This window comes from Chenopodium album, chromosome 21 (assembly GCF_948465745.1).
Source record: "Chenopodium album chromosome 21, dcCheAlbu1.1, whole genome shotgun sequence".
Classification (NCBI taxonomy): Eukaryota; Viridiplantae; Streptophyta; class Magnoliopsida; order Caryophyllales; family Amaranthaceae; genus Chenopodium; species Chenopodium album.
The window spans coordinates 2,743,196-3,024,071 of record NC_137854.1 but is presented as its reverse complement, the minus strand read 5'-3'; the positions used below and the strand labels follow the sequence as shown (position 1 = coordinate 3,024,071).

Here is a 280,876-nt window from a genome sequence, read left to right as displayed (position 1 = left end):
GTTAATGGCATCAATCTACCTTTTATGTTTGTCAATGCATTGACCATTAGTATATTGTTGATTATCAGACTTAATTATTGTGAGAATATGCAAAGATCGAGCTAGGATTAATAATGTTAATCATGTTACGTTGTGTATTTTTTTTCATTCCGTGAGTACTAATCAAACATTTGAGTGAATGAATTTTGAAAATTTATTGTGTGATTATCGTTTTGTAAGCAGGCGTGTTACACATGGTTATTCTAATTGTTTGTTTTGTACCCAAACAGCTCAGTTACAAATACAATTGGTAACGGGGTACTATTTTTAATGAGAATACGTTTGATGAGTTCTTAGGGTCCAAATCGCACCTTGTTTTCAAGAATATTGTACGCCTTTACCTAAACAACCTAATTAGGATTTCGTAAGGTTACTATCATCCCCTAAAACATTAATTGGCAGCACTATTGCTGTTCGCCTTAAATCTAATCTGATTAAGATGGAAGGAACGGGTCGAATTAGTACAAAGTAAGTAGGTACATAACATGGATGCATGTTCAAGGCATATAATAGACAAAAATCAAACCCCGGACCATTCAAAGCCATCAATATCATATCATAGGTGATTGTACTACATAGACGCATGTAGATTATATAGTGCTCCGAATTTGGTTAAACTATAATAGTGCATTTGACAAGTAGTATGTACAAGCTATGTGATAAATTGATTTGACAGCAATTAAGTTGGGAAAAAGAGTAACGGTTGAAATAAACACGAAAGTATAAATGACAGAAAATAATAGAACCATTATTATTTACCATCATCTTCACTACAGAAATGGCGCAGAAATATGTAGTCCTATGGGAATACAAACTAATACCCATGATCTGAGCCGTGACAGGTGGAGGGGAGAAAATATATTTTTATTAAAAATTAAAAAAATAAAAAAGGAATCAAGAAAAGGCCAAAGAAGAAAAGGATGAGGGAGTTGAAGGACAAATATCTGGAAGATGTATGTACTGTTCGCAAAATAAAAATTATAGGGGTAGAGATTAGAGGATAGTGAATATATGAAGAGTGTCAGTTTTTAACATGCTCTATCTGTGTAGGTTTGGGTGTCAAAAACCAAACAACTGTCCCGATCCGAATCCAACCTAAAAAAATTAATTTCAGATATAGACTTGTTTGAACACATTAATTTAATATGAATCAGGCTTATAAATAAAAAAAATTAACATGAATCAAATATACCAATAAATCCGATCCGGACACTTGAATTGACGGATTGTAGGTGAGAATATCATACGGAGTAATATGCAGTGTATATTATGTGTATGTAATGACACATACAATAATGTGTTGGATTACATGGGCTGGGCTAGGCATGTATGTTGAATAGTTGATTGGAATAAGGCTTGTTGTATTGAAAGTGATGTGTGAGCATCCTGTATCTGTGGCGCAGAGAGACATACTGCATTTTGTATCCCTCGCGTGGGATTGTTATTCGCTCCTATCTCCTCCAACAATGCATGCATTATGCATTATGCTTTGTGTTGTGTTGTATCTTTGTTGTTGATATTCTTTTATTTGTCTTTTTTTCTTCTGTGTGATGCTCTGATCTATCTGAAACATACATGGAGTATGCATAATGTTATTGATGTAACACCATGCCACTGAGCTGAGGCCTGCTTGTCGTTTAGACAAGCTAAGTACACATGAAACCAATTTGAGGGTTGTACAAGGTCATATCACACTACAATACAGTACATTTTTATTAATTAAGTATACGGGTACAATAAGTTCAAGCTAAGGGAAATACGAAGTATAAGTCAAGAGAACACAACTTAAATAGGTGTAGTTTAAAAAATACGGATGAAGGGTTAGTTGGAGGAGGATTCTTAACAAATAATTGTCCTACTATTACCCAAAATCATGATATAATCGTAATGATCTTTTCAGCACATCAACTTACAATAGTCTTCAATTACTTTGAATTGATATTATTCCTTTTTTTATCAAAATCACATAGCGACAAAAATTAAGGATAAAGACCATAATATTAACTTTAAGATCATATGAAGCTCAATATCCATTCACCACAAACGATAGGCGACAATCAACTTGGTTTTGTGTTAAATGTCTTATTTTAATATATATGTAGTATACAGATAACATACACCCCAAAATAACTAATCATGCATCTTGTCAAGATAGTATATATAGCACATACTCCCTCCGCCCCCTTTTATAGTTTCCATTTGAAATTTTAACACTATTCATAATGTAAGAGAATCTTCTAAATTACTCTTAATATATAAGTCATAACACAGTCATGTTGGGTCTTATTTGATTCGTCTCGATGAATATATTATCAATATTCAATTGTTATATTTTTTTACTAATAAGTAATTAACGATATTTATGGTCAAAGAGTTGCATTGACAAATGTGTACAATCAAAATGGGAACTATAAAATGGGGCGGAGGAAGTATAAGTGTATAAGTATAACTATATAAGTATATGTACTTCCTTCGTTTCTATTTAGTTGACGCGTTTGATTTAGGCACATATATTAAGGAGATGAGAGAGAGTGAGAGGGAATGAAAAAGCAAGTGGGGTAGCTTGTAAATGCAAGGTAAAAAATTTACCCCAAAAGGAAACGTGTCAACTAAAAAGAAACTTCCTAAAAAGAAATGCGTGTCAACTAAAAAGAAACGGAGGTAGTATATGAGAATGGGACCATGTTAAACTACTCCATATTAGATTAAGGTTGTCTTCCTAGAAAGAAAATCAAATATATGTTCCAATTAAAAAGGTGAAATTGACAATGATACATTCACTTCTCCAACTTAGATTAATCAAGAAAACTTGGTAATTTGGTATACTCGTACAAGGATTAATTTAGAGTCTGTTCTCTTACGTTGAAATTTAGTCCAGTTCAGTTTCTAATTTCCTTCTCTTATAAAATATTCAGCTCAACTCAGTTCAGTTCAGTCAATAAGAACAGGCCCTTAGTGTTAAGAAAGCTCGAATAAAGTGGGTCAGTCGTAGTAGACCCTAGTAGTACAAGGGAGTAGAGGAAAAGGACAAGGGGGTGCAGAGAATAGGTGTGGGTGTGTTAAGGGAACAGTGAGGCGAGAAATCAGGGGCAGAGAGAGTACGGAAGAGAGAGAAATCGAAGAAGAAGAATGAGATGAGATGAGATGAGATGCCGAAATCAGAGGAGCAAAACTAAAACCAATAATTGTATACCACGCTTCTCCGACAATATCATAAGACCTACCAAATGTGAACGTCTTTTCACTCTTGCCTATTGGTTATTTGCTTCTATATCCTATTTTACCGCTCATCTCGTTCAAACTTGGCCCCCTCTTCTCAACCCTTCCACTTAAGCCGCCCTACTATGTTGCTTCATTTTACACACTATTTCAATAATTACTCCATTTTTTAAGAGTTTAGAAGGTAATTAATGACATTATATAGATGCATTATATTCCAAATACTGTATTTTGTATATTTTCCTAAATATTACCTAACATTTGGGGTACTTTGGACACATAACATTTGTACATTAACCTACCATACTCCATATTGTTATTTAAAGAGACCTAGAATATTTTTAAGAATTACACGGAACATTCAGAATGAGTAAAGGTTGCAAGGCAGTATGTATACAATCATTTTAAATTTTTTTTAAAAAAGAAAAATACACCAATTTTAGGATAGTATTCTCTCATAACTAAATCCTACCTTGTCAAGAAAGATATATAAAAAGATTTACTATTTAATGTCTATGATGAATTCATATCTTAATCAATGTGATGAAAATAACCTAAAGTAGTAATAAAATCGATTTTGAACTTATATAACTCAATGGTCCCTATCAGAGTGGTAGGTAAGGGCCGTAAGGCTACAAATGAAATAACTTCACTCGGAAGGTTAGAACTTTATATTGCAATATTTGTCAATGGCAATATTGCATAGAAATAAGTTGTAGCATTCTTGATGATACGTATTGTATAAATTTTCCACACTATGAATTATTATTTATTATTGGAAAATTTGTCTGGAAGGGACTTATATGTTCACTATTTTGTCTAGAAGGACCTTATATGTTTAAAGTGGTCTAAAAGGACCTTATAAGTATGTTTTGTTGTCTAGAGGGACCTAGACGCCGGATTCTGGCGTTTGACTTTTTTTCTCCGGCGTTGACTCTCCACGTGCATGTCACATGATAGTTAAAAATCACCCTCCCTCTTATTTTTTTCACCTTTTCCCTCCAATTCCTCTTATTTGCCCAGAATTTTTCCCCCAAATTGTTTATATCTCCTCACAGACCAGGGTTCCTTAATCTAATCCATTGGCTTCCCTAAATTTTCAAAGAAATTCAAACAAGCATCTTTCGATTAAGTCCTTTTCGCATCAGGTAAGAACAATGCTTATGGTTTTTTTCCCCAATCCCAATCTTTTAAGCCTAACTTAAGTTGTTTGGAAAATTAGGGTTTATAATTCAATTGGTTCTGAAATTATGTTATTTTGGTTGTTGAAGCATGTTTTCTACTAAACGGAAGTTATCAAAGTGCAATTGCGTCAGATTGTTTGGAAAGAAAACATAAATTCCTTGCCACGATTTTGCCCCTTTTTCCCTTTCACCATTGGAGACCAAAAATAGAAAAAAAAATTGAAGTACAAAAGGGGAAATGAAGATGATAGAAGAGAGAGAAGAAGATAATCATACTTGGGCCAACAAAGTCCTCTCCTTTCTACCGCAAATTCAATTAGGTAGATGGGAGCAATAATTTCTCAAATTCATTCTTCGCTCCTTTATTGATGAAGCCTCACAGAATACCAGAGGAGAGAAAAATTTGGGGATTAGAAGAGAGAGAATGAGAAATTGGAGGATAAAGGTGAAGAAAAAAAAAGGGTCATTTTTTAAAGTCACGTGATAGTCACGTGATAGGTCAATGCCAGAGTAAAAAAGTAAAACATCGGAATATGACGTCATGGTCCCTCTAGACAACAAATCAAACTTATAAGGTCCTTTTAGACCACTTTAAACATATAAGGTCCTTCTAGACAAAGTAGTGAACATATAAGTCCCTTCTAGACAAATTTTCCTTTATTATTTGGTAGCCAATATTAGAAATGATGTGGGGATTTTTCAACCTTATATTGATCTTTTGAATTCAGAAAAAGGGAAAAAAGTACTATATGAGGATCCAATTAGAGGAGGGCATGGACTAGGCCGACACAAGCTGAGGGTTGACCAAAGACGGTAGAAAAATGGCAAACCCAATTTATGAGTTTGTTACGTACGTTGTTAGCCTAACATGACATGTTATATATGAGAAGCATCTTAATAAGCCATGGGTTACGCATGAATATCATTTTCTTATACATAAAAAATTATTAAGAGGACCTGCTTAGCATGACATGTAGGACGAGCCATATGTAGACTCGATCAATTTTTGAATCATCAGCTAAAAGTCAGTGCAAAATGATTTTTTTTCTTGGCTCGTTGAGTACATAGCACACATAATGCGTGGGCAGGCCCGACCCTTAGGATGTGCAGAGTGAGCAACTGCACATGGCCCAAAAGTTAATAGGGCCTCATATCAATTTAAGAATGTAACAAATAAGCTAGCATTATTATTGACAATCTCCATAGGTAGCTCTTAATGGTCAGATGCGGGAGAATATTTACAAGTGGTTCAAGGTTCAATGATTTTTCAGGGTGACACATTAGGACGGCCCTGTGCATGGGCCTACAAAACCTAACCGGTGCCCATCTTAGATTCGATCATTCTACACTAATTTATAGGGTCATCGATGAATAGAATCGAATTATTATCATCATCTATTATTATTTCTTGCAGCAATGCAGCATAATATGAAGTATAGCGTGCTGACTTAATTTTTACATGAGCTATGTATGTAGTTCTTTTTTTTTTTTTTTTTTTTTTTTTTTTTTTTCCGGTGATTTATATAATTAGAAGATACGACATACGAGTACTTAACAGTTACGTGAGTTGCTTGCCGATCAAAATCATGAATATGTACTGTTAAACAGACATATGGGTCAAAATGTCAATATAAATTCTGAACAGTCATAGTTTAGGTATTCTACAGCTGTTCTAAACGTCTAATGATGCATGAACTTGGTCTTAATTCTTAAATCATAAAAATGTATAACAGACTAACAATGAACAAATTAACTTGCAGAAATATTTGAAATTCATTCAATGAACCGGCAGTCGTCATCTACTTGAATAACTTTGTGCTCGACTTTTACAAGATTTATTTATTTGTATATTTTGATACAATTATGTGTATTTGTATACTGAATCATGTTTGCATGCATGGTTTGTCCTTAATCATTTTTTGTGAGATTTTTATTTTGTATATAATAATTTTATACTTTTAATTTGTCATATGCTCTATATATATGGATGACGGTCGATATTGTATTTAATGCAGCAAGAGCGCAAGATATTAAAGAAGAATCCATCATCATGGGTCACTAATTATTATCCTAACTTTAAATGATTGCATATGATATGATCTTCACATTCTTAGGTTTGAAAAGTGAGAGAGAGCCACTATGACCCGTGCATATTTTTTTAGCAGGCATGATAGTATAGTACTACTATTACTACTTTAGAACTTTCAAGAATGAATTCTTGTAAAGTTTTCTCTTATGCCCCAGTATTATCATTCCTTCTTTCAATTGCATGGTTAATGCTTTGACTCGTGCGTCAAGTATTTGAGTCCACAAAATTCATGTTGCTATAATTATTATACCTCTATTTAATTTAGACTAAAGTTGTATTCACACACGTATTTTAATCACAGCCCAAAAAAAAAAAAAAAAAAAAAAAAAAAAAGGAGATCTAGTGAATTCATATAATCATATAAAACAACTTTTAATTGGCATTATAATATAAAATTACTAGCAACCTCTACCATATTTGATCGAGAGTGTTCTGTTGAGACTTTGAGAGAGGATTGGAATATAAAATTAACACCAATCATCAAAAGAAATTGAAACCCATATTTTATCAAAACACTCTAGTAAAATATACAAAGTATAACATTTAGATAAAATGCTAGTATCAATTAACTTTACTCGGCATCTGATTGTTGTTTAGCTCATCATACACTTCACACTAACCATAAGAATTAAAATAATCAACTAATACAGTACAAACGACTAATAACATGAAATCTAAGTATTATATAATCAACCAACTACATTAGAGAGTATGCACTAACAAATACAATTAATAAATGCCAAACATAAACCAAAAGATCAAAAGAGAATGACCAACATTAGCCTTGAGCCCTAGTTGTGACAACAAAAAGCCCCTAGTCCCCCACAAAAATCCAGTTCGATACTAATATCTGAACAAAAGATTTTTTACCTCATTTGCCTAAACCCTTACAATACAAACAAACTTTCTACCCTCTACCAAATTTTGGTCAAAGACAATCTGGAGAAATAGCACTACAAATTGACAGATACCCAAAACCATGAATATCACATACATGAATCACTCTCCTTTTTTTTTTTTTTTTTTTTTTTTGGGAAAATAATATTCTAATCTAATTTTAAATATTCCATTAAAAAAAAAAACAGTAATATTGGCAAGTCCTTATCCATTAACTTATTATGTCTGACTCGGAAGAAAACAAGAAAGAGAATTATCAAAATTCTCCCCAAACACCCGACTCATTAACTGAATAAAGCTGTTCTCATTTCTCCTCACTGTTTGCCTTCTTCTGCATGCTCTGCCTCTTCTCACTACTACCACTCTTCATATTAATACCCTTCTTCCCCCGTTTTTTTTTTTCTCTCAACCAAATCAAATCAAACAATTAAACACACCCTTACTCAAACTCAAATTAAAGCTTCCTTTATAAATTATTCTCCCTTTGAATTATTAGCACACATATGCCGACTGAGGCGGCCGAGAAACGGGCGGTAAGGGTGCAACAAATGGGAGCGCCGTTACCGCCCGTGGAACAACAAGACCCACTCCCATGTCCACGTTGCACCTCAACCAACACAAAATTCTGTTACTACAACAATTACAACTTCTCTCAACCACGTCACTTTTGTAAGTCTTGCCGCCGTTACTGGACCCACGGTGGCACCCTCCGTGACATTCCCGTCGGTGGTGGCTCCCGTAAGACGGCTAAGCGATCACGTACTTCTTCATCATTGGTTACTACTACTTCCACTACTACTTGTTCTTCTTCTTCGGGTGTTTCTATTGGGCCGGGTCTTGAGCCCATACCCGTTTCTCACCAGGCTACTCCTGTTTATGTTTCACTTCCTTCGTCGACTACGGTTGGTGGTGGCGGGTTTACGTCGTTGCTGAGTAGTGGTGGGCCTGGAGGGATACTTGCGTTAGGTGGGTTTGGGCTGGATGATGTTGGGTTTGGGCTTGGACGTGGGGTTTGGGCTTTTCCTCATCATGAGGTTGGGTCGTATGTGAACGGTGGCAACGGCGGTGGTTGTGGAGGAGCAGGTGGTGGTGGTGGAGAAGGGGGTATGAGTAGGAGTGACACGTGGCACATGGAGAGTGGTGAAGTGGTTGGGTTTGTTGGTGGTGAATGTTATAATTCCTTACCAGAACTTGCTATTTCTACAACAGCCAATGGTCTCAAGTGAGATTAATTTCTCCCCCAATTCCCTTTTTTTTAATTTTCTTATTAGAAAATTTAAAAACATAATCAAATGAAATCATTTAATTATTGTAGTTTTTTCTTTTATACTCAGTACTAATGTTATGTTATGGTGTAATTGGGAAGGTATGGCTGTAATTTTGTTGGGGGGTTAATTAAATTAGGTAGGTTAATGTGGAAATTGAGTGAATTTTCAGTAGTGTAATTGAACCTGCTGCTATGAACAGCTTGAGATCATATTATCATATTGTAGTGATTAGTGAGTTTTGGTTGTAATGGCTTTGCTTTCCATGAATAGAAGATAGTCTGGGTTAATGGATATCTCGATTTTCCTATGTCTCTTATTTTACTTGCCCCATTTAAGCTAATAATCTACTACGTATCACCAAATATAATCATAGACGAGTAAGATGGGGCGAAGGCATATTGATATTATGGAGTACTTGTTGTCTTAGTAATTATCCAATGTTGAACTTATTCTCCCTAATTCCCTTCACTATATATTGCTACTTTAGTAGTAACATTACTATACTCCTAATTCTCTATATAATTGAAGGATTTGCGTTTTCCACTACATTGGGATCGCAGATTATGTAACAATTACATTATTATTCTAATTTCTAAAACGCAGTAGGTGGATAAAGATCAAGTACAGTTCTTATCTACTATAAAGTGATGTTTATAAAACTGGGAATCCCTATGGAACTACTCACTTGTCAAAGTTGTATTGTTGTTTACTTCCTCAAATTGGACATAAATGTCAAATTATTTGGATATTTGATTGAATACTAAACATGTCATTACTCCTGTTTCTATCTACTCTATATTTGTCTATGATGAAACAATGACATATACTCCGACTTTGTGAGATACGGAGTAAGAGGTTAAAGTAGTTGCCTAATTCTCCGACTTTCAGACCAGGCGTAAGGCCAGATATCGAATGTTATCAAGCACATTTTTAGGAGGGATTTTCCTTCTAGGATGAGTCTTCAATACTAAGACTTTTACGTGTACTTCGTATACATTATCACTTCTCGAAACAATGAGAAAAATACACTATGGAGTATCAATTAAGCCAAAAAATATCCAACTAGTTGTCCTCAGTTCTCACTCAATAGTCAATAGCATCACACTAATTTGTGATGCAGTTTGGTTTCTTAATTTGATCGAGTTAACATGTCTTTCAAATAAACAACCTATAATTTGTTAGATTCCGTTAAAAAAAAAACCTCCCAAATAGGTCTTTATAATTCTATATGTAATACGGAGTACAAATGTTTATGCATATAATGAATGCCTACTTTTATGTTTTTTTAAGGTAAGGAGAGTTTTCCTTGATTGGGGTGAGAATCGAACCTCTCCCCAGGGGTGAAAGAGGACTTCCAACCACTTGGCCAACCTTGATTCTCGGATGTCTATTTAAATGATGAAACAAATATGCGCTTACATTTTTACATACTTGGACAAATATGAACGTTGGATGTCTACCTATTCGCACCCACTCTGTGAGCTCAAGTCAAAACCAAAGTTGAAACAAGCTAAGAATGAACCAGCCAACAGGGCAAAAGTTGTTACTTGTGTTACAGAATACATTACAAAACAAGATCTCTTGTGTTTGGGCTTGGACTTATAATAGAAGTGGCAAAAACCGGCCCATATCGTAATTTGGGGCCCCGAATTTTAATTTCAAGTCCCAAAAAATTTGAACCTTTCTTCAACATTATTGCTTCATTCATCAGCTTCCCTCCTCGACTAGGGTTTTTTAAAACCCAGAAAAACAGTCGAAGGGGGTTTTCTTATTCAATTTCCCCCAATAATTTCTTCCAATTTTTACAATCGCGCCAATTTAGCAACCAAATTTCATTCTTCAAACCTTTTCAATTTACAAATGCTACATTTTCTCTCTCCTCCACTAACCAAGATTTAACAATGTCGTCTTTCTCTCTCTTCTCAACTCCCCAACAACAACAACAATCTCCCTTTCAATTGCAAACACAACCCCAACAACAATCGAATCCTTTCTTGCAACAACAACAACAACAGCAGCAACAACAACAGTTTCAATTTCAACAACAGCAACAGCAACAGCAGCAGCAGCAGCAGCAGCAACAACAGCAACAGCAACAACAGCAATTGTTTTTGTTTACAAATGAGAAAACCCCAGCAAGTTACAGTACTAAATGGGCAGATCTTCACCCTGACTCCCAGAAAGTTCTCTTGCAAATTGAGTAAAGTTTCTTTCTTGGAATCTTTTCTTTTGATTTTCCTTTTTGATTTTGAATTTTCTGTTTCAATTGATGGGGGTTTTCTTGGGTTTAATTTATAATTTGATTTCCCTTTTGTTTTCAGTTTATGTTTTAATTGATGGCCGTGTTCTTGTTTTTAATTTTGATTTTTGGGTTAATAGGGATAGAATACTGGAGTACAGAGGTGAGAGTCAGAGTTTAGATCAATGTAACCGCCTCTTCGATTCTTCGGTCTCCAATAATACTTTTGAGCTCGATGCTAGCCGCATTCTTCAGGTTACTTCTTTATTCATTATTTATGTTAATCTTGTTATTGTTATTTTTTCGAGCTTTAAGTCAAATATAGACTGTTGCCAGAGTTGCATCTTCAATTTATTGCCTGAACTGGTTTGCCTTGTATTGTGTAAGTCGAACTATACGGTGTTGCTAGTCACATTGTTAATTTTAGCCTTCATGATTGATATTCCCAAAAAGACTACTTATGAAATTTGTGTAGTCTCTCCATTATTGAAATTCAACTACTAATGAAATTTGTGTAGTCTCTCCATTATTGAAATTAAACTACTAATGAAATTTGTGTAGGCTCTCCATTATTGAAATTAGACTAATAATGAAATTTGTGAAGTCTATCCATTATTGAAATTAAACTACTGATGAAATTTGTGTAGCCTTTATTTTTCTAGATGGAGGTTTCATTATTCTTCCTACTTTGCTAATCATGGAGTTGAGCATTGAGTCTAAAAACATGTTGTCACTTGAATCATACCTATGTATTTACTATATTTTTAAGGGGGTTTAACTCTTATAGTTACTTGCCACATGGTATCTTTCACTTAGCAATGCCGTGGAAAAATTTTAGGACTTAGACCTTGATGACATGGCTATCTTTCCTGTAAAATTTTATATCTTTTACTAATATCTTCTGCTTGCAACAACCATCAAGAGTTCAAGGCAAAGAACTTGATGGCTTAATGAACTGTCCACACTCTTCCAAGTCCATCCTTGTCCCTGGCAACTGTTATTAGGTTGACATCCAATGTTTGGGATGACAACCTCTATTCTATATTAACTTGCTGAAATCTAGAAGTTTTGGTCTGCCTTTGTGTAGATTGTGATTCTGGTTTTGGGGTCAGATACTTCTTTAATGCTTGTTAACGAGATTGTTTGTAGTATTAAAATTTGATTGACAATTCTTTCATGAGTTTACAACCTACAAATCCTCTATGGTTATCTATAATAAGTTAATAATATTGACATACTAAGTCATTTATGTTTTTAAAAAACGCGCATCGGATTAGATCATAATCTTTGTTTTTTAATACAATTATCCTTCTTTTCGAAAACTAATTTTTTGTTCCCCTCTAATGCGAGAACACAATATTTTACGGGGAACTAGAAAATATGAATCTTTAGTGTGTGTAATCTTTTGTTCCCTTCAAATACAAGAACACAATAATTGTCAGGAATTAGGATTTTAAATCTTTAGTGTGTGTGTTTTTTAGTTTATTTGTTAATTTTGCCTTTAATGATTTGTGAACTGCATGAAAATCTTTGTCGTATCTGCCTTTAGCCAAATGTCAAAGCTGTCCTAGTTAGTAGCTAACTGATGTGTATTTCCTGTGTGATATTAAGTTACTGCAATCTGACTATCCCTTATCTTCCATAATCCTAATTAACCCATGTTGCTAATCCTTGTATGTCCTGGCAATTGTTTCTGATTTTATTTTTATGCCCTTTTTGTTTGTGTATGCACTTTTGGACATGAAATAGGCATATTTTCCACTAATAACTTCGAAAGCATAATTTTATGTTTATTTCTTAAAATGTGTATGATAGATTGATAGTCCTGCATTAAGGCATCTGACCTCTATCTAGATTTTTCCCTTTTTTATATAAGAGAACGTTGAGAGCAATATTTTGATGAACTCACAGGAACTTGGCAGAATTATTACATCCATGGAAAGACAGAAAGTGACATTGCATGAGTTGATGGGTGGTGTAAAGGAAATGCTAAGAAATGCTGAAATAGCCATTCGTTCTTTTATGATTCTTCGGCCAAGGTTTCTTCATCAAAAAGGTGGGACTGCTTCAAATACTACTTCATCAGCTCAAACCCCTGGTGCATCAGCAACACCTGGCGGAGCAAGTCAAGCAGCTGCCAGCTCTATGGTGCCAGTAAATGATTTTTACTGTGGGCTTCCGAAGAAACCATCTCCATTTATGCAGCAAACAGTTGCTAGATTTGAGAAGTATATAGGGGAATGTCGCCAATGGATTGAGGAGTTAGAGCAGCTTCTACTCTCAGATTCTGATCGAAATTCCATAACTTTTAACTCATCGGTTTTGCAGTCTTTTCCTAAAGTTTTGACCAATGTACATGAATTTTTTGTGCACGTGGCTGCTAAGGTAATCCTTTTGGTTGTGTAATCGCTTCTGCTTTCCATTGGCTTTTGCAGTTTTGTATGCCTCTCAAAATGTTTTGCCTTTTATTGTTAATTACCCATCAGTATTCCTTTTGGTTATTTCCTGCTCTTCCTCAATTCCCTTGTGAAAGTTGATGAATTCTGTGCTATATTGTTTTAGGTTGAAAGTATTCATCAGTACATTGAATCCATGAGAACAGCATATCTTGCTGACCAGAGACGTCGTGGGGATGTTGGTGATCCATTTTTGGAGGCTGACAGGCGTGAGGTAGCCAGACAAGAAGCAGCTGCTAAAAGAGTGCACCCAACATTGCATCTGCCAGCAGCTCCACAGCCAACAACTCAGGTTGCTGGATTGTTTGCTAGCTCAGGGGCTCCTGGAGTATCTACTACCCCACAGACTTCTGGAGCTCCAGTGTCATCTTCAGCTGGAACTGGGTTTTCTCTCTTTGGAGCTACTCCTGCTAGCACATCCTCATCTTCTCTGTTTTCAACCCCTGCAACGGCTTCAGGGGGCCTATTTTCTACATCTTCGGCCTCTCCTCAAACCTCACTTTTCCCTTCCTCATCGCCGGCATTTCCATCAGCCTCAACAGCCTCCTTGTTTGGTGGCAGTGCTTCTGCTTCTGCACCAGCTGGAAACTCCCTCTTCTCAACTCCTTTTGGTTCAGGTACATAAAACTTTAAGCTTACTTTCTGTGTAATAGTAGTGGCTTACAGACCTGGTAAATCTTATTTATATACCAGTTAATTTATGTGTTTCTCTCTAGTGGGGATGGATGGTTATTTATACATTTGTTTTTAAGTGAATATGTAAATACATACAGTTAAGAGACCTAAGGCCCAGCCCCTATAATTAGGCTACCTAAAAGAAAGTGCTGCTTTAAAATCTAGCTAATTTCATTGCAGCCTGAATTTGGTGCGTATCATAAGAAATTTTTTCTGGCCGCAGCTCAATAAATTGACTATTGAGTTGTTGTTGCCTTGTTGGCCTGTATCATTTTTATAACATTTTTAAGGGTTCTGAAATTGAAGTGACTGATTCGGTGATTAGGAGCCTCTTTGGCTGACTGATTGCCCAGTATAGGATCATAGTGGGTTGAAGCTTTACTTCAATATTTGGTACATATCTGTGAGCATATGGCTTATTTGTGTCTACCTCCCACCATGACACGGGGAAAAAAAAAATCTTGATTTAAACATACTATGCTGTTTTGGACATCCTTTTCTGTCTGGATGAATGTTGATTGCACATGCTCTATCAATCTGTCATAGAGCGTCTTTTTTAAAGAGTTTTGGACATGTGGAGACAGTTGTAATTAAGTTTGCTATTTATGCTGTTTGTTTTCAAATGGTTGGGTAAGAAGTAATTTGTATTCTTATGGTTTCTTTGGATTTAGTTTAGATGTTTCATAAAATTTCCGGCTTTTTACTTTGTGCGTTTTGGGCCTTAATGTAATTTATCTCCTTCAGTGTGGTGTGAGCAGTTAATTTTATATCAATCATCTTTTATCTCATCCAATTTGCAATATTGCTACTCTTTGTATGCTTTGATCAATGTATAAAAATATACTACATGTATAGGACCTAATGTATCCTTCTCTGATCAATGCATAAAGTATCACTTTGGGAAACTTTGGTGGATTTTGGCATTCTTTTGATTCCTGATTTCCTTTGATTAACAGGTTCTGCATTAGGATCAGGGTCAAGCTTTGGAGCTACGAATGTAAGTCTATGTCTCATTTATATATGGTTGCTAACATTAGTCCTTCTATACTCTCTGCGGTCTGCTTCGTATATTTTCCTGTGTGTTATTTTGGTATGTTCCAAAATTACTGCTTTATTACTCTGTACAGTATATTATCTTTTTTTTGGTAGTCCTCCCACCCCAACCCTCCCCATGTGACGTGTATACCACATGTTTAGTTTCCCATATTTTATTCATGAAATTATGTTTTGTAATTTACAACTTCCTGCTTGAAAAATTTGTGAGAACATCCCTTGCTACATAGGCATCTGGTAAAAAAAAACCCGTCGACCTTCAGATATCTTAAACTGTCATATTTTGTTAAAACAGAGGTCAATAGTTTACTGTTGTGGTAATTCCTGTTACTCATCTTTTTCTTTTTGAATTGGCAGAGAGCTAAGCCAAGGTCTCGAACCTCTCGGCGGTAACATGAGCGGCTAGTCAAGAAATTTTGAGATTGCATCCGAGGTTCTCGAATGTCCGTGTAGCCGGGTATTCATAAATGCCTTTGAAGCCCTTGATTTTCCAAATCTCTGTGAAGCCTGATATTCTGAAATGGCTTTGAAGCCTGATGTTTTCAAATGTTTGCTGACACCAAGTCTTAGCATCTTCTAGCGGATTTGCTTCTACATAATTGTTGCTGCAAGTGGAGCCAACAAGTAGAAAATTGTAGAATAAGCCTTAGGTTTTAGATTCTTATTGTAGATTGCGGATTCTTTCCACCCTGGAGAGAGAGAGAGAGAGAGAGAGAGAGAGATGGTCGAAAAAGTGTTGTACTGATAGATGGTCGAAGAAAGCTGATGATTTTAATTGAGATGACATTGTCATAATGTTTGGGGGTAATCTTGCTTGTTATTGTAATTCATTTAACATTTGCCCTGTAACAGATTTCTTATAGGTTTCTGAAAAGCTTTGTGAAGTGTTTAATTTCTGATTGTTCATTGCTGAAAGTTTGAGAGTCCTGGACTCCTGGTTGCTAAATGCTCAATCTTGACTTAACGATAACATGCTTTCATCAAAAGTCTAAAAAAAATGACCATCTAAGGGCCTGTTTTCATAGGTTGAAATTCAATTCAGTTCAGCTCAGCTTAGTTCAGTTCAGCTCATAATTTCCTTTTCTTATAAAATATAAAAAACATTTGACGAAATGTCAAAATCTACTAATCTCACCCCAAGTTCAGAAATCAAAAGTGATAACTCTACTAAAGACATCTGAGAATGGAGTATTAAGAGTTCTCTTCGTGAAAAGGGTTTCTTAATATTTTGGTTAGTGCGTACATTTTGGTTATTACTCCCTCCGTCTCTTTATTAATGCCCACTTTCTATAATACTTCGTATTAAATTTAGTTGAGTAAGCGCGCGCAGCTGTGGTGATTTTAGCCGATTGAACGAAGTGTGTCTGTTGCGCCTCAAGATCGTTAGAACTTAGAACTTGTAAGTTGTAAACCCATTAATGGCGACTGAAATTGTCGTCGGAAAAATGTCAGATGGTGGCAAAGACGGCGATTCCTACTTTTCGCGCCTTTTCTCTCTCATCAACAACTTCCTTCCTCGTCCTTTCACAGTATGAATTTCGATTGCTAGGGTTTCCTTTTTTTCTTTTATCTTCTTCATAATTTCATCACCAAGCTTTCACCTTTCTACTAATTCATTGATTAATTTTGCAGGAATTGGAGCTGATTTCATTAACAATGGAAAAAGAGAAGGAGCTTCTCATTTCTCTCTCTCAGGTGAGTTCATTAACATATTCTCGCATCATTTCCAATGTTTTCTTTTGATTAATTTGTAAATTTTAACCATAATTTTCAGGTTTATAACCTAATTCGGCGCTGGAATGATGAACATAAACAAGACAGTAGCATAAGCAGCGACAGTCGGAGCTCCGATTCGTGTTGTGGAGATGATGAAATTCTAACTCAGATAGTTACAAATTTGGTATTCTTTTTCCCCTAATTTTTTTGAGTTTATGTCATTTTAAACATGTTATTGTCTTTATAATATTAATTCTGGTCAATTAAATAATATTAGGAGTAAGTGAGTAACAACATTAACCACATACTATTATTTTTATCATTGCACACAGTACATTTTAGTCATGATCATGGTGGATTATCCATGATGTATAGGAACAAGGGTGGGTCTGAAAACTATTACAAAGAGTCAAAGATTATGTTTGCAAAATCGCGTTAAAATCCTTCGATTTGGTAGTTGGGATAATGTGACAACAATTTTCGGATGGAGTATGTATTATTATCAAACAAGGAATGTGGTTTTGAGTTAGGAAAGGTTCTAGCTTGTGGTCTCCTTTGAAGATTTTGACTTGACAATGTGAATTTATTGATTTATTTGTCAGGTTTCATTGCTAAATGCCAGGATTCAATATGTTCGTCATATGGTGGGCAACATATTTCTGGTCTTCTCAGAGTTTCTTCTTTCCTATGCGTGGTTCTATCAATGCATTTTTTGTCCAATGTATCAGTAATCTTTGATTATTCTGATTAATTATTGGTCGGTAGTCTTTATGTAACAGGAAGACAGCTGGGACAGGTTTATTCACCTGTTATGTGTTTGCTTTGAGCTTGCAATGAGTAATATCCTACAACATTTGCCACAATCCTTGATGACTGAAGCTGACAACTCTAAGTCTGTCATATCAAACATGAAACTTGTTTTGAATAACTCAACTTGGAATGGTGTAGCTGAAATTTTACGAATTTTAAGGGGGGTCGTAAAACATTTGAAGGGTACAGATGATGATGAACTCATGAAATTATTCTCGAATTCTTTGAGTAATTGTCTGATGAATGTTCCTTGGGATTTACTAAATGTAATTCACCATGACAGCACCCACAGCAGAACCAAAGTTGGAGGTTCTTATGGAGAGGCAGCAGCAAAAATCCTCTTTATGGGAAATCTTGTTCAGCTGCTCTGCTCTGTAGTTGATATTATAGGGTCTACTGATGGAGCTGATTCTCATTGTAACTTTGCTAGTCTCCAAGAGATCAATGAGCTTGTTCCTAGACTGCTAGTGTGGTGTCATGTTGAAGAATGGAGTCATATCTTTCCATATTTCTGGCACAAAATTTTGGTATGAGATTTGTTTTTATCATTTCTCATTTTAATGCTAGCCTTTGTTCGTTAATTTCCTTGTAATGGATATTTTCTTATAAGATCCATGCATTAGTTTTCCCATAGAGCATCACAATAAGATGCTTTATGTTTTGTGTGAAGTGACTTATCCTCAAGGAAACAAGAACAGAGAATATTACAAATTTTCAAGGGTCTTTGTATATTGTGCCTGGTCCTTAACAAAGTTTTTTCTCATTCTAGCTTTATCACTATACTTAAGTTATTTCTTGTACTGAACAGGTGTTGATGGTAAAACTCAGCTTTAATATGCAACTAGGTTGTTCGATTCTCATTCTGTGGTTGGAACTCCTTCATGAACACTATCAGGATTTACTCTCAACTCCTATCTCTCAGTTTGCATGTTGTCAGAGTGATACTTTGGAAGGCTCTCCTTTTTTGTTGTCTCTTGATGACCAGGAAGTATATCATCTGTCTTCGTACCATCTACAAAGGAAAGCTAATTTTCTTTTCCTAAGATGTTCTTTGAGCTTGATTAGCCTCACAAAAACAGATGACTTACAATGTACTTGTGCAAGGCCAAGCTCATTCACCGTATTTGATTTAAACACAGTCAAAGAATGTTTTGCCAAAAAGAAGGGGATACTTCAGCTCTATGAGTGGCTTCAAGTCCATTTTCCTTCTATCGTGACTGAAAATGAGATAAAATTGGATAAGTGCATCAAATTTGCTTCATCCTTCATCAAATTTTACATGCAAGAGGTTTGTTCTTCTTTTAAGTAATTTTTTCAAGTCAAATTAAGTGCTTATGGAGTCTTGACTCATGGTGGGTTATATATATATATATATATATATATATATATATATATATATATATATATATTTCTGGCTTTCTTTGTAGCATTTTTTAAATAATAGGTAGTGTGAAACTAAAGTCCAGCTGCCATCATACAAAGAATGTTGGAGCCTTTGTTTGTGAGTAAGAGATTCTTATTCACACCAACTTGGTAGAGTTAGCAAAGTGTCGCCTAGATACATTTTACTTGTTCTTATACCCCCATTCCCCAATTTATTTGCCTTAGAGCCTAGGGAAGAGGGTTTCTAATGCTGTAATCTTATGCCAGTTGCTTATAGTTTGTTCTCTGTTGTACCATAGGATGATATGTTATTTGAAGTACTGTTGCAGATGTTTACTATACCTTCATGGGCTGAAAGACTGTAAGTTTAATAATTTTTCAGTTTATCACTATGTAGGTTCTAGTTAGCAAGCCGATTTTTACAATGTTTTCAGAACTAGTTGTATAAGCCTTCTTGGTTTGTATCAGGTTTTCCAATGAAGGCAGGGCTTGTCATGTCATTGAGGAGGACACTCTTTTTCACGTCTCAAACCTTTTTAATCCTTTGCTTCTGTTTCATGTATTCCTTGCAGAAGTGAGTATATACTAAACAAATCGTGGAATATCAGTAGAACACTTTGCTCATTCTGTCATGTATTGTTCAGATATTGATTTTAATCTTGATAAGAAGGGTTTTTAATTTTTCTTGCTGCATTAATGTCTTGAGCTATGAACATAAGTTTTTTTTTTATTATTTATTTATTTTATTTATAATATAAATTTTTTTTTTTTTATTGCAGCTGCAGTATGATCATCAACTGCTTCTTGATTATCTGATTTCGAAAGATATGGGCGGAAAATGTGCTGAATATCTTTTAAGGCAAGTGTTTTGCTAGTTGATTTCTGTTCTACTCTTGAGCACCAACTACATATCTTGATAAATTTATTTGTGATTCGAGATTGAGTATGTTCAAGTTGTAGCCTGATTTCATATTTCCTTGGTTGCTTTTTGTTAATGTATGTATATGAATGTAAGAATGGAGATATATCTTAGTGACAAGTATTAATTCACTGGGCGCATGCTTGAGTAAAAACTGATATTAGTTGATAATCTTACTTTGTGAAGTGGGTATTTTATTTCAGGTGCTTGCGTATTGTATGTGATTCGTGGGAATTGTTTTTGAAGTATTCAGTTAGAGAAGGTTATGTTTGTCAAAGTATTTGTCGAAGGGGCTGCAAGAAAAGAAGGGCATCACCTGATGACTCTTCTGTTGGGCAGATAGATTCTCCATTGGAAAGTGGGCTTGCCTTTGAGGAAAATTAGTTAGAGTGCAATCTGGGGATCAAGTTTTTCGGGAGTGAAAGCATACAATTTGAGGATGCTAAAGTATGCTTGCTTTCTCTTAAAAGCGCCCTGAGGAAGCTTCATAGGAGGAAGTTGTTTCCATATAATCCAGAAGTTCTAATGAGACGGTATGTTTGCTTAGTGCTGGCACAATTCCACTATACTCTTGCTGGAGCTCTTAAATTGCTCCTCTTTGTCCCCATTTTGATAAGATTTAAAAGGGAGGCTTTACAGTTTAGTTTAGTTCACTAAATCATTTATGATAAAGAATAATTAATTTGTAACTTTTAAGGTCATAAAGGGGTAAACTTGCTGGTCTTTCAAAGAAAATGCTATATCTTGAGCTCCCTTGGTGCAAACAGGAAATGTGACTTTCATGAAAATTTCTGTGCTACATAATCTTTGGCCAGATCTTGTTAAAATCAGGTTAACTCGATTAGTAGATTAAGTAACATTTATTAACTTGCAGGCTAACTAGGTTCGAGGAGCTCTGTGATCGACATGTGTAGACTTTACTACTATTAAGGCAGAGTGGATGAAAGACATCTATTTCGATTGATGTGCAACCCCTTCATTTGTAAATGGTCAAGCTGCAAGCAGAATTTGATGTTTTTGGAAACATTGGGTAAGGTTATCTTTGAGGAATTGGCTGTCATGCCATCTCTTTCATGGTGCTTATTATTTGGCTCAAGATTGCTGTCCGCTGTAATGCATGCCTGAAAGGTGATGGCACAAAAGTATATTCATGCTTAAGCAATTTAGACCTTTCAAGCTATGGAAGGTGGGAGGACTCTGTTCAAATTTCAACTTCTCGGTGCGTGCTGTGGTAATAATGGTATGCTAGTTTCTGTGAGTGGAATAGGTGCATTATTTAGATATTTTTTCTTTTAGCATCCTGTCAAAGTCATATTTATTGAAATTGTTTATTACTGTTGGCACCATGCCGATTGTGATAAAGGTAGGGTCTCTTGAAACTTTAAGTCATTTACTCTCTATTTCCAACACGTTTTGGGATGGGAGGAGAAACTTTTGCTGCAAAGCCATGTCCTCATATAAATGTTGATCAATAGTATTGACATTTTAAAATGTGTATTTTATAGGTCTTATCACCTTGCAACTGTAGAGAATTCTTGATGTTATACTGTAGATTCAACTAGATGGGGACATCTGTATGCTTATCATGTTTATAATTTATTGATGTTGGCATTATCTTGACAATTAACCTTATGAAGTGATGTAATGTCTTCATCTAGAATAATTTGCCATGTTTCTTAACCCTTATTAACCTGTTGTGGATAAATAGTGCAAGTCAAGTTGTATGTTAACATCCATTTACAAGAGGTGGACAACTGTTTCATATCAAGAATCAAGTCATTTGTTAATTGTTGAAGTTTAAATTATTCCGTGGTTTGGAAAGTGGGGTTCCGGCAGAGTTTTTGATTTTGGAATGACCATGCAAAAGAGTGCATGTTAGCTATCCTCAGGAGTCTGTTGTGGTAAATTCCACAGATGTTAAATTTATTAAATTAGGCCAGTAAAGTTACGACAATGTTATCAATAGTGTAGTTGTTGTGATAAGACGTACTTTGAATAGTGTTTGCTGTTCTTAGTTTTCATGTAGCCAGAATTTGTGCGTTACTCAAGTATTTAGAGTTGCTATGAAGAAGTAAGATATGATTTGTTAAGTAGTCCTAATAAGTTTATTGGCATTTCTTTGTAACTTTTTAAAATATTTGTTACATTCAACTTCTTAAGAAAATCTAATGCATTGTTATGCTGTAGGAATTAGGATCAAGTTTGTTACAGTTTTCATCATGGAATTACCTTATACAGGGTTCTAATTTGCAATTGGTTTTGATGTAGGATTATGTGTTGATAGAATCAGGAAAGGAAGGGTGTGCATAAATTGAACCCCAACCTGCACTGATTCCAAGGACTCATCTGGGAGTCGTATGTCGCCATGTCGGTATGTCTAGAATTGTGTATCAAACTAGAATTCTTCAGGATCCGACTCAGCAATATTGAAGTATGTAAGCAAGAACTAAGAAATCCTTGCTTCTAGCTTTTTTTTTTTAAAAAAAAAACTATTATTTCTATATCCACTATGATGCACTATTTTAAATCCTTCTCCTAAACAAAGGATGGTGGTGTATGATGTCTGGCACAAAGGCAGTAAGTAAAACTCCAACTGAACACTTTTTCGGGGCTTTTGCCATGGCAATGGTAGCTCTGCAGCATCCATTCCTCCTTTGCTGTGCCCAACTAGAACTACCTTCTTACCATTGGACAACCATGCCATGGATACCAAAGGCTTATTAAACAAGTTATTATACTCTTGATACGTGGAAGGTGTGAACCTCCTTCATTGGCGTCATGTTGCCGCCAGAGGCTGTGTGGCCCATTTATAGGGCTGTTACCCTATGTTCTGCTTTGTTTATCAAGGCTTTGAGCTTGTACCAGCACCATACCCCATGCCTTGAACTAGAATAATTGTCTTCCCTATTTTGTATCCTCCATTTTTCTTCTGAAGGTGCAATACTTTTGCAGCCATGAACTAGAACACTTTTGAAGCTAGTTATGTTCGACACCATTTGCCTTGAACTTTATCGCTGTTTGTACAAAAAAAAAAAGGGAATAAAATATCAGCATTCTTCAATTTTCGATGTGTTAATGATTGAGTTTTCTTATATTTTGTATGTCAATACTTGAAAGTATATGGCTATTATCAGTCCATCTGTTGGAGGTTACTTGGTTGTCTGCCTAAATTGTCAATTTTTCCTGCTCTTCCACTCTTTTAGTGGCCAGTGGTGGCTGTTTAAAGGCCACATAAAAAGCCTCTACTCTTAAATGCTACTAGCTGTTGCAACCATGGACTCTGCACAGATCCTATGGACCCTCTTAAGAAAAATCACCAAAAAACTGGTACTTGAAATGTCTAGCATAACCTTTGCATCTTAATTGCTGGTAGGAAACTTGCACTTACCTGTAATTCTGTGAACATGGTGTGGTAGACTTGCTACTTTGCAAGTCATTTGTCTCAAGGTTTCAGGGTCTTCATTTAGATCTATGTTATGTATTTTCTGTAATTGCTGTAATTAGTCATGATGTTCATAGTTAGGTTTTGTTTGGTTGTAAAATTATTACTTATATTTTTTTTTCCTTTTTTTGTTTTTGTTTGTGTGTGTGTGTTTGTGGTTGTCTTAGACTCTTAGTCCAGTTGCTCAGGGCTTTTGTATAGATCAGTGAGATTTTGTCTAGCTCCCATGAGGCCACGAAAGTCTTTAGAAAGGTTACTTCGGCTGGAAAGTGGGAAGTTGTTTGTGTTTTCGCAGCAGACTAAAAAATCATGTTCAATCACTTAATAGAAATTAGAAACTACGGGAGTAGTTAGTGAGATATGCGTCATTATAGACCGTAGTTTTTTACTAATGAATTACTCCGTAAGTAATTTAGGAAGACTTTATAGTAGTTTGAGATGAAGATAGTCTTTTTTTATTTAAAAATTAAAAAAAAAAAAATGCTCATAGTATTTAGTTTTCGGTGAAAGTATATTATATTGTGACATAGATGATGTAGAGGGAGAGGGGAGATATAATTTTTATACCATTTAAGCAGTAGTCACACACTCGCACTACCTTCTACGGAACCTAGGTTTTTTTTATTGTTTTTGGTTGGAAAATTTGTCTTTCATTACCGACTTGTCAATTTTACATTGTAATGTAAGATCTAGGGACAATATCTTTGCCTCTGGCAATATAGGGGTGTTATTAATGTTAACCGGGACTCTTGGAGTTTGACAGCGAGGCGGCGAGGCTATAACAATTAACAAAGAAACAGGAATAATAAAGATAAACAGATGAATCCTTTCTTTTTTTAGTTTGAACTTTGAAGTGGGCCCAAATTTAACATAACATCTACCCATTTTAATATGAAGATGGGCCCAGCCTGTCAATCTGATTATGGTCCAGCCTGCAAATATTGAGGATCCGTATGTGGCTATGTGAGGTTCAATCCAAATTAATTTTGAGTCATATGCTCAAAATATTGTAGGACTCTATTGAGATAAGTGGGAGTATGGGAACTGAGACTTCTGTGAGTGTGAGAATAAGCTGCTGAGTGATTCGAGACTCGTGTAGGCTTGCACCGCCGATAATAAGATATTTCGTACTTTATCTGTTTTTTTTTTTTTTACTACTCTGTAGTAGATTTTGTTAGAATCATTTCAACATAATTGTATATTTTAAAAATATACTCCACTTTTTATAGTTTTTAGTTATTGATAGTTATATTTATATCAATATTTGAACTTATTAACTGAAAAAGAAGAAAGAAGTAATAGTTTATGATAATAGATAAACATTCAACATGAATACATACCAAATGTCGATGGTAGCTTATTGTTTTACAAAGCAAATGAACTAATGAAAAAGTATGAATGTTGGAAATCATTTGGGAGCATTATTTCAGGGCTATCTCCTGAAGACAGTCACAGAGCTGTTTTGGCATGCAGAACATTGGCATATGATCCGAGCCTTTAAGCTCCTTCACCTCTTTCACCCCATGATTCTCAATCATCCACCTTTGAAAAGGTGCTGATATTCCTTTGTCTTCGTTGCATATTACATAAGCAGTCCTTACTGATCCATATCTTTCCTTTGAAAGCTTCGCCTCCGGCTTCCATGCATCATGAAGGAACAGCGACGATGTCCTTTTCAACATCATAGTAAGCTCGTAGTCCTTATAATAGTCCACCAAATAAAATCAAGTGCATTAGTAATGCTTCAAACATAATTTTAGGAAAAATAGTCTGACGTTTAGACGGTTAAGTAGTCAAAAGAAATAAAGGTCAATAGTTAATTATAACGCGAACATGTCAAAAATATTTGATTCGATCATTTAATGCGATGATTACTATACATTGGTGTCTTTCAAAAGATAAAAAATTCTAAATTAGGTTGAGTTAGGATTAATTACCTCAATTGAAGACAAATGAGAAAGCTTTGCGATGAATTGTGGACTAAATGACATTGTCGTGAGGATCTCCTTTGGATCACCAGTGTTCTTGAATTCCGTGTCCAACCAATAATTTTCATCAGGCAATTGTGCAACAAACTTCAAAATACCATAAAACACCAAAAGTTAGCTCTCCATTAATCAAAATTCAACAATTTTTTTTTTATTTTTTAATTATTTTTTACAATATCAAAAGCAGTTACAAACAAACAACTAATAATTAGAAATAGTAAAATGAATCTTCTTGCAATGTCGTTTGCCCTTTGAACATGTTCTCTTGGAACATTCAGAATTGCACATAAAATAACAAATGTTAATCAAATTAAAAACTTAGCAATAGGGAAATCACTGCAACTTATTAGTTTTTGGTTCCTTTCATGAAATAGGGAAATCACTATATGCTTTAATTTTGATTATTCTCCGAGATAAAGAGATTACTACGGAGTATTAGCATTCATGTACCTTTCTCTTTTTTTTTTTTTTAAAAAAAAAAAAACAAACTCACATGATAAATTAAGGGAATTCTCTGGAATGTTTATGGATTATGATTGGACTTGGCAAAAGGACAAAATATTTTTAACTATGGACCAACATCTTATCATCGAAGTAATTTCATTAACTCCGATCCAAGGCGATAAAAAAACTTAGCTACTCCATGCATCAATTCAAAAATAGTTGTGACCAAAATATTTTCTTTGTTTTTATTGTTATTTATTTTTTTTGCCGTCTTTTAAAGTATAATATAGTATCTGCATCTTATTTTGGGTGTCTCATGTTTATTTTTAATTTTTGTGCTTTTGTTTTACTTAAGTTTATCATAGTGTACCCTACTTTTCTCATATAGAAGACCCTAACAGACTAACAGTGCCCTAAATCATCATATTATTATTTACTTTTTAATTTTTCTCATATAGTTTCATTTTTTTTAAAACCTTTTGTCATATAAAAAACATACACTTTGTAATTTTTAAGAAAATTACACTCCCTCCATTACCTTTCTCGTGAAAAAAAAAAACGAGCGTATATATATATATATATATATATATATATATATATATATATATATATATATAGGACAATTCAAACAGAATTTAGTAAAAATTGTAATTTAATTAACACGCAATAATTAAAAGGATGGAAAATAACCTGATCAAAGATGAAAGAAGGAGTGTTGACATAGTCAGGCATAAAAGCCGAGAGAAAAACAGCAATTTGAATCTTGTGAGGTAACATTTCCATTGCCAAAGCCAAGTTTATCCCACCAAGACTATGCCCAACAAGAATAACCTTTTCATCCTCAGGAAGAGATGTTAAAAACTCTATCAATGGCTCGGTGTAATCGCGAATACCTTGGATTTCATGGATTTTCTTAGAGTTAATCCCCGAGGCCGCCATGTCAAGCGGAGTAACGCGATGACCGGCGGCCTCGAGTAGTGGCTTAACCTTGTACCAACACCATGCTCCAAGTGTTGCTCCATGAACAAGTACAAAATGTTTCTTGCAAGAGGATTCGCCTCCCATTTTCACTCGATCTAACTTTCTTGTTTTTTTGTGTGTTTGACTCTTACTAATAACAAACAAAGGTGTATGCTTTAGCCTTTAGTAGTTTAGTTACGTATGGAATATGGCTTTTATGGGAATTCACCGAGTACTTTATGTAGGAAAAAAAATTGGACCCAAAATATAATATGTCACATTTTTTTTATTGGATTGAATAGAGGACATGCGTACAACATCAATATTACAGGCATCAAAATTAGTTAAGTGCATGTTTGAGATAAATAAATGTACTCTCACAAAGTCACAATCAAGAAATAATTTCGAGCTAACTAAATAAATAATGATTTGCATTTAGTCAATGATGATGGATACTTTGATATCCCGTACAACTAAGCAGAAGCGGAATTATTAGTGATTTGTAATTAGAAAAATGTTATATGTAGCCCTAAGAAGTATGTGTAAAAAGTCAAAAGAAGCAAGTATTAATGAAATTTGTCATGCATTCTTAAACTTATACTCCCTCTGCCCCTAAATTACATTCCTGACTTTCTGTTTGTCTCTATTATGTGAGGAATAAATACTAGAAATAGGAATGTAATTTAGGGACGGAGGGAATACCAAAAAAGAAAAGATATTAAATGCTTATATGTAACCGACCCTAAGGGTTATATAAATACCATTACCCTATTTTATCTTAATTCAGATCTAATAAATTCATTAAATTTAAAATATAATAAATTCAACAGAAAAAATATCCGTGTGCTTTTTGCACGATCCTCCAATTTGACCAGACACAGACAAAAATAAATAAATAAAAAAGAAAAGGTGTTTTAAAATCTATCTATAAATATACTAAAGTAACAACCGCTGACATCATCACTTTTTTCAAATTGTACATGTGTCAGCTTCTCCTTTATTTTTTTCCCGCCTAAACCTTTTTTTTCTTTTCATATTTTTTTAAAAAAAATCTAAATATTGATTGCAAAGTAATTTAATATAGTAAATTAAACTTTTTAGTTTTCATTACCTTTTCTTTTAAAAACCAAGGAAAACAAATATCAACCTTTTATACACTCCATCTAATTACAAAGTTCGCTAAATTTTATTGTAGACGTGAATTTTTTTTTGTTTATATTATTTTATTTTTTTTAGTTTGGTTTATGTTAATAGTATCGTATGTAATACAAAGAATTATGTACATATTTGGACTGATATGTCTGTGAAATTTACCAAAGTATAAATTCTTTTATTATATCCGTGCATCACACGGGAGTTAATCTAGTTGATTATTATGGGAGGATCCAGCTGACAGCTTAACAATGAGTTATTTAATTCATCTAATTATGTGTCAACATTCAACAATGGGCTGGCCCACATAGATTTATTGACGATTTTTTTAGATTATATTAATTGGTAAGATGTTGCTGGTTCAAAAAGATGATTATCTACGAAGTAGGTGTTTACCCACTAATCATGTATAGTCAAATAAATCATTTTCCAATATTTACAAACAATAATCTACGGAGTACTAGTATATGTTACGGAGTATCTTAGAATGAATGTTATTGCTCAATGCTCATGATTCATGAAATTAAAACTTTTAATTAAGCATATGCCATATGAGAACATATTAAGTTTTGAATATCAATACCATAAAATTTTTAATGAACTTTACAACCTTAAATAATGATTGATTTTGATTTTTCCACCACTCAATAGATTCATGGACGAAGGTTGTTAAGTGGTGGCAAAATACAAAAAAAAAAAAAAAAAAAACGTTAAGGTGGTATTAAAAAAAAAAAAAAAGGTACTCGTATTTGATCAATTTAGTAACTACACCTAAATAAAATTGTTTTTGTTTTTTCTAACAATTCAGTATCGGATTAATGGACTAAATGTGTTAAGTTGTGAAAAAATGTAAAAAAAAAAAGTTTTTAAAAGGTCATAAAAAAAAATTATTACATACAAAATCAAATAGATCTTAAAGTTTTTAAAAGGTCTTAAAAGTATTTTTAAAGGTAATAGTCAAATAAATCTTTTGGATGAAAACGTTAGACAATTATTGGAAAAAAAAAAAAGATAATTCGACAATTGTAATGATAAAATAAATCATACATCAAAGCTGATTTCAAGAATATACCATTATTTTCCGAACAACTTAAAGTGAATTCGTGTATTAGTTTTAGATTAGGTAAATCCGTAAAAGGGACCAAGGAAGTAAGTTTTTCTTTTTAAACACGGGCGATATCAAGAAGGCAGTCACATAGTAGCTTTGGTTTACTAAGCATAGTCATGTGATCTGCACCTTGGACCTCCCGGACTTCTTGCACCCCACTGTTCTCAATCATCCATCTTACAAATTCCTCTGTAAATACTTTATCTTCCTTGCTTATCACATAAATTCGCCTAACACTTTTAAATCCATTGTTCGAGAATTTCTTTGCTTTTCTTAGATCTGGAAGAAATGATGACGATGGTTTTTGCATTGACACTGCTAGCTCATAATCCTGCCATTATAGATATTAATTATAAAAATGTGATAGAGGACCAACTCAACCAAAAGCGGAATATGTTTTTATACTCTATCAAAATGTTATCATAGAAATACTTGGTTCAACATTATTTATGTTATAAAAGGAAGAGCGTTCGACTACAAGCCTACAAGCAAGTAATAGGTACAAGTCTACAAGCAAGTAATAGGTAACTATAAATATTATCAACAAGAGATCATAAAAGCATCCACGCAAACATTGTCATTGCTAGCTCATAAATCTATAATTATTAAACTCGGAATTGCTTCTCTATATGAGTGATCCGTAAAACTGTAACACTGTGTTATAAAAGGAAGAGTGTTAAACCAAGATTAATACGTAATTATAGATAACATTAACAAGAGATCATAAAAGCTTCACGCAAGCTTGGAATCCTTTTGGTTTTATTCATAAAAAAACTAGCTCTTGGGGTTTGCAAAAGCTAATTAATTTTCTAACACTATTTTTATTCCTATAACAAATTCAAATCTTCAAGTACTGTTTCAACTACCAGTTGTGCTCTACCAAACACCATCACTAAACATCTGCACATCAAAATTCTTCACAACATAGTCTTGAGGGACAAGACTTTTCAGAAAAAAAATATATAAAAAAATTATTCAATCATAATTCTGTGTAATCCATATTAATAATGTTTCAATATATTTGTATAGTTCAACCAGCTTGATTGCTAAATTAAATGATGTACAAGTATTAAAAATCAGATTTTTACATTATTGAGTATCACCTAGCATGATGTGTGAGTGTATGACCACTTTAATTAGATTTTTGTACTTATATTGATTATATATATAAAAAAAAAAAAAATACGAACATACAGTGAGTATTACCTACTATATACGTGACCACTAAATCCGAACAGAGGTAAAAAAAAAAAATGTTCATACCTCGATAGGAGCTAGGGAAGCGAGCAACTGCACATATTTGGGTCCAAACAGAGTTGCTTTCAAGGGCTCTTCTGGTGAACCATATGTCCAAAAATTTATGTCATACTCTGCTTCTTTATGGATCGATTCGGCCTACTTAAAGCAGGCAATCAACAATTTCAATCCAAAAATTAATATCATTTACTCTGTTAATAAGTACTACAACAATACTAAGTAAATATACATATATATGTAACTAATTACCTTATCTAAAACATAAGATGGTTGGTGTATAGTGTCTGGTATAACAGCAGTTAAAAAAACAGCAGCTGATATCTTTTGAGGATAACTTTCCATAGCAAAGGCAATGTTCATTCCTCCAAAACTATGCCCAACAAGAATGACCTTCTTATCGACAGACAACGATGCCATAAAATCTAGCAAAGGCTTATTGTACTCCTCGAAGGTATGAACGTCTTCAATTTGTTTCGTGTTAGCACCAGAAGCTGCCATATCTAGTGCAGTCACCCTGTGCCCTGCTTTTTTAAGCAGGGGTATTAGCTTGTACCAGCACCATGCTCCCTGACACAACCCATGAACTAAAACAAAGTGTTTCTCCTCATTTTTAGCCTCCATTATTAATAATAACACGAAATGTATATTTTCTGTAATGTGTTTTCTTAAATTCTTTGATAACAAGTTTGATGTTTGATGGATTGATTAATTACATATTTCAATTTCTGATTGTGTCCACATAAAATATTATTGTATGAGGAAACACTAGGATTCCACCACTTTTGGCCTTCAAAATCAAGCCGCACAAGTCCACATGATATCACGTTCCTTTCAAGTCGCAGGTCATTCGTTCATACACATCTTAATCAAATAATCTTGGCAAATTAGCAAGTTGTACACGAAAATGACTTAGAGAGTCAATGTCATTAGATAAAATCCCGTTCTCTTCACCTTATTTTTGTTGAACTGAAATTATTTTACTGAAACAAAATTATATTTGTTGAAGTTAAATTATTTTTATTGAACTTAAATTAATTTTATTAAACTGAAATTATTTTTGCTGAACTGAAATTATTTTTACTGATTTTCTATTATAATTCTTATTTAAGAAAACTGAATTTTACTGAACTGAACTTATTTTTACTGAACTGAAATTATTTTTACTAAATTGAAATTAATTTTACTGAACTGAGCTTATTTTTACTGAACTGAAATTTCTTTCACTTAATATTATCTTTTTAAGGTGAAGAGAATAGGACCTTAGTCTTCAAATGCGATTATAATGCGTGTGAAAACATCTCAAACAACAACGTTTTTATTAAGCTTATCACATACAACCAAAGACCTGTGTCGGCAGTATGGTTTAAAGTCTACCGCGGCCACTGGTTGTTAAGATATCACACGGAGACATGGAGTGCACGCACTCTAATGTTCCTAGAATCCAAGGTACACCATTAGACTTTTCTCGGCAGTATGAACATGTTACACACCTGTTATGTACAGTTTGTTAATCGCTGGTGAAGACGTATGCATCCGATTAAGGGCCTGTTCATATTTACTGAACTGAACTGAACTGAACTGAACTGAACTGAGCTGAACTGAACTGAACTGATTGGAACTGAACTGAACTAAATTGAGCTGAAATAAATATTTTATGTGAGAGGGAAATTAAGAGCTGAACTGAACTAAACTGAACTGATTGGAGCTGAACTGAACTGAACTGAAATTAAGTAAATGTGAACAGGCCCTAAAGGTTAAAACCTAAGAACATGAAGGCTAAAAAAAAATAACTTCAATGAACATAATCTGCAATGAACATACATAACATCTTAGTATAGCGAGCTCTTATGTTCATTGGAGTTAGTTTTCATTATTTTTGGTTTTATGATTGATGTTCAACGGATGCACAAGGACTCGAGGAGCACTGTGCATATGCATCCACCATCAAATTTGCCTTGAATATATAGTATATTTTGTTTTGGTATTAATCAAAATTTAATCTTTCATTAAGACTTTGACTCCCAAGATTGTGCATCAAAATAGCTTAAAGATGCCTTTTATTTCTTAAAAGATCAACCCACAATTACAATTATTTATAAATAATCGCATAAATTGCAAAATACAATTGCTGGAAAACCCTATCGTGCAGGCTGGGATATACTCAAACAATCTACTTGAAATGTTGGTGAAGTTGCTCGATATATATCAGCGATCTCCAGCAAACAAAGGCATAGTTCTTGAGGTTTTGACAACATTACCATATGATCAGCTTTCGGTATGGATTTCACTTGATGTGGTGGACTATTTTTAATTATCCAGTTTTGAAAATCCGTCTTCACTAATTCATCTTCTTCAGAAAGAACAAACACTCGTTTCACTCTTCCAAATCTTTCTTCCGAAAACAATGAATTTGCTAAGTCCTCACTGAATAAACCATCTGGCTTAACCATTAATTTGGCCAATTCTTTATCCTGCGTTCATTTTAACCTTACAGTTAGTCATAATTAAACATCATACATACTTTAGACACGATGAGGTCAAAATATTCGTTTTTTTTTTTTTTTTGGATTGGATATCCGATAATGCATACCCCCAAGTCTTGGGGATAAGTGAGGACTAAAATCCTGATAGTATATGTATGGCACTTGGCTATCACTTATAAATTTGTGGGATTAATTACCTCAGGCTGGCAATTTTGGTAGAGTTTAGTGCTCAACATCTTAGGACCGAACACTGCATGAGTGGCTGCTTTTTCTGGACCATTATCAAACCAGTATGTCGTGTCCAAAAACCCTTCCAAAGGTGTTCTCTTGAACGTCTGTTGTATGATAAAACAGATTAGTACAAGCTCATTAGGTTCGTATATGGTATATTTGTATCAGTTGTATGACTCCAAATCAAGAGATAATTTCCTTCAATAACTTGAACTTTAGGCACGACAAGCAGTGTAAGAAGGTAACAATTTATATATATACTTGTGCTTACTATACTGTAGTATAATTGCCATACACCTGCAAGTGAGCACCATATTCAAATACATTTGATACAAATATATTGATTGCGTACCTCTTGAACGAGAGTAAGTGGAGGAGAGGAGCAATTAGGCATATAAGCAGACAGAAAAACACCAACAAGGATCTTCTCTGGAAATTTCTCCATAGCCATAGAGATTGCAATTCCGCCAAAGCTATGTCCCACAAGAACAATCTTCTTATCACCACCATTGTCTGATGGGTCAATGGACCTCATGACATCCATCAAAGGCTCCACGTAGTCATCAATGGTTGCTACAATCTCACTTAACGGCCAAGCATGGACACCACATCCACCAAGGTCAACCGCTGTAACCTGGTGGCCCGCTCGCCTTAATAGAGGGATTAGCTTGTACCAGCACCAGGCTCCATGGCAAGTCCCATGCACTAGAACAAAGTGCTTCATTTTTCTTTATTCCCTTGCTTCTTGATTAGCTTGATTGATTTTGGTTTATAAGAATATATATGGCTTGATTACGGATTACTTGAAAAGGTAACTTTTGGTTTTCGTTTTTTTTTTTTTTTTTTGAAACCTGGTTTTCTTAGTTTTTGGAATGGGCAGTACCAATTTATAGTACTTTCTCAGATGATGAGGATAACGCTGAAGATATAAACGCGGAGAATAACAGTACTTATTAGTCGACTCTACAGGAAAACGATAAAACAATGATGTGAATGAGAGCGTGTAGACCACCCCATCTTTGTTTGGCTGGACATTATTAATTATATATCAGTGTATCAAATATACGTAGTATAAGCAACTTTGGAATGTAAGTATGTAACCACTTCACAATAGCTTCGAGTGAGATCGGAATTAAGAAATTTTGGTGCGATTCTTACAATGTTACGTACAACGTATTTTTTTTTGGGTGAATTTTAACATAAACACAATAAGTTAATATGAAACTGTCCTACCCTAAAGTCCTAAACTGTCTTACCAAAATCAAATTTTTACAGTATATTACCAAGATTCGAGCAAGGGCAAACTTCTCATGAGGTGAAGAAAAGGGGGAAGAAAGATTTTGATACATGTTTATAAGAAAAAGAAAATTGTTAATAATAATAATGAGTAGGGAACAAGAAATTATATGCATAAAGATTAGGTATGAACAAGTCACCGAAACTTTATCCGTCGCAGACATGATTATAGTACAGAGAAGAGTAGGGAATTACTCGTACGTGAGAAATGTAAAGGGGAAAACAAGAAGGCACTATTTACATATGTAAAGCACTTAAGAACATGAATCCCAGTCACCTTTCTGCCTTTTACGGTACTGTTCCAGATTTCTGATGAACTGATTACCATTGAACTGTCAGCTAAGCATGGTTGGATGACCTGTTTGAAGCATCCTTTTGATCATATCCATCCCAAACGTAGTATCTGATGAGCTGAATGAAATAGAATTACATTAGTACAGTCTATTAGTCATGATATTTGGTGACCTGTGAACATGAATAACAAGAATCGGAAAGAACTGAATACAGAGATGATAAGATTTACTGTACTGCTCTACACATACAGTTAAGAATTAAGTTTTTCAGATTTGGGTTGTTGTGTCCAACATGGATATGCATCGAAGTGTTAGACTTGACTTCATGTTTAATTGTATACAAGAATACAACTCATCCAATCAATTGCATTTCTCACTAGCATTTTGAAGACAATTTTGGTAGGGGAAAAAAAGTATGAACACGTTCAAGCTCTTCGGGAGAAAAACCAACAAGTCTCTTTTAAGGCAGCAAAGGAACAACATACACATTACAGGTAATCAGCTTCGAACCATATTTACGACATACTACTTCACATTATAAAGTTAATGCAGGAACAAAAACAACAAAATAAGAACATAAAAAGCATGGAATAGAAAAACAGCTAGCATTTAAACAAATCCTGAACAACAGAAAACACAAAGTGGATTCTCATTGAGAGATTGAACATGAAAACATGAGAGTAACTGGAAAGGGTACAGATGCCACACCTTGGGATAGTAATCTCATAGGGAAATGAGATTCCTTCACGACTCGGAATGGGAGGAATATGATCCTTTTTCTCATTTACAAATTTTATTATTTGAAAGAGAACCTCCCGAAGTGACACTTCAATTGCAGCCCTACGAGCACTTCTCTCCTCAGATGCACCCTCTGAATCATTCATAACAGGTTAAAAACAGGGGATATCTCTAGGAGCAAACACAATCATGCAAGCATGCTAACAAACTAACCAGAGTCTATAACTTTGGAGTGATGAGATTTGCTAGAGGTTGGTTTGTGATGTTGAGCAACATTCAGATTGATGTACCATTGTTCCCAATACAGACGTTCAACTTTGTTTGAGAACCATATCGCCTTGTTGCTCTTCACTTCGTAGAAAGACAAACATATCTGTACAGCACCATTTAAACCAAAAAAGCTAAGGCCTTGGGATTTATGTAGAATGAAAAGGACACCTAAGACACACCATATCAACAACATTGACAAAGCCACATATACCAAGGTGGTAAGATTACCTATGACATACTATATTACTATATCAACAACATTGACAAAGCCACACATACAGAGGAGTAATGACATGCTCACTAAGATGTGCTCACCCCCCCCCCCCCCTCCCCCCCACACCCAAACCCACACATGGAACAGTTGTCTATGAATTTTGTGATTTAAACTAGTAATCTGATAACTTTCCAGACAAAGACAGTATAATATAAACAATGATTTCTTTTCAGGGAACTCTACCATTTACTTCAACAACCACCAAATCATTATACTTTAGATAGAAAGTCAATTCAATCCTGAAATTTAAGCCCAACATTTGACCAGGAGGATAAAATAAAAAAAGCCAAATGCGGAAAAAAAAATCCATTAAAAAAAATGGTTTAACATACGAGGAGGGCGGGTAGTATTGTGAAAAGCACATAGAAGTGAGTCAAGTGACCCAGATATTATAATGATATAACAAGAAGACCAAATTAAGATGCCTTCAATGTACAATCATAGCACACAAGATTCATATACTAAAATTAGACAAATATCAAGTGAAAACTAAAGATTACATGTATGAGAAGTCAGCACTAAACCTCACCTGACTTTTTTTATTAGGGTGCTTCTCTACCCAAGAAATGAACTGATCAATCTTCTCATCTATCTTCTTTTCCAGTTCCACATCTCCACATTGGACCTACAAAAATATTATTAAGTGATTCAACTGCTTGGGTAACATTAGAGAACTTTGCAGTAAACATGCTGTATCCATGTGTCCAGAAAGATTTCAATGGATGAGTTTGCAAAAACCAAAGGAACAATCAATCTAAATATAACAGATATAGCAGTATTGTAAGAGTGACTGCCACAGAAGATATGGAATCTACAGCTAAAAACGTCTAAATTTGTAACCATCATCTACAATTACTTAATACTCAAAGAGACAACTCACGTATGTAATGTCAAAAAGTTCCAAATCAACATCTTTTGGCCGCACAAGGCCCAGAGCCCTGTGGAACATAACTGTATGTAGTATACCTGCATATAATTTCAGTGAATAATTAGCTCATGAGTTGAGATGAAAAAGAAAACAGCTCGGTAAAACATGCCAAGTTTTCAAGAGAATAATTGAATTGCAATCATCATATCAAAACGACCAACTTGAACCAATTACCATTGCACTAGTATAAAAGTTCATTTGAAAAAAAAAAAGATGACCAAATAAAATCCACATTTCTTATCATCTTCAAGTAAACTCAATATAGCAACAAACCAACTAAATTTCAAGATACACAGACAAGCTGTGTCAAGGTGTGCAATGCAGTTTGGATGTGACAATTAAACTCGTAAGTCGTAACCTTAGTCAATAATTCGAAAATACATTGCGAAAACAAACTCAATTTTAGTGTTGAGATTACAATAGGAGTCAAGTTCAGATTTTAGGACTTAGAGATAACTAGGGCAAATCAAATTCCAACAAACAAGGAACGGAGTATACTAAAATTTAACTACAAATCAGCGAAAAAGCTATCAAATTAATAATCATAGACAATCAAAACATATCTAATCCAAAATTATTTGACAAATTGTAAATTGATTGCAATAACAAGTTAATATAATCATCAGCAAACCATAATTATCATAAAAAAAAAATGCCAATTACAGAGAAAAAGGGGTAATTTTACATCGCAAAACTTCTCTAATTTCAAAATGCTCTACTTCCTGCAACAAAAAAATCATAAAAATTCAAAAACAATAGATAATTGAAGAAGAAATTAGAAAACAAAGAGTAAAATTAAAGATGCAAACCAATTCTTTGAGTTGGCAGACTTCGCAATTCATTTGGACTTAGAAATTGGAATTGAAATCCGATTGATGTGAGGTATTCTTAAAGAACCCTTAAACACCGAAAATTGAACCGTAATTCTCCTATTCTTCGATTGCAGGACAATTTTGATTGGTTTAGAGAGGAAGAGAGGTACAGAGGGCAAAGCAATTGATTGTGGAAAAAGGAGAACTAGTGATGATTGGAAGTTTACCAGTTTGGTAACCTGGTAATTGTGGTAAAGTAAGTTGATGGTCAATCAAAGATTGATATTGGATTATTGGAGATATTAAGATAATACAATTAATTACGTTTTACGCCTTCTCAAACACTTTACGGAGATATTAGGATCATACGGAGTCAATCAATTAGCATAAATCAATGATACAAATCCTTTGTTTGATTCTTTTATACGTATTTGTTAAATTTAGATGTCGTATGACTTTTTTTTTATTAATAAATTGATTTATTTACATACAATAATTAGGAGAACCGAGAAGTGTTCTATCATTTCCGAATCCAAACATCTTGAGCTTCTCGCAATCACTTCTTCCACTGTCTTCCAACAAATATAATTTGCACATCCATCTCCGTTTGCCATAGCTCCTTACATGCATTCACCACATCACGATACAAATTAAGAAAACCATCATAAGCATGTAACATATGAATAGCATTAGCACAATTAGAATATAAGACGGTATGGTGGTAGTAGATGATGCTGCATCAAAAATTTCAGCCCCTCCTTATTGTCATTGGTATCACTAGGAGAAATTGGAAGTAGGTTTTTGGGAGAACGCCTGATAGTCGACAAGTTAGAAGCAAATGTACGAGATGATCTAGGTTTCGATACAATATAGGAAACTTTAAGGCGAACCTTCCCCTTTAAACCCTATCCTATATCGATATATTTACCATTTTGACTTACCTTTGTTAGCCACGTGGAAAGCTGCTTCCGACCACGTGGTTTTTCACCGCCACTTGCTATGCCAGCTATGTGGACCGATATGTGGCACCAGCTTGGTTATATTTTCCTATAGATACCCAAGCATAATTCACTTCTAAGGTACAATTTTATCTCTATAAAAACCTCTCTCTCTCATCTCCTTTTCTTACTCAACATATTATTGACTTTAGCATCGGAGTGGTTATCTTCAGATAAACCTCCGGGTTAGCTAATCCACATTAACTATGTAGGTATCCAGTTGGACAATAAACCTTTACCGACCCCAGACGTCAGTTTCGAATCTCACCTGAACCAACAAGGAAATCATCAAAAGAGTTGGGCAACGGAGGGATAGACCTTTAATAACATCAACAAGATGAGAAGGGAAGGCTAAGGATAGTTTAATAAGCACCACCCATTGTCATTAGCTAAGTCTTACAGGAAATAATTACTCTCATTTGAGGATAAAGGGCCATAGGCATACTCTCCAAGGGCACCCTCCCTTGTCCAATTATCAGACCACACATTAACAACTTTCCTATATGAAATTTTATTTGTTTAGACCTTATTTGGCACATACAAATTCTTAAATGAACCTGGTTCACACTAATTTATCGTGGACCATTAATATTATAGAAACTATGGTTGTTTTATAAATAAAAAAAAAGGTCACTATAATAAAAATAAGGTCACTATGTTAAAAAAAAAAGTCATTTTGGTAATATATAGGCTATAAGAGGTTAATTTTTTGATGAAATATTTTATATACTGGTCAATATGAATAATAAAGGTCACTATGTTAAAATTAGGGTCATAACGTCGTATTCAAGTTCACTATAATATTAAATGTTATACAAGTTTTAATAAAGGTTACTATGTTAAAAATAAGGTTACTATGTTAAATATAAGGGTTACTATGTTCAATATATTGTCAGTTACGTGTGTATAAATCTCGGGTCCACAATAATATTATTGTGGACCAGGTCCACGCAAGTCTTTTTGTGCTGCACTTCGTATGGGATTATTTAACCTAAACTCATTTTCTCTAAACAAAATGATTTTTGTACAAATAATTTCAATTTAACAAAAATAAGATAAAGAGTGTTAATTAAACTAACAGAGTAATCTACATTGGTACCTAATCTTTCCTTAAAAAAAAAAAAAAAAAAAAAAAGGTATCTAATCTACCTATCATCAATAAGGCCTTAGATAGATTGTCGGACTGGGCCTGGGCTTGGGCCACAGCCCAGCCTCTTCGGGACTCTATTTTGGCTTTTCATTTACTCAATGAACCAAAACAAAATTTCCCGAAAATACAAAGAAATCTAAAACGACGCCGTTCCTAGTCATGCTACTGCTATTCTCTGTAACTTGGCAAATTAATTTTCTAATTCTGTTTCCGAAATTAAATACTCGTATTTATCGTTCCGAAGAAGAAACCCGCGAATTGGTTTGAATCATCGTAGCTTTCATCAGAATTAGGTCAGTTCCAACAAATTGTAGATTTTATCATTTAATTTCATAAATAAATGTAATCTTAATTCTATCAATATTTTGGTAAAATTCCTCTTTTAATTGCCAGTTTAATCAATTCGATTGTTTTGGAATGCATCGATGAATTTTAGACGTTTCCAAAACCCTAATTCATACTCCGCATTAAATTCTGATCATCGACGTGTTTGTTGTGCTAGCTTTAATTCAGTTGATTAATTTTGGGCATTGTTAAGATGAATGTTTGATTAAGTTGTGCTTTGAAGCTAATTTAAGAGTGTTAACTTCCAAGGCGAAACTACCTAATTATTGGGGTAAGAACCATTTGTATTAGTCTTTATTTGAGGTGTTCTAGGTTAGTTTGGGTGAGGATTGCAAAGTTAGTTATTGAACACTTAGATTTAGTAGTTGCATTGATGATTCTGTCTCGCTTTGTCCTAAAATTGTCTCATATCTTTAACTCGCTTTTAAAGAGTTGGTTCATTTGGAAAGCATATAGGGTTCTTTTTTTGTCTTTGTACGATTGCACTTTGGTTATTAAGGGAGGGAAATATACCGTCAAAGGAATGGGTCAAATTCAATGTGACATTCATTTTAAAAATATGGGGCAATTTTAGTGAGACGGAGGGAGTATATAACCTATACTAACTAGAGCATATTATCCAAAATTTTCTACTTAGAACTTGAATTTCAACCCCAATCATGTTGTTATACATCGAATCATGGAATCAATAGCCAAGATTTGATGTATTGTCAAATAATTTGCATATGCATGCTTTGGTCTCCTAGCTACTAGCTCATGCCTTGAAATTTGTGCGTGTGCATGTTACTTGTATTGTGTGGACTGAAAGAATTGTTTAGCATGTACTGATGTAAATGATCAAATTTCTCAAGATGCAACATGTATGCCTAGGAACAAAAGGCAATTGCTTATCAGAAACCCTTGTTCCTTTAGAAGTGATGGATACATAGAAGTAGACTGTCCTTTCTTTTGCAGTCTGTTGAATGGGTTTGCCTAACTGCCTAAGTGTCCCTGTTGGATCTTGGATGATCGACAATATTTGAATGCTCTTAGCACAAATAAGGCCACTTTTTTAGTGCAATTATTTTTAAATGTTTGATCACCACCTTTGATCAATGCTCTGTAGTGGATTCAGTCACTGCTTAACTGGTGTGATAAACGCTTAGTTGGGGTTGAGAGCCCTGTAGGAATGGCACTGAATCCCTATTTTTTGAACTTATTAACCCGAATTGATTAACTATCTATAGGGAACCGAACTCCATATTTTCAAGATATCGTTGCTCCACTTAATTGTGCATTTGTGCTGGGATGATAGATTTTGTTGTGGTTTTCTTAGAATCTAAGCAAAGAGTCTAATTATTTGGTGTCTTTGAATTAACTTTTGACTCAGGAAGTATAGGATGGTGTCTTCATGCTTTTAATCACACACATCCACACTAAGCCAAACACAATGTTATTCATTCCATCTTTTGTTTTGTAACAGTCAAACTGATTTATTGAATTGAATAGTGTTTAAAAAATGTCTAATTCATATTTAGTTCTATTGGCATATAATATTGGTATATAGGTTCATTTCTTTGATTCTCATGAATAGATGTCGTTTGGATGCCTTAAATTAAGATAAGCCTAGGAAATTCTTAGTTTGGCTGCTGTACTAATTAGTAATTACCAGAACCGAAACAGAACTCAACTGGTACTAACCATTTACACAGCCATTTCATTTTACCATAATTTTTGAACTGGAAGGCACATAAACATCAGCAAATTCTTTTATCATATGGATGTAAAGAATGTTCTTGACAATGAGGCTTTTTGTCACATACTGAGCACTTAGAATTTCTCTGATACAACTGAAAGAACACAGGTAAAGGTTGTGCACCAGCAAGATACAGTGTCCATTTTTTAATTAGTTTCGGTTGTTTCAGCATTAGCTTGTCCAAGGATCTAATCGTCTTTCCTCTTTTAGAGTGAGTTCCATTGATCCTTTCTATAGAAGCGAGCCTTATTTTCATTTTTTGTAGTTAAATTTAAGTGCTTTAGTACAACAACAGGGCGTTGTTAATTTGTTACATCAGCTCTTTTGTACAGGCTTTCCGGCTTCTACCTTAACTTGTATCTTTCATGTTCTCGAATGTTGCCCTCCGTTGGGCAAATTTTAAGTTAAAAATAAATAAAATTTCTTGTGGTACCTCCATGCACTATAGAGAAGTTGCCTGGAAGTTATTTATTTCTTCTCCTAGCTAGGCTTTGAGTTTTTGGGTTCAATAATCCTCAGACGGCTCATATTATGTTGTTCAAGTTTAATTCGGATAGTTTTCTTAAGAATATGTATATTTGTAGAATGTTTGCTTAAGAATTGATTAAGGAGTGTTCCAATATCTAGCTAGGTATGCTTTCTTGGCACGAAGCTTAGCCAGTACGGAGTATTATTTTTGTGCGGTATTGATTTGAAGTGTGGATTACTGGATATGCCATTTCATTTCAGATAAGGTATAGACAATCCAGCAGTATGATGACTTTATTTCCTTTATTTTCTTTGGTAGATCCCAGGGCAATAATTATGCTTGGACTAATATTGTTTGAAAGATGGCACATCTCCAAGACTCTAAGTTGATTCATCATCTACCAAATTGTGGGTTCTGCTACTACATGCTGTCTAGTGAATAATGAGGTACTTCATGCAAATTTTATTCTTTTCTATTTATAGAAATTCTATTTAACCTTGTGGATAATCCAAAACCAAAAGAAATGAAGATTTTTTTTGTTTGCATATGCATTTGATTGCTCTGATTTTGATCGTGAAATTATGCTTGGTTCATGTTGTATTATTCACATCCTATACATTGGTATTGCGAGTCATGATTATCGTACATAACTGTTATGTGTTGGTGGAATGGGGAATTTATTTACTTTATTATTTTTTTTTTAAAAAAATTTGAAATGAGTTAAGTTTTGAACCTAAGCCAAATCAAGACATTCTCAACATTTTCCTTAAAACTTAGCACTTACTGACAATATTTATGTGGAAACTTCTACTGCATGGATAATAATCAGACTAGGGAACAACCAATGTTGTTCAGATTTTTCTTGTAAAAGGAGAGTCATTTGTTAAAACAATGACCATAGTGGTTAATTTTGACTGTTCTTCCTCCACTTTACTAGGTCCTAAAAAGAATCATCATGCACCATAGTATTTTACAATGATATCTATTTTAAAATGACATGTTGCCTAGGAATGTACCCAAGGTCACATGTCATGTTACTAGGGAATTTTTTCATGGATCAACGTTTCATCTTCTTTTTGCCCCATAATGTTGGTTGGGATCTTCAAACCAAGGCAAATTTAGCTTAGCTCGTGATGCTGATTAATTTACATAAAAAGCCCTGTTTCTGTGCAGATTCCTCTGTTATAATGGACCAAATCTAATCTTGGTAGTAGAGTGTTCATATATTAGTTGATTTTGGTTGGGATCTTCAACAAATAAGCTAGATCAGTTAACATATTTTTTTAAGGGAAACTTTATTATTAATTTTATTATCACCAAAGCCTGAGTAAAATTGCAAATTCCCAGATATATATGCATCAAATCTAATCTTGGTCCAAGAAATTTTGATGGGAGGGCATCCATAGAATGTCACTAGAAATTCTTTGTCTTAGAACCCCATCACATTCATATTTCACTTCACTTTTTTTAAAAAAAAATAAAAAATATGTCCCTCTCCCTATTAGTCCCTCCAATTAAGATGAATCCACATGCTAAAACTTTGTTCAGAGACATGATCTTGTGGTACCCTGCAGGAGAAAGGATCTTGTCCATTTTTTTGCTTTTTTGTCAGTTTGAATCCCCCACTTGAAGTTCCCATGTTGAATGACCTATCCTTGTCTCTTTATGTTTTGATATTGGCTAAGTGGGTCCATGGAATTTCTAGCTAACCAAACAAGAATTATTCATAGATTTGGTTTCTTGGAATATGCCTGTTTGCTGTGTTAAAAGCCACATTCTAATATATACTCAACTTTCATGTAGAAACTTGTCATTAGGATGCTAATAGAAGTGAGAATCCCTTAGAACCAAATTCCTCTGCTTGGAGTCTCCAGTTGGAAGACTATATCCATGCCATAAGTATTATTGCATCCCTTTTGGTATGCAGAGTAGTTTGCCTATTAACCCATTTTAAGCATCATATTGATGAACCAGTGAAATCATGTTCTATGATGTTACTGATGTACTATAATGTTATTACTTCTATCTGAATTTAGTTGTCATATTACTTGTTTAAAGTATACCGTGTTAACATGATAATTAATTGTAGATAGAGTGAGTACTTGATCACGAAGTCTAGCTTCATCTATTCTTAATTGTACTTGAGAATAGAACATGAGAACACTGAAAGCATGTACAATGATGTTTGTTTGGGTAAGTTTAAGCAAGAATGCGTGTGACCCTAGCTAAATGCCAATTTCAAATGATGATGAAGAATGTTTGCTTGTGTATTTGAATGATTGAAGCATCTTTAAGGGTGTCCTACTCCGAGAGGGGGCCACTTTGGCTAGGTGGATAGTGCCTTCCACTCACTCACAAATCAATTATTGGGTCCACAATACAACTGAATGAGCGAGTACTCGATGCATGGCAGTCTAGTCTTTTCATATAGGTAGGCAGCCACTATCTCACCAATCAATGTCTCTAGTAATCCTATACGACTAGTACAAGTATATGTTTTCTATCTTGTAGTAGCTTCTGTAGTCTCAAACTTGAGAGTTTAAATTTGTAGTTATCGTTTCTAACTTAGCTTGTTAATCCTATACTTGTAATCCGTATTTGTCTAACAGTTGAACAACTAATATTACGAGAATACAATATAGTGTTCTTACCTTTCTAATAATTTCTCTTTTCTAGATGATAGAAAGAAAAATTCAGTTCATAACAGTTAGACAACTGAGAAGACTTTATATTGTTCTTACCCTCAGAATAATTCCTTGTTCTTAGATGGTAGAAAGAAAAACTCAGCTAGTAATTAACAGTTAGACAGCAAACACTGCTAGAGAGATTTATAGTACAATGTTATTACTCTCCTAATATATCTCTTTCATAGATGATACGAAATATTTAGTTCATTAGCAGGAATAATGGAATTAAGGGGAAAATTTAGGGGAAGGGAGGTTTGGGAAGATTTAATTTAGAAAGATAGATGAATATATTTTGGGGGTTAGTTGTGGTAGTGAAAAACAATTTTATTCCTCACATCATTTGGGAACCAAGGACTTCCTTCACTTTCAATTTTTTTAATTTTTTTTTCTCTCCCTTTTTTCCTTTTGAACATTCTGTAGCTTTAAAAAAAATTAAAAAAAAATTGTTTATGATATTTTATTGGAAATTTTGAATAGTTGAAACTTAACATTAATCCTCATTTTTAACATGCTATGAGTATTATATTTATGTTTAGCCTTTAGTCCATTTCAATAATAGTAGATAGAAAGCATATATATCACCGGCCATGAAAGATGTTTTGAAAATGAATTGGCATCATTGGTTGAGTCTAACTTAAATGTTTTAACTGATTGTTTATGTTTTTATATTTTGATGCTCACTAGCAAGTAGTAACCCTAAAATAATCGTCTTCCAAATCGATCCCTTTCATGGATGACAACTAAATTGAGAAGAATTTGTTTTTGGCTATAATATAGTAAAAGAACAAGTTTGCTACTCGATCTGAATTTGTTCTACTAGTTTGTGCCGTAAAATTATCCATGAGAGCTAAACTCAATCAACCATCCATTAAAGGTGATGTTTGGCTATACTAAAACAAAACAAATTTGCTACTCCAAAGTTGACAAAGTATAACTTTAGATTGTCCCTTGATTATAGGATTACCTTTTGCTGTTTATGAAAGAATGGTATAATTGAATGAAGTAAAAGTAGAAAAGTAAACATGTTGCCTTTCTTAATTTTAAAATTCTTGATTAGCCTGTTAGGAAAGACCTTAAATAATTTACACAAAACAACACATATTTTGATTTGCGGTGTTTTAATTTGATTCAACATTGCTACCAATCACTAAATAGTTACAAAGTACATAAGTAATATCGATATAAACACACCGAAAAATGTCTCACTCCCTCCTATCCTTGTGAAGCGTCTAATGATGATAATTACTTGCTTTTGTTTATTTTAATGTGTCATAAGCTTTAGTTAGAGGTTTGAATGTATTAGAAAAAGCTTAGACTGAAAAGGATTTTAAGGTTAAAAACGATAAAAAGAGTAGAAGAGGAATCAAGGTTTGAACTAAGAGTGAGAATTGTTTGTGATTATGTGTGAATTGATAAAGGGGTTAGGAAGAAACTTTTTTACAATGAAGTAAAAGTAGAATAGTAAGGATAGAAAAGTAAAAATTTTGCTAGCTTACATTTAATAAAAAATCTAAATTCACCTTCGATGTTAAAAGCAACTTTTACTCTACACAAAACAACTAATCTAATTCGAGCTGTGTAGTTTTGATTTACCATTGCTAAGAAAAACATACTACGGAGTATTGTATAAGGGACGATACATATACATTTACATATACATTAATACAGGGAACCCACCGGAGCCGTAGCGAAAGCGAGTCTTCATAGTGCAATTGTCACTGCTTATGGACCCGAACCTGGGTGTTTGTTGATAGCTTGGAGGATTATACGTATGACATATACATAGACATATGCTTGTATACAGTATATTGTACACCTACCATCTTAGGAAGAAGAATAACATAACCTAGCTTGAGTCATAGTGAGTGAAATGAAATAGGGGCAGGAGCATGGCACATAGTGACAACAAAATGTCACACCCATCTAAACAGTAGTGTAAGCTCGATTGTAAAACCCTAGAAAATCAAAGCTTTTCCATTTGCCGGGTAAGGGGAGACTAATGGCTGTGCTTTTTAAGGACCTACAATAATAACAATGGAATTAGGTAACTCGTAATAATCATTCATCTCTAATTCTCTTTCACACATTCGTGTCATCAGCAATAATAGAATTTTAGGTTAACAGTCACTATTTTTAACTTTGTCCTTAATAAGTACTAGTGTAGTGTAATTTTGTGGTCTAATTTTTGACCTAAAAACTTTTCCTTCTTTTTACTATATTGAGTCATGTGATCACGCATTTACTGTTTGAACAAGTATTCATATGTGTGACAATTTGATTATTCACTATTTTCATCTCATGTCATCTCATTTTGATCTCAAATCATATTACCTTATAAAGTTTCTGTTTATAGACTTGGTTACTACAGTGCTTTAAAGTTGGATTAACTCTTTAAGTGATTATGATCCTCATATTTAATATTTTCTGTTGGATAATACTGTTTGGATGAAGTAGGAATTTTAATTTGGATTTTGTGATCTTTAATCGGCCCCTTAGTTACTATTGTTGCTTGCCTTGCTTTGCACTACTAATAGTTCATCAAGCGTGTTAAGTATGTGAGATCTCAAGTACTTGTATTACGGATTATACTTGCCTTTTCTTAGTTTATGTTATAGAACTAGACCTATTGATCCTTCAATCACAACACATCGATCCCATGGTTATGGATATGATAGTTCAGAAGAAAGGATATGAGAAACACCTATACATAATGCTCATATATAGTAGACGACTTAGGGTGCTCTAAATAAAATTAGTTCCCTGTTTTTATCTTAACAGTGCAAGTTAACCGATACACTTAATCGAAGGCATCTCGGTTTGAGTCTAGTACTGTATGACAAGTTTGAGCCTAGTAATTGCAATTGAATTTTATGATTAGTTTGATGAGCCATATTGTTGCATGGCCTGGGTGTGTGGCATTAGTCCTCACTTATTGTACACTAATCAAGTAAATATTATATTGTTTGTGTAAGACTGTATAAAATATAGTTTTACGTGTTAAATCTATGACAAAGCAAGCAAAATGGATGCAAAATTGCAAATAATAGTATCGCATCCACATATAGTTATGATGATATGGCAGTTTTTTTTGGTATGTCACCTAAATATGATTCTACGATATATTAATAAATTATTACTGTATTAAATTAGGGAGTAGTAAGATGGGGTTAGAGATGATGATAATGATAAAATAAGAAAGAGAGAGATTCGAGAGGGAAGGAGGGAAGAAAAGAATCTTATAGGGGAGTGTGAAGAATAGGGCCAGAGATAAAGCTGATTTTAAATAAATAAAAAAAAAAAAAAGACATGCACACAGAATGTTATACATACTACAGTAGCAATAGAGATTAGAGAGAGTGAGAGGATAAGTAAAGTGGGTGAGTGAGTGAGTGAGTGAGTGAGTGAGTGAGTGGGGTGCCGCTGCATACAAAATAGGACTAACTAAAGGGGGCGGTAGCCCGGGGATCGAGGGGGACCCCCCCTTCCTCTTACTCTGACGGCTAACCCACCCGCCCCCGGCCCCGTCACTCTCTCTCCTGCCCGTATTGCCCGTACTATTTCACCATACATCTCACTATGTGATTTCACTAGCTAATTACTACTTTTACTAGTACTACTTTTTTTAAAGAAATTATTCAGTCAAGTTTATAATACTGTCCAAAGGATATACTACCTCCGTTACAGGTATTGTGCAACGATTAGACATTTTCCCTCTTTACTTTATGTCAAATCGTTGCACATAACCTGTAACGGAGGTAGTAAGAGAAATATAGAGTACATATGAAAATATGATTTTTGTTTTTTAAAAAAAAATTAATTTGTTGACGTTTTTTTTAATTAGGGAGGTATGGAGTACAATGAAAATCTATTATGAATTTGTATTTGACTTATTTATCTCATTGAATTGTATCTAACAATCACACAATGTTGAATTAAGTGTTTCTATTATTTTAATCACAGGCTGCAAGCGGGTAATCAAATCGAGTTCAATTAGCATCATTCAATTTGGATCGCTTTCAAATAATGATCATTCGCTTCAATGTTCACAGAATATTTAGAATATCACAAGTCAGGTTAGTTTTATCTTATTTACCCCATCTAAATTATACTCCGTATGAAATTAGAACAGTATATACAAGTACAATTTTCAAATATTAAGGATATACTACCTCCGTTAACTATTACTCCCTCCGTCCCAAAAAGAACGACCCATTTGGGTTGATTAAGCGGGTATTAAGGAAGTTAAGTAAAAAGAAGTAAAAATATATTGGAAAGATAAATTTACATGGGGTTTGTAAAAAAATAGAGAGAGAAAGTAATAAAATAACATGGAAAATTAAATTTTTATATGGGGAAGCTATTTTTGCACAAATATTGTAGCAAATTGGTGGGTATTTTTGCAAATGGGTCATTCTTTTTGGGACAAAGTTTTGGCCAAATGAGTCGTTCTTTTTGGGACGGAGGGAGTATTTGCAACATATATTATAAATGGATGCTAACTATTATGTGCAACAAATGTGTTTTTTTTTTTTTTTTTTTAGGTTATCATTTCTCTCTATCTCTTTGCTCATCACATGCACCCAACTTTTTCTCTCTCTATTTTACACTCATAAACAAATTTTGCCTAGGAGTCCGCAAACACGCCCTTTGTTTAACACTCCATACTCCGCATTAAAAAATAATGTAACAAGAAAAGAAAAATAACGGGGAGAATAAGCAAGGGAAATAATGCAAAAGTTGAAAATGACATAAATAAGGTCCAAAATAGAGAAAAAGTGGAAAGAAGAGCTTATCTCAGTGACTTCCCCACATTCTCTCTAATGTCGCATTCCATGCTACCCGTCTCGTCCCTAAAATATCCCAATATCTGCCACTCCGGACGGCACGCGCGCTCAGTTTTGGGTTGTGCTTTACCCAGAACAACTATCCCTTTTTCTTCCTTATCAAAGTTTGAACGCACAGTAATTTTTATTCTACTGTACTTCTATACTTCATCAAAAAGGACGTTAGTTTGTTTATTATGTTGCTACACTTTTCTTTCATTCAATGAATTTCAGAATTCTAAGGTTTCTATCAAATTGATGTTTAACTGCTGACATCACTTACTCATGGACTAATTTGGGAATAATACAGTAACAGACTAACAGTGAATAATTCAGGTTAAAGATTTTGAAAACTGATGGGTATAATTAAAAGCAAACATCTGTTTCACATTAAACTTTGTCCTAATTAAATAGGTTAAAGTGTTGTAATACAGTGTACTTTATAGCTAGCTCTAACCTCATATGGATTTTTTAATAGGTTTTGATAATACAGCTATTGTTTGGTAGTAAATTAAGTCTTTATGGATAAGTTTTGAGCAACTTGATTGTTTGCAATGTGATCCATGTTGGTTCGTTGCCAATATGGTTGCAATATTTGTCTTGTAAAAGTAGGATGTTTACGTGTTTTTATTTATTTTATTATCAATGGGAGAGAAAATACGGGGTTTATTAGGGATCGATAATTGAAATATCTATATCATGAATTGACCTTTGCAAGTGTTGAACACCCACCCTCGTTTTATCTTTTGTAAATAATTGATCGAAAGAAAATCTAAAAAAAAAAAAATTCACACCAAATACCCAAAAGAGTAGAATATATACTTGGTATATTATGTCCCTATTGTCAATTATATACAATTAATCTAACTTTATTTTTTATAAAAAATAGAAATCAATTTAGCAACTCAAATTGTGAACAAAATTGAAAGGAGTTTGAATAAACCTTGTTATTAACCTTAATTTGGACGTAATATATATTCATGAATCTGAACTTTTATTTGAATCTATTACCTTTTACAAATTTGCTAAATTTAATTTTTTTTTTTAATAAAGTAAAAATAAGGTGAACAAATCATGATCCTAATACCCTCTTTGCAAACATGACTACACAACAATTAATAATAGATCTTCCTTTCAAGGTTAAGGACTTGATTAAGGACCTTAGAGTTAGCGGGTGATATCTTTGAATACCTAAATTTAATAAAAGTTTGCACCCTCCTTTCTTTGAAACAATGGTGTCATAACATAGTTTAATCTATCTGGATCTTTCTGTATCATATCTTTAGTCTAATGTCATTGATCACGTCCTCTTAAAAAATGTTTGGTGTTAAATGTACCACATACATAATCATACCGTTGTTGGTTGTTGCTATTCAAAAGAGATTTCACTAACTTTGCTTATGTCACTAAGTCTTCTCATCTCAAGTATTAGAACCGTTGCCTTATGCCCCTTTTTATTTCTCGAATTGGATTTTGAAAAGTATGAGGAGCTCTGTTTTGGATTTTACGTAAAACTATTGTTTAGACAATATTTTCATGTGTTTTTTATAATGTCTGTAGGTCATAGAGTAAAGAATTGTGGGAATTAATTGTATTCATAATAGTTCTATTCGTTTAAGTGGATGTCATTTTCATGTAAGTATGCCCCATAATAATAAAAATATAATAAAGTTTAATGGTCTATTAATTAGGCCAGTTTTGAGGCTCATGCAACACTTGTTCATGAAATATGACTCTTCCATAGGTTTAGTTGGCTCTAGGGAAACCTAGCTAGCTAGCATGCATGTAGCTGAATTTCATGATTGTTATAAAACTTTAGGCATCAACAACCACATAAATTTAACTTCAAATGGTTCATTTCATCATGAATTACTAGCGTACCAGTGTTTGTGGGCACATCACACGTGTTTACATGGTCACAAATAGACCTACATATACTAAATCAATTACTACAATAGAGTATACCTTGATTGATTAATTTTGGAGGATAAAATACTCGTTAATTTTCGAGATGAACCTATAAGATCCTGAATATATATCCTTAGGATTAAACTGTCCGATCTTTAAGAGTGTTTTATCATTTCTCGGGATTATTTTAATGTTCTGATGTAATTATATCATTTGATCATGTTAATATATGATGCATTATGGTAATGCAAATGGAAGCTAAGGGGCTCCATTTGTGGCATAAGTCTCGGCTAGGCTAGCAACTGTATAATCACTTTACACGTAGCTGCACATGATAAGCTCTTTAATAATTATCTCCCTTCCTTCCTTTCTCTCTCCCCCACCTTGAAACTGTAATCATTACCTTTGAATGGCATCTGCAAGAATGGAAACTCCAATGACTCTAACAAAGATTATTCTTTTGGTAAAATTGATTGCATCATGTTTAATTAATTAAATATCGTCATTATTATTTCTTCATAATCCTACTCCTACTCGCCACTTCCTAAACCTTTTTTTCGTCTGTTTATTGGACAGTTGGTGCTAGTGCTTAGATAATTGCAAAGGAATATAATTAGTTCAGTGTTTCATAAACTAATTATTAGGAAAATCACATTTTCTTTTGATTCTCTTATTTGGAGATTTTCCTCTTCAATCTTTATTCTTAATATGATCTACTTTCATCTCTTATAATCCTCTTTTTTAAGCATGGTGTTACTACTATATCTTGCTCCATATATAAAGTATAAAGTCGAAAGTCCTAAATGGATCTGTTGACAAAAAGCACACACATTTCTTCCGTGTACGATAATTGGATATTTTAGAAACTAATGATAAAAACATTAGTGTATACGTCATTTGGTTTAAATTTGTCTTGTGAATCTGTACATTGCTGAAATTATATATTTTAGTTTTATTTGTTTGTATGAGGTGCAAAGGGTAGTAGAACGTTACAATGTGTATGGGGATTTTAACCTATGCTGCTATGCATACTTTTTAATAGGGCATAATTGTGCTAGTATTAGTGAAAGGTTGCAATTACTGTAGTAAATTATAGCTCTTATACCTAACTAAGGAAGGGGTAAAAAAGAAAAGTAACCTTAAGAAAGAAACTAGTAACAGAAGTTGCAACACTTGCTAGGGCAATAGGATTGGCCAATTGAGGTAAAAACTACTTGAAATGTGAAACAAATGGTAGTTAACTAGTACAGTTCTTGGTTAATGTTTCTACTGTATGTAGTCATCCAAAATCATGAGAGTAATCATGATATGTTTTTAATCAAAATATTGTTTTACAACATTAAAAATGCAAGTAAAGGCAGCTAGATGACAGATTAAGGAAAAAGGACAAATAAAATTCCATACACTACCCTCCAAAAACCTAACCATATTTCAAAATTAAATCCAAATCAACTTTAGGTTTATTTTAATTGCAACAACCAAAAAGCAAGTTTCATCATGTATATATTTATCTGTCCAACTAAAGCTTCCCCCACTAGCCCTTTTATCTTCCTTGCCATCTTTTCTTTTCCAACTCACAAACCAATCTCAAAACCAGTCAAATTGAACTTGCAAAAACCCAAACTTTCCCATCTCTTTCTTCTCCTTAACAAGTAATAACACATAGAAACAAAAACTCATCTTTGCTTTTGCTTTTCCACTTTGCTAACTTGATCTCAAAAAAGACTCAATTTCCTTGTTATTATACCATCTTTTACACTAAATTTAAGGAAAAAAATTCATCAAAAGGGAGTTAAAAGAGATGATCCAAGAACTATTGGGAGGTAGTAGTGCTCCTACAAGTTTTTTAGGTGAGAGAAAGATTTCCATTCCTTTCTCTTCTCCTCCTTCAACTACTTGCCCTTCTACCACACCAATTCTTACTACTACTTCCATTGCAACAACTGCATCAACCGCAACTTTGGCTAATTCGCAAAGTGGTGGTGGTAATAATAACAATAACAACAACAGCTCAGAGGCTAACGCTAGCCAGCAAAATCTGAGGTGTCCAAGATGCGACTCCACAAACACCAAGTTCTGTTACTACAACAACTACAACCTCACCCAACCTCGACACTTCTGCAAGACGTGTCGGAGGTACTGGACAAAGGGTGGGACTCTTCGTAACGTTCCCATCGGAGGTGGTTGTCGTAAGAACAAGAGCACAACGGTAAGTGGGTCATCTACTCCCTCTGGGTTAGTGAAGTCATCCTCAAATGCCATGGCTAAGGCCAAGGCAACTTTATCATCCGAGTTGCTAGTCAGTGGAAATCCGGGTTTTCTTGGAAGTGGGTTGTTGGATCATCTTCACCATCATCCAGATCTTCAGTCAGGTTGCTCAAACCCTATTCTTTGGCCTTCACTTCAACCAAACTCTCATATCTTATCCTTGCTTCGGGGTTCAAACCAATTCCATAACCCTAACCCTAACCCTAACCCTAACCCAATATCAAGTGGTTTTAGTCATGTTAAAACTGAGGGTGGTGCTACTACTACCACCAATATCGGGTTGGATTCATATGGTAATGGATCTCAATCTGGAATCGGGTCTTTCCAAAGAAACAACAACCAACACCAAGTAAATGGGTTCTCATCTGGGGTTGTTCCAGATTTCATGCAAAATAATGGGGGCAATAGCAATATTTTAGAGTTGTATCAAAGGCTAAAATCATCATCAAATTACAATTATTGTGGTAATGAAAATCAAGGGACGGTTATTTTAGGCAATATGGTGGGTTCAGCATCTCCGTCTTCGCCTATGCATTCGACTATTTTGGATTCGGCACCAGTTGGAGGAGGGGAGCATAATTATGGAGGTTATAGCTTCATGAGTTCTCCTGCAATGTCTGGTTGGTCTGATTATCCAATAGCACCTGTTAATGGTGCATATCCTTGAAACTGTATACATATATATATGGGCTAGTTTAATCTTTGCCTTTTACTTTGTTCTTCTTGTTGTTTTTTTGGGGGGTGTTTCTGTAATTTCATTTTTTTTCTTCTTTTTCTATGAGCTGCCTTTTGCTTATTGTTTCTCTTCATTGTAGTTAGTTTGGGGTTTGAGGTATATGGTGAATTATATGGCTAATCACTCCTTTTGATCTTTGTAATGTTGTTCTTGTTTTATACTTCTATGTAAGCTTTAATTAACTTGTACTTTTGATCTTTTGCTCAGAAGTTGAATGTCCTGCCCTTGAAAAACTATGCATGTTTTAGGGTTGTGCTGAAATTGTTTATAAATGTATCAAACCTACTACTATATTCTTAGGTTGAATGACTGTATTAAATTGCATGAACTTTTCAAATTTTCTTGGTTTTTCTAACCTTAACCAACTTACTTCAAGATATTGGTCGAGTTGATCCTCTTTTCTTTTGTTTCGATTTCGATGAATACGGTGTCGTTTTTGCTTGTCATGGTAGTTAAAGTTGTTCAGTTAAGCTTCAAGTTGAGCAGCAGTTTGCCTAAGTAAGTAAAAATCATGCATAATCCAATTTCATAGCAATAGTAAACGGTTTTCTAATACCTGTATGGGGAATGGGTAAGTAAATAATTCAACAGCTAGAGTCTAACACAGTGAAGTTTGTCATATTATATACTACACTTACTAGGGTTCTGCAGCTAGGAACTATGAGAATCTGCACTGATTTTCTCCTTAGATTCTCCATATCTTGAGGCTCTATAATTTATGCATTTTTGTCTCCCATTCGCATACTTAAATGTGTCATTTTGTGAAGGTCAACTAATATACGGAGTATGTTATCTGATCTCTCAAGTTTAAACATTTTTTTTTGAATAAACAAGCCTTGCAAATATTCTGCATGCTAGATTATTATCCACCAACTTTTGTTTAATTTGAATGGGAGAAATTAGTGCTTAATTGGCATAAAAACTTCAGGAAATAAAGAAAGTTAGTTTTGAGTGATACAAGTTCTACATCCCAACCATTAATAGGCTAGGAGTTCATTTTCTTCAATCCACGATCCTTGATTTAAATGCTTGATTTGGGTATTTCTGGTTTTATTATGCTTGGCCATTTTTACCCGGATAAGATTAATTTAACATACATGGTGCCTTCATTTAAGGTTTTGTTGTTGTTGTTGTTGTTGTGTGTGTGTGTGTGTGTGTTGGTGGGGGGGGGGGGGGGGGGGGGATAGACCTTGAGTTTAGGTCACTTGGACTTTGAAGGCGCAGCAACTGTTTTCGGCAGTCATGCACGGCCTTGATCTTAGTTTTCTGCCTTTGGACTAGGGTTTCGCCATGGAATGGAGTTCAGTTTTCCTTTCCTTGCCATCTCTTGTTTGGAGTTGTTTTTGAAAGTGGATAAGGATAACCAAGCTGTTCTGTCTTGGTTTCTTGAATCCCATCAACTTTATCTTTAGGTTCCTGATTAAATGAGGCTATATATAAATATATAATCGCGTCTGTTTGGATCTTTTAGCTATGGTGTTGATTAATAATATAGTCTTTCCATATGGAACATTTCATGCATGATTTTCATTAATATACAAATACTTGTTAGAACTTGTTTATCTTACTACATACCTTGTAATTAAGTACACCACTACACACCATTTATTTTTCACCATCCTCCGTTCTAGCTAATTAACCTATCCATAACCATCAAATCCTAGAACAATAGCCGTCCGAAGAAAAAAATACTAGTCGCCATGACCATGGCCTCAGATCATAGTTTAATGTGTGAGTTTCTATATCTATAGTATGGCACAAACAATCTAGTATTGTTTAAAGTTATCATCAAGAGGTGATCCGAATTCGGGTATGTGATTAGAGTGAGGCTTTTTAATGGACATCTTTAGAGAGTGGTTATCTTGAGACAGAATGCATGAAAAAAAAAAAAATCATGTCCTTTCAGATAATAAGGTTGAAGAAGCTATTTTTAAAAGTGTGGATGTGAATTGCATCTTTAATCACTATAATAGCCAATTAGCAAATAGCTATGTTCCCTCTAATGGACTTTAGCTGGTGGTTTTAAGATTTTAAGTAGTGTTTAAGGCCCATTTAAGCTCTGAACTCTTTCATCCATTTTTGTTTATCTAAAGATAGTTGCAACACTTTCCTTATTGCAACACTTTCTTGTAAAATCATGCATTGTCTTTCACATCTACTTTCCTATGAAAATAACTACAATGTTAGTATTCCGATTCACTACCCTATCACATCTACTCCTAAAACTCCATGAGAATGCTAACGTTGAGATTATTTCGGGACAAAGATAGCATAATATTAAGATTTGGGGTCATGATTGTGTGGAATCTATATAGAACAAGAGAAGACATAGTTTGAGATCATCATGTGAACTATATTTAGATTTTAGCATAAATTTGCACAAAAGGACTAGAATGTCATTATAAAGACTTAAACATTATTGCTATCTTGCATATAATGGGAATTTTTTTTCCCCAAAGGAGATACATGGATGATGAGTACAATTTTTGCTTCATATTGTAAGCTTGTTTACCTAATTTAAAGTCAGTCACACCCTCGTGACTGTTTTTTTCTTTAGGGAAAATAAATAAATACAGAAACTAAGTCTATTATTTAGCAACCTTTCCACACTTCAGAACATTTGAAGGGATTAAATTTTCTGTCCTTACGCTATATTCATCATTCCACACCCTGAAATAAGCTTGCTGCCCTAAGTACTGTCTGTGCCATATTGCTGATCTTAAATTCCACATTCCCTTGTTGTCTAGAGATGCTAACACTGCTGTCCATGAGTTTTGATACACCTGCATAATTTCGACAAAACATAACGTGTTTTAAGCTTACTACGACCTATATGATTGAGAGTAGTAATAATATATTTATAAGCTTTAGTTTTGTTTACCTGGATAGTGCTTCTCCAAACAGCATCAACCAAATTGTATTTTTTCCTCATGTTTGGATTCCATTCATCTGCACCAAATCTGAAATATTCGTGGTATATTAGGATCAAGATTTCTAGTTAAGCAGTTGTAATAAAATTAATAGTAGAGAGGATATAAGCTTACGCGACAACAAAGAAGTTATGGCCATCAAGATGCCAAGACTGAGTGGTATCTTCGTTGTTTTGGAAGATGATTTCAACATAATCATGAAGAGCCAAGTCATAAACAGTGGTGCCAAGGGTCATAGGGCCGGGTGTGGGTTTGTCCCTACTCGTTTTAAGGTTGAAAACACCGGGAATGTTGTAATGGTCAGCCAGTTTTAGTGGTGTGCTTGGATTCACATAAGAGACATTATTAATTCCATAATATCTCTTTTTCAATCCATTTACATTGATCTTTCCCGCCGAATTTCCCAAAATGACTGTCTTAGTGATTTCGATTCCTCCATAACGGTAGGCTCCTTGAGGGTTCGGTCTTGCAGCATTAGCAGTAAGATTCCATCTAAATGACACAGAAAAATAAGCCTAATTGTTAAAGATTGTGTTTCATTATGACTGATTACAGAGCATATTTGTAATTACTAGTTCATAATTTCAAAGATTTGAAGGTAGGTTACCTGAAAGTTCTGGCTTGCTTCATAGACCAGTGAACCTGATAAGTAGGACCGACAGGTAAAGGACTGGAAGCACTGACTTTTGAATTCTTATAACGTAGGATTGCAGTAGCTGTGCGAGTCTTCTTCATGAATCGAGTTGAAGTGACAATGTAATAGTCCTTGATAGCGCCGTTAAGGGTCACCAAAACTGACATGGATTGGCCTGGATGAACGTCAAGTGACTCGTAAATTTCTTGGAGAACATGAGAACCCTCAACCTCAACCAGCTTCATTGTATGCCCCTGTATCCTGATGTTGATTGAAGCCATGATCCCCACATTCGACACTCGTAACAGGTATGTTTTTCTTGCTTTACCGGTGAAGATTGTACCACTAGGCACCCCATTGATAAGTAGGCCATCAGGCGTTGGCATACCAATTCCATTGTCCAACTTATATTTCAGCATGTTTGCTACCCCATTTGTGAACTAATATTCATGATTAATCATAGAAAACAATACTGTATTAGAGTTTAAGTATTACAAGTCTTTTTTCTCCTCATTAGAAATTGGTCGAATTAGAGTTTACAAACCTGAGGTCCAGTATGGAACCAATCTCCAACAAGGAGGGTGAATTCCTTAGCTGGAACAGGGTAAGGTAGGGCAATAACAGGTCTTCTATGAATATTGAACGCACCATAACCTCCGTCAGCTCGATGCATACCCGTGGAAGGGAAGTACATATAGGTACCAATTTGATCCTTGGCTTGCATCCTGTATGTCCAACTCGAGTGTGGTGGAATGGGACAGTTAGTTCCAAGTACCCCGTCTTCCCACGAGTTCTTTCTTTGCCAAACCCCATTCCTACATGTTTAGAAGACTTAGTTAACAAGAGTTATGTACATCAATTTAGATGAAAAATTGGTTATTTCATGTCGGGTTTAGGAATTTTTAGAAATCATTGTTCAAAACATAAGCTTAGAGAAGTTAGGTCCTTGAAATACTTTATACTTACCAAGTTATTAGGAATGGTTCTGCCAAATTATTATGGATTGTGATATAGAGATTGTCATTAGTGTCGCAGTCTAATGTTGGACCAGGAAATTTTCCATTTATAAGAATAACCTGCAATTGAAAGCAGATAATATCAGTAAAAGTTAGCTAAGTTGATGGCCTAGATTTTTTTAATTAATTCGAAACTTTAGGATGGTTGATGCTGAAAAAACTAGAGTAATTAATGACGTTGATGCTTTAACTAGGAATAATGAATATCAAGTAAATTTGGTGGTGTGAAAATGCTAACTTACCCGTTCACGATCTCCAAGAGGAGATCTAATTCCATATGTTACGTTCCAATCAAAATATTTATATGGACTATCTGCATAAATTGTGAAAATATTTGACAAAGCTAGAACTCCGAGGAGAATAGAAAATAATTCTATTCGTCCCATGTTATAACCTGCCAAGAAAAATAGAAAGTACGAGTAATTAACAATATAATTAGTTAAAATCATCAAGTAACTAAAGCCACATACTAATCTACTAACTCTTTTTTTTTTTTTTTTTTTTTTTTTTTTTTTTAAGTGAATTAAGAAAAACTCAAGTGATACTGCATAGGTGAATTTTCACTTACTTAGACGACATTTAAGCTTTCCATTTTCAAAATAAAAAATCACTGATCTTTTAATTTATGGCAACCAAACAACAACCAAAGCAACACTACAAATTCGATTAACACTAAGTAAGAAAACTAAGAAAAGTAATTCCACGTACTTACATAAACATATGAAAATTATTGGCAAACAACGTAGAAAACACTATACATTACCTAAGTATTGAGGAGTTTAACTAAATCCCCAAATTTGTACGAGAAAGATATGTTGAAGAAGATTATAGATGAATTACAATTGTGTAGTCCCAAACCTCCCTTATATAATTTGATTGAACTAAGCAAATTTTAAGCACGCTGGATTTAATTAGCGGTGTCAGAGATCTATTGCGGCGCACTTCATGCTAGATGCTAAATTGCCACTTTCTTGCTTGAAGTGTTACTCACTAGATCTCATTATTATATTTTCTTCTCATTAAATTCCTTTCGGTATATGCTATTTGAAAATTTAACTCCCTCCATTTCTTAGTACTCGTATTTTGTATCATTTAACCTTTTTTATAGTCTGAGTAACAGTGTAAAAAGTTACTTGTATTACTGTATGTATTAATAAAGTACACATTCGAACATTATTAATAAATTTTCTTTAATGATAATTATTTTTTATAAAGAGTATATAATTATCAATAAATGATTACGGTTTCTCTGTTCGATCAAATGAATAACTTAAATTGAGCAAACATAAAGGAAACGAAGCGTGTTTTAGTTTGTATCGAGTATATTTTATCAAAATTGATATTTTCGTTTGCATAAGGTTGTAGTTTAAGTTTACTTAATTTACCGTACATATGATGCGAGGAATTAAATGAGATGCGTCGATGGTGGAAGAAGATGAGAAAAGCGAGAGAAGCGGAGCTGAAAACAAGAAGTAAGTCATTTAATTTTAATAACAAAGTCAACTATTATATGTCATTTAATTTCTGTTGGAAGGACATATAATAAGCAAGTCGATTAAATGCTCGTAATCCTTAAATTACTAATGCATTATTAGCATCTTTCAAGAAATTAGCAACTCATACAGTACACGAAATGAAGATTTAAGTTTGAATTTGATGATATAATTGCTATCTCATTATCCCAATTAGGAAATCACATGGTACGGTATTAATGTGATCTTACTTAACACATGCGTTTACAGAGTAAATTGCAGGATTATGGATTAATCATTTCTTAAGTATTGTCTTACCTAGCTCTTGTACTCTTCCATTTTTAAATATCTAATGGAGTAATAGTTATTGTAGCAACATGAATCCAATAGAAAACAGAGATGACAAAACAGAGATGAATTTTCACTTTTTGGGTAAGAGAGATTCAAAGATGTAATAGTTTAGATATGATTGAACAAAAAGTTTATATAGTAAGATGAAAGTGGATAATTGTGAACATAAGTTGTGCTGTACTTAAAATGGAATAATGTAAAATTGAGTTAGACTTCGTTGAACATATTAAAATAGAATAGTATGTAAATCTATGACATAAGAAGGTACTCCCTCAATCCCTTAATACAATGTCTCTTTCTCTTTATTATGTGAGGAATAAATGCTCAAAAGAGGCATTGTATTAAGGGATGGGGGGAGTATTGATTATGAACAACGGGGGCAAATTCTCTACCTCTAATAGATTGGATATTTAATGATTCCAATAATGTCTATTCGTATTAAATTGTGCTTAAATCTTACTGTAACCTTTTAGTACTAAAATGCTTCTTTATTGGTAGTACTACCAAATAGCTTTGTTGGTACCATTAAACTTCTTTGTTGGTATTAAGATGGTATTGTACCATCTAAGTACTAAAATTTAATACCAACAGACATTATTAAAAAGTCATAAAAAAAACACAAGTTATTAGAAGCTGAGAAATCCTCATAGCATAGGTGATACAAAGAAACCATTTATCATGATAAGCTTTTGCTATCATCTCTTAATTACTTTACAAATAATGACAGTTGCATAAATTCAATTGTAAATCATCCTCCTGCTTGCTATTTCACTCATGCAAAAAAATGTGAAATTAATGGATCTGTATTTTTATTAGTAAAAAAAGAAATCTAATCGATTTTATTCAAACAAGAATAAGCAGTTATTTCTTACTTTGGGTGGCCTAGTTTGTGACTCTTAAGAGGTGTAATTACAAAGTCTTCGTGGTTTGTTCAAAAACAAAAAAGGAAAAAAAAAATACTTTGTGGTTTGTTCTTTACTTTCGTGTAGATTTGATGAGCTGAGTACAGCCAACACAATAACCTCCCTTCAGGAACAGGAAGGCCCAACAACTTGGGCTTTTTGTATGGATTAGAAAGCAACATATGTTGGGTCATTTTTTGAGCATTTTTTGTACTAGAAATGACATATATTGGCCTCATATTACATAATTGGTCCAGCACCAAAGTATGCTTTTTGTATTTTTAACCCTTTGAACCATTTCCTGGTTTAAGCATAAATTTGCCTCAAAAGGTCAAAATTATGATAATCTGAGAAATTAAAAGAGAGAACAATAAAATCATAAACCAGTATAAAAAATCATGGATCAAATTTCATCTTAAAGTCAATAATTCATACCATTTATTACTCTCTACACATCAAAAATAAAATGATAAATATATTTATTATAATTTATAATTTTGGATGAGATATATGATCAAACTACAATTGAATTTCTTTTTCTTATCCCCTCCTTATAAGCTTGTTTCCCCCTCTTTTTTTTTGGACAGTCATACCCTTGTGACTGATTTTTCTTTTTTTTGGGAAAATAAATACCCCCACAATAGGTTAATATAAAATTAAGAAGAAAAAAAATGAAATGAGTACAATACAAGAAAACTAAAGTATATAAACTAAATCTATAAATTAGCAGCCTTTCCACACTTGAGGGCATTTGGAGGGATGTCACTCTCTGTAAACAGACTTTTTTCATCGTTCCATACCCTGATATACACTTCCTGTCCCAAGTACTGCCTGTGCCATATTGCTGACCTTAAATTCCACATTCCTTTGTTATCCAAAGATACTAATATTGCCGTCCATGAATTTCGATACACCTACAATCGAAAAAAAAAACACTTTTAATCACATCATAAACAACATACTTGATGTTTAAACTACTAAGCATATAACAGTTATAAATTGGACACACGTAAAGTCAACTTGTTTGACTTGTTGCATATCACAATCAATTAAAATATAAATGGGAAATTCTCAATAGTGACTCTGTAAAATACAACATTGAAATGGTAAACTTTTTTTTTTTTTTTTTTTTTTTTTTTTTTTTTTTTTTAACGTGAGTATTTTGAAGCAACTTTAAGTTTACCTGGACGGTGCTCCTCCAAATAGCATCAACCATATTGTATTTTCTTCTAACATCTGGAGTCCATGTACCCGCACCAAATCTGAAATATGAACCTTGTATTAGAACATAATCAAGAATTCAACCTAAATATATGATCAACTTTAAGAATGATAGAAAAGATAGAAGCTTACGCGACAACAAAGAAGTTATGACCATCAAGATGCCAAGATTGGGTGTCTGTCTCATTGTTTTGGAAGATAATTTCTGCAAAGTCATGGAGTTGAGTGCCATAAACCGTGGTGCCGGAGATCATAGGCCCTGGTGTTGGTTGATCTCTACTTGTGTTAAGGTCAAAAACACCGGGAATATCGTAGTAATCAGCAAGTTTCAGTGGTGTATCCGGGTTTACGTAGGAAACATTGTTGACCCCGTAACGTAACTTGCCGTTGACCTCCCCAACAGAGTTTTCCAAAACAATTGTCTTAGTTACTTGGATTCCTCCATAACGGTAAGATCCTTGAGGGTTAGGCCTTGCAGCGTTGGCTGTCAGATTCCATCTATATCGAAAGAGAAAATGTTCATAAGGCTACGCAAGGTTAAGATTAATGTTTAGAGAGTCACAAAAAACGATGATGTTAAAAAAAAATTTACCTGAAAGTTCTAGCTTGCTTCATGGACCAGTGTACTTGATAAGTAGGGCCCACGGGTAGAGGATGAGAAGGGCCGATATCTGAACCATTGTAATGAAGTATGGCAGTGGCATCTATAGACGTTCTATCAAAACGAGTTGATGCGACTATGTAGTAGTCCTTGGCCGAGCCATGGAGGGTGACCAAGAAAGCTAAGGATTGGCCTGGATGAACATCGAGTGACTCGTAAATTTCTTGTAGTACATGAGAACCCTCAATCTCAACAAGCTTCAACATATGTCCCTGAATCCTGATATTGATGGATGTCATTGTTCCTACGTTTGCCACTCGAAACAAGTAAGTTTTTTCTGCTTCACCACTGAAAACTGTGTTGCTTGGATCACCATTAATAAGCAAGCCATCAGGCATGGGCATACTTTCTCCATTGTCTAGCTTTTTTTGGAGTTCCTGTGTCAATCATATATGCATTGTAACCGTGAGTTGATATTGAAACCGTAACATACATTCATACAAGAAAACAACTAATCTTTCCTAGGATGAAATTTGCATTATGAATAAATCTAGCTTGTAACACTCTTTTATGTTTACACAAAATTGTTCTAAATTTGCTTCATTAGTACTAAGTGTGACTACGTTTACGAACCTTGTGATCAGTCTTGTACCAGTCTCCAACAAGGACGGAGAATGCGGCTGCTGGCTCAGCGTATGGGAGGGCAATGACAGACCTTTTATTAATAATGAAAGCACCAAAACCCCCAGCCAGTCGATGCAATTCCGTGGAAGGGAAGTACATGTAGGTACCAATTTGATCCTTGGCTTGCATCGTGTACGTCCAGTTTGAGTGTGGAGGAATAGGACAATTAGTTCCGAGTACCCCGTCTTGCCACGACACCTTCCTTTGCCAAACCCCATTCCTATAAACAAGGAAGAAGCCATAAGTAAGTAATAATAGCAAATTACAAACCTACTAAAAGGAATTGATGGTACTAACCATGTCATGAGAAATGGCTCATCCAAACTATTTCTTATAGAAATAATGACATTATCATTGGTGTCACATTCAACTGTTGGACCAGGAAATTGGCCGTTTATTAGAATACCCTGCATTTGATGAAGTAAATTAGTAAGAAAAATGGCTATGATTAGGCTTGCTTACGACAATGCTATGAACAAAATCGAGGGTGCCAAAAAGCAACCAACCCTACCCTCTGAGGAACACCAAGAGGAGATATCGTTCCGTATGTTACTTCCCAATCATAATATCTATACGGACTTTCTGCATGAACTCCGAAAATACTTGACAAAGCTAAAATTCCAACGAAAGACAATAATGTCATACGTCCCATTGTATGAGGATTAATTTCTTAACCCAACCTGCTTAGACAAAGTGAAAAAAAACACCAACAATTGTTAAACTACCATCTCATTATTGAAAAGAAAAAAAATTTGATTAGTTGAAAAAAAAGATGGAAATTTATCAACAACAAAAAGTTGAGTTCTTCTTTTTGAGATTGTGATTACCATACATTAGCTATGTGACAGCTAGTTATGTACTACTACGTATAATGCAAGTATAAATGTGCATACACATTACACAAGCATAACATGTACAATTAGCAAATGCGTAAAGCACCTAACTAGAGTAGAATGTAGGTGATGAGATGTACGCAAACTTATCCAACTCTCAAGTTAAACACCTTAATACAAAAGAGGAAGTAAAACACTGTACATTACCTAGTTACAGGAGAAAGAACTCGAACCCCCGACTCGTAAACGAAAGAGACGAGAAAGAAGAATTATAAATGAAGTACGAGTACAAGGGTGTGTGTTTCCTAGAACCCATCTTAAATAAAAAAAAAATATGACAAGGTGGAGTCAAAATGGACGTGTTTGGGATCTATTGCGGCGCACTTCATGGTAAACAAGGCTTATTAGCTATACTACAATTCCCGCTTTCTTGCTTGGAGTGTTCTTCACTCTCTATTTTTTAATATACATTACATTTTGGAAAATTTGAATTTTGGTACCTCGAATATAGGGGTAATTGAATTTTAGTACCCATCTAAAATTTTATTTTAAATTAATACCTCCAAAAGTGTAACTTTATAGGTTTTGGTACCTCCGTCCATGTTCCGTTAAGTTTTCCGTTAGTGGGGTCCATTATCTAATAATTTAATAATTTAAATTATTAAAAAAAAAACATTTTTAAAATTAAAAAACAAAAAAACTAATTAAAAAAAAAAACCAGTTTTCAAAAAAAAAAAAAAAAATAAAAAATAAAAAAAAACCACCAGCCACGGCAGCTGCCGCCGCGGCCAGGCACGAAGCCCAGCCACGACAGCTGCGGCCGCGGCAAGGCACGAAGCCCAGCCACAGCTGCTACCGCCGCAGCCAGCCACGAATCCCAGCCATGGCAGCTGCGGCCGCGGCCAGGCACAACCCCGAACCCAGAAAACCCCACGAACCCCAAGAACCCACCACCCCACGAACCCCTAAATCCACCACCCACAACCCACGAACCCAGAAACCCACCACCCTACCACCCACGAACCCCGAAACCCACCACCCACAAACCAGAAATTTAAACCTAAAACCTAAAAATTGATTTGGGAGAAATGGGGAAGGGGTGATGTCGAGGCAGCCTGGGTGGGGGGATGGCGTCGGCGCAGGGCTGGGTGGGGGGGGGGGTGGCGTCGGCGCGGGGAGGCAGGGTGGGTGGCGGGGAGGCAGGGGTGGGTGGCGGGGAGGCAGGGCTGGGTTTTTTTTTTTTTTTTTAAGTTTTTTTTTATTTTTTATTTTTAAGTTTTTTTTTTTTAATTATTATTTTTTAAGTTTTTTTTAATTAAATGTTTTTTCTTTTTTTTTTATAAATTAAATTATTAAAGAATTAGATAATGGGACCCACTAACGGCAAAGTCGACAGAATACTAACGGAGGTACTGATATCTATAGTTTAGTCATTTTTGAGGTACCAATTTAAAATAAAATTTTAGATGGGTACTAAAATTCAATTACCCCCATTTTCGAGGTACCAAAATCCAAATTTTCCTTACATTTTTATCAAATTTCAAAATAATATATATCTTCAAGTTGTAGTTTGAACTTTTTTGTTTATTACTACAACTTGAAGCGAAGCGTCCGTGATGCGAAGGAAGGAGTTAGAGAAGATGAAGAAGACGAGGTATGCGAAAGCAACGGAGCTGAGGACGGATCTTTGGATTTAGTTAAATAATTATAATTGCAATTTCCATGAAATATTTGCTTAATTTAATTAAAAACAGAGGGAGGTTTTAGTGGATCCAGTTTATAGTACAAAAACAAGGCTTATAATTTGGTCTTCCTTCTTTTATTCTTTCTGATTCTGAAATTTGTAGGGTTTCGAGCCATATTTCTACTCTGTACACACTCTGTGTTCATCAGAGTTTGAAACATAATAGAGTAATTTTTCCCGCCATTATTTATGGTCAACGCTTCTTTTGATTTCATTAACTACTTGTATTTACTTACCTTTTTCATATGTTGAGTATATTAGTCAACTAGATCCAATTTTTTGAAATTCATTTTTTATTTTTCACTCGAGTTTTGCTATACCAAATTGGTTGTGCACTAGTGACTGTTACTTTAAGATTTTTAACAAAACATGTGACATGAGAATTTAGCTCGATCGATATTGATTATTCCTATAATAAATCTAACACGAATTTAATTTTTCCCTTTTTCCATGATGAACCAAAGCTTCATCTTCCACCCCCGTTTAATTTATGCATAACCAATAAGATGGTGACATTTCTTTGTATAACCTTTACGTCACTTTACAATTTAGTATAGCTAGCCCTACACCGACAACAATATGTCAAGAGCTACATTAACCAATAGGTTAATTTGATGGTTGGAGTTTCAAATTTGATTTATATCACACATCACACTTCACACATATATTAGAGTCTTTTAGACTTAAGTGTGGACGCAGTATAGATCTTTTCATATTTATCGTGTAATTGTGTTCTTGTTATGTATTAGATTCTTAATACTACGTCAATGATCAATTCAACAAAAAAATTTATCCCCGGAGATTGGAGTCTCAAAGTTAATTTGAATTCGGTCACAAATTCACAATACTTCTTCTCCCAAGGGTGGGTTTTTTGGCTATGGGGCTTCGGTTTGATCTTCTGTTGGTTTGGGCTAAAGGGTTTTGCTTCCACGCCGATATCCGTGTTTGAATCGGAGTTGATCTTGTCTATGGTGAAGTGTACGACACCAATTTTGATTTCAGGTCGAGGAGTACGGGATTCTGAGCCAATGAAGGTTCTCGTCAGAAATTACATCATATTGCCAGACCCCCTTGCAAGAGGCTGCATAGGACAGCGTTATATGAGCCAAGGGTACTTAAGAAAGTTATTTTGCGCGTGCAATTGTAATTTCGTTTATTTCGAACTTGTAATTGGTTCGGTTGTCTTTGTATTGTTCGATTATGATCTCTATGTAAGTGCCGTATGGCTTTTTATTAATGAATATAATCTCCCCCTTCAAAAAAAAAAAGGGTGCATCATAGAGTATACTTCAGACTTCACCTATTCCTCTTTCAACAGTTTATTTAATAAGGTGATTTATCATATTGCACAGATTCACAAACTAATTGAGTTATAAATACAATCTCCATTATAATTGTTTGACTTTCTACATACATTAATTATGAACATTTGACATTAGTCATTTGAAGCTCCTCTGCGCCACGTGATGACTGATGAGTAGTTAAGTCACTCATGTGTGATAGTGTGAATGGAAACCATTTAATTTCCATAAAGAAAAAAAAAAACGAACTACTCCGTACATCACAAATTTCATTAAGTCAACGCACATATTATCATCTTGGCCATTAGGTCATTTTCTCTTTACAAATAACCTCATGTTTTAATTACTATTAGCATACAAAAAGTATCAGTTAATCTGTTATTGGATCTGTTCAAATGAACATCATCAATATATTAACTTGTTACAATTGTTAAAAAGTTAATGGTGAAGGTAATCGTAATACATTGACAAATATGATGGTCAAATTGTTACAATATTAAGAAAATCGGGGGTAGTAATCTAGTATGAAAGGAACTTGCCTAAGTGTTTTTATTGATTATTTGCATGTCGATCTAATAATGTACTTCGTCTCCCTATTCCAAATTGATCCCAACATCACTCATTCAATCTCTTTTCTTATGTAAGATGTAACTGATTTTGGAGGCTTCAACACACATGGCAACACAAATTGTACATTGATCTTAAAACAGAACACAAGCATTAAAGCAAAAGTAATGTTTGGGTATAAAAGTTTGATATCTTAAAATCATAAATCATCACATAGTAAAGATTTTAACTAGGAATTACAAAATACTTCCAAGCCCAACATAAACTTTTCATTTCTTTAATTTTAATATTTTTTTTTGTTTGGGAGTTAATAAGAGGTAATTTTTCTGAAACAGAGGATGGACATAATTAGCATTATCTTTAATTTAGTAGTATGGCTGTATGGATGATCAAGATAGGGTGATCAATCATGCTTCTTATTAGGCAATCACCAGTCGTGAAGACGGTCAAAGAACACCGAAGAAAGGATTTTGTACGTGTCCTATTCACTTGATTTTTACTTAATTACGAAAACAATACTCTGATCCGTACTACTTCGTATTTAGTTACACTTTTTTTAAAAAAAATTCTGCTGAGAATAAATATATATAATAGACATACATTAGACAATAGATTAATAGAATTATTAGATTACACCATGATATTAAAGCAAATCAAATCAAATCAATTCATGTTGTTACAATACAGTAATTGAGTATATATCTAAGTTTTACTTCAAAAATGTAATTAATACATCGTATTATTGTTAAGTGCATAAATAAATTCATCAATAATAATAATATAGGCTAAATATATCTCGATCTTGATGTGGTGTATATGGAAACCTTCCTAAAAATACATTCACTCTAGCTATGGTGCAACCGGAACACAGCATCCTCCCAAAGTTTAACACAACACACTTAATTTTCGCGTAAATGAGTATAACACTATAACTAAAAAAAATCGACTATATAGCAGCCTTTCCACATTTGAGAGCATTTGGAGGGATGTCATATTCTGTAGTGAGGCTTGTTTCGTCATTCCAAACCCTCAGATAAACTTGCTGCCCTAAATACTGTCTATGCCAAATTGCTGATCTCAAATTCCACATTCCCTTGTTATCTAAAGATGCTAATACTGCTGTCCATGAGTTTCTAAACACCTGCCAATTTGTAAAGAAAAAAGAGGCAAAACATCAATTTAATTAGAATTACAAGTATAATAATTTGTATGTAAATGATACGTCGTAAGTTGTAAAAGTGTATGTATGTTCAAAGATTACCTGGATAGTACTTCTTGAAACAGCATCCACCAAATTGTAATTTTTTCTACTTTCTGGACTCCATTGGTTTGATCCGTATCTGAAACATTTATGTACCATCTTGTAAGTATAGTTTTTTTTTAATGGCTTGAAGAGCTAGTAATGTTAGATTGTTAGATAGAGAGATCAAGAAGCTTACGCGACAACAAAGAAATTGTAGCCATCAAGATGCCAAGACTGAGTGGTGGCCTCGTTATTTTGGAAGACTATTTCTACAAAATCATGAAGAGCCAAGCCATATACTGTGGTGCCTTGGATCATAGGGCCGGGTGTGGGATTATCCCTACTCGTGTTGATGTCGAAAACACCAGGAATGTTGTAATAATCAGCTAGCTTGAGTGGTGTGGTTGGATTCACATAGGAAACACCATTAACACCGTAAAACAACTTGTTATTGATCTTATCAGCTGAATTGGCCAAAACTAATGTTGTTGTTATGTTAATTTCCCCATAACGGAACGATCCTTGAGGGTTCGGCCTTGCAGCATTGGCAGTTAAATTCCTTCTGTTGAATTAGGAAACAAAAATACCATGGTTAATATATATGACGCATACAATGTTATGCTACACAAAATAATTATGTTATCTATGATGCGTACAAGTTGGAAAAGTCAATATATACGAGTATTACCTAAAAGATCTGGCTTGCTTCATGGACCCGTGAACCTCAAAAGCAGGGGGACTAGGTGCAGGACCAGAAACAGTAATATTTGAACCATCATAATGAAGGGTTGCAGTGGTAGTGAGAATCGGTCTAGTGAAACGAGTCGATGCAACAATGTAGTAGTCTTTGATTGCACCATTCAAAGTCACCAAGAAAGTTAAGGATTGGCCAGGGTGAACATCAAGTGACTCGTAAATTTCTTGAAGGACATGAGATCCCTCAACCTCAACAAGCTTCATTGTATGCCCTTGAATCCTAAAGTTGATTGAAGTCATGATTCCTACATTAGCCACCCGAAACAAGTAGGTTTTCCCAGCTTGACCCGTGTAGACTCTATCAGTACTAAAGTTTTGAAGACCGTTAATAAGTAGGCCATCGGGCATAGGCATGGCATCACCATTATCTAGCCTATTTTGAAGCACCTGTGTGATAGCGACTAGTCAAAGTTAGTATATGAATAGTGGGATCGGACATTGTGGTCATTGGCATTAATAATTAATGGTTAAAGTTTACGAACCTTGTGGTCAGTCTTATACCAATCACCAACAAGGAAAGAGTGTTCACCAGCCGGCTCAGGGTAAGGAAGAGGAATGACAGATCTTTTATAAACATTGATCGCGCCAAATCCACCAGAAGCGCGATGCATCAATGTGGAAGGGAAGTACATGTAGGTACCAATTTGATCCTTGACTTGCATAGTATATGTGTAGTTTTGCCCTGGAGGAATAGGGCAGTTGGTACCAAGTACTCCATCTTGCCACGAATTCTTCCTTTGCCAAATTCCATTCCTAAGGGTTGAACATAACTTATAAATGTGTGTTCACTCAAAATAAACAAAAATGTATAGGTTTCTAGTTGAATTCGACAGTGCTAACTGAGGGTACAACGAATTAAGAACCAATCAAAATTAGTAACACATACTGCCTTTGTTTTACAATAATGTTAGCATTTAGAATTTTGGTGTTATGTACAAACACCACCCCACATTTAACATGGGGATTTTTTCTTTTTTTTATTTTTTTTTTTGTTTGCAAATGTTGAACATTGTTTGTGATGATTGTAAGAAAATATAGGGTTGTAAATAATAGAGCTCTTCTTAGTATGTATTTTTGAAATATTAGTTTTTAATCATTTTACAGATACACAATTAGAGTTCTTTTTGTTCAAAATTGTACATTGACAAACGTAAAAAAGTAAAAAGTTTATTGAACGAAAGTGGTATATATTGCACAAAACAGAGGACAAAGCTTTATATTGATTTAGCTACATTAAAATAAATTATCTTTACTTGTGTAATTGGGTAGTAACACAACAACCTACTCTAAGGAAGTATACTAACCATGTCATGAGGAATGGCTCGTCCAACTGATTAATAATAGTGACAATGAGATTGTCATTGGTGTTGACCTCAATTGTTGGACCCGGAAATTGCCCATTAATAACAATACCCTACAATTGAGTACGAATATATTACTGTACATAATTGCAAAAAAAAAAAAAAAAAAAAAAATAAAAAAAAATAATAATAATAATAATAATAATAATAAGAGTGGTGCAAAGTATTAAACCAACCGTTTGAGGGGGGAAATTCCCAGGATATATTGTTGCATATGTTATTCTCCAAGTGTAATATTTGTATGGACTCTCCGCATGAATCCCCAAAATACTTGACAAAGCTAAACTTCCAACAAGGAAAAATAGAACTGAAAAATGTCCCATTTTTACGAGGTTTTGAAAGATTACTTTATTGAGGCTGCAAAAAAAAATATAGAGCAAAATATCAATAATCAAACTAAAAAAAAAATTATTACAAAAGAGACCATACATTAAGTAGCAATGTAGCATTACCTTATAATAGGAGCATAGTTGAATACTACACTTGAATGAGAGTTAAATATTGCCTTTATTATAAAAGAAAGAAGAGATGTAAAAGAAAGGATTATATAATATGGGGATTGCAAATTAAGGGTGCAGTTTCCCGGAACTTGTAAAAATTTCAGTGAATTAAATTAAATGCAAGCCATACTTGAATATAAAGGTGTCAAAGATCTATTGCGCCGTACTTCATGCTATTTTAATGAAGTCAGCGTCACAAACTCACAATTTAATTACTTGTATATTCTTCAATTGGTTGGAGTCGTAGTATCAATTGCTTGTAATAGTGTAACAATATTGCCAAATTTGCATTATTTTAACGTTGTTATTTTGCTAGAAATTGAGTATGATGCTTCCTTGGTGCAAATTGTAATAAGATAATAAGAGCGAGAGCGGCGGAGCTTAGAGCGGATCTTTTAATAAAATTTTAGGGATTCAAAAACCCATCCAAATTTCTTATTTTCAATATCAATAATAACATTAATGTCTCACACATGGAAGTACAAGTAAAGAATGGAAGATCATTGGAGGTTTTGGTGGATCAAGTTTTGTGTACTATATTTTGTGTTCCCATGATCTTCTAGTGAGGTCAATATAATATTTTGTGTATGATAGTTTTTGGAATAGATTCATCTATTAGGTTGGGACTTTTCATAGATAAGCAATTTTAAGTCAAAAGGCGGGATTTAATGCCACAAATGTAGATGTACCATGTACACATCGAAGAACTTGCCTAGCGTTATTCTGTATCTTTAATATCAACATGTCATTGTCACAATGGAGTTCCAAAGAGATTCAGATCTACTCCGTGTTTCCGTATAGTCTTATAGATACTGTCCATACAAATAGATTGCTTTTTTAGTTAACTACGGAGTACTAGTAAAAATAAGTAGGAGACTATTAGATACTTCGTATCTCATTTGGCCTGCCGCCCGTATCTTGATGCATTTTATGCCTTAAGGCTTAAGTGGATCCAATGCCAATATGCCATTGACCATTGTTTCACCCAAAATACTCCATGTCTCCATTGCTTAATTTGCTTTAAAACAATGGTGAAGCTACAACTCCCCATTGTAGTTCCATATTCTTTTAATCAATACTCGTATGTAGGATTCAATATTTCAATACTCGTCTTGCTTATCAATTTATAATATGAATGAACATGTAATTACATCAATTTATTGATCATGATCTTAGTACGAATTTTGAAACGAAGTAATAGTGAGTTGAGCTGAGATGATGAAATCTACTCACGTAATTCTTTATAGTAAAAAAAAAAAAAAAAAAAAAAACAGTTAAAAAAGAGTACGATTGATGTGATCAGAGCAACTAATTGCTGTTGACAAAGTACTAAACAACTTCAACTACGGTGAAGTAATTCCATTTTGATTAAAGAGATAAATTAATCAAGCAAATACTATAATTTCCAATACAAATCAATATACAGACGATGCAAGGGGGAAGAGGATGAAAAAATCAGAATATTTCCCGCTTCAACTTTCTAACTCACAGTCAAACTCTGATGACTGGTTAAATCTATAGTAGTAGTATTATGATTAATAACTAGACTGATCGATATGTGTTGTTTAAGGATGACGTCCAATTGCTTTTCCACAAAGGAGAACGTTAGTAGGGGGGTTGTACTCATTAGCAAGGCTCTGGGCAGAGTTCCACACCCGGAGATAGAGTTGCTGTCCAAGATATTGTCGCGAACACATTGCAGACCTCAGATTCCACATCCCTTGGTTGTCTAATGATACCAATATTGCTGTCCAAGAGTTGGGATATACCTGTGAATTTCATCCATATACAGGCAAGTCGCAAAGATGATCAGAATCTAATTTTCCGAGGGGGTGAACAAACAATAGCAGAGTAATGAGAGTATATTTAACCAATTAATCAAATTTCCAAAGTTTTTTAGTATGCTGTACCTGAGTGGTATGTCTGGTGAGGGCATCTTTTAGATTGTAATTCCTCCGACTGGCTTGACTCCATTTACCAGTACCAAAACTGCAACAATGTCAAGTCAAAAAATGAGAATGCCTGCTTAAACTCGTAAAAGAGGTAAATAAGAGGAAAAAACAATGTAATGAGACGTACCCAACAACCCAGAAATCATAACCATCAAGATGCCAAGACTGCATGGCATTCTCATCATTCTGGAAGACAACCTCAATGAAGTCGTGGTGCATAGCACCCAAAACAGATGTGCCAATCCTTGCAGCACCGCCAGATGGGCTACTTTGGATGGAATTCAAGCTGAAAACTCCAGGAATATTGAAGTAATCGGCGAGCTTCAGAGGAGTATCAGGGTAGATAAAGGAAACCTGATTAACAGCATAACGTTGCTTTCCGTTGATAAGAGGTGCTGAGTTAGCTAACACATAGGTTCTTGAAATTGGGATTGTTCCATAGTGGAAAGATCCCTGAGGGTTGGGCCTAGCTGCATTTGCTGTCAAGTTCCACCTACACAATTCAGAAATTGACATAAAAGGTTAACCATTTGTTACCAACAAAACATAGGCATGATCAGAACCACAGAATTTTTGCGCTAAAGCATTCAAAATAGAAAATCCAAGGTCATTTAAACACAATGTCAGGGTGGATAAAAAGGCCCTTGATCAAATAATAGTTGTCGCAACAGTATTAGGTGAAACGCCAACATCAACAAGGTTGCCATCGACATCAAAGATATTGAGGTTCAGCACAGAGATTTAATTCCATACCTGAAGGTTCTGGCTTGCTGCAAGGACCAATGGAATCCGCCAGCAGGGGCAGCAGGCAGAGGTCCTGAGACTTGTGAGGCAGAGTTTGAGTAGTGGAGAGCTCCAGTGGCAGTTAGAACTGTCCTTGTGAAACGAGTAGATGCAACTATGTAGTAATCCTTGGGAGCCTGATCTAAGGTCACAAGGATTGAGAGAGACTGACCCACGTGCACATCAATCGAATCGTAAACATTTTGAATAACATTAGATCCTTCCACTTCTACCACCTTTAGTTTGTGACCTTGGATCCTGAAGTTGAATGAAGTCAACAATCCAACGTTTGATACTCTAAACTTGTATGTTTTTCCTGAAATTTGACAAGCAATTAATGTTAAGATATAGATGTTACTGCTAAAACATAAAAAACAAGACAATAATATGTCAAATTTAGAGTATCAATGATTCATGAAGGTAACCTTGTTCTCCAGTGAAGGTACTACGACTCTGTTGGCCATTGATAAGCAAGCCGTCAGGGAATGGAAGAACCTTTCCTGCATCCAGACTTTGCTGCAGGGTCTGCATAAATCATAATTTTGTAGTTAGGATTAGATTTCAGGAAGACTACTTGTAGCAGTAAGTTCTGAGTTCACAACACTATTCATTTCAGGAAGACTACTGAATGTTTTATGATATTGGAAGTTTTTATGGTAAAACACTAGCATAATGGTTGGTTTCTCACATTTGTTACAAAGCAATGTATAAACACTAAGAATCAGTAACATACTACGTATGAAAGACTAATAGAACACAAACCTTGTAGCTGGTTTTGAACCAGTCACCAATAAGCAAAGTAAAGTCACCAGCAGGGTCAGCATAAGGAACAGGAATGCGAGGCCTAGAGTAGACATTAAGGGCTCCAAACCCACCAGCAGCGCGGTGCAACCCAGTTGATGGGAAGTAAGTGTAAGAACCAATCTGATCTTTAGGCTGAAAGATGTAAGTGAAGTTTTTGTTTGGAGGGATTGGACAGTTAGTCCCCAATACACCGTCTTGCCACGAGTTCTTCCTTTGCTTAATTCCATTCCTAAAATTATTACAAAATTCAAATTAGACCATTTCTTCAGACATAATTTGGAAGGCCAATGTTGGATATATGAAATCGTAAATTACAAGTATCACTTTTCCATTCATATTTCATCAATGTGCCTAAGCAATCACATTTGCATAATAATTTCAATCCATTTTAGCAAAACCATATTTGCAATTTATTTGGTTCTTTTTTAATAACAGAAGCAACAATATTTCTATGTAACACTGCTAAAAAGGATTACATACTCTACATCTTTAATTAGAATCACAGTTTTCTTGCACTTTGGAGTTTAATACTAGTATACAGTTTTCAAGTAATGGGTATTAGAACTAGTGTAAAATGGTCCATACTCCATACATTAGCAGACTTTGCAAAAGATTTTAAAAGATAATCTACAGCAAAAGGCAGTCATTAAAAAAATTAGTGAATTGATAAAAGTCAATTTAAGCGGTGTATTAAGTTAAAGTTTTGTCGGTAAAAATGATACGAGCATCAGTTTAATAAACATTGTTGACCAGGCGTGGGACCTCAGAGTTAGCAGTGAATTGTTATGTAGTACTTCATCAATTATTTTTTTTTTGCAATGTTTTGAAAATATTCTACTTCGAAGCAACATTTAAAAGATTATTAGATCGAGTTGGTACAATCTAAATCCAAGTAACTCATAATTAAGAGACAGAATACATCAATAATACAACATCAATTAAAAAAGAAATCAAGAAAATGCCTCATTTTCATTTATAAACTTGAAAATTGAATTGATTAACTAATAATTTAAGATACTGAACCAATCAAAGTAAAGGAGATAATAAAAAGAAGTTAGGAAACATACCAAGTGAGAAGGAAAGGCTCATTCAATTTATTAATAACATTGAGGACAATGTTGTCATTTGTCACACAGTCAAGTTTTGGTCCAGGAAATTGACCATTGATGAGAATAACCTTGCCAAAATTAAAATAACAATGTCAATAAATTAGATCTTACTTAAAAAAGGGTATAATCAAAATAAACTAAAAATGAAGTACAGTATATTTTTTATCTCAAGAAATTAGACCCAAAAAAAAAAAAAAAAAAAAAAAAAAAAAAAAAAAAAAAAAAAAATCAGCCAACCTGTTGAGGAACCCCCAAAGGAGCAATATTTCCATAAGTAACAGTCCAGGTAAAAAATTTATAAGGGTCATCTGCTTTTGCAATGGAAATACTCAATAATGCAACTATTCCAAATAATGTTATGTTTATCAAACTTCTCCTCTCCATTATCTTCTAATCCTGTAAATATGTACCACACAACTAAAACATTAGAGTATATAAGAAAAATGAATAATGCCACTATAAACAACCCTGGCATGACACGGGTTAGATGTACGCAACCTTATCCTTGATCGATTAGACTAACGAGTGGTGGAATAAAGTAGGACATTGCTAAAAAAAAAAAAAAAGAAGGTGCAATGGTGCATACCTTAAGGAGTTGAGTGAAGGGAGGCAAAGATTCGGTTGGAGATCTTGCAGGAGAAGGACTGTCAATGAGAGAGAGGGTGATGAAAGCAGAGGATATATATAAATAAAGAAATGAGTCAGGAAAATGTGTAATTTATTAACTCCTGGAAAAGGCAGTTTTCCTGATATCAATAATTTCAAAATTTCTTGGTTTTTTCTACTTTTGTGTGTACTACTTCTCCTTAAGAGCTGGCATTCGGTGCTACTTTTACGCGGTTTCGCTTTCGCGTGAAGCTCATCAAACCTTTATCCAAATTTCTTTGAACCTAATTGTCAATTTATGTTTGATTGATTTTGATTATTGTATTAATGTACAGTGATTTGATTAATGTACAGATTCAACAAATTTTTGATTTAAAATGAGTCAATACAAATGCCTAAATTAAATTTAAATGGGCTAGTGTATAACTGTATATGGGATACAAATCATACAAAATACTTAATTTTTTAGAGAAAATTAAATTCAATGTAATTTCTTTTTAGTGTTTTTGGGTGTTTAGAGAGCCACAAGGGCGGGGGTGAGAATCGATCCCAGAATCTTCTGGAATTGTGAGGAAAGTATTAACCACTTAGATAGCCCTCACACTCTCTTTTTAGTGTTTTTGTCAACCAATTACTTTGTTGCATTATAGATTTTTGCTTCACATGCATACCACATTACTACATACAAAGGTAAGGGTTTGTTCTCTTGACTGGACTGAACTTATTAGAGTTGAACTGAACTGGAATGAAATGAATATTTTATAAAAGAAGGAAATAAGGAGCTGAACTGAACTGAATTATTAGAGCTGAGCTGAACTGAACTGAACTGAAATGAATATTTTATAAGCGAAGGAAATAAGGAGCTGAACTGAACTGAACTTATTAGAGCTGAACTGCACTAAAATGAATATTTTATAAGAGAAGAAAATTAGGAGCTGAACTGAACTGAACTTATTAGAACTGAACTGAACTGAAATGAATATTTTATAAGAGAAGGAAATTAGGAGCTGAACTGAACTGAACTTATTTGAGCTGAACTGAACTGAATTAAACTAAACTGAACTGAACTGAACTGAAATGAATATTTTATAAGAGAATGAAATTAGGAGCTGAATTGAACTGAACTGAAATAAATATTTTATAAGAGAAAGAAATTAAGAGTTGAATTGAACTGAATTGAAATGAATATATTATAAGAAAAGGAAATTAGGAGCTGAACTGAACCGAACTTATTAGAGCTGAACTGAACTGAAAATAATCGTACGAGAACAGGCCCTAATTGTAGCAACATAAATTAATTTAGGCCTTTAATTTGTTGTGTGCAAATACATTTGATTATGAAGTACCAATAAAAACAAATTGTATAAATTATATATTAAGATGAATCCGATGTGATCAATTAACTTTTTTTTTTTTTTGGTGTTTTGATCAATTAATTATTTAAGACCGTGTTTTATCTTAAATATAGATTATAAAAATATAGTCAAAGTATAATATTCGTATGTGAATAATGTAAAATTCACAATATTGTGTGATCATGATTTAGGGCCTGTTCATATTTACTGAATTGAGCTGAACTGAACTGAACTGATTGGAGCTGAACTGAACTGAATTGGAGCTGAAATGAATATTTTATGTGAGAGGGAAATTAAGAGCTGAGCTGAACTGAACTGAACTGATTGGAGCTGAATTGAACTGAAATTAAGTAAATATGAACAGGCCCTTAAACTACTTTGTATGTAATCAATGGCAAACAAAGAAATTATATAATCAATAATAGCCAAATTTAAATATGTTTTAGTTGAGAGAAATAAGGGAACTTCTACTTCACCTTTTCCTAAATTTTATTAATTTAATCAATGGACAGTCGGTGCAAACAATATTAGTGCTTAAAAAATACTTGTAGAATACATTGACACTCACCAACCCCGTCGAATAAAAGAAATGGGAACAAAGATACTACTCGTATTAGTATTACAGGATTCCTTTAATCTCGCTGGACTAAAAGTCAGTCTACTGATCGCTGTCCTCCATTGGACACAAGTAACACCCTTTTTTCTGCTCTATTTTTTTATTTTCAATTGTCAATGAATTAATTTTAAGCTACATAAACAAGGAGTAATTAAAATAAAAAATTAAGGCAAGTGCACAATACTAATCTACAAACGCAGTAGCAGTATCGCTATCTTTGAAATTTATAACTAGCTAGACCATGTTCTCCTCACCTTATTTTTACTTATTCTATTATAATTGTTATTTAATGTTATTGATTTTTACTGCTTAAAAATTATTTTACTGAATTGAGATTGTTTTACCGAACAGATAAACTTATATATAGGTTGTAAGCTTGTAACTAATGGATTTTTTAAGGTAAGAAAAATAAAACACTAAAATTATTGACATATGGGCTGTTGATGGGGAAATATACCATTAAATGGTTGGGGTCTTGGGGTATGGAGGATGGGCGGGGTAGTTGTTTAAGGTTTGGGGAAATACAAGTACTCCGTACATTATCTAATACTTTATCTATTCTTATTTTATTGATACGTTTTGATTTTTATTACTAGTATTTAGAGTACATAACTACATAACTTACTTTGAAATCAATAATCTTGTTATATATCTTAATGAGTCAATATAAACTTCCAAATATTAATTATTTATAAAATTAAAATTTATTAATGTTTAAAGTTTTACATTGACTATATTAACTACAGTACTTCGTATAACCATCATATCAAGACAGAAAGATAGAGTAAGAATTAACTCTTCATTTACACTGGGTGAAACTAACGAAAAACTTTTGACTTTTAAGAATAGCTCCATAATGAAAGGATGCCTTCAAAAGTTGTAAATTTCTGCATGCACATCAATTAATACCAAAAAAGGGTCAATTTCTCCACAATTAGTGGCTACAAATTAAGAAGTTACTAGAGAAAGAATAAAGATAGATAAGCCTAGAATTGGAAAGGTGGGACTACGATAACCTCTGCATGCAGTGTAAGCAATGGCATGTACAAAATCAACTTTAATTTATGTTGTTAATTAAGACTACCAATCGAGATTATGGCAAATGATTAACCAATTTTAAAATGTTACAGTGTAGTTATATCGGTAATGATGGAAGCTAACATGGGTTGTCGTTGGGATCTTCTGAAGTTTGTATAAATTAAGTAGGGTCCACACGTTTTTATGTGCCACTAGTCCACTTACGTTACCACCAAATTGAATGACCACCGTTAGTTGTGTTTATATTCAAGGCATCAATTAAGGGAAAAGGCCACCTACATGACCTAATGGCATCACACCATGCATTATGCATAGTCTTCATTCAATTTGCACTTTAATTTTCTTTTTCATTACTCTTAATGCTCATGCATGTAACATGTTGCCACTCCTTTGAAGTTCAGGACTTGCACCTAGGCCAGGCCATAAAATTGAATGTTAATGTTTTAAGGAAATGATGAAAGTAAAAACGGACTCGTATTGGTGAGGTATATGTACAAATCAATTTTTGTGAACTTTGAATTGAAAACTTGAAATTGCAAGTACAAAATACTAATTATCCATATAATAAGTCAATTGGTTTTGATTGCTAGTTAATTATTAAATGTATAGTGAATTTTTTTATTGCCATTATCAAGCAAGTGATGGTACGTAAGGATATGCACCCATAACCCTGGGCATGTATTGATGTATACATGACCTTGTGCTTTCGAACCCCTCTCTTTATGTACCTTCTCCTAATTCACTAACAATATTGACCACACGATAAAGAAAACAAACTTTAGGAAAGTCGTTTAGATAGCTCAACTTATTAGAGAAAAAAGGACTAAAAATTCTCAATCAATTCGTGAAATTAAAGTCTTAACTTATTCTTTATTCTCCTAATCGGGTGAATTATTATAGTCAAGTCACATCATATCAATACACTTATGTGACATCACATCACATTATTACACTTATATGACATCACAATATTTCATGAATTTCAAAATAGAGTCAAAACTCATTCTTGGTAATTAATGGAAATCTAAATCGGTGTCTTATGATTTCAAACCTCCTTATATGATCTTAGGAGTCATCAAACACATTCAGTTCATTTTTTGAAAACATGTCAAAAATTATTTCGAAATCGTGCATTATATCCTTCAATTTTGGACAATTTTTCACTTAGTTTGACCAAAAAATTAAAATTGTCCAGATGCTTACTATGGACCCTAATACACCCCGGAAGTCTATTTGAGTGGGTGCAAGAATCCAATATGCCTTTGACCAGTCAATTTACCCGTTTCAAACTTGCACCGATTTCGTGAACTCAAGCCTACCACGAACATTTATGACAACATATAATGGTCATATATGGTTCCAAACGGCATTATATGACCCTAAGATGTATCCTCTAGGGTCTCTAGACTTTTCGCCATCAGGTCCCTAACCTCAAAAATTCCTCAAAAAACATGGATAATAGCCTTCAATTTTGGAATTTTTTTTACTTTTATCGCCCGAAAATAAAAATTGCCGAGATGTTTACCACGGTCCCAAATATCCTCTGGGAGTCCAGTTGGGTGAGAGGAATCATCCAATATGCCTTAAAACGGTCAATTTACCCATTCCAAACTTGCTTTCGTGAACTCAAGCCTACCACTGACATTTATGACAACATAAAATAGTCATATTTGGTTCCAAATGTTATTATATGACCTTCAGATGTATCCCCTAGGGGTCTCAAGAATTTTCGCTACGGGGCCCCGTAACATCAAAAATTCCTCAAAAAGTGTGGATAATAGCCTTCAATTTCGAAATTTTTTGACTTTTTTTTGCCCAAAAATATAATTTGCCGAGATGATTACCATGGACCCCAATACCCTCCGAGAGTCCAATTGGGTGGATGGAACCATCCAATATGCCTTAAAACAGTCAATTTACCCATTCCAAACTTGCACTAATTTCGTGAACTCAAGTCTACCAATGACATTTATGACAACATAAAATGGTCATATATGGTTCCAAACGTCATTATGTGACCCTAATATGTATCCCCTAGAGGTCTCAAGAATTTTCGCTACCGGGCCCCGTAACATCAAAAATTCCTCAAAAAGCGTGGATAATAGCCTTCAATTTCGAAATTTTTTGACTTTTTTTAGCCCAAAAATATAATTTGCCAAGATGATTACCAAGGACCTCAATACCCTCCGAGAGTCCAATTGGGTGGATGGAACCATCCAATATGCCTTAAAACGGTCAATTTACCCGTTCCAAACTTGCACCAATTTCATGAACACAAGCCTACCACGGACATTTATGACAACATATAATGGTCATATATGGTTCCAAACATCATTATATGACCCTAATATGTATCCCCTAGGGTCTCAAGAATTTTCGCAAACGGGGCCGAAACCTCAAAAATTCTTCAAAAAGCGTGGATAATAGCCTTCAATTATACTACCTCCATTTCTTTTTAGTTGACACGTATTCCTTTTTAAGAAGTTTCTTTTTAGTTGACACGTTTCCTTTTTGGGTAAATTTTTTACCTTATATTTACAAGCTACCCCACTTGCTTTTTCATTCTCTATCACTCTCTCTCCTCTCCTTAATATATGTGCCTAAATCAAACGTGTCAACTAAATAGAAACGGAGGAAGTATAATTTTTTAACTTTTTTTCGCCCGAAAATAAAAATTGCCGAGGTGTTTACCATGGTCCCAAATACCCTCTGAGAGTCCAATTGGGTGGGTGGAACCATCCAATATGCCTTAAAACGATCAATTTACCCATTCCAAACTTGCACAAATTTCGTGAACTCAAGTCTACCACTGACATTTATGACAACATAAAATGGTCATATATGATTCCAAACGTCATAATATAACCCTAATATGTATCCCCTAGGCGTCTCAAGAATTTTCGCTACCGGACCCCGTAACATCAAAAATTCCTCAAAAAGCGTGGATAATAGCCTTCAATTTCGAAATTTTTTGACTTTTTTTCGCTAGAAAATATAATTTGCCAAGATGATTACCATGGACCTCAATACCCTCCGAGAGTCCAATTGGGTGGATGGAACCATCCAATATGCCTTAAAATGATCAATTTACCCGTTCCAAACTTGCACCAATTTCATGAACTCAAGCCTACCATGGACATTTATGACAACATATAATGGTCATATATGGTTCCAAACGTCATTATATGACCCTAATATGTATCCCTTAGGGTCTCAAGAATTTTCGCAAATGGGGCCGGAACCTTAAAAATTCCTCAAAAAGCGTGGATAATAGCCTTCAATTATGGAATTTTTTGACTTTTTTCGCCTAGAAATAAAAATTGCCGAGTTGTTTACCACGGTCCCAAATACCCTCTGAGAGTCCAATTGGGTGGGTGGAACCATCCAATATGCATTAAAACGGTCAATTTACCCATTCCAAACTTGCACCAATTTCGTGAACTCAAGTCTACCACTGACATTTATGACAACATAAAATGGTCATATATGGTTCCAAACGTCATTATATGACCCTAAGATATATCCCCTAGGGGTCTCAAGAATTTTCGCTACCGTACCGGGCCCCGTAACATCAAAAATTCCTCAAAAAGCGTGGATAATAGCCTTCAATTTCGAAATTTTTTTACTTTTTTTCACCCGAAAAAATAATTTGCCAAGATGATTACCTCAATACCCTCCGAGAGTCCAATTGGGTGGATGGAATCATCCAATATGCCTTAAAACGGTCTATTTACCAGTTCCAAACTTGCACCAATATCATGAACTCAAGCCTACCACAGACATTTATGACAACATATGGTTCCAAACGTCATTATATGACCCTAATATGTATCCCCTAGGGTCTTAAGAATTTTCGCCACCGGGCCCGTAACCTCAAAAATTCCTCAAAAAGCATGGATAATAGCCTTCAATTATGGAATTTTTTTACTTTTTTCGCCCGAAAATAAAAATTGCCGAGGTGTTTACCATGGGCCCAAATACCCTCTGAGAGTCCAATTGGGTGGGTGGAACCATCCAATATGCCTTAAAATGGTCAATTTACCCGTTCCAAAATTGCACCAATATCGTGAACTCAAGCCTACCATGGACATTTATGACAACATATAATGGTCATATATGGTTCCAAACATCATTATATGACCCTAAGATGTATCCCCTAGCTTAGGGTCTCAAGAATTTTCGCCACCGGACCCAAAACCTCAAAAATTTCTCAAAAAGCGTGAATAATAGCATTCAATTTTTGAATTTTTTGACTTTTTTTTTCGCCCGGAAATAAAAATTGCCGAGATGTTTACCATGGTCCCAAATATCCTCCGGGAGTCCAATTGGGTGGATGGAACCATCCAATATGCCTTAAAACAGTTAATTTACCCGTTTCAAACTTGCACCAATTTCGTGATCTCAAGCCTAAGAAAGACATTTATGACAACATATAATGGTCATATATGGTTTCAAACGTCATTATATGATCCTAAGATGTAAACCCTAGGGTCTCAAGAATTTTCGCAACCGGGCCCCGTAACATCAAAAACTTCTCAAAAAGCGTGGATAATAGACTTCAAATTTGGAGTTTTTTTACTTTTTTCGCTCGTAAATAAAATTTGCCGAGATGCTTACCATGGTCCCAAATATCCTCCGGGAGTCCAATTAGGTGGATAGAACCATCCAATATGCCTTAAAACGGTCAATTTACCGTTCCAAACTTGCACCGATTTCGTGAACTCAAGCCTACCATGGACATTTATGACAACATATAATGGTTATATATGGTTCCAAACGTCATTATATGACCCTAAGATGTATTTGCTAGGGTCTCAAAAATTTTCGCGACCGGGTTTCGGAACCTTAAAAATTTCTCAAAAAGCGTGGATAATAGCCTACAATTTTGGAATTTTTTGACTTTTTTTCGCCCGGAAATTAAAATTTCCGAGATGTTTACCATGGTCCCAAATACCCTCCGGTAGTCCAATTGGCTGGGTGGAACCGTCCAATATGCCTTAAAACGATTAATTTACCCGTTCCAAACTTGCACAAATTTCGTGAACTCAAGCCTAACACGCACATTTATGACAACTTATAATTATCATACATGGTTCCAAACGTCATTATATTACCCTAAGATGCATCCCCTAAGGTCTCAATAATTTTCGACACGTGCCCCGTAACCTTAAAAATTTCTCAAAAAGCGTAGATAATAGCCTTCAATTTTGGAATTTTTTGACTTTTTTTCACCCGAAAATTAAAATTGCCGAGATGTTTACCATGGTCCCTAATATCCTCCGGGAGTCCAATTGGGTGGTTGAAACCATCCAATATGCATTAAAAAGGTGAATTTACCGGTTCCAAACTTGCACCGATTTCGTGAACTCATGCCTATCACGTACATTTATGACAAAATATAATGGTCATATATGGTTCCAAACTTCATTATATGACCCTAAGATATATCCCCTAGGGTCTCAAGGATTTTCTTCACCGGGCCTCGTAAACTCAAAAATTCCTCAAAAGCGTGGATAATAGCCTTTAATTTTGGATTTTTTTAACTTTTTTTCGCCAGGAAATAAAAATTTCCGAGATGTTTACCATGGTTCCAAATATCCTCCGGGAGTCCAATTGGGTGGGTGGAACCATCCAATTTGCCTTGAACAGTCAATTTACCTGTTTCAAACTTGCACCGATTTCGTGAACTTAAGCCTACCACGAACATTTATGACAACATATAATGGTCATATATGGTTCCAAACGGCATTATATGACCCTAAGATGTATCCCCTAGGGTCTTATGACTTTTCGTCACCAGGTCCCTTAACATCAAATATTCCTCAAAAAGCATGGATAATAGCCTTCAATTTTGGAATTTTTTTGACTTTTATCTCCCGAAAATAAAAATCGCCGAGATGTTTACCATGGTCCCAAATACCCTCTGGGAGTCTAGTTGGGTGAGTGGAACCATCTAATATGCCTTAAAACCGTCAATTTACCCGTTCCAAACTTGCATCGATTTCGTGAACTTAAGCCTACCACGGACATTTATGACAACATATAATGGTCATATATGGTTCTAATGTCATTATATGACCCTAAGATGTATCCCCTAGGGTCTCAAGAATTTTCTCCACCGGGCCCCGTAACCTCAAAAAATCCTCAAAAAGCGTGGATAATAGCCTTCAATTTTTGAATTTTTTGACTTTTTTTCGCGCGAAAATAAAAATTGTCAAGATGTTTTTTATGGTCCCAAATATTTTTTGGGAGTCCAATTGGGTGGATGAAACCATCCAATAATATGTCTTAAAACGGTCAATTTACCCTTTCCAAAATTGCACCGATTTCGTGAACTCAACCCTACCACGGACATTTATGACAATATATATTGGTCATATATGGTTCCAAACGTCGTTATATGACCCTTAGATGTATCCCCTAGGGTCTCAAGAATTTCCTCCACCGGGCCCCGTAACCTCAAAAGTTCCTCAAAAAACGTTGATAAATAACCTTCAATTTTGGAATTTTTTGACTTTATTTCGCCCTAAAATAAAAATTACCGAGATTTTTACCATGGTCCCTAATATCCTCCGGGAGTCCAATTGGGTGGATGGAACTGAAGGAGTTATGTCTTCGATAAGTGCAATTACTAGATATATCATAGGATCACAGTTATGGAGATAATAAGTTCATACTATAAGGTTGCCAATGTCTGTTGCTAGATTTGACATTTGGACTTTGGGCTTGTCAAATGGTCCAAAGCCTTATAGGATGGATCCTACAAGGTCACACACTAGAGTATTGGGTTAAACAAGTTGAAGGCCCATTATTGGGCCTCATGAGTATATGACACATCTTATGTTTGGGCTTGGAATGTAAGTAGAGTTCAATTAGGATTTGGACATGGTTTTATTTCTAGATATGATCTATAAATATAAACCATACCTAGGGTTGCATGATATAACAATTTGACACACTGTGAAATTGTCAGACAAGCAACCAAGAGATCCCAAACCCTAATTCTCTCTCTCACTTTCGGCCCTCCCCTTCTCCTCCCTAGATCCGTGCGTCTCCCCTCCATTGGTGGTGCGTGTGGTGGTGCGTGGGTGGTGTTGCGGTGTGCTCGTGACTCTAATCTCCGTTGAAGATTGATTGAAGCGTTCGGTCACAACTAACTAGCATTAGTGGAGGTTTAATCCGTGCTCGTGGACTAAGTAGAGGAATCACACGTGGGGTTCTTTATCTCCCTATTGTTCTTGCTCGATCATCGTGGAATCACGCTTCAAAGGTATAATTCTTACTTCTTTATGTGTTATGCATGAGATCCTTGGTTTGGTGCTATATGAATATGATTCATGTTAATTCCGCATTTAGTACCTATAATCTCCTACAGTGGTATCAGTTAGCCTCTTGCATCTACATATATTGAGTAATAATTCTTTGATAATCCACAATTTTAATTCAATTAGGAGGGAGAATAATTTAATTATGAGTCAATTGTTATTTTAAATATGATTTAACAATATAGAATCACTAAAGGTGTTTAATTTGCTCCATATTAGCCATTAATTGATCCGAATTTTGCCTCAAAGTATTCGAAAAATTCGAACCCCTAAACCCTAATTTTCGAAAATTTCGAATTTTAACCCTAATTTGTGAAATTTTGTGTTTAAATTTTGATTTATTTCGATGGTAATATGTTTAAGGAATTTAATCTATTTGATTACATGTTAAAATTATGAATTTTTCATGATCAAATTATTTAATTTAAATGTTAAATTAAATTGGGGATTAATTTCATTAAGAACCCTAATTTCAAAATTGAATATGATTTAATTTTGGGATTAATAGGACCACATAAAGTTTAATTGATTTTTACAAAATATGTTTTGTTTTAATTAATTAAAATCAAAATAAAAAAAAAAAGGGGAAAGAACAGCAGCAGCACCGCGGCTGGGTGGCGCTGCCACGGTGGTGCCGCTGCTGGTGGTCCAGGAGGGAGGGGGCGGGGCTGGGTCAGGCAGCAAGGAGCAGCGCAGCAGTGCCGCAGCCTTGCGTGTGCTGCTGCTGCTGCTGTTCCTGCGTTACTGCAGGGGCAGCAGCCACCGTGGCCGGCTCCGGCTGGCCACACCACGGTGGCTGACGTGGTTTTTCATAAAAAAAAAAAAAAAAAAAAATTGTTTTTTATTTTAGATAAAATCAGATTTCAAAAATTTTAAAAGATAAGTTTAAATTTTGAAAAGATAATTAACAAAATTAAAGTTGTTATTTTTGTTAAGTTTGGATAATTATGGAGCAAAAGATTCTATAAGGATAATAATTGATTAAATAATGTGATTATCTCATAATTATTTATGGATAACAATTGATTTAAAATATGTGATTGGCAAGTAATTAGGATAGAATTCCTAAATTAGTTAGGATAATCATGGAAAATAAATATGATTTACATTCCATAATTTCAAATAAGATTTGATTCTATCTCATACCTAAATTAAAATATATGATATTTTATAATTGGTTATGATTAATATATAATATTATCTAATTACAGTAATTAATTAAAATATAAGATATTTATAGCCATGTTTCCTTTATTATAGACATTCGATGTTGTAGTTTAGGAAAGCATGATGAGTGATTTAATATATGGCACTTTATAATATATGATATTGTTTATTGCTATATATAGACTAGTATGGCCCATAGATTCTAAAATACGATCTGCGCATCGTGAAGTATTTTTGTAATCTAAATACGGTCTGCGTACCGTTGAGTATTTTTTGTAATTTATTTTATTTTATTTAAGTAGTAGATAGAATAGAATAAATTTACAGGTTGCAGTTGATCCAAAAGCCAATGAAGTGAAGGCCCAATGGAGCAAGATGGATGAGATCCATGAAGATCCGAGTGGGAGCATTTTTACTTTATTAGTTTTCTTAGGATTAAGGGGCCATACTATGTCATGTTTTATTGCATTAGTAGATTATGCATGTTTAGGTTTATTTATGTTGCTTGATGATGCGCTAGAGTTCACTATATAATCACAACATAATAAATCTAGATCCCAGTAATATTGAGGCAGCTTTTCCAATTAAAAACCCGACGAAAACCTTTGACATTTATGATGGGTCATGCCAAAGCTGGGCATCATATTTTTCATTGGGGAAGTGGGGGTAGGACAAATTCTACACTTTTAATTGGTTATACTCAACAGGGTTACCTAAAGACAAAGTTTAGAACCTTGAAGCTAAGGGTAATAATTAAACATGTGATGATTAATTATTCAACCAAGAATTACAAGAGTTGTAATCAGTAAAGAGTTTACTCACCTTGAAAATGTAATAGTTGATGGCAGGGCCAAAGTCCGGTTAATTATTGCACAAATAAAGGATCTTGGAATCATTTTATTCAATAGGGATCATTTAAATATTGAATGAATGCTTTAAAGTTACCAATAAAATTCTAAATTACTCATGGTACTTTAAATTTATTAAACATAATTATTGAATTTTGCCTCGTTTTGTTTTTGTTTGTAGATGAATAACTTATATGACAACACAGATTTACCAATGAAACTCAATTTAAGGCTTAATCTCAGAAACTACAGGCAATGGGAGGGCGAATTGAGAAATGTTCTCACAAGCTTCAAGCTTGATGCTCGCCTATATGTACCCGTTGAGAACAAGTGTGCTCCTGGTCAGGACCCGGAAATGCATGCAAAATTAGTTTTGGATGCAATAAAGGTCAAGAACCTAATACTGGAATCTATTCCAAACTGTTGGTATAATAGGTTCAGACGGTATGAGGTGACCAACTTATATCAATGTCTTCGTGCTATCTGTAGGGGTGGCATGGGGGCATTGGGTAGCGGAGGTGTCAATGATCCAAATGTAAGAGAGATCGTTAACTCGATCCCTCAGATTTACTATTCCTGGGCTGACAGTTTAAGGTATGAGACTTACCGGATTCATGGTAAGATAACGGCAAAGAAACTCTTGCCTGGTCAGTCTGTGAGGAACCATGTTAATGAATTGGTTGATATGATCAACCAAATGGATGTCCTCGGGAAACCGATCGATGATGATTCTGCACGTGACATTATTTTGTTCTCGCTCCATGCTGGTTTTGACATTGTGAGACTTTCTCATAATGATGAGGGATCATCAGCGAATTTGATCAACATCTTACTTAACCATGCTGAGGAGTACCTGATAAGGAGAGATTGCCAGTGCTTCTATTGTGGTGGATGGCAAGTCCATACACCAGGGTGTCCCCATTATGCACCAGTGAAAACAGAAGGTAAGGTGTTACTTGATGTTTTTGTTGTAGAAATTAATCTTACTTCATCTTCCACTTGGGTATTCGATACCGGTTGTGGTGCTCATATCGTCAATGACGTGCAGGGCTTGAAAGGAAGTAGGAAGCTAGATCCAGGAGAAGTAACACTTCGAGTAGAAAATGGAGCAAAAGTTGTTGCACTTGCTATTGGGAGTTATCATTTGAGACTACCTTCTGGATTAATTTTAGTACTTAATAACTGTTATTTCGTTCCCAGCATTACTAAAAACATTATTTCAGTTCCAGTTTTAGATACTGAAGGTTTTTCATTTGAAATAAGAGACAAACGTTGTTTTATTTCGAAAGAAAACATGTTATATGCTAATGCTAAGTTAATTAATGGTTTGTATGTTTTAGAATATACAACTCATGTCTACAACATAGATCATAAAAAGCAGAAAACAGATGGTTCAAACCCAACTTACCTATGGCATTGTAGGCTTGGACATATTAACCAAAAGCGCATCCAGAAATTACATAAGGATGGACTCCTTTCTTCTTTTGATTATGAATCATTTGAAAACTGTGAGTCATGCTTGCTTGGGAAAATGACTAAGTCACCCTTTACGGGTATAGGTGAAAGAGCTAGTGACCTTTTGGGGCTCATACATACAGATGTGTGTGGACCAATGAGTTCAAAAGCTAGGGGTGGATTTAGCTACTTCATTACTTTTACTGATGATTTAAGTAGATATGGTTACATTTACTTAATGAAGCACAAGTCGGAAGCCTTTGAAAAGTTCAAAGAATTCCAGAATGAAGTACAAAACCAACTTGGGAAGACAATTAAGGCACTACGATCTGATCGTGGTGGCGAATACTTAACCCAAGAATTTGATGAACATCTGATTAATTGTGGAATACTTTCACAATTAACCCCTCCAGGGACACCTCAATTAAATGGAGTGTCAGAAAGGAGAAATAGGACTCTACTTGATATGGTCAGGTCCATGATGGGCTTTACTGATCTTCACATATCATTCTGGGGATATGCATTAGGAGCAGCTGCAAATATACTAAACAGAAGCCCGTCCAAAGCAGTTGAGAAGACACCATATGAATTATGGACTGGAAGAGTTCCAAAATTGTCTTATCTCAAGATTTGGGGATGTGAAGCCTATGTAAAACGTTTACAAGGCGATAAACTACACCCTAAATCAGACAAGTGTTTCTTTGTGGGCTACCCCAAAGAAACAAAAGGGTATTACTTCTACAATCGCGAAGATGACAAAGTGTTTGTTGCTCGCGATGGTGTCTTTCTAGAAAAGGAATTTCTATCTAGAAAGCCAAGTGGGAGTAAAGTGGTTCTCGAAGAAATTCGAGACGAGCAACAAATGGATGTGGATAACACCACATCAGAGGCGAGGGCGCATGAAACGATTAATCATGCGTCGGAGCAAGCTAATTCCACCAGCGAGACTCCTATCGCCCCACTTGAATCTAATTCATGCGAAAATCTTCAAGGAGTTGGAGAGAAAATTTCTACTGTTGCTCCTACCCCACGTAGGTCTGCCAGAATCAGAAACAAACAGTTTGTCGAGGTTCTGTTAACTGAGGATTCTGAAATCTTCTTATTGGAGAATGAGGAACCCACAACCTACAAGCAAGCTTTGATGAGCCCCAACTCAGATAAATGGCTTGAAGCCATGAAATCCGAAATGGAATCAATGTCTGAAAATAAAGTGTGGACCCTAGTTGACTTGCCTAATGGGGTAAAACCCATTGGTTGCAAATGGGTCTACAAGATTAAAACAGACAAGGATGGAAATGCCTACATCCATAAAGCAAGACTAGTTGCAAAAGGGTTCAGACAGATTCATGGCATTGACTATGATGAAACTTTTTCCCCAGTAGCGATGCTTAAGTCCATTCGGATTCTTCTAGCGATTGCCGCATTTTTCGATTACGAAATATGGCAGATGGATGTCAAAACCGCATTCTTGAATGGGTTCTTGAAGGAGGAAGTGTATATGACACAACCTGAGGGTTTTGAAGATCCAGAAAATCCTAGTATGGTATGCAAGCTTGAGAAATCTATTTATGGATTAAAGCAGGCATCCAGGAGTTGGAATCTTCGTTTTGATGAAGCGATCAAAAGGTTTGATTTTGTCAAAAGTGAAGAGGAACCTTGTGTATACAAGAAGTTTAGTGGGAGCAGCATAGTTTTCTTAGTCTTGTATGTGGATGACATACTTCTCATGGGAAATGACATACCAATGCTTGAGTCAGTCAAGGAATGGTTGAAGAGTTGTTTTTCCATGAAAGACTTAGGAGAAGCCGAATACATATTGGGGATCAAAATCCCTCGAGACAGGTCTCGAAGGATGATTGGATTAAGTCAAGAGACTTATATTGATAAGGTTCTTGATAGATTTTCCATGAAAGACTCTAAGAGAGGTTTTCTCCCCATGTCTCATGGCATCACTCTCAGTAAATCTCAGTGCCCTAAAACGGCGGAGGAGATGAGACGAGTAAGTGATAAACCTTATGCTTCGGCAATAGGATCAATCATGTATGCCATGATTTGTACAAGGCCGGATGTTGCATATGCTCTAAGCATGTGTAGCAGGTTTCAGGCAAATCCAGGAGAAGCACACTGGACAGCTGCCAAGAACATCCTTAAGTACTTGAGAAGGACTAAAGAGATGTTTCTAGTGTATGGTGGCGAAAAGGAATTGGTTGTCACAGGTTATACGGATGCGAGTTTCCAAACAGACAGAGATGACTTTAGATCTCAATCTGGATACATTTTCTGTCTGAATGGAGGAGCAGTGAGCTGGAAGAGTTCGAAGCAAAGCACTGTCGCAGACTCTACGACAGAATCAGAGTATTTGGCTGCTGTTGAAGCAGCTAAAGAAGCAGTTTGGATAAAGAAGTTCCTGATTGAGCTGGACATTGTACCAAGTGCTCAAAAGGGAATCGAGTTGTTTTGTGACAATAATGGTGCTATTGCTCAGTCGAAAGAAGCTAGGTCACATTTCAAATCCAAGCATGTAGAGAGGAAGTATTACCTCATTCGAGAGATCGTTGACAGAGGAGATGTCAAGATGTGCAAAATTCACACGGATGAGAATATCGCTGATCCACTTACTAAACCCCTTCCAACTCCAAAGCATGAAAAACATGCTAATGAAGCTGGATTGAGGCGAATGATGTAATTAAAAGTTGTATTTTGTTTTGAGAAAATAAATTACATATGTAATACATTCATTTGCAGAATTATGTTTAATCAGAAATTCTATTATTTCTCTTATTTAATTATGGTTTTAATATTAAATAAAATGTCCAAAATAATTATGGATTGATGGGCTCATCAGGTTATCTATCAGATAGAGACCTGGTGTATGAAACCCCACAGGTGAACAAAATCCACATATTATTTGAGTTCCTAGTTCGAAATCATTAAAGTGGACATAAATGATTTCAATGAATGGACTAGCATGTAAGATTGATTGGATAGCTCGGTTTCATGGGCTATGGGAGCATAGTGATTAGGCTCGGTCAATCACATGGATATGCATGAATGATGCAGGATCGAACTATAGACCTACTTTGAAGTTCAAGTATAGAACTTCCGGATATATTAGTGGATTCCTTTGACATGAGTGGAACACTGATTCTATTCAATGATTGTTTTGACTGTGGTACATTCAAACGTCTTACCTTAACCGGAGATTATAAAGGATGTTTCCCGGTCACTTCATGAATTGAGTGGGAGCTTTTGTTGCCACAAGATTGGATTGAGTCTACCTATTTAATTGGGAATGTGTCTTGGCCCCTTGAAGAGGGAGAATTCAGAAAATGCATGGCCGTGCTCAAATGGATTACATTGTAACCATTTGTTTTGTAATTCTAACTCAGTTTTCAAGAAAGTTTTGTAGACTAATATGATCATGACATGAGATGCAATCATATTATCAAATCGACACACATTGACTTAAGGAATTTGAATATTGTGCACTTGTCTCAGACAAGTGGGAGATTGAAGGAGTTATGTCTTCGATAAGTGCAATTACTAGATATATCATAGGATCACAGTTATGGAGATAATAAGTTCATACTATAAGGTTGCCAATGTCTGTTGCTAGATTTGACATTTGGACTTTGGGCTTGTCAAATGGTCCAAAGCCTTATAGGATGGATCCTACAAGGTCACACACTAGAGTATTGGGTTAAACAAGTTGAAGGCCCATTATTGGGCCTCATGAGTATATGACACATCTTATGTTTGGGCTTGGAATGTAAGTAGAGTTCAATTAGGATTTGGACATGGTTTTATTTCTAGATATGATCTATAAATATAAACCATACCTAGGGTTGCATGATATAACAATTTGACACACTGTGAAATTGTCAGACAAGCAACCAAGAGATCCCAAACCCTAATTCTCTCTCTCACTTTCGGCCCTCCCCTTCTCCTCCCTAGATCCGTGCGTCTCCCCTCCATTGGTGGTGCGTGTGGTGGTGCGTGGGTGGTGTTGCGGTGTGCTCGTGACTCTAATCTCCGTTGAAGGTTGATTGAAGCGTTCGGTCACAACTAACTAGCATTAGTGGAGGTTTAATCCGTGCTCGTGGACTAAGTAGAGGAATCACACGTGGGGTTCTTTATCTCCCTATTGTTCTTGCTCGATCATCGTGGAATCACGCTTCAAAGGTATAATTATTACTTCTTTATGTGTTATGCATGAGATCCTTGGTTTGGTGCTATATGAATATGATTCATGTTAATTCCGCATTTAGTACCTATAATCTCCTACAGGAACTACCCAATATGCCTTAGAACGGTCATTTTATCCGTTTCAAACTTGCACCGATTTCGTGAACTCAAGCCTACCACGGATATTTATGACAATACATGATGGTCATATATGGTTCCAAACATCATTATATGACCCTAAGATGTATCTTCTAGGGTCTCAAAAATTTTCGCGATCGGGTTTCGTTACCTCAAAAATTTCTCAAAAAGCGTGGATAATAGCCTTCAATTTTGGAATTTTTTGACTTTTTCCGCCTGAAAATTAAAATTGCCGAGATGTTTGCCATGGTCCCAAATACCCTCCGAGAGTCCAATTGGGTGGGTGGAACCATCCAATATGCCTTAAAACGGTCAATTTACTCGTTTTCTTACATGCCTCTTGTATTGGCTATAAGCTTTCACGTGGCTTGTACGTAGCCGGATAATTGTCATGGGTCGAAATAATATTATCAGACCCCTGGATGCATCCCGTAATGTTCCGTGAAATTCCGACACCGGGTCCCGACACCTCCTAAATCGCTCCAATTTCGTGTATTATAGCCTTCATATTTTCCATCCGTATATCATTTTTTCACCTGGCGAGATTATGCATCGAAGTACTTCCAATGGTTCCCAAAGGGCTTTGGGATTCATAAAAACGGAGGTAGTATAATTTATCCTTAATAATTATCATGTCTTAAGGGCCTTGGGAGTCGTAAATAGTGCATGGAATCCGGTATGCATTGTCCTTGGGTGCACATGTCTTGTGCACATGCCACACGGCGCCAACACTTATGCTTTGTGACTTGTCTTAATCCCGTAAATATAGGTGTTTTCCAAAATATAGGTGTTTTTAGGGAATAGGGTGGGGGGAGGGACGAATTGAAGCGACATAGGATTGAATCTCAGTGGATCGTGGCAGCAAGGTCACTCTATTTACATATTTAGATAAACGAAGACCTGATTTTTCAAGTGTGGAAGTTAAGTTTTGTAGGTGAATTCACTAATTATATACGAAGTATAAGGTTCCTACAAACGAACCTTATATATTGATATATACGACCTCCTAGGGTCTGGTGGGATCCATGGAAAGCAACTCATCCTCTTTCTTCTTTGGTCTTGAAAAGTCAAAATTTCTCTAAGATTGAAAGTCCTATGACACGAAATTGGATTTTTATTAGAGATTTTGAGACCTACGGTTTGAAAATAAAGTGATTGTGAGTGATGTATGTATTCCGATATCATACAAATAAAAGGTTGTTTGGAACCATTAGTTGCTTGTAATGGCCTTGAGTCAATGATGAGATTGCGGTTTATAACCGAATTAATTGATAGTAAAAATGCAAATTAGAGCGGATGGTACATCTTTCTTGGTGTTATGATTCTTGTCTTACGGTATCTTATGGGGAGACATGAGGCATTATACTCGATTATATCCTTCTATATACTAATTAATAGCAAGTAATTTAATTGTCAAGTTTTAAAAAGTAAAAATATTAATATAAATCTTTTATTAATCAAATTTAGTTTTAGCAAGGATGATGAAGGGATGTTTCAAAAAAAAAAAAAAGGATGATGAAGGGAATGGGTCTTGTGATTATGTTAAAAAGAACATGCTATTTAAAAAAATAAACAAAAGAGTTGAGAGATCAAGGCACAAGAATACATAGTTTGTTCCTAATTTCCTATGGTTGATGACAAGGTATTTTCAAAATAAAAAAGAAAAATAATACTCAGTTTTTTTAAAAAAAATAAATTAAAGTGCAAAATTGAATAAAAAAAATTAGATTGTTTGAATTAACAACGTAGAAATCTAATTTCAGATTCTTTTCTTAATAAAAGATCTTAGCTGCTGTTTTACGTAAGTTTGTGACTGATTGGTATATATAAATATTGTAAGACAAATTATCAAACTTGAGGATCCGTGGCGCAATGGTAGCGCGTCTGACTCCAGATCAGAAGGTTGCGTGTTCGATTCACGTCGGGTTCAATACCCCGAACTTAGGTCCTCCTTTTTTCCAAGCGTTCAAAATAGATAGAAGGATCATCGAAGGACGTAGCTGTGTAAAGCTAACAATAATACCAGTATTTTGCAGTGCTGGGTCAGCTATAAGGCCTATAACTCTTCTCACATTGACAGTCAATCTCTAGAAGGAACCTTGAACTCAAATTTCTTAATTTCATCCCATCAATCATAATTAGAAACTGCATTGTAAAGTAATTTTTAAAATAAAAATAAAAAATAAAAAACAAATTTGAGCATATACTCAAAACCCGAAATCAGGCTGAGACCAAACCAGAAATTGCGCAATCTGCCATATCTAATTACAGAAGCCAAAGAAAAACAAATATATGCATGAAGCACGTAGAGAATGCAAAAGTTAGCTCTGCAAAATGAAAACAAAATCCTGGAGATCTTTAATTGATAATACCGGTCCACTATCATGAAAACAAGCTGCTTCATCATTGATAATGAAAATTAGCCAGTGCATTCCAGTGCTCAGCAGGCAGCTAATTACCTGAAATTAGGATATAAAATGTCAACTAAACATGCTTTACCCAAATGGAATGCGGAGAGTTCTACTGCCCCCGAAAATAAACAGCCACATTCTTTGAGATCCAATAAAGGAGGAATTAAAGAAATGACCGAATTCTTCGAGGGCAAATAGCAAAAAACTTATCAACTGGCCTCAGTGCCTGAGCACAAGACCATTATCATCACTATCCGGCGATCTATTAAGTCATACCAAACAAGCCCCTACAGTATCAGAAAAGCAGGGAAGAGAAGGTGATCATGACATTTTCTTACCATTGATAACATTACTCGTACATATATCAGATCCAAGGCCAAACACATGGTTCATCTTAGCACGTTTTGTTTCCAGATATCTCTCATTCTCCTTTGTGATAGTAGTGACAACTGGTATTCTTTCAATAACAGCAAGACCATAGTAACGGAGCTCAGCACATTTCACAGGATTGTTTGTCAACAGCCTCAATGATCGAACTCCAATATGCCTCAGTATCTGCAAGCTTACCAAGGCATTATCAGCGTACCAGTGTAAATAGTTCAATTGAAAGTGAGCTTATATAAGTTTTGACTTTTCAAGTAGAATTGGTTACCTGAGTTTCTTTTATCTAAATTCAAAACAAATAAAACCAAGTAAAAAAATTAACCATTAACCCAGATGTTGATCTGGTTTTAGAATTCGACACACGATATTTGGGATGTCTTCATGTAAAGTAGAGAAGCAGGGAGAGAGCAAGAGCAATGTGCTGAAAAGTGTGTGAATATGAATGTTCATTTACAATGGCCATTCCATGATAAACGTCTTAATACCTGTGCACCAATGTAATACTCGCGTGAGTCCACAGGTAAACCAAGCTCTATATTAGCATCAACAGTGTCCAATCCAGCGTCCTGTAAAGTATAAGCACGAAGTTTGTTTCCCAAACCAATGCCCCTTCCTTCATGCCCACGATTGTAAACCAATACGCCTCTGCCAGCTTCCTCAATCAGCTGCATTGCAAGTGCAAGTTGATTCCCACAGTCGCATCTGGCAGAGCCAAATGTGTCCCCTGTTAGACATTCAGAATGTACCCTCACAAGGACATCCTGTCCATCTTCTATTGCACCCTGTTTTGACCATAGTCTTTTATTAGTTGTAATAAATCAAAAGGTTACAGAAGAAAATATATCTAGCAGCGATAATTTAAACTGCGCACCTTGACCATTGCAATATGCTCAATGCCATCCATGATTGACAGGTAACAGTGAGCTGTAAATGTCCCCCATGTAGTAGGAATACTTGCACTAGCAGTATGATCAATCAATATATCATTTATCCTTCTGTGCCTGTGAGATCATAGAATGTATTCAGTCAACCTACTTTAAAGTACATTGTACAGAAGTGTAGAGACTCATATATAACACCTCAAGTCTCAAGGACCAAGGATGTGAAGGATGCAATGCTTGAATGGAATCTCCTTTTCATATCCCTGGTAAGAACCTTGTGTCAAATTTTCATTAAACCATCCCTCTTTGTTATTACGATTAGACCTAGTTAATAGACATGGTACTCAATGGGCATAGGGTTAAAGTCAAGTTTAAGTATGCACAAACTTGGAACCTTTAGGAATAAGTAATAACATGTATTGTCATCCTAAGAATTTTTTGGCTAGAGGGTCACTAGGATGTATCATTTTTTATATAATTGAAATTTACCGTATGAGGTCAGTGATAGATATGATTTTGAGTTTCTCCTTGTTGGCAAATTCATGAAGCTTGGTAAGTCTCTCTGTTGAGCCATCTTCACAAGAAAGCTCGCACAAAACCCCAACTGGTTCTAGCCCAGCAAGCACAGCAAGATCTACAGCAGCTTCTCCGTGCCCAGCTCTTTCCAGAACCCCTCCTACTCTATACTTTAGCAAAGAAACAGGACCTGAACAGCAGAAGTCCTTAATTTTGGACTTCGTTGATGCTAAAGCCAGGACAGTGGTTGCCAAATGATTAGTGCAAGCAGTTGTGGCACATTCCACATTCTGTAGAGCAAATCATAAAACATTGTCATGAAACCTTGTAATAGATGATACCATTAGGGAAACTTTATGCAGTCATTGGATGACTGATGTATAGTAGCATACCAGCATGTTAACGATTAACATTGATCACAATCATTAGCCGCAAGCACGCATATTTATTATAGTTCATAAGCCAGATTATCTCATTTATATCATGTCCTACTGTCCTCATTGTCCAGAGACTAATTTCAATCATAACAATTTTACAAATCAACAAGTGTTGGAGCATTCAATAGAAAAGAAAACAACAAGACCAAATATTAGAATCAGATTTTCAAATACTGCATATAATACATTCACATAGAGTACAGAAATAAGAAGATTTGTCAGATATCCTGTTCAATGATATTGAATCAATTTCTTCTAGTCTATAAGTTTGTATGCATAGAAAAAATAAATAAATCAATAATATCACATATCATTATGTATATCTTCTTAGTTCTTACCATACAGGAGTCCTGCTGTCTCACTAAGTCTCCCTCTTTCGTTGTCACATAGATGATCCCAGATCCTTGCCTCATAAAATAATCTATAACTTCAGGTGATATATGTGAAGCTGCCACCATTAGATACCCTTTATTTTCTCTCTTTTCTTTACCTAAAATGATCACCATCTGCAAAGAACAGATAGAGATGAAGAGGATGATTGTCTAAGTTGCCCTAATCATACCTTGAAACAGAAAATGATAGATATTCAAGGATGAACTATTGAATACTTGTATTACTTATTTTTACTCCTATGAACAAGTAGAGGATATTGCCCATTGTCTTGTATGTCCAGTTAAAGTTTTAACTTCATTTCGAATTCAGTTTTCCACCTTCATCTTTAACAAAACATTTTCTGCAGACACTGGAGCTAATATAGGATACGGTGGCTGCAGAAAGCATTGCATAAGCACATGCATATATGTTTAAAGATAGACAATTGAGAAAGGTAGAAAGTGAAAATACTACAAGGTGAATTGCAGATAACCCTCTACACCTCTCAAACCTCCCAAATTAGCATAAAATAAAACACAGAGAGAAAGACTATAGAGAAGAAAACAAAACAAAGAAACAACCTTCCCTTGACGGATATCATCAATGGCATCCAAGATGCAAGTAAAACCTTCTGTAGGACTGCTTACAGAACATTTACCATTACTACCACAATCTGTCCCGGAATTTATGTTTATAGCATTAAGTGTACTGCAGATATCACCACCTTTGGCAACTGTTGCAGCACCTTCTATCATTGCAATTTCCTTCTGTGACTGAGACACTGTCAGTGCAAGTTTCACCGAAGTTAATACACGCTCTGCATAAGAATGAGGAGAGATTGTGAGAAAATTAGACATGATGTAAGAAGGGAAAAACAGCCAATTTCTTCATGAAAACTTTAAAACATATTTTGGTAGAGAATTAGGGAGATAGAGGGCCGGATGTTTCTTCTAGATACATAACAATGCCACTTTCTTTATAGTTAAATATCAACCCTCTATAAAGGTATGACTTAAACAATATAACTATTGAGATACAAGGAAGAGAATTAAGATCGTATTTCTAATGATTTATCTACTACTTAGAAATTTCTGTTTAATGTTTGTCAAAACACTCAAAGTCATCCATACATTCTGTATTTATTGATAATAGTTTGCAAGGGTGTCAATTCACCAAGGGACACAAATCTCTTTATTCCAAAGAAAAATTTTATTTAAATAATAAACAATTCCATTAAATGTTATATTAAAAAAATAAAGTACACTATATACTCATATAGGGTTTATCTACAAAACTTTCAACGATCTTCACCTGAACTATAAGCACAATTTTCATAAATGTTATGGTAAACAATTATAGCTATGTCTTGCATACATGTTACTTTCTCATTTCAGTTTTACATTGAAATACAGTGTGTTTAACCAGTATGCTAAAAGAAAAAAATTAGACAAATTTTGTTTCCCAAAAAAAAAAAAAAACAACTTAACAATAAAAAAACTTTGTGCTATGAATTAGATTTTCAGTATAAATTTTGTAGAGAAGAAAACAGAGTAGATCAGGGAAGAAAGAAGATAGTATGTATTGATATTCAGCAATGAGCATCCAATACACCTTTCATTTGAGAGGAAAGGACTCTCCCAGAGATAATCACACTCAATTAACAAAAATGCATCCCCCTTACAACAGATTATTCCCCCCTAATATAGACTAAGCCAGCTCAACACTAGCCTAAAGATTCCCCTTAATCCATAACAAACTTCTTAACAGAATTATTGCATTAAAGACTCTTCTACCCTTGCTTGCTTAACTGAATCCACTTCCCTTGCCCTGCTTCTTCCTTGCGTATGTGACCAAGATAGGAGGCCTGGGCTGATCTCTAGCAATACCTCCCCCAAGAAGATTCACCTTGTCCTCAAGGTGGAAATCTGGAAAACGAGCCACAATGTCATCAAAGGGTTCCCAAGTTGCTTCTGTGTGTGAGAGATGCTGCCACTTAATAAGCACCTCAACCAAGGTGAGAGCTCCTTGGTGATTGTTCCTAATCCCCAGGACAGATTCAGGTTGCACCTCAAGGATCAAGTCAGCAGTCAACTGAGAAGGCAAAGGAGATGGTGTGTGACCTTGGCCAACTGACTTCTTGAGTTGGGAACAATGAAAAACAGGGTGAATTTTGGACCCCTCAGGCAGCAGCAACTGATAAGCGACCTCTCCCACTCTCTTGACCACAGGGTAGGGACCAAAAAATCTGGGAGACAATTTCTGATTGAACCTATGTCCCACAGATTGCTGACGGTAAGGCTGTAACTTAAGAAACACCAAGTCCCCCACCTCAAAATGCCCTTCTCTTCTTCCCTTGTTCTCATAATAGCTCATGAACTCTTGTGCCTTCACCAAATAAAATTGCAGTTCATCTAAAACCGCATCACGTTCCAGCAGTTGCTCCTCCACCGAGGCAACTGCAGTACTTCCCTTAGAATAACGGACTAGGTGAGGTGGATCCCGACCATAGAGAACCTTGAAGGGGGTAAAATTTGTAGCCGTATGAAAGGAAGTATTGTAGCAGTACTCTGCCCATGGAATCCAAGCTGACCAAGTACGGGGCTTCCCATTAATAAAGCAACGAAGGTATGACTCAACCCCTTTATTGAGCACCTCAGTTTGCCCGTCAGATTGGGGATGATATGCTGTGCTTCGAGCCAAATGTGTCCCCTGTAACTTGAAGAGCTCGTTCCAGAAGACACTCAAAAAGACCTTATCTCTATCCGACACTATAGTAGAAGGAATTCCATGCAAACGTACGACTTCCTTAATGAAAACTTGAGCCACCAAGGGAGCGGTAAAAGGGTGTTTAAGAAGAATAAAATGGCCATACTTCGAAAGTCTGTCCACCACCACCAAAATAGTATCCCACCCAGCAGATTTTGGAAGTCCTTCAATAAAATCTAAAGAAATGTCCTCCCAAACTCTCTCCGGAATAGGTAAAGGCTGCAAAAGACCCATGGGCGTAAGAGAAGAAGTCTTATTTTGTTGACAAACAAGACAAGCTTGCACATAACGAGTAACATCCTTCCGCATCCCTAACCAATACCATTCAGCAGCAAGCCGTTGATAGGTTCGAAAATCCCCCGAATGACCCCCAATAGGAGAGTCATGGTACTCTTTAAGCAAGGCCGAGGTCAGAACTGAGTGCTTTGGGATAACAACCCGACCTTTATACTTCAGCACATCATTGTCCAAGGCAAACCATTTAGGAACCTTAAGTCCCTGCCTGATGTTGTCTGACAGCTTACAAATGAAAGGGTCCTTGCTAATATGAGCTTGGAATGTAGCCCACGGCACTCCACAAGAAGAAGTCAGCGTAGCACAAGTGATATGGGGAAGTAATTCACGAGACAAAGCATCAGCCACTACGTTGCTTGAGCCGGGTTTATAGTGAATATCAAAAGAGTAGCCCAAGAGCTTACCCACCCATTTTTGGTAGGCTTGACCCACCTCTCGTTGCTCTAGCAGAAATTTCAAACTCTTTTGGTCAGTGCGCACAATGAAATGCCTTCCCAAAAGATAGTGGCGCCACTTTCCAACAGCCAACACGATAGCCATCAACTCTTTTTCATAAATGGGTTTAGACCAAGCCCGGGGGCCGAGCAATTTACTGAAATAGGCAATGGGATGCCCACGTTGCAGCAGAACCGCACCCACACCCTGACCACAAGCATCAGTTTCCAGAATAAAGGTTTGTGAGAAATCGGGTAAGGCAAGGATAGGGGCCTTTGTCATAGCCTCCTTAAGGGTGGCAAAGGCTTGAGTAGCTGCTGCACACCAACCATAATTATCCTTCTTGAGCTGCTCAGTTAGAGGGTGTGCAATGTGAGCATAATTTTGGATGAATTTCCGATAATACCCTGTCAACCCCAAAAATCCCCGAAGTTCCTTCAAATTTCTTGGGCGAGGCCACTCCAACATTGCCTGAATTTTACTCTGGTCAACCTCCACACCACGCCCAGAGATAATGTGACCCAAATAAGCCACACGCTCTTGCCCAAAATCACACTTCTTGCTGTTAGCATACAACCTGTGAGAACGAAGCACCCTCAAGACCTCCTCCAAGTGTCTCACATGCTCTTCCCTAGACTTACTGTAAACCAACACATCATCAAAAAACACCAGAACAAACTTACGAAGGAAAGGTCTAAAAACCGCATTCATCAATGACTGAAAAGTGGCAGGGGCATTTGTTAGCCCGAAAGGCATTACTAGAAATTCGTAATGACCTTCGTGGGTACGAAATGCAGTTTTATTCACATCCTCCTCCCGGACACGAATCTGATGGTACCCCGACTTAAGGTCCAATTTAGAAAAAATACATGCGCCATACAATTCATCCAAAAGTTCATCAATAATGGGGATTGGGAATTTATCAGGAACAGTGCATTTGTTTAAGGCCCTATAGTCAACACAGAAACGCCAAGAACCATCCCTTTTTTTAACCAACAGCACGGGGCTAGAATAAGGACTAGAAGAGGGTTGAATGATACCTGCCGTGAGCATATCATGGACCAAACGTTCGATCTCATCCTTCTGGCTTTGCGGATATCTATAAGGTCGGACACTAATGGGGTTCGTGCCCTCCTTCAAGATGATTGAGTGCTCAATTGAGCGGCGGGGAGGCAGACCTTCCGGCATGTCAAACACCTCAGAAAATTCATGAAGGAGTTGCTGTAAAAATTGGGGGTCATCTTCTGTAGGTGAGTTCCCAGGAAATTCCCCCACCAAATGATTTAATTCCACCAAAAACCCATACCCCTCTTTCTGTAATGTCCTCATCATAGCCTTAAGCGAAATTCCAGAACGACCAAGAGAGTGATCCCCCTGCAATGTGACCGTCTGTCCACCCAACTGAAACTTCATCAATTGTGTCTTCCAATTGGTGGCAATCGTACCCAATTTTTCGAGCCATTGAAGACCCAAAATAAGATCTGAATTTCCCAAAGGCAGAAGAAGAAAATCTTCCACAATTGAGAGGCCCTGAACCTCCAATAATACAGCCTTACACACCCCCTCCCCTTGCACCGCCTCTCCGGTGCCCAAGGTCACAGCAAAACTCTTAGAATCCGACGGAGGAATTCCCAATTTCTGAGCAGCGATGGTGGAAATAAAATTATGCGTGGCCCCTGGGTCAATCATCACCACCACCGCTTGGCCATTCACCGTTCCCCCCATGCGCATGGTTCGAGGATTGGTGATTCCCATCACCGAGCTAAAAGAAACACCAGGAATCGTGTCGGCAGAGGGAAGAGGTGAGGTTTCGACAGGGGTTTGGGGTTCTACTGCCGGCAACTCCCTAATTTCCATCTCCCCTACCTCCTCCAAGTCGTCTCCCTCCTCCACGGTCAAGAGAACACTCAACCCGCGCCGCGGACAGCGGTGGTTGATGTTCCATTTTTCATCACAGCGAAAACAGAGCCCCTGCTCTCGTTTGTGCTGAAGTTCGGATTCCGACAACCTCCTTATTTCTCCGGCAGGTTTAGGGTGGAAACGGTTAGTGTTTGGGTGTGGTGAGGTGGAGTTTGAGTTAGCAGGGATCGTGTTTGAGGATTGATAAGGTTGGATTTGGGTGGAAGAAATGGGTCGGGTCGAAGGGAAAGGGGTTCTCCAAGTGGGTAGCTGTCCAACAGATCTGGGCCTTGGGCCCAAACGCAACTTCTCTTCGATCCGCCCAGATAACTCCATGGCATGATCCAACGAAACCGGGTCAAGGATCCGAACCTCCACCTTGATATCCTCCTTTAGCCCATTTATATATTGGCCCTTCGCAATTTCTTCTGGAACACCTTCGATCGGAGCAAGGAGTTCAATGAATCTCCTCCGATAATCCGCCACGGTTCCAGATTGGCGATGAGCAAGCCACTGCTCGTGGAGGGTGCCAGTGGCGGTGGTGCGAAATCGGCGAAGTATCACCTTCTTCAACGCCTCCCACGACAGGAGAGGGTGTCTCCTATGCTCCCACTGATACCAAAGCAAGGCGTCGCCCTCTAGCGCGACAACCGCCGCCTCCAGCTGGTCGTCGGCCGTGAGTCTGTAGAAATGGAAGAATCTCTCCGCTCTGAGAATCCACCCATCCGGGTTGGTTCCGTCAAACAAGGGTAAATCCAACTTCCGCAACCTCCAAATCGACTGACCTCCTTGCTCACCACCACCTCCAGACACCAACTGAGACGGTGCTCCCGCAAATGGGTTGTCCCACTGATATGGTGGCCCATTCGCGGCGACGGTCCGAGGCTCAGGACGGGGCTCAGAACGAGACTTGTCCTGAATTGCAGCGATTTGTGCTGCGATGTCAGCTCGAAATGACGCCAACACCGAGTTAACCTCATAAGCCACCTGCGACGGCACTCCGGCAATCTCCTGCTCGAGCAAATCCAAACGCTGCGCGTGAGTTAATCGAGCCATAACTTGCACAGGTAAGGTCGATTGCTCTGATACCAACTTGCTATGAATTAGATTTTCAGTATAAATTTTGTAGAGAAGAAAACAGAGTAGATCAGGGAAGAAAGAAGATAGTATGTATTGATATTCAGCAATGAGCATCCAATACACCTTTCATTTGAGAGGAAAGGACTCTCCCAGAGATAATCACACTCAATTAACAAAAATGCATCCCCCTTACAACAGATTATTCCCCCCTAATATAGACTAAGCCAGCTCAACACTAGCCTAAAGATTCCCCTTAATCCATAACAAACTTCTTAACAGAATTATTGCATTAAAGACTCTTCTACCCTTGCTTGCTTAACTGAATCCACTTCCCTTGCCCTGCTTCTTCCTTGCGTATGTGACCAAGATAGGAGGCCTGGGCTGATCTCTAGCACTTTGCAGGCATAAAATATTCTGAGATGATAGAAGGAAAAGAAATATTTGTGGGGAGAGTTGGCCTGGATTTCGAGACATTAGTTCTAACATGTTGCAACACACAAAAAAAATCCATAATTCTATATCCTTAAAACAATAGAATGACAATTTCAAAAGCATACACATAAAACAGCAAAAGAAAGCAAATGAGTGAGAGACTGAGAGGTTTATGTGTGTAGGAGGCAACCAACCAAATTACACAGAACGAAAACGGCCAGAACTAATCAAGAAATAATTCCGAAGCAGTTAAGAAAGGCATTTGATGGTGCAAAAAGAGGAAAAGATTCATATATATTTGCATATTCAGACAAAACACTGAAAATGTCAATGACTATGAGAAAAACACTGGTAGTGGGCAGCCTCAACAGAATTAGCCAATTAGGCGCCAATTTGCAAATCCACTTGAGAAAATTCAATTACTCATGGACTCAACATGTGAAGATGATATGCTCAACTTCATATTCTCTTGCTTCAATATATTTTAAGATCAGATCTGTTTATTTTAGTTGCAAATGGTACATTTTTTAAAATACTTACATCAGATGATTGCAAATTAGTCAATGAAGAGAGATAAATAAGTATTGAGCAAAACCAAAATTCTATAGACCAGGGACATCATACTGCATATAACAAACAAGTCTATGGAATAGCTTTTAGACAACAGGAGGCTAATAGGTAATAACAAATCATGAGCTTAGCAACGTCAAAATTTCTGATACTCCAACACAATTGAAACAAAAGTGTAAGGAAATTCAATACACCTTCAGCGTACAGAATAGTTGGGAAGGTCGACAGAGAAAAGGGGGGTCTCATACAAAGAATGATCGTCGATAACCATTGACCAGGAATCTATATAGCATTAATCAGCAAGCATAATATTCAATTCAGCTTAATTTCCAAAGGCAGATACATACTAGGCAGTATATATAAACTTATAGTCATTGGGAGAACGTTATTGAAATAAGATACAGTTATGTCTTGAGATAGCATTTTGCTAAGCCTTTCTAAAAGTAGATCAACCAGTATGATCCAAAAAAATGCTCGGTTTATAGCATTTTCCTCCAGCCACAGGAAACACGCTACAAAAAGCAAAAGCATCAGTGGTACCATGCTCTTATTGCATTCAGAAGCAATAGCCCCAAACAAATCAGGACAAAGAATTCATATAGATTAAGTTAAATGTGGATCAAAGCTATTTCAGATACTAGTAAAACTAGTATAAGACAAACATACATGGACTTATATCATGCAGAAAAGAATCTTCTTTTGTTTCTTTTTTTTTTCGAAATTCATATACTATGTACCTGAGAACTGATAATACACTACTGATGATCATGAGGATTCCAGAATGTATCTACTCCAGGATGGTATAGATGGCATTTCTGCACAGATCATATTATAGTAATGTCATTTAAGACCAGATCCATTTCTAGTGATTGGCACTGGTAAGATATACCAAGGGTAGCTGTCATTCTCTGACAAGAGGCACACTACAGGAAGAATTAGCTCCTGACAATTATTAAACCTCAACTGAAGCGTAGATAACCCAGACTAATGAATCAGGGCTTGTGCCTGGGATGAGCAAAATCCAAGAATTCACTTAGCAAAATATTTCACCAATAGTCACTACAAGAGCAGCTTCCATTTTCAAAAAAGTGGAACCTGTTTGAATCCCTCACAATTATTTTTCTTTTGGTAATCCTAGAAATAAATTTGATTGCAGTATGACAGTCTACACAGGTTCTTAAATTCTTATACACCTTGATTGGTGTCCCAGGTGGAGTAGAGATGATTCCGAAAGCAACTGCAAGCTTCTCGCTGTGGTAGGACAAATTCTGCTCCTTTTGCTCTTCTTCTACATCATGAAGTACAAAGTCAGTGTCTGGCACATAGCCTTCTTGCTTCATCTTTTTTGAGATCTCTGTCAAGAATGCATGGATTTGATTGTAATTGGGATGAGAAATATCACCCACAAGAAACCTGTGGACCTGTCTCTGGACCTCAATCCAACTCAAGCCTGGCTTCTTGACCACCCCTCTATTATCCATCATTTTTCTGACTTTCTCCACTTCCTCCCATCGACCTGCAGTGGCATATATATTGGCCAGAGTTGCATATGTTGCAGCATTTTCAGGCTCTATCTCAAACAACGCTTTTGCTGCTTGTTCTGCTAGTTCCACATTTTTATGAATTCGACAACCACCAAGAAGAGAAGCCCACAAAAATTTATCAGGCTTCATAGGCATTTTACTAATGTATTCTTCAGCTTCTTTGAAACGGCCAGCTCGGCTCAGTAGATCAACGAGGCAAGAATAGTGTTCTATAATTGGTGTTAGTCCATGGCGATCCTTGATTGAGTGGAAATACTCAATTCCCTTCTGGACTAATCCTGCATGAGTACAGGCAGAAAGAACTCCAACAAAAGTGACGTGATCAGGCTGAGTATCTGATCTAAGCATCAACTCAAAGAGCTCCAAAGATTCCTCAGTATGACCATTCTGTGCAAATCCAACAATAAGAGAAGTCCATGATACTAAATCAGGTGTAGACAGTCCTTCAAAAGCCTTTCTTGCACTCCTGACATTCCCACACTTGGAATACATATGAACAAGTGCACTTGCAGCAAATGAATCTGGATTAACACCAATTCTGATCATATTCCCATGGACCTGCTTCCCTACATTCTCCAAAGCTTGATCCGCACACGCGTTCAAAACCCCTGCAAATGTAAATTCATTTGGTCTGATTCGAGACCTCAACATATCTGACAACAATGTGAACCCGTTTTCCCACTTCCCATCCTCAAAATATCCATCAATCATTGCTGTCCAAGAAACAACATCTCGGTCCACAGTTTTATCGAATATACGCCTAGCTCCTTCAACACAGCCACATTTTGCATACATATCAGACAATGCACTCCAAACCGCGGAATCAGATTCCAAACCCAACCTCACTATACGCCCATGAATCTCTTTTCCAGAAAGTAAACTCGGTATAGCAGCAGAAGCAGCAATCACACTTGACATAGTAAACTTGTTAGAATCCAAATTCCCAAAACTCTGCATTTCCCTGTACAAATTCAATGCCTCCTTCGGCCTCCCATGTTGAACATAACACGATATCATAGCAGTCCAAGAAAACCCATCTCTCTTCGGCATTTCATCGAACAACTTACGTGCGTTTTCTACCTTCCCTATTTTCCCATACCCTTTAATCATAGTATTCCAAGAACACAAGTCTCTCTCAGACATTTCATCAAACACCTTCTGGGCATCCCTCAAACTCCCACATTTTACATACATATCCATCAAACGATTCGATATAAAAATCCCAGGAATGAAATCCGAAGCTTTGATATGACCATGAACCCTTCTTCCCTCTTGAAGGGCTCTTTGTTGAAGACATGAAAGCAACAGAGAAGAGTAAATAGAAGCAGAAGGACAATGAATGTGACCCAGCAATTGAACAGCTTCTTTAAGAAGCTTTTTCTCGCATAATATATCAATGGCTTCCTTGAATCTTCCATTTCTACATAATTGGTTTATAATTTCCTCATTATGAATTGGGTGATTAAATTTTTTCTGCAAAACTTGGTTTTGAGTGTGTTGATTAGTGTTGATTGAAGAAGATGATAAGAGTCTCTTTTGAAGGTAGATTCTGAGGAGAGAGAAACGAAGAGTTGTTGCTGCCATTGTTTCACAGAGTTGAGTGCAGAGCTCAACGACAAAGATGAGTCAATGTGAGAGGTTTTACCAAAACCTCGGGTGGGTCAATCAGTAACCGCCCATTACAAAACGGATCATATTATTAGCCGGATTCTACCATATTTTAGTTGTCCAATTTTTTATTAATGCAAATTACTAATTGTTGGCGTTGACAAAGATATAATTCTATTATGATTAATAATTCTTAACTCGTACTCCCTTCGTCCCTTAATACAATGCCTCTTTCTCTTTATTATGTGAGCAATAAATACTCAAAAGAGGCTTTGTATTAAAGAACAGAGGGATTATTAATTAAAAAAATTGTTAGAGTTGAACTTATATTCATCTTAACAACCTCATGTAATAGAGGTTATGTTTATCATCTACAATAAATAACGTATTTACAGAAATAAAAGTATTTGCGACATTTATGGAGTTGTGTATTTCCAAAAGGACCCCAGATTATTTCAATTTACAAACTTCTTAAATGGAGTTTTAGACCTTGCATGATGTGAATTTGATCTAATCAGTTAAGTGTGACCATGACCCCCTTAAATCGCGAGTTTGATCTACACAGAAATGACAGAACCTTATAGAACCCATGATCATTGGAATAATGCATACTCCACGCTGAAAAACTACAATATCCATCAACAACCTGAACAACTGCAACAAACCTTCTGAGTTCTGATACAAGTCAACTGCACAAGATCATAAACAAAATATCTCATCTGGATTATCATGGCAATATCTCCGCCTACGGTATACTGTATGTGATTATCTCCCTGTATTAGATGTGGTAAGACTAAACAAACAGGAAAAATACATCTCTGATGCCTAAGCTTGCCCAGGATAGCAAACAACACAGGACTTCAGAAAATACTGTACATTGTAGACAGACAATAAGTCATCTACTCCAGACTTTGATTTTACAAAGGAACATAAACTACCCTGAAAATCTGTTCTAAGCTCTACTCATGACAATGTCCATTATTATAGCATAACAAACATGAAGCTTCAACAATTTCGACAGAGTACATGAATAATATCAAATACATATATTACAATCCTAAAGGACCAGGGGAAACTTGGATCTTAACACTGTAAGTGGGGGGCAGAATCACCCAGCAATACCTGCTGACCCCGCAAGGCTTCTACCCTCCCCATTTTAATATATTTTTTTTTTTTCGTTTTCTTCCCTATGACTACGTGTATCAACTGGAGCACGAAAGAAGAGAAGAGAGGAGTTGAAACATTTCAATCATGACTAAAGAGCAACCAAATTGCCCAGAGTAGCAATGGGGATAATGCTGAAACCTCCATCAAACAGGAAGCAAAACATTTGGATGATCACATTGCGTAAACTATCTCTCCGCTACTATCAATATCAATCTCAGAATCTGACAGGTCGTCAATATCTTCATCCATATCGAGAGTATCTGAGAGAAAATTGAGTGCTGATGACCCAGCAGCAGGGATGGTTGCCTCCGAAATGATTTGCATGATAGCATCAATGCTTTGCATGGGTTGCTCCAGCTCTTGAAATTGGTTGCTCATTGTATTCTCGTCCATTAGGTCGGTGGGAAAGTTTTTGATAAACCACTCATGCCTCTTAATCTCGGGAATTGATATCCTCTGGAATGCACACTTACAAGTATAAGCCAAATCTAGCTAACGGTGATAGTAAACCAGCTAAACAGGAGAATCTCTTTTCCCAACATGCAAAAGAAGGAACATATGCCATCCCTCACAAAAGTAACAATCATTCTCACCCTCATCCCCTGACAATAACAAGAAAAAAGCTATCAATGTCAAGAAAGAATACTTACCGACTCGGGTTCTTGAACAAAGATCCTGGAGATAAGGTGGCGACATTCTGGTGATATGTTTATGCTGTCAGGAATTGCATACTGCACACTCAATATTCTCTGCAGAAAAAGGCAACACAGAAACATACATAATTAATCAAAAATGCAAAACAAATCACCAAGGATAATACCAGTAATCAAATTACACACTTGAATCATCTTCCGAAAGTCCTTTGGTTCCTCAGGGTCTTCGAAAGGATATGCACCCACCAACATTACATACAAAGTCACTCCACATGACCACACATCTGCTATCTGCAATTCACAGAATACTTCCAAGTCAGTAAAAAGGAGCATACCACTTTGACATAGACACATATTGCAGTCTAGGATATGCATACGCAGAGCAATAATAGTTATAATACTCTTAGAAAGAGAGCAACAAGCAACATACCACCAATATTACCAGGGAAAATAGTAAAATGTCAACCACCCCTTCTCAAGTACTCAAACTCAAATACTAGGAGGTTTACAGCATAAATCAGAAGGTGGTTTCCGTTTAAATAGCAATGCCTTTTCCATATTTCTATCAACTCCTACCTGTTCTAACAAAGACTTTAATTCACTTGTGTTGTACAATTACTATAACAATTACCTCACAAAAAAAAAAGGGGGGGGGGGGGGGGGGGGGGGGGGGGGGGTGGGGGGCTTTGTAAGCACATAGAACTAGGCCAATTGCTTCACAGTGTAAAAAAGATCATTTTATTCCTATCATGTTCTCGATTTTTTTATTGCAGATACAGAAATACTTGGCCATTTGAAACACCCACAAAAGGAAAAGTGTTGCCGTATCGACCCCTCCCCTTTTCTCCCCCTTGCAATTCAACCTTGATCCCAACCCGGCTATTTAAGACCTCTGCTCTCCTCCAGCCCAGAAAAACATGTAAAAAAGATTCTCTTTTTCCTATCATGTTCACAATTAGTTATTGCATAACTCTGAGTCTCTGATGCACATAGGCATAAAATTAGGTGGAAGTTCAGTAATATAAACATTTTGCGATTTGAAACTCCCAGAAAAAGGAAGTGTTGCCCTTTCAGAACCACCACTCCCAACGGCCCCACCCACCCCCTCCCCCCTCCCCACCCCTCCTTTGAGTTTCAACCTTGATCATATCCCAAACCCTAGTTTTCAAGACCCCTGCTCTCCTACAGCCCATATTGTCAGCACTTGCTATCTCCAGTGGAAATCCACCACCATATTGTTTGCTCATCTACAATTATATTATGACTTTATCAATAAGTTTGATGATGCCCAGATAAATAGTGCATTAATGAAGTTTAATGGTCATGAAATTTATCATTGCTGATTGGTGAAGTCTGTAAAGGAATGCTCATAGAAGCCAAGAGGACTCAAAAGCAATAAAGTTTTGCTAAAACACTCAATTGTCTTGGAACGGATGATATACAACAGATGAAAGTTGTACTTCATGGAGTCTTTTTATTTAGGCCCAGCTGTTGCTGTTGAGCAGCCAGTTGATTTATGGAAAGTGAAAAGGCACTATGCCACAAGTGTAGGTTTGTATATAGTTGATACTGCCCTTCTCTCTGATTCACCTCCTCCTTCACTTCGCTTACAAAGTAAGAGCAGGCTAATCAACTAATTGCAATTGAGCTGACTTTTAAATAATCACAGGTCAAAAAATCTTCTTCAAAAAATCCTTTGCCTTTCAGGTCTGATTCCTGCAGAGCATCACCACTTTGTCCATTCCTCTCCAGCATGTATTCAGACAGAGTTCATTTGATAGTAAAGTATTAGCCAACAGGGAAACACAAGGGAACTCAAATAAGTCTTAATAATTGAGGTATCCCCATAATATGTAAACAAAGTGTTACAGACCGACAGTTCTAGGTTCTAGAACGTACAAATCCTTTAAGAGGAAACTCCCTTGTATGCTTATGCTAACATAAATGTCTTTCAGGTTACTATAAGTGCATGTTGTGTTCCTTGTATTTATTTATGTTCTATGCTAAAGAGGATTGCAATGAAATGTTGCGGGATGTAATGAAGAAGTAAACAATTCCTGTTTAACATTAGCATTACCAGTTGCCAGGCATGGCAGCACTATCCTTTCTATAGGCTAGGCTCATTTAACAATTTCTCCATATGGATTTTATAGATTGTTTTAAAAGCTTTCTAAAATACAGATGCCAATACCAAACTGGTTCAAATGATGTCATCAATACAAACAGGAAAGTAAAATAGGATACCTTTCCATCATATTCTTTCCTCAGTAAGACTTCTGGAGCAATGTAAGCAGGTGTCCCCACCGTGGATTTAGGCTGTGAATGATACACAGAAGACTGGAGAAAGAAGCATAAGGTAAGATCATTAGCAATCCATGATAACCTTAAAGGTCTCATCCAAAGAAGTAAAAGTGTCTACATACAGCATCAAACTAAGACATGAAATAACACAACTACACAAGTGAAGCAAATAAATGCTTGTTATGAGACAGAACATGTATTCAATTGTGAAAACACAAATCTCAATGCACCAAAACACGAAAGAACAAAGAAGGGCAATAACAGAGTCAAATTTGGTACCTTTGAGTAGCCAAAGTCGCATATCTTCAAGCGAGGAGCTGGACTTCCATCCAGTAAAGTATTTTCCAATTTTAGGTCTCGATGACACACTTGCTTCATCATAAAATAAGAATTGTAAGAAAGAGCCATAAAATTATTCTATTTGAGACTACAGATTTATAATTTCATTAACAGTAGCATCTATATAAAATGCTGAAAGACAGACATAAAGATTGCATTACAGACCATTGCATGACAATAGCTAACTCCTGAAATAAGCTGTTGGAAAAAGAAGCGAGCCTGCAGTCACGCAAGTGTCAGTAGAAATTGAATAAACATAGTAATTCCTACTAGAAGTAAAAAAACAGTTAAAATCAAGAACCTCATCCTCACTAAATCGGCCCGCATTACATATTCGCTCAAAGAGCTCTCCTCCAGATGCATACTCCATCACAATTGCCAGATGGGTAGGTGTTAAAATGACCTATTCAGAAAGAGTGAAAAAACACTAAGCATCTCTAACTGCGAACGTTAAAGTAAGGGTAAAAAGGTCCAAACAAACCTCTTTAAATCTAACAATATTTGGGTGCCTCAATGACCGGTGATTGATGATCTCTCTTTGAACATTCTCATCTATCTGCAATAAAACATAGCGAAAAGGGATAGCCGTCTCAAAACCCATGTCAATTACAGAACTGACAATTAAACAGTTTCAAATTCAAGGTTATTTCTCAGTTGTCACACTGCTAGTTCAAACCATACTAGCCTAGTAACAACGATTTCCTAATAAAGGGAACTCTATCACTAACATACAGGTCTCAGAACATTGGTAAACCATGATATCAAAGAAATAAATCAAACCATTTACCTCTTAGCTATATTTATTTTCCTAACTTCAAATAGTCTTTGGTATCTCCTTCATAATTATCATGAAACCATGACAGTGGTTAACCCAAATCCAATTCCAATGAAACTGAAAGATTCACTCAGAATTATATTATTCAAGATTGCTTGTTAAACTGGTCATTTGCTTTGAATCAAGAGTTTAGTGGGAGCCTCTTTCAGTCATGATATGCATCATGACATTCATCATTAGGTTAAGGCTGCTTACATCCAACTCCATCCTGGATGGGAGCCATTTCAAAAGGCATTGCTGCTGCGCTGACGTTGATAGATGATGACAACGATTAATACACAGCTTAAAATATAAAAAGAAAATAGGTCCTAAGACCAACTTTTGAACCTACGTCACATCAATTTGCATGTGTGCCTTCTCCTGAACTCAAGACAACCAAACAACTAGATGAGTAGAAACCCTTATATTTCAGCATACCACTTATGAAACCCTCTATATTAAGGCGTGATTTCCTATTGTCCCAATCTTAGAAACACGACTTAATACTCTCTAAGTAGCAAATCTCTACACCATAGACCCAGTCAAGGTTTCATGAACCATGAGAGAATGTTAACAATTAAAAAAACCAAAGATTATACCTTAGTCTCAGACATGTTATAAGTATAACAATTAGTTAGTTAAGGTTTGAAGCAAAACATCGAAGGTTTAGCATTGAAACACCCCAAACGAGAAAAGAGAGTTAATTATCCAAGAAGCTTTTGTACTCAGACCTCAACATTCCAATGTTTGCCTTAAAAGGTTACAACTACATATTTTGACTATTTTTACCTCTCTAAATAAAATAACTTCTATATTCAACTAACATATTAGTAACGAGTAACACCCCCATGCCCCATCAAGCCGAATTCTCCAAGAGTCACATGTCGTACACCATCGACGACTCAACCGAAACCTTGTGTAAATTAAATAAACATGCTCTAATTTTCAGTTCTTCACCAACAGCATTCAGCAACCAGCACACAAATATGAAACACCTCAACCTCTTCATATCAGGTTCAAAACAAACACTCAAATAGTATCAAATTCCACATTTGCTACGACCGTTATGCTATAATAAATGTCTCACTTTCAAACCTCACCATGCATAAATGCATAATTGCATATGACCTCCATTAATAATAAAAGTCTCCCTATTTTTGCAGGGCATTCCAAAAACACCCTTATAAGCATCCCTAAAATCCCAAAAATAACCCCAATACTGGTCTTTTCAATGCATATCTGGGGAAAAAAACCTTTTTACTTAAAATAGCTACACTTCTACAAATAGCATCACTACTACTAATAGCATCCCAACGCCGTCATTACTCCCAATCAATCTTTAAGTCTAATAACCATTAACCAAACAAATCACCACATAAAAATTCATGTATATGATTTTTAAAAAAAATAAATAAATAAAGAGAGCATTGAATATCACAAAAGTAGAATATCTGCGTGAAAGAATCAAAGATTCCAGTCAAATTTATACCAAAAAAACGAAAGTTAACCATCAAAACCCTTCGAAAAACACCATTCACGTGAAATCCCAAGAAAAAGTTTTATTTTTTTCCTAAACAACTCCAACAAAAAATTCCCAATACAAGAAATAAAACCCCACAAAAAAACAAACAGCTTGCAATCAATACCACTACAACGGATAACAATTCAAAACTCCTCCAAAAATAATAAAAAAAATCCCAAAAAAAAGAAAGAAGAAGAAGATGAACCTTATCGCCTCTTTCGATATACTTGACAGCAACAAGCTCTCGAGTGACTTTATCTCTCATCAAACGAGCAACACCGAAGTTTCCAGAACCAATATCTCGAACGAAATCATAACGGTCACTATCGTGCATAATCGGCATATCCATGGCAGGATTTACCGACGCTTGAGCTCGACTTCCGGCGTCCATTTTTTAATTTAAATTTTCCGACACCACTTCTTCTTCAATCGACGGTCGCAAATTATTCTTCTTATTCAACAATCTAACAATTTCAGATCTTCCGATGACATTTACAGCAATCAATCAAAACGGTGTCGTATAATTTCAATTGAAGATTAATAAAATTAAAAACCCTAGATCGGCGATTAATTTCCGATTAATCGGTCAAAGATTATTCAAATGAGTGAGAAAGTAGAGAGAGAAAGTGAAAAGATAGGTAGAGAGAGAGAGAGTGTGATGTATGAGCAGCAAAAGAAAGAGAGGATTTTTGTTGAAGGTAAAAAGGGAAAGGACAAAGAGGCAAAACGGCGTCGTTTATGATCCGGTTGCCTTACTGGGGACAAATTAATTTGGTTTATTGATGATATTTTTTAATTAATTAATAATTAACCGCGTAAAATTTGTTTGGTTAAGTGATGCAAAAGATATTTTGGGAATTAAAAATAGTAAATAATAAAATAAAATAAAAAGACGGGTGTTAGAAAGTGATTGGGTAAAAATGTGGGTAGCCCATGTGGAAGTGTGAAGAATCTGCAGGTGGGCGGTAAAGTCGGTTACCCAAAATGTTCTTATTAAGGCCCAATTATTTGTGCTTTGGGATGCTTTGGTAGTTTGGTATGGGTATACCACCTTTCTTTTTTTTTTTTTTTTTTTTTTTTTTTTTTAATGATAATGTGGGTATACCACTTACTTATAAATATCTTGTTATTAAATTAATTTCCTTTGCTATTAGTCTACTACAACCAATATTTGTTAAGATCTAAGCTTATTCGTTGTTTTGTGCGAAGTATATATATTTTGAGGATTTGAGGTTAACCTTTTATGTAAGCTTCATATTTGATTCCGTTTAGAAATATAGTCTTCCTCCATCTCCCCCTAAGTGGTGGGATTCGAATCCTCATTCTCATTCCTATGGCAGGGTGGAAGCTTTCTCATATATTACTTATTAAAAAAAATTTACTTGTATTTATGAATGTTAATTTATAAAAAATCCGAATTGAGATAAAAGTGGGTTGAAAATGCAATTATGTTACAAGAAATTACAAATCTTTGAAAGAAAAAAAAATGGTTGAAAATTAGATTTAGAAAGAGGAATAACTTTTTGAACAATTATTCCAAATTATTTTTATCATTCTTACAACAATTTTAGTATTTTTCACCTTTCGAAATAGCCACGAGAATAGTCGGTTTTTGAGTGAAATAGTTGTTTACAAAATTCTCACTTACAAATTTCTTATTTATCTTAATATATTGATATGTATATCAAAGGTTAAAAATATTTAATGTTAATTCTCAGTAATTTCAAAAAAGTTTAATTTGTAAGTTTTTTTCTTTTTAACTTATTTTTGTTATTTATAACGAATTAAAACACACCTCCAACATTTACAAGTTACAAATTGTTACAGTACAATTGTTCATGTATGTTTAGTAATATGATATAATTTTTTTTATTTGTGTTTTACCCATTTACCATTACTTACACCTAATAATCATAGCTATTAAAAGGTTCTTATAGTACATCAATTTTTTTTGGTGCAGCAGGCCACACCGTGTGGCTGGGGTTATCCGAGTTATTTTGTTAGGGGTTACTCGAGTTATTCAGTTAGGGGGTACTTGAAGGGTTCAAATAGGGGTTACCCACAAGACAAGGGTTATTAAAGGGGTTCACTCGATCAAGGGTTACTCGGTCAAAGGTTACTCGAGTTACTCGGTTAGGGGTTACTCGGTCATGGATTACTTGAGTTACTCGGTCAGGGGTTACTCGAATTACTCGGTCATGGGTTATTTAAGGAGTTTGGTCAGGGGTTACTTGAGTGATTCAGTCAGGGGTTACTTAAGGAGTTTTGTCATGGGTTACTCGAGGGGTTTGGTCATGGATTACTTGAAGGGTTTGGTCATGGATTACTTGAGGGGTTTGGTCATGGATTACTCGAGGGGTTACTTGGTTAGGGGTTACTTGAGGGGAAACTCGAGTAACCCCTGACTGAGTAACTTGAGTAACCCCGCCAACTCGAGGAATCCTTGACCAGATAACTTCGGCAGCTCGAGTAACCCCGGCAACTCGAGTAATCCATGACCGAGTAACTCGAGTGACCACTGACACACAGTCTAGCAGGCCGCATACCAAAAATTGTGTTGAGATAAAGAGATGTTCTCAAAACGGAGTATTAGAGAGGTTCTAACTAAAACTCCACCCTATGTATGTTTTATCAAGCTGGTCCATTTAGATTTTAATAAGGCTTTTTTTTTCATTATTATTATTATTTATTATTTATTATTTATTATTATTATTATTATTATTTTATAATCGTTGCAAATAATATGAATAAGATGTAATAGGTAATTTTACACTCATAATTTTATTATTAAGAAATTAAAGATACTTTAGCCCTTGTTCTTTTGAGTTGTTTAACTCTGCTATGTTCTGCTCTAATTTATCCTGCTATGCCCTACTCTGCTAAAATCTACTCTGCTCCATTATGTAGTATTTAGAAGCTCTGCTTTATCTACTTTGCTCTGCCAACTCCTGCTCCACTCTGTCCAGAAACTTAAAAGAACAGGGCCTTAATGATTAAAAAACCGCACATACTTCATAAATAGCGATAAAGTATATTCAGAATTTATTTTTTTCTAATCTTATCATGTTTTTTTTTTTTTTTTTTTTTTTTTTTTAATATATATATTTGAAATAAGGTGAACTAAACATGACCTTATTTAGTAATTTACATCTACATGAATACATTGAGATTTCCATCTATTATTTCTATTCTTTAAAAGATGTGACCTTATTTTTTAAATAGATATTACTTGTTACTTCATATCCACCTTGAATTACCTTAATAACGAGTTAATGAATCGTGTCCTTTATAAGTAATTTAGTTTTTCAATCCTTTTGAAGACATATGGAGCACTCTTACCATTCACTCATTTTTTTTTTCTTTTTTCTTTTTTCTTTTTTGAGAAAAAACCGTTCACTCATAGTCTCATACTTGTACTACGTATAAGAAATTAAGAATGCATTTAAAGCACAAAACATTAAAATATACTAGGACCCACAAGTTGTCACACATTTTGGCCCTTATTACTCCGTAATCCTTTTTTTCACCTTAAATTCAAAGCAAACCTCGTAAAATTATACAGAGATAAAAATACAGTATTCCAGTTGGTATTACAAACAAATTGGTGTGAGAAAATGGTTTCAGATTCTGAGCTTGCAGAGAAAGTGCATGAATATTTGAGTGGGTCTGATTTGAAGAAGACGACTAATAATATCATTAGAAAAAAATTAGAGTCTGATTTTGGGGTTGATTTATCTCATAAAAAACCTTTTCTCAGAATCCAAGTTGACCGCTTTCTTCAAACCCAGTACAAATTTTCTGAAGAACAAGATGATTATCTTGATGCTGCGGTTGTTAGGGGTGTTGACGGAAACGACGTCGTTTCAGATTCTGAAGACGATGAGTATTACGAGGATGAAGATGAGGGTGAATATTCTGTAAGAGGAATTGGAGCAGCAGCAGATACTTTCAAGGGTATTAGCAAATTCAAACGGTAATTTCTTTTGAAATTTCTAGATTATTTTTCTGGGGTTTGATTATTTTTTATGTTAGCTTTATTAATTTAATTTGTATGATTATTGAATTTGGTGTATTAGTTACTTTTTGTACAGTACATGCATGGTTTATTTTATACAGTAATGAGGGTTTAATAAAAAGTTTAATTTGATTTAGGATAATTGAATTTCTGCATAACTGTTTTTGCTAGTAATGGGGATAAATTTTATGGCCAATTAAAGACATGGGATCCTACATTTCAATGTATGTTAGTAATTTAGTAAAAATTGGCTACTTAAAATATTGAGTAAAGATTAAGAATTCATGTACAATAGTAGAATTTAAGAGTTACACATAGAATCCTCTAGAAGTCTAGAGGCTCGAGAATGCTATAGCAATGTGAGTGCTCCGTTGTACGAGTACTACATTATGAATTAACAAATGGCTTATTTGTGTAAGACCATGTTTAGTTGATTTTGACTATTGTATTGTATTAACTGATTTGACTAAGTGATCGTATTTAGTTGATTGCATAAAAGTGTTTGGTATATATAGGTGATTGAATGTTGGGCACTCGGGCCACTTGTTGAGGATAAAAGTTGTGACTTGGAGTAGGTATACTGACCAAAAAAAACACTGACTGACTGACATATTTTATTGTGAAAGATTGGTTATTGTTAAAATGAAGATATATTTTTGGTTTTCATGGAAATTAAATGTATTAACGAGAAAATAATTGTATATCAGAAATTAAAAAATTGTATACACATATCATGTAAATTAGACCGTAATTTTCAACAAGTTGTATTTTTTTTTTTTTTTTTTTTTTTGAGGGAAAAGTTAAGCAAGATTTATTAATGCACATCATGTTCCGCCAAGGTAATAATCCTTTAGGGGAAAGAGTTAATACAACTTAATTTGTAACTTTATTAGTATCTCATCCTGCACGCTTAAGATGAGCTAACACAAATTTATCAAGAGCCGAAGATAGCCTCATACTATCTTCATAGATCAACAAATTGTATCTTAATTGGGGATGAAACCCCAACCAAAAAAAAAATCATACGAAATTTTAGAAAAAAACCATTTGGGAAATCATGGTTGAAAAATGTACGAAGTATTATTGTAAAGTCGTACGTATATATTATCTTACAAATCAAAGTAAAAGAACATACAAATCAGATGAAAATAGTGGTTCAAATCCAAAGATCATATCTAGTATCCATTCATAAAAGAGCATAGGTCACAATGAAAACATATTCTAAAAAAACCATAAAAATTTAAACCAAAAGAACATACTGATGTTCTTTTGAAACTAAATGTGTATCAATCTACTGCATTTAATCCATTTTAACTTCATTATCCTGATTTCATCGGTTGATACTTCAAAATCACCAAGTAGGATGTTAAGAGAGTTATTTAAATTTTTCCTTTTCCCAGAACAAACATAAACATCAACGCACAGAGTTCATAATGGGTTTCTTGTTCAAGCCAGACCCTTACGTAAATGTAGTTGCACATTTTGGAACTTTATGGTTCAAACTAAACTAAGATAGGGTTCCAAGATCCTAAGTGTCCCAACTCTATCTAGGACCTTGTCCATGTCCATCATTGTTTGGTCACTGACATTGACATGGTCATGGTTTGTTCTTGTCAAGAATGTCAACTCCTTCTTGCTCTATGAGACTGTAATGTCACTGAACATGGCAAGCCTAGCGTAATTCACGCAATAAGTTATGGTTGTGGACTTGTTCTTCACATTTCTACGAGATTGTGATGTTGTTGGATCAGGCAAGCCTAGGATGAACATGCCATGAGGGATATTTGTGGACTTGCCCTTGGATGAAGCTCAAAATTATGCAATTTTTTGGAGGGAGGCAAAAAATTTAGGGGATAGAAACGAAAACAGAGAGATATAAGGTGGAATTTACTAATAGTCATGCAACTTTCACATGAAGGCATATTGGGAAACATTTCGGTTTCTTTAACTGGGATTTCTGTGATTTAGATTGTTAGTGTTGTACAAGGTTGACCTAACGATATTTCCCCACTCAGTTTTTATTTACTTGAGTGATTTTCTCAAAATTACCTGTGTAAAGGTTTCATAATACAAATTTAAAAGATATTAATAATCTATATTTGTTTCCAGGTCTCGCCGAAAAAATAAAGTGAAAAATAAAAGAGTGTGCGAGTCTGGCAAATTCTGTACGCTGTCTCCTGCACTCCAGAAATTCCTTGGAGTACCTCACTTGATAAGGACAGAGGTATATGTTGAACATTCTCTATGTCATCATCATTTTTTCCCATGCTGTACAATACACTTCAGGGGATGTAATAAGGGAAATGTTTGCTGATTGCAGGTTGTAAGACGATTGTGGAGCTATGTTAGAGATAAAAGGCTCCAAGATCCTCAGGATGGAAAGACTATCATTTGTGATGAAACATTACGTGAACTTTTTGGCGTTGATTCTATCAACATTCTCCAGATTCATAGTGCCTTATCAAAACACATTTGGCCATCAGGTACATATTGATACTTCTGTTTCCTTTTGTAGTGTGTTCAGGCTTAATTTGGTGCAACATATAAATTTAACAGATGCATATGGCATTGCAGCTTTCCTTGATCAATTAGCTCCTACTTCCTAGAGAAACTCTTTAGTTAAGTCCCCGATTAATTATCAATAGGTTTGTACTCTGAGTCTCTGACAGTCTTATCTTCAATTGCCTGATCTGAGGCTCTGTGCAAGAAAATATTGTTTGGGTCAGTCCTTTTTCCCCCACGCCAGGATTTTTTTTTTTTTTTTTTTTTTTCAAATCCTGTCAGATTTCAATCTTTGGGTTCATTACAGCTTCGTTTATTCTCCTAAATTTCCCTAATCTGATCTTATCTATACTTATCGTAACTCATCTGCACTTATCTTAGCTGTAATATGATTTTGGTATTACTTGTCTGAAAGTAATTTGTTAAATGAGAAAAGCAAAGCTTGCGTATCTCTGCCTCTACTGACTGAAATGAAATTGTATGGACATCTTGTAATTGCCATTCTGTTATTGATACTTGCCCTCTGCCTTGAGATCTCTGATGTTGAAGCCTAGTAATTCCTGATCACTTTGTTGATATGTTGCCACAATGCCTGAATGCCTTATTTTTTTTTTTTTTTTGTTTTGAGGGGAACCTGAATGCCTTAGTTTATTGTCCTGACACAGCATATGCAGTTCTTTTGTTCTGAAATTCATTAAACATTGATGGTGATTGATTAGTAATACCCGTTATTGGGCTTCTTATTTCATACGCGCTTTAGTGCTGCAAAAAGATCATTGAAACCATTGTTCATAGGCTTAAAGTTGCTTCGTAAGCTGAAGTGTTACAATATTCTTTTAGAATAACTGAAACCAATTTAACATGCATTATATTTTGCAATTACAGAGAAGTCGGTCAGGAGAGAGAAGCCACGGAAGCAAGAGAGGGAAGAAGGTGAGGACAACAGTGTGCTTTTAAATTTTAAGTTAATTACTAATGTGGTAAATTGTAAGAAATGCTGGCATACAGTTGGTACCCATCAGCAAGCCATTTTGCCATGAGTTAATATGATATTTTTCTCTTAGTATGTTCATATATAATTTTATTTTCCTCCAGTTCCCTCATGATGCTTGAGGGTTTGCAGAATCTGAATATTGTATTGGTGAAGTTTAGGTTTTACTCATACTGGATCGCCTAAAATCCATGTTTCTGACCTTATCTTTACCGCTGTGCTCTCCATTCAGATCCATTTGAAGCAAAGCCTTCAAGGAAAGTATATTCTGGCTTTCTTGCCCCTCTTCCGCTCTCAGAAGCTCTTGTAAAATTCCTGGGTACTGGAGAAAGTGCGCTGACTCGTGCTGTTGTTATAAAGAGAGTATGGGAATATATAAAAGAAAACAATCTCCAGGTATATATTTCATAAGTGCATTACTGTGTGATCTTCTCCATCTTTCTTTCTGTTTTGTTAAAAATTTCATCATCATCTATGTTGATGGATCATGCTATGACTGAGCATAATTAATGGTAAAACCATAATATTGGCTCAGTCTTAAGCATCATTGAGCTGCAACTGCAAGAGGTGCTACATTTGAAGGCGCAAAATCAAAAGATACCCCTTCTAGCATTTTCTTACACTTGCCAAGTTGCCATGATTCAAGCCTACTACTAACTATTTTGATGAATGTTGTGGTTTTTCTTTAAGGACCCATTTGCGAAGAAGACTGTAATATGTGATGAGAAGCTGAAGGAGCTCTTTAATGTCGACTCCTTTAATGGATTCATGGTCTCAAAACTCCTCTCTGCACATTTTCTGAAACTGTGGCCATCTGCAACTTCTGTTTCTAGAGGATTATAATTTAGTTTGTATCATCATGTAATTTGGGAAGAGGGGTTGGGGGGTGTGTGTTGACTTGGCGAAGGAGTGGAGAAAAAAACAGTTCAATTAATTGTTTGTACTCCCTCCGTCGGTCCATCCTAGTATGCTCTGATTTCATTTTATGGATGTCTAGAGAACGTCTCATTTCTTGGAAATAAGCATGTGGCCTCATACTCTCATTACTTTACTCTCCCGTCATTGTAACGCTCTCGGTACTTATTATTATTTGGGGTCGGAGGAAGTAGATTGTTTTTATGTTTGTTAAATTGTTGCAGGTTGCATAGCTACAGTATTCCAAGTATCCAGAGTTTAGGTGGTGGGCTTTATCTTAGTGGGTCAAATAAATATGGAGGTCCACTGGGCCTTGCAATGCTAGAATATGAAGAACTCTTACATGAGGATTGATGATTCCATTTGAGCATTATTAACAACTAGGTTCAAATCCCGTGTAATGCACAGTTGTTAAATATTTTTGACAATAATATTACACAATATAAAGTATATAATAAATATTTAGAAATATTTCTTTTGGGTATATAACAAATGTTACACTTAAAGATTTTGCTAAAAAAACAAAAAAGGTGGGAAAATTTTTCACAAGATAATGACAAGTGTCATTTTGGGTTTGCTTTTAGGGCCTGTTCTCATTGACTGAACTCAGCTGAACTGAACTGAACTTAAATTAACTTAGCTGAACTGAACTGAACTCAGCTGAACTGAACTGAACTGAAATGAATATTTTATAAGAGAAGGATATTAGGAGCTGAACTGAACTGAGCTGAACTGAACTCAGCTGAACTGAACTGAACTTAATTTCAACGTAAGAGAACAGGCCCTTAGTATAGGTTAATAGATATTCTGAAAACTATAAAACATTACTATAATATTTTTGAAATACATATTAATAAAGTGAGTAACCATCTTACTGAAAGAGAGGGAGTATTGGGAGTCTTAGATGCTCGGGATGATTTGGGGGAAAATCTTGCTTTATTCATCCATATATACTTGAAACTGTGTATCAATTCGAATAAAACCAAAGTATGGATAGTAAAGTGGGGGTATTTAATCACACCACCAACGGATATGAACAATTTCGCTTTGCAACCAAAGGTCTACAATTCCGCATAAACTTAAAAAACATGGATTCCAAAAAACTCCCACATAGTGCCATGATTCCTTATTGTCTAATACAGAAGTACCCTTTTTCTTTCCTTGTCTAAATTTTTGGTCTATTTCTTCTATGAATAATCGGTTTGATGTTACCTAAAACTTTGTGGTTGTCATACATGGTATATTATTTATTTATATTTATGTAAGCTCGTTTGTGTGTTGAATTATTATGGTTAATGATTTAAGACCATTTAATCTGAAATTTGTTTTATTTCATTTATATACAACGGATATCTAAGTGATACAAAAATCGATTTGTAACCACTAATTACATAAACACAATAAGTACTCCCTTCGTCTCAATTTGATGGTTGCATGAAAGATTGTAAAGAGTTTTAGGTGATAACCTATTTGTTGTGTTTTAATTATACTTTAATTGAAAAGTATAATGAGAGGTAGTGGCGGAATATTAAATCAGATAAGAGGTGATTATTAGCCCCTAAATTTTACGTAGCTGTTAGAAAAACAAGATACTAAAATATTAATGTGTTCATGTCATAAATTCGTAATGATTAATATAACAATTAAATTAGAACATACGTAAGTAGAAAATGGTACGATTAATTTTACAAACGCAATACGGACTTACTCATAGGTCAGCATTTGTTATGATGAGCTTGTAAAAGTACCAAATGGTGCAAGTACTATTTCTCTTGCTGTCTTGCATAAAACTCAACAGTACTTAGCTTTTAAAATGAGTTCTTATTCTTTTTACAGTATTTTTTTTTCACAAACAAGTTCTTATTCCTAATTTAGCATGTGTTTCATTTAGATAAACACATTATCGAATACTGTGTAATACGAGTATAACTTTATCAAATTTGTTTATATTTGGCAGTATTTATCAAATTTATATCATCTCAATTCTTTTATTAGACTTTCGTATTTTTATATTATATGAGTAATACATGGTGTATTTGTGTATTGTAATTATTATTTTTTTTGTTTGGATCTATTCATGTAAAAATCTACTCCAAAAAAATAAAAAAATAATAAACAGAGTTGATAAGAAAAATGATGTAGAGCGGGAGAGAAGAAATAAATCAAAGTTCATACTACGTATTAGAAAATGGCGACACGACATGATGAATTTTCTGTTTTTTTTTTATTTTTTCTGTTTTTTTTTATTTTTAGAATACAGGTAGATCCAAAATTAGAATAATGTGAATTTAAAATATGTAAATTTGCATGAATCAATATTGATGAAAATTCCGTCATAATTCTCTTTTCTAATACTGTATCATTTATTTATATTAAAAGTTGATCCATTTAAAATATTAAAAATATCTTCTTTAAGTTGATATATACCACCCTACTAAACAACATTTGATGGATAAGAGAGCATGATAACGTTACGTATGAGAGAAAAATGTGCTCAAATTAGTTGAAAATGACTAAAAAGTTGTGCAACTTGAAAGTAGATTTACCCTAAATATATATGTTATATTACTTGTTTGAGTTGGTTGTACATTTGAAGATGTTTTAAGCTAATTTTGGTAAGAATGGAGATTGAAAACATTTGATAAAATTGAAGACAATTCAAATTTCATCTAATAGATTAATCTTCATAGTAATTAAAAGCAAGACGCTTATTCATCAGTTGGATGATTACGATAATTTTTATTTAGTTCATTTTTTGATACAATGAAGATAAAAATGATGATAAAATACATCAGAAAATGCCACTTGTTACTATACTAGGTCGGTGTGTCTTTTAGAATATATTGTATTTTACTACACATTTTCCAAAATTTACAGAATTAAAGTTGTTGAACATAATATTAGTTTATAGTCATATCCAATACTCCGTATGTCCTTAATTTTCAGTACTAATTGATCATTTTAGGCATAAAACAGATATATCATTTTTAATACTTGATCCATTTTTCATTTCCAGTCGTTTTTAAATATTTGCTCCATATCCTTATTTGAAAACTTTTACAATATTTAATTTATTCCTCCCAACTAGTATGGCCCAATAGAATTATTTTTATTACCTTTAGATTCTTTCTCCATCAATTTACCCTCACTAATCTCATTACCTCAATATTTTATTAATTTCTTTCCAATCTCTCTTTAAACTTCGTGCAGGAGGTATTTAAAAATGAAGTAATAATTTTTAAATGATACTTTAAAATTAGTTATGGTAATAGATCTAATTTGGAATAAAGTTATAGTATAATAATATATATATATTTTTGGTTTTTGGAGAGAAAAGATTATATCATAAATTGACACGTTGAAATCTGTTTTAGTTATTTATATAAAACATTAATTTTTTCTATTAACATTTTTTCCTCTTCTCTGAGTTCTCTCACTAAAATCCACGGCATTAAATATACTGTACTAGTAATCGTGCTATATTATTTTGGATCAGTTTTATGTGGTAAATTCCACCCTCCCAATTGCTTTTGTGGGATTAAATACGCGGTGCTCCCTGTCAAGTGCAATTCAAATCAACACTACATTAACAACCAGTTGATAGTATACGAGTATTATATGCAATATGGACTATATGCTAATACTTATACTATTGCAATTAGAAACAGAGAGTAATTTGATAATGGCAATACACGTAGCACAGTATTAATCTTGTACTTATTAGGTGCCATAAGAAAGTTCTACACAATAAAAATCTATATATAATTATTGACAAATGGAAAAATAATAAATTGGGTAGGACAAACATGTGAATTACGGATGTACCACTCCAACTATATGCTTATCCATAAAACACACGCCCTTATAATTTTTATTTTGAAAAAAATAAAATCACTTCTGATTCCCCTATATCATTTCTTTAATTTTACACCCTTGATTTTTAAAAAGTGAAAAGACAAACAAAAAAGGATTTAAAAATAAAATTAAAAAATTTCTAAGATTCTATTTTACGCGAGGAACCGTTTTCGTTTTCCTCCCAATATTATTCTGTATATATCCCTATAAATAAGTTGTTATTCTTGTATTTTTCTCCTCTCATTTTCTGTCATGCTTATCTTCCAACTGTAAGTGTGAACCTATTTTCTCACTCCTCTTAAATCAATCTCAAATTAAAAGCTAATCAATTTAACAGACAAAAAATAATGGCATCAAGTTTTCCACCATTGAGTTTAGATTTGAGCCTGCCCAATTCTTCCGATGTTTTAACCCGATTTTTAGTCGCCGGAATATCGGATTTGGGTGAACTTTCTAAGCTTAACGGTTTTATAGTCTGTCTCGAAGATGAGCTTAAGAAGATTCAGGCATTTCACCGTGAACTTCCCCTCTCTTCCATTATCCTAAACGATGGTTCGTTTCTTTATTTATTATTTTTCATTTTTTACTCATTATAATTGTTATAATTATTGTCGTCGGAAATAATTTGAACCTGTTAGGAATATATTGCTAATAATTGTTTAATTATGGGTTAATAACAGCAATTAGCAAATTGAAAGAGCTTGCGAAGAAAAATGAAGAAAATCAATTTGAGAAGAAGACATGGATGAGCTCTGCTCAGCTATGGAGTTCGGTAATTTTTATATTTTAATATTTATTTAATTTGGAGTTGTTGGGATTAAATGGTAACAATAAGGTTTAAACATTACAGACAACAGAAGGAGGCGGCGACTATGAGCCGCATAAAAATGAGGGGAAAGGGGCAATTTTGTCTTTTGAAAAAGAAGTTAGAGAAGATGTCACGGGACTCTCGTTGGTACCTCTAGGTTTGAACACTCCTCCTAAAGTGGTTGAACCCGGTTCAGCTAAACTTCGAACCGGTGGAATACTTTCCGGTTCAGTTTTCTCTGCTTTACAAGCTAAATCAGCAATCAAACCGTCGTATCAGACGACTAGAAAGCGACGTCGGTGTTGGTCGCCGGAGCTTCACCGACGATTTGTAGATGCCCTTGAAAGCCTTGGTGGGGCACAAGGTGAGGTGATGTACTTACGTGTTACTAATTGAATTTTCACTTATATTTTAATTTTAACAAAAGTAATTTGATGATTCAAAGTATAAAATGACGACAACATTAAGACGTTAATGCTAATTATAGGTAAACAATTTAAAGTACAGGTAGTCAAGTACTATAAGAATAATATTCTTCACTGAATTTAGTGTTTTTTTTATGGATCATTTTTGTTAGAAGTTGTTAGGCAGTCTTTTTTATAGTATTAAAGTTATATACAAATATATAGTGTGATTTTAATTTGGTAATATGAGTGAAAATTGAGGTTGGTAACGTTTGTTGCAATTCTTAGTAATAGTATTATAGTAAAGCTTGTTAAATATCATCGAATGACATTAATGCATATGAAAGTTTATTATGATACAAATTTTTTAGAAAATTATTACAGGACTAATAATTTTAATTTATGATGCATAACTAGAGGTTGATAAGAGTATAATATGTTGTTCATGTGTTACATGTTGGGTAATTTTAATTTATGATGCATAACTAGAGGTTGATAAGAGTATAATATGTTGTTCATGTGTTACATGTTGGGTTTGCAGTGGCTACTCCTAAACAGATAAAGGAGCTTATGAAAGTGGATGGGCTCACTAATGATGAAGTTAAAAGTCATTTACAGGTGAAAATTCTTTTGTATGTTCTTTTCTTGTGTTAGAAAATTGTTTGGCGGAAATAGTAGTGGGTTAGTTTATATTTAGAGAGGATATGTAAAAGGATGTTTAAAGAGAGAGATTTAGTGATGAAATGATTGACTTGTATTGATTGATAATATTATGGCTTACATACTTCATTAGCATACATAACCTTCTATTTATAGGTCGAGATGTGAAGGTTGTATAATGTATTAGAACTCTCCAGATTTAACTAGTGTAACACTAATCTACTAGATTATTCTAGGATATTTACAAAAATCTTTTTAAGAATAATGATACAAATGTTTCTAGATTTTTCGAGATTATTATTTTGACATCTCGTGTAATTTTTGCATTCATATCGTGTGACTAGTGACATGCAATAGATGAGGGACATTCATATTCATGTTACTTGGAAATAAGATCGTCGGGTTGGGAAGATTCTGGTTCACTGCACCTTGGTTTTGTGGTCAATAAGTTATTTTCTGATAGATTTTATTCAGGTTTTTGAGTTTGGTAAAATCTTAGATACATTGTTCTTCAACTTAATACTTCTGTAGTGCACTAGCTTGAAACTTTCTTTGGTTAGTATAGGACAAGGGACAATAATTGGCTCGACAAAATTGTTTTTGTAGGTGCTCATTTGTTTTTCTCTAAGAGATCAAATATTTGCTTCTTTGCCTGTGTAGTGCAATGGAAGACCGGATCTAACTCTAAGATGTATATGGCAAGCTGATGATATACTGTTATATGATCAGGAATTTTAGATGCAGCCTGTATATATTCTTAGGCTCAGTAGCTAATATATTGCCTGCTTGCTCATGTGCAGAAATATAGGCTTCATGCCCGAAAGCTTCCAGCTGCTAGCATCGCCAATCAATTGACAACTGACTTAGGAATGGACAGTGGAGATCAGCTTGAATTAGGCTGCTTGACAACAGACCTCCAACATTCAGGTTCACCAAAAGGCCCACTTCACTTGGGGGAGTCGTCGAGGAAATGCAACTCTTCTAGTGTGGAAGAGGATGAAGAGGAGAAATCTGATGGGCAGAGTTGGAAGGTTCAGCATCATATATAGATCATGAGAGAATTGACATACATAAATGTATAGGTGAGTGCTAATCATACACACCTTTGGAGCTAGGGTGGGTATACTTGGTATAATGTAGTATGTATAATGTACTGGAATAGTGGAATGCAGAGGTTTAACATGCATCGGAAACTATTAAATGTAACAAAGGGAGATGCTGGGAACTGCTATGCTCTCCATTTGGAATTTGCCCTCATTCGGGGCTTTAGTGAGGAGGGATGAGGCCCTAACAAATTTTGCAGCGAGATTTAGGAATATCTCTATTTTCCTATTGTTTGTACTGATGTTGAGTTATAAAATAACATTGTGCCTCTGCCTCTGATGTGCTTATTTCACTGTTAAGTGCAATTGAAATGTGCAATTGCATATTTGTACGTAATTGGTTACTTTTCAGTCACCAAGCACTTTACTAAGCTTTCGATCTCTGCTGGTCTATTACAGGAATTATCACCCACTTATCCTCGACTACAGAGAACAAAGTTAGTTCTGGGAAGGTTTCATAGTGCACAATTACATTATTCACTTTGTTTGATTGACATAATGTAACCGTTGTATAGAAAGTATTTAGTAGAAAATGTGCTGAATCGATTTGTAGGTAAACTGTACTGCATAATGCAGAAGTAGTACAGTTGGCCGTGATAGAGATCGTAAAAAGAAATAGTACATACGTAGTTAGAGAGTTGATGTGAAGTGTAGAAGAACTATTCTGTGCAGTGGCGTACGTGTCGTGGCACGAGGGAGGAGACAGTGGATAGTCTATTCAGGAAGCAATAATGTGTGGTAATAATTCAGTTGGAGAAATATGGAAGGTTGAGAATCATCTGAAATTCAATGGGTAATATATTCTTTGAGAGTTTTGGCTATTTTGAAGATATTTGCTGTCTGTGTGATTAACAATTCTACGGGTATAAGAAAACAGGACCCATTCATGCATCTTATTGTCTTGTTGTTTTCATGGTGTTAAAGTGAATGATGAAATAGATCTTCAAGAGTTTGTATTTAATGGAAGTATGTATTATGATCTGGACTCTGGAGGAGAATGAATGTATCAGCTTCCTAGTTCCTACATACGGTGTACTAGAGGTGGAGTTATGAGTGACTTGTGACATGTACTATGATCCCTATGCAATGGAATATTAATAATTTTGAAAGAGACAAAATGAAACAAAAAATTCAAGATAACCATTACCGGGGCGTGATGTGTGTTTTTGAAGACTAGGCTAAACAATGAGTTATCTTTATTATTTACTATACGAAGTGATTTTGGAAATCAACTAAGAAAGATTACATCAAACATAGGTTTAGCATACTTCCACTAGATTAGACACATAGGTTTAGCATACTTCCACTAGATTAGACTAGTGGTAGGAACCCTATTGATACAAGCAATGGTTGAAAGACTTGAAACCCCATTAAAATTTGAGGTTGCAAAATTAGAGTGACTTAAATTGAAGTAGTAAATTTTTTATTTTTGAATACCTTTACATTAACACAAAGTATAAAATTGTATAAATTGTAACTTTGTGGTGTAAGGATGCCAAATTGTTAATCATTATTGCTTCCCAATCTCATTTGGATCATCATATAGAGTAGGATGAGAATATTGATACATCATCATTGTTAAATTGCTATTTTTTTTTTTCATCAATTTAAATTCAAGAGTAAATAAAATACATAGTGCTTAACTGCGTTATGAGGAGAATGAGTAATTCTAGATAGATTTTTCAAAAGTGAAAATCATTATGACATATAACAAAAATAATACTTTGTGTCTTCATATGCAATATTAATTTTAATTTAAACTTTTGTCATCGTAATACTCTATATTTCCAAGTCTTCACTATTCATACTCTCTAATATGTCAAAGTCGATAAAGAAGGTACAAAATCAAAAGTTCAAGACAATAAGAGACGAGTACAAGTGTAATTAAGCCCGGTTTGGCGGTTTTGCATTGCCCTGCCCAGCTAAACAAGTAAACAGCCTAAACTCTTTATCGTCCAACAAATTAAAGCTACGGAGCAACTGCACACCATTGCGCGCAGAAGCCGCTTCCGCATGCGTAGGCTACCAACGCAACTTCATCTTCTTCACAGTCATCACAACCAAATTCCCACGCTATTCTACATTTAAAATCCTCTCTGTCATCTTCTTCAATCTGCTGCAAAAGATTGCTTAATCTTTTGATTCTTGAAATTCTGCTTACTATTCTTCAAACTAGAAGTTACAGTAAATATTATGCTCTATAATTCCACCAACATAAATTCTATAAATGTTGTTTGTTTTCTTTCAGATTTCGGTTGTTATTTAGCTACTAGGGTTTATGTAAAGTTGTAAATTAAACTGTTTAGGTATGCAGAAATTCACATTGGCATTTTATCGAACACCTTATGCGCATTTCTTGAAAAATGACAATTCAATAACACTTGTCATCCTTATGCTCTGCACTTTACAAGTTTTTGATTGGGCGATAAATTATGAATCTGGGTTTACTGGTATTGTGGTTTAGCAGGCAGCATGAGGGAAGTTGTTACACTTCAAATTGGAGGTTTTGCCAATTTCATAGGCTCTCATTTCTGGAACTTCCAGGTACCTCTCTGTCAATATCATTTGATTTTGATGAGAATCGGAATTTTACATGGTAGTGAAACTATGATTTGGGGTTTTTAAGTGCTAAAATAAGTAGTGAAATCGAATTTATATGAATATCACTTAGTAGTTAGTACTATGGAGTATTGTTTATCCCTGAGATTGTGTTTGCACTAAATGTGTTTATTGTTGGCTTGTTGCACTTGGTATAATGGTGTACATTATTATTATTTGAGTTTTCTTTTAAACACACAAGTTGCCATTACTGTTAGACTTCGAAAGTAACAAGGTTTCATCAAATCATCACAAGAGATGAGCTAGTTTGATCCTAGAGCTATATTAGAATGCAAGTCTTCTGAATGCTTTATTTCATTACTTGCAATTCTCATGTTTGCGAGTGGGTTTTCAATTCATTTTCTCTCAATTACATGGTAAATCATAAGATGGACAAACAATTTCTATCTTGTTTTCTATCATTGGGTGACACCTTCATCACTTCATGTATAACACCCCCCCCCCCCCCAAACCCCCTCTAATTATTTATTTTTATGGATCTTGATTGATTTGAGTATAGTTAATGATAAAATCTATATTTTTTTCAAACTCAATGAATGAGAATGGAGTTAAAGAATTACGTCTGACTTAATTCCTCTTTTGAACGAGAATGGAGTTAAAGAATTACATTTGACTTAATTTCTCTTTTGAAGGATGAGCTGCTTGGCTTGGCTGGTGACCCTGATACTGATCCAGTGTTTAAAAATCCTGGAGTTAATATGGATGTGCTTTATCGCTCTGGAGAGACTCATGAGGTAAGATTTGTTGTTGGCATATTTTTCTAATTTTGAAGAAGGCATTAGAGCTTTAAAATTCTTCCACAAGCCAGCCTTGTATGATCTATTTATTTGGTGACCTTGTGTACCAGCATCAAAGGGTAAAAGCTTATGGATCATGTCATTATATTAGATTATAATTCTTCCTTAATCTACTTGAGAAGCAGTATCATGTGCTATTGTGTTGACTGTGCTACAACTGCTACTTGTCTGGCTTTGAAACTACCATTTTGTGTGTAATGCTATTGTAGCTTTCTACCTCTGTAAAATTTGATAGCTGGATTGCTATCTTTTTGAAGTCACTCGTGATCAAGTGCTAATAAATAATAATCTGATATATCTGGCTGTCACAGTCTCGCTATCTAATTGCCAAAACTTGTGCATAAGCCCTTAGACAATATTTGAATGCTGATATTATCTGAGTGGAAGATAGATTAATTATCTTGTCTAAGAGTGTGAGGCAAATTGACTTTGAAATAGTTAGTTTTTTACTCTAATGAGGGAACTTATTCACTTTCTAGTATTGTAGTGTGCGTATTATGCTTCCCACTATCTTCTGCAACACCCTCGGCCTGCTGATTTCTCTTGCTTTTGGGGCTGGATATCTGAGAGAAATGCAAATAACTGTCTATTTGTGTCTGCAGGGTGTTCTTACCTATACCCCTCGATTAGTTTCTGTTAACTATCAAGGTATGTTGTTTTTTCCAGCATATATGCATCTGTTCTTTCTTGCTTTTGTTTTTCGTGGAAATGTCTTTTTTTTACCCATGGTGCTGACTGAAGTCTGTTTAATGGACTGTTAGTCCTACTTTTGTATGATTGTTGCTGATGCCAACTTGTCTTGTTTACATATATTGATATATATATGGAATAATGGATTTAACCTGGACTGGAAATCACCAGTCATTTCCCATGTGACTTGGCCTTATAGAGTTATAGTTGGGGTGCTTGTATATAAGTCGTCATACAAAACTATCCTTAGAGTAACCTTGATACCATCAGCTAATACAGTTACCCTTATGTTTGTAATCACCCCATTGTGGTTCATTAAACTACAATTATTAGTCTAATCTCTCCATTTATGTATGTATCTATGTGTGTATACATGTAGGTACATATGTATTTGTATAGGTATTTATGTAAACATTTGACTGAGTGTGGACGTGCATTTTGTCTAATGTTTTGGGATTTCTTACTTGCTTGAGTTCTGATCTGACAGGTAACTGCATAAGCTCATAGTACTGATCCCGCTCACCTAATATAGTTGTTTTGTGTTCCTTGTTTGGTGACCTATTTGGGGTTTGATCATTTGACCCCCCCCCCCCCCCTTTGCCCTTTTTGCATAAGCATCATGGATATCTGACATTTCCCTTTTGTGATCTAACCAGGATCCCTTGGATCAATGAGCTCACATGGTACATTGTATAATCAGACTCCAGAATCACCTTCCCCTGTGGTCACCTGGTGAGGCTTTATGGGACCTGTGTGATCAAATGCATGGCATTCTCCCCAATAAAAAGTTGCCTTATGGCTTTAATGGTTTGAAAATATCATTCTGGAGAAAGAAAGTGCAAACACAGAAATTCAGCAGCCTATCACTGTTAAATTGAAAACTAAAGTGACTGCTGACTTTGGGATTGCAAAAGGATGATTTAATAATTTTGTCATCTTCGAAGAAAAGGAAGTGCTGCTTAATATTTTTAAGTGGGACAATAGTGTACACTATTCTTCATTAGTTCATTATTTGCACTTATTCTTCAATAATCTAGAACCAAATAGCCCATAGCAGAGTTGCAGGCAATCACATATGCCAGTGAGCTGCGAGACTGTCTGGCATAACTGTAGTCATACTTAGTGAAATAGTAAAGCTGCGAACATGAAAAATGCATCTTCACATTTTCCAATATCAATATGATTTCCGATATGAATGAAATGTTGCATAATACTACTCCTATGAATTAACATTATTTTTTTTCTCTACGAAAATCTTATAATTCTCTTTATATGAAATGGTCAAAGTGTCATCGCATTATTGATCTTGACCAACTACAACTACTCTGTATATGATTTACTTATATCTGTCATATTTTATATAGTGTTGGTATATAAACTAAGGTTTTAAGTTTGACTTTCAGGAAAGGCAGTGTATCCACCCAACGTTCTGAGTCTCACAAGAGAAACTTATTCTTGCAAAGTTTGTATGAAGAAGAGCAGAAGCAAAAAATTGGTAAAGACAACAGAAATGCTGATTTGCCAGATGATATTGGAGACAAGGATATAGTGGAATCTTTGGAAAATGATGTCCAGTTCTGGACTGACTTCTCAAAAGCCCATTATCATCCACAGAGTCTATATGAAATAAATGGGTTGTGGATGGATGTTGTGGGCTTCGACAATTATGGAATGGGAAAGGATGTTTTTTCTGAAAGTTCTCGGGGAGAAGAGATGACCGAAAGACTCCGTTTCTTCATAGAAGAGTGTGATCATGTACAGGTATCTACAAAATTCATAATTATCTCTAAGAGTGCATGTTTTTTAGCCTATTCAGGTGCTTGTTTTGAGCTGGTGGGCTAGTCTAGATGGATTATACCCTTCCTGAATCCGAGACATGACCCAGGTTTCTTTTTCACCTCCTCAAGTTTCACCCCCATATTCCTCAGTGGGTTTCTTACTATTTAAAAGCATATGACAATAAAAGCTCTCCTCCAACAAAAAAAGTGGTTTTGTTCATGTCTATGCCATACCAAGCTTTGTTTTTTATTCTCTATTATCTTGATCCAAGAGTTTCTGGCTATTGTTTTTTCTTTCTTAAAATCTTCTCACTTCCTGAGCGATTAATGATATAAAAGTTTTATGCTTAAAATTTGCTCTGTTCATGCGACATAAATCAACTGTCACCCATTCATATTACTATATTAGAAGTATATGTTTTTGCTAAGTCAAATTTAATGGATTTAAATTTATGGAGTATTGTCTTGCTTAAAGGTTATGGTAACCTTTGGTCTCATGGAGTATGGTTTTTAGATGGTCTAGCTTCAGAAAATTACTGACTATGCTTTATATTGTTTCTTAAAGGAACTTCTATAAAATTTCTTTTTTGTTTTAAAACCTATTTTACGTAGTCAGAAACTTGCTGACAGGGAATTCAATGTGTGGTGGATGATTCGGGGGGCTTTTCCAGTGTGGCAGTAGACTTCCTGCAGAACATTGCTGATGAATTCACCAATACTCCAGTGTTACTTTATACTGTTCGCGATCCTGGTTCATCAATGAGCTCTAGAAGTCGAAAAAGGAACATTTCTCGGGACCTTCATGATGCAGTTTCTTTTGCAAAACTATCTCCTTTCTGCAAACTAATTGTACCAGTTGGTTTACCTTCTCTGGGTGGAAGTAAGTTTTCATACTTTCTGGCTAATATAACTTGTTGCATTTGGCTGACTTGTAGTTATATAATAAAGGTCCCCTTTTGTTTCTAAAATCCTTCTTTTTGCAGGCAAAGTTTCAACAAATCTGCATGTGAATGATAAAAAACCTTTCCATAGCAGTTCAATCTATGCTGCTGCTCTTCACACTCTCAGCCTGCCCTTTCGCATGGACTTGCTTGCGCCTACTGCAACTTCTGGATCTTCTCTTGGTGCATTGGATATCAATAGCATTGCACAGATGCTATCTGGCCACCTCCGACAGAATATGGTTGCTATATTAGATGCTACCATGCCTGCACCTGCTATTGGTATTTCCTAATTCAATTGTCCTGGCTTAGTGTCTTATAAAATATGTCTTCTCATGGTGCTATCCCTTTTTGATGTGAGACTCAGGGGAACCTGCTCAGGAACAATTATTGAGTAAGTTGCAGTCATTGACTCCAGAAACATCGGAAAAAATGGAAGACGTGCATTCTGTAGAAACATTGGTGATACATGGAGCTCTTAAATCAGGTACTCTATATCTGCATATGCCTGTTTTATGGTGTAAATTAACTACTCCGTATGTTGATACTCACTGCATCCACAGATAATAATTTTTGCCCCTTGTTTACATCACCCTAAACTAAGGATTTACCCTGGCTTGTCCCAAGTGCAATTGTTTTACTTTCAACCTCAGCCCCTCTTGTCATTATAAGGTCTTACATCACCTTGAATAAATAGATGTTAAATATGCTTGACGTTAAAATGGAAGGATTCTGTGCTTCTATTGATTTAGGAATTCAATAGTTAGGGATGATTTTTTTTTTTCTGTTGATATCTTATGCTTCTCATCATCCCTAGCCTCACATAGCATTTCCTCTTCATCAAATTAATACTTCTGTTGAGTCTATGCATCTTTCACTTGAATGTGTATAGTGTTTCTACTAGGTTGTATGTGTAGGGTCCTAAGGTCCTTTTGGGGAACTGTGGGGTTGGTGGACATGGTAGTAGTTGTGCTGCTACTTCATCTAATATGAACTATCTTTTCGGACTCAGGTGAGCAACGAGCATCTCTGTCTGAAGTCCAACATGCTATTTCTGCTGCTTATGAACAGGCATCTTTGAGGCCTAGATTCTGTCATCTATCTGCAATAACTTGCCCTCTCCCAATACCATTACCATTTCCATCCATATTCTCGGAAAATGTTGGTCGCTGTGGACAATTACTTAGCAATCCTAATCCAACTTCATCTTCAAAGGGACCACTCGATGTCCATTCTATCCCTATGACTGCAAGACTGCGCTCTAGCAGTGCTGTATTACCTTTCTTGTCCAGCAGGCTGGAAAACCTTCGGAAATTTGGTATTCAATATGGTGCTATTGGAGGAGAATTAATGAATAGTTGGGGTTTTGGAAAGGAGGAACTTGAAGATATGGGAGAGACATTATCAAACATGGTCAGGACTCTGGATCCGTACTCTGATGTAACCTCTGATTCAGATTAGTTTGACAGTAGACATGCTAAAAGAATGTTGTAAATACAGTTGAGAAGTTTTCCATTTTTTGTTTACTCTAGAAAGATCGTTGGACCAACCCAAGTATGAGTTTTTTTTGATCGATCTATCATCACTTAATAAAGCTTACATTTCTTGACGACGTTAGACAGCCCTGGATTAAAGTATTAGTCTTGATGTTATCAGTTACGCTGTATTGACCATATATGCTCGAGAGTAGGGTATCTTAATATTTATTCTTCCGGACACTATTTATGACACCCAAAGCCCTTTGGGAACCCTTGGAACTACTTGGATGCATAATCTCGCCGGGTGAAGAAATGATATACGAAAGCCAAATATAAAGGCTATAATACACGAAATCAGAGCGATTTAGAAGGTGTCGGGACCCGGTGTCGGAATTTCACGGAACATTACGGGATGCATGCCGGGGTCAGATAATATTATTTCGACCCATATATAACCATTATCCGGCTACGTACAGACCACATGAAAGCTTATAGCCAATACAAGAGGCGTGTACGAAAACGGATAAATTGACCGTTTTAAGGCAAATTGGATCGTTCCACCAACCCAAAAAGACTTCCGGAGGATATTAGGGACCATGGTAAACACCTGGGCAATTTTTATTTCCGGGCGAAAACATGTCAAAAAAATTCCAAAATTGAAGGCTATTATCCACGCTTTTTGAGCAATTTTTCAGGCTGCGGGACCCGGTGGCGAAAAGTGTTGAGACCCTAGGGGATACATCTTAGGGTCATAAAATGCCGTTTGGAACCATATATGACTATTATACGATGTCATAAATTTCCGTGGTAGGCTTGAGTTCACGAAATCGGTGCAAGTTGAAAACAGATAAATTGACCGTTTTAAGGCAAATTGGGTTGTTTTACCCACCCAAAAAGATTCCCAAAAAGTATTAGGAACCATGGTAAACATTTGGGCAATTTTTATTTTCGTGCGAAAAAAAGGTCAAAAAATTCCAAAACTGAAAGCTAATCCACGCTCTTTAAGAAATTTTTTAGTTTAAGGGCCCGATGTCGAAAAGTGTTGAGACCCTAGCGGATACATCTTAGGGTCGTTTAATGCCGTTTGGAACCATATATGACCATTATACGTTGTCATAAATGTCTGTGGTAGGCTTGAGTTTACGAAATCGGTGCAAGTTGAAAACGGGTAAATTGACCGTTTTAAGGCAAATTGTATTGTTCCACCCACTCAAATAGACTCCCGGAGGGTATTAGGGACCATGGTAAACATTTCGGAAATTTTTATTTTCGGACGAAAAAAGGTCAAAAAATTCCAAAACTGAAGGCTATTATCCACTCTTTTTAATTAATTTTTGAGTTTACGAGGCCCAGTGGCGAAAAGTGTTGAAATCCTAGGGGATACATCATAGGGTCATATAATGTCGTTTGGAATCATATATGACCATTATGTGTTGTCATAAATGTCCGTGGTAGGCTTGACTTCACGAAATCAGTGCAAGTTGAAAACGGGTAAATTGACCGTTTTAAGGCAAATTAGATTGTTCCACCCACCCAAATAGACTCCCGGAGGGTATTAGGGACTATGGTAAACATCTGGGCAATTTTTATTTCCGGGCGAAAAAAGTCAAAAAATACCAAAACTAAAAGCTATTATCCACGCTTTTTAAGGAATTTTTTAGTTTAAGGGGCCCGGTGGAGAAAAGTGTTGAGACCCTAGGGGATACATCTTAGGGTCATATAATGGTGTTTGGAACCATATATGACCATATTGCGTTGTCATACATGTCCGTAGTAGACTTGAGTTCACGAATTCGGTGCTAGTTGAAAACGGGTAAATTGACCATTTCACGAGAAATTGTATTGTTCCACTGACCCAAATAGACTCACGGAGGGTATTAGGGACCATGGTAAACATGTGGGCAATTTTTATTTCTGGGCGAAAAAAGGTCAAAAAATTCCAAAACTGAAGGCTATTATCCACGCATTTTAATGAATTTTCGAATTTACGGGGCCCGGTGGCGAAAAGTGTTGAGACTCTAACGAATACATCTTAGGGTCATGTAATGCCGTTTGGAACCATATATGACCATATTACATTGTCATAAATGTCCGTGGTAAACTTGAGTTCACGAATTCAGTGCAAGTTGAAATCAGATAAATTGACCTTTTTAAAGAAAATTGGATTGTTCCACCAACCGAAATAGACTTCCGGAGGGTATTAGGGAACATGGTAAACATCAAGGCAATTTTTATTTCTGGGCGAAAAAAGTTCAAAAAATTCCAAAATTGAAGGCTATTATCCACGCTTTTTAATGAATTTTTGCGTTTACGGGGCTTGGTGGTGAAAAGTGTTGAGACCCTAGGGGATACATCTTAGGGTCATATAATGCCGTTTGGAACCATATATGACCATTATACGTTGTCATAAATGTCCGTGGTAGGCTTGAGTTTACGAAATCGGTGCAAGCTGAAAACGAGTAAATTGACCGTTTTAAGGCAAATTGTATTGTTCCACCCACCCATATAGACTCCCATAGGGTATAAGGGGCCATGGTAAACATTTGGGCAATTTTTATTTTCGGGCGAAAAATGGTCAAAAAATTCCAAAACTGAAAGCTATTATCCACGCTTTTTACGGAATTTTTTAGTTTAATGGGCCCGGTGGCGACAAGTGTTGAGACCCTAGGGGATACATCTTTGGGTCATATAATGCCGTTTGGAACCATATATGACCATGATACGTTGTCTAAATGTCCGTGGTACGCTTGAATTCACGAAATCAGTGCAAGTTGAAAACGGGTAAATTGACCGTTTTAAGGCAAATTGTATTGTTCCACCCACCCAAATAGACTCCCGAAGGGTATTAGGGACCATGGTAATTATCTGGGCAATTTTTATTTCCGGAGAAAACAGGTTAAAAAATGCATAAATTGAAAGCTATTATCAATGCTTTTTGAGCAATTTTTTAGTTTACGGGGCCCGGTGGCAAAAAGTGTTGAGACCCTAGGGGATACATCTTAGGGTCATGTAATGTCGTTTGGAACCATATATGACCATTATACGATGTCATTAATGTCCTGGTAAACCTGAGTTCACGAAATTGGTGCAATTTGAAAACGGGTGAATTGACTGTTTTAAGGCAAATTGGATTGTTCCACCCACCCAAATAGACTACCGGAGAGTATTAAGGACCATAGTAAACATCTGGGCAATTTTTGTTTTCGGGCGAAAAAAGGTCAAAAAATTCTAAAACTTAGGCTATTATCCACGTTGTTTAAAGAATTTGTTAATTTAAGGGGCCCGATGGCGAAATGTGTTGAGACCCTAGGGGATACATATTAGGGTCATATAATGCCGTTTGTAACTATATATGACAATTATACGATACCATAAATGTCCGTGGCTGGGTAGAGTTCACAAGATCGGTGCAAGTTGAAACGGGTAAATTGACCGTTTTAAGGCAAATTGGATTGTTCCATCTTGGCAAATAGACTCCCGGAGGGTATTTGAGACCATGGTAAACATTTGGGCAATTTTTATTTCCGGGGGAAAAAAGATCAAAAAATTCCAAAACTGAAGGCTATTATCCGCGCTTTTTAATGAATTTTTGAGTTTATGGGGTCTGGTGGCGAAAAGTGTTGAGATCCTAGGGGATACATCTTAGGGTCATAAAATGTCGTTTGGAACCTTATACGACTACTATTTGTTGTCATAAATGTCTGTGGTATGCTTGAGTTCACGAAATCGGTGCAAGTTGAAAACGAGTAAGTTGACCGTTTTAAGGCAAATTGGATTGTTCCACCCATCCAGATAGACTCCCGGAGGGTATTAGGAACCATAGTAAACATTTGGGAAATTTTTATTACCGGGCGAAAAAAGGTCTAAAAATTTCAAAACTGAAGGTTATTATTCACACTTTTTAAGAAATTTTTGAGTTTACGGGGCCCGGTGGTGAAAAGTGTTGAGATCCTAGAGGATACATTTTAGGGTCATATAAAGCCGTTTGTAACTATATATGACAATTATACGATGTCATAAATGTCCGTGGCAGGCTTGAGTTCACGAAATCGGTGCAAGTTGAAAACGGGTAAATTGACCTTTTTAAGGCAAATTGGATTGTTCCATCTTCGCAAATAGATTCCCGGAGGGTATTTGAGATCATGGAAAACATTTGGGCATTTTTTATTTTCGGGCGAAAAAAGGTCAAATAATTCCAAAACTGAAGGCTATTATCCACGCTTTTTAATTAATTTTTGAGTTTACGGGGCCCGGTGCCGAAAAGTTTTGAGACCCTAGGGAATACATCTTAGGTTATATAATGTCGTTTGGAATCATATATGACCATTATATGTTGTTATAAATGTCCGTGGTAGGCTTGAGTTCACGAAATTGGTGCAAGTTGAAAACGGGAAAATTGATCGTTTTAAGGCAAATTGGATTGTTCCACCCACCCAAATAGACTCCCGGAGGGTATTAGAGACCATGGTAAACATCTGGGCAATTTTTATTTCCGGGCGAAAAAAGTCAAAAAATTCCAAAACTGAAGGCTATTATCCACGTTTTTTAAGTAATTTTTTTGTTTAAGGGGCCCGGTGGAGAAAAGTGTTGAGACCCTAGGGGATACATCTTAGGGTTATATAATGACGTTTGGAACCATATATGATCATATTGCGTTGTCATAAATGTTCGTGGTAGACTTGAGTTCACGAATTCGGTGCTAGTTGAAAACGGGTAAATTGACCATTTCACGGCAAATTGTATTGTTCCACCAACCCAAATAGACTCCCGGAGGATATTAGGGACCATGGTAAAAATGTGGGAAATTTTTATTTCTGGGCGAAAAAAAGTCAAAAAATTCCAAAACTGAAGGCTATTATCCATGCTTTTTAATGAATTTTTGAGTTTACGGGGCCCGGTGGCGAAAAGTGTTGAGATCATAGGGGATAAATCTTAGGGTCATATAATGTCTTTTGGAACCATATATGACCATTATACGTTGTCATAAATGTCCGTGGTAGGCTTGAGTTCACGAAATCGGTGCAAGTTGAAAACGAGTAAGTTGACCGTTTTAAGGCAAATTGGATTGTTCCACCCACCCAAATAGACTCCCGGAGGGTATTAAGGACCATGGTAAACATTTGGAAAATTTTTATTTCCGGGCGAAAAAAGGTCTAAAAATTTCAAAACTAAAGGTTATTATCCACGCTTTTTAAGGAATTTTTGAGTTTACGGGCCCGGATGCGAAAAGTGTTGAGACCCTAGGGGATACATCTTAGGGTCATGTAATGTTGTTTGTAACTCTATATGATAATTACACGATGTCATAAATGTCCGTGGCAGGCTTGAGTTCACGAAATCGGTGCAAGTTGAAAACGGGTAAATTAACCTTTTCATGGTAAATTGGATTGTTCCATCTTCGCAAATAGACTCCCGGAGGGTATTTGAGACCATTTTAAACATTTTGGCAATTTTTATTTCCGGGCGAAAAGAGGTCAAATAATTCCAAAAGTGAAGGCTATTATCCACGCTTTTTAATGGATTTTTGAGTATACGTGGCCTGGTGGCGAAAAGTGTTGAGACCCTAGGTGATACATCTTAGGGTCATATAATGCCGTTTGGAACCATATATGACCATTATACGTTGTCATAAATGTCCGTGGTAGGTTTGAGTTCACGAAATCGGTGCAAGTTGAAAACGGGTAAATTGACCGTTTTAAGGTAAATTGGATGGTTGCACCACCCAAATAGACTCCCGGGTTAACAATTTATCATATTCAAATTTTCAAACCTGTAAATTGATGTATACCTCCTATGAAAAACTTATCTATTATATTACTGCCTCAATCCTTTTCTGATTTATCCAAACAGGGAATACCATTCCACCCAGAAATTTGATTGGCAGACATTTCCATCATCCATTAATCATATTTCATAAATTATATTGCTACTAATTAATTGAACATGGGAAAGGCTGGCAAAATCTCGTGCATTTTTGTTAGGGCCTATAATTAGTGTTTATATTGTATAGTTAACGGGCCTATTTCTTGAGCCCTAATCTCTTGTATAAATACTCTACTCTACACTCTAATGAAACTACGGAATTTATTTCGTGACATGGTATCGGAGCCAAAATCATTCTAATCCCTAAAATCAATTTCTACCATTAATTTCATAATTTTTTAATTGTGTTCGAATTTGGGATAATCCCCAATTCAATTTCTTCTAAATTATTCTAAGTGCTCTGCACACTACTGTGAATTTCTTCTACTTTGGGATATTTCCCACTTCAATATTATTCTAATTCACATTCACGAAGTTCAATTCGTGGGGCCTATTATTGTTCTTCCACTACTCTGCTACTTCATTAACAATGGCGAAAGAAACCATTGTTTCCCCTTCTACTGAAAATTTTCTATCCAAAAGACGTCAAAAATCGGGTTTATTTTGCACTCACTGCAATCGATCGGGTCACGATTATGGTGGTTGCTTCCTTGTCCATGGGCTACCCGATTGGTGGCTGGAAAAATATGGGAATAACGGCCGATCTTCATCTTCGTCTCCTGCTTCCCCGATGTGTGTTACTGTCCCCTGTTCTTCGCCTGCTATCTCCTTCTCTTCTAATGTTGCACTTCACCAATTCTACTATCGCACCACTCGTCAGGCCGCGGGGATAGCCTGCGCTCCTGTCCCGCGGGAACTGCTACAGCCCCTCAGTTTCTGCCAGGCCGCGGGGTTAACCCGCGACCCTTACCTGCGGACACGGCCATCACTTCGCCTACTCTCCTCCCTGCTGCACTCGGGACTCCTTCTGCTACTTTTACTTCTTCTTCTAATCCATCGCCCACTATTACCCCTAGTTTGGGTGGGGTATTTGATAAGTGTGATGTTTCTACTTCTCTTTCTAATCAATTTGCCACCAATAACCCAATTGTGGGTGGGGTATTTGAAGTTCCTACCGACCGTATCACTAGTGATTCTGTTTCTCTATCTTGGATAATTGACACGGGTGCCTCTCATCATGTAACGGGTGACGAGTCTTCATTATTTGATACTCAATCAATTTTACCATGCCCCGTTGGTCTTCCTGATGGTGCTCAAGCCTTTGCAACAAAGGAGGGTCGTGTTTTCTTGGTGGATGGAATTACTCTTGAGCACGTTCTCTTTGTTCCTAAATTAACTTGCAATTTGATTTCGGTATCTAAGTTGATTGATGATTCTAATTGCTTTGTCCGATTCACTAATTCTCTTTGTGCTATACAGGATCAATCCTCGGGGAGCTTAATTGGAGGCGGTGAACGGATAGATGGACTATATTATTTCCGGCGTCTCCCAAAAGTATGTGCACTCCCGGGTCCGGACATTTATACATTTGAGTTGTGGCATCGTCGTTTGGGGCACCCATCGGAAAAAATCGTCAAATTGCTTCCTGCTATTCGAGGTACTACTAGCACTAAGTGTTTACATAAAGCTTGTGAAATTTGTCCTCTTGCTAAACAGACCCGAGCCAGTTTTCCTGATAGTGATAGTCGTGCTAGTCGTATTCTTGAAATGATACATTGTGATTTGTGGGGACCATATAACACGGCTTCTACTTGTGGTGCTCATTATTTCTTGACGATTGTTGATGATTTTTCACGTGGTGTTTGGGTTTATTTATTGAATGACAAAACCGAAGTTTATTCTTCTTTTTGTTCTTTCTTTGCTATGGTTAAGTGTCAATTTGATGTTAATGTTAAGTGTGTGCGGAGTGACAATGGCACATAATTTAAACCCATGATCCCTTATTTTACTAAAAATGGCATTCTTTTCCAAACATCTTGTGTTGGCACACCTCAACAAAATGGTCGGGTAGAGCGTAAACACCAACATATATTGAATGTGAGTCGTGCTTTGATGTTTCAAGGCAATTTGCCGATTACTTTTTGGGGTGAGTGTGTCCTTGGAGAGGTTTATTTGATTAATCGTACTCCTACTTTGCTAGCTAATAAAACCCCATATGAAATTCTCTTTGACAAAGAACCCTATTTTGATGCTTTGAGGGTGTTTGGTTGTCTTTGTTTTGCTCATAACCAAAAAGCTAAGGGTGACAAATTTGCACCTAGGAGTAGGAAGTGTGTGTTTGTGGGTTATCCTCATGGCAAGAAGGGTTGGAAGTTGTATGATTTGGAAACCGGTGATATTTTTGTTTCCCGTGATGTTAAATTCCATGAGAATGAATTCCCGTTTGTGAAAGATGGTGATTCGGTTTCTTCTACTGTGGGTGCCGAGAGTGTGCCTAATGACTATGTTGGTGTTGATCACGATTTTCTTGATGATTTGGAATATGTATTAGAGGTTGGTGAGGGTTCTCTTGTGCCTGAAAACTCTTCACAACCTCGTGCTACTACTTCTACCCCCCACGGCTCACCTGAGGCTGTTGTCCATGACCACGGTAGTCCCGTGGTGTCCCCTGCCCCCACTGCTGCCTCCTCGGCCACTGGTACGGACAGCCTTGATGTAGTTGTTCCGGACCCCTCTTCTACTTCTCCTATTGCGTTGGATCGTGCTCAACGTCCAAGGCAACCCCCAGGGTGGCACCGAGATTATGTCGCACACACTATATCTCTACCTAGTCCATCTATCTCGCAATGTTCATCGCCTACTCCATGCTCCTCAGGTACTCCTTACCCCTTAGCACATTTTGTGAATTGTGATAAATTTTCTGTGCAACACCGTGTTTTTATTGCAGCAGTTGATACGGTAGTTGAGCCTCGTAATTTCAAGGAGGCAATGCAAGATGAGGGGTGGAAAGCGGCTATGCAAACAGAAATTGATGCATTAGAAAAAAATGGCACATGGGTAATGGAAAAATTGCCTCCGGGTAAGAAAGCTCTTGGGTGTCGATGGGTTTACAAGGTCAAACTTAATTCTGATGGCACACTCGAGAGATTGAAGGCTCGTCTTGTTATCTTTGGTAATCATCAGGTTGAGGGTATTGATTACAATGAGACTTTTGCTCCCGTTGCTAAAATGGTCACTGTTCGTGCTTTTCTTGCTGTCGCTGCTGCAAAGAATTGGGAATTGCATCAGATGGATGTCCATAATGCATTTCTTCATGGTGATCTTGATGAGGAAGTTTATATGAAGCTTCCCCCTGGGTTTCATGGCTCTCAACCTGGTATGGTGTGTCGTCTTCTGAAGTCGTTGTATGGTCTTCGACAAGCACCTCGTTGTTGGTATTCTAAATTGGCCGCCTCTCTGAAAAGGTACGGATTTGTGCAATCGTACTCTGACTATTCTCTTTTTACTCTGCAATCTGGGTCTATACAACTTAGTGTTCTGGTGTATGTTGATGATTTGATAATTTCTGGTAATGATTCTTCTGCAATTTCAACATTCAAGTCATACTTGAGTGACTGTTTTCATATGAAAGATTTGGGTGTTTTGAAGTATTTTATTGGTGTTGAGGTTGCTCGTAGTCCGGAAGGCATATTTTTATGTCAACGGAAATATATACTTGACATTATTGCAGAGTCTGGTTTGCTAGGTGCTCGTCCGGCAGGTACTCCTATTGAGCAGAATCATACTCTGGCAAAATCAGAGTCCTCTTTCTTTTCTGATCCAGAGCAGTATCGACGGCTTGTGGGTCGTCTGATTTATTTGTCTTTTACTAGACCGGATTTGGCATACGCGGTGCATATTTTGTCTCAATTTATGCAACAACCGCGACAGGACCATTGGGAAGCGGCTCTTCGTACAGTGCGGTACTTGAAGGGATGTCCGGGTCAGGGAATCCTTTTGAGTTCGGATTGTGATTTACATATTACCGGTTGGTGTGATTCAGATTGGGCAGGTTGTCCCTTATCGCGCCGTTCTATCTCTGGCTGGTTGGTGTTTCTTGGTGCTTCTCCTATATCTTGGAAGACTAAGAAACAGGACACTGTGGCCAAGTCTTCTTCAGAGGCCGAATTTCGCTCAATGTCTAAAACCACTGATGAGTTGAAATGGTTAAAGGCCCTTCTTTTGAGTTTGGGTGTCTCTCATCCTCGTGCTATGAGTTTGTTTTGTGATAATCAATCTGCTTTGTATATTGCGAAGAATCCGGTTTTCCATGAGCGTACCAAGCACATTGAGGTTGATTGTTATTATCTTCGTGATGCGATTCAGGATGGTATCATTAGTCCGTCTTATGTGAAGACAACGGACCAATTAGCGGATATTTTCACCAAGGCTTTGAGTAAAAGTCAATTCATGTATTTACTTGGCAAGTTGGGCATTTGTGATTTGCATGCTCCAACTTGAGGGGGGGGTGTTAGGGTCTATAATTAGTGTTTATATTGTATAGTTAACGGGCCTATTTCTTGAGCCCTAATCTCTTGTATAAATACTCTACTCTACACTCTAATGAAACTACGGAATTTATTTCGTGACAATTTTTTTAAAATAATTGTGTAAGAATATACTAGAACTTAGCAAATAGAATAAACATAACATAAGCTAAAACATAAGAGTAATATGTGAAATTGCAGCTCATTATACTCTGGATTTGTCTCACATTCTTTTCTTGTCCTCCATTTTCATTCTTCCAAGTCTACTTTGGAATTATTTGAAAATCATACGTGGTTATGTCGCGATATGATACGTTTTTTTTATAGCAATGACAAATTGACAATTGCCTTTTGATTTTTTATATTTATTTAATTTTTTTTTTTTAAAAAAAAAAGTCAATTTAGCGTTTAATTATAATAAACCTGGGGCCAAGTTTGTAACTAAAGTCAAGGACAAAGAGGAGGGAAAAAATCTTGATAAAGCATCATCAAAGTTACCTAACCCTTTAATTAATCACGAAATTTACTTAAATCTTTGTGAAAGCAACATATTACATATAGCTTACATAAGTTGCATGTTTAGTTGTTAAACTGGACTATGCATTACACCCTCGCAGGAGAATTTCTCCTGGAAGCGGAAGAACTTTTGAAATTGCACGAAATGCTATCTAGCCTCTGCCTTTTATCTTAATTATACGAGTATGGAGTAATTACAACTATGTAATGTTCAAGCCTCGAGTCTCAACCATCTTTAACTAACTTATCTAACACATCCATACCCGTTAGCTTGATGGTATCTGTTGCACGTCTTAAGTAGTGCATTACTTACACACCTCACTGGCTCACTCGTTGTCATAGAGTCATACCCAAATAAACTCGTGTAGTGAACATACTACATACACACCATCTTCGGTGTACCATTCTTTGATACACCCGGGTGAATAACGTGTATGGATAGTCTTTGCAACTTATGAGTGCAAAACAATTACAAGAGATAAACTTTGGTGATTGATGGTTATATTAATGCTAAGATTTGCTAACAGACATTTACAACCTTCTTAAAAATGATATACTTGGTAACACGTAATTTCAAATGTGTCAAAACTATATGTCAAATTCAAGCAAAGACATAAAAAGATGGACTCTATTATTTCCCTTTTTATTGTCGTTAAGTAGTTGTCTACATATTGAATATAAATCACAAACATATCTTTCTGTAAGTTTGTTAGTTTTTCCTCTTCCTCCCATAATTTAACCTCTATTACCTTAATTTCTTATCTTTTTTTGGGGTTGGTTTGTCTGACATTAGTCTTTTGTTGACTCTAGTAATTTAAAAACGGACAGCTATGAGGGGTTGATGGAGATGTGATTCGTGTAAATGCAAGGAACCTGGTACATCACTTCATTGATAATCTTATCACGTTATTAGCTACGCATGTATTGTACATTTGGGTGTACATATATACTACTCCGTAACATATATTCGAATGGTTCACAATACACATACTCTCATTAGGCATTTAGGAATTTGTAAGCTAATCAAATACTCCGACAATTTGTTTCTCATTTGTAAGATGATTGGCAGATTGGGTATATGTGTACGTAAAAGAAATGAAGTAAATAAATCCGAGTCATTATGTATATCAGTATGTGTATAAAATGGACATAAATGCAACGATTAATTGGCTAGTTATATGTCGGTATAGTATATGCTTGGAATGGAGATTACCAACGTTAAATTATGTAAAATAATATAGAAATAGATGATGAGTTGTGCAACTGAGAGATTTTCAAAATGAGATAGATGAGAAAATATTGACTAAAGTAAGAGTTTAGCAGCTGCCTTAACTAGTTACTTTGACCACCGAATAATGAAGGAAAAAAATCAAAATGAAAAGTGGTATGTCTTTCAACCTAGTAGAAATAACCCACGTGCAAATGAATCTAACGTTCTTCCAAGAAATTAATAAACCTTTTTTCAACTATTTAAAATTTAGTACTGTATTAGTAGTAACTGTGAAGTTAGCTAGCTAGCTGCCTAGTTTAGTAGCTGTCCATTACAACTCTTAGGAAATTATTAATCAAATACTTCTAAGTTTTACGTAATTATTTAAAGTGTTACTTGGATGGTAATTCGCATAGTCTAGTTATATTTTATTTATGTGTATAATGCACATGAACATCAATGTGCTTTGCCTGCTCAACTGTGCACCGTCCATCATCAATTAAGCACTGTAGTACTAGCTTCGTTGTTAATTATACTCTTTCTGTTGCTATAAATTATCATCTTAGGATAAGAATTGATTTCAAGATCCTCTAGAACCGAGAGCGAGACTCTAACCAATCCTCTAAAAAAACAATGTACTCTTACCTTCAATCCCGAAAACCTTCCAACCTTAAAGTTAGACATTTGACCTTAAATTTGAACGTGAACATATTATATTAGGTGCGTAGGAAGATCCCAGGGTGTGATTCATGTGATGTTATTTTACCCTACACAAAAAAATTAAGTTTGATAATACGAAACTTAAGACCTTTCTCCCCTCGCAAGAGTCACAACTCACTCAATCGCAAGTAGTCTCGCATTACTAAAATATGAATATTGATCTTGACAGTGTTGTTAAAAGGTAGATTTTCGAAATTTACAATGTACACTCTTTCACCAAACACTTGAAAATATATGGAGTAACATTTTGATTAGTCAAACTTACTAGTACAAACTTACTCAAGTGATCTAAATCTACTATTGTATGAACTGCGCAGTCAACTTTATTAAACATCCCATTGTTTGGTACCATTTAACCAACTAGTGGTCCTTTTGTTTGATTTTTCATCAAGATGTTACTGAATATAGTTAAAACCATGTGGTTTTTATAGGACATCTGACATTAGGGTTGTAGGGTGCACCCCCAAAATTAGATTTATCGTACAACTGCATCATGTGCATAAAAAAGTAAAACTTATAAGATGATCATGACCAACTAATGACATTTAATAAAGACTAAATTTAGACAAATAGATGGCTTGACATAACAAAGAACAGACTGTATTGTTTCCTAGCCATAGGATTGATCTGAAAAATTATAGGTTCACCAGAGAAAGAAAGAAAGAACTGTACTTCATTTTTATAGTAAATGGGAACAAAATTTTATCCATAAGCCAACCTGCATTTCTTGAATATACCTCAATTTCTATTCTCACTTCTTACCACCCTCCGATCCGCCCGAAATTTTTTAAAATAAAGGAAAAAGAGACTAAAAAAAAATATATGAAAAAAAATTCTATGGACTTACAAAAATATTATGGTAATCAGAAATCAGATGTTTAATGTCTAAGAACTCATGCTTCACCTCTGTTTCTACTGTCATTGGTCAACTCTTTCTTGTGTATTATAATACTGCATCTAATCATGCATCAACTGAGCTGCATCCACAAAAGCAAAACAATTAGCACTAAGTATTAACATAAACAAGCATTAATAAGCTTTAAAAAATAAGTTAAATAACTTGTGATCTGAGTCAAACTACTGTAGAGTTCGAAAAAAGCAACATTAACTCAGGATTAGAGCCTCTTAATCACAGATTATTGTATATAAAAAGACAAAATGATATCCCCTTAATCTATGAATTTAAAATAAAATGACACAAATTTTTTAAAACTTTTTGGGTGCAGATCAAGTAGCAGTTTCTGAACAACAAAAATAAAGTCAATCATCAAAAAACAAAAGACAAAAAGGAGAAATGAAAGATCCCAATAATAAAATTGATTACAATATCATGCAATTTTTTCACACTGTTTGTCTCCTTTTCATCCCACCTCCAAAAACAATGTCAAGTTCTTCTCCAAATTCTAGGCAACTACAGCACTAAATTTGTTTAATATTCCAAAAGTGGTTTAATTTAACTTATTGATGAAAAATATAAGCTCCATCATTCCACTTAATTATGATCCAATAACATGCATTATAGCAGTAATTCATGTTTGACTTTTTAAATTTGCACACATAAAAAGTAAAATACCCATTTTGCCCTTTTATACCCACAATATTAGTTTTTTAAAAAAAACTTGGTATAATTAAAAGGGAATCATGTTAGACAAGACATTTAACATCATGTTTTTGAAACAAAGAGGACACTAATATTTTATGTAGCAAGTCTTGACATTTAGGTTTATAAATCAGGGCATATATTTACTAATTATGCAGTAAAAAAAATACTGACAACACACAGTACAAGAAGATAGTGAAACTCAGAAATAAAATATTGAGAGTACAAGAAACTAAGAAAGAGAGATTAATGAAAATGTCAGAGAAGGAAAATTAGAAGAATTTGATCTTACATCATGACTTTGATACAAACCTCAAACAATTTGCACAATTGCAATTGACAATTCTCAAAAGTAACAATTATTGACATACTATTAGGCATTTACTAATAATGCAAGAGTGCATATACGGACGCACACTTATAGTCTAATCGTCGATAATTGACAACCTTAATTAACATTTTATGAGAAAAAAGTTGGACCCTTAGGAGTATATAGTACTTCGTAGTAAGTAGTTGCAATCAATGATATCATGTATCACTAAACATTATGTCACAAAATCTTTTGTTTAGCAATGTCAAAACTAAAAATTGCAAGAAAGATTCTCCTGAATAATCAAATTCTCAAATTACTCTCAGTAAAACATCACTGTAGTACTAATGGTGACACCCTAACATACTAGTAGGTGAGCTTTGATACTAAAATTGCAAAAAATAGAACAACCCAACAAAGTGAAAGGAAGAACATACATTGATACATACATATAGTATTGAAATTTAATTAAATGTTGAGTGTGACATTTCCCTGAACCCAAAATAATTTCAGAATGAGACACAGAGGTACCATGAGTTATCCCTGTCATGAAAACCCTCAAAACTACATTTTGTTCCATTTCTCAAAACACACGCCATGCATTTTTTACCAACTAAAATATATCCATCAATCAAAAACAGCAGGAAAACATACAAATCTGCAAATTCAATATTACTGTACAAGAAAGAGGAGAGAGAAATTAAGGAAACGGAGTTAGAAGTTACCTAGGGACTGAAATTTGTTCAAGGAGATCAGATGAGCTTGTTATAGCTAGCAAGTACTGAAATCAAACTAATGAGCTCCAGAATGTGCATTCTTTTTTCTCTACAAAGTTGGACCAAGAGTCCTACCCTCATCGATTCCGGGCTGTTGCGGTTGTTGTTGTTGTTGTTGTTGTTGTTGCTGATTATGTTCAATGGGTTGTTGATGAAAATGATGGGATTGAAGAAGAGGGTGTAAATGTTGTTGAGGAAGTTGTTCATGATGAGGAATTCCACCTTGACCCAATTCTAACTGTTCCTGTTGCTGTTGTTGTGGTGTTACTGGCTGCTGAAGGAGTAACAGCTGCCCTAATGACTGATCATCTTGCGGCGGTTGTTGCTGTGGTGGCGGCTGCTGTGGTTGAATCTGAGCGTACGGGTTTGGATCATAAGTGGCCGCCCCAAGAGCCAAAGACGGTGATACAGCACCCGATGAAGGCCCCGCCTGATTAAACCCCCCTCCTCCGCTACCACCAGCAATAACCAGTGCTCCCTCGTACCCACCGCCGCCACCACTATACCTCATAAACTGTTGCTGTTGCTGTTGCTGTTGCTGATGTTGCTGTTGTAGTTCCCAGTTTCTTAACAACTCCTGCTCATCTCTCACCGCCAATGCTGCCAACTGTTGCTGTTGTTGTACCTCAATCAACTGTTGCTGCTGATGTTGATGCTGTTGTTGCGGCTGTGGTTGTGGCTGCGGCTCTCTGATCATAAGTGCCCCACCATGAGACGGACCCGGACCAGCAGCAGCAACCCCAGTAGGAATACCCATCATAGGACCCATATGATACTGCTGCTGCATCAAATTAACACCAGAAGACGGACCCGGGTTAGCATAACCAGGCTGAATCATAGGCATAAGCGCAGTCGGCCCAATATAAGTAGCTAATTCCTTCTTAGCAGAATACAGGTCAGTCTGAACTTGCTTCAGCCGCTGCTGCAGAAGCGAGATAAGTCCAACACAACCATACACCGGGTCACGCAGCCTCGCCTCCGCCTCGTACGCCAACGAATTAACAGCATCCTCCCTCTGTGCAGCATCCAACTCCTGCAGAAGCTTAGCCACATTACTAGCACCAAACACCTTATGAACATTCGAGAATCGTTGAGGTTGATCCGGCGGAAAGTATGGCGCGAACACACATTCTTGCGTACATTTTCTCCTTAGAAATTTGCACGCTGCACACGGTGAATTTGACGATGACATTTCCAGAAACCTTCAAAAATCTTCAATTCCCCTTTATTTTTTACACAAAAAATTTCCTTTTATAAAAGAATGAAATTGCGTCAAATACTGCCAAAAAAATAGATACTATCAACAATCAAATCTGGAAAATAACGAACTATTGATTGACATAAATAAATTAAAAAATCAAAAAATGAACAATATTTTAGAGGAAGAGAGAGAAAATGAAGAAAAGAGGGAGAAGTTCATGGATTTAGACTCAGATATATAGGGAATCGCAAAGCATATTCATTCATATTTTTTTTCATATTTCCAAGTCAAATCGATTAATTTTAATAGTACTACTGAAAAATTAGAATTAAAAATAGTTTAAGTATACTACTAATTCGTACTAGTAGAATAAATTAAGTATTAGTAGTAATTAACACGAAAGTATCTTTCATTAATGAACCTAAAAACAACAACTCGTATAATTTCCATTAAAATGCTGCTTTTTTCATTCATATTACCAGAGAAATTACTCTCGCTATCATACCAATCAAAATCAAGAACAAAATAATTTTTAAAAAAAAAAAAACCTAAAACGCGTTTCGCCCTAAAAATAGTTTCACCGACTTAAAATGCAAGAAATTGTCGCATTCATAAATCATCGTTAACACTGCTTAAAAGACAAGTGAAATGAAATAAACAAACTTTGAAAAATGACAACCAAATTAAAACCATTTTAAATCAAAATTAAACTTAATTATTACAGTATTATTTATACTAATCACTGATAATCATTCCTTTAAAACGTTTTATCGAGAAGATTATCTAGATTCGTTAGAGGAAAATTACAAACCAAATCTCAATTAATTTTAAATTAAATTATATTAAAAAAATTCACCTACGATTGGCTTGGACTCCACTCAATATCATCCCACACTTCTCTTTCTCTTTCTCTCTCCTCCTTGAAGCTTCACTTCATACTGACACCTGTCGCCGGAAAAAACACCAGATTACGACGTTGTTTTCATCGTAATACAATGACGAAAATTAACGAAAAAAAACCTAAAATGACATGGTTTACCGGAGGTAGAAAAATAGAGAAAGAAAGTGCACTGGATCCGATCTTCCCACTTTCAGGATCCGAATACCAACGAATACTCCTTTAACATCAAATTAACACCATAATTAACATCAAAAATTCTATATTAAATATAAAATTAAAAATGGGAGATAAATAAATAATATACCATAACGAAGAAGACGAAGCCAAATTTGTGCTTTATTTCGTATTTATATTTAATTTTTATTTATGAAAAGGGTTTTTGACGGAAGAATATTCAATTATTTTTTATTTTTTTTTAAAGGTGGGGGCAGGGGACCTGATGATGGAGAGAGATGGAGAAGGAGGAAGAAGAGAGAGAATGAAAAAGGGTGAGCGTGTGGGTGTGTATATAGTAGTGAAATGAACCATCAACTACCTTGACCTTTTGATTTATTGTGTTAGTCAATCTCAACCGTCGATTTTAAATTTATACGGAGTTTTTTTTTTTTTTTTTTTTGGATTTTGATTTTGTTCCCATTTTCAGTTTTATGAATCTGACTCACCATTTTGTAGCCCAAATCTTTCTGTTCTGTCATTTCTTGACTTTCTCGAATTTACCCCTTTTGTTTTTCTTACTGCGCTGTAACACTGTAAAATTGTTTCTAGAATTGACGAAAATGTCCTCTGTTTTTTTGTATTTTTGGAAATTACCAAATACGTGTATTGTAATCGTGGATAATCCTATCTCATATGAATATATGATCATATCCCATTTGTCAAAACCGTTTTTCTTTTTATTTTGATTATTTTCCTTACTAATCCGGTTATGTCTATATTTGCTATAAATAGATCCTTGTGTTCAAACTTTAAAGTGGTGCTTAAATGATTCAAAAATAATGGATTAATACAATTAAATTAATGAGGTATGAATGTATGACGTGATTGATCTCATTATAGTTCCATTGTACTATGACTTATCAATCAAACACTTATTTCCATTATAGTTCAATTGCAATCAAAATAAGTTATTATAACCTAAGTTTAATGAAGTCTTGATAAGTTTCGATAAGATCTGATAAATTTAAATTAGTTCAACAAGGAAAATCAAGTAATAAAAATACTACTCCATGCCTAAATATATTGAAATAAATTCAATAAATTCAAATATATTCAAAAAATTCCTAAAAAAAATATATACTCAAAAAAAAAATTATAATTGGGTTAATTAAACGAAATCTGAATAAGAATGAACATGGAAAATCCAAGTTAAAGGAACACATTATTAACATATGTAAAACAAAAGGAAGTATAATCATCAACTTAAGGGGGGCATTTTGGATCAAACAACTTAGGGCCTGTTCATATTTACTGAACTGAGCTGAACTGAACTGATTGAAACTGAACTGAACTGAACTGAACTGATTGGAACTGAACTGAACTGAACTGAATTGAGCTGAAATGAATATTTTATGTGAGAGGGAAATTAAGATCTGAACTGAACTAAACTGAACTGAAATTAAGTAAATGTGAACAGGCCCTTAAGGGGGGCATTTGGTTTATAGGGTGCTGTATGTTTGGAATAAGAAATAAAATCATAATGGTAAGGACTTATGAGTGGGCACCTTGATTTTTATCACTACATTTTTTTTATTATGTTTTTTTTGGATTTCAAAACTATATGATATATATGAATATGTAATACAAGTAACCCAAAATATAATACATTAACACATGTAAAATAAAAGGAAGTATAATAAACTTAAGGGGGCATTTTGGATCAAACAACTTAAAGGGGGCATTTGGTTTATAGGGTGCGTTATGTTTGGAATCAGGAATAAAATCATAATGGTAAGGGCTTTATGAGTTAGTACCTTGATTTGGGTCTCTTTGGTATCACTACATTTTTTATTTTGTTTTTTGTTTTTTTGGATTTCAAAACTATATGATATGTGTGAATATGTCATACAAGTAACCCAAAATATAAGTAACACGTACAAGTAACACCTACAAGTAAGTCTTGCCGCACCATGTGACCTGCCGCACTGAAAAACCTCTGTTTGAACGATTACTTTAGTGTATTAGTATAGATTTACTATACCTTTTGAATTTGAGGTATGAATTTTAAATTAGAATTTAAACAAACATTAAATAATACTTAAAAGAATTACACTAAACATTCATATAAGTACCTAAAATAAATGGCGTCAAAAAGTATCATGCCAACCAAAACATGTCAATATGATAATCACTTTGATTGTTGTACGTGCCAAGACACAACCCAACTTTGTAAGTTTTCAACGGGAATATAAGAGCATATCCGATCCTTACATTGGCAACACTCATATTTTAGCTAGCTAACTCCAAATAGTTGTACCTATACAGTACATTGTAGTCAGCATATTCATTCAATGATGCATATACAAATATATCGGTTACCAATGGTGTGTACATATAATTACGCTAATAAATTCTGACTACTACGTATAAACGTATTACTTTGATGCACGTTCCATATATTCATATCATGATTTTTTTAATAAGGAGAATGAATTGAGTTGCAACCTCAAGAGATTACAATAACATGAACCGCGGCTTTGGGCTGTGATCTTGGTAATTAAATGTTTCAATTTTAAATATTCTATCGTATTAAGATATAATAATTTAAATTATCATGTGGATTTAATAGTGTATGTTATTGTTTCAATATGTGTGCCTAGTTACCTAATATATATAATTCTACCCGTTTTATACTATTTGCAATGATATGATATAAAAAGGTGGGTAGAAAATGTCCTATCATTGCAAATATTAGAGTTGATGAGTGTACAACGAAAGCAAATTAAAAGTGTAGAGATGATAAAATAATTAGGAGAAAAATAAAGGCAAGACAAAGAGTAAAAATAGACACACAATATTTCACGTGGGAAAAATTATCAAAAACCCACAAACGACGAGCACCAAAATAATCCACTATATGAAAAGGAGTTTACTAAATGGAGAGTACAATAACAGGATGAGTAGTACAAGAGAATAGTGAATTCGTAGAGAGGTGTATAGTACAAGGAGGTGTTGTATCTTGTATCTAGAAAGGCTAGTGTATATGGTATAGCTTCTTACGTGTATGTGCCTTGAATGCCCATAATTCATATTTATAGTTGTAGATGGAACTTAATTGGAATAAATGGCTGGAATATTCCAAAAATTCCTCCATCATTCTCGTAGTCTTAATAATCTAGAATGTTTACAAACCATGGTATTATATTCTAATTGTTCCAATGTCAATAATGCTCTAGAACGTTCAAGTAGGTTATTATTCTAGAGAATTCATGAACAAGTAATGACGTTACTCGACCATTCCGAAAGCTTCCAAAATATGCACAATACTCCACCAAAATGTGGGCCTAGAAAATTTGGGCCACACCCAACAATAAATAATATGAAACGAAGATAATACTATATCAAACAAGTTTGTTCGGATTATTAAGGGTCTGTTCACCTCAGCTTAATTTCAATTCAGTTCAGCTCTAATTAGTTCAGTTTAGTTCACCTTCAATCAGTTTAGTTCAGTTCAGCTCAACTCCTAATTTCCTTCTCTCATAAAATATTCATTTTCAGCTCCAATCATTTCAGCTCCAATCTGTTCAGTTTAGCTCAATTCAGTAAGTGTGAACAGGCCCTAAAAGTACGATCCTCATTTTAGTTTTAGTTCGGAATTTTTAAGATTCGACCCTCATTTTAGTTTCAATTAGAGAAATGAATATATATTTGAATTGTGATCTAAAGTTTTGAGTTAAGGTGTCCTACCTAACGTCTCAACGAATTATCTATGACTCTATGAGAGATTGTATTCCCACGGGACCATAAAGGTAAGCATGAGGGATGGACATAATGTGGCGTTTGCATTTTTAATTTGTCTCTCTCATTAATATATATTATATCGATCTCCTCCTCATAAATAAGGGGGTCGTATTTGGATTTTGTCATTACTTGAAGTTTGGCTGTTGATTCAGAGGAATTGAGCATAAAAGCAATGCTGAAAGTTAAACAAATTTTAATGAAATGTCACTATTAAGTTTTAACTGCTCACCTACTCACATTATTATTGCATTAGCTAGCTAGCTTAGGGTTCCTCCTGCCCCTGCTCCTTCCCTAGCTAAGTAGCTACTCAATCATCAACTAATCATGTCAATATTATTATCAAGTTAATTATGTTTCTAGCAATCATGTTTTTAGTTGTTAACATTTTCCGGATCTTGTTAGGATTCTTAGAACCGCTAGAAAAATGGTTTCTTAATCTTAATTTATGCGTTCAATAAATCCATTAAACGATACTCGTATTATGAAACGAAGATAATAATGATATGAATTAAGCTCACATAAGTTTTTAGAAATTGCTAGTTGCATTTGATTTAAAGTTGATAAGTTATATTATATTGATAATTTAAACCAAGTTCTATTCAAAAGAAAAAATATTTTAAACCAATTATACAACCTACAATTACTATGCTATAGAATATTAAGGAGAAATTAAAAGGGTTTGTACGGTATGCACACGTAGATATGTTTACAGTTTACTTTAGATCTAACAGCGTTTCACAAGATGAGAGTATTTCTGAATTATGATATATATGAAGTGAAAAATGATGAATACTAGTTGATAGAAAAGAAATTAAGTAAAAGAGAATAATTTTGATTTAAAAGATTTTACGATAGAATATCACTTCTCTATTGTAATTTGATCATATCCCGTAAATACCTAACAAACTAAGGTGTAACAACTAAAGACCTTTTTTTTTTTTTTTTTTTTTGACAAGTAACAACTAAAGACCTAATGTCATTGACACTATTTTTTTTTTCCAGATTTAGAATATATATTGACGAAGTTCAATTTACCTGATTTTAAACTGGTGATAAGTGTATATATATTTAAAGTAATGTAGAAAGTTGTTGCACTAAATTTCCATTAGATATGGTAGCACAAGCAAATCACAAATGAATAATTGATACACAATAATATTTCACTTTTGGTTGGTCACATGATCATCATCACAAAGACATAAACTTACTTTATTTGATGATTTTATACTCTCATTTTGTTATCTTCATTCCCACATAGGAGTAGAAAAATGGAATTTATCCCTTATAAGTTGGACATATCAATTTCAATTATCCACTAGCCATGACTAAATTTAGGGAAGATCTTACCTAATAACTATTTTTAGGAGTATATCAATATGTTATTTTGACTAGAGGAATTAAATACATGGACCACCTAATAAAATCAAGGTTAATATACATAAATAATGATGATGAATGAATGGATTGACTTGTTTGGTGATTGGATGTGGATGTGGATGTGGATGTGCATGTACATGATTTATTATATCTTCTCTCCCTCATATCATATCTTTGTCATTTATTTTTCTCTCCCTCTTTTTTCATTTCGCTTTTAGCCCATGCCTTGACTTTGCTGCTTTATTATTTTCATTATTTTTGGCAAATATTAGGACATATAATTGTTAATTACTTTATGTGGTGTAGGTTGAAAACTGAGGAGAGTATTATTATTCTTGGTCAATTTTAATGTTTATTATGTGGAATACAAATAGTAATAGGTGAAGACCTGCCTACTCTATACTGTATTTCATAATCCATTTGTTTTACTCATTTTGCTCATGAAAGTTCGATTCATTTTTATTAATTAGACTTTATCACTTATCCTATCTTACTTTATTCATTTTATTAACACTCATTATTAATCGAGCTATCCAAGGTTAGTAAATAGACACACACATGAAGTACTCTGTATATTTTACATGTAAATAATACGAGTATTATAAATATGCGTTGTACAAAGAGACAGTTACCCAAGAAAATGAAATGATTTAGCAGCTTTTGCTCGATTACACTGCTAGTACGTGAACCAAGGTGAAAGATAAAAGTTGATGAACTTTTAATTTCATACTGGTGCTGAAGCAATGCAAGCAAATATATTTGCTACACTTAAATCAGATTTAAAAGGCTGCTTTCTTGTACAACATTAGCTTCGTACTATTTTTGAAAGGATAAAAAAGGAACACATAATAATGTCATGTACTACGTATGTATGTAAGCATGTGGGATGGTAGACATCATATCCAACCAAATTCGTCGACTAATTTGGTTTATGCGGCTAACGTGTGGAAATCCGTTAAAAGCAGCCCAACTTTTATATTTACTCGTACATTTTTTCAAAAAATCTCTTACTTTATTTTTTGAGTCCAAGATCATAATATATGGCTTTTTCTCCCGATTAGGTTGGTAAGCTGTTATTAAAATAAACAAGTGATAGTGATCGAGCTTTAAGTGCATATGACCCAAGCAAAAGAATTATCCTTTATCTATGTAAGATTGTGTGAGTCGTTTTTGTACAGTCAAGACATATAATTATATAAACGCACGAAGTAATACGTTTGAATGCACGTATAGTATATTTTTAGAGACTAGAACTTATAGTATCGTATGATACATTGAATGCACTTATATATCTTTTTCTTCAAATTTCTCCTATGCTATGAGGCTATCACATATGAGCAGAGCAAATACTAGATGATGAACTTTTAAAGAAACGGTCTTAATTACATGCTCACACAAGAGAACTCATATTAGATGATTAGCGCTAAGTGTTTATATAATTTTATAAATTATTAGTGTAAAATTACTATTTTTATCCTAAGTTGATCAAAATTACTACCTTATGCCAAGTGTTCTACAAAATTCACCTGTCAATAAACCCATAAAGAAATCAATTTGAAGGGAAGAAACTTTCTAGTCCATATATGATGTATCATGTATCCCTATTTTTTTTGATGCAACATGATGTGACCCTATATAAAAATAGAGAGAGTGAGGGATAACTCAAGTGGTATCTTGAGATTGATTCTCATCCTCCGCTCTTGTGGCTTTCTAAACAACAAAAAAAAAAAAAAAAAAAAATATATATAGAGCAAAGGAAAAGTCATAAAGGCCCACTTCAACCTTATACAAAACCAAGCCCAGAATTAAAGCCCAATCTACTCACCTGATCAAGCTGACAGTGATCATTCACTAACCAAAAAAGCAAAATTAAAAGAGAAAGGGAAAAAAGAAAACCCTTGTTAAACCCTAACACTCGAAGTCAAACAAAATCGAGGAAAATGCAGCAACAATGGTGGCGCATCGGCGGCGAACGGCTGAGAAAGGCGGCGGAGTATTACAGAAAGTACCATACAATACAAGCCATACCTAGGGAGATTTCGGGCCCCCGAATATCGGCCCGTGACAGAGCTCAGGGTCGCATCCCCGCCGTCGTCTTCTCCTCCGCCGCAGAAAACACTTCAAAGCAGCTTCTTACCACTGAAACTAAGCAAATTGATTCTATTCTTACTAAGTTGGATCCTACCTTCTTCTGCTCCACCACTTTCAAGCTTCAAGTTCGGGCCGGGTCCGGGTCTTCTGTTGTTCTTCATTCTGGAAATGTCCTCCCCATTAAGGTCATTTCTCATTTTCTGTTTTTATGATTTAATGGTGAAATTGGTATAAATTGTTTTAATTAGTGTTAAATTTTGTTCATTTGAAAATGTGGGTGTTTTTATTGTGTGTGTGTTTGAGCAGCTTGCGAGAAATGAAGAGACAGGGAAGGTGATGAATATGGTGTTTGTTTGGGCGGAGGAAGGATCGAAGTTAGAGGTTTATGTGCCCGTTGTTTTCAAGGGAGTAGATTCTTGCCCTGGTCTTAAGAAAGGTTTGTTTAATTATTGACTTTTGGTGTTTTTGAAAAATTGTAGTTGGTTTGATGTTCTTGTTTGAAGTTCCCGCCCATCCTGGAAACCGAGCAAGTATAATAGACACGATTCATTGTTTTTGATGTTTTCTCTAGTCGTTATAGCTTTAGCAATGGTGATGCATAGATGTAATTAGCAATGCATAGATATAGACAGTGCTAGATTGCTAGTATGTGATTGGATATCGGGATATACACTTCAAAATAGAACATCACTTACTACTACGATGTGATGAATTTGGATATCATTGTCTATGTATGATTCTTTGTATTGGTTTTGGAAGCCTTCCTGATTTACTTATGTTGAATCAGATCAAACTAGTATAACTGTATAACTATCTAGTGTTCTAATTTATAATCATTAGGTTGTTTTAATGACTAGATATATGATTCAATATGCATTCAGTTGGAGTTTTCGACAGCGTATTAGAAAAGTGCATAAATATCAAATCTTGGAGTAACTACTACCTCCGTTAAATATTATGTGCAACTTTGAAATATTTTTATATCTCACAAATAATACCCCAAAGTTGCACATAACAATTAATGAAGGTAGTATTTTTTTTGTAGAAAATTTAAATGTCAAGTCTTCCTTGACCACTTTCTTTCTTCTCTTCCTTTCAATTGGAGCTAATTGTTCTGTTAATTCAACCTGTATCTACTAGTTTTCTTATGATTTACCTACTGAAGGAAGATTAGTATCTTAAAAACATAGAATGCTGTAGAGTTCTTTGCTCCAGTATTACCATCAGGGCATCAGGCAATTTGCTTATGTTTAATGATAAGAATCATGATGGATAGTGTGACATCATTTTACGCCCATATATTGCAGGTACATATGGCATACTTGGATCCATTGATTATAGTTTGATCTTGCTCCATTGAATTTGTTAGAATCTCTTCATCATTGCATCCACACACTTCACTAGAGGTAGGCTCAACCTTTGATTGCGGACTCTCCTGTCTTAGAACATCAGGATAGTTGTCGGGCTCTTATGTTTGAAAAGTATTAGGTTTGTGTAAAAGTGCTAAGAAATTCAAATGAGACAAGCTTATCAGTGTGCTTTCTTCTGGTGGTAAGTACTTATCTCTTACCAGATCAGAAAAAGGCTTCATATCAGAAGTGAATCAGTCATGAATGCAATGCACATAATTAGCCAATATTATCTGGGTTCTGTGAGTATCTGACCACTTGCTTATTCAGCGGAATTTAAAATGTGGCCTCCTTTCAACTATAGTAACTTAGGAAGTCATGGTTTCCTTAGCTGCTGCCTCTGCTCAATTGTTTCTGTACTTGATCTCATCCTTCCTCTTGGTCCCTCTGCAGGGAGGGGGAGGGGTGTTCGGGTCATTGTGAGAGTTAGCTTTTCTGTGTGTCAGTTTGTTCAATATAGGGCTGCCCTTAGAAGAATAAAATGACTGTCATATGTTCTTGTATAGTGTAAGCTGGGCAACAAGTCTCATTTGAAGCTGAAATGAATTCTACACTACAGACTCTAATATTACTATTTCAGGATTAAAATTTTCTTTGCTATTCAAAGTTGTATTTAGTATTTACCCTAGCTTTGGAAATGTGACACTTGCTTACTGTTTGATTGTTAACAACCTCACCTTAATTTCCTTTTGAAGTACTTTCTTGTTTCAAGCATTATTCTCTATGGATACAGACTGGAGTACTGGACCAGTATCCTTTTATTTATTGTTAAGCGCTTCGCTAATTATTTTCTTGTCACAAATGATGTTTACATGATTACTTCTTGTGCTAAGCAGGGGGGCAGCTGAAAACAGTAAGGAAGAACCTAAAATATCTTTGCCCAACAGAATGCATCCCTCAAAAGATCGAGGTGGACATAAGCAATTTGGACATTGGAGACCGGATCTTTATGAAAGATATTGAGGTTGATCCGTCATTGAAGCTTTTAAGTGGGAATGATACAAAACCCATCTGCAAGATTGTGGCTTCAGAAGTAGAAAATCCGGTACCTCTAGAAACTTAAATCTTATAAGTGAGCTGTTTTTTTTACTTTTTATCTTTCCTTTAAGGGACCATATAATACAATGATGAAAGCTGCTTCAGTTCATAGAAATAGTATCTGATGTAGGGTGTATTAAAAACTTTGGAGGAAGAGAAATTGGGGGGGGGGGGGTGGTGTGGAAGTGCACCGGTGCATTGGTGACTCCATAAAGCTGCTATGACAAGTTTACCCCTTGTATAACATCTTGTTCTATTATTTGACCAATCTATCGTATTCATTTCCTTAGTATTTTGTGGCTTAGATGCTTGCGCTTCTTTTGCCCTTTTGAGGGTTTGCTGCTTGGTAGGGTGTGGGCATGTGGCTTTCAGGTGTATAAATTGGACATTTGTGGATATAAGTTTTAGCCCTCCATGTTATTGAGTGTGTATATATTTTAATCCGTATTTATCTATTGATTTACTTTTATTTCAATACGTAGTATTTATTTTCGTATAAGATAAAATTGTCATGTCAAGAGTCTATAATATTGCTAGGGTTTACTATAAAGTGGCTCATGATCTTAAGTGGATTTTTGATAAATTATGTTTATGTTGGTTTGACCAAAATTATAATATCCCTTTAAGATTCAATAACGGAATATCAAAATTTGTAAAACACATGGTAAACAGGTTGGCCTTGCTAAACAATCTAAAACCAATAAACCATGTTTTTGTTAGATTTATACAGGGAGTATTCAAAAAACACATGGTATTTGTCAAAAGTTTTACTAAGGTTGGCCGTGCTAAACTATTGTTTGAAATTGTTGACCACGCTTGCAGGCCTGCAGCATTATTTTTTTAGTTTTTAACTAATGTACTCTAATTATTTTCCAGAAAATTGGAATTCGATAGACTCATCTTCTAGAGGCCATTGCTATATTTTATGAGGGGTTTTGTTACTTGTAATTAAGCAAGGTTTTACATATGCATTCATTAATGTATTTTAAATGTACTCCCTTTGTTTTGGCATAATTAGGAGTTTACCACCCTCTCTTGGGCAAGTAGTTTAAGAAAATAATATGCGGGCGAGGGACTATAAAATGGAGTATTATATTCAAAAAAAAAAACAAAAACAAAAAAAGACATGTGAGATTGGGAAATGGTTAATACTTTCTCGGTTTTTTTTAGTTGACACCTTTCTATTTTCACGCTTGCCAACGCATGTTTTTAACGATTAATATCTCTAATTATCAACATTGTAAAATTATAAAAAGTGGATAAAATATACATTGAACCAATTCAAACAAGATCCCACATAAATATGTTTTTTCGTATTTATAAACCACAAAAGCGAGTCGAAGCGTTTTGTATGAATAGTGTAAAAGTCAAACGGTGTCAACTAAAAAAAACGGAGGAAGTATAATTTATAAAATCCTTAGCAATCATTCAAACAAATAAGTAGATAACGGCTATTAACCAAATGGCTAATACAATTAGCTATTCAAAGTTCAAACCATCTCAGGATAAACTCCACTAAATCAAAAGTTGAAACGCTATTACTCCACCACCGTTTAAAGTTGAAAGTTCTCTATATTGGCGATATCAGACTATTCACTTGCATTCTTCAGCACCTTTGTAATCAAGGGTTGTCACAGTCAAACCATGTGGTCTTCATTGAAAGTTTACTAAGCTTAATTAAGCGTAAAATAGAGGCAACTTACTTGTCATTTCACACGGTCATCTCTTAATTAGTCAAACTCTTTTGTTTACCCTTGTCAACTGATTAACACTTAATTTGTTAATACCTTCATTCATTAACCCTACATATCATCATTTGTTTATTAATAAAGTCAACTGCGACTATACTTGCTACCTTAAGCAACATGGATGATAATTTTTGGTGAAAATTATTATATTACTATCAGGATATATTATTGGTGTGCAAACAACAGAAGAGTGACCAAGGAAATGGCCAACTCTCATGGCTTCTAGGCACGTGACGCAGGGATTAAATCCTAGTTCTCATGCCTATAGCCTATAGGCACGCGACTCGGGATTAATTCCTAGTTCTCACTATAAGACAACTCTTTTATTCTTCCGCTAAAAATTAACCTTTATATTACCTAATAAATTCAATACTCGTAATAGACACACATTTTTTGTTTCTTATAAAATTATTTCTACCGTCACTTTATACAAAAATCATGTAGTCATATGTACGAAATACGTATTATTTGTAATTTAAATTCCTGTCACCGAAAGGTTCCGATATGAAAATTAAGGCTTGGACCGAAAGAGATGAAAGGAAAGTCATTAAGGCATTGATAAAACTGTAAAGAAGGATTACCAACTCATTAATAAAAGAGAGTAGAGTTGGATGAGTGAAGCAGAGAGTACTTTAATGTACGGCAGATCTGTATGACGTATACGCTCTTTTATCCCAATTCCCAAAATCAGTTGGAATACCATCTGGAATTGTTCATCTTGTCGGAACTTCCAATTCAATTCTAACCCACCACCCCTAAAATAAATTAATTCATAAAATAATTAAATAAAAAAAAAAAAAAACAAAACAAACAAACAAAAACAAAATAAAAAGAAAATTGCTGGAAAACCAGAGAAATCTTCCAGGAAGGTAACAGACAAAAGAGCGCGAGGAAGGGAAGAGAGAGAAAACTGATTTCACAAAAAATCCCCAACCCCCACTTCACAATCTTCCTCTCTTTCCTTCAAATCCTCCTCATTTTCCTTTATTTTTTCCTACATTTTTTGATTATTTTTGTAAAAACATACAACAACAACAACAACAATTTCTTGTTTATAATTTGATGTTAATTTAGTTGTTGCTGTTGTTGTTAATGGTGGAATTGATTTTTGTGTACAATGATAATAAACTTACAAGGGTAATTAAATGAATTTGCCACGCTGGTCATTTTCATCTTCAAATTCAAATACAAATTCATCATCAACTTCGAATTCGAATTCTTCAACGACGTCAAATAATCGCCGGTTAACCAGAGCTAAGCAACTCCGTCATCTCCGTGATTGTGACCTTAGTTATTTGGATTTCTTTTTAGGTAATCGCCACCGTAACAGTCACGGTCACGGTCACGGTGACGATTTATTCCGCTCTGCTTCTTCACCGCCTCCTCAGCCGCTTCCTCTCCCGGAGAATATATCCGGTGACGATAAATCGGTATCGAAATCGAAATCTAAATCAAAGCCAAAGCCAAAGCCTAAGCGTGGTGATTGTGAGAATTTCCGGCTTCCGTCGCCGACGGAAGTTTCTAGAGAGAGAGAAAGAGGGTTTGACAATAACAATAAGCTCAATGCTAGGTATAATACTATAATTACTATTCTGTACTTTTTATAGTTATTGGTTGTTTTTGAATAGAATTTGATGGATGTTTATTGTTTTTGCCTTTTTTGGTTGTTGAATTGTTGATTTATAATGGAATGTCTTTTTGCCTTTTTACCGCAATAGGAACTAAGGGAGTTATTTCATTATCATGCTCAGTTTGCATTGGATAGATACTAGAAGTATCTTCAACAGTAAATAATGTGTGTACTATAGAGGGCATTGAAAAAGTAGACTTGAATGTGAGAATTCGAGCTAGGTTAGTTGGTAAAGTCGTGCATGAGCAGGTGAATTGAAGTACGAAACAATAAATAATTGTAACAATATAACACTACATACTTTTGTAAGGTGTTTTATCATAAAATTTTCTTGATTATTAAATGCTTGGTGTTTATGTAGGCCAAACAGTATTACTAACTTGGTTTATGTTTTTTGGTTGGTTTAATGATAATGTTTCTTAATTTTTATGAAAATAAGTTACATAGCTCATTGAAATCTAGAGTTGTCAATTCCTCCAGCAAAATATTTAGGATTAGCTTATTGTATGATAGCATAGGTGTGTCTGACTTGCTGTTGCTTTGGCATTTTATTTTCAAACAGTAAGGTAGCATCTCAAATTGATCAGAGGGGAGTTGCTGTTGATGCTCAAAAAAGGGTTAGTGCTCGGCGAGGAGTTGATGTGCAAACTTTAGTTGATCCTCAAAGTAGTAGCGTGCAACGTACAGAAACCTGGCCATTATGGAATGTCCCCGAAAAGATACAGAGTCCACATCGACCTCGAGAGAACTATAGCCTAGACATCAACTTTCAGAGTGCTCCACCAAGTTCGAGTTCTAGTCCCATGTATAGCCCACAAAGGATGCTTAATGGAGATCCATTTTTCATGTATCCAATGGAACCTGCACGTTGGTCTGAACCAGCCATGCCAACAGGTTTCCCATATGGTGGTCTACCAGAGAGCACTATGGCTAGTCGTGATAGTCCTTCATTTAGAAGTCCGTTACTAAGGAGCCCCAGACCACCCCGAAACAGCATCAGTGGACCACCATCACCCCTGCACCCCAGATTATCTGTTGAAATCTCTTCCCCTCATCATGACTGTAGTGTCCACCCATTACCTCTTCCTCCCACACCTTCATCCTCAATGCCGGCGTCTCCTGCTCCTCAAGTCACCTCAAGGCAAGAATTATTGCCCATGAAAAGTCAATGGATAAAAGGCAAACTTATAGGACGTGGCACATTTGGAAGTGTGTATGCAGCAACGAACCGGTATGTAGTTGTGCTCATCTTGGTCCATTCAGCCATTGGTTTCCATTGGTTCTGCCTTTTAAATTTTTCTTTTTGAATGTCCAGGGAAACAGGAGCCTTGTGTGCCATGAAAGAAGTAGACTTAATTCCTGATGATCAAAGGTCTGCTGAGTGCATGAGACAACTTGAACAGGTAACTCTTTGATATGTTTTCCAAGGCATCATATGTATTTTATATAATAACTATCAATGTCTAAAATAGGAAATCTGTTTCAAATATACTTTTTTGTAATTTTTTTCCCATAGTAATTTCTGTAAACTTTCTGCAGCTTAACTTCTGGCATTACAATCTCCTGTCAACATGAAATGACTTGTTTTAAAATTTTGTTAGCTTTCTAATTTATACTTCATGAATGATTCCTTGCTCCTGCAATAGTGTCTTAGTTGTCCTTGAAACAGTTGAAAATAGATGAATTAATAAAATACTTATGTTGTGGATTCATTTTCTGATTTTACATGCTTTGTATTTTATATATATTCAAGTTTGGCATTTGGTGGGTGTTTTACAAGATCTAGTTTAAGCTAAGCAGATTTTGTAGAGAAAAATTGATCAAGCAACCTGAGTAATTTTTCTTGCTTATGTGATTAGGGTAGTTATGTTCTATCCACCCCCTGGCTTCTGAGCTCTGAAGCATTATTGTGGGCAATTTGTTTTGATGTATATGTTGAATTTATTTTGTAAAAATCCACAATTTTGTGCTAATTTTATTTCTTGATATAGGAGATTGAAGTCCTGAGCCATCTAAAGCATCCAAATATTGTGCAGTACTATGGTAGTGAGATTGTAAGTGTATCCAATTATGCATGGTTCTCTGTTATTTCTATGTGATTCCATTATTCAACACTTCATTTACTTGTGAATTTGATGAGAAATGCAGGTGGATGACAAGTTTTACATATATTTGGAGTACGTCTATCCTGGTTCTATCAATAAATACATTCGTGAGCATTGCGGGGCTATCACAGAAGCAGTTATTCGGAATTTCACTCGTCATATATTATCTGGATTGGCTTACTTGCACAGCAGGAAGACAATTCACAGGTAATACTGAAATTAATCCCGAGGCATTACGATATGGATGATTTTATAGTCTACCTTTTTTGTTGGATAACCTAAACATCATTATATGTAAATGAACTCTCTGCCATGCATGCTACTTAATATATACTTCTCAGTTATGAGTTGATAATAGTATATAGCAATTTGTACTTTCAGGAAGATATGGGTTGTCTATTTTTTTTATTATTATTAATTTTATTTTTATGGAAGGGGGTAATTAGGGGTTGAAACTTGAAAATGCTGTTGTTTTATCCATCCATTAATTTCCACTGTCCATTGTCCATCTTTCTCTCTTATTTTTTTTTTATTATTTTATTTTTTTAAGAAAATTGTAAAAGCTAAAATTCTCAACTTATTTCTAATGTTTAGGGACATCAAAGGGGCAAACTTACTTGTTGATTCATCTGGAGTTGTCAAGCTTGCAGACTTTGGGATGGCAAAACCTGTAAGTTTCATATTTTGTAAATTTACATAGGCATGTTGATCCTTTATTAGATACATACTTTTGTGGAGAGTGATGGAGTAGGGTGTATAAAAATCCATTTTTACGAAATTTTAAAGGCAATGTTGGGCATGATGTTATATTGTAATGTGTCTAGTTTTATTGTTAATAGATATGCATCAGTCTAGCACTGGATGTTTTTTAGGAACCAGGTAACTTAGTGGAGTCTTATTTCTTCCTTTTTGTCTATGTCCAAAGGAGGATGACAGCTTCCATGGGTCATCTCATCTAGTACCTATGATTACTGTGTAATCAGTAATCATCACTTTTGATCTAAAGGAACCGATAAACTTATGAACCGGTTGAACTGGTTGATATAAGCCACCTATTAACTTATGAGTCAGCTGGTAATTCTCCAGCTACATGCTTTTCTGGTTTTGGAATATTATCTTGCTATGGTGACTCTTGTTGACTGTTGTGGTGATTATCATAAGTTTCTGTGCATAATTTCCTGTCAACTACTGCATTTTCAAAATCATGACTTTTAAGATGCACTGCTAACCTAAATTAGGGCCTATCTTAGATGCACTGCTTATACTGCATTCTGATTTGAGTTATATTTCCTTGTCAGCTTAGTGAACAGTCAGCTATTCTTTCGCTAAAGGGGAGTCCGTACTGGATGGCTCCAGAGGTATGTTTTCCTTTGTTGAGGGAAACTTTTAAGAATTATCCTAGAATTGGCCGTTGTTAACGTGAAAGTTTTTCCCTACAGCTCATGCAATCAGTGATGCAGAACGAAAATAGTTCTGATTTGGCATTTGCCGTTGATATATGGAGTTTGGGTTGCACTATCATTGAGATGCTGACTGGCAAGCCCCCATGGAGTGAATTTGAAGGGGTAGGTTTAATAATTAAAATTTTCTCACCTTTTTTTGTATCTATTTATTTCTGATTAAGGTGCCTCTCTTGATAAGATATTAATATCCTTGATAAAGCTAATTTGCTGATGTGGGTTAGACAGTGTTACATTATAAGAAGTTAGAAACAATGGAGGGAAATGGTTAAACATCCTCTTGGCTGTGGTTAGGCTAGATTATTTTATCAGTGGGCACAATATAGGATACTGTAGCCAGTTTTTTATGTCTATGGATTGTTACGAGATCATACTAGAAGAGGTTGAGACGTGAACTTGAAGATGTACATGTACTCTACATCTATTTATAAGGTTCTTTATCTTTTGATGTAGGCTGCTGCAATGTTCAAAGTCTTGAAAGAGTCCCCACCCATTCCTGAAACATTGTCGCCTGAAGGAAAGGATTTTTTAAACTGTTGCTTTCAGCGAGACCCTGCAGCCAGACCCCCTGCTATCAAGTTGTTGGACCATCAATTCTTGAGAACCTCTCAGCTAATGGATTTTCCATCTTCCCGCACAGCACCGGATCTTATGATTCAAATGGTAAATTCCGATTCCAATCTCTTTCTTCTTATCCATCTATATAATCTGATTCTCTCCATCTCTTGTTGATAATCAGGATAAAGTAGCTCATAGTCCAAGAGAGATTTATGGTTCCAATCTTGAAAAATTTTTGCTGTCCCCTAGAAGATGGACAACAAATGGAAGAGGCTACATCAAGTAAGAGCTTCCTTCTGCATTGGCCTTATCTGATATCTATTATTACTGCATTGCAAGCCCATAAAATTAAAGAAAGCAGCCCACTTGGTGAATCGTTTCAACTGCACCATGCTCCGACTGTGGTTATTCTTGTTCTCTAACAAGAGTGGCCAGATTCATGAGACTTCTGACATGATGTGGGCTTTTTTCATTCATTACAATCTATTCTTGAGCTAGTTACAAGCCATCTCCACTGCCATTGGTTGAAATTCCCAGTTTATGCAATTGTCTTAAAAGTATGATGTTGGGTGCTCTTAAAATGCTCTCTTTCAAACTCTGGAAATGAAGATTTGGTTGGAGTCCTGAAGCCATATCAAATGCGAACTCTGTGCATGATAGTTTGTGCTTCCTTCTCACTTATGTGGAGTTGCATAGCTGCTCTTCGCAGTGTACTTGATCGCTGTATTCTGAGACTAGGAAACAAATCTGGTAAAGTGTACCCAAGAATCTGTCAAGGTTCAGTGCAAGTTTGCAGGTTGCTACTTAAGATGCTAACTTCATGACTCCAGAGCAACATTCTCTGAATGTGATAATGACAACTCAGTAGTCTGTACATAGAGATTTTTCCGCCATTTCTTCCATTTGTTGTAAAGGTTAGTGTTGATTATAAATTCTTATGCATATGATTTTTTGTATATTACCGGCTTAGGTTCTAGGAGTTGGAAAATCATAGTTAGAATTTGATACGTACTGTATTGTGACTCTGATATTCTTTACACAAGAAGAATCCTGATATTTATCATTTCAAATATAGCATAATAATATTAATACACAGCTACCGATTTGTAGTTGTAAATCAATGCGGTTGAAAATGATATCTCATGGCTTGTTTGGCTGTTGGCGTAACTGTAAGGTGGTAATGGTACAATTTTATATACACATATCGTTCTAAGTTTGTGAAGAAAATGTCATGCCAATATCCATGGTAATATACTAATGTGTGGTAAGGAAGATCTATGAACAATTACACATGTTATGAGGTGGAATTTCATTGACATGGTGGTGTACAAAGGAATTCTTGTACTATTACATGCAAATCTCTACCATTTCCACATTTAATGACCACACACAAATACCAAGCAAAGCTTGGTGTAGTTGGTGAGGAATTCACCTTGTATCCTTGAGGGCTTTGAGGTCACAAGGTCGAATCCTCTCAACTGTGGTGCTTGAAAATGAGTACCCTTACCTTTCCCCTTCACTTCCAAGTGCGTAACTTGTAAATACTAGACCATGAAAATCGTGAGGGCTAAGGTTTGGTCAAAGGAGTGCTCACCATAAATTAATACAAGTATTAATATGTGATGCCATATACAATGTTCACACTCAACCGATGATAACACTGACCATTAATTTGTTTAAATAGTTATTGAATCATAATGTGAAAAGTATCAATTACTTCTATACGAAAATTAAACGTACTGTGTAATAATATTCGTAGTCAAAATCAACAAATATTGAAGTGATAACCACTTAACCATATTCAGTTTAATCACGAGAAATGCTCCCAAAAAAACAAGCATTTGAGGCTAATAGGCTACAACTCCACTTTCAAACCGTTGAAGTCAAAGCAGAGTCTTGGTTCCTGAATTTGATAAAATCACTCTTTTTTTTTTTTTTTTTTTTTTTTTTTTTTTTTTTTTTTTTTGACAGAATATAAAATCTCTTCATCAGCTTCCACTAAGAAAATTAAAAGTTGGAAAAAGGTACGGTAGGAATGTGCTAGAAAAGGAAAGGCATTTTGGCCATTGGTTTGTTGCATGTCCTTGTCAAAATTCTAATAACAGCAAAAGTTTACACAATAAGAACTTGTGGTGTTTAATCCTTTCATGAGCATGTATTTTCTTTTACAAGTACTCCCTCCGCCCACAATTATATGCAACATTTGTCATAAATGGGTGCTCTTTATTATGTGCAACAATTTTTATCTTCCTTATTAGTAATTTTAAAGTGTAAAAAGAACATCTTACCAAACTTAAACATATGAGACTACTATCTCTCTCCTATTTCCCACTCTCTTTAACCCACTAACAAACTTAAACATATGGGACCATTTTCTCTCTCATATTTCCCTCCTTTTTACAACTTAATTAAACCCACCTAAACTTAATTAAACTACACTAAAAGTTTTGTCTAGGAGTCCGCGAAAAGGACGTTTGGTGCAGATAATCGTTGACGGAGGGAGTATATATATTGAAATATATATATCCAAGTATAAGTGAATTTGTGGATATTCCACTAGTTTAGTTAGTTAAAACTTATAGGGTGGTACCCAGAACATGAGATCAATCCCGACAATACATGTATATATGTACTCATCAATCCTAAGAAACTAACAAAGTAGGTAGAAAGTTCTCTTCTAAAGAAATACTCCGTATTGTACAATAAAATTAGGTCATTAATGTTATGTTGAAAATCTTACGAGTGTTTATAATATAGGAATTGCAACCCTTACGGCCTATTAGGCTATTAGCCTACTCATCCTCCTATTGCCGACCCTTGTTACATGTTACATGTATGATGTATCGTCAATTCGGCATTTATTATCACATGCCAAATCGACCATACAAGAGTTACGTCCCAAAAGAATAATTGTCCTAGTTACTAATTAGTCAACACTCAACACAAGGTGATATAAATATAGAAACACGTGAATCCCTAAAGAAATCACCCATTCATAACCACTAGTTTCAATTTGTCTTCAAAAAGAAGGTGAGATTGTGTAATAACTCTAATACGGAGTAAATAATAACACCAACCCAATTTTGAGAGAGAAAGAGATGGAAGCACCCGCAAATCAACAAGTTGAACTTTCAACCAAGGATTATCTAAGCACCACTGATGATCCTGAAGAGAAAGTTGTCGATCAATGGTACTTTTATTAATTTTTTTTTTAATATAATTTAAAGATTTGATTTTTATGATTTTAACTTGGTTTTTGTTTTGTGGGGAATATATATGCAGTTGTTCTTGCTTCTACGATTGTTTTCAAGGGCTGTTGGACCTCCTGTGCTGCGATTCTGATTTTTGTTGTTAAAATTTTTCATAATTCAATGTAAGAATTTTTTTTATTATAAATTATTATTATTATTATTAGTCGAAAAATTGGAGATTATTGAGTATTTACTTATGTAATTGACCTATTGTTGAGACAATTTTTAATAATCTACTACTACTAGTAGTCTAGTTTTAGTAATTTCTCGAATCAATTTAGAATTATCAAGTGATTAGATTAAAACTTATCATGTTTAATTCATTCTTTTTTATGGTTGAAGTTTTTATTTATTTATTTATTATTATATGTCCAATGTTTGTGAGTCCTTGGAGAATTTTTATTGAACATTTATGGTGTATTTATGAATTTATGAATTTTTGGACAAAGAAATTAATGTAGTTTGATACGGAGTATACATGTAAGAAATTGGTTTGGAAAGTATAGGATGATAATCATAAATTTACCTTATTATTATACGTCAAAGGGTTAGGTCAACAAAATTTAAGAAACAAATCTCGTAATTTAAGGGTGTGATTGGACTGATAATGACTTGATATGGTATTTAACAAACTAGGACATATAATTTGATTGCTTTCCTTTATAATGTGGAGTAATACGTTTGATATCAATCTTATCTCTATAAACCTAATTATTCAATTCTTTAGGTAGAGAAAGAGAATAGTGGGATATATGGGACATGTAAGACTTTAGCTTTCAATATACACCTAGTCATTCCTTTTGTTCTATCCCTTTTTGACTTGAACTTTAGAGTGGCAATTCCTTAGTAGGCTAAACTATAAAGTCATCTCAAATTGACATAACCCTATAAGAGAAAGGCTAGTGACCCCGATTTCGCAAAAGATTGGATCGAACCTACAACTTATCATAAATTGCACGTATTTTGTACTTGAAAGTTGTGAAAATAACTCATGCGGTTTTTTTTTTTTTTTTGAAGCTATCACAATCTCTTTATTTAAGGAATTAGATATACGGAGTATGTATTGTCTTAGTTTGATTAATGTAAAATTTTGATCATTGTATTTGTAAAAAGTTACTATTCCGAGAATACAAGTTGAAACGTATGTTAAAAAACCTCCACACGAATATATAAATTACAAATAATGGTTGCCGTTTAAAGTGGAGTTTATGACTAGAAGTAAAACGAAATATGTCAAAGCATCGTGAAACGGAGGTATTGTATACGAAGTACTTCTTATATTAGATATTAAAATACTTGTCAATGAATGCCACGCTTATGTCTTTGTGTACTGAACAACTTCTTTTGTGTGTAGCTGAGCACACCGTTTGGCCAGCTAACACACGATTAACCCATGACTAGGTAACCCCTAACCGAGTAACCCTTGATTGACCGAATAACCCCTAAACGAGAGAGTAACCCCTGACCAAGTAACTCCAACCATTCTTCCAAAAAAAAAAAAGGTGACCGGCCACACGTTGTGACTAGCTACGTATGAAAGTTTGTGTAGGTTAAGCCATTAGCCCATTAGTGAAATTGGTCTTAGGATCAAAATCATTAAATGCTAATTGTCAATTAAAGTGCGTTGGGCCAATGAAAAAGCCGAAAGAAAACTAAAGAAATCACAGGCTAGGAGCCTAGGACCAATGTGTACTCAATCCGATTACATCAACAAAATCAACATGCATACATAAATACATTGCATACAATTAGATTCCACTACTGATTTTGTTAGTCTGTTACCTCATAAAAGTGGCGCCTTATAGTTGGTACTATTAACTTGTTAATTTGTGACAAAACCTAATTATGCTACAAAGTAACAATAAGGAGTACTCCGTGGTCCATACTATATTGTCGACAATTGACTCAATGATTAATATCAAACAAATGATATGTAGTACGGAGTACTAGTTGTATTAAAGTCTAATGGAAGATCTAGTAGAAATGTCCTTACTTTGGGATTAATATAAACATCAAACAAGACTCAAACAATCAACCATTTAAGCAATGTCTTTGAAGAGTTTTAACTCGCCTTGATATAATAGTAATATTCCGTATTTTCAAAGTTACCTACAAAAACTCTTTAAATCAATGAATTCCCAAATGCGAGTACAGTACCTGTACCTTGTGGCTTGTATAGCTTCTCACTAGAAATAGGAGCAATAACCACTATTACTTCGTGTAAAGGACTAATACAATTGTTTTCCTGCACATAACTTGCATGATTTCAGCTAATTTTCTTATGTTAGTACAAGCGTACAACCGAGTGTCAGCAATTCAGTCCTAATTCCTATTCCTAAAGTACCGAACCCAAAAAATTTAAAAGAAAAGACACAATTTACAAAAGAGAAAAGAAAAAGGAAAAGTTTTGGAGTAGTTTTTTGTTTTTAAATTAAAAAAAAAAAAAAAAAAAAGAGTAAATGATCCGACTGTATCTCTTTTATCCTCGAAATTCAGTGGAAGTTACAGGGCCCCACACCGTGAAATCGACGGTAGAGAGAGCACGGTAGGTTAGTGGGGACCACACGATCTGAAGAAAACAGAATTCTTTTTTTAATTTTCTGATTTGAAAAGATCATCATTTAACAATGAGTCAATGAAGACAACAAAAAGCCCTTCCAATTTATATCCAAAATTAATAAGACCAGTGCAGGCTTTTAATACCAGTATTTTTGTTTTTTTAATAAATAAGATTTTCATAGTTTATTTAACCTTCAAAAATCTCAGTTTCTAGGGTTTTAGGAAGCAAAAATAATTTGCAGAGAAAAAAAAATCAAGAATGGAGGTAAGACCAAAATGTTTCTTGGATATTAGTATTGGAGGAGAACTTGAAGGAAGGATTGTTGTGGAGTTGTACAATAATGTAGTTCCTAAAACTGCTGAAAATTTTAGGGCTCTTTGTACTGGTGAATTGGGTATTTCCCCTATTTCTGGCCGTCCACTTCACTACAAGGTTTAATTTTTATGATTTTTTTTTTCTTTGGTGGAATGTATGATGTGGGTTTTATTTTTAATTTTGTGGGGTTTTGGTATAATAATGTGTTTTGTGCAAAGATTGCATCTTTTTTGAATTTGTTTGTGTTTAAAGTCTTAATTTCAATTGATATTTTGTTTTGTTTTATGGGTTATATTTGTTGGTTGATTGGATTTTCAGTATGGAATTTGTTTATTATGTGTGTAATGTAAAGATTGAATCTTGGTTTTGAGTTTGTTTATGTCTTAATTTCATTTGATTTGTTGATTGTTATGTTTTGGGTTTTGTGTTTTTGATAGATTAATTTGTTGGGTTTTTGTTCTGGGTACTGAAAGTTATGTATTTAGTTCAAAGATTGCATCTTTGTTGCATAAACTGTCTGATCAACTTCAATAACATACATACTCTATCACATAATTTTAATAACTTAGCAGTCTCTTGAATTGAAGGGTGCAATCCCTTATTATTTTTCAATTTCGAATATCGGCTTACAGCTTCATAGGTAGAATTGTACTTGAATGCTTATGAGTTGATCTTATTGTTGAAACTTTTTAATTTGAAAGTTAGTGCTAGAAAAGCAATGGTAATGTTGGGAAGTAATGGTTGAACTACCAAAATCTACATTTTAATTACTTTTAGTGCTCTGTATCTACTAGTAAGTAGCAATTGTGTTTGATTAACTTGATTTTGTTATTGTAATGACTAATGAGCTTTGACTAAACCAGAATGCTGTTTGCTAACTTGTCAAGTTGCTAGTAACTTCACTTCTTTGGAATTGAATGAAAGATAAGGCAGAGCTTTTGCCTTTCCTTCACTGGCAATAGTCATAAGATTAATGTTGCTGTTTTAGACGATAGTTTTTGTTGTGACTTGTGAAAATGAGTGAAGATGAAAAGATATCAGTTTTAGTAGCATTAGAAATATATGTTCCCTTTGAAGGCGTGCGGGCCATGTGGGTATTATCTGAGTTATTTTGTGTGTTATCTGTTTGGTTGCCTGTTTAAATCTTTACTGAGGGTTATTTTTTTTTTTTTTAAGAACAATACTAGTATATCCTTGTCCTAATTGTTCAAATTCGAAAAACTGGCAGGGTATACCTTTCCATCGTATTGTGAAAGGAGCACTTATTCAAGGTGGAGACATATCTGGGGGTGAGAGTGGGGGAGAGTCCATCTATGGTTCAACGTTTGAAGATGAAAATTTTGAGCTGAGGCATGAAAGAAAAGGAATGCTTTCCATGGTTAACGTTGGGCCCAATACAAATGGATCTCAATTCTTTATTACTACTACTCAAACTCATCAGTATAACGGTAAACATGTTGTGTTTGGAAGAGTGATCAAAGGTTTGGGTGTTATACGTTCAATCGAGCATGTTGATGTTGACCCTGATAATGGGCCGTTGCTTGATATTGTCATTGAGGATTGTGGAGAGATTCCCGAGGGGGAAGATTATGGCATTATCAACTTTTTCAAAGATGGGGACACTTACCCTGACTGGCCATCTGACCTTGATTCCAAATCAGATGATTTCACTTGGTGGGTTACTGCGGCAGAATGCATCAAGGTTTTTGGCAATGAGAGGTTTAAGGTATTTGACAAAAATATTTATTTTACTGGGATCTAATGGTCCTGTAATTATTTGCACATTGATAGGCAAATGATAATTTTGTTCAAAAAACTGGGGTCATTAAACTTGAAATACACTGAAATTCTTGCTGAGTTGAGGGTGTATCAAAATTGCAATTTGCATATTATTGATAGGTATCCTAAAGGGTAATTATATGTTTTTGCACATGCAGAAGCAAGATTATAAGATGGCTATTCGGAAATATCTAAAAGCTATGCGGTATTTGGATATGTGCTGGGACATGGAATCGTTAGATGGAGGTGATCTTTTTGTTAGTTAACATCATTATGTCATACTCTTTTCTTGTAGAGTTCTTAAACCTGTGTTGATCTATTGTTTTTTTTATGTACACAGAAAAGAGTTTATCTTTGAGGAAAATGAGATCTCAGTTATACACTAATACTGCGGTAAGATTCTTAATCAGTTTTCCTAATTGATGTGGGTGCAATTCAGCTGAACGCTATGGGGCTTTGAAGAATAAGTATTACTAATACCTTTCTGAAATGCTTCGTTTTCAGTTTCTTAAACACTACATTGGTGCTAATTATTTAATGGTTCATCAATTTGTCGATTATGATATGGGTTTCAAGGTTTAACATGTTCCTGTCTGTTACTCTTGCTTAGGCCTGTAAGTTGAAGATGGAAGATATAGAAGGAGCCTTGTGGGATACTGACTTTGCACTTCGTGACGAAGAAGAGAATGTGAAGGCTCACTTCCGCAGGGGTCAGGTCAGTTATTTTTATTTTAGCATTTTTAGTTTTTCTTTTTTGTTTGGTTACCAGCTTATACCCCTTGTCCACAAGAACCACAAGCATCATTCCAAAGTATGCATATTGATGAACTATGACTTTCTAATACCACTTCGAATGCAGGCATTTATTGCTCTCGGTGACATAGATTCAGCAGCTGAATGCTACGAGAAGGCTTTGGAACTTGAACCAAATGATGGTTAGATTCCAATAATTCCAATATATCATCTATTCATCTTATATTGTGGGATGCTTTAAATGGTAAAGGCCTCTTAACTTTATATTGCTTGTAGGTGGCATAAAGAGAGAACTTGCTGCCACGAAAAAAAAGGTAATATTCCAAAGATTGCATTCTGTTAGGTCAGACCAAGAGTAGTGTGTAATAGCCAACACTGTTAGCTCGAGCTAACCTTTTGACTTGTATGTGTTTTCAGATTGCTGAACGACACAGTAAAGAGAAGAAAACCTACACTAGAATGTTCATGTGAGATTCAGGGATGCTGAGTGGTATGTGAGAAGTTTAAGTAGCCCACCTTGCTTTCTTTTGCTCCAGATTAGTAGAATGGTAAATCCGAGCCCTGATGTATTATATAGAGTACTATATTGTCTATTTATCATGCTCTTGCCTGCCAAACTTTTATGATGGTCTTGGAAAACTAATTTCAAATCCTTAAAATCAACAATCTGTTATTCAAAGATTTTTGGCCGTGAACATGCAGAGGCTTTTGGTTTCTCTAAGTTAATCAGTGAAACTCATCCAACTGATATCGTCTGTATGTTACATTTCAGGTTTTCGTGCAGGGAAGATTTTTCACTGAATTGGATGAGCGTAGATGATGGGTTTGATATCTTGTTTTTTGTATAGATGGTAAAAATAGGAAAAATTTGCAAAGCTTAGATATATGTACCAACTTTTGATGTACATTTTAGCTACCTAAACCATCTGAAATGAAACTCCCTTGTCTCTTTATAGTTTATGCTTTGCTCAACCCATTTATATGTTTTATTTTCCTTTAATTCCTGTTTTATCCTGAACTTTAGTTACATTGTCTGCATGTTTATTCTAATTACTCTAATTCATATACAGTATGTACTCTGTTCTTGATATAAATGATTCATCTACCAGAAGTAAATAACGTTTGATATTAGTATACAAATTAAAAACACATGCGTAGTACTAAATAAAAAAAAAAAGTTACAGTCGTTGCTTATAAAAGTCATGACACTTTTACATGCTTCTTGCATTTTGTACACTGGTCAGATATGACATGAAAATCGTTTGATTTGCCCCAAGCCCCTCATCACAAGCCTTCGGTGACCATGAGCTACGAGCACATAAAAAATGGTATTAAGATAGTCAGTGACATAGCACGGCACATGGACCAGAGGTCCAGAGTTTATAAAAGATTGACACGACCTCATCACAACATAATTCGTTCTTTATTCATAACAAGCGCGAGTTTTGCTTGCACGGCCGCGCCCAGCTCTAATACAAAGCTAAGACACAAACAACAGGAAGTTTATACAAATGTGGTTGCGTAGTGTAGCTCCCTCAGTCCCTCCTGTAGAATATTCTTGTTTTCCCTCTATCAGATTCTTAACCACAAAATCAAATAATACGAATATTTCTCAATTATTTTTTGAGCAAAAACCCTTTCAATCTAAATTCTTCAGCATTGACGTTAACAACAATAATCTCCGCAAAATCACAAGCTGCAGTCGTATCACAATGTCCGAATCTCATTCCAGGTTTCTCTCTCCTCATTTCTAATGATTTTGGCATCCAAAAGTTTTGCTTTACTGTTTTTCTGAATTCTGATTGTTGTTTATTTGTTTGAGTTTGTTAATTTGATTGCAAAATTTGAATGAACTCTTCTTAATTTCTGCGTTGGATGGTTCAGAAATTTTGATGGATTGTTGTTTGGAATAATGAACTAGGGTTTCAGTTTCAGTGGAAAGTGATCAAATTGGGTCAATTGATCCTAGTTGTACGGAGATCATCGTGGTTCGTCATGGCGAAACTGATTGGAATGCTATTGGCAAAATGCAGGTTGATTTTATTAATTTCTTCATTAATTTTATTTATTGTATTTTTGGATAGAAAATGGTGAAGCAATAATAGACTTGTGTTTTTAATTTACATCTTTAGAGGAAATTGCAAGGATATTTAATTAAAGGGAAATTGATTGATAACTCTTGAAAGGATACTTATTGAAAGGGGATTGATTGATTACTCTTGCTCGCCTTCGTATCCTGTCGTCAACTCTTCGTATCCAGCTACATTGCTGTAATTTTCGTTGTATATGCTGATGTTATACACTTATATCCTGTGATAACAATATATTGTAAATTTGTAATTACTTCGCCAAATTAGTTTATGTAAATGGGTTGAGCTTGACTGCTAGTGATTGTGTAAATGGACTAGAAATTGGATGAATTTGATTAAGAATAGGTTATGGGAATAGAATTATAGGAAAGCATTGTTGGGGTAGGACTACTGTTCTGTGCAAATCAAATATAAGAAAAATTATTGTATATTACTCGTATTTGATTCAAGTATCATGCCAACAGAATCAAGTGAGATAAAGAAAAAAGGTGCATGTTGTTGATCTTTTTGCCTAAGATCGATTCTTGATTTCATGATTCATTTTAAGTCATATGGTGTAATGCAGACTGGTCCACTTTTGACCTACGAGACTTAGATTCAAGCAGTAATTTTGTTACTATGAAGTATTGCTAAGTTTATGCGGTACATGACTGTTTCTATGTCTATTTTCTCCTTCATTCCTATTTTGATCAGGGTCAGTTGGATGTTGAATTGAATGAGATTGGGAGGCAGCAAGCAGTTGCAGTAAGTTGAGGATATTATTGTCTGGTTGTGTACCTAGCTTTGCCAAAGTGCCCGCCTAATCCTGATTTCTGTTAGGTTGCCGAGAGACTATCAAGGGAGCCTAATATATCTGCTATATATTCATCTGATCTGAAAAGGGCTCTTGAGACTGCAGAGGCAATAGCATCAAGATGTGGTGGGCTTGAGGTCAGTTACTGTGCTAAAGATACTTAAAATTAAAATGCTATAAGTGTAGAATATTTACAGTGCACTGGGCATGGTTTCTTTCAGTGCAAGTTCAAAGATGTAGGATTCCTTTACTACTAGTTAGGAAGACAATTGATGAGTCTATTAACTCAATTATTTATGGTGTAAGATTTAAGTTGAATTAGGTTTATTTTAGTATGAATTATGAGCCTGAAGTCAGGGGAGGATAGACTTTTCCAACTTTTATGGCTTCGTATTTGAAGGATTTTTAAGGAGAACAATCGTAGGAATGGAAGCAGAGGATGAAAAGAGAATTGAAAGCCTTCTTGTTTACATGGAACCAGTGTCTGAAAAATTATGTCCAGTTCAGACCTATAAAAATTAAGTTTAGTTAAGGGCTCATTAGTTCAATTAAGGGCCAATGAGTTCAAGTATATTAGATAAGTGCTACCAAGTTCAATTCACAACTGAAAATAAGTTCAGATAAGGAGATTTCAGCTGAAGAAGCATTGTAGAAGTGTTTGCTTTTATATACTTGATTGATGCAGTGATCCTGGCCATAATTAAGAAAACTTTTGTAAATTTTTCGTGTGTGGATTTTTTTGGCTAGTATCGGTGTCGAAGAAAATAACCATGCAGATATCTTAAGAATCCAACCGGTTAATCTACTTCTTAGTTCCTATTTAAACTTTAGATGTTGGGGTTGTTCTGGAAAAGTTTTGCTTAGAAAGGCTGTATACATACAGTTCTTTATGGACTCTAAACCTCAGTGAACCTACTCTAAGTTTCACTACTTGTATCACGTAATTTAATGCTTTGTCTTATTATTTAAATTTGGCAATTATTGAACTACAGGTTAAAAGAGACAAAGACCTGCGGGAGAGGCATTTAGGAGATCTGCAAGGACATGTTTATCAAGACTTAGCGAAACTTAGCCCTAAAGCTTATGAAGCATTTAAGTCTCACAGATCTGATCAAGAAATTCCGGTGTGTAAGGACTCTATGCTCATTTGATAGTTTAGTGCACTCATTTGAAATACGAACTAAAGATTTTATGATTTTTCAACATCACTTTGTGCAGGGTGGTGGTGAAAGTCGTGATCAGCTTTATAACCGTTGTACGTCTTCGGTGCAGAAAATTGGTGAAAACCATAGAGGTTATCCACCCTTGCTTCTATTCCATTATTTGTACATTTATTGGCTAAATATTACAGAAAATAGTTTGTAGGAAGCTGTTTTCATTTGCATCTTTTGAAATACAGACAATTGATGTTGCGTTTGCTCTGGTTGCATGTTGTCATCGCAGGGCAACGATTAATTGTAGTCAGTCATGGGGGTGCCATAAGATCACTGTTTAACCGGGCTGCAGCCAAAGGACAACATCCAGGGAAAATATCTAATACATCAGTTGGCATAATTCAGGTGTCTGACGGAGACATGTGGTCCATCAAATCATGGAATGATGCCAGTCACCTCAAACAAACAGAATTTCTCGAATCTGCTTTTGGTGGGGATGCTTCTTCAGGCTAGCCAATATTTGTTCTCTGATTTAGACATGATGTAGTGCAAGAATTGCGTATTAATTTTCACATCATTTGCTCATGACATGATGTAATTTTTACCTTGGCCATGTGCGTAACCAAGTATTCTAACTGGGAAATTTGAATTAGGCCTGCTAAAGAGACAACACTGCTATATAGTATGTGCTCTGAGTTGGAGACCGTGTACTGTATATTGCTGTAAAAACCCTCTCTGATAGCTGATTGTTATTTTTACAGTATCTCTGTGATTCATTGTGAAGAACCTCTGTATACCCTGTTTAATATTTTTATTATAAACTTTTTCTGATATAAACAAAATAATGTATTTCTGATGTGGAAATTCTATGGAATTTTGAAGAAGGTCCATATTGAGTGGAATTCACGAGAGAAATCAACATCAGAGAGACAGGACAAAGCAAAACAGAATAAAAGAGAAATATGTTCGTCCACATTCATAGTTTTATACAAGTAGTACGTACTACGTATTATAATAAAACAAGCACTTCAGCTTAAGTTGACTGCTCAAGAAGACTACGTACATCAATGAGTCAACAAGAAGACGGCATATATGCACCAATAATACAGTAGGAAGCTTCAGCTGTTTAACAAAGCCTCTTCATTTCTTTGCTCTTTTCTGAAACGCATCTCAGTCCAGGTCTCTTTCTCTCTACTTCTGAAATCGTCATCTTTCTTTTGTTTTTTAATTTTATTTTGTTGTTATTCCATTTAGGTGTAGAGTTTGTAAAGAGTGTCAATGGAAAACGTTAAGAGTGGTGATATAGCTGGAGAAGCAGGGTTAGTTGATAGATCTTGTACAGAGATTATCGTTGTTCGTCATGGTGAAACAGAATGGATGCTCTTAGCAAAATGCAGGTTAGACTAATATTTCTATTCATCGTGCGAGTTGATACAATAGTTTAACTTTGTGATGACTGACAAGCGAGAGGAACTGCAAATACACATTATACACCGAATTAAAGAGTTTTAGTGAGTGATACAATAGTTTAATTAGATGAAAATTATGTCCTTTTTCCCTTTAAAACAAGTACCGGGTTTAATAAAGAGAAAATAAGTTCCTTTCACAACAATAATATAATAAGCTCATATCAGACGAGTTCAAGAGTTATTAGGTAAAAGCATAGTCTAAGAAGAAGACAATCAACTAATATAAGTCATTTGTCCTAGATATATAGACATGATTTACCTTGATAATTTCCTTTTCCAGTTTTCATTGGTATTCTCTGTTTCAAAATTCAAGCTACTTTGCATCTTCACATAGGTCTGTATATCATAATATGATTGTTGGCTATTTTGAATTTCTAGCAAGCTCTTACATTATATTAGTATTCTATTCTTTTCAATAATATAAGTAGAATATGGGTGATAAATGCTCACTAGAAATTTGTAGCATTGCACAAACTTTGCTCCTTTAAACAGCAGATGCTTAGATAGTACCCTCGTTATACTGCTCAATTTTCCCTTCATGCATATGCAACTGGTGTCTGTTTATTACTCGACTTTCTACTTCTTTTGTTAATGCTCCAGGGACAGACGGATATTGATCTAAACGAGGTTGGGAGACAACAAGCCATCACAGTAAGTTATGACATTCTGCACTGATTTAGGTTATCTTGTGAAGTCCTTAAATATATCCTGCTTTTTTGTTGTAGGTTGCTGAGAGACTATCAAGGGAGCCTAATATATCCGCTATATATTCATCTGATTTGAAAAGGGCCCTTGACACAGCAGAAACAATAGCATCTAGATGTGGCCTTCAGGTTTGTTAATCAAATTAATGCAACTATACTCCTCTTTGGGGATAACCAGGGGAGCTAATAATAGAACTTGAATTTGATGAGATGCAATATACCCCTCTTTCTCTTTGTTCTATTCAGCTCATAAAATTAAGAATGTTTCAGCATAAGATAGTTAATACAATACAATTTTGTGGTTATTAAATAACAAAAATGACAATTTTGGTGAGATTGATCCAATACTACATAAACCAAGAGTTTATTTAAAAAAAAAAAATTAAAAAAAAAAAACCTAAAACAAAACAAAGTATTGTAGTGACTAATCTAGTGGAATGTATATGTAAACCTTTTTAAGATTTTTAAAAAGTTTAAAACATGCAGATTGATTTGTTCAACCAGAGTATACTGATCTGATACTTATACGTGGGTATTAGCTGCTCATCATTTTTTTGTGGGTCTCAAATCAGGTTGTTATAGATAAAGACCTGCGAGAAAGACATATCGGGGATCTTCAAGGACTTACATATAGTGAAGCACCCAAGGTTAACCCTATAGCCTTTGAAGCATTGAAGTCCCGCAGAAAAGATCAAGAAATTCCGGTGTGTAGTTTATGGTTCCCAACTCTTTCTAAAAAAGTCTGAAAGATTATTGTTCTGACTTGATTTGCTAATCTTCTATGTGACTATGGAATATAAATTACAGATTTACAGTATTCAATAGAGTCAAAAGATCATTTGACATTCTAACTAAAGATTTTCTAAAGTTTGGAGCTTGGAGTTATGTTAACTTCAGAATGTACTTCATCATCTGCAGGGTGGTGGCGAAAGTAAGGATCAAGTGTTCAGAAGATGCACATCCTCATTGCAAAGAATTGCTGAAAAACACAGAGGTAATATTTTGGAAGCTGTTTATAGTTAGTTAGTTACTTCGCATGTGTCTAGGGCAGCCACTAGCCATGGGAGGTATAAACAAAACCGGTGAAGTAACTTCTTTTTTTTTTCTGGCTACATTTCAGGAGAGCGAGTAGTGGTAGTAACTCATAGGGGTATCATTGAAAATCTCTATAAGCGAGCTATACCTGGAGAACGTCCTGGAGGGGTATGGAATACATCAATAAGTATATTTCAGTTGTCTGAAGGAGACAATTGGTCAATCAAATTATGGAATGACAAAAGTCATCTCAAAGAGACAGAATATCTGGAATCAGCTTCGGGTGGAGGTGATGCTTCAGGCTAGCTAGCAAGCTTATGCTTTAATTCCTGGTACTCAATCAATCTATTTACTCTTGGTGAGACTTGCTGTATCCAGGAGGATTATTGTACTTCTTTATTGTGGTTATGCTAATTGCAAACTGTGATAGTTGCAATGAGTGGAATTAAAGACTCAAATGAAATTTTAATAAAGAGATCCAAATGCTGGAAATTTATCTACTTTAATTAAGAGTACTCTTGCATGTCAATTATTGGAAGTCACAACATTCATTGATTCATAGGTTCATAGTAGCCCAGAAAACTGTACTGATGCTGCTCAGCTGTATTTCTTCTGGCGATATGCAGTTGCAGTTTGATTATCACATAGACGTGGATGAAAATATTTCTAGGATTTGCTTACTCATGGTTTGTGATTTAGATTATACTGCGATTATGTGGATTAAAACCATGTTCTTTGATTGGATAATCTGCACCAAAGCCTGGTAAAAGGCAAGGGTGGTATATACTATACGAGTATGTATTGTATTATGTCCTGTTTAGTTCGACAAAAGCAGTAAGCGGCATCTATAAATAGATGCAAGGACCCTTTCAGAACCAAAGAAATGATACAAACTGTTAGAATAAGTATTTATAGACAACAAACACACATAACAATCAGCAATTCAGCAGAATGTCTCTTATCTTTCTTATGCTGAAAAGATCAGAGGTAAATGTGATGCTTGTCTATATAATTATGACGTATTGTGATCCAATCTTATACGGGCATGAGTCGCAGTGTAAGCTAACTAAACTAGTTTATGATAAATCTTCTGTTATCAAATTCGAAGTAAATCCAATGTCAGTGAATTTCACAGGAAAGAGAGGAAAGACAGGACAAAAGAAAAAATAAGGTGAGAATGAGTTAGGTGGAGCTTAGGTAGTGATTAATAATTAATAATTAATAAGCATATCAATGTTAATGTTAAACTAAGCTGACTGCTGCAAAAGAACATCCCCAAGTCATCAGGAGAGCCATCAGTAGCTATTGCCATCAGGCCTCCTCCTCAATCAATGGCTGCCTCTGATTCCAGGTTGCTCTTTATCTGTCTCTCTTTTCGCCTACGTCGAAATACTATCATGTTCTTGACTATGTTACTATGTTCATGTTCTTTTGGTTGATCGTATGTTATTGTGGATTTTTTTAAATGTATTTTATATTGTTTTTTTTAAGCTATACAATGTTTATAGACTTGTTATACTAAGATTATTTAGGGAAATGGAGCAAATAAAGGAAAACTTGAAACTTCTGTGATTAGGTTGTTTAAAAGAAGCTTAATTTTATTTACTTGGGCGATCCATTTTAGTAATTCAATAATAAAACTTGAATGAATTCTTTTTTACTTTATGCGTTGAATAATCCGAATTTTTTAATGAATTTTTTGTTTGGGATAATCAACTAGGTCTTCTTATTCAGTGGAAAGTCATGGAATTGGGTCAATTGATCCTTGTTGTACGGAGATCATCGTGGTTCGTCATGGCGAAACTGATTGGAATGTTATTGGCAAAATGCAGGTTGATTTTTCTCAATTTCTTCAATATTTTTTTAAATTGATTTTTTATTTTATTGTGTGTTTGGGTAGCAATGGTGAAACAAAAGGGAGAGGGAAGGGGAAGGGAGGGAGAAGTACTAGTAGGCTTTTGTTTTTATTTCAAATCTTATGATGAAATGGGAAGGATTTGGTATTGAAAGGTAATTGAACTACTCTTGCTCGCCTTCATAACTATCAAATCCCCTTAGGCTCTTGTCATTAAAAAAAAAAAAGAAGCAAATCCCCTTTGGCTTATTCAAACATATTGTTATTATTTTCATTGTATACATTGATATTTTGTATGATTAGGTTAATGAATTATGACTGATCATCTTCAATTCTCTGCTGTCACAAATGAACATTGTAAGAAATTTGCCAGATAAGTTTATGTTAATGGGCTGAGCTAGTGTTTGTGTAAATAGAGGACTAGAAAGTCGACAATTTAGTATAAGAACAGGCGTGTAATGAAAATCAGAGAAAAGAGATTGCTCATACACAATTTTAGTGCCATAATGCCAGGATATTTATGGGAGATAGAGAAAAAAGGGTACATGTCGTACATCATTTTGCGACTTTTGTTATTTTGAAGTATTTGTTCAGTTTTTGCAGTTTCATGTATGTCTATTTTTACCTTTATAACTATTTCACCAGGGGCAGTTGGATGTTGAATTGAATGAGATTGGGATGCAGCAAGCAGTTGCAGTAAGTAGAGGATAATCTTTGCTGGTTGTGTACCTTGCTTTGCCGAAGTGCCTCACCTAATCCTGATTTATGTTAGGTCGCTGAGAGACTATCAAAGGAGCCGAATATATCTGCTATATATTCTTCTGATCTGAAAAGGGCACTTGTGACTGCAGAGGCGATAGCATCAAGATGTGGAGGGCTTGAGGTCAGTTATTGACCTTAATACTTTAAATACTTTTAATGTAGAAAGAATGTGGGGAACTTATTTACAGTGCACTTGGGCATGCTTTCTTTATTATTAGTGAGGAAGACAACTGATGAGTCTATTAACTCAACTTATTTATAGTGTAAGATTTATAAGTTTGAATTAGGTTTATATTAGTTGAACCTACTCTGAGTTTCACTACTTGTATAATTAGATGTCTGTCATTGTGTACATTGATCTTTGATGCATGAAGTGTAATTATAATGCTTTATATAGTATCTAATTTTGGCAATGTATGAACTACATACAGGTTATAAGAGAGAAAGGCCTGCGGGAAAGGCATATAGGAGATCTGCAAGGACATGTTTATCAAGACATAGCGAAGCTTAACCCTGAAGCTTATGAAGCATTTAAGTCTCACAGATCAGATCAAGAAATTCCGGTGTGTCTCATTTGATAGTTTAGTGCACTTTATGATGACTAACAAGTCAATATTAAGGAGTGTGCAGCTAATACCTACTATCCATATCAACTGCTTTTGTGTATTTGCTTCTACTTTAGACACTTTGGAGGTGCATTTGATATGGAACACCATTTTGAAATACAAAATTGCTCAATCTCCTTTTTTGCATTTAGGAGTTTAGTACTGTTATTTTCTTCCCAACAAGGAAAACAATTTTTTTATAGTTTCTTTCATCATTTTCATGTGATTGAATTGACATGAATGTGTGGCTTCAGAATCCGGACTGGCATTTAATGGAACCTCGTTATATAAAAATTTATACTGTTGCATAGCAATATGCCAATAGTCATATCAGTACACAATGCCGCTTTTCAAACTGCTTATTACCAGATATTGCAAAACCCTAGTATACATGTAAAAGATACTACAGTATGTCTGTTTCTTCATCATAATCCCTTTTAAGACTTGTTCTGAAAATGTCTCTTTTGAGTCAGCATCTTGATGTTAATCTTTTAGACAAGGGATGACAAATTGCTTGCCCGATACATATTGTATTATTTTGAAAGTTTCATACGAGTAGTATGTAGCATGCTTCATTGAGTGGCTGCAGTGTGGTGGTGAAAGCTAAATATTCTATGACTTTTCAAAATTGTTGTGTGCAGGGTGGTGGTGAAAGTCGTGATCAGCTTTATAATCGTTGTACGTCTTTGGTGCAGAGAATTGGTGAAAACCATAGAGGTCATCTACATTGCCTGTATTCCATTATTTATACATTCATTGACTACATATTACAGGAAATAGTTTGGTTTTGAAATACAGACAATTGATAGATGTTGCATTTGTTCTGGTTGCATGTTGTCATTATGTTGCATTTGTTCTGGTTGCATGTTGTCATTGCAGGGCAACGAGTGATTGTAGTCAGTCATGGGGGTGCCATAAGAACGCTATTTAACCGGGCTGCAGCCAAAGGGCAGCATCCAGAGAAAATATCTAATACATCAGTTGGCATAATTCAGGTGTCTGACGGAGACATGTGGTCCATCAAATCATGGAATGATGCCAGTCACCTCAAACAATCAGAATTTCTCGAATCAGCTTTTGGTGGGGATGCTTCTTCTGGCTAGCTAATTATTTAATATTTGTGCTCTGATTTCGACATCATATAGTGCAAGAAATGTGTACTAATTTTCATCACGACATGAGTTATTTTTACCTTGGCAATGTGTATTACCAGGTATTTTAATTGAAAGTTTTCAATTACGCCTGCTATTTTGTGTGTGCTCTGAGTTGGAGACCCTGTACACAGTATATAAATGTAAAAATCCTCTCATAGATAATTGGTTTTTAGTATTTGATACAAATGAGAAACATACTTTTTCATATAATAAAAGTAAATGTTTTTATGGTGTGGAAAATTTTATAGAATTTTGAATTTTTGAAGAAGGTCCATTTTTTAGTGGAATTCGCAAGGGTAATCAACATCAGAGAATGAAAAAGGAGAAAGCAAAACAGAACAAACGAAAAGCATCTTCATCCACTTTCATAGTTTTATACTAGTACTTTAAGAAATATTTTAAGCTGACTGCTAAAGAAGACTACGTATATGAATATATGATATATCCCTGAGTCAACGAAAAGACAGCATGTATGCACCAATAATACATACAGGCATACAGCAGGAAGCTTCAGCTGCTACCTCATTTTTTTTTCTGAATCGCATCTCATTCCAGGTCTCTCTCTCTCAGAAAAAACTCTTGTCGGCTTTCCTCTTGTTTTTTTTTTTTTTTTTTTAAAATCTGTTCTTGTTTTTCTTTAATTAGTTGGTGTACAGTTTGTAAAAGGTGCCAATGGATTGCTTTAATAAAGGAATTCTAGCTGGAGAAGCAGGGCCGGTTAATGGATCTTGTACAGAGATTATTGTTGTTCGTCATGGTGAAACAGAATGGAATGTTCTTGGGAAAATGCAGGTTAGAATATTCATCCTGAGAGTTGACAGAATACACATACTATTTGTTCTAGGACTAGAGCTGCTAACTTGTAGTATATAATCCATAAAGGCATAAAGTATTTTTATTATTGTTCAATTAATGGATGTTTCAACTTCTTGTCACTGTTTTGTGTTTCATTCCTTTCACAACCAAAATGATAGACTAATAAGCTCATATCCACAATGTCTTTATATCACAAGGTGATTCTGGGCTATATTTATTATCTAGCGAGCTCGATGAGTAGAGCCTGTCTGATAAATATTCGCTAGAAATTTATAGTAATGCATAGCACAAACTTTGCTCCTGTAAAGAACCTGCATGCAGTAGCTAGATGCGTAGATGGTACTCTCATTATACTGCTGAATTCTTGCTTCATTTATATGCAATTATAAGGTTGTTTCTTTTGGTGTCTGTTTGTAAATCGTTTCTCTACATCTTTGTTAATGCTCCAGGGACAGACAGATACTGATCTAAATGAGGTTGGAAGACAACAAGCTGTCATGGTAAGTAAGCTGTGATATTCTGCACTGGTCTAGGTTATTTTGTTGAGCCCGTGAATATAATCCTTTTTTTTTTTTGTTGTTGTAGGTTGCTGAGAGACTATCAATGGATCCTAATATATCCGCTATATATTCATCTGATTTGAAGAGGGCTCTCGAGACAGCAGAAACAATAGCTTCTAGATGTGGGCTTGAGGTTTGTAACTAAAACAATACAACTTTATCCCTCTTTGGGGATAACAAGGGGGGGCTAATAATGGAGCTTGAATTTGATGAGATGAACTAGAATTTCAGTATAGTAGGTGGTAAATATGTTGGATTTGACCAGTAACACTTATGTAGAGACAAATGACCGACTTACTAAATGTTTTTTGTTCTATTCATTTTATAAAATTAAGAATGTTTCAGCAAAACTTAGTTAGTACAATAAGATTTTGTGGTTATCAAATTTTTTAAAAAAATTGACAACTTAGGTGAGATTGATCAAATATAAACCAAGAGTAAAAAAAAAAAAAAAACAAAAACAAAAATTGAAGTGACTTTTCTGACAGTTTAAATATGCATGAATTAGATTAATTTGTTAGATCAGAAGTGTACTGATCTGATACGCATCCATGGTAATTAGCTGCTCATAAGTTTTATATGGGTCTCATTATCAGGTTGTTACGGATAAAGACCTTCGGGAAAGACATTTAGGGGATCTTCAAGGACTTACAGTTAGTGAATCACCCAAGATTAACCCTGTAGCCTTTGAAGCATTGAGGTCTCCTAGAAACGATCAAGAAATTCCGGTGTGTATGGTCTCCTGACTCCTACTCTCTTTTTAAACAACTCTAAATGGTCCCCTTCTCCCCTCTTTGCTGAATTGATATGTTAATCTTCTATGTGATTATGGAATAGAATTACAGTATTCATTTGAGTCAAAAGCTCATTTGAAATCAAAGATTTCCTAATATAAATTTTGAAGATGTACATCATCATCTGCAGGGTGGTGGTGAAAGTCGTGATCAGTTGATAAGAAGATGCACATCTTCAATGCAAAGAATTGCTGAAAAACACAGAGGTAATGTTTAGGGAAGCAGCAATTAGTTACTAATTTTGTATCTAGGGCCAAAAAAAAAAAAAAAAAAAAAATCACCAATGAAGTAACTTTTATTTCTTCTGGCTGATTTTTGACATTTCAGGAGCGCGAGTAGTTGTAGTAACTCATGGGGCTGTCATAGATAAGCTATACAAGCGAGCTATACCTGGCGGAACTGCTGGAAGGTTATGGAATACATCTATAAATATATTTCAGTTGTCTGAAGAAGACAAATGGTCAATCAAATTATGGAATGATAAGAGTCATCTGAGAGAAACTGAATATCTGGAATCGGCTTCAGGTGGAGGTGATGCTTCAGGCTAGCTAGCTTATGCTTGAATTTCTGGTACTTAATTATTAACTCACGAAGAGACTTGCTGTATCGAGGATTGCAGTATTTTACTGTTGTTTTGTACTTTTGTTACTTGCAAACTGTATTAGTTGCAATGTTATTTGACATGAGTGGATTTAATGACTCGAATGAAATATTAATAAAGAGAGCCAAATGCTGGAAATCTATTTTTTTTTAATATAATGGTACTCTTGCATGTCATTATAAAACAATTATGACGTTCATTGATTCATAGTAGCACAGAAAACATTGTTGATGCTGCATCTGCTCATTTGTATATCTTCTGACCATTGTGAAATGTAATCGCAATTTGATGTTTCTTTCTCTGGTTCTGGTTCTGGTTCTGGTTCCATCCTTCCAGGTCTCCTCTCTTTCTCTCTCCATCGAAATACCATCATGAATCCATTATAATTTGGTTGCTTGACTATACTAATGTGTTGTACTTCATTAAGTTCTTTTGGTTGATTATAAGTTGTTACAGAACTATGTACTGTATATTGCTATTTTAGTTTTACTATGTTTTGGGACTTAAATATGTGGTGTAAGGATATTTAAGGGATATTTGTGGTGAAACTGTATGGAACACTCTAGGAAAAATGCAGGTGAGCTCTTGAAAAAAATGTTTCTTTGTGAAGTATATAAGCAAATAACGGAGTATTACTCAAAACTATTTAACAATTGAAGAAAAATAGAATTACAGTTTTTTAAATTCAATACAAACAATGGGAATACCTGAATAAAATTGGTATATTTACTCAAACTTATTCTATTCGATTTAATGATCCAGGGACAGTCAGATATTGATCTGAATGAGGCTGGGAGACAACAAAGCTGTTGCAGCTTAGGCTTTGTTATAACGTTCTGATTTAGGCATGGTATAGTGCAAGAGATGCGTACTAATATAACTTGCTCACAACATTATTTTTACCTTGGCCATGTGTGTAACCAAATATTCTAAATCAAAAAATTTCAATTAGGCCTGCTAAACAGGCGAAGCTGCTATATACTCTGAGTTGGACACCCTGTACAGTATATTGATGTAAAACCCCTCTCATAGCTGATTGTTTTTAAGAGTTTCTTTGGGAAAAAACCTCTGTTCAAAAAATCCTTGGCACTTTTAAGCCCTGAGAAAAAGTACCATTCAAGTGGAAATCGCAAGAGGAATCAACATCAGAACAGAAGAAAAAAAAATGTTCGTCCACTTTCATAGTTTAATACAAGTAGTACTATAGTAAAGTTAAGGAAATAATTAATAATTTAAGATTTTAAGTTGACTGCTAAAGAAGACTACAGCAGGAAGCTTCAGTTGTTAAACAATGCCTATCATTTCTGCTTTTTTCTGAACTGCTCTCATTCCAGGTCTCTCTCTGTCAAAAAACTCTTGTCATCTGTCCTCTTTTGTTTTTTTAAATCTGTTGTTTTGTATACCTTTAATTAGTCGGTGTACACTGTACAGTTTGTAAAGGGTGTCAATGGATTGCGTTAGTAAAGGAATTATTGCTGGAGAAGCAGGGCCAGTTAATGGATCTTGTACAGAGATTATTGTTGTTCGCCATGGTTTAACAGATTGGAATGTTCTTGGCAAAAGTCAGGTTAGGCTGTTAACTCTATTCATCTTCAGAGTTGACAAAATAAACATTCTATTTTTCATTCATGTTTTGTGTTACATCCCTTGACTTTGTGATGACTGACTACAAGTGAGATGAACCAACCACTCAAACACACCATACCCCGAATTTAAGATTTTAATCATGGTGTAACTTGATGAAGATAATGTTCATTTTTTGCCTTTATAACAAAGTATCGGATCAAATAAGTCTAGATAAGGGCAATACGTTCCTTTCACAACAATTTATCAGATGTATTCAAGAATTATTCAGGTGAAAATTAGCCTAAAAAGGGGAAAAACAACTTGTATGCAATACATGATATAATTATTTTATATTCCAGCTTTCATTTGTATTCTCTGTTTCAAAATTTAGGCTGTTCTGTGTATCCACATATGTCTTTATATCACAAGGTGTTTCTGGGATGTATTGCTTTTCTAGCGAGCTCGATTCTATCTTTTTGATAATATAAGTAGAACCTGTATGATAAAAATTGACTAGAACCTGCAGCAGATGCCTACATGGCACTCTCATCTATGCTGCTAATTAAATTCTTGCTTCATCTATATGCAATAATAAAGGTTGTTTCAAGTATTCTTATCGGTGTCTGTTAATTATTCAAATCTCTACTTCTTTGTTAATGATCCAGGGACAGACGGACATTGAGCTAAATGAGGTTGGGAGAAAACAAGCCATTCTAGTAAGTTAGTTATGATATTATGCACTGATCTAGGTTCTCTTGTTCAGTCCTTGAATGTAATCCTCTCTCTCTCTTTTTTTTGAGGTTGCTGAGAGACTATCAAGGGAGCCTAATATATCCGCTATATATTCATCTGATTTGAAGAGGGCTCTCAAGACAGCAGAAGCAATAGCATCTAGATGTGGGCTTGAGGTTTGTTACTCGTCAGTCAAAATAACACAACTTTATCCCTGTTCGGGTATAACAAGGGGAGCTAATATTGGGGCTTGAATTTGATGAGATGAACTAGAATTTCAGTAGAGTATGTGGTAAAATCTTGGATTAAAAAACCAATAGTTAAATAAAAAAAGAAAGATACTGAAGTGACTTTTCTTACTGGCAGGTATAGTGTAAACCTTTGATAACAGTTTAAACATGCATGTATTAGATTAATTTGTTATACCAGAAGTGTACTGATATGATATGTTTACATGGTAATTAGCTGCTCATAATTTTTATATGGGTCTCGACATCAGGTTGTTACAGATAAAGACCTGCGGGAAAGACATGTAGGGGATCTTCAAGGACTTACATTTAGTGACTCACCCAAGGTTAACCCTATAGCCTTTAAAGCATTGAAGTCACCTGGAAATGATCAAGAAATTCCGGTGTGTATGATCTCCTCTTCTTTTTTAAAAAAAGTCTGAATGCATGATTCCCTTTCTTTGCTGACTTGATGTGTTCATCTGCTATGCGACTGTGAAATAGAATTACAGTATTAATTTGGGTCAAAAGCTCATTTGACATTGAAGATTTTCTAAACATTGAAAATACATATCATCATCTGCAGGGTGGTGGTGAAAGTCGAGATCAGTTGAGAAACAGATACACATCTTCATTGAAAAGAATTGCTGAAAAACACAGAGGTAATGTTTAGAGAAGTTGCTTTCAGCTCTTTTATATCTAGGGATAAAAAAAATTCCAATGAAGTAATAACCTTTTTCTTCTGGCTGAATGTTGACATTTCAGGAGCGCGAGTAGTTGTAGTAACTCATTATACTGTCATAAAAAATTTGTACAAGCTAGCTATACCTGGAGAATCTGTTAGTGGGATACGGAATGCATCTATAAGTATATTTCAGTTTTCTGAAGGAGACCAGTGGTCAATCAAATTATGGAATGATCAGAGTCATCTGAAAGAACTAGGATATTTTCCAGATGGAGGCGATGCTTCAGGCTAGCCAGCTTATGCTTGATTTCCTGGTACACGATTATTAATTCGTGATGAGACTTGCTGTATCAAGGAGGATTGCTGTACTTCTTAATTGTTGTTTTATTATTTGCAAACTCTGATAGTTGCATCGCTATTTGGCATGAGTGGAGCTAAATAGTTTTAATAAAGAGATCCAAAATGCTGGATATTTCTGTACTTAATTTAAGGGTACTCTTGCATATTCATAGATTCATAGTAGCACAAAAAACAATGCTGATGCTGTTCAGCTGTAGGTCTTCTGACGATTGTTTCTTGATCTTACTCTGAAAAATCAGAGGTAAATGAGATGCATGTCTATAAATTTATGACGTATTTTGATCCAAACCTATACAGACATGAGGGCATGAGGCAACGTAAGGCCAATTTATTCATGTGTACAGAAGCTGTACTCATTAGGTACTAGCTCAGAGCTAATTAAGGTGTGAATGTGTTACGTGGAGCTTAGGTAGTCTTTAATAAACTAATAGACGCGTTAATGTTTAACTAAGCTGAGTTGTTAAGATCTCTAAGTAAACCAGGAAAGGCGTGTTAACATCTAATAGATATGTTAAATTAGGTTGTCATTAATAAATTAATAGACATGTTCACATAATAACATCCCCAAGTCAACCAGGAAATGCATTATATACATAGCTAACATGATCTGCATCTTCCTCCTCATTATAACGAAGTCAAACATCCGGCCTCCTCCTCATTTCATTCCCTGCATCTTTTTCCTCCTCATTATAACGTAGTCAGACATCCGGCCTCCTTATTTCATTCCCTGCATCTTCTATAATCAATGGCAGCCTCTGATTCCAGCAGGTCAGCTCTTTCTTTGCCTCTCTCTTTTTGTCTCTGTCAAAATACTATCATGCATTTATCCATTATATATATAATCTAGTTGCTTGACTATAGTACTATATTTTACTCTTTAGTTAATTGTTTGTTATTGAGTGATTTTGTACTGTATATTGTATTTCAAGTTGTACAATGTTTAGGGACTTGATATAAGAAATATTAAGGGAAATGGAGCAAATTTAAAAAAAATGAAACTTCTATTATTTGGCTGTTGGAAAGAAGCTTAATCATTTTCGTTTGGGTGTTCCACTTGTAAAGGGTGAAAATGGAAGATGTTCCAACTAATGAGTCTTGTACTGAGTTTATCCTTGTTCGTCATGGTGAAACTGTATGGAATGCTATTGGAAAAATGCAGGTGAGGTCATATCTAAATTTTATATCCTCTTAAGTGAAAAAAAAAATGTTCATTAAGAAGGTACATAGCAAATTATTACTCGGCAGTCAGACTTGTAATTCTATGTGATTTAATGATTCAGGGTCAGGTAGATATTGACTTGAATGAGGCTGGGAGACAACAAGCTGTTGCAGTAAGTTTTGTAGTTATGTTCTGTATTATTGGTCTGTTTTTGTTCGATTACTTCCTCACTCACATAATTCTAATCATCTATGTTAAAGGTTGCTAAACGCCTTTCAAAGGAACCTAACATCTCAGGTATATACTCATCTGATCTGAAGAGGGCACTGGAGACAGCTGAAACTATAGCAGTCGAATGTGGTGGGCTTGAGGTGAGATTTTTTACTCTTTGGACTATTGGACTTAATCAGTTTTGCTGTTTGTTTTCAGTTCTTGATTTTAGGATTGAAAACTTTGTATGCTAACAATAATCAATATTTGACAGTAAAAATCCTCAACTCCATATGAGAAATAGTACATGTGAATCAGCAAAAAGTAGTTTGATCACTAAAATTCAATTTAAATCGCCATAAAATTTAGCTATGATTAGTAAAGATCAAACCTAAGAAATGTAGGTTTTTACCTTACTACAAGTGTCTAGTTAGATGAGAATGATCTAGTATTAACTAAACATAATTGCTTCCTGCTTGTATCTTACTCCATTTCAGGTTATATGTGATCAAGACCTGCGGGAAAGACATTTAGGGGAGCTTCAGGGAGTTGTTTATGATAAAACAATATCCAAAATTTACCCAAAGGCTCATGAAGCTCTCTTGTCAGGTGAAGAAATTCCGGTGTGTATCATTTCTTTTATCTTAAAAAATTATCTACTATCATAAAATTAAGTTGATTGATCGATCTTGTATGGAGCAATGGAGTAGCATAACATATGTATCATGTATAGTTGTAAATTTAAGTAGCAGCATTATTCATCTTTAGTTGAAACTCTTTTGAGTTTAGACTGACATGTGACATCCAAACTAAAGACTATATATCTATCTAAGCTTTTGAACTTCAACATCTATAGGGTGGAGGTGAAAGTCATGATCAACTGTACATGAGAAGCATAGCTTCACTGCAAAGAATTGCCAAAAAACATAGAGGTAGATTTCTACGTAACTGTGCTTGTAGACTTGTAGTTATGAACTTATGATATTGGAATAACAAGCTAAGCAGCTTATATGTTGACACTGCAGGAGGGCGAGTGATTGTAGTAACACACGGAGAAGTTATAAGAATTTTATATAGGAGAATTTTACCTTTTGAAGGCCTTCCTAGAATATCAAACACATCTGTAAGTATACTTCAACTGTCTGAAGGAGAGGTTTGGTCCTTCAAAACATGGAATGATGACAGTCATCTCAGAGAAGCAGAAATAGACCTGGCAAACGGGTCATTTGGGTCAAGCTCGGGTAGGGTAAATTTCGGGTCAGCAAATATTCAGTTCAGGTTTGAGTCGGGTTTCAGGTCAAATTTGGGTCAGCACTTTGGGTTAAATTCGGGTCGGGTCAAGTTTGGATTGGGTCAGCACTTTGGGTTAAATTCGGGTCGGGTCAAGTTTGGATTGGGTCAATTCGGGTTGAGTCAATTCGGGTCGGGTCAATTTTTAGGATCAGTTTACAAGTCGAGTCAATTTCGGGTCGAGTCAATTCAGGTCAGGTCAATCCGAGTCGGGTCAGTTCGGGTCATGTCAAGTTTGGGTCAGGTCCCCAGAATAAATTCACTTTTAAAAAATAGTTGAAGAAAATAAAGAAAATCGTTAAGAAAATAAAAAAAATCATGAGTACCTATTACTTAGAAAAGAAAGAAGCCCTAATTTAAGTAATTCACCATTTAACCCTAGTCACTTCATGTATTGGGTCACTTTGGGTCGGGTTAATTTGGTTCGGGTCAATTTAGGTCAAGTCATTTCGGGTCGGGTCGGATCGATTCGGGTTTAAATCAGGTCGGGTCACTTCGGGTCCGGTCAAGTTCGGGTTTCAGGTCATTTTGGGCATCTAGTCATACTTGAGTCAACTCTATTTTGGGTCGGGTTACTTCACGTTCGGGTCATTTTCGGGTCAATGATTTTGGATCAACTTTCGGGTGACGAGTCGGGTCAGGATTGCCATGTCTAAGCAGAATATCTAGAATCAGCACTTGGTGGAGGAGCGCAAGGGATTAAACATAAGTTGTGAATTTTTTTATTTTATTGATTTTAAATGAATTGTTTCATTTGACTAATTATGGTTCTCAAATTCCTTATTATTATGCCATGTCATCTACTCAATTTCTCAATATCCCACGTCACCTGTACTACCAACAATACGCCATGTTATCTCAACTATATTGACAAAAAAATATGGATTAGAAAGATCGAACACTTGACCTCTTGGAAGCAATGTTATTATTTAATCATCTAGGCTAATAGTCAATTATGTTTTGATGTTGCACACTAAATAACATTATAGTCAATTATGCTAAATAACTTTATTTAATCATCTAGGCTAATAGTCAATTATGCTTTAATGTTGCATACTACATAGCTACTATTAATGCTCTTAAAAATTAGCAGTGCACAACAATAAAAGTAGTATCTTGGGCAACACTTGGGCTACTCACTAGCTTATCTACTTATATTAAGGATACTCTTGCATCTCAATTATTGGAATAGTCACAGCATTATTCATTGATTCATACTTTCATAGGTTCATAATAGGCACAGAACACACTAGTACTGATGTTGTTCAGCTGTATTGCTTCTGACGATTGTGAAATGCAGTCGCAATTTGAAATCACATGTAATGTGCAAGACATGGGTGAAATTATATCTAGGACTTGCTTACTCCTGAGTCTTGATTCACGATTTAGATTATGCCTTGATTACATGGATAATTACCAACTTCTCTAATTGGAAACTCTGCACTGAAGCCTAGTGAAAGGCAAGGGTGCTATACTGCTATATATCAATATATGTATTACGGAGTTATGACCTTTTGAGTTAGACACAAGTTGTAAGCAGTATCTATAGCCTATAGATTGATGTAAGGACCCTTTCTGAATTCGAAGTATTTTATAAGCTAAGTAACAAAGAAATAATACAAACTGTTAGACAAAGTGTATATACATACTGAAACTCACACAAAATAATCATCAGCTGAACGTTTCTTAACTGATGCATGTCTATGAAATTAGAATGCATTTTGATCCAAACCTATACAGACATGAGACGCGCAATGTAAGGCCAATTTATTCATGTGTACAGCAGTTGTACTCAAGAATTGAAGCTACATACGGCTGATTTCTATACCTGGAGAATTTGTTAGAGGGATACAGAATGCATCTATATGATGCTTCAGGTGATATGATGCTTCAGGCGATATGATGCTTCAGGCTAGCTAGCTTATGCTTGATTTCCTGGTACACGATAATTAATTTGTGATGAGGCTTGCTGTATCAAGGAGGATTGCTGTTCTTCTTTATTATTGTTTTGTTATTTGCAAACTTTAATTGTTGCAAATCTTGCAATTGCATGAATGGAGCTAAACAGTTTTAATAAAGTGATCCAAAATGCTGGATATGTATGTACCTAATTTAAGGGTACTCTTGCATGTCACGATCAAGTATTGAACAGTCATGTCGTTCATTGATTCATAGGTTCATAGTAGCACAAAAAACAATGCTGATGCTGTTCAGCTGTAGGTTGTCTGACGATTGTTTCTTACACTGAAAAATCAGAGGTAAATGAGATGCATGTCTATAATTTTATGACGTTTATTGATCCAAACATATACAGACATGAGGGCATGAGGCAACGTAAGGCCAATTTATTCATGTGTACAGAAGCTGTACTCATTAGGTACTATTTCAGAGCTAATTAAGGTATGAATGTGTTACGTGGAGCTTAGGTAGTCTTTAATAAACTAATAGACCCGTTAATATTTAACTAAGCTGAGTTGTTAACATCTCCAAGTAAACCAGGAAAGGCGTGTTAACATCTAATACAAATTTTAAATTAAGTTGTCATTAATAAATTAATATACATGTTTACATATTAACATCCCCAAGTCAACCAGAAAAGTCATAATATATGTGATGAATCATATAATCAAAAAAAATAATACAAACTGTTAGAAATAGTATTTATAGACACATAACAATCAGGAATCAGCTGAATGTTTTTTACACTAAAAAATCAGAGGTGAATGAGATGCATGTCTATAAAATTAGAACAAAAGTTGATCCAAACCTATACAGACATGAGTCGCAAGGTAAGGCTAATATATCTATGCATACAAAAGTTGTAATCAAGAATTGAAGCTGAGTATGGCTGATGTCTGATTAGGTACTAGTTCAGAGGTATTTTAGGCTCATCGAATATGTGAATTTTCATTTCGATTTCTAGACTAAACTAATTTGGGATAAATCTTCTGTTATCAAATCTTAAGAAAACTGAATGTCAGTGTATTTCACAAGAAAGAGAGAAGAAAAAAAAAAGACAGGACAAAAGATAAAATAAGGTGTGAATGTTAATGTTAGGTGGAGCTTAGGTAGTCATTAATAATTAATAGACATGTTAATGTTAAACTAAGCTGACTGCTGCAAAAGAACATCCCCAAGTCAACCAGGAAAAGCATCATATAGCTAACCAGAGCTGCAAAACTCGTCATCCGGCATCCTCCTCACTTCCCTGAATCTTCTATAACCAAATGGCTGCCTCTGATTCCAGGTCTCCTCTTTCTCTGTCTCTGTTGAATTACTATCATGTATTTATTATGATCTGGTTGCTTGACTATATTTGTATATTGTAGTTTTTGTATGCAGGAATTTTATATTGTATAGTCCTTTAAGCTAAAATGTTATGGGACTTGACATAAGAAAATTTGAGGGAAATAGAGCAAATATATTTAATTTTGAAACTTCTGTGATTTTGTTATTGAAGAGAAGATAAATTATTTCTATTGGGGTGTTTCATTTGTAAAGGGTGACAATGAATTGCGTTCCAACTAATGAGTCTTGTACCGAGTTTATCCTTGTTCGTCATGGTGAAACTGTATGGAATGCTATTGGAAAAATGCAGGTGAGGACTTATCTAAATTGCATATCCACTTAACTGTATGAAAAAAAATAATTGTTCATTAAGAAGTTATATTAGCAAATTATTACTCAGTTCTCGGACTTGTAATTCTATTTGATTTAATGATCCAGGGACAGTCAGATATTGACTTGAATGAGGCCGGGAGACAGCAAGCTGTTGCAGTAAGTTTTGTAGTGCTGTTCTGCATCTTTGGTTTATTTGTGTTCGATTATTCCTCACTCACATAATTCTAATCATCTATGTTAAAGGTTGCTAAACGCCTTTCAAAGGAACCTAGCATCTCAGCTATATACTCATCTGATCTGAAGAGGGCACTAGAGACAGCTGAAACTATAGCAGCCAAATGTGGTGGCCTTGAGGTGAGCTTTTCGAGTAGAGCCTCTCTATGAACTTCAGTATTTCTGTTTGTTTTTAATTACTTGATTTTAGGATTGAAAACTCTGTATGCTAACAATAATCAATATCTGAAAGTAAAAATCTGTAACTCCATATGAGAATAGTACATGTGAATCAGCAAAAAGTGGTTTGATCACTAAATTCAATTGAATTGCCAAAATTAGTTATGACTAGTAAAAATTGAACTAAATAAGTTTCGAAAAAAAACTACGTTTCAGGTTAATCCTGATCAAGACCTGCGGGAAAGACATATAGGGGAGCTTCAGGGAGTTGTTTATGATGAATCAATATCCAATACTTACCCCAAGGCTTTTGCAGCTCTCATATCAGGTGAAGAAGTTCCGGTGTGTATCAGTTCTTTTATCTTTAGATATTATCTTCTTTATCATATAATCATTGTATCTCTGCTGATATGAATTAAGTTAAATAAACTTGTATGGAGCAATGGAGTAGCATAACATATGTATCACATATAGTTGTAAAGTTAAGCAGCATTCATCTTTAGTTGAAACTCTGTTGAATTTAGACTGATGTAACATCCAAACTATGTAGTCTATATTTATATCTGTCTAAGCTTTTGAACTCCAACATCTATAGGGTGGAGGTGAAAGTCGCGATCAACTGTACATAAGAAGCATAGCTTCACTGCAAAGAATTGCTAAAAAACATAGAGGTATGATATTGGATAAACAAGCAGCTATATAATTACTTGGGTTTGTACTAACACATGGGTTCTTTTCCTCTGTTTGTATATGTTGACACTGCAGGAGCGCGAGTGATTGTAGTAACACACGGAGAAGTTATAAGACATTTATATAGGAGAATTGTACCTTTTGAAGGCCATCCTGGAGACGTATCCAACACATCTATAAGTGTACTTCAGCTGTCTGAAAGAGATGTTTGGTCCTTCAAAACATGGAATGATAACAGTCATCTCACTATCTCAGAGAAACAGAACATCTAATTCAGCACTTGGTGTAGGAGGTTCGTCGTGCTAGCTCACACCCCAATACCTTGGATTTCATTGCTTTTGGGTTTTGGCTTTATAAGATTTTTGTGACAACTGCAACTGAGTGTTACATAAGCTGTGATTTTTTTTTGAAATAAAGTGTTTCATTTGACTAGTAATTAAGGTAAACTGGAAGAATTTGGGTTGTTATAACATACTTAAATAAGCTGTGAATTTTTGATATAACTGTTAAAAAGATTAACAAAACTATGAAAAAGTATGTCTGGTAACATAAACCAGAATGAAACAAAGGTATGGTGTTTAATAAAAGCCATTAAACACCAAAACTAGTCTGTAAAAACCATTCCAAATAAACACCAAAATAAATTACACACTTAGCAAAGTGATTTTTCTTATTTCTTGGATCTATGATTACACAGCTTCATATGTTGATCTTCACCCATTCTGCAAAACATTTAAAACCCTTGTTATAATATGAGGAATGTGAGGTGAAAAGTTTAAAACTTGTAAAATACGGAGTAGTATGGGCTATATAATTTATAAATAGAAAAATAAAAAATTGTGTTAATAATCAATATATAAATGGCTAAAAAAACGTAACCATTATTTTGAAAAGGAACAATGAGAGAATGAGTGAGGGATAGCTCAAGTGGTTAGAGCTCCTCTTCCGGTTTTAAGTGATCTTGGTATTGATTCTCATCATTTGTTCTTGTGGCTCTCTAAACACCAAAAACAAAAAATAAAATAATATAGTCCCTATTATCATTCTCTACTCTATTTCATAACCAAAATGCTAAAGGACAAAAATATACACTTATTAACTCACTGCAACTCTTAAAAAGAAAAGGTAAATATTAAGATATGAGGCAAACACTAAGCGACACAGAGAGCATGTATATTTCGTTAATGGCCATGCTAACAGATAAATTGATACGGAGTACATTACAAAAATTAAACTTTAAAAATAAAAGAATAAAAAAATAAATGAAGATTAATTAGATGAATTAATATACTCTTGACATACCTGCCTGTAGTACATCTGATATTGCCTCTGCCTTTGTAAAGAGGCATTAGGCAGCGACTGCAAGGGCATAGACGACATAGTTAAACCAGCACCGTACGATGATGTCGGGCCGATGTTATCAACAAATCCTCGCCCTTGATCATAGTACACAGGTACAACCCCAGGCATCGAGTTCATATTATACATAAAGTTGCTACCTTTGCTGCTACTACCACCCTGATCATCCATTCTAGTACCACCCATTTGATGATGACTACTACTACCACTACCGCCTTGAATATCGAAATTTGGATAATTAATAGGCACTAATTGGTGGCAAAATTGTTGATGATTATAGTTATTGTTGTTAATAGGATAATTAAATGAGGTCAATTGATTAAACCCTTCAACATAAGGGTACCCAATTTGATGACTAGAGATAGGCGTTGGCTCAAGGTACGGTACCAAAGCCGCACCCTCATGATTATTATGATTATGATTATCGTTCTTAATGAACGAAATCTTTTGCCTAACAAACTCAATCTTCTGATCCAAATGAACAAGAAATTCCATAAGTTGTTCAAGAGTAAGCACATCAAATTTAGAATCCCAAGAAGGGTACTTAACCAATGCATTCTTATGCCTTAGTTTCGACAACTCTTGATCAGCCTTTTTAGTCCATTCATCAAACATGTCATACAAGTTAAGAGCCCTCTTGTACTTCTCCTCATTCGGAAACCTTACGTATCTTTCAATCATCTCCCGAGCAACCATCGGATCGGTTGCTCGGGACAAATCCATAGCATTAGACTCCCTAATGGAGTCCCCTTTGAAAGCATAAACTTCAGCTTCTGAGGATTGCTTCCCTTCTTTATAAGGGTAGATTATTATGCAAACCGGTACGTTGCATAAAATCGATAACTCGTGTGCTTTCTTAAGCAATCCTTTTTTTCTCTTCACATAAGTTGTGTTCCTTGTTTTTTCCTTGAGTATTAACTCCATTGCTATTTTTGCTCTACCCATGTTATCCAATTACTTTTTTTTTTTTTTTTTTTTTTTTGTTGAAAGAGATGGATGGAAAGAGGTGTATGTTGTAATGAATGATGTAGATGGTAATAATATATAGTGAATGAGAATGAATGTGTGTAAGAATTTAAGTTGGCTCTAGTACATTTAATTAAGTTAATTGGAATCTTTTTATACGTAATATACATTTATATGGAAAGTTTTAGGAATTAATATTAGATGCAAATATTAACTTCCTTATTTGAGCATAATCGTATCTTCCAAATTAATTTCCAATGTTTTCCCATTTACCTTTTTTACATATCGTCCTAATTGCATGGGTTGGATGTTTCTCATTTTTTTTTTCCTTTTTTATTCTATTAGAAATTTAAATAAGGTTACTGTAATATTGTAATATTCTTCTTGACAAAATAATTCACTTAAAAATTTAAAAACGAAGGTAGACTTGATTGTTAAGGGGTCAAAGTCAAACGGTCAACAACAGAAAAACCAACTAAGTATAACATGTCAATAATTTTTTTTTTCAATAGACACCCTTGACCCTTTGAGAGAAGTCATCGCCTCAGAAAGCCAAAGGCTCCTTCAAAGCCTCGTCCTCGAAAGAAGTATAGATGGTGACATTATTTCGCACATAAAATTAACACTATAATTTCGACATTCAAATTCAAATACTTGTCTTGTTGTCCATCTAATATTGATAGATTGATCACCATATGATAACAAAAATAAAACTACAGATTTGCAATAACTATTTTGATGGGATAATCTACCTAAGTAGTATTGTATGTTACATTATATAAAATTATGTAAATTGCAATTCAACTTGTGTAGATGCAATTCATATTTATGGGCGCAACAAAATCGTTAAAACAGTTGCTGTCTGCTAACTCAAAGTTGCATGTACTTTTATTAAATGATCAAAAGGGCAGTTCGTTAGTTCACTTAGTTGGATATTGATCTAAACAAGATGAGGAGACAAGAAGTTGTTACAGTAAGTTGATTATATGACATATTCTTCATATTATTGGTCGGTCCACTTGTATTTAATAATTTAAATTTATCACATAATTATACTATATAATATGTTCCTTATCTTTCATCATATTATTATCGTTCACCAAATATACATTCATCCAATTTGAATAAGATGGGGGGCAGGGGCAGGGCAGGGCCTTCTTCCTGTTTAAAATTTCTATCCATAAGTTTGGAATTGGAACACATTGCTTTCGATCAAGGTTAAGTATTTATTGACATATTTTATATTGAGATTACTTCGTAGTTTATTGTATCTTTGTATATATTAGTATACACATAACACATGCATTACACTGTACTTGTATATTTTGATTGGTATATATTTTGATATGGTATAGATTATTGTGTGATCTGCCCCCTTGATCTTAGGCGTGATTATAGGCTTGCGATATAATATACTGAGATTTTAATAAATAAATGGAGAGGGGGATCAGATTCATTAAATTTTGAAACTGAAGGAACTAACAATAAATGAAACGAGTATGTAGCTTAATTGACGTAGCACATTACTTTCTTCGATCGAACGCTGATAATATTGTAAGAGATAGAGCGAGTGGTTGTCGTAGTAACTCATGGATTGTACTGTAACATATAAGAAGTATGTAATTGTATAGGCATATAGTAACAGAGAAGTACAACCAGGTAAGATAAGGAACACATCTTTAACGAACTAATTAGTAATTACTCACTTGTTTGATGGAGACTTAAATTGTGGTCCATCAAATCATAATGGAACGATCTTTGTAAAAAAAAAATAAATAAGGGGACGATAAATTTTAAGGTACAGTCAACTGTACCATGCTTGGTACAGCCAAAAAACGTGGAATGAACATGTATATGTTTTGTAAAGAACATACAACTGTTTTGTAAAGAACATCCAGTTTTATGTTTTTTTTTAATCTAAAGAACATGATAATACTATGTAATGAACATTATTTATATATAGCCACCATAATTTGGAGACAAAATTCAAAGAACATTTAACAATAAGCAATGAGTATTATGTCACAAATAAAAACACATTATACAGATAATCAAAGAACATAAACATATATGTTCTTTTCATTTTTTTTTTATTTTTTTTTTTGTGCAAAAATGTTCTTTTCACTCTAGCTATATGTTCATTACATATTGATAGTATGTTATTTTCATTTTAGGTATATGTTCATTACATTTTAATAATATGTTCTTTTCACTATAGCTATATGTCCATTACTTTTATATATCATGTTCTTTCCTCCAAAACGACTGTACGTTGCACCGTACAGGCGCCTGTAGGAACCACCTATTGCGATAACATTTAGTCACTGAAACTCTAAATGGGTTTTGGGTTTTGGGTTTTGGGTTTTGGTGGAGGAGGTTTCTCATATATGCTACTGCGGTAGTGCCTAGCCCATGCTTCACTTCTTTGGACGATTGTTGCATTATTGTAATTCTTGTTTCTTACTTCCAACCAAGTTTCTTGATTCAAAATTCTCAAATTTTGATGGGGGCATTTACTCGAACCGTTGATTGAAAACTTCAAAAGTTCATAGTTGTAGGAGGGTTTGCACTTTTATTCGACTCTAGAAACACAAATTTTTTAATTCAGCTTTTTTTTTGTGTTAATCGTTCTACTTTATTGTGTATGAAATTGTTCAAAAAAAAAAAAAGCAATATATCTTATTTTGTCTGAACTTATTCAAGTTATTTATATATAAAATGTATGGTACATTGTAATCAAAGTTGAGCTCAAAAGAATTAATAGAATATTAGAATGGAGTGGTGGTGGTAATTGTGATAGCTTTGTGGTGAAAGTGAAGCAGTGAAAGTGGTGGCAGTGGTTTTGCTAAGAACAAACTAAACCTATCAGCTATATATCCTTCATGGAGGAAGAAGATGTTGATGCTTAACTAAAAATGATGTATTGTGGACCAGGCTACTTATAATCAATTAGTTTTAAGATAAGCTTTTATTAACTAGTCGCTAATCTTGTAGATTCATTGAAAATTCAAAGTTAATATTAGATTGGAACTTCTTATAACTATAGCAATACTAGTTACGATGTAGATTATAATGGCACAAACATTAAGCGTCGTGTGATAAGAGGTGAGAAAATTATTGTTTCGTCCCAAAGGTGAGATCATAATTTTATCTTAAAGTACTATTGTAAGAGTTCACTAGATGAAGCGAGTAGTATACTTGTGAGTTGTGACAAATGCCCCAGGCGAGTAGGCGACTTCCACCATAATAAAAACAATTTCAATAAATTGTTTAATAACGACCCTAATAGAAGAAGTATGATTGTTATGTTAGAGAAATTAGTGGATAAGAATTGAGATTGACGACAAGGAGAGTTAGTAATTTTCTCATTTTCTGTTTAGTTTTTGGCGGGAGCACTGTGTTGCTGACTTATGTGAGGACATGAATGATGTCATAAATAGAATAAAAAATAGAAAAACAGAAGCCAAGAAAAACTAATATTGAAAAAAATGATAAAAGCGCACTATCTTAGTGGGACCCAAAAGCTATTAGACAGTTGGTCTAAAGACGCGGGAATTTTACCGGTCTTGTCAATGATCATTTTGGTTGAGTTTCACCTCCTCCTCAATTCCGATCATCTCTCTACAACCCCACCAATAATAATACACAAATACTCTACCGGGCGTTTGGCAATTGGCTTTTTATCTAGATTTTTGTTGAATCCCATTGTAGCCCACTTATGAGTGTCCCTCATTGGAGAAAGATGAGAGATGGTTTCACTTTATAAGGTAGAGGGGTACCTCCTACTATTGCCAATTGGTTTTAGTATGAAAGCTCCAAAGCCTTGTTTGTGGCCCAAACTCTCCTCCTCCTTGTTCCGGTTGCCCAGGCCCATTTCATATTATTTCGAAATTTAACAATTTTAGCTTTTGTCTTTTAAATTTAGTCAAACAGTCAAAATATATGTTTCGTAGTTGGTTTTTTGTTGGCTTTTAAGGTGGCTTTTCAGCAAAAAGTTAATAGGATTAACTTTTTTTTATTGGCTTTTGACTTATTGACCCACTTTATCACTAATAAACAACTAACAATTACACTTTTACCAAACACTTTTGTAAATAGTTGGCTTAAACAACTAACTTAAAAAGTCAATCCATACAACTATTAATTCCAGCTAGTCAAAGAAGGCAAGCAAACAAGCTACAGTCAATTACCGCCGATTGCCAAACAACCCCTATAACTACACTTGGACTAGTCAGCCTAATTTACTAAGTACTTAACTATTTTGGTAGGAGAATAGGAGATGAATATCTTGCTAGTTGTTTAACTACTCCCTCCAACAATTGCCCGTGACAAATTAAGTGCAACATCTGAATTAGAATAATTTACTACTCCATAGTTATATACTTGTATGTGACAAATAATAGGTGACAATAATATCTATAATTGCATCATAATATAAATTTACTATATATGTATGTTAAACATGTACATGGAAACAAATTTACAAGTAATACAAAAATTTAATCAAACAATTATTGTTCTTCCTCTTCCCAAGTAATAACTTCAACTTTAACTATTTTAACCAATTATACACTTTGTAAATAGTTCACTGTGTGAGTAAATGACAATATTTTGCTTCAACCACTTCTTTTGTTTTTCCTACTAAGTAATCAAATTATCAACTTTATCTGGTGTATCTATTGTCCAAATTTTGCTTAATTAATAGAAAAGAAAGAAGTAGAAGAAACAACAAGCAAAACAATAAATAATTTCCTAAATATATATATGAGGATGGATCATGCTTGTCGGTATAGTTAAATTCGTGGGCCATAATTGATAACCGAAAGGTAAACAGAACTAATAATATAATTCTGGTATAGATTTTGTTTCGAGGCTAGAGGGTTAGCAATATGATACAAATAATGTCATTTTCTTGCAAACCCAAATTAATGTGCTTTATTCTTTGATGTTGATATCTCTGTTTGTAGGAAAGGTGGGCTGAAATGGATGTAACTTGTAATAGATGGTCACTATTTGGCTGTTGTGCTCAAACTCATCCAAGAGGAAGGCATATAGAGCCGGGGGAGGCTGGGAGGGTAACTACCTTGTAAGCGAGGAAGGGGGTGATGGAAATCTCCTTTGGCCCTGTTTGATTCATCTTAATTTTGCTGAACTGAAATTATTTTTACTGAACTGAACTTAATTTTACTGAACTGAAATTATTTTTACTGAAATTAAATTATTTTTACTGAAATGAAATTATTTTTACTGATTTTCTATTATAATTCTTCTTTAAGAAAACTGAATTTTACTGAACTGAATTTATTTTTACTGAACTGAAATTATTTTTACTGAACTGAAATTAATTTTACTGAACTGAATTTATTTTTACTGAACTGAAATTATTTTTACTTAATATTATTTTTTTAAGGTGAAAAGAACAGGGTCAAACACTTGAACTTATGGTAGGGTCTTCCCTTTTATTATCAATGTTGAGATACTCGTTTATGATGTTTTCTGGATAAAGAATCTCAATAAGAAATATTGTACTATGTAAATGAGTTTAGGATGCTTATAAACACGATATCAGATAAGTGCAACATGAATAAATAATAAATCCATACTCAAAATATGAATAGGAAATTGTAAAAAATTGGGGGCTTAATTGTAGCAATGTAGCATGTGGCACTTTTGTAACAACCTCAAATGATTGATGATATTAATTCTTAACTTAAGCCGGGATTAGCGAGCATGCCTAATTAACAACCCAATCATCACAACAACAAGATTTACAAATGACATTTGAGATGCTAGTACAGTTAAGATTCTGTTTGTCAGGGGACAATATAAAAGGTATGAGATGATAGCAGATTTGATAATCCTCATTATATTGTTTCAAGATTCAAGATATGAGTACATACATATTTTGTACTTAGCGACGAACGTATTGTAAGCATTTTTACAACTTTGTGGGTTTTTTTTTGGCTGACAGCATGCAAAAACAAGAAATTATACCTGATTATTTTTCCAATTCGGACAGAGTATAAATGTCACTTCTTTTGTCATCTCCAACACGTGATGAATCTGATGATCGAATTTTAAAAATGTATCGACAGCACTGTTTGTTTCTCTATAATTTTGGGTGATATGGGATAATTCAATTTTTTTTTCTTTTTGGTGAGAAAACAACATTGTCCAACAAATCTATTTATCCTTATCCAAGAAAAGCTTACTTAGCTCAAGCTTCAAGCCTTGATATCAACCCAAAAAAAAGATCATCTCCATTGCCAAAAGAAAGAACACACTAAGACTTCAAATTATTATAAAGTGCTTTAGATCATTTTTGGTAAAATGGAGTTAAAATTTATTTCAAACTATTCGTGAGTCATGGTCTCATTAGAAACAGACCTAATTATCGGCTAGGTTGGATCAAGGTCGGTGCATGCTGAGTAGATATAAAAATGGTTTATGTGAATAGTCAAAACAAATCAGGTCTAAGTGAATTTCAAGTTGATAATTGATGTCAAGGGAAATGGAGATAGAGAAAGATAAAAACAAGAACAAATAAACTATACAGGCATGTAAATTTCTTTATCATAAGTACTACTCACATATATATTACCTTTAATTTTAACAACTTCTAACAAATTATTGGAGTATTATATTGGAGTTCAAACTTGACCTTGTCTATTAAATCAAGTCTTGCTTGTTTATTAATAAAAACCTTTTAAATTAATTAATTATTTATAAAGTCATAATTTTATGTGGTTATACCCATCAGCTTAGCTTAGATTAGATTGTCATGCCCAATAGCTAAGTCAAATATGTAGGTTGTTTATGACAGGTAGGGATGTTCACTAGTCTAAAATTAGACCAAAATATATTGAACACCACAACTTGAAATTTCAAGACTAGACCAAGAAATCGAACAATTTTATAATAAAATTGGACCGAACAAGACTGACAAAAATCGGTCTACTACCCTGACTGGAACAATATAGAGCAAATATTTTACTTCTTTAGGGTATCTTTTTTGACAATTAGACCCTAAAGAAGTGAAATATTGTCTACCCGGAAACTTAACTTCACAATTCACAATTTCACATTACTTTCATGACTGTTCTTAATTTCTTACTAGGTTTATGCAGCAGCCACTCTTGTCTCAGAATATGGTCATCATAGTGGTGCGCATGTGACATATGATAGAATAAAATGGCCGGGCTCCTTAATAATAATGTCATCCATTAAAAAGAGCATGCTACAAATTTGAAAGGATTTGAACTGATTTTGTCTTACTATTGTACACTCTCTCGATTCTCAACTACTTTGACATTATATGACAGTATGACTAGTACTACATTATAACATTAATTATTTTACAACGCTTGCTTGTGAATTTTTGTCAAACAGTGGCATGATTAGTTCATAATGATATCAATACAACAAAGTTTAGACTGTACTCCCCATGAACACCCTGTTGGCTAGAGCTAACATTTTGACAAGATGATAGATAAGTAACATGTATTGATGTATTCATATATAGCATGAGTTGTATATTGCTATTATAAGCGTGAAACTCCAAATGTAGAGTGTACCTCAAAAAAAAAAAAAATAATTCAAAAGTATACTTTGTGTGTCATTTTTTTTGGGCAGACACTGTATTATTTAAGGAAAAAAAAAACTTATTTCCGTAATTATTTAATTTATTGAAGCGGATCAATGAGCTATATATATGCATTATGATCATGCAAGTGTAATTCAAATTTCTCTCATGTTCATAGAGCCATAGAGGTGGTAAGTCTGGTAACCAAGAGACATGTCTTATGGGCTTATGGCACATTTATTACTGCTAGCTTGTTGATTACTCTACTAAATTTTGAATGGATCAAGTGCCTAATAATATTGTCAAGGTATTGCGTTCTTTCCTTCTAACTTTGTCTTCTTGTCCTTCGCCCTACTTTATCAAGGAATTAAGTCGCAAATTATGCTATAGGCTCATGAGCTGATTTTGCAATTTGCACGATATTCACCGTGCAGGGATGTAAAACAATTTTCCCACCCACCCTATAAAAAAATTGTTTGTCTTTCATGTTTTTCAACTTTTCTCGGAAAAAAAAAAAGAAAAGAAAAAAAACAACTCCGTATCAGTTTTATTTTGCAATTACAATTTAATATTTTTTTTTAATTTCATTAGTTATTTTCAAAGTTCCAGTTTAAAATCAACTTTTACACTTAAGAAATTGCTCATGATTTGCATGACCCCCCAAAAATTAATTAATTAATTAATTTCATAGTCGTTTATGATCGGAGTTAGGTACATTATTCAATTGATTAATTAGGTATTGCTGGAAATTTCCTTGATTAATTACTTAGCTTCATGTATATAATAACTAAATAAGTTAGTAGTTGTAACAATAAATGATCGGTAGACATGCATGTGGTGGTTAGCTATTAGGGCATGCAGTTGACTGAAACATAGTACTATAAGAAAAAATTTATAACTCTGAAAAGGGGATGGTTAAAGGCGTTTAGCAACCAATTATGGAAATCAACAGCCAAGTTATATAATCTTCACATGGTTCTGCACGGGTTTAGCTAATACATCCGATTCCCTATTTAACCTTTGACACATAGTGTATTTACTGACATAGAGTAATCAAAGATACGTCAATTCAGAAAAAAATATATCAATTAAAATAAAACTGAGAAAGTACGATTTTAAGTATACAGTGTAATCCTATAATTTTCACATAGGATTAGGACACCACCTTGGTAGTTAGGCAAGCAGTCTTTTTCTATAAGATCAAACAAAATAGGATTAAGACTAAAAATACAGGCCAAAAAAAGGCATAATTCGTTGCTTCTGAAGTGGCAAATGGCATAACTTAAGGACGAAGCTGCTATAAAACTAAGATACGTAATTTATAAAATTCCGGTGCCTCTATTTAATGCTTGCTTATCATTCATGTGATAGGGCGGCTCCTCATTTTTTGATTGAAAAATCCACCATTTCTTTCTCTATAGGTTTCTTATTTTAACAGTTGTAAATCTTGTAACTGAATTTACAACAAAATCGTCTTCTTGTTTTACTTTTCACTCAAAAAATAATTGAATAAATGAAAATGACAGGTGGAAATGTGGAATAGGTTCTTATTTTTTGATAGGGTGGATTTTGAGTTATATGTAGGGTTGATTTTATAATGATAAATAATTAAATATATTTATAATTAAAATTGGGCATTTACAATTGTTAAATAAAATAAGTGGGCTTGTGTAGAAGGAAAGAATGGTTCACATGGACTCTGATAAGAACATATTTAACGGGTAAGTGAGGATGCTTGATTTATTAAATTACATTTACCTCTTATTAGTTGAATTGCCTGAATTATAATTTTTTCATTATCGTATACATACCTATCTTGTATATACATAGTTTTCACCATTAAGCATATTGATAACACATACATGACTAGATTCACCAAGAAGTATATAGTGTAGTTGATTAGGGATTTATTACCTTATAATATTGAGGATACGGCCTCTATGTCTGATCCTTACTAGAGTATCAATTACAATTGTGATTCTTCGGTAGGATTTCCTTATCCTTCCTTTTGGTAAGCTCCTAAAAGCCTAGTTTGTATAGTCATGTTGCTAGGCTTGCTTTATGTATGAGAGATTTTGATCTACAAAATCATTCTTCATACCAAAAACAATAACATGTTGATTTTTGATCAACTTTTATGTCTCCTCTTGTGCTTACAAACATAGAATTTGTTAGTACCATTTAGTGACTTCATTAAGAATGGTATGAGTTGGAAAAAATTAATATTTTTATAACCCTCCATGTGTGCAAATTAATTTCATGTTGGTGGTAGACTAGTATCTACTCATACGTCCAACTAGCTAGTTGACTTCCTAGTAGATATTGCATATTGTGTTATTAATTATTAGTGGAATTAAAAAGGGAGCAACGGACATAATTTGGAGAAATTGGAGGTTGTAGTCGAGGTAAGCTTTTGCTAGCCACTTTAGCCAACGTGTTATGATTGTGGATGGAAAATTGCAAAATTTAAGGGATCTTAAAATAAATGCTATAATATCTTGTTTTCTTCATCTCTCTCTAAATAAAAAATTAAATAAATTAAATACCGATACAAGTAAGTTAATACTCCCTTCGTTTCAATAAGATAGTCCCATATGGAATCAATCACATAAAATAAGAAAAGAAAAATATTTGGAATCTAACATTAAAGTCAAAAACAATTCATAGATAGTTTTGCCTTCTTTAAACTTTTTTGATTGTTTTAGTAAACTGTCAAACATAATTGCATAATTCAAGGGAATAATTTCTTTACTTAGAGTCATGTCATCAATTCACAATTAATGAATTTACAGAAATACTTGCGTGGACCTGGTTCACAATAATATTATTGTGGACCTGAGGTTTATACACACGCAACTGACATTATATTGAACACAGTGACCTTTATTTTTAAAATAGTAACCTTATTTTTAACATAGTAATCTTTATTAAAAGTTGTATAACGTTTAATACTATTGTGAACTTGAAGTACGACGTTATGACCTTAATTTTAACATAGTGACCTTTATTATTAATATTGACTTTATAAAATATTTCATTAAAAAAATTAACCTTTTATAGCCTATATATTACCAAAATGACTTTTATTTTCAACATAGTAACCTTCATTTTATTATAGTGACTTTTTTTTTATTAATAAAACAACCATAGTTTCTCTAGTGTTAGTGGTCCACAATAAATTAGTGTGAACCAGGTTTATTTAAGAATTTGTAATGAATTTAACCAATCAGAATTTAATATGTATAAAATAGGAAATAAAAATTAAGTTGAAAGTGGAATACATTCAATATGGGTAGATCTTTTTGAAACGCCCAAAATAGTATATGGGACTAACAAATTGAAACGAAGGGAGTACTAATATTATTGCAAGAATATTGGTTATTCCATTGTAAAGAAAGTATATTTGCTTGTGTAACATTCTCATTTGTAACGATCTTTTATTTATTTTTATAATTTCTTACTCCTTTTATATATAATTTGATCACTACGGGTCTGTTGTGATTTACAGAACTGAGCTGAACTGAAATGAATTGTTTATGAGAGAAGAAAATTAAGAGCTGAACTGAACTGATTGGAGTTGAACTGAATTGAACTGAAATTAAGGTGAAGAGAACAAACCCAACATATTTTAATTGCTCTAGATTGTTTATTGCCTTAACTTTATTAATTTATGTGATTGTGTTTTGTTTGGATTTTATACGATTAATACTTTTGCCATTCGTCGGTTCATGGGATTTTATATGGCTATGAAATATGAAGACCATGAGCACCAATAAGTCAACACTCACTAATCAAAAAGATAAAAAGGTTGTATTTGGGAAATAGTAAGAGCTAACAAACCCCGCGAAAATGATAAGATAGCAACTTTATTTTGCAACAAGGTGTAGCATCATAATGCATTGACTTCGAAAAATATTTAATCATTGCACCCTTGCCAATTTTGTCAAAAATTATAATCTATTCTATTAAAGAATGCAAGTCCTGTATCATTCAACAAAGCCAGCAACTTTTTTTTAATTCTTTTTCATGTATTTTTACTGACAATACAAGTTATACAACTATATAAGGTATAAAATCCTTCTCTCTTCTAAAAAAACTCCATCCCATATAACAAATTTGTTAAAAATTGATTTCGTATATGCAAGATTTAATTTAGGGATAACCTATTCCATACGAGTAGTAATTTTAATTCCCATGGCATCAAACCTTGTACAGAGACTACAGATTTGTTAGGATAGAGAATTCCTTATTTCATGTCTTTTTAAACTCCCTCACGTTCAATGAGTCTAACTTGTTCGAGTAAGTTACTTAGAAAGAGAGCCGTAGTAATTAGTAGAGGCGTAGAGCTATTATTTCATCAAAAATTAAAGTAGTCCAACTTTTATTAAATCTACTGTATAGTCTGAATTAACTTCCATTTCCATAAATTTCCACACAAAATTAAAAGACATTAATTGGAGTAAGAATAAACAGTATTCTCAACGTTTTTATTTTGTTCAAAATAAATTGTACAGTAACGTACTATCCAGTCTACTCAGTATTCCAGCAATAACATTTTCTAATTTAACATTTTAAATGTAATTTTATCTTAAAATAAAATCAGATGCATGCCACGTGGAAATAATTATGGTCAGACAGGACCATCCACCGGTCCACATTAAAAACCCAGCACTTACTCCTTTAATCTCTCTCCCTCTTTTCTCTTTCCTTTCTTTTTCTTCTTTTTTCTTTCTCTCTCTAATTTCTCCAGTACGAAATCCCACCTTTATTAATTTTTATTTTTCCATTTTCATTGTTTTTGTCTCCCTAAAATCTCCCACTAATAGCACCACTACTAGTAGTTAGAGAGAGAAAATCCCAATTTCTTCCTTTTATCTCTCTCTCCTACTTCTAAACTCATCAATGGCGTTCACACTATAACACCATAATTTACAGTTTTACAGTGAAAAAAAGAGAGAGAAAATGGGTATGTGTACTTCAAAACCACCGACGCAACCGTATGTTTCCGATCCAAAACCACCGGAAGAAGCAAGTAATCAACCACCGGCGGCGAGAAATTCCGGCGAAAATCAAGCGAAAAAATCCCCGTTTTTAGGGATCTACAGTCCAAGTCCAGCTCACTACTTATTCTCTAAGAAATCACCATTATGGTCCCCTGCTACAAATGCGAATTCAAATTCAAATTCAAATTCAAGTACGAATACTCCGAAACGTTTCTTCAAACGGCCGTTTCCTCCGCCGTCGCCGGCGAAACACATAAAAGCAGTGTTAGCGAGAAGACATGGAACGGTTAAGCCTAACGGTAACGGCGTCGGAGGTTCGATTCCCGAGGGAAGTGAAAGTGGGAGTGGTGGAAATGGTGTTGGTTTGGATAAACGGTTTGGATTTTCTAAGCATTTTGGGGATAAGTATGAAGTTGGTGAAGAAGTTGGACGAGGGCATTTTGGGTATACTAGGGTTGCTACTGCTAAGAAGGGTGATTTGAAGGGTCTTCAAGTCGCTGTCAAGATCATCCCTAAAGCCAAGGTTCATCCTCTTTTTATTTTTTCTGCTTTTTCTTTCAGATTTTATTTTGAATTTGAATGTGTTTTTATCATTTTTTATTTTTACTCTTTATTATTTTATTATGTTAAAAAAAATGAAAAGAATTACTGGGTATTATGAGTATTAGATAATTAATTAATTTTGATAATTATGTGTAATATTTTGATGGGTGAGTAACGGGATTTAGCTGCAATTATGTTGTTAAAAGATTGGTTGAATGTTGTTGGGATTGAAGAGATCAGATCTGCTGTAAGTATAAAAAAATGTACTTGGTTATGTTTAAGTAAGGGTCATGTGAGTATGTGATGGTGGGGATAATGGAACATGTATAACTATAATCTATAAATATAGAAGAGTAGAATATCTTATTATTTTAATGGTGGTAAGATCAGGTTGCTTTGTGAAGATTGTAATTTTGTTTTGGACCTTAGTTTGAGTTCCTGCACTACCATCCTATATTTGTCTTATTTGATGGAATTCGCCTCGAGGGTGGGGGTGAGGACGAGGGTGTGTGGAGTGTTTACCGGGGACTTGCCTTGAGACCGAGGAATTGTATCGATTCGTCGTTTGAACCTCGTTGTCAAGAGTTGGATGCCTAATTGCGTGTTTTTATGTGGTGGTTTTTAGTTTTTTAATGAGTCGTTATGCGGCATTGTGATCATTTTGATGTATATGCTACTATGCTTGTCACCATTTGGTTTAGAATATGGTCATGGGAGGTCGTGCGGTATTATTCTATGGTATTAAATTATTGGAAATAGATGGAGACAAACTTTGTCATATTTGAAGAGGAAGGTTTAGAGTGAGAATCTCTAGAAACTTGGAATTCCATTTGCTTATTCTAGTGTGGATCTTTAGAAAACTATGGAAGCTAAAACTAAAGAGGATTAGGCTGACTTTAAGAATTATTTGCTTGGTGTGATCAATCATCTGACAACTAGTGAATCGTGATGACATGATGAAGTGGAACTGTGTTTCTGGACGGATTTTATGTTCGCCGTTGCTACTAGTCTACTCTCACTTGGGTAGTTGTGTACTGCACAAATTAACCATTGATGAAATATACACATAGATGTCAGTTACAGTTCTTGGATAGTCATTTGACGTTAATATCCTCATCGGTTGTTGCCGGATTCCTTTTGCTCAATAGTCTTTTAAAGGACATCTGCATCGTTATATATCTCTTAATTGATTTTTTCCCTTAATAAAAACCTATTGTCTTTTATTCTCTCTCTATCTATATAGCGGGGAAAAAAAAAACTGGAAGTCAGAGTTTAGATTTGGAAGTGCTACTGCAAGTTAGGCAGTTTATTATGCATTGAAATTCAGAATTTCCAGCTGATACTTTTATCTTTTGCACTAATTCTTTCTCATTGTGTCTTTTTGTTAGATGACCACGGCTATTGCCATTGAGGATGTTAGAAGGGAGGTAAAAATCTTGAAAGGTCTGGCCGGACATCCCAATCTCATAAAAATTTACGATGCATATGAAGACAATGAAAACGTTTACATTGTGATGGAGTAAGTAGTCATCACGCTTACTTATACTATGCTTGACTATGCTGATTCTGAGTATGAAGTCTGATGGTTTGTTGCATTCCTTCATGCCATTTTGAGCTTTGTGAAGGCCTATTAACTTCATTGGGTTGACATAAAATCAAATATACATGTTTGCCTTCTTTGTAAACATCATTGTACCTGAAGGCTAAACATAATCTTTTTATGGCTGCCTTTACTAGAGTCTAGAGTCATGCTTGTTTATTGCCATGAGCCCATGAATGATTTACTGGTGATTGATGATGTTAATCTGGAGCATTATAATTTTGATGTTCTATCTGCTGAGATTTAGTTTCCATGCCTTTTCAGGTTGTGTCGAGGAGGGGAGTTGCTGGATAGAATACTTTCTAGGTAAATTTTTTTAAACTTTAGATTATTTGCGGTTCTGCAAATATCATTCTGGTCAGACAAATACCCAATTGATGATTGAGGCTTTAAATTGAAGATTAATTCATCACATGATTTTGTAGGGGTGGGAAATACACAGAAGAAGATGCCAAGGCTGTGTTAATACAGATATTAAGCGTTGTTTCTTTCTGCCACCTGCAAGGTGTGGTACATCGAGATCTCAAGCCAGAGGTACTGAAAAATAATCTGTGCATTACAATTATATTCTCTGTTTGCAATCACCAAGTATTCAATAATTCAATAAAGCATTTCACTGTACAATTATATTTTCAGTGTGCAGTCAACTGATTCTTTCATGAGTCATGAATGCTGCTAGATTGAATTGTAAGAATTGTGGCCAAGTTGCCATTAGTTTTTTGGTTAATGATATATTTCGTGGAACATGATAACCAATGACATCCTATAGCTGTCATGTAAATTATCTGCTCTATTGAGACCTGTACTCACAACTATCCTTAATTTTTAAGACTAATGCCTCTGTGTATATCACCACTCACCAGGTCTCTATCTAATAGTTATATCATGATCATCCTAACTTCTGTTTGCTGTTGGATCAGAATTTCCTTTTTACATCAAAAGATGAAGATTCATCATTGAAGGCTATTGACTTCGGCTTATCAGATTTTGTGAAGCCGGGTTAGTCATTTAACTTATGTTTTTTTGCAAATGGATTGATGTATGTATATGGTTGAAGTAAACTATCTCTGAATTTTCATGCAAACTTTTCTGCAGATGAAAAGTTAAATGACATTGTAGGCAGTGCATATTATGTTGCACCAGAAGTTCTGCATAGATCTTATACAACGGAGGCTGATGTCTGGAGTGTGGGTGTAATTGCATATATTCTACTGTGTGGAAGCAGACCATACTGGGCTCGTACTGAGTCTGGTATCTTTAGAGCTGTTCTTAAAGCTGATCCAAGTTTTAATGAACCACCATGGCCTTCTTTGTCCCTGGAGGCGAAAGACTTTGTAAAGCGCATGTTAAACAAAGATCCAAGAAAAAGAATAACGGCAGCTCAAGCACTTTGTGAGTATATCTGCTAGATTTTCATGGAAGCTATACTTTCTGTTCTATGCTTCTCTTAATTACCTTTTTTGCAGGCCATCCCTGGCTTAGAAATCAAGGAGAAGTAAAAGTTCCTCTTGATGTACTCATCTTCAAACTTCTCAAGATTTACATGCGTTCATCTTCTCTTCGCAAAGCTGCCTTGAGGGTGGGTTATACTACCTAAGTTTTTTCCCCTCTTTTATTAAAAAACTTTGTTATTGAGAGAAATAAGTTGTGTGGGACACTGGAAGAATACAATTACACACAATTTTAGCATGTTCACTTACTAGTCTTTCCGATCGAATGAAACTTGCATTTTGCCTTCATAATTTCCAAATTGGCTTACTTTTGTCTGCAATTGTTATTTCTTTGACAGGCTCTGTCAAAAACATTGACTGTAGATGAATTGTTTTACTTAAAGGAGCAGTTTGCACTACTGCAACCTGGCAAAAATGGAACCATAAGTTTGGAAAATATTAAAGAGGTAGGTTTTTTTTAGAATACAAATGGTTTCTTTTTTTTTTATTTTATTTTATTATTGTTTATTTATGACGGAAACAAATGGGTTCTGACATTTTTTGTATATATATAAATCATAATTTTTTCTATGATCTGGTCAGGCCTTGTTGAAAAATGCAACAGATGCCATGAAGGAGTCTCGTGCTCATGAAATCTTAACCTCTGTAAGTGCTTTTTGGATTTGGTGGATGATACCAGCTAAAATCTTCAGTTTCACATTCTGACTACTGTTTGTGTCTCCTCAGTTAACGGCACTTCAATATAGAAAAATGGATTTTGAGGAATTCTGTGCAGCCGCCTTAAGTGTCTATCAACTTGAAGCTCTTGAAAGATGGGATCAGCATGCTCGTTGTGCCTATGAACTTTTTGAGAAGGATGGTAACAGGCCCATCATGATTGAAGAGCTGGCTTCAGTAAGTCATCTATCTTTCAGTTGTATGGATTCATTGTCCCAATTAATTATTGTTGCAACTCGTGCATCGCCTTTCAAGGATAGATAAATTCCTCCCGTTATCAAATGAAATAGATTTTTGTTTTACCCCTTTGTTAATGACACATGTTGAATTTATCTGCTATTTCTTGCCAGTTGTAACCTTGTTTATTTTTATTCCATCTTATACCTTTATTGTGTTTTGTTCCTTCACTTGAGGCAAGTATATTAGGCAAATCTGAGTGCATAGTGTAACATGGTCTTCAGCATAAGTTTGATGTACTTGGGTATGATAAATCAAAGTCCCTTAAATTTTTGTTTATATGATGTTTTAGGAGCTTGGACTGGGGCCCAACATACCGGTTCATGCAGTCCTTCATGACTGGATTCGGCATACTGATGGGAAGCTGAGCTTTCTTGGTTTTGTCAAACTGCTTCATGGAGTCTCCTCCAGGACTTTAATAAAACCTCATTAGTGGCGTGCAACTATAGGTGATCTTTGTGTCTATCATTTGTGGTGCTTCGTATTGTCGTGGTTTGTGCCTGTTGGGAGTATCAAGCAATTGCCATCATGACTCATGCCTGGTGCTCTCGGTCTTGAATCTGATTCCAGATCTTGCCAGAGAATGAAACTTCTGTGCTGAATGAGACCTGTGACTGGCTGGACAGCAGAGTTGAGTGTTGATGGCCAGCTCACTACAAGTTAGGTTAATTGTTTCTGACCACATAAGGAATGTATACGTCAATTGTTGTTCAAAGCTGGGCAAAAATGTGATTCAATTATCGCAATATATCGTGTAGATTTAGCCTTTGTGGGCTGGGGATGATGACCCAGAGGTTAGCATATCTGGAATCTGCATTGTTTCAGTGCTCTAATTGTGAATCTAATCCTAGCAACAAAGCTATGCACAAATCATGTTTTAGGCTGTCAAAAGTTAAATGAAAGAGGGTGCTTTATATATATTTTTTGCTTATTTATTTTTGGCATGTTTCTTTCATTTCTGGCATCATTTACATCTTGTGAAAATATAATTTCCTGTATCTGTGAATCTTTGATAACCTCGAAGGCTCGAACTATCACTTTCATAGAATCTTAAGTCAGTATAGTGAATATATAGCAGGCCTGCCACCCTGCTTGCCATTGGCCATTTGGCCTATTGCTACCTTTTTTTTAAAAATATATATATATACATAATTATTATTTTAAATCTTACAGTACATCATTTTTTGTTATACAGTAATGTTTTATTTGTGGTAGGCAGTATATTTTTATAAAAAAAAGCTTAAACTTCGAACATTAATAAAGAGCATATCAATTGAAAATTTTAAATCATGTTAAACGTCAATAACTAAACTAGAAAATTACTTCATTTAAACTCACCAAAGGGCAAATGAAGGCTCACATATTTTATTGAATCTAGAGGAGCATTAGCATTTGGAAACAAAGCAGCATGAAAAACCAAAAGCTTAACACAACTAACTTTAGAAAGTAATACACTAAAAAAAATAAACGTTCTCCTTTCTAAAATAAGTTTGATAAGATGTGGCCTTGCTTTACACGGGGTGTCAAAATCTGACTAGATCGACTTGAATTAAAATCGATCTAAAAGTATTTGATTTAGATTTCGGCTTTCATAAATGCAAAAAAATTAACATTATTCTGATATGAAATTAGACCTGACCTGACCATTTTATCGAACTTGATCTAGACATTCGAATTAACTCATCTAGTCACACCAGAACTTCTCTCAAACAACAACTTTCGTCCTCGTAGCTCTCTAAACACGTACGATGTATTCAAATGAGTCCGTATATAAATGTCCATCCCAAGTCCTAAAAAAATCCGATTCTTTGGCGGGCTAAAGAATTGGGTCCCGCCTGTTAAAATGTAACCTATAAAATCCGCCACTGAAACCGCAGGAGAGAAACAACCAAGCTAACTCTTCATTTTAACGAAACCCCTTTTTATCACCGATTCACCGGAATTCCATTCATTCCGCTCTATTCCCCTCTCTATCTCTCTCTATAATGCTATAATATCTGCAATGGCAACCAACAAAGGAAAGAACGTCTTGATTAATCTTTCTTCATCTTCTTCTTCCGACGATAATGGCGACGATTCCGATTCTGCTTTATCTTCTAGGTATAATCATTTTCATTTTTTTTTTTTTTTTTGAAATTGATAAATTATTTGCTGAATTTGGAGATATTTTTTGTGAAATTTATAGATTTTGATTGATTTTTGCTGAAATTTCGGAAGAATGAAAAGTTTGAATTTGATTCAGTGGAGATGAATGTGAGTTGATTGACGATGACGATGATTACGAGATTGAAGATGATGAATCTGAGGAAGATGATTGTATAAAAGATGACTGCCATGGAACTGAAGATGATGATCATTCTCTCTCTAATCGAGTCATTCACTTTCTTCAAGGTTTTTAGTACTATTCTTTTCTGCTACTGTTTTAAAATTAGCTGTTTATCTTGTTTCTTCGTTGCTGCATTTTAGTGAAAGTAGATATTAACTTGCCTGCACTACTTTTGGATCGGTTTTTGTCTAAGATGTTCTGATTATTGGAGAATTTTGAGACAAATTGATGATGATTATTAATTAAATTTCAGTTCAACTATACATGAAGATGTATATACTTAACCTCAGGTATTAGTGTTACTCGTGGTTTTACAAAAATGTGATTGAGGATCATAAGATACAAGGTTGTGAATTGTGATGAATTTGCGATTCGTTTTTTGTGATTTTGAGAAGGTTGGCGAGAAGATGAAGAATTAGGCTATCGGCTGAATAATTATGCTTAGATCTTAGGTTTACTGATAAGTAGTAGTTGGGTGAACTGAATCAAATTTAGGCTCGTGATGAAAGAAATTGAGGCAATAGCTAATTTTCATTTTTTGTTCAGCTCATCAATTCTATTTAAATCTAATTTAATGCTATGAAAAATGCAAATGATAAGTTTGGCTTTGTGAAATATTTTATACATGTTGATGTTCTTCATAAATTGCGCTTGTGTCAGTGCTCATTGTCACCTTGCAATATTTGAGAAGTCAATGAAGAGGCTTTCTTCTTAGGAACTTTCCAATGCAGAATTGTAGTTTGTATATTTACTAGATAGTCTTCTTTGGTCAATCAGGAAGGCGTGATCTGCAAGAGTTAAGTCTCAAAGCATGCAAAGCATATTTAAGAAGACATGATCTTAGAGTATCAGGGAACAAGGAAGAGTGTATTCGTAGGGTGCAAGAGCACCATAGGTAGGTTTTTTTTTAGTAATTTATTACCTAGCTGTTTTTGTTATGATGAATTCTCACCTATTATATAGACTGAGAACTGAAGTTTAAACTATTTCATATACAGGATAAAAGATGGGAAAGCTGAAACTCTCTACCCAATTTCATCCTTTGTCATCAATTGCACAGGTGTGATCATTTTTCCCACCAAAAATTATCTTTCTTTTCCTCTACTTACTTCAATTGTTCTTGCTACCTTCAAAATACATTTCTTATTTTTAATACTTTTTTGTGGAAATTGGTCTGAGGAGCAGGTGATGTCTGCAAGGGAGATACTGTCCTCTTCAAACAAAAAGTGTATGGAAGGTATCATTCTCTTCCTAGTGAAGTTTTATTTAATTATCTTTTCTCGGGATCCTTTTTTTCGTTTCTGGTGGACAATGTTTCTCCTTTCATTTTTCCATTTTTTATATTGGGGTAGGGGAGGGTGATTATGTATGTAGTCATCATATCTTGCTGAATCAAATCTATTATTAAGGTCTTAAGGAAAATCCTTTCCTCACAATTATGGCTGCAAGAGTCTGTTATAGAAAGTTAGAAACTAGTTGGTTGTGTAATGAATTATTAAATGCTATTTGGCCCCGATTTGAAACAAAATGTTGTGAATTTTACTTCTGATGTGAAAGAATTGTACTCTGTATTTTTTTTTCTTTCTTCTTGTTTCTTTTTTCTTTTTCCACCTTGTACTTGTGTCTTTATAAAATGGAATTCTCATCCAAAGAAGTTTTGACAAAGTGACAAGACAAGGTAAACTTTTGGGGAAAAGAACAGTTGCTGGACGAGTAGTGAAAGAAAGCTATGGCGCAGCAAAGCAACAGCATACATTCACAGTAAGGCATATCTTTGACATTTATTTCTATTCAGCCTATGTAATGTATAACTCTAAATTAGTAAATTGTAAAGCACAAAATCTACCTGTAAATTCCAGACATGGTTAATCATCCACTACTTTTATGAATAATGGAGTAACAGCAGTAGCCTAGATGTATAATGAATTAATGAATATAATCTATAAAGAATTCTTCATTGTTAATGTATGAAGCTTATTTTGCTCCAAGCTAAAATCTTTTTATCTTCTAGGTTGAGGTACTATGGAGCAAGGGAATAAAGAAACTGCCTCCTCTCTATCCTTTGCTCGTCAAGGGCCGAAATCTCTATAGATTGAAGACCTCCAGGCAGGTAAATAACACACCTATTTTTTTTTCTTTGCATATGCTCTAATATTTGTAACTTATTGATTGTCATAAATGTCAAAAACTTCAAGCCATGGAAGAACGAGGGAGAAAGAAGAAAGGTTCTTGCGGAAAAGCATAGACGAGGGACAGCTGCACAATATAAGAGAGAAAAGAGGAAGAATGCTTTGTCTACTGATAAAGGTTTGAATGACTGAGAGCCCTTCGCCCCTTATGCTTGTTTCTGTAGAAATATCTGTAAAACTGTGTCAATTTCTCCAAAATATGAAGTCTCAAAGAAAGCCTATTTAAATGTCTGTTAGGAGGGAAATCTCGGAAGGTTTCTCATCATGGAAGATCTCAGTTAAATTATCCTAAAGGAGGAAAATATTTTGGTGCAGAGCAGGGGGCCTCATCTTCAAAAAACAACCATCACACTAATCAGCAGCGTAATGTGAAACAAGGAGCTGTTGTAAACTCTAACAGAGAAAAATTCCCCAAACCCTTCCGGAAGCCTCAAAAGCTAGTATCCCGGGACAACAGGGCCTCTACATTGGATTCAATTCATGGTGCTTCTCAAAGTTATTCTGAAACTCTAGTGGGACCTCATAGGAGTTCTCCATTTGGCTTACATTCTGCAGTTTTCCTGAGTGATATCCCTTATCATGGCACAAGGGTGATGCCAGCAGCACAAAATGGTGATTTTAGTCATAGATCCTTTCGTAATTCTTATGACATTCAATTACCACGGGTGAATCATGTGGACTCGAGGCAGTTTCTCCCTTCAAGGGCTACACATGGACAAAGGACGATTGGTCTTGTAAACTGCTCAATTCATGGATGTCACGAACCAGGATCTAATAGATGTGTCATTTCTGCGTGTTGGAGGTGTTGTCGAAGGGTGGGAATGGTGTGCAATGTCCATAGATGACAACCAATTCTTTGGTGTTCTTTATCCATATGCTTAATAGCAACTCTCATCCCTGGTTGGTGCTATCTTATGATATTACTATAAACAGCTATTTTGTTTTTTCTGAAATTTTAAATTCTCCTTTCCATAATACCTCTGTTCATGAATAATATTTACAATAGACACATTAAATTGGGGGTGGGGTGTGAAGAGTGTCTGTCTGGGCTTTGTGGAAGAAAAAGGAGTATAAAGAGTTTGCATGAGGGGTAAGGTGGGAAAAGGCTTGCCTAAATAGTAATAAAGTAAAAGTATAACCATTTTACCAACCGGTAATATATGAAAATGGAATGTCTAACAATCATATTGGTACGGAAGTAGAATCTAGCCTCAAAATTTTTGCCTAGTTTAGAGGGCAATAATTTTTAATTTATAAGTTCCTTAGTTTAGTCTTTGTGTAGAGCATAATGCTTTAATATGATACTCCATTTTAAATGATTAGTTGTATATTCTTTTATAGCCTGTCTGATAGAAATGTCTTCTTTCCTAAAACTAATTGTGACAGGTTTTCCCGAAATGGGAAAAGAGTGGAAAAAGTCCTACAATTTTACTATTATAGGTCTTTAAAAATTATTGTGTCATTTATATTTACGAGGGGTTGGAATAACATGACAAATTTATACAGACGGGTGGCTACAATTTTGTTCCTCCCCTGATTTATGATTAATAAAGGAGGAGATATATCAGTAAAGCTAACTGAACCCATTATCCCAGTACTTCCCCCTGTCAAAAAATGTTGTAGCTGGAATTCATGCAGAAAAGCCTGTTGATTAGTTGTTCAGGTTATCTAATGTTTGTGTTTCATGTTTTAAACTCCTTTAATTTCTTTGTGGGATTCTTGTTTTTGATCCAGATGCCAACTTTGAGGCCTCATCATTTTAATAATGTTACATAGTGTCCTGTTTTTTCGATATACAGAATAGTATTCACCAAAAATACTAGCACTTGGCCAGCAAATTGGTTTCAAGATCTGCAATCTTGTTGATTATAACTGGGACTGAGCTACTATTGATCTTATTAGTTGGGCAAAGAAAATTGGGTCTATTGTCTAAGGAATAGAAATCAAGTTTATACTTCATGGAAAGCTTTTTTCATAGTTTTGTTTGCTGTTACTGGATCTTTTTCTCTCCTAGATAAGAATCACAACTTCAACCTTTGATTGTATCTCTCTCTACTGCAGGTCCATGCGTAATGTATAGCCCTATTATTGAGATGCATGGGAGTTGGACTGTTCATATCTACAGAGCTTGTGTCTGAGGATTTACTCATGTGTGGGCCTTTTTGCCAATTTGCTTGAATGCATTTCATCGTCAACCTGGTATGTTTTTTGGATTATACTAGCATGACATACTGTTTGCTGTCTTTATGTTATTTCATTGACAAAATTCAGAACAATGCTAAACTAATCTATATATGAGTATTAGCTGATGTATTATCAATTGTGAAAAGCTTAATATATTGCCTAAAAAGGGTAGGTGCAAAAATTTAGTTATTTTTGCACATGCTTGTATTTAGTCAAAAGGAGAAAATAGCTCAAGCAGTATTTTTTTTGCGTTTGTTGCTGCTAGGTATATATTTGTTGGGGTTATATAGCTTTTGTTGAGCTATTCATCTCCTTCTAGAATAGCTACGTTACAGACTTACAGAAATTGGCCCTTAAAATGGAAATATGACTAGAGGTGGTTCTCACTGTGCTTGATTTCCACCTCCCATGCAACTTGAATATGGATATATGAAAAGAAAACCTGAGAAATAGCTGAGGCTCATGCTCTGAGCCTTACAATCGCACGAGATGCTAGTTCCCGAATTTGACCATTTAGAGTTGGCTTTGCTTGCTCATCCTGTACATTACCTGACTGTAGTTAACATTTTAAGTAAGAACAACACTGTAAAAAAGAATTTAGAATTATTGGTGAGCAGACAATTAACATCATCATGTCGTGTCCACACTTTTTGAGATGTTTCATAATTGGATATTTGATGTGGAAGTGTTGGACATTGGACAAGGCTGGAAACAGAGAACTTGAATTTGTTGCAGGATGCACATGATAGGGCTAAGTCCCCACTAAATGACGGCCTTGGACCTTTCATAGAAATATCACTGTCTGACTCATTTCTAAACTTCCCTTTTTGACCGGACTACATGGTACCTTAACCTCCATCCATTCACTTTCCAATAACAACAATTCGACCTTCTGAATGATACTGGAGTGAATTTTCTTGTCAGATATCGAAAAGAAATTGGCGGGGCCGTTAAGCTTTAATTAGGCTACAATAAGTTTGTGTCCTCTATTACAACACGAAGTCTCCTTATCTTCCATGCAACTCTTGCCCCCATTGTATGCTCCATTTTCACTCTGTTCCACTGTTTAAGCTAGATCCTTATTTTTAGGGCCAGTATAGACTTTACTAGATTCGCCTTCTCAATTATTATAGTTCCCTAAGGCTTTAACGTGGCATTTTAAGACATAGTGATTCAGAAAGCACTTGCCAATGCCAACAACCTAGGGGTAAAATTGGGAAAAAAAACTTACTTCCAACCAGTTTAGTTTGTAGCTAACCAAAATTCTCTTAGTCTATTGGCAGTATGCTCCGTCCTTAGACTCAGCCCAAGTCATCAGCAGTCGTTATCAAGAGAAGTGCTGGGTATGCAACAGGTTGGTCTGGTTTTCAACCTCTTGTTTGGGATAGAATTCTGGCATCAGCTGTTTAGGGTTAAGGCGCATAGGACGGGATAAAGGATCTGCTTCTTTACATATAATATGTATGGAGGAATTAGTTTGGCATTCACATTCACTGGGAAATTAAACCAAGCTACATAACTTGGATATATAATCAAGAAAAGTGTTCACATATTAACATGAAGAAATTATAATTAATTGTGCTTATTGGACATGCATACAAAATCTTCCACCAAAGAAGAGAGCTAAAACATATACACACAGTTTTAACATAAAAATATTAATCAAAGCATTTCTTATCCATCCACGTTTGTCTCCATGGTTTCAACTCAAGATTTGGCATTATGCAGATTTTAGATATTACTCCTTAGCTTCCCCAAATCAACACAATGCCAAACTATGATTTGAACCTTAATGGTTGCCAGATGACTGACTAATTAATGACAAAAAAGTCCTAGTATCCCCTTTTGCTGGATCAAATACCACTCCGTCTATCCCTTGAGACGGAAAAGTAAACACTGTATGGACGTAAAAATTGGGTAAAACATACTAGTTGCATGACTGGTGCAAGGACTGTTTTGTGCTAGAAGAACCTAAAGGTAGTGGAGGGACGAAGGTCAATCTCTTGTGTCCAAGCTGAACGATCTTGTAGATGCAAGTGCCAATAGGTTTGAGCTAGAGCATCGGGGTCCATCAAGCCGTCTGCTGCCAATCCTACTCCACTTTGTTGCTCCCCTACATTTGTTCTCTGCAATATACTTGGTACCCTGCATAATTTTGCACCAACCTCATAATCTATCGAATCTACAGAGCCATCAATAAGATTCAACTAGTGAATTGATGTTCCCTAATTTGTTGTATAGATCATGCTGCCTCAGATTAACACTGAAGTTCATTTGATTTGCATCGTTTTTGCTGAACACACTCCCATACATCTATACTCTTTGGATTAATCTACGTTCTTTATTAAACACTGTAAAAATTTTCTTGATCTAGTCAACAAATTGGCCTAGCTTGCGATATTGTATTTTAAGTTTTGCTTTTGGGGAATTAAATGAAATATTTTAAAGTGTGAGACTTGAGGATTTTCTTCATCTTGTATGCCTTTGGTGTTTTTGGCTGTGTTTGATTCTGAAGAAAACATTTTGTTTTGAATTTCAATTTCATTGGAAACCAGCTTAGATTCTCTTTGTTTAGTTCACTCTTCACTGCTAGCAAAGCTAGGGAGGGGTGAGTAGAACTGTAGAAGAGAGGATAGGAAGATAGAATGGAATGGAGAGAAAACTTGGCCATTCTTACCATAAAATGCTCTTAATCAACGAAAAATCTAACAATTTAAAAACAGGTTAATATATTCAAACCACCATAAAATATTACCAAAATTAATCGAGATTGGAGTGAAAGTCTGAACTTGAGATCCTATTGAAATGGATGAACAAGTCGCACTACTTACCTTGGTGCTCCGACCAAGCCATCAATAATAACATGAGCAACATGTATTCCCAGTGACTGAAATTCCCTTGCCAGACATTGTGATAATCCTCTTAACGCAAACTTCCCACAACCTTTATTCAAACAAATAAATTCATGGAACATTTATGAACTATACATGCAATTTAATATTCTTTATAGTAATTGCATCAAACACTCCAAACTTTAATTAGCAAGGATTTATTGTAATACATACATAATTCTGAGAAGCCAGACATGCCATTGAGTGAAGCTGAACAGCCTGTGAAGAGTATTGTCCCTCTTCCTCTCTCCACCATACCCGGAAGAATCTAACCCATGCCAGCAAGTAGTTTCCATTAATCTTCACATATATTCAAAACCTAGATAGAGAGAGGGAGCGAGAGGAAGGAGGAGATTTAGATCAAGTTTTTGTGAGGATTACCTGCTGAGCACAATGGAAGGCACCAACAGATGAAACTGCGAGTGATTTTTCAAAAGAATTGACTGGAATTTCAGTGAAATTGGCTGGATGCAAAGGAAGGGGTTGGTATGCAGCATTGTAGACCAACACTTCAACATATCCAAGAGAGAGAACCCCTTCAAAAGCTTCACTAATGCTTATCGTATCCGAGCAGTCAATTCTTATTGCAAAGACTTGAGCTTTCTCTTCCCTTGCTATCTCTTCTGCAATTCTCGATAGCCTCCCTGATCCAAAACCATAGAAAAACAATAATTTCTAAAGATTTATTTGGAGAAACCTGAAAAAGTACAAGAAGCAAAAAGATTTAATGAAAGAGAACAAGATACATAATATAATTGGAATTAAATAGGTTGCCTGCCTAAATCCCTGGAGAGGATAGCAACTGTGTAGCCTTCATGAGCAAACTTTCGGGCAATGGATCTTCCAAGTTTCGGTCCTACTCCAACAATGGCAGCAATGCCTTTGGAGTTTGTTGAGGAGAAACTGCTTGAGTTTGGCATCTCCCTTTCTGCCAAATTATCTGCCCTAAGAACTGTTAAGGAATGAAGCTAGGAAAGTTTGGGGAGAGGAGTGGGGGAAGGAGGTTATTACTTGTAGCAAAAACTAGCATTATTAACCTTCCATTTTTTATCAAATTCTTGTTTGACTTTCTCTAATCAATAATTTTTTATTAATTAATGTTTGAAAAGTATAAATATTATTGTTTCTGCTTTGAAAAACACTTTAATAAAAAGATAAATAAAAAAATTATCAGAATTACAACAGTAAGAGCTCTATATTAGACATTGCTAAAGTAAATTAGAAATTTTATTATAGAACAAAGGAAGTAATATCTAGAAGATACGATGAAGAAGACATGTAGAACCCAACTGAAGTTGTTTGTCGGTGTTATAGCTTGCCTCCTCCAGAAAGACTACACTAGTTAGCACTGCAATTATTTGGAGATGACGTATATGTTTAATCTTCTCGCAGTTCCGATGTACTGAATGTTAGCTCTATTATTTTTCCCTTCTTCTCAAAACCCCAGATTTATTCAGTTGACATGAGATCCATATTCTTTTGGTGGAATTATATTTTTTGGTCAGCTACATATTGATACTCCCACCTCTTACCAGTTACCAAGCTGCCTAGTTATGGTGGTGAATTGTCATAGGTGGTCCCTCTCTTTAGTGTTTGATAAAGATTAGCTATTTTTTACTTTTTATCAGCTTATTTGGTCCAAAAAAGGAAAAGAAAAGAAAAAAAACATATAATTCCACTGTTTTTCTTGGTCTTTGTGTACATGATGAGTACATTAAATGATTGGTCCGTTATTTATGCACGTCAGGGTCCATACAACAAATCCAAGTTATGGTAGAGTTTTGTTGTATAGTAATTTTGGTGGGAAATCATTTTCAGCACACCCCACTTATAGGAACTTCCATGTTAAGCTCGTTTTTATTTAGTTTTTACCTTGTTTTTGACATTGAACTCTATGGGTGACAGGGGTCCAATATATAACATAATCAGAATTCAGAAATTAGAATCCGTAAGTATTTCTGTAATTGAGTTCTAGCAGTAGTTTCTTTCTCTAGAGATTTCGATGCCTTTTCACCCTTTTAACCTTGTGTAAAAGCCGATGTGGACCCTACATTAGAGGCTTGGAACAACATGACTGGGGTGCATTCAGCATTGTACTCCAGATAGATGGTGATGAAGTGTTCTTCTCACCCTACCTTTATCCTATGGCTAGTATTGCCACTAAGGCAAGTTGCAAATTGGACATTAAAAGTTTCTTATATTTGTCTACTTGATTGCCATATCAAGCCAATTAATCATTACGATATGATATGCTTCTGGCAGCATTGAACTAGTTGTACTAGATCTATACTTTAGGGATGTACGAAGTGTAAACTCATCACAACATTTATCGGAGTATTATCTTAGAGGGTCGACCAGCCGAGAGTACTAAGAAACATCTTAAATTTTATTTAACTTTTAGCTGCATATAGAATGCTAGGTACTAACATGTAAGAGCCGCAACATAGAGGAATATAGCATTTGGAGTCAGTAAAGCGGCAAATTGAATGCTAGAATCATGCCATTTGCTAACCTCGAGCTACATGGGCTTGATATTGTTCCTCATATACCTAGCTACACAATATGTATGGATAAGTTTGCTAGTTTTTTGTTTTCTTTATATTAGACCTAGGAGCTTGCCATTTGCTAGTCTCCAGTGACACGGACAACTTACAGTTCCTCTTATGCCCAAGTACGTTATGTGCGTGGGTTAGTGCTTATTTTCTTTAATAGACTTTTCCTTTCCAGACGAGCATATTCTTTTGCATACATGATTGTATGATAGACAGATAAAAACTGGAGTCAGGCATATAGAGATCCCGGAAAAGTAGACCTTATGATTGTTGATTTTATTTGCAATTGAAAATAGCTGTAAGATGATATATTTGGCAAGATGCTGAAGTAAGTCTGGTAAAAACTAGCTGTTTATATGCTGGAGTTTGTTGTTTGAGGTAGGATGATTTTGATTTTTTTTTTTTTTTTTTTTTTTTGGCTTCGCGTAATATGGAAGACAGGAAGATATATCTCTGCCCCTAAGGAAATACACTTGGTGTCATTGTTAAAACTTAATACTCGTCTGTATTACTCTCAATCATAACTGTAAAGAAATATGCCTTCTGGTTCTGGTGTGATATTAATGATATAGATGCAAAAAGTCTAAGTAAAGAAAAATAATTACTAATAACCGGCCTTGAGATAGATGTATCACTTGAAAAAACCAACCAGTCAATCATTCGAGTCATTTCATTTTCACTGAAATGATGTGTACACTATCTTAAGGTTTTCTAAACCATTCTCAGGTGCTTGTTTTGTTGATAAGGGTATTAAATTCCTCAGGATTCCGTAACCAAACAATCCTTAGGATCCGTTTGTTTTTGGTGAATAATGATTTTTATTCATTTCTCCATTTTCCTTTGTTTTGTTGAAAGATGGAAAATTGATTTTTTTTTTTCCATAGGTGGAAAGTTACTTTTTGTGAAGAAATATGCTACATTATCCTCTTTACTCCCTTCTTTAGTTTTCTCCTCTATCCTTCCCCTTTCTTTTTTCATATGTTTTCCTATAATCTAATAAATAAAGGATAACCCTTTTCACAATTATATTTTTCCATAGAAAATGAGTTTTAGTTCTTCATGTGTTTTTAAATCAAAACAAACGGAGCCTTAGTTTATAAGTTTGCATTTACATAGTATAGTACTTTGTATTAAATTATGAAGTACTCCGTATGAGTTTTGTTGGTTTCCCTAGTGATTAGGAATGATTTGTAGTTGGTGGGAAGCAAATAATAAATTAGGTTATGGCATTAAATATGATGATTAAGCAAATAGCAAAGGAAGGCATGAGATGGACCATGGATATACATGCGCTGACCAATGAGAACTAGTTTAGGGTCATTCTGTCAAGAAAAGCGGAAGATCTAAGATTGTTGCTCTTCCCTTTTATCTGGTCCCATACTCCAATCATTGGTTAATTGAACAAGTGTATGTGTCAATTTGCCAAATTGCCAGCTAAAAGATCATATCCCCTTCACTCTCACATTACTGTAGCATATTTTTTTGGGACCCTTTGATTTAATGCTAATTGGAATTACTGGAATTTTTATTTTTACTAGCTTGGTCCTGCACTTTTGCATATGCGGAAGTTACTTACTGTAATTACTTTGAATAGCAAAATTTTGCTTATGGACTTTTGGCTATACTCCGTATGCAACAAGTTGATTTCCCATTATTTATGCGTCTTCTTTTGATAGTAAAAATTAGTACAGAGTTCATATAATAACAAATATTATTTACTATATAGTACGGAGTATTTAAATTTTTTACTAATATATATCAGAAATATTAATAGTCAAAATTGTGCACTATCAAATGTGTCAGTTAAATTGTTGCATGTAACTTGAAATGCATGGAGTGTTTGACAGACAAAATTAGCAATTGTATTTGTCTTGTACAATCAATCATGGTGGCTATGGAAGCTTTGTATAAATCCTAGAGATATGAAGAATGAATACATTATACTTTGTACTGTATTACTTAAGAGGTTCTTTTTGCTCACAACTACCATCATAATCGTAATTATTAAAGTTTAAGGGATTGGTTGTGTAATTACTTCTTGATATGATCTTTATCTTTCATAGTTTTCATTAATTTATTTGTATCTTTTCGTTGATTATCTTATTTTAAACATTTATGAATTTTATTACATGATAATTTTGATTGGAAAAAAGAAATCAGATCTAATAAAAATTTATGGCTCAAAATTTCGCCTTGTAGGGTTAGCTGTGGTTTCGTCGGTCATTTAGAATTTAATATTGTAATTATTGATTGGCCTTTTGCGATGGACCAATTTGTACATTTCTCACGGATGCTGTTTGTAGAATTGCTGTTGGCCACTGCTGCTTTAGCAACGCCAAGCCACTAATCCCAAGAGTTGGTAACTGATATTGGTGGAAATTGGTAAATACTAGTAGTACACTTTTTTTTTCTTTCTTTCTTTCTTTTTTTATTTTTTTTTTATGAGATTAGGGTAACCATTTTTTTTTTTAATGTTCAAAATGCTTGTTTGCATGTTATGGATGTCTTGGGAATTTTGGGGACCTATTGAAAAATGTTCTAGATCACTACTTGTAGATGTTATTCCATACAGCCCTGAACCTCTGATACACAATACGGAGTATTTAGAAGACAACAATACTTCCTCCGTAGTAGATAGATTGCCCCTTGAAAATAGACGTTATTTTATTGGAATTCCATTCATCAATCTAATTTTTGTTTTATGTTAATATCTAGTTACTAGTATTTTTATTTTCTCATTAAATACTTTTTCCTTTTTTCTATATTGCACCATGGGAGTAATTAATTACTTTCTGTATAAGAGTAAAAAATTACGGTTGAAAGAAAATGTGTAACTATTTGGTGCATATTGTGCAATATTTAACAAACTGAAGAAGTAATAAAGTGTAACTATTTGGTCTTTTAATTTTATTTTATTTTTTTTTTTTTTTTTTTTTTTTTTTTTTTTTGACAATAGCATGGTCTTTTAATTTACCAATCAAAAAAGAGCCTCAAGAATATGCTCAATCGATAAAAAGGCTGTACTCGTCGTCATGAATAGGAAAAAATTCTCTCGAAAATTTACAGGTGTCCAATCCCTTATTCCTCCTTTGTTAAGAAGTTTACTGTGTAAAGAATAAAGACATAAAGATTGTTTCTTTATAGGAGCAAAGTTAATCAAGTACTGGTAGTAAATAGTGCAAGCACTTCGTATTGTATATGTATTATATAAAGAAGAATTGCAACTTGTCTAGTTGCTTACATACTGATGAGTTATTCATGGCTCTGAATATAGAATTAAAATCCATGACCTAAATTTAGCATTTTCTTGAGAACCAGACGATTTACATATTACTATTTGTATTTTGTCTTATCAAATTGTTCTACTCAACTTGCGCTAGTGCCAATGACTAGCAATCTTCTGTATGCCATTAGCCCATTACTTTCAGTTTTTCCTTTTAATCAACTTGATCACGCTGGTCCTTCATCTATAGTCACTTGCTCTATCACTCTTGCCATAATTGATCAAGAATTAATCAAGATATGCGTGTGCATTTTATGTATTTTTCTATTATTTCTATTTTAGATTTATTCTACTCCATATACCATATTATTGCAGCTACGGAGTATTTATTTTATATATATCTCGACATTTTTAATTGATGTTGAGTGCTTCATATATAATTTATATGTGGTATTTTGTATAAAAGAGAATTTAATACAATACTTTTCAATTTTTGGACTCAAATTAAATTATAAAACATATATATATATATATATATATATATATATATATATATATATATATATATATATATATATATATATATATATATATATATATATATATATATATATATATATATATATATATATATATATATATATATATATATATATATATATATATATATATATATATCCAGCATGTTTGCCCTAATGAAGTCCCCCTTTAAGTAGCCTTATCCCTTCCCTTCGTAGTACCACAAAATTTATAACTTTATTTCATATCATTATTTCTGTTCTTATCATTATAGACATTTGCATAAAAATAAAGAGCTATAATTAATGAAATCCTTATCATATATGACTGGGAGATGACATCCTTGCAAAAGGAATGGATGAAAAATTAATTTTGGCATGAGCTAATGTTGAACTGAGTTGTCCATTAATTAAATCTTCTAGAATAAAAGTCACATTTATCCAGTGGAATCGGGAAGCAAATACAATTGTGGATATGTTGACAACATATAATCCGAGTGCTTACTAGTGTTTAATCATGTTGATAACTAGTAATGTATGATCGCGTAGTTATCAAAACTATGCGTTTGTCTTTTCACTTACTCATTTTTCCCTCTCTTATTCACTCTAGTGAAAATGGTCTTCTAGCATTTATTCCTTACATAATAGAAAGAAGTAAGAATGTAATTTAGGGACAGAGGGATTATGTACATTACTTCGTTTAAAAGGAAAATTGTTAAGGTGAGAAAGGTGAAAGGGAAACATTTACTTCGTTTTTCTTTGAGTTGTTATCAAGTGTATTGTGAGTGATGCTGAAGCCTGAAATAAATAAATAGCCAATTTGCAAGAATAGTACTATACTACTTACTGTGTATGGTCGTTATCAATATATTCTGTTATTATCCGTTTATACTTTTGAAGAAGTTAAAATTTCATACTACATACATACATTGGATTCCTTATTTTATTCACTCGTAAAAATGCAGGGAAAATAGCAAGACAAAGCAGATCTTTAATTACCCTACACCACCATCCTTGCATGTGGCTTACGTATCGCACTATTACGTAACACATTACGTACATACATACTAGTATATAATTGTACATATTAGAATCTCAATTAAATGTGCCTTTATGTTAATCAACTAAATCCTAGAATAATTATGCTTAGACGCAATCTAGTTGTGTGATTCAGACCAATTGAAGAAATTCCGTAAAAATGAGCATATAAGATCCTTATGTTAGCTATGTATCGATCGTTGGATTAAGCAGATTGAACAAAGCTTAATTAATGTTGGTATTGAATGCACAATTTGGGTTGGTTTAAAGAAAGCGTGCCTGATCACAGATCTTAGCTATTGAATCTTCTAAGGGGTAAGAAGTTTTTTCTAACGCCTATAACTCAATCTGCTTGTCGTGCAAAATTGTTGGTTTTAACCATGAAAAATTAGTCCTTTACCCTTCGGAACATAAACCTGCTTTTTGTGAGAGTTTTTTGGGTCTAATGTTGCAAACAATAAGGAATGGAGGGAGAATTTGGATAGCGTGCAACTTATACTAAAGGATCTTTGACCTCTTCTCCCATACCTTTACCATAAATGATGCCCTGAAGTCAGACGATTTTACAACCAAAAGAATGCCTTTTTTCCATATATTGCCTTTCTGTGTTCTTCGGTTCCTTATTCTATGTTCAACCCAATACTTTATTTTGAAGATATATCTGATTTATAAAAGTTGAAAAGTTTGATACTACATATATTTCATACGTAATTGAGAATATGTGTAACATAAACTATGTTACGTGTTCTTAACTTCTTATGTTTCATACTATGGAGTAATGATTTAGCAAGAAAATGGAACAATAGAAGCTTGGATTTCTATCTCAGCTCATGTACTTTAATCGTTTCAGAATAGCAGAGAACTTATACCATACGAGAGTATTCGCATAACGGCTTGGTGGATGGTGATCAGCGCCGTGGTGGCAGCATAATTTATGTAGCCATTGTGAAGATCAACCATCGGATGAAAGGATAATATATGTGACTTTGGGGTCAAGGACCACCAGCAACAATGTTCTTTATTGTTAATTGGACCACAGTTTCATCAATTGAAGTGGTATTACTGTAATATGCAAGTAGCCCAACGACCTATGACGGCCAGTTAGACAGTGATGCGTGGTGAGCTCACAAATTAAGCTACAACCTTGATTGGTTTGTCATAATGTAAGTATAACAACTCCAACTCCATTACTGCTACTACTATTACAACAAAGCCTTAATCTTAAAGGTTTTGGGATTGGCTAACTTGAATTGTCATTCCAAATCGTTCTTGAAAAGTGAAGCTGAAAATTAGCTAAGAACATAAACAAAGTATAGTGCAAAAGTGAAAGTAGAGCAAGTTAGACTAGAAAGGGTAAGGGCATGTTCTTTTCAGCTTAATTTCAGTTCAGTTTAGTTTAGTTTAGCTCCAATCAGTTCAGTTTAGTTCAACTCCAATCAGTTTATTTCAGTTCAGCTCAGTTCAATAAATCAGAACAGGCAGAGTAGTATTCAGGTAGGAAACAGTGTTACTTAGAGGCAACTAAAGATTTGCAATGATCTGTTTGTTTGTCCTTAAACAAACACAAATATTTAGACTCTCTCCAATGGTGAGACTCAAGTGAGTATTTTTAAGATGGAGAGCGTATTTTTTGCAATGTATACCAATAAGTTGGTATCTAAACTTAGCAACTCCAAAAGAAAGTTGCTAAGTTTAGATACTCAACTTTGAGTCTCATTTGACAAAAAGTGTGGGCCCTTGTCATTATTATAATATATTTTATAATTTATTTTTTAATTATTTTTTAATCTTATCTTATAATAATTGATGGGTCATAAATTGAAACTGACATTTGTATATTTTAGAGAGTCTCACCATTGAGAATTTAGACTTCATTGAGTTGCTAAATTGAGAAGTGGGTATGATATCACCATTGGAGGTAAAAACACGACTCATTTTGTATTTCAATACTCAAACTTGAGTCTAACCATTGGAGATGGTCTTAGAGGCTTAGTAGTGTTTTCTTCAATACATTTTCTATTCCATGTCGTTCTTTGGGCCCTCAGACATGGGCTTGAGCCCAAGGCTCAAAGAAAGATAAATGAAAAATATTTTGAAATCCTGCTGTTTATTTAGTATCCAAGTGAACATTTTATACACACAGACAACACAGTATAGTACGGTGCAGTAGTCCGTACTTCCTAGTTCAGTGCATCTGTGCATTATGAAAGCATGTGTTAACGTGCATACCTTTCCATAAATAGCGATACTTTGTGTTTTCTGAGTAGATATGGAACCACAAATGGAAGAATGGTCGGTTACAGTTACAGTAGGATAATATTTAGTACTCCGTATGTTTTCTATGCACATGGATGAGACACGAGAATTATAAGATAGTTATTGTGAATTTCGTGTTATAAATCATTGTTAGATCGCCGTAATGTCCACACATTCTCTGATGGCATCCTTAATTTATTAGGCAAAACTGTAGGTATGTTAGCCTGATGGGCTGGTAGGATTGTAGGAACAAATAAAGGCATTGCCGGTCCAAAATGAAGTGGATTGTGGACTGGTGGTATTGAAGATACAACTACGTCTGCAGGATGCTGGATGCACAGATTTGGTGCAGCTAACCAGTCAGCCAAAGAGACATGTATTCTATCTCGTGTGAGTTCGTAGCTGTATACGTGATTTTGTAAGAGAATAGCTCGTACAGGCTGACTACTCTTGTTTCTGATACAGAGAGTAGTATGTTTACTATGCTACATTGTTACAATTCCTGCATTACTGATTCTTTTTCAACCCCGAATCCCCTATAGATCCCCAGTGGCCTTTGAACATGGTTGCATTGACTCTTCATGGGAATATTGTTCGTGTTTTGCATATTCAGAAGTTCTCAGTGACAATCAATTGACAAAATAATCAGTATGCATCATTTTCAGTTATAGACTGTTCTCTGCTGGCAGTTTTAATTATACATTGGGTAGGAACATCTGATTTTATAATAAATCATAACTTCGACAGAAAATGATGTAAAATGGCAATCGAAAAGAAACTAATTACATATATCAAATGAAATAATCAAATCAATACAGAGGCTTCGTTTGTGGAGATATAGAGGTACCTACTTCGCAGCCTCACAAAATCCAACTAAAAAAAGAATTTGATATAATAACAAAAAAAAATCCTATATACTTCTGTGTAATTTTGTGCTTGTAAATTACAGGCCTAATAATTGCTCCAGAGGCTGAAAATGAAATCTAAAATTGCACAAAAAAGTTATGGATGTATAATGTACCTGAAACTGAAATCATATGGTACCACTTCTACTAAATCTGAAAGCGCTACTTGTCCTTTTCTTTCAAGACAGCTAAATGCTTCTTTCCTAAGCTCATCAGGTAACTGGAGACAAATCCAATCAACCAATGAGTCTAAATCCTTCGCAAAGTCAAGTTGATACCAATCCAACAGCTTCGGTATTAAGAGCTTGTCATTCTTTGACACTCCAACTGCCGCCTGGAGATACTCTCTCTTTGCTACTTCCAACTCGCTTTCAATTTGAGATGCTGTGTACACCCTCACCTATGTTTAAAAAGACATAATCACAATGAGCAAAGGGAGAATTTGCAACATAAGAAGGAATGATTGGCGCTATGATGTTCTATTAAGAGACCTCATTAGCAATACACTCAGTTTCCATTGTCCCCATTTAAGTTGCATACCTAATCCATTTTTAGATGTCCTGTATTACTCTGTACATTCTGTTATCAGTAAGTTTTTTTTTTTTTCTCTACTTTTTCTCTAAATTTGGGCCCAACACTCACCCACAAATTATGCTCTTCTCTTTTTTCCCCTTAATCAAATTTCTAGTGTGCATATTAATATGGAAATTTGGGATGAAGGGAGTATATTTTCTCCATATCTGCCAAGTTTGGGACCAATAAATTAAGTTTCACTACAACTTCATGCAAATGTTAAAGAACTGTTGCAATAATCAATTTTACATGGGTATCTACAAGTACTTATTTTCTAAATCAAATGCTAAGGAGATAGGAAAACTTACAACAGGAGATGAACAACTTCCACAGGATAAGGCAAACGTGACCAATGGTTCTACGCACTCCAAACCAAACATCTCGCTTGCCTTTAGGTCATCACCCTTGGCAGATTTCCTGCCACCCTGTTGAAAAAAAGGTATAGCAAAGTCAGTATACATGACATCCTTGGATGCTAATTTACTAAACACCGAGTTGACCTCAGTTTGGGAGATAGAAACAAAGAAAGTGTCGGTTACCTGTTTTAAATAGTATGGTAACCTTAAAATAAAATGCTCGATTGTGATCGCATTCATTCTCTGGCCTCCCACCGTTATAGTTGCCTATCAAAATTTCAAAAACAGTTTAAAATTTACTTATACACAGTTGCAGTGAAAGAACTCCGTATTATACCAATTCCTAAAATATGTGTAAGCTATTATCAGGAAACTCGCATATTTCATTTAACACAGAAAAGAATATCATACAAAATGTACCTAATAGGAATTTTATATACAGTTCTATGTATACTAATTTGCATCGATAAATACTTGTGGCCTAACAATGATCATCTGTGGAGATATCTGAATTAGTTATAACTTATAAGGCAGCCTCAAGAAATTCTACCTCACGCATCAGCAAGACAACCTTTTCTGGACTCTCGGGTATTCCATGCTCCAAAAAAGCCTGAAAGTAATGTAACCTTAGTACAAAGCACATAAGTTAAAAGTTTCAGGATAGTACTCAGCATTAAGACCTTACATTCATCAAGCAGGAATTGTAAGTGTTAATCCAGAATGCAAGCTTATGCTGGTGGCTAAGACCGTCCAAGCTGACTCTGGCAAGCTTTCCAAGGAGGAGCCTGGTAACACGCATAATACAGCTAAGTGAAAATGGCAATAGGCAAACAATTCAAATGTAGATAGTGAGAATATGGGAAATGCAACAACTAACTTGAGTTTATGAAGCAAGAATAGAGCATTTCTTTTCCGTTTAAGATCAAATGAGATAGCATCAATTAAGCAGAAATTCTTGTAAGCACCAATATCTCTAGCCTTTATTTCTGCAGAAGCTCCATAAGGATCCTGAAACTCCAAATCTTTCTTCTTTGGTCGAGAAACAAATGATAAAGGCGATGTGTCCAATTGAGTTCCTTTATCAATGTTTGTGCCCATCCTCATATAAATGCTACACAAACACTTCAATATATCTTCTGAGATCTTGTTTGGTTCGCTGTCTCCTCCTAATTCTTTGTTTACTGGCTGAAAGACAAACAATGTCAGAATCACAACAGTATAGAACATGTTTGATGTTCCAACTTCTAACTAGCACCGCAGACAAATATACCTGCTGTTTCTGAGATGGTTGACGCTTGAAAGAAGACTTCTTAGCCGGTGTTTTGACTCTGGAAAGTTTCCTTTCTGAGAATTCTATGTTTCTGAAGTTAATAGAACACTTCTGATCACCTTCTCCTTTCTCCTTCTTCATTAACTCCAAGGAAAAATCATGATTACTCAAACCTTGTTTCCCATTCATCAAATCACCAGAATTTCGCCTAATATGACGTGTTTTAATATTTGTATTCCTATTGGAATTGCATAGTGTTTTATTTTCTTTCTGTTTGCAATTTTCCAAAGAATCTGCAGTCGAATTAGGTTCCTCCACTACACCTTTCCTATTAACCAAATCACTAGAATTTTGTGCTGTTTGATCTGAAACAATGTCAGATGACGTTGAGGTGGTTCTAGCTAGTGACAGCGAAGAACGATCAGACACAATGTCAGATGAAGTTGACGCCGTTCTGGCAACTGATATAGGAGATATCTCTGAATCAGAATGCTCATCTTTAGATGAACATCTACTCAATATTCGCTCGTAGTAATCCACAGGACTCTCCAATTTCCTCTTTGAACAAATGAATACAGCTTCCTCATATAAATTATGCCTGAAAGTCACAACCTGCTCCTCGAGCCGAACCACCTCCTCTTCCAGAACAGCAATCTCTGCAAGAAGCTCCTGTGTCTGAAAACATAACAGCCCCTCAGCAATTCAAATTACACAATTTGTTTAAAAATCCACAGAAACACTCAAAATTATAATCATCATTAAACAACTTAAGCTCAATTTCATCCAACAATCATCAAATGAAACGAAAACATTAATCTATATATAAATACATAGATCCAATACTTGATTAAAAACAGTGTCACTTACATTTGGAGGGAGATAAGGTGGCAAACGAGGAAGAGCACCTAAAGGCCTATTAAAGGCTCTTTGTAGGGCCCTATGTATGTTTTCTTCATCTCTGAGCTTCTTCTTCAATCTGTCAACCTGAATTCCAATACCCAATTCGTAAATTGAACAAAAAATCAAAAAAATAATTAAAAAATTATTTTTTTTTAAATGGGAAATGTTAATTACATCTTGCAATAATGCCAATTTCTTTTCTTTGCTCTTTTGGTTTCCACTGGGTGATCTAGTTCCCTGCATCTGCACCTTATTCTCCTGTAAAAAATGCCAAATTTGGAAAAAAAAAATTTATAAATGACATCAACTGCAAAACCCAGCAAAAATCTTTTATTTTTTCAATTAAAATAAAAATCAAAGATAAGAATGATATAAAAATAGAAAAAGACAGTTATATGTTTTGCTAGTTCTGTAGCTCAAAAGATAAGGAATTTCTATCTTTTTCCAGATAAAATTGCAGAAACCCAGAAAGAAAGATTTAATCTTTTGAAAACCCAGATTTACAAAATACCCATTTTGCCAACTAAAATTCAGATGGTAACATTGTATATCAAATTAACAAACCCACCAAGAAATTTTCAAATGACAGCTGTTGAGAATAACAGAAAAATCAACTGATAAAAATTATTAACAAAAAAAATTATAAAAAAATAAACAGAGAAGTAGAAGATTCATACATTTTGACGATTCAAAGGGTGTTTTCGAATCTGTTGAGACGTGCGAGCTTTAGTGTTCATCTTGTTCACTTGATGGGCAGCATGCACTTCACCATTTAAGCTATACTTTTTTAATTTTTTTGTCAAAATAAATTACAGAAAAATAAGAATAGTGGGTATTTTAAATTTGTGAAGTGAAATGAGAGTAATGTATTACAGAGCGGGAAAGAGTTTGAATGGAGTTGAAAAGATACCCAGAAACAAAAATGTGGGTTGATTTTCTTGTTGAATTTTTCTGATCCTAGTTTTTTATATTCGTTTGGAAGAAGATCAAAATGAATACTTTATACTTCGTACTTTGTAATATAAAACATAAAATATAAAAAAAAAAATCTGAAATCGCAGAAGAATAAGAAGGGAGAGGGGGTGTAGGAAGACGACGAATTAAAGTGATTGAACTTAAACGGTGTTCAATAGGTTTTGGAGTATTATATTCAAGTACCATTACTATTTTATGTTTATGTTTTTTTTTTAAGTTAAGGGTCTAATCTCTTCAAATTATTTTCGGTTCACTTCACTGCTTAATTTCCTTCTCTCAGTTTAGTTCAGTTCACTTTAGTTCAATTAATCAGAACAGACCCTAAGTATGTTTGTTTATTTACCACGTATGTTGTTCATCTCACAAATATTGCACCATTTAGAGTTTCACGCTTTTTAACATAAATTTTGTTTGTTATAATTCTTAAAATGTACTCCATAATACTATATTAAATTTATAAATATTATATTAACCTACACGGAATAATCATTTTTGGTTCACGTAGTCGACTCTAGTTATGGAATTAAAATTTTGATTGATTGATTGATATATTAAAAGTATAAATCGAGATGAGTCTAATAATAAAGTTTTAACAATTGCTACTACATTAGTATTTAGAATAGCTAGCATAAAAGTTAGTCTTTATAAATCCGTATGGATGTATGGTGCAATGTTTATGATATGGTGCGATGTTTATGAAACAGAACATGTAATGTAAGTAATGATAAACTGATAGGAATATAAAAGAAATAAAAATGTGGTGTAAGAAAAATGAATGAAAAAGAGAGGTGGAAAAAGGGGTGATATGGCAAAGAAAGGTGGGGTAGAGAGGTGAAAGAGGCAAGACATTGTCTTTGTCTTTGGAATTTGGAGAGCTCATGCTAAAAGCTGCTAAGATATGATAATAGTACTCCTTAGAATTTAATTACCAAAGAAATTGAGTGAATGAACAAGTGAGTGAGTGGTAGACAATGTAAGAATAGTCCATATTTTTAGTGTATCTTTGTGTGTGTGACTGTGACGCCAACCTTGTTCCATCATGAATACCCCAGCGTGCTCCAATTATTTTACCAACCATCATAATCTTTTCCTAAAGCCTAAAGCTTCTTACTTTAACCCACTTCACAAAAGCTTATGCCTTTTCTTTGCTACTTCCTATCCTACTGAGTACTTTTGTCCATGTCACATTATAGATTAGCAATAAACGTGTTTATTTAAGGTCATGTTCTTTTGAACTGCTGTGGCCTGCTCTACTCTACTCTACTTGCTTTGAAGCTCAAAAGAATTAACGGGATATAAGTTATCATTTATTTTGGCGACCATGGATAGATTACTTCTTACTTTACAAGAATCATTGTGCAAAAAATAACAAATTAATCTTCATTTGAATCATATACTAACTTATACAAGAAGAATTTACAACCAAAATAAGTTCTAAAAATTAAATTACAACTAAAATATGTTTTGATAAAAACTCTAAGTTTAATATACGCCTAAATAGCACTAATAGTTCATACGAAGTATAAGATAAATTCAAACTGAGTATAAGTAAAACTCAAATGAATAGAACACATCCCGAGTTAGTCTCTCTTTAGTCTTTAGCTTAAGAATTCTATTTAATTGTGGCTATTTTCTAGTGGTTTTAATCTAATCATTAATTGCATTAATACAAAATTGTGTATGAAGATATTGTTTCTCCGTAGTCCGTACGTCGACACGCCAAAAATAAGGGAAATTCGGGTCATTAGTACTAATGCTGTAATGCAACTATGTCATCGTCACTAATCAGTGAGTGGGATAGTATTATTATTATAACCTTTTAAAGCTTATCATATCTAAACTATTCTAAGTGTAAGCAATCAATATATAACTCAATTATTTATATGATTTTTGTATAACAAATCACATTGGTTCCCACATGAAAATGATTATATTAGTAATTAATTACAATAATTAAGAGTAGATTATCGTTGCTGAATTACAAGTTGGAATTGTTGACAACGACGTACCGCATTAATGATAAATTAATTAGCCGGACGGAATTTAATTAGATGTGGCAAATTGACTTATAAATCAAGCAACCAAACGTGCCATTTAATGATTAGCCAAGAAAGATTCTAAAACAGCTCCAGGTAGGTAATTATACTCCAGTAACTAATAAGTGCAACTGTAATTAATTAATTACTCACTTAATAATTTTGTATTCTAGGCTCTACATTTAGGAGCTAGCTAGTAAAAAATTATTTACCAGGAATATTTGCAAGAATATATACCACTGTTTTTTGTATGCTTGTGTAATTAATAAATTTATTCTAACATTCTAGATTTGAGAAGCATAATGAAATTAAGTAAACCCTACAATTCGGATATATTTATCATTATTGTTAATTTTTATAAGATTTGACTTTTTCATAATTAAAATTTTGACCTCATTTTATTAATAATGTAATATATAGATTTGACTTTGCCATACTAGAAAAACTTTATTTCACATTCATAAACTTGTAACAATGTCGCCCTTTATGATTACACGTCTGTCCTTCGTCCAAATCAGTAACCATTTTTCCATTATACCTTCAGCTTTCACAACAAAGCACCAGCAAACCATGAAAGCTACTCATTTCTTGTATATGCCCATTTCATGCAAAGTTTTACTAGTATTAAATTAGGTCCCCTATATAAGAATCTAAAGGTTGTAATTGTATTTAATTTGCTATGTGATCGATCAGTGTACATATAGTGGTCAGACCACGACGTAACTTTTGCAAGCACGTACAAAATTGGACCACAACTATCAACTATCTTGGTAAACACCAGGTTTCTAGTGTAATTATGCTACATTCAGCCACAGCAACAAGTTAATCGATACTAGAACCTCATCATATTTTGCCTCGGTGCCTTTATGATGTATTTTGTAAACGGAAAGGAGTTAGACTGAATCATGTTACGTACACTAATGGTCTGTGTGATATTGATTCATATTTTGAGGTAACGATAATGAGTTTGTATGACCATGTCGTATACAGTATTCCAATGTGAATGCCCAGGCCATAGTAATATATTTGTACCATTAATTATTAGAAGTGTTTATAAACGGAGTATTAATACAAACTCGTGACCATTATTTACGACCTTCTACCAAACGGACCACAAGCCCACAAGTAAAGTCAAACAAGATGAAAACTCATAAGAAGAAACAAATTGGGACCTAAAATAGCTATCAGAAGAGATCTCGGAAAACTAGTAGTCATAATCAGAAGGCTTGGTCTTATAAACTTAAATGAAGTTGAAACAGGAAAAAACAATTTGGATAGATAGATGGATATAATTTCAGTGGAAATCACAGCTTCATATCATTAAGAAAGGGACGTTACGCGTAATTTACAAATTAGTGTCACGTAATTGATATAGGCAAGATTTAAGAGGCCTGATATTGGTAGGAATGCAGAAATTAACTAGTCATGCACGTCTCTACGTACGTCATTCAATCCTAACTACTCAACTTAATAGTATTAATCCAGCATTAGTGCATCATAAATGCATGCATGATGCATGATTAAGGCAATATATCATAGTAATGGTATGTATCACCCTTAACATGTATATATCATTTGGGGACGGAGGGAGACATTGATAAATATGAGAATATTAATTAAGATGACGTCGATCAGTGTTATTAATGCCTGCTTGGCTATTTTTAGTAGATTTATGTTTAACTCTAGGAAACTTATGACTTGGTCAGATTAAAGGTAATATAATAACCCCGTCAAAAAAAAAAAAAAAAAAAAAAAAAAAAAAAAAAAAGTAAATATGAGAACTAATCTAGAGGAATTCGATCTCTAGTCCTGAGGTGTTAAAGTTTAGTGACCAATCACTCAACACAACCATCATCTTCGCTAATCTGACTTTTCTGTGTTTATTGTCCTTATTTTCTAGAGCACTGTTAGTTTAATGCAATGAAACAAATATAATGTGTCTTTATTTAACCATCCCATTCATCGTTGGGGATGTTCCAATAATGAGGAGGTCCGTATTATTTGAAAATCTGGTGTTTTTGATGACTACAGTTATTGAATAATTCGGATAATTATGCACATTTTCTTCCTCAGAAAGCTACTGATTAACAAACCTCCGGAGTGTTAGCTTTTATTATCTTTTATCTATCCAAATTTCACCTTCATCTTGATGATTTCCCTTCGTCGTAAAGTGAAGAGAGCCACCAAATGGTTGTCAATTTAGCAAATACTTAGAGAGAATGGCAACGGTATGCACACATACCACCAGACAGTCAGACACGAAGCGACCGATGAAATTGGGCTATTATGATTTCAACTGCTTTCCAGGTTTAACCTTACATGAACCAAGCAGGGGCTGTTATTTGGGGGAATTCTAGGACTGTTACATGGATAAATTTGAAATTTTATGTCTCTTCCTTTGTTCCCACTACTTAACATCTTGTACACTTCCTATGTTGCAACAGTAAAGGAACGGAGGATGTATAATTATCATTTACCATATGTTGTTTTTCCCTAGTATTTCTATCGCCATGGCATAAATTTCGTGTAACTTTATGTGCAGGTCTACTTCAGAACTACTACCAAAAACAATGTTGATTATTTTTCTGATATATTATTAACCTTCATCACAGAAACTACTTACAGATAAAGGTCGAGAGTTTGCAATGAGAGTTTGTTGAGGACCCCGAAGAAAGAAGCTATTAGAATGACCTACAGCTTCAGAGGTCACAGTTAATGAACTATTAGGCCTACAAAGATGAAGTCCAGAAAAATGGTTACCCCATATATTATAAGTAAACCTATCCTCCTCTGCCCTCACATTTTCCTCCGGTTGCACTGCTTTCGGGGGATGAATCTTTGGTCCAGGAGCTCGAGCATGTGGTTCCATTGCCAACCTGGAAGGAGAAATATGCGTCCTAGGACATGAAGCAGAAGGCAAAAGTATAGCTCGGCTTTCCATCTTTTTGGATCCACCAGGGGGTTTTTGTTGGGTAGAAAACAGATTCTGACTCTGCATTTCAGGAACTCTTGCTGATGCTAGCGGTTCACAGCTGAAACAATCATTAGGTTGCATTTCCTTCGGAGATGGAGAGCACGTTTCTGGAGGAGAGAGAGTTGTGATGAGAGACAGAGGTGATGATGGTGTAGAGTTCCCACTTTGGCTGCTGGAAACTTCAATAAGTGCATGCCTCTTCCTAGAACGCCTTCTCTTTTCCTTACGAGTTTTGATTGTCAGAGAATCAGGTTGTGCTACCTCAGGTTTACAAGCATTCTTGGCAGGTCGATTAGTATGTTCTGATGAAGGGGTATTCTCAGCTCGGCAAGCCACAAATCGATCTGTATGTTCTGCAATGATTACTTGTTTCACTCGACCTGTTTTAGCTGGTTTAGTACCCTTTCGATTCTCCTGACTGATAGACACAGTTGATGAGGACTTATCTGTAAGCCTTACAACAGGAATGGATCTCTTCTCTCCTTCAATCGAGGAATCCATAGTTTCAGAGGGCATTGTGAAACGAAAGAGAGAGAGTAAGATAATGACAAAACCGATTGCCAAGCAACATTTAACAGGAGACCAAAAGAAGGAATCTACACATACATAAAGTGAATTTGGAGGTATACTTGCTTGCATTGGCATTACCAGTATTCCAGCATCCAAAATCAATTCGAGCTCCCTTTGAACTACAGGCCCAGAAAGATCTGATAGGTATGATAGCCCAAGCTCCGAAGATTCTCCAGGCTTCAGAGAAAAACCCTGGCAATTATGTACAACAAACCCATCCAATCCACATTCTCTTCCTGAGACATCTATTCTCTTGACATTGACAGGGTAATCACCTGCATTAAAAGCGGAGACCTTCTTTAATAATGGTTTACGACAGCCAGAAACAACATCCTCATAGTTGGATATATTTAGAGGATAGTTCATAGTAAAATCCAATCTCTGCACGAGTTCTGAACCCTCAAGCAAGACTAGGGAAAGGGATCCACCAGATCCACGCAGAGATAACATCTCCAGCCCAGAAAGATTATTCCTTATGAAAGCCGAGCTCTTCCATTCACATCTATCTGAAGGATGAAATAAGATAGGACCCAATGATGCTGTGCCATTTGGATGCAGAAAGGCCTCTGTAACTGTACCGTCTGCTACTGAAAATCCACACATGCTTATCCCGGTGGAATCATTACAGGTAGAGCTACTTGCAGAAGGTGTATGTTGATGCCCATAACTGGTTTTGCAATTATCAACAATTTCAATTGAGTTTAGTATAAGCTGCACTATGACAGGTTGCTGGCTGGGATTTCTGACAGTTATTGACTTGGAATAATAGTTCCCAATTGGGAGCAGCGGGAAAAGGAGCTCATGGTTGTCAAGCAGATAAAGCCCACTCATTGAGCTTTGAAATCTCCACCCTTCATTGAAAAGTTCATCTTTCACTGCACTATTCAATGCCTTCACGTAGCAAAAAAGATGTAATGTTATTTATTGACAGAAAAGTGTTATTACTTAAAACATGGAAAAGCAAACTTATAAGAGCATATATACGAAGGGGTACACAAAACAGATAGGAGCTTAGAAAGCGGCACCTAAAAAGTTGAAAGAACTTCACCGTTGTGTTTTGTACATTTGGGGCAACATAGTTCACAAAAAAAAAAAAAAAAAAAAATGTAAACCATAACTATATTCTATAAGTTGCTTGGTAGGTCCAGCATAATCATCTGCTAGATGAGCAAGATGAACTAGTAGAGCTACTTGTAGCTTGTGCACAACTGCTTTGTCAGGTTGAAACAAAAGTAAACGAGAGCATGCCTTTATTTTCCACATGTTTGGTATGCTAAGAGCAATCATCACAAAAATTTGAAACATTAGCATTAGTAAACCAGGTCCTTATTCATCAGCCACAGAACACACACATGACATGGCAAGGGAAGGGAAGGGAAGGGAAGGGAAGGGAAGGGAAGTACTAAACCAGTGAACCATCCCATCCAAGAAAGGTGGTGGAAGTGGAAGCTGTTCTAGACTTCTAGCTAAGGTGTGCAAATCAGAGTATGGATAACTAGAGTTAGCTAATTTAGGTGCTTCGACAAATACACCTCAGAGAGTCAATTGAATCACAAAAGTACCCTAAGGGAATATGTCAAGAAGCAGGCAGGAATAAAAAGATTCAAAGAGTGCAAAAAAGGACAAGTGAGGCCTCTTAATTGTTATTTCATGTTAAGAGGGAAAAAGATCACTTATATGTGGCAGAAAGACATGATAATATTAGCAGATAGACAAGGCAGCAACACATTTGATAACTTATAGTACAAGACCATGTCAAATTTCTTTATAGTTGCTCACTAACCCTTTTAACTTATGCATTGATTCTGTAAGATGCCAGTCGATGTCTATTAGCACTAATATGTATGCAAAGCAATGAAGTAGTTAGGAAAAAGGACACAAGAAGAAAGCAAGTTCACCTCATTTATGAAAAGCAGAAGACCTCAACACCAACAATAAGGAAAAACAAACTTATGCATGTCAAGGAGCAGCAGCAACCAAAGAGTGGGTCAAGATAATAAGGCAGTAAGCACGGTTTGTTCATACCTTTGTTAAAACTGGAGTCTCTTCAGTGGCGGTCAGAGGTACTTTTCTATTGCTAAGGTCAGCAATGTCAGAAATATGAGAAGATGATTTCCGTTGTTGTCTGGGACATATTGCAAAAATATTCAGGCAAGGAACCTCAAGGAGAGGGCTAGTTGAGTCATTCACCAGTATTTCTAGCTTACAACTTGTGCTTATACCTGGAATCTCAAGAAAGGAATCATACTCAATATTTGAGGATTCAAAAGTCACTAATGCTACCCGTGAGACAGTGCCAGGAAAAATTAGGAGTCCCTCCAAGTACTTTATCTGAAGGATTTGTCTGCGGTCAACAGCTTCATTAATTTTAACAATCTTCAGCAAACTTAAAGCTCTGTTTCTTACTGATACAGCAATAGTGGTTTCACTTGTATCACAAGAACCAACAACCTCCATAGATACTGAAAGTGAAGAAGTTGTATCTTTCCAGGGTTCTGTCTTCTTCAGTTCTGCTTCAAATGGAATTACAAGCATGTCCTTCTCGTCCTTCAGGGGTCTAACCAAATCCATACAAATTGCACCTACAACCTTCCGTTCTGAATCAGGTGAAAAAGCCATTTCCAAAACACTTTGAGATTTATGAGGACTAATTAACCAGTTGGCAAGAGGCCTAACTGTCATAATTATAGAGTCTGATTGTTCTGTATCACCATTTAGCAACTTGTCACTGGAAAAGCTATACTTGTTAAAACCTCTAGGATTCTGTTTCCTGCAGATTGACTCTAATAAAAGAGAACCACTACTTTCAAATACTGAAAGCAATAAAGTTACTTCCTCCAGGTCAATGGTTTCATCGAAAGGATTAGATATGGACAATTTCCCACTCCACCACTCACCAGAAGAAGCATCCAAGCCAACCAAGGGCCTCAGTTTATAGGGAGATTCAACAGCAGAACCCGTAGCCACTACCAAAAAACCACCCAAACTTGTCGGCAAAATCACTTCAGCTGAAGACAAACCCAACTCATTTGGTAAGTAAGCAAAAGATATGGAAGCAACTTCACCAGGTCCTAATACTACCTCGCTAAAATTGAACGGAAAGAACTGTGAATCAGTAGTAAAAGGTTTGTAAACCTTTAGAACACGTTCATTGCAGGTATTCTTTAAGGTCAGGGAAGCTACAGACAAATGATATAAATAGTTCTGTCCCCAATTTAGTTTACTAGGGCCAATACTAACACAAGGAGAAGGAGAACCCGAGGATGTATACTTTTCTACATCTATGTTCCATAGGCTAAAACTTGTTTCTTTTTGGCCAAGTAAATGCCCACTACATGAAGAAAGAACAGTTTGGTCAGCACCATTCACAATAGGAGTTAACTTATCATGGCCAAACTCTAAGAAATTTAAAGAACAGGTAACACTGCCCCCATCAGATAAGCGAAATACAACCCCATCTGATGATCTACTAACATTACCATCTGACCTTACTGATTGTCTACGCAATGTAGCTCCTGAATCAATCCTGTTTATATCCAAGTTTCCCGGCTTCAAACACTGTGCTTCTGACCAAAAACCACTATATATGGAAAAGAAGTGGAGCAATTCAGAGCTACAACCATCATTGTCGTTAAGAGGCACCATCTTTTGATCTCCTGGGCCATAATCCAAACTGAGATACCTTGAGTAAGAGCCACAGGCATCATTACTCAAAGGTTTCCGAGGACATTTCTCACATTCAGCCCCACAAACAAGGGCACAAAATATAACGATCACGCTCACCCAAATGCAGAACTCATATGCAGGATGCACCATGTCCCTGTATCAATAAACGCATAAGTGTCTATAGCTAGATCAGTTGTATTCCTTGAACTCCAAACTACAGAACCATCCATACCATATTTTGGTCATAACCACAACATAGTATGAACAAGACCACATGGGACCAACACTACAGAAGAATTAATTGCAGATAACACCAAATATTTGTAGCCTCTTGAACAAATTTCTAACAACCAAATATGAAAAATAACCAAACAAAAATTCCTGATTATATAAACGTCACCCAAATTACCACATCATCATCTAATCCCCTTTCCCCAGCCAAAATACTAAAAAGGGAAAGGAGGACCCATTTTAATGCAATTCTCCAATAACATGAAATAAATTAGCACACCACAAAATTCATATGACAAGTTTTCTGTAAGAAAATCATTAACTTTCATTCATATCATATTCATTCGAAAATACTAAACACTAAGTTCACATAACCAACTCATATTGACCACCCAAAACTTCAAAAAATCAACTAATTTCCATATTTTAACCAACACCCATTACATGATTCTCTGAAAGAAGAAATACCCAGTTTTGCAGATGCTAAAATAAGCAATAAAAATCCCAGAACATATTACTAAACATAGAATATCATAGTTCAAAAATATAGCAGAATATGATAAAGATTAAGCTAAAGAAAATATAAAAGAAGACTTTTGGTTAAGCAACTACTTACCAGTTGAGCTGAACTCTGGAAAAACAAAGAATAATTTGTGATTATTAGGGTAATGAATACCAAATCAACGATACCATTTGACCTAAAAGTATGTTGTTTTTGTATTGGAGGCTCTCTGTTTTTTTTGCTTTATTTTTCAAAAAATAAAAATTATTTTTGATATTCTTGATTTTGGGCCGAAAATGGCATCCGCCACCTGAAGATAGAAGCGAGTGGCCTTGAAGAATGGACAAGAGAGGTGGTGGGAAAAGTGAGGAGGAGAGAGAATATTTTTCCAATGAATTGACAACTTTGTCCCTTCTCAATATTCTGATTGTAATCACTTTTTTGGAATCTTTGGTTTAAGGTAATAGGGGTGGATTAGTCAATATGTGAAAATAACCCCTGTTTTTTTTTTTTACTTTTTTAGAATGCTTATACTCCCTCCGTTCCTAAATGTTTTTTACGTTTTCATTTAGGGTGTTCCTTTTTATTCTTTACATTTAGTATCTTTCCTATTTTGGTCATAAATTTTGAACTAAATTACCCTTGTTTTACAATTTTTTTACTCAAAAGTCCTTACTTTTCCATGTGCTATTGTACTTTTTGTACTATTTTAATAGTTTTTCAACACTTATTATTACTTTCTCTCTCCTCTCTCCTCTCTCCTCTCTCCTCTAATTTCTCCACCCCACATGCTCAACATTGTATTTTTCAATAAATTTGTACTTTCAATCATTGAAATATTCCAATATACCTCAACTTTATACAATTTCTTAATTACCGCGCATAATTCCCAACGTAAAAAACATTAGGGTACGGAGGGAGTATTAAATTAATGGAATATGGTCATCTTTTTATTAAGTAAGTTTCAAAGGTGATGAAAGGTGAAAGTGACTATGATCTTAGTAAGTAAAAAACTTAGTAGTATAATTAATTTTACTCCTATTAGATAAGGTATGTAGGAGTCAATATTTGTAGATGAATGTTGCTTCAAATTTTCAATGCACAACATTACAATGTTAGAACTATGAGACTATGACTATCAATCTATCTACCTCATACTTAATGAAATTGAAATTGTGTATGACATACAACCACCTTTGTTTAGGTGGCTTCATATTATCATCATCCTTAGAATGATAAATGAAAATAAGATACTTCGTATGTTGTGTAATGATCGGTACTCGCTAATTGTAAGTTATTTTAATGGTCTAATATGCTTACTCTTATTAAATTATAGAGAGAGTTGATTTTATTTTTAAAAGATTTTTATACAAGTCATTTTGCAACACATTTATGCAATGGCTTCAGAACAATGCTTGTTTTATGCTTGCTTGCACATTTAACAAGTGATGCACTCACTTTTATAATGAGATACATATCAACAATACGAGATGTTAAAGGCTTTTTCTATGCTAACTTATCTCATTCTTCTTGCCCCTCTACCACTACCTTCTAACTTCTTGACTTTATTTCAAAAAAATGATTAAATTTCATACTAAATTTTTAACTTCTGACAAGCAAATTCATACATGCATGGAACAAATATATGGAATGAAAGATTCAATTAATTTTAATTCATGGGATTGTATGTATCATACAATAAATAGATTTGACCCACAAAGACATATTGAAGTAATTGCTCAATGAATAAACTAATTCAAGAAAACTTACAATAGATGTTCACTAATCAAAATCAGTATCTTTTAAAATTAATTTTAGAGACATGACGCCTAAAAATAAACCTATCGATTTTGAAATCTTTATTTCACCACATAACAATAAATGCTTGTAAATCAATACATGAGAACTTCACATATGAAGAAAGACAATCGAAAAGATTGAATATCAATTCCAATGGCCAAATCAATTAAAATCGAAATTTAATCTCATCACTTACATACCAAAATATGCAGATTTTTCAGAAACCTATTATTCAGACTCTAATCAGTATGATGTAAAAGAACTAACAACGAAAATCAAAAAATTAAACACACAAAGTTGCAGTTGTGATGTACCTTCGATTAATTTGAAGTGAAGAAAAATCCCTAAACCTCAAGACTCAAGAGCAATTGGAAATGAATTGGCAGCATCCAAGTGTAAGCAGTGGCAACAAAGCAAAACGATGATATATATACACAAAGACTATTTGACCTTAGACAAAATTGTGTGCTGGAACTGACTAATTATCAGACGGCGCGTGTCAATTTAATTAAATTAAGATATAAATGGACTATTAAGTCGTTGATTTTAAATTGGATGAAAAAGGTATGTAGCTTTTGGAAGTTCCATCAAATTTTACAAGATGCAGGTTCTTTTCTTGTTACTCTCTTTAATTATGTACATATATAGTTTTTTTTTTTTTTGAAACGATGTACATATATAGTTTACTTATATTTGTCATAATAACAACTAGATTTATACAAATTAAGTTAAATATCACCCATTTTTTTCTATATACAAACCACACATGATGCTCACTTTTCCAAATTCTATAATAACAATTATTCAACCGTGATATTATATAGTGTATTATGCACCTAGTTTATGGGTTACATGAAGTGGATGATGATAAACAAGATACTTGTTTTTGGGTGGTGCTTTTTAGAGTTTCCAACTTTCCATCCCTTGTTTTATTTCTTAGGTGTAAGGGACTAAAGGGCTTGTTCTCATACGTTGAAATTCAATTCAGTTCAGTTCAGTTCAGTTCAGTTCAGCTCAACTCAGTTCAGTTCAGTTCAGTTCAGCTCATAATTTTCTTCTCTTATAAAATATTTAGTTTAGCTCCTAATTTCCTTCTCTTATATAATATTTATTTCAGTTCAGTTCAATTCTGTTCAGTTCAGTTCAGCTGAGTTCAGTCAATGAGAACAGGCCCTTAAGGGATGGACATAGGTACAATTTCTCATGAACAGTTCACAATTGGTTTATTCAAATTTGGTTAAGGATGGATTATTTAGGGCTTGTTCACTTCGGCTTAATTTTAGTTCAGTTCAGATCAGCTCCAATCAGTTCAATTTAGCTCCTAATTTTCTTCTCTCATAAAAAATTCAGTTCAGTTTAGTTCAGCTCCAATCAGTTCAGTTCAATTCAGCTCCAATCATTTCAGTTCAGTTCAGCTCCAATCAGTTTAACTCAGTTCAGTTAATGTGAACAGGCCCTTAGTTATTGAGCCAAGATTTGGCTTAGACTTATAGTCACAAATAAAATGAGTCAAAATTAAATTCAATGTTTAACACATATACATATATATATAATATAATGTCAACACTATATATCATTATCATTTACATATAATATAATATAATATAATGTCAACACTATATATCATTTATCCATATAAAGACCTAATAAATTAAGTTACCAATTAAATGACTAATGTTAAATTAGGAATATAGCTTTAATTTCTTCCTACCAAATTATACTATTTAGTCAAGTAACAACATTAGTATTTTATTGGCCAATGTAATTTGTAGAATTGATCTCAAGCTTAGCTCGAACTTCAATTTATTCCTATAAGGCCAAAAGAGAGCTAGCAAGGTGTTAAAATTTGAGCGTGAGCTCGGTGAAATAGAATCAAACCAAGCTGACCCGAGAATGAATAATAGATCAAGAGATGATCAATTTTAAAACCGATTTGGATTGAAAAATATTCAATTAAGTAACACAATTGATGTAAGAATGTATGTTAGTTTTTATTTTTAACAAAAAATATATGTAATGAATTTACGTTATGCAATAGTGTAACCTAGAAATATATGCTTTGAAGGGATTTTAGAAATGTTGCTCTATCGTACCGAATAAAAAATTGCTTCGTATGAAAATAACAAAGGGTTGAAAAATGAAATTATCATAAAAAATTGTGATCTTATTGATCATTAGGAGTCATGTTTATTTTAAATGTTTATTTTAAACTAGCATAGTGTCCGTGCGATGCACGATTTATAAATCATATTATTAATCTCACAGTAAAAAAAAAAATTCAATTAATAATGACGGGTTCATTTTCACTAACAATTTAATTATTAAAATTTTGTTTAGTCGCAGTAATAACTGATATAGAATTTACGGAATGTGATTTGAATAATATTTTATGTCATTTGCATTTGTTTTATTTAATCGGGTTATATATATATATATATATATATATATATATATATATATATATATATATATATATATATATATATATATATATATATATATATATATATATATAATGTTGTTTTATTAATAGAAAAATAAATGAATAATACTTCACACAACTATATAATAAGAGAAATAGATAGAAACTTTTAAAAAAATCGGGTGTACAATAATTACTGTACATCCATCATAAAGATAGGCTAAAGTGATCAAAAGTTACCCCTGAAATGAATAAAAGTTACCTCAATATGCATAAAAGTTACCCAATACAAATAAAAATTATCTACACTTTATTAGTAAAGAATTACATTTTGAATGACTAAAAATCAATTATTAGTGATTGAATGTAATTAAATTACCATTATAAAACTTTTCTTGTTGTCTATTTTTGTAATTAAATTACTATTATAAATGCATAAAATCAATAGTATTATGTTTAAAGTTATCCAAAAAAAGGCAAAAAGTTACCCTCAAATTAGGTAAAAGTTACCCTTATACTACTCGATATATAGTAATATTAGTGTAAATCGGGTGTATACAAAAGTTTTCAAGAAAAACTAAATAAATTCTTGTCATATCATCCGCTTCAATAGAAATATATTCTAATATTTGTTTTACTCATCGCAATCACCAAATCTATAGACACAATAATAACCTTATATCTTACACATTATACATAAATTTTTGGCATATTTTTGGTTGGGAACATATTGATCAACTTTTTGTAATAAATTATTTGGAATCAATCAAAGTGAATAAAATATATTTTGAATTCAATATTATTAATATAACAGCAACTAACCAAAAATATGCAATAAATATATCAAGTTTTTCTTAGAGATAATAGTACAAATTAAATATAAGACAAACGATCGTGAATCAGTGATTGATTGATTTGTTTGTCTTATAATATAATGTATTAATTGATTGAGGTAAATTAGAATATTCTAATTAACAACATTACTATATATAGAACATCATAAAATTGTTGCCAATAATTGTTATATATTTAAGGCATGTTCACTTCAGCTCAGTTGAGTTCAGCTCCAATCAATCCAGTTCAGCTCCTAATTTCCTTCTCTCATAAAAAATTTATTTCATCTCATTAGTTCAGTTCAGCTCCAATATCAGGCTTTCAATATACGAAATATTTTGATCTCAAACTAATGTCTACCAGTACTTTTGTTTAATTTTCAGTAGAAAAACAATATTAGGCTTTCAATATACGAAATATTTTGTTTCCTTATGCCACTTAAATCATATTCATTCAAATTATTTATTTGTAACTTGGTGGCATTGGTGAATTATAGATGAAGTAAATATTGGAAAGATATTATAAGTTATTGTAAAAATGAAATACAAAATTTTGTTAGGAAATCATGAAGATCTTATGTATGTATAGCTTTTTGTTTTTTATTGATAGATTTTAGTTTGAAGTTTAACAAAAAAAAAAATTATGCTTGAATATGTAAATAATAATTATTAGAAATATTTATATAAATAAGACAAGCAAATGAGGGAGTGACATTTGTCAGTCTCACATTGAGTCGTTTGTCTTTTAGTATAGTATATAGATAGATAGATAGATTTCAAGTTGTTAATCGTAATAAAATTAACTTATTCTTTTTTTATTAACATGTTGGGGCCCATCCTAAAAGATTCATTTGTGCCAATAATTCAACTTTTGGATGGAATCATTGACATCTAAATACTTCGTGATTGGATGTTTATAGTGGCATGAATAATCAAAGATTTGTTTAATTGTAATTCCTAAAGCAATGTTATGTTGAAGCTCGTCATTGTAAAATTTTCTTATTCTATTTAAGGCATATATACTGTATTTGGTTGAACTCAAAATTAAACAAGAAATAATGGGATCCCAAACAGAGAAATGAAAAGACACAAATATTTGGTTGACAACAAAACGCACAACCTCTCTCCTTATGGCAAAAAAAAAAAAAAAAAAAAAAAAAAAAAAACATAATTAAGTTAGTTTCATCCTAGTGACAAAGTTTGACCTGACCCTGTTAAACCTATTTAATGATATCTTATATTTTTCACTCACTTCTAATGAGCAATTGAGCATGAATCGAGAACAATATGGAGTAATAAGTAATGAAATAAGGCAAAGATGGTTTTTAAAAAATAAGGTAAATATAACAAGCTCTTAGTGATAAAAAGTAGCACATAAAACGATAAATTACTTAGCTCTTTTTTTTAATGACAAAAATCTATGGATAATAAGATACTTATATAAGGTTAATTCAAAAACAAAATTATACTAATATAAGTTGAAATAAACATAAAAGTTAATTGAAATACTACTCCATAGTATAATTTTCCTTATATACCTTTGTCAAAAAATAATAAAGAATTCCCTAATATAAATACGAGTATTGGTACGAGTAATACTTTACCAACAAAGTGTTGATTCATCTGAAAAGTTTCTTACCTCAAACCCTTAAGTTTTGGGGTTTGAATCATACCAAGTGAGGATGTTTTGGAGTTAAAGATTCTCTTACCATCTCCTTTGAAATAGATCAAAAAAACTGGGAGGGTTGAGCTCTAATTCCTGTTACTCCCTCCGTATTTTTTTAAGTGATACATTTTCTATTTCCGGCCGTGTTTTTTTAAGTGATACATTTCCTTTTTTGGCAAAACAATACATTAAAAAATTATATCTCTCTCCTCTTATGATCCCCACCCAAACCCACTACTACTTTTTTATTATATCTTTCCTCTCACATTCATTACTTTTCAATAAACTATTAACCCCACTATCTTTCTTTAACAATTTTTTAATACTCCACAACCCCACTTACCTCTTATTTTATTTAAGTCAATTAAATTGCCTAAAATTATGTGCCGGTCAATATGTATCACTTAAAAAAACACGGAGGGAGTATCATTTTTTTTTTTAATATAAATGTGGAACCAATGAAAGTATGACACATTGAGACAACCTTCCGTATCACGGCTTGTACTAAACGTCACAAAGACTCCATTTGCGATAGCCGATTGGTTACCGAAAGATTCTTTAGGCATCAAGAATCAACGATGGGGACAGGGGTAGACTGGTAGGACCTATTGTTTGCAATCAACGACTAAATTTTCATTGGTTGGGCCACTCTTAGCCCATTTCAATGGGTCTAAGACTGGACTCAACAAATAAATCTTTTAGTTAGATGGGTTAAAAATTTTCCCTTCAAAAGATTTTTTTTTTTTTTTTCAAAGCTTCTTAGAGAAGTATTTAATTTAATAATTACTTTACAATAATATTTTTTTTCTATTTGGCAAGTACATTTTTACACATTCAACAAAGATTTATATATTTATTTATTTTATGACGTGAACAAAGTCATATAATACAATAATGTAATATTATCTATAACTTTGTAATGTAATCCATGGTTATTTTTATTAGTCGTGCGTGCATTTCTTCATCTGTTTTCTTTAAAGATTCAAAAAAATTGTAATTACAAAACTTTCGTCCTATTTTGCAATTTGATATTATTTTTTATAGTAAAATAATTGTATTAAACTAATGATAAATATTGAAATTACCGTGCATGGCACAGGATATAACCTAGTTTGTACTAAAGTTATTGTATTTTTACTAGTTTACCACACACAATTGTAAGAAAATTTGTTTCGAATGAAGTTCAACAAATGTTACCATTAAAAAAGGTAATTTCGAAGTTATGTAGAAGTAATTTCATTTCATGGTAACACACTAACATAAACCAAGAAATCTTACGTACCATTGTATTTAAAGGGGAATCATTCAATCCATTCTTCTCACTGACATATGCTTGCAAAATTCCAAGGCCATAGTGATCAAAGAGAATACACAGTGCTTTTGTTGCTTCTGATTCGTCATTTTGAGATCTTGTTAGAATGATTAAGAGTTACAGAAGGGGCTTGCTAAGAGTTATAGAAGAGATTAGAGAGAGAGATTTCATAGCTCTTTCATCATCCAGCAGCAATTGTCTGCTGACCATAGAAATTCGGTGACAAATAAAATATTATCCTAGAATAGTACTTCTCTTAGTCTTTGTAATCCTAAATTTTGTGCATAGGTTGTGATTTCCGAGGTTGCTAAAATGTGGAAAAATGACTAGCAGGCAATTTGACAGTTCAGATGATGTTTGAATTGCTTAATTGTCTTTGAATACTCTGATTATAATCATGACCATATATATATAATAAAGACCTTGAGTCCTTTTATACTTTGCCTTTTTCTAGTTCTAGTTTTACTACTTAAGCAAGTGCTTGTGTCAAATTTTGTCATATCTCATGTGAAGAAGTTTGCTCTTTCTTATTTTAGCTTTAAGAGAACATATGATAGATCTTACCAGTTTGCCAATCTCCAATGTATGTTCTCTGTATGAGGCTTTTTATAAATCTTATTCTTTTGATACATGCTCTGTTTTTATGCAAGTAAATCCACTATTGTGCATTCTAAGCTCAGGACAGCCATGACTTCCTCAAATCAAATTTTGAAATTGTCTTCAAATTTGGGTAAAATGAAACTGGACCTGAAAGACAAAATAAATTTGATGGAATTTTTATTTTTTTCCAACCTTGTAAAAATTGAAAATTTTAAAGAATCCAGGGGACTTTGGTTTATGGGTTAGGATGCTTGTTTGATGGGAAAAACTCAATTAATTTTAGCACTGATGTATGCTTTGGGTTCTGTGTCGAGGAGGTTGCGTTTGTCCTAGGTATGGAAAATACGGGGACTGACTATGAATCATCAAACGACAACGGTGAATAATCAACACTTTCAAGTGGTGATTATCTACCTTATAGAAGGAGTTCGGTTTAAGGAATTGGAAGATTTTATGTCTTCTACTTTTTTATTATTTTTTATTTTTTATAATGATTTATAATTCATATTTCGGAAACAATGTGAAATTCAATATTATTTTGTAATATATAATTCATAAATTAACAAATTACGTAAATATATTTATATACGAAAAAGTGGATAAATTTTACTACCTCCGTTTTTTATTAGTTGACATGTTTTGACTTTAGCACCATTCACACACCTTCCTTTGACCATGTTTTGTGATCAATGTATATTATATTAATATCAACTTTTCATAATTTTTGCTTATCTATAATTAAAGATATTAATGATTTAATTTATGCATTGGCAAACGTGACTAAAGAAACGTGTCAACTAAAAAGAAACAGAGGAAGTATGTTACTTTGAACATATAGAAAATGATGTGAAACATAATTCAATGTAAATATAATTCAAACATGAATTGAAACCTTAAATCGTTGAAAAATAAACAAAATCGAAAAAAATAACGCCAAATAGCTTCAATATTGTAAAAAACGACAACATCATGAAAAAAAATAAAAAATAAACTAAAATTTTCAAGAAATAATTCGTAGTGAAATTCGAATAGTATTTCAAAGCAAGAAGAACAAATTCTTCATAAGCATAGAAAGTTCAAAAATCAAGTCTAAATAAGAGATTTTACCTGAATTTTGTTCATCATCGAAATTTGCCTTAGAACAAAGGCCTCTTTTCGGCTAACGTGTTCCACCACATCGCGTTAACGCTATTGAAGAAGATGGAGAAAGGGAAAAGAAGAACAAGAAAATACTTGAGCTTGGCAGAGAGAGAAAAATGCTTGAAATGAGAGGGAAAATAATGCGCGAAAATAAAAGAGGTGAGAGAAACTGAGAGGTATTTGCTACATTTGTATAAATGTGTATAAGATATTTGTTACCTTATTTCCTCTGTATTCCTGTAATACTTTGATCCAACACATTTTTAAGACACAAATTTAACTATTAATATCTTTAATTGCTTATTGGTCTAAAGTATAAGCAATTGATCCAACAACAATGCATAATATGGTGATAACATTAGTTTTTTTTTTTATACTATAAAAAAAAAATCATGTCAAAACTAGTAAATAAATAATGCAAAAAATCAAATTACTGCACTTAAAATATGGTGGGAGTAGTAGTGTTGTGTTTTAATTTGGCGATCAAATCTAAGTATAGTGAATGAGAAGATGAAGGAAAATTCCATCTTGCGAACCTACTCCGCCAAAACCATTTATTTACTGTTATGGAGATAAATTCTAATCAAATCTCAACCCTCATAATTTTTTAATACTTTGTAATATCAATATCACAGTAATAAGAATAGAATGTTGGCTTGTTTTCTTCCACTTACAGACCAGATCACAGCCATTGGGCCCAAACTCAATTCATAATCGTCTTAGTTATTGGGCCTAGTACTTATATACGTGATGTATGTCCTTGGGCCTTACACAACTTTTGTGCTGTATACTAATAGTTATATTTCAAGTCAAAATGTTTGTGAATGGGTTCATCTATGTGTCTACTCATTTCTTTTCAAATTTAGCTTTCGTCATATTTGATTAGCTTACCAAATTAAACTTGAAACTTTAAAGGTTGTGTAAAAAAAAATAAAAAAAATAAAAAAAAAGAAGAAACTTTAAAGGTGAAAAGAACAAGAGTTTAAGGTCATGTACTCCATACTCCGTATTTTGCTCTATTTCCAATTGCGGTACATGATAGTGAGGATCCCCTTAATTTTCTCCTTCACTTTCAAGTTTCAACTGTCTAATTCAGATTAAAACAATTAATCGTGATATTTGAGGTATGATCATAGACTCATAGTCATTCTACTTAAACTAATTAATACACGTGAAATCATGAGCTCATATGAGCGTCATTTCTCATTTTTAATACTCGTAATTAAACTTTCATATGTACTATTCAGTGTCCAATTGGTTCAAATCAATTCTTTTAATTGATAAATAACATTGTACGACATGCATAAGTGAATAAGTTAAGATTTGATTTAGATTCACCCTACTTATTTGGGAAAAATAAGGGAACAAAACAAACTCTCATGCCACTAAACAACACATGCTTCAACTTGTTCAAGTATAATTTTAATTTCAAAAGTAATGGTCAAAACTCAAAACTAAAGAGGAAACCAATCAATGAAATAGAATAAAAATACGTAAAATAAAAATAATTTGTCACCATGTACAATGCAATTAAAAATAGTCCAATTATTACAAGAAAAAAAAAGAATGTTTTTTTTTTTGTTTTTTTTTTTGTTTTTTTTATAACAAAAAGAATGGTGATTATTTAGAGGAACCTAAAACCGCACTTTCCTTTTTTAATTTATTGATTAAAATAAAAATACTGGAATGACCAAATCTTTGTCCCTAAACATGCAATCTAAGTGTGGGGTTTTAAACATTCAAATTCACTAATTTTAATATGTTGAGTTGAGGTGGGGACTATTTCTGAATTTTAACTGCCTTAACTACCATTGTTCTAGTTTTGGTCAAGCTAGGATTATTTTCTTTTATACAAAAGAAAATTGTTTACTGTACATTTTTTTTGTCCAAACTTTTGAAAATGGCTTTTCTATAAGTTGATTGTACGGAGAATATAAAATGGACAAGGGGGAAAAAGGTACAAGCATTACAATCAGTTTTACAACTTTAAGATTCCTTGATCTTTTCGGCGCTCTTTTAATATTTGGAGCAATGTGATGTAATGATTTTGTTGAGAGATACGGTGTGTTTAGTTTAATTATTATTTCAATTTGATTAATTTCAATTATTTAAATCGGTTTAATAATGTTAAGTTTGTAAGAAGTACTCCGTATTTTGTAGTTAGGGCCTGTTCATATTTACTGAACTGAGCTAAACTGAATTGAACTAAACTGATTGGAGCTGAATTGAACTGAACTGAACTGATTGGATCTGTACTGAATTGAATATAACTGAAATGAATATTATATGAGAGAAGAAAATTAGAAACTGAACTGATTGGAGCTGAACTGGACTAAACTGAACCGAAATTAAGCTGAATTGAACAGACCTTTAATGTACTACGTATGTAGGTTCCAATAAAGTAATTTGGAGTATACTACATATATACAATACAGGGTATATAAGTTAAGACATTTTTTACTGCGTATAATACATTTAATTTACATATTTTTTATGAAGCACTATTTTCACAATCACCCTTTAAAAACTTTGCCTACATAATCTATCTCATGTATATATACAAAAAATAAAAAAATAAAAAGATGTTTGACTGCTACATGCAATAAGCTAATTATTTGTTGGTAAAATGATTTAAAGAGCTTATTCCACTAAACAAATTCATTTTTAATAAGCCGCTTGGAATTTTTTTTATTTTTTTTGTTTAGAGAGCCACAAGGACAAGTGATGAGAATCGATCCTAAGATCTCTTGAAATCAGGAGTAGGAGCTCTAACCGAGCGCTTGAGCTACTCTCATTCTCAGATTTTTTTTTGCTTAATTAAATGAATGTTAATGTCCTTTTTTTTTGAGGGCAATGAATGTTAATGTCCTTATTAGTGGTCATTTTGCATACTCAACCATTTTAAGGTCGAAATCAACTTTTTACCAAATTTTTTTATACAAATGGTTTACACGTTCAGCTAGTCAAATGATTCAAATGAATCCATACAAATACAATCTGCTAGTCTAAATCAACTAATTAACTCAATTAGTTTATATTTTCAGCTTTTAACTTTTAACCAAACACAACCATGTCGTCATATAATCATATGAGATATCATTGGATACTTCTTGATGTATACTTTTATAATTTTAACTTGTTATATAAAATTTTTGTGCGTAATTAAAGACGTTAGTAACATGTCTTGACAATCGTATAAAATTAAATAGGCACCATATTATGAAATGATCAACGGAATAACATTAAAATTCTTTAATTTTATACCCAAATGACAAATTAATAATTCTTGATGTTTAGTTTTTCAATTTATATTTTTTTTTACGTAAATAGTAATTAATACTCATATGATCTGATTTCAGACAAAAAAAAAAAAAAAAAAAAAAAAAAAAAAAAAAAAAAAAAAAAAAAACTCATATGATCTTTCTTGCTATTTTTCTGATTTTATACAAGTGAAAAAATAAAGAAATGTTATAATTTAAAAGTGATAAAATAGGCCTAGGCAGCGAACCAAAATGAGGAATGGTAGAGTGGGTTAAGTTACATCTCTCTTAAGGCTCAAGCAGTCAAGCTACGCCTCAATTTTAGCCTTTTTTTAACAAATAAAAAAAATAAAAGAAAGTTGGGGAGAGAAATGGTCTTCTTATTTTGACCCTGGTCTTCTTTAGTTCTTTGCAAGTTTGCATGCGGTTATGCATCAATAAGAACTTAAAAACGAAAAAAATAAAATAATAAAAAAAAAAAGAACAACAGTGAAGGAAATTCTTCTTTTTGTTTATTTTTTTTTGCATCATTGCAATTAACAACCACCTATATACATTACAACAACATCTAAATTAAGCTAAAAGCACTCCAATCTAACTACGTTGACATCCCATGAAAAACTCACACGTGAGTTGTCCCACATTGTTGGAGAAAAAGAGAGAAAACAAATCACTACACAAGCATCAGAGCTTCTAATTAATTTAAAGATGAAACTCCAGCTTGTAAGTGGTCAAACTCTCCTGCATTGATGGGTGTGTCCCAAACACACAATCGACTACTGATGAACTCGACAAACTAGTATGATCTTCAATGATTCAGTGTCCAGCACCCGGACTCCGGCCAGGGGCCGTTGGACGAAAATCATCTAAAGTATCAACCATCTTCTTATTTGTAAGCTGATCTTCTTTAATCAACGACGGCCGACCTTTCCTCACCTTGGAGAAAACCGGCGCATGCGAACGCAAGTCACTTGAGCTTGAAGCAACATGACCGCTACATTTCTTGCACTTCAAGTGTCTAGCTTCAGTGAGCAAGACTTGGTGACTAAAAATCATGAGCACAATGAAAAGTAGAGTACAAACATTTACTAATAAGTTGCTATTTTTTGCCATATTAATTAGAAAGTTGTTCTATTTAAGCTAAAAGGAGTATTTTTTTGTAGGAGAGATTTATAAGAATAAATTGGTTTGTGAATTGTGATGACAATTGGAGTTGAAGCCCAAATGGGGTATTTAAGGGTTGCGTTGAATAGGAAGGAGAGAGAGATCGAAAGTAGGAGCGCATATGCAAGTAATGCAACTAGCTTTTCCAGTTGTGTTTAATTATGTTTATAATTACAGAATTTAATTAATAATAGTAATAATAATATAATCAAGTGAATTAAGAGTACTACGGAGTAAAAGGGAATGAAAAAGGTCCCGAATTAGAGTAGGAGATTCTCTATGAAAATGACTTACAGAGAGGATTAAGAGATGTTTAAGGAATGATTTAGTGACTAGTGTTAGTTAAGAAAGGGTATGCTAGCTTAATTAATTAATTAATTAAAGGGCCCACAAAATAATGAAAATGTGCTTAATTGCTAGCTGGGGAACTACTTGTACGCCCGTTCACTTTAATTTCTCTTGTAATATCCAGCTTAGCTTATAAACTAGACTTTGATCCATTATTCATAGAGTTTCATTTCCTTGTTATTGCTTACCTTCTTAGAATCCCTCTCTTTCCCCCTAGCTTCTTCTTCCTTTAAGCTACTATTTCTTGGTAGAAAATTAGCGTGCTCATCTCAATTTATTCTGACTTATTTCAAATCATATAGATTCACCAATTAAGTCTGGTAAGATTTGATTAATTTAGTTGGATTTAGGTAATTAAGCGAGTTCTCATAAAATAAATTTTCAAGTGGTCACAAAGTCACAATTAATTTAACAAGGTCAACCAAAAAACAAAGCTTAATTATTTTGTGAGAAAATAATTAAGTTCATACTTTATATAAATATGTACAGTATATTTCTTCATTATTCCTTTTATTTTTCAATGGCAACAACGTTGAAGTTTTGCACACTTATCAGTGCACCTGTAAAATTTATACTAATAATAAGTATAAATTTATTTTATTTGAGAGTTATTAATAAGTATAATTATACTTTTATAAAAATTAATAATTATAAAAAGTTAATATCTTAAAAATATGTAAATAGAATATCTTGAACTTGTTTTAGTAAGCAAAATTTAGTTCGAGGAAAAAATGTTAATGGAGCATCTTGCGTTGTTGGGAATTCCATGATCACCCATTCGATCACCTATAATTCAAATTCAAAAATAATATTCAGTTGCTCAATCGACACCAATAATATATAAGCTAAAACCTAAAAACCAACAAAAAATTCTCCTAATGCCTATAGCCAATGACACCAATGAAGCAAAATTATAGTTCATTCCAATACTCGGATCGGAATAATAAAAATGCAAGATCTTGTAGCTATCTTAATCAAATCAATTAAGGAACAATAATGAGTGAACGAATTGAAGCTTCTCTCCTAAACCACTGGATGAAAGCTAAGCAGCTAGTATTGATTCATTTCGTATCTCCCATGAAAAATATGTTAATGGTCACGCTCATCTTACTTTACCAATTGCTTAAACACAACGGCACCAATGCACAACATTATACTATTATAGGATACTTGCATATATAACTAGGGTACGGTACTACTCCGCAGTTCATACCTAATATACCCCACTAAATAGTAAATACTATTCTTCGTACTTCATCATTATTCTATACTTTTTTTATTTTCCAAATAATATACTGTACTAGTTCGTCCTTTAACGTAACCATGACCCCTAAGCTAATACTATAACTTTACAGCAGTTTAAGGCCGATCTTTGTTATTGACCTTTGGCGGTCTCAACCTTCCATTTACTTTTTACATTTTTTATATTTTAATTTAATGACACTTTGTTTTTATTTACATTACACCATACATTATTACATAAGATTCTTTTTAATGTTACGTGATTGGTAAGATTTTTCTTTTCGATTTTAATTTATACGAAAAGCTCCTAGTTTCCATATTTGGTTGATTGTTGTCAAGTGTTTTTTTACTAGTAATAGTACTGTTTGGGTCCAATTTAGTCCAATTGGGCAGTCAT

At 34.6% G+C, this 280,876-nt stretch overlaps 34 protein-coding genes, 1 non-coding gene and 3 pseudogenes across 52 annotated transcripts; 21 read left to right on the top strand and 17 right to left on the bottom strand.

The window, feature by feature from the left end:
* The first annotated feature begins 7,721 nt into the window (after positions 1–7,721).
* LOC145602949 (dof zinc finger protein DOF3.4 pseudogene) lies at positions 7,722–8,944 on the top strand (annotated as a pseudogene).
* Positions 8,945–10,407: 1,463 nt separating this feature from the next.
* On the top strand, positions 10,408–16,034 carry LOC145602029 (nuclear pore complex protein NUP58-like). The gene is made up of 6 exons (XM_081658138.1): positions 10,408–10,896; positions 11,076–11,190; positions 12,847–13,320; positions 13,498–14,008; positions 15,023–15,063; positions 15,477–16,034. The coding sequence occupies exons 1-6, from the start codon at positions 10,598–10,600 to the stop codon at positions 15,510–15,512; spliced, it is 1,476 nt and encodes a 491-aa protein (XP_081514264.1). The 5' UTR covers positions 10,408–10,597; the 3' UTR covers positions 15,513–16,034.
* Positions 16,035–16,447: 413 nt separating this feature from the next.
* On the top strand, positions 16,448–22,985 carry LOC145601862 (uncharacterized). Of its 5 annotated transcripts, none has more exons than XM_081657942.1 (11): positions 16,448–16,648; positions 16,752–16,814; positions 16,894–17,019; positions 17,601–18,172; positions 18,454–18,933; positions 19,328–19,389; positions 19,497–19,602; positions 19,808–19,887; positions 20,151–20,480; positions 20,822–21,187; positions 22,216–22,985. In XM_081657942.1, the coding sequence occupies exons 4-9, from the start codon at positions 17,669–17,671 to the stop codon at positions 20,329–20,331; spliced, it is 1,413 nt and encodes a 470-aa protein (XP_081514068.1). In that variant the 5' UTR covers positions 16,448–16,648; positions 16,752–16,814; positions 16,894–17,019; positions 17,601–17,668; the 3' UTR covers positions 20,332–20,480; positions 20,822–21,187; positions 22,216–22,985. The 5 variants fall into 5 exon arrangements, with proteins under 5 accessions (XP_081514068.1, XP_081514070.1, XP_081514067.1 ...); XM_081657944.1 differs by having other exon boundaries at positions 17,438–18,172; positions 20,822–21,166; XM_081657941.1 differs by having other exon boundaries at positions 17,438–18,172.
* Positions 22,986–24,810: 1,825 nt separating this feature from the next.
* On the bottom strand, positions 24,811–26,910 carry LOC145602334 (salicylic acid-binding protein 2-like). Its single transcript, XM_081658523.1, has 3 exons — positions 26,512–26,910; positions 25,327–25,464; positions 24,811–25,089 (listed from the first exon to the last, which is right to left on the bottom strand). The coding sequence occupies exons 1-3, from the start codon at positions 26,884–26,886 to the stop codon at positions 24,811–24,813; spliced, it is 792 nt and encodes a 263-aa protein (XP_081514649.1). The 5' UTR covers positions 26,887–26,910.
* A 2,052-nt stretch (positions 26,911–28,962) lies between these two features.
* LOC145602251 (salicylic acid-binding protein 2-like) lies at positions 28,963–31,040 on the bottom strand. Its single transcript, XM_081658428.1, has 3 exons — positions 30,548–31,040; positions 30,305–30,436; positions 28,963–29,372 (listed from the first exon to the last, which is right to left on the bottom strand). The coding sequence occupies exons 1-3, from the start codon at positions 30,917–30,919 to the stop codon at positions 29,097–29,099; spliced, it is 780 nt and encodes a 259-aa protein (XP_081514554.1). The 5' UTR covers positions 30,920–31,040; the 3' UTR covers positions 28,963–29,096.
* Positions 31,041–32,325: 1,285 nt separating this feature from the next.
* Positions 32,326–34,275, bottom strand: LOC145602249 (salicylic acid-binding protein 2-like). The gene is made up of 3 exons (XM_081658426.1): positions 33,365–34,275; positions 32,979–33,116; positions 32,326–32,769 (listed from the first exon to the last, which is right to left on the bottom strand). The coding sequence occupies exons 1-3, from the start codon at positions 33,734–33,736 to the stop codon at positions 32,437–32,439; spliced, it is 843 nt and encodes a 280-aa protein (XP_081514552.1). The 5' UTR covers positions 33,737–34,275; the 3' UTR covers positions 32,326–32,436.
* A 121-nt stretch (positions 34,276–34,396) lies between these two features.
* On the bottom strand, positions 34,397–37,887 carry LOC145602250 (autophagy-related protein 101-like). Its single transcript, XM_081658427.1, has 7 exons — positions 37,621–37,887; positions 37,497–37,533; positions 36,764–36,849; positions 36,413–36,508; positions 35,553–35,712; positions 35,310–35,472; positions 34,397–34,719 (listed from the first exon to the last, which is right to left on the bottom strand). Exons 1-7 carry the CDS (start codon positions 37,651–37,653, stop codon positions 34,644–34,646), a joined length of 651 nt encoding a protein of 216 aa, XP_081514553.1. The 5' UTR covers positions 37,654–37,887; the 3' UTR covers positions 34,397–34,643.
* A 15,404-nt stretch (positions 37,888–53,291) lies between these two features.
* LOC145601904 (uncharacterized) lies at positions 53,292–54,930 on the top strand. The gene has a single exon (XM_081657989.1). The coding sequence runs from the start codon at positions 53,540–53,542 to the stop codon at positions 54,671–54,673; it is 1,134 nt and encodes a 377-aa protein (XP_081514115.1). The 5' UTR covers positions 53,292–53,539; the 3' UTR covers positions 54,674–54,930.
* Positions 54,931–57,330: 2,400 nt separating this feature from the next.
* On the bottom strand, positions 57,331–59,708 carry LOC145601854 (L-ascorbate oxidase homolog). Its single transcript, XM_081657932.1, has 7 exons — positions 59,565–59,708; positions 59,273–59,382; positions 58,847–59,121; positions 58,280–58,730; positions 57,787–58,164; positions 57,624–57,702; positions 57,331–57,525 (listed from the first exon to the last, which is right to left on the bottom strand). Exons 1-7 carry the CDS (start codon positions 59,706–59,708, stop codon positions 57,331–57,333), a joined length of 1,632 nt encoding a protein of 543 aa, XP_081514058.1.
* Positions 59,709–62,734: 3,026 nt separating this feature from the next.
* LOC145601832 (L-ascorbate oxidase homolog) lies at positions 62,735–65,205 on the bottom strand. The gene is made up of 7 exons (XM_081657909.1): positions 65,065–65,205; positions 64,851–64,960; positions 64,503–64,773; positions 63,861–64,306; positions 63,401–63,766; positions 63,231–63,309; positions 62,735–62,961 (listed from the first exon to the last, which is right to left on the bottom strand). The coding sequence occupies exons 1-7, from the start codon at positions 65,203–65,205 to the stop codon at positions 62,764–62,766; spliced, it is 1,611 nt and encodes a 536-aa protein (XP_081514035.1). The 3' UTR covers positions 62,735–62,763.
* A 4,616-nt stretch (positions 65,206–69,821) lies between these two features.
* LOC145601413 (L-ascorbate oxidase homolog) lies at positions 69,822–72,774 on the bottom strand. The gene is made up of 7 exons (XM_081657429.1): positions 72,535–72,774; positions 72,302–72,411; positions 71,480–71,750; positions 70,930–71,384; positions 70,438–70,803; positions 70,260–70,338; positions 69,822–70,139 (listed from the first exon to the last, which is right to left on the bottom strand). The coding sequence occupies exons 1-7, from the start codon at positions 72,679–72,681 to the stop codon at positions 69,945–69,947; spliced, it is 1,623 nt and encodes a 540-aa protein (XP_081513555.1). The 5' UTR covers positions 72,682–72,774; the 3' UTR covers positions 69,822–69,944.
* A 1,402-nt stretch (positions 72,775–74,176) lies between these two features.
* Positions 74,177–78,226, bottom strand: LOC145601427 (protein SKU5 SIMILAR 14-like). Of its 2 annotated transcripts, XM_081657444.1 has the most exons (9): positions 78,093–78,226; positions 77,744–77,902; positions 77,465–77,574; positions 76,356–76,626; positions 76,019–76,118; positions 75,564–75,909; positions 74,938–75,303; positions 74,769–74,847; positions 74,177–74,627 (listed from the first exon to the last, which is right to left on the bottom strand). In XM_081657444.1, exons 2-9 carry the CDS (start codon positions 77,888–77,890, stop codon positions 74,424–74,426), a joined length of 1,623 nt encoding a protein of 540 aa, XP_081513570.1. In that variant the 5' UTR covers positions 77,891–77,902; positions 78,093–78,226; the 3' UTR covers positions 74,177–74,423. The 2 variants fall into 2 exon arrangements, with proteins under 2 accessions (XP_081513570.1, XP_081513571.1); XM_081657445.1 differs by lacking the exon at positions 78,093–78,226 and having other exon boundaries at positions 77,744–77,904.
* Positions 78,227–98,097: 19,871 nt separating this feature from the next.
* TRNAW-CCA (transfer RNA tryptophan (anticodon CCA)) lies at positions 98,098–98,169 on the top strand. Its single transcript has one exon. It is a non-coding gene; the product is annotated as a tRNA-Trp (tRNA).
* Positions 98,170–98,303: 134 nt separating this feature from the next.
* On the bottom strand, positions 98,304–100,331 carry LOC145602663 (bifunctional riboflavin biosynthesis protein RIBA 1, chloroplastic-like). Its single transcript, XM_081658828.1, has 5 exons — positions 100,303–100,331; positions 99,906–100,035; positions 99,520–99,816; positions 98,989–99,205; positions 98,304–98,698 (listed from the first exon to the last, which is right to left on the bottom strand). The coding sequence occupies exons 1-5, from the start codon at positions 100,329–100,331 to the stop codon at positions 98,691–98,693; spliced, it is 681 nt and encodes a 226-aa protein (XP_081514954.1). The 3' UTR covers positions 98,304–98,690.
* Positions 100,332–100,400: 69 nt separating this feature from the next.
* Positions 100,401–102,097, bottom strand: LOC145602662 (bifunctional riboflavin biosynthesis protein RIBA 1, chloroplastic pseudogene; annotated as a pseudogene). The gene is made up of 3 exons (XR_014104581.1): positions 101,822–102,097; positions 101,207–101,374; positions 100,401–100,721 (listed from the first exon to the last, which is right to left on the bottom strand). The product of XR_014104581.1 is annotated as a bifunctional riboflavin biosynthesis protein RIBA 1, chloroplastic pseudogene (transcript).
* A 7,248-nt stretch (positions 102,098–109,345) lies between these two features.
* Positions 109,346–111,897, bottom strand: LOC145602468 (pentatricopeptide repeat-containing protein At4g37170 pseudogene; annotated as a pseudogene).
* A 934-nt stretch (positions 111,898–112,831) lies between these two features.
* Positions 112,832–119,325, bottom strand: LOC145602660 (serine/threonine-protein kinase SRK2I-like). Its single transcript, XM_081658826.1, has 9 exons — positions 118,870–119,325; positions 116,810–116,884; positions 116,630–116,731; positions 116,494–116,547; positions 116,269–116,361; positions 115,933–116,025; positions 113,875–113,979; positions 113,686–113,784; positions 112,832–113,491 (listed from the first exon to the last, which is right to left on the bottom strand). Exons 1-9 carry the CDS (start codon positions 119,053–119,055, stop codon positions 113,207–113,209), a joined length of 1,092 nt encoding a protein of 363 aa, XP_081514952.1. The 5' UTR covers positions 119,056–119,325; the 3' UTR covers positions 112,832–113,206.
* Positions 119,326–122,218: 2,893 nt separating this feature from the next.
* On the top strand, positions 122,219–127,488 carry LOC145602301 (uncharacterized). Its single transcript, XM_081658491.1, has 6 exons — positions 122,219–122,637; positions 124,789–124,903; positions 125,000–125,162; positions 126,067–126,114; positions 126,405–126,568; positions 126,863–127,488. Exons 1-6 carry the CDS (start codon positions 122,279–122,281, stop codon positions 127,013–127,015), a joined length of 1,002 nt encoding a protein of 333 aa, XP_081514617.1. The 5' UTR covers positions 122,219–122,278; the 3' UTR covers positions 127,016–127,488.
* A 3,645-nt stretch (positions 127,489–131,133) lies between these two features.
* On the top strand, positions 131,134–134,210 carry LOC145601849 (myb family transcription factor EFM-like). The gene is made up of 5 exons (XM_081657927.1): positions 131,134–131,494; positions 131,623–131,714; positions 131,793–132,114; positions 132,696–132,772; positions 133,615–134,210. Exons 1-5 carry the CDS (start codon positions 131,290–131,292, stop codon positions 133,861–133,863), a joined length of 945 nt encoding a protein of 314 aa, XP_081514053.1. The 5' UTR covers positions 131,134–131,289; the 3' UTR covers positions 133,864–134,210.
* A 1,477-nt stretch (positions 134,211–135,687) lies between these two features.
* LOC145601082 (uncharacterized) lies at positions 135,688–142,354 on the top strand. Its single transcript, XM_081657010.1, has 10 exons — positions 135,688–136,096; positions 136,385–136,461; positions 137,169–137,270; positions 137,936–137,981; positions 138,680–138,755; positions 139,427–139,784; positions 140,432–140,681; positions 140,785–141,024; positions 141,110–141,229; positions 141,755–142,354. The coding sequence occupies exons 2-10, from the start codon at positions 136,390–136,392 to the stop codon at positions 142,201–142,203; spliced, it is 1,713 nt and encodes a 570-aa protein (XP_081513136.1). The 5' UTR covers positions 135,688–136,096; positions 136,385–136,389; the 3' UTR covers positions 142,204–142,354.
* Positions 142,355–148,572: 6,218 nt separating this feature from the next.
* On the top strand, positions 148,573–152,362 carry LOC145602659 (uncharacterized). The gene is made up of 7 exons (XM_081658825.1): positions 148,573–148,792; positions 148,909–149,396; positions 149,700–149,799; positions 150,184–150,858; positions 150,931–151,166; positions 152,106–152,238; positions 152,349–152,362. The coding sequence occupies exons 1-7, from the start codon at positions 148,573–148,575 to the stop codon at positions 152,360–152,362; spliced, it is 1,866 nt and encodes a 621-aa protein (XP_081514951.1).
* Positions 152,363–155,614: 3,252 nt separating this feature from the next.
* On the bottom strand, positions 155,615–160,182 carry LOC145602067 (uncharacterized). 2 transcript variants are annotated; one of them, XM_081658199.1, is made up of 5 exons: positions 160,048–160,182; positions 159,882–159,960; positions 159,699–159,787; positions 157,591–158,889; positions 155,615–155,932 (listed from the first exon to the last, which is right to left on the bottom strand). In XM_081658199.1, exon 4 carries the CDS (start codon positions 158,831–158,833, stop codon positions 157,691–157,693), a length of 1,143 nt encoding a protein of 380 aa, XP_081514325.1. In that variant the 5' UTR covers positions 158,834–158,889; positions 159,699–159,787; positions 159,882–159,960; positions 160,048–160,182; the 3' UTR covers positions 155,615–155,932; positions 157,591–157,690. The 2 variants fall into 2 exon arrangements, with proteins under 2 accessions (XP_081514325.1, XP_081514326.1); XM_081658200.1 differs by having other exon boundaries at positions 159,703–159,787.
* Positions 160,183–166,970: 6,788 nt separating this feature from the next.
* LOC145602376 (uncharacterized) lies at positions 166,971–169,771 on the top strand. Its single transcript, XM_081658571.1, has 3 exons — positions 166,971–167,353; positions 167,475–167,604; positions 169,414–169,771. The coding sequence occupies exons 1-3, from the start codon at positions 167,018–167,020 to the stop codon at positions 169,638–169,640; spliced, it is 693 nt and encodes a 230-aa protein (XP_081514697.1). The 5' UTR covers positions 166,971–167,017; the 3' UTR covers positions 169,641–169,771.
* A 2,425-nt stretch (positions 169,772–172,196) lies between these two features.
* On the top strand, positions 172,197–178,237 carry LOC145601419 (mitogen-activated protein kinase kinase kinase 5-like). The gene is made up of 10 exons (XM_081657434.1): positions 172,197–172,933; positions 173,556–174,224; positions 174,309–174,396; positions 174,985–175,047; positions 175,142–175,305; positions 175,693–175,768; positions 176,397–176,456; positions 176,538–176,663; positions 177,012–177,221; positions 177,298–178,237. Exons 1-10 carry the CDS (start codon positions 172,509–172,511, stop codon positions 177,400–177,402), a joined length of 1,986 nt encoding a protein of 661 aa, XP_081513560.1. The 5' UTR covers positions 172,197–172,508; the 3' UTR covers positions 177,403–178,237.
* Positions 178,238–182,983: 4,746 nt separating this feature from the next.
* Positions 182,984–186,730, top strand: LOC145600188 (peptidyl-prolyl cis-trans isomerase CYP40-like). 3 transcript variants are annotated; one of them, XM_081656089.1, is made up of 9 exons: positions 182,984–183,359; positions 184,471–184,968; positions 185,180–185,267; positions 185,362–185,414; positions 185,632–185,736; positions 185,881–185,956; positions 186,051–186,088; positions 186,192–186,264; positions 186,547–186,730. In XM_081656089.1, exons 1-8 carry the CDS (start codon positions 183,186–183,188, stop codon positions 186,243–186,245), a joined length of 1,086 nt encoding a protein of 361 aa, XP_081512215.1. In that variant the 5' UTR covers positions 182,984–183,185; the 3' UTR covers positions 186,246–186,264; positions 186,547–186,730. The 3 variants fall into 3 exon arrangements, 2 of the variants coding, with proteins under 2 accessions (XP_081512215.1, XP_081512216.1); XR_014104261.1 differs by having other exon boundaries at positions 182,985–183,359; positions 186,192–186,322; XM_081656090.1 differs by lacking the exon at positions 186,547–186,730 and having other exon boundaries at positions 186,051–186,087; positions 186,190–186,268.
* A 496-nt stretch (positions 186,731–187,226) lies between these two features.
* LOC145602221 (phosphoglycerate mutase-like protein 4) lies at positions 187,227–190,574 on the top strand. The gene is made up of 7 exons (XM_081658393.1): positions 187,227–187,506; positions 187,696–187,807; positions 188,558–188,608; positions 188,684–188,794; positions 189,650–189,781; positions 189,876–189,951; positions 190,101–190,574. Exons 1-7 carry the CDS (start codon positions 187,286–187,288, stop codon positions 190,322–190,324), a joined length of 927 nt encoding a protein of 308 aa, XP_081514519.1. The 5' UTR covers positions 187,227–187,285; the 3' UTR covers positions 190,325–190,574.
* Positions 190,575–190,847: 273 nt separating this feature from the next.
* On the top strand, positions 190,848–193,519 carry LOC145602226 (phosphoglycerate mutase-like protein 4). 3 transcript variants are annotated; one of them, XM_081658401.1, is made up of 7 exons: positions 190,848–190,990; positions 191,066–191,202; positions 191,874–191,931; positions 192,006–192,113; positions 192,557–192,688; positions 192,903–192,978; positions 193,105–193,519. In XM_081658401.1, the coding sequence occupies exons 2-7, from the start codon at positions 191,090–191,092 to the stop codon at positions 193,323–193,325; spliced, it is 708 nt and encodes a 235-aa protein (XP_081514527.1). In that variant the 5' UTR covers positions 190,848–190,990; positions 191,066–191,089; the 3' UTR covers positions 193,326–193,519. The 3 variants fall into 3 exon arrangements, with proteins under 3 accessions (XP_081514527.1, XP_081514525.1, XP_081514526.1); XM_081658399.1 differs by having other exon boundaries at positions 191,066–191,208; positions 191,881–191,931; XM_081658400.1 differs by lacking the exon at positions 190,848–190,990 and having other exon boundaries at positions 191,050–191,208; positions 191,881–191,931.
* Positions 193,315–197,752, top strand: LOC145602222 (phosphoglycerate mutase-like protein 4). Of its 2 annotated transcripts, none has more exons than XM_081658395.1 (7): positions 193,315–193,351; positions 194,740–194,851; positions 195,520–195,570; positions 195,647–195,757; positions 196,068–196,199; positions 196,883–196,958; positions 197,121–197,744. In XM_081658395.1, exons 2-7 carry the CDS (start codon positions 194,846–194,848, stop codon positions 197,342–197,344), a joined length of 600 nt encoding a protein of 199 aa, XP_081514521.1. In that variant the 5' UTR covers positions 193,315–193,351; positions 194,740–194,845; the 3' UTR covers positions 197,345–197,744. The 2 variants fall into 2 exon arrangements, with proteins under 2 accessions (XP_081514521.1, XP_081514520.1); XM_081658394.1 differs by lacking the exon at positions 193,315–193,351 and adding an exon at positions 193,668–194,370 and having other exon boundaries at positions 197,121–197,752.
* A 166-nt stretch (positions 197,753–197,918) lies between these two features.
* LOC145602223 (phosphoglycerate mutase-like protein 4) lies at positions 197,919–200,336 on the top strand. 2 transcript variants are annotated; one of them, XM_081658397.1, is made up of 6 exons: positions 197,919–198,187; positions 198,667–198,711; positions 198,797–198,904; positions 199,368–199,499; positions 199,696–199,771; positions 199,893–200,336. In XM_081658397.1, exons 1-6 carry the CDS (start codon positions 198,068–198,070, stop codon positions 200,111–200,113), a joined length of 702 nt encoding a protein of 233 aa, XP_081514523.1. In that variant the 5' UTR covers positions 197,919–198,067; the 3' UTR covers positions 200,114–200,336. The 2 variants fall into 2 exon arrangements, with proteins under 2 accessions (XP_081514523.1, XP_081514522.1); XM_081658396.1 differs by having other exon boundaries at positions 198,661–198,711; positions 199,893–200,330.
* A 1,277-nt stretch (positions 200,337–201,613) lies between these two features.
* LOC145602224 (phosphoglycerate mutase-like protein 4) lies at positions 201,614–203,896 on the top strand. Its single transcript, XM_081658398.1, has 6 exons — positions 201,614–201,733; positions 202,398–202,448; positions 202,533–202,640; positions 202,964–203,095; positions 203,278–203,353; positions 203,457–203,896. Exons 1-6 carry the CDS (start codon positions 201,614–201,616, stop codon positions 203,666–203,668), a joined length of 699 nt encoding a protein of 232 aa, XP_081514524.1. The 3' UTR covers positions 203,669–203,896.
* A 909-nt stretch (positions 203,897–204,805) lies between these two features.
* LOC145602658 (phosphoglycerate mutase-like protein 4) lies at positions 204,806–207,824 on the top strand. The gene is made up of 7 exons (XM_081658824.1): positions 204,806–204,895; positions 205,017–205,067; positions 205,156–205,266; positions 205,603–205,728; positions 205,962–206,037; positions 206,131–206,351; positions 207,696–207,824. The coding sequence occupies exons 1-7, from the start codon at positions 204,806–204,808 to the stop codon at positions 207,822–207,824; spliced, it is 804 nt and encodes a 267-aa protein (XP_081514950.1).
* Positions 207,825–209,903: 2,079 nt separating this feature from the next.
* LOC145602656 (phosphoglycerate mutase-like protein 4) lies at positions 209,904–211,371 on the top strand. The gene is made up of 6 exons (XM_081658822.1): positions 209,904–209,993; positions 210,122–210,172; positions 210,260–210,370; positions 210,626–210,751; positions 211,005–211,080; positions 211,175–211,371. Exons 1-6 carry the CDS (start codon positions 209,904–209,906, stop codon positions 211,369–211,371), a joined length of 651 nt encoding a protein of 216 aa, XP_081514948.1.
* Positions 211,372–211,922: 551 nt separating this feature from the next.
* Positions 211,923–213,412, bottom strand: LOC145603079 (agamous-like MADS-box protein AGL11). Its single transcript, XM_081659198.1, has one exon. It carries the CDS (start codon positions 213,401–213,403, stop codon positions 212,369–212,371), a length of 1,035 nt encoding a protein of 344 aa, XP_081515324.1. The 5' UTR covers positions 213,404–213,412; the 3' UTR covers positions 211,923–212,368.
* Positions 213,413–225,705: 12,293 nt separating this feature from the next.
* On the top strand, positions 225,706–231,475 carry LOC145600178 (CDPK-related kinase 5-like). Its single transcript, XM_081656076.1, has 11 exons — positions 225,706–226,532; positions 227,941–228,071; positions 228,417–228,458; positions 228,578–228,686; positions 229,073–229,151; positions 229,248–229,544; positions 229,619–229,731; positions 229,942–230,049; positions 230,186–230,248; positions 230,330–230,497; positions 230,850–231,475. The coding sequence occupies exons 1-11, from the start codon at positions 225,969–225,971 to the stop codon at positions 230,988–230,990; spliced, it is 1,815 nt and encodes a 604-aa protein (XP_081512202.1). The 5' UTR covers positions 225,706–225,968; the 3' UTR covers positions 230,991–231,475.
* A 911-nt stretch (positions 231,476–232,386) lies between these two features.
* On the top strand, positions 232,387–235,999 carry LOC145602592 (uncharacterized). Its single transcript, XM_081658774.1, has 9 exons — positions 232,387–232,657; positions 232,800–232,948; positions 233,661–233,778; positions 233,882–233,943; positions 234,069–234,120; positions 234,536–234,644; positions 234,895–234,993; positions 235,079–235,190; positions 235,310–235,999. The coding sequence occupies exons 1-9, from the start codon at positions 232,560–232,562 to the stop codon at positions 235,915–235,917; spliced, it is 1,407 nt and encodes a 468-aa protein (XP_081514900.1). The 5' UTR covers positions 232,387–232,559; the 3' UTR covers positions 235,918–235,999.
* Positions 236,000–239,001: 3,002 nt separating this feature from the next.
* Positions 239,002–241,803, bottom strand: LOC145602052 (uncharacterized). The gene is made up of 6 exons (XM_081658185.1): positions 241,412–241,803; positions 240,926–241,092; positions 240,529–240,791; positions 240,322–240,415; positions 240,088–240,199; positions 239,002–239,401 (listed from the first exon to the last, which is right to left on the bottom strand). The coding sequence occupies exons 1-6, from the start codon at positions 241,423–241,425 to the stop codon at positions 239,218–239,220; spliced, it is 834 nt and encodes a 277-aa protein (XP_081514311.1). The 5' UTR covers positions 241,426–241,803; the 3' UTR covers positions 239,002–239,217.
* Positions 241,804–250,492: 8,689 nt separating this feature from the next.
* On the bottom strand, positions 250,493–254,863 carry LOC145601096 (uncharacterized). 4 transcript variants are annotated; one of them, XM_081657028.1, is made up of 11 exons: positions 254,649–254,863; positions 254,416–254,515; positions 253,913–253,996; positions 253,706–253,822; positions 252,839–253,513; positions 252,446–252,753; positions 252,254–252,353; positions 252,119–252,178; positions 251,752–251,835; positions 251,521–251,637; positions 250,493–251,039 (listed from the first exon to the last, which is right to left on the bottom strand). In XM_081657028.1, exons 2-11 carry the CDS (start codon positions 254,473–254,475, stop codon positions 250,737–250,739), a joined length of 1,908 nt encoding a protein of 635 aa, XP_081513154.1. In that variant the 5' UTR covers positions 254,476–254,515; positions 254,649–254,863; the 3' UTR covers positions 250,493–250,736. The 4 variants fall into 4 exon arrangements, with proteins under 4 accessions (XP_081513154.1, XP_081513156.1, XP_081513157.1 ...); XM_081657030.1 differs by having other exon boundaries at positions 253,913–253,987; positions 254,416–254,863; XM_081657031.1 differs by having other exon boundaries at positions 253,913–253,981; positions 254,416–254,863.
* Positions 254,864–259,330: 4,467 nt separating this feature from the next.
* LOC145602536 (uncharacterized) lies at positions 259,331–265,093 on the bottom strand. Of its 2 annotated transcripts, XM_081658729.1 has the most exons (4): positions 264,807–265,093; positions 262,319–264,113; positions 260,353–261,184; positions 259,331–260,205 (listed from the first exon to the last, which is right to left on the bottom strand). In XM_081658729.1, exons 2-4 carry the CDS (start codon positions 264,107–264,109, stop codon positions 259,346–259,348), a joined length of 3,483 nt encoding a protein of 1,160 aa, XP_081514855.1. In that variant the 5' UTR covers positions 264,110–264,113; positions 264,807–265,093; the 3' UTR covers positions 259,331–259,345. The 2 variants fall into 2 exon arrangements, with proteins under 2 accessions (XP_081514855.1, XP_081514854.1); XM_081658728.1 differs by having other exon boundaries at positions 259,331–261,184; positions 264,807–265,091.
* Positions 265,094–280,876: the final 15,783 nt, after the last annotated feature.

Bases quoted from the DNA above. Each gene is read 5' to 3' on its own strand.
- LOC145602029 (XM_081658138.1), top strand. From the start codon at position 10,598: ATGTCGTCTTTCTCTCTCTTCTCAACTCCCCAACAACAACAACAATCT. The intron at 14,009-15,022 runs GTACATAAAACT...TTTGATTAACAG, and splicing joins CTCAACTCCTTTTGGTTCAG to GTTCTGCATTAGGATCAGGG. The intron at 15,064-15,476 runs GTAAGTCTATGT...TTGAATTGGCAG, and splicing joins CAAGCTTTGGAGCTACGAAT to AGAGCTAAGCCAAGGTCTCG.
- LOC145601862 (XM_081657942.1), top strand. From the start codon at position 17,669: ATGAGTAATATCCTACAACATTTGCCACAATCCTTGATGACTGAAGCT. The intron at 18,173-18,453 runs GTATGAGATTTG...TGTACTGAACAG, and splicing joins ATTTCTGGCACAAAATTTTG to GTGTTGATGGTAAAACTCAG. The intron at 19,390-19,496 runs GTAAGTTTAATA...GGTTTGTATCAG, and splicing joins CCTTCATGGGCTGAAAGACT to GTTTTCCAATGAAGGCAGGG.
- LOC145602334 (XM_081658523.1), bottom strand. From the start codon at position 26,886: ATGGGAGGCGAATCCTCTTGCAAGAAACATTTTGTACTTGTTCATGGA. The intron at 25,465-26,511 runs GTTATTTTCCAT...GGTATTTTGAAG, and splicing joins CTTCTTTCATCTTTGATCAG to TTTGTTGCACAATTGCCTGA. The intron at 25,090-25,326 runs GTAATTAATCCT...GACTATTATAAG, and splicing joins CTCATTTGTCTTCAATTGAG to GACTACGAGCTTACTATGAT.
- LOC145602251 (XM_081658428.1), bottom strand. From the start codon at position 30,919: ATGGAGGCTAAAAATGAGGAGAAACACTTTGTTTTAGTTCATGGGTTG. The intron at 30,437-30,547 runs GTAATTAGTTAC...TGCTTTAAGTAG, and splicing joins CATCTTATGTTTTAGATAAG to GCCGAATCGATCCATAAAGA. The intron at 29,373-30,304 runs GTATGAACATTT...CTATAATGGCAG, and splicing joins CTTCCCTAGCTCCTATCGAG to GATTATGAGCTAGCAGTGTC.
- LOC145602249 (XM_081658426.1), bottom strand. From the start codon at position 33,736: ATGAAGCACTTTGTTCTAGTGCATGGGACTTGCCATGGAGCCTGGTGC. The intron at 33,117-33,364 runs GTACGCAATCAA...ATCATACAACAG, and splicing joins CACTTACTCTCGTTCAAGAG to ACGTTCAAGAGAACACCTTT. The intron at 32,770-32,978 runs GTAATTAATCCC...AAATGAACGCAG, and splicing joins ACCAAAATTGCCAGCCTGAG to GATAAAGAATTGGCCAAATT.
- LOC145602250 (XM_081658427.1), bottom strand. From the start codon at position 37,653: ATGAATTGCGAAGTCTGCCAACTCAAAGAATTG. The intron at 36,509-36,763 runs GTGAGTTGTCTC...ATATTTTTGTAG, and splicing joins AACTTTTTGACATTACATAC to GTCCAATGTGGAGATGTGGA. The intron at 34,720-35,309 runs GTGTGGCATCTG...TATTTCATTCAG, and splicing joins TATGAGATTACTATCCCAAG to CTCATCAGATACTACGTTTG.
- LOC145601904 (XM_081657989.1), top strand. From the start codon at position 53,540: ATGATCCAAGAACTATTGGGAGGTAGTAGTGCTCCTACAAGTTTTTTA.
- LOC145601854 (XM_081657932.1), bottom strand. From the start codon at position 59,708: ATGGGACGAATAGAATTATTTTCTATTCTCCTCGGAGTTCTAGCTTTG. The intron at 59,383-59,564 runs GTAAGTTAGCAT...TTTCAATTGCAG, and splicing joins CTCTTGGAGATCGTGAACGG to GTTATTCTTATAAATGGAAA. The intron at 57,526-57,623 runs GTAAACAAAACT...GAAATTATGCAG, and splicing joins TTTGGAGAAGCACTATCCAG to GTGTATCAAAACTCATGGAC.
- LOC145601832 (XM_081657909.1), bottom strand. From the start codon at position 65,205: ATGGGACGTATGACATTATTGTCTTTCGTTGGAATTTTAGCTTTGTCA. The intron at 64,961-65,064 runs GTAGGGTTGGTT...CATCAAATGCAG, and splicing joins CTCTTGGTGTTCCTCAGAGG to GGTATTCTAATAAACGGCCA. The intron at 62,962-63,230 runs GTAAACTTAAAG...TTTCGATTGTAG, and splicing joins TTTGGAGGAGCACCGTCCAG to GTGTATCGAAATTCATGGAC.
- LOC145601413 (XM_081657429.1), bottom strand. From the start codon at position 72,681: ATGGGACATTTTTCAGTTCTATTTTTCCTTGTTGGAAGTTTAGCTTTG. The intron at 71,385-71,479 runs GTTCGTAAACTT...GCTATCACACAG, and splicing joins GGTATAAGACTGACCACAAG to GTGCTTCAAAATAGGCTAGA. The intron at 70,339-70,437 runs GTAAGCTTCTTG...TAAATGTTTCAG, and splicing joins TACAATTTCTTTGTTGTCGC to ATACGGATCAAACCAATGGA.
- LOC145601427 (XM_081657444.1), bottom strand. From the start codon at position 77,890: ATGGAGAGGAGAAGTTTGATAAACATAACATTATTTGGAATAGTTGCA. The intron at 76,627-77,464 runs GTATGTTTCCTA...TAATAATTTTAG, and splicing joins GAGCCTTTCCTTCTCACTTG to GAATGGAATTAAGCAAAGGA. The intron at 74,848-74,937 runs GTACGTCTCATT...ACATTGTTGCAG, and splicing joins TATGATTTCTGGGTTGTTGG to TTTTGGTACTGGTAAATGGA.
- LOC145602663 (XM_081658828.1), bottom strand. From the start codon at position 100,331: ATGTTATTACTTATTCCTAAAGGTTCCAA. The intron at 100,036-100,302 runs GTTTGTGCATAC...ATGATCTCACAG, and splicing joins CTTATTCCTAAAGGTTCCAA to GCACAGAAGGATAAATGATA. The intron at 99,817-99,905 runs GTGCGCAGTTTA...TGGTCAAAACAG, and splicing joins AGCATATTGCAATGGTCAAG to GGTGCAATAGAAGATGGACA.
- LOC145602660 (XM_081658826.1), bottom strand. From the start codon at position 119,055: ATGGACGCCGGAAGTCGAGCTCAAGCGTCGGTAAATCCTGCCATGGAT. The intron at 116,732-116,809 runs GTTTGTTTGGAC...CTTTCTGAATAG, and splicing joins ATATTGTTAGATTTAAAGAG to GTCATTTTAACACCTACCCA. The intron at 113,492-113,685 runs GTAAGTATTCTT...TGTGCATTCCAG, and splicing joins TTGTTCAAGAACCCGAGTCG to AGGATATCAATTCCCGAGAT.
- LOC145602301 (XM_081658491.1), top strand. From the start codon at position 122,279: ATGGTTTCAGATTCTGAGCTTGCAGAGAAAGTGCATGAATATTTGAGT. The intron at 122,638-124,788 runs GTAATTTCTTTT...ATTTGTTTCCAG, and splicing joins GGTATTAGCAAATTCAAACG to GTCTCGCCGAAAAAATAAAG. The intron at 126,115-126,404 runs GTGAGGACAACA...CTCTCCATTCAG, and splicing joins GAAGCAAGAGAGGGAAGAAG to ATCCATTTGAAGCAAAGCCT.
- LOC145601849 (XM_081657927.1), top strand. From the start codon at position 131,290: ATGGCATCAAGTTTTCCACCATTGAGTTTAGATTTGAGCCTGCCCAAT. The intron at 131,495-131,622 runs GTTCGTTTCTTT...GGTTAATAACAG, and splicing joins TTCCATTATCCTAAACGATG to CAATTAGCAAATTGAAAGAG. The intron at 132,115-132,695 runs GTGAGGTGATGT...TTGGGTTTGCAG, and splicing joins AAGCCTTGGTGGGGCACAAG to TGGCTACTCCTAAACAGATA.
- LOC145601082 (XM_081657010.1), top strand. From the start codon at position 136,390: ATGAGGGAAGTTGTTACACTTCAAATTGGAGGTTTTGCCAATTTCATA. The intron at 137,271-137,935 runs GTAAGATTTGTT...TTGTGTCTGCAG, and splicing joins GCTCTGGAGAGACTCATGAG to GGTGTTCTTACCTATACCCC. The intron at 141,230-141,754 runs GTACTCTATATC...TTTCGGACTCAG, and splicing joins ACATGGAGCTCTTAAATCAG to GTGAGCAACGAGCATCTCTG.
- LOC145602659 (XM_081658825.1), top strand. From the start codon at position 148,573: ATGGCGAAAGAAACCATTGTTTCCCCTTCTACTGAAAATTTTCTATCC. The intron at 148,793-148,908 runs GTTCTTCGCCTG...GAACTGCTACAG, and splicing joins GATGTGTGTTACTGTCCCCT to CCCCTCAGTTTCTGCCAGGC. The intron at 149,800-150,183 runs GTGCTCATTATT...CTACTTTGCTAG, and splicing joins TAACACGGCTTCTACTTGTG to CTAATAAAACCCCATATGAA.
- LOC145602067 (XM_081658199.1), bottom strand. From the start codon at position 158,833: ATGTCATCGTCAAATTCACCGTGTGCAGCGTGCAAATTTCTAAGGAGA.
- LOC145602376 (XM_081658571.1), top strand. From the start codon at position 167,018: ATGCAGCAACAATGGTGGCGCATCGGCGGCGAACGGCTGAGAAAGGCG. The intron at 167,354-167,474 runs GTCATTTCTCAT...GTGTTTGAGCAG, and splicing joins GAAATGTCCTCCCCATTAAG to CTTGCGAGAAATGAAGAGAC. The intron at 167,605-169,413 runs GTTTGTTTAATT...TGTGCTAAGCAG, and splicing joins TTGCCCTGGTCTTAAGAAAG to GGGGGCAGCTGAAAACAGTA.
- LOC145601419 (XM_081657434.1), top strand. From the start codon at position 172,509: ATGAATTTGCCACGCTGGTCATTTTCATCTTCAAATTCAAATACAAAT. The intron at 174,397-174,984 runs GTAACTCTTTGA...TTCTTGATATAG, and splicing joins GCATGAGACAACTTGAACAG to GAGATTGAAGTCCTGAGCCA. The intron at 177,222-177,297 runs GTAAATTCCGAT...GTTGATAATCAG, and splicing joins CGGATCTTATGATTCAAATG to GATAAAGTAGCTCATAGTCC.
- LOC145600188 (XM_081656089.1), top strand. From the start codon at position 183,186: ATGGAGGTAAGACCAAAATGTTTCTTGGATATTAGTATTGGAGGAGAA. The intron at 185,415-185,631 runs GTAAGATTCTTA...ACTCTTGCTTAG, and splicing joins AGTTATACACTAATACTGCG to GCCTGTAAGTTGAAGATGGA. The intron at 185,737-185,880 runs GTCAGTTATTTT...CTTCGAATGCAG, and splicing joins CTCACTTCCGCAGGGGTCAG to GCATTTATTGCTCTCGGTGA.
- LOC145602221 (XM_081658393.1), top strand. From the start codon at position 187,286: ATGTGGTTGCGTAGTGTAGCTCCCTCAGTCCCTCCTGTAGAATATTCT. The intron at 187,507-187,695 runs GTTTCTCTCTCC...ATAATGAACTAG, and splicing joins ATGTCCGAATCTCATTCCAG to GGTTTCAGTTTCAGTGGAAA. The intron at 187,808-188,557 runs GTTGATTTTATT...TATTTTGATCAG, and splicing joins ATGCTATTGGCAAAATGCAG to GGTCAGTTGGATGTTGAATT.
- LOC145602226 (XM_081658401.1), top strand. From the start codon at position 191,090: ATGGAAAACGTTAAGAGTGGTGATATAGCTGGAGAAGCAGGGTTAGTT. The intron at 191,203-191,873 runs ATGCAGGTTAGA...TCTTTTGTTAAT, and splicing joins GAATGGATGCTCTTAGCAAA to GCTCCAGGGACAGACGGATA. The intron at 192,689-192,902 runs GTGTGTAGTTTA...CATCATCTGCAG, and splicing joins GAAAAGATCAAGAAATTCCG to GGTGGTGGCGAAAGTAAGGA.
- LOC145602222 (XM_081658394.1), top strand. From the start codon at position 194,351: ATGGCTGCCTCTGATTCCAG. The intron at 195,571-195,646 runs GTAAGTAGAGGA...GATTTATGTTAG, and splicing joins GGATGCAGCAAGCAGTTGCA to GTCGCTGAGAGACTATCAAA. The intron at 196,200-196,882 runs GTGTGTCTCATT...TGTTGTGTGCAG, and splicing joins GATCAGATCAAGAAATTCCG to GGTGGTGGTGAAAGTCGTGA.
- LOC145602223 (XM_081658396.1), top strand. From the start codon at position 198,068: ATGGATTGCTTTAATAAAGGAATTCTAGCTGGAGAAGCAGGGCCGGTT. The intron at 198,188-198,660 runs GTTAGAATATTC...TTAATGCTCCAG, and splicing joins ATGTTCTTGGGAAAATGCAG to GGACAGACAGATACTGATCT. The intron at 199,772-199,892 runs GTAATGTTTAGG...TTGACATTTCAG, and splicing joins AATTGCTGAAAAACACAGAG to GAGCGCGAGTAGTTGTAGTA.
- LOC145602224 (XM_081658398.1), top strand. From the start codon at position 201,614: ATGGATTGCGTTAGTAAAGGAATTATTGCTGGAGAAGCAGGGCCAGTT. The intron at 201,734-202,397 runs GTTAGGCTGTTA...TTAATGATCCAG, and splicing joins ATGTTCTTGGCAAAAGTCAG to GGACAGACGGACATTGAGCT. The intron at 203,354-203,456 runs GTAATGTTTAGA...TTGACATTTCAG, and splicing joins AATTGCTGAAAAACACAGAG to GAGCGCGAGTAGTTGTAGTA.
- LOC145602658 (XM_081658824.1), top strand. From the start codon at position 204,806: ATGGAAGATGTTCCAACTAATGAGTCTTGTACTGAGTTTATCCTTGTT. The intron at 205,267-205,602 runs GTGAGATTTTTT...ACTCCATTTCAG, and splicing joins TCGAATGTGGTGGGCTTGAG to GTTATATGTGATCAAGACCT. The intron at 206,352-207,695 runs GTAAATTTCGGG...TGTGAAATGCAG, and splicing joins TTGGGTCAAGCTCGGGTAGG to TCGCAATTTGAAATCACATG.
- LOC145602656 (XM_081658822.1), top strand. From the start codon at position 209,904: ATGAATTGCGTTCCAACTAATGAGTCTTGTACCGAGTTTATCCTTGTT. The intron at 210,371-210,625 runs GTGAGCTTTTCG...ACTACGTTTCAG, and splicing joins CCAAATGTGGTGGCCTTGAG to GTTAATCCTGATCAAGACCT. The intron at 210,752-211,004 runs GTGTGTATCAGT...CAACATCTATAG, and splicing joins TATCAGGTGAAGAAGTTCCG to GGTGGAGGTGAAAGTCGCGA.
- LOC145603079 (XM_081659198.1), bottom strand. From the start codon at position 213,403: ATGGGTAGAGCAAAAATAGCAATGGAGTTAATACTCAAGGAAAAAACA.
- LOC145600178 (XM_081656076.1), top strand. From the start codon at position 225,969: ATGGGTATGTGTACTTCAAAACCACCGACGCAACCGTATGTTTCCGAT. The intron at 226,533-227,940 runs GTTCATCCTCTT...TCTTTTTGTTAG, and splicing joins AGATCATCCCTAAAGCCAAG to ATGACCACGGCTATTGCCAT. The intron at 230,050-230,185 runs GTAGGTTTTTTT...TGATCTGGTCAG, and splicing joins GTTTGGAAAATATTAAAGAG to GCCTTGTTGAAAAATGCAAC.
- LOC145602592 (XM_081658774.1), top strand. From the start codon at position 232,560: ATGGCAACCAACAAAGGAAAGAACGTCTTGATTAATCTTTCTTCATCT. The intron at 234,994-235,078 runs GTAAATAACACA...AAAAACTTCAAG, and splicing joins GATTGAAGACCTCCAGGCAG to CCATGGAAGAACGAGGGAGA. The intron at 235,191-235,309 runs GTTTGAATGACT...AATGTCTGTTAG, and splicing joins TGCTTTGTCTACTGATAAAG to GAGGGAAATCTCGGAAGGTT.
- LOC145602052 (XM_081658185.1), bottom strand. The intron at 240,416-240,528 runs GTAATCCTCACA...GGCATGGGTTAG, and splicing joins CCTTCCATTGTGCTCAGCAG to ATTCTTCCGGGTATGGTGGA. The intron at 239,402-240,087 runs GTAAGTAGTGCG...AAAATTATGCAG, and splicing joins GGCTTGGTCGGAGCACCAAG to GGTACCAAGTATATTGCAGA.
- LOC145601096 (XM_081657028.1), bottom strand. From the start codon at position 254,475: ATGAACACTAAAGCTCGCACGTCTCAACAGATTCGAAAACACCCTTTG. The intron at 252,754-252,838 runs GTATATTTGTCT...TTTGTCTTTCAG, and splicing joins AACCATCTCAGAAACAGCAG to CCAGTAAACAAAGAATTAGG. The intron at 251,836-252,118 runs GTAGAATTTCTT...AAATTTTGATAG, and splicing joins TTGTCTTGCTGATGCGTGAG to GCAACTATAACGGTGGGAGG.
- LOC145602536 (XM_081658728.1), bottom strand. From the start codon at position 264,109: ATGGTGCATCCTGCATATGAGTTCTGCATTTGGGTGAGCGTGATCGTT. The intron at 261,185-262,318 runs GTATGAACAAAC...TGCTACGTGAAG, and splicing joins AGACTCCAGTTTTAACAAAG to GCATTGAATAGTGCAGTGAA.